Raw genomic sequence first — 288358 nt, forward strand, 5'->3', positions numbered from 1 at the left:
CGATGCCAATAAGCTATCCAAGGATTCAATCTCAGGCACACAGAGACATGAAACAGTCAGTAAACTTTAGTTTTTTTATTGAGGGGTATAACTTGGATGAGGATAGGCGTGAATCAATAGCAATTAAAGTGGTTGTAAACCCTAGAAACAAAACAAACAAAAAAAAAACCTGCAAGACAAAGGCATAATGAGCTAGTATGCTGTCAGGGCTGGGTTCAGCCCTTCCTTCTCTGTGCTGGCAGCTCAGCTGTCAGCTTATTTCCAGCTCCCATCTCTCCACAGTGAGCCACCTGTTGATGATCCTGCTTGTCAGCTCTGCCTACTTAAAGCCTTCCAGTTCATTTGCTCTTTGCCTTCGCCTGTGTTAACATCACAAGAGACTTTCTCCTGCATTCCTGTTGAAGACCTGCTTGACTGACAATCCCTCTGGCTACAGATCCTGCTTGCTGTATGTCTACCTTTACCGCTGGCTCTTGGACATTGGCTTGGCCGACTACCCGATCCAGTTACTGAACTCTAGCTATGTTTTGACTACGCTTACTCTGTTTACCTTTTTTATTTTTATTATTAAACAAGTGTGATTTACCTGTACTTCTGTCTCGGTCTGTTTCATGGTATCTGACATATGCATAGCGTACTAGCTCATTATGTATTACTTATGTAGTGGTCCTCGTTCACTGCTCCGGCCGGTGACATCGCTCCCGGAGTAACTGCCAAATATCGCGGGCTCCAGCTCTGTGATTGGCCGGAGCCGCAATAATATCACGTGCGCGCAGAAGCCACCGGTAACGGCACAGTCTAACTGAAGCAACGGCACGATGTGCCATTGCTTCAGTGCGCATGTGCCGGGCGGCAGACTTCGGCTCTGTGACTGACCGGATTTGCGTGACATCACTCCCGTGCATGCGCGCGGGAGCCGCCAGCCTTGGCATGATCCCTTTAGAAAGTGCGCCAACGTCATCCTAAACCATGCAGGTTTAGGAGATATTTCCAGCACCTACAGGTACGCCTTAATGTAGGCTTACCTGTAGGTAAAATTGGTTGTACAGAGTTTACAACCACTTTAATCATGGGACAAACAATGTACACTCACTCAGGATCAGCTAGCACATATTTGTTGGTAAGGAATGACACTTGCTCAGTCAGGCCTTAGCAACCGCCCTTTGCAAGCAGGGACCCCTAGCAGAGAAAAATGGTAGAAAGTCCTCGTGCTAGCTGTCCTAACTACGGCTACTGATCCCAGTTTGTCCTCTTCAGGCCCTGCCAGCCCTCCTGGCTGCAGCTGCCTTTTGCCACTGCCCATACCACAGTCCACTCCTCTGGTTCTGCACCGATCTTTGACTGCAAGCTCCCAGGCATGTCTCCCCAGTCCTCCTAACTGTGCCTAGCTCACCAGCCCTCTTGGGTGCGACCAGTTGTCCTCCCTGGAGTCTCTCAGCAGTGCACTCTCCAGCTGTCCTTACCTTGCTCTCTCTTGTGCCTCTGGTCCAGGACCTTTTCACGTGTTCTTGAAAGTGGTCCCAACTGCACCCGAGCCCAGGCCCAAAGTCACCCCCCCCCCCCCCCCCAGACTGGGGAGCTCCCTCAAAGGCCCTGACAGCATCAGCATTCTCTCACTTTAGCTCTTCCACCCGACAACTCCCCCCCATGCTGAGCTGACCCTGGGAATTTTAGAAGGCTTGCCCCCTGCCAATCCAAGTTGGGGATTGGTCAGGGCTCCCCAGAACACCCCAGGTGACTCCACCTCCCCTCTAGCCTCTCTTTCCAGAAAGCACCCAAACCTATTGGAAAGAAGTAGGAGGTCCTAGTGATGTCACTTGTGAGTCACCCAGCACTACTCTGAGCCACTCCCAACCCAGAATGAAAACAAACAGGCCTAGCAACCAGCCAGGCCTGCCCAAATTTACCTAACCTCTCTAGTACAGTACTAGAGTGTATGAATCATGTTGCAGTTATAGTTTCACAAGCTTACTTTTGCTTACTATTAGGTTAGAACTCTTGTAGTCGACAGTTCTGGTTCTCCTCATGTAGATATTTAGTGTTACTGAGATCAGCGCTACAGTGGCCATTACTGATAGTGCAATTACTAGCGTGTTCACATTTACCGCCAAGGTTTTCTCTACACCTGGAGAAGATTAAATGGAAAATGAATATCAAGTTAGGAGATACACTGAAAATGTTAACAGCAATACAGTATGTATTATCAGTGCAGTCCCAACAGTGCCCACCAATGCTGCCTATCAGTGCTCACCAGTGCCTCCTCATCAGTGCTGCCTATAAGTCTTATCAGTGCCTCCTCATCAGTCTACATAAGTGGAGGAGAAAAATTCGCTGTTTGCAATCTTTTTTCGTTTGTTTAGCAAAAAATAAAAACCTCAGTGGTGATTAATTGCTTCTATACCAAGCCTATTTCTGACACTTGTTGTTTACAAGTTAAAATCAGTATTTTTTGCTGGAAAATTACTTGGAACCCCCAAACATTATCTGCTAGATTCAGAAAGATTTACCCCGGCGTATCAGTAAATACGCCAACGTAACTCTGAATCTGCGCCGTCCTAAGTTTAAGTGTATTCTCAAACTGAAATACACTTAAACCTAGCTAAGATACGTCAGCCTGCGCCGTCGTATCTTAGGGTGCAATATTTAGGCTGGCCGCTAGGTGGCGTTTACGTTTTGAGTTTGGTGTAGAATATGTAAATCCCTAGATACGCCGATTCACGAACGTACACGCGCCCGTCGCAATAAAGATACGCCGTTTATGTAAGGCGTTTTCCGGCGTAAAGTTATTCCATCAAATAGCTGGCCTAGTCAATGTTAAGTATGGCCGTCGTTCCCGCGTCGAAATTTGAAAATTTTACGTAGTTTGCGTAAGTCGTCCGTGAATGGGGCTGGACGTAATTTACGTTCACGTCGAAACCAATACGTCCTTGCGGCGTACTTTGGAGCAATGCACACTGGGATATGTACACGGACGGCGCATGCGCCGTTCGTAAAAAACGTCAATCACGTCGGGTCACCCTCCATTAACATAAAACACGCCCCCTCATCCTCATTTGAATTAGGCGCGCTTATGCCGGCCCCATTTACGCTACGCCGCAAGTTAGGAGGCAAGTACTTTGTGAATACAGCACTTGCCTCTCTGACTTAAGGCGGCGTAGCGTAAATACGATACACTACGCCGCCTTAAAGATGCGGCGCCCTACTTGAATCTGGCTATATATATATATATATATATATATATTTTTTGTAAAAGACCCTAGAGAATAAAATGGCGGCCGTTGCAATATTTTATGTCACACGGTATTTGGGAAAGCGGTCTTTCAACTGGGGGAAAAAATACACTTTTTTGAATAAAAAAATAAGGAAAAACAGAATATTAGCCCAAGTTTTTTGCATTTTGTGAAAGATGTTACGCCGAGTATACAGATGCCTAACAAGTTCTGCTTTAAAATTGAATGCACTCGTGGAATGGTAACAAACTATGGTACATAAAAATCTCCACAGGCGACGTTTACATTTTTTTAACGGTTAACAGTTTAGAGCAGGGATCCTCAAACTACGGCCCTCCAGCTGTTGCAGAACTACACATCCCATGAGGCATTGGAACACACTGACATTCACAGACATGACTAGGCATGATGGGAATTGTAGTTCCTGAACATTTGGGAGAGAGAGGAAAGGGAAGTGCAATATGACATTAGAATGAAGCTGGGGGGCAGAGTGGAGAGAGGGGAAGATGGTGGGCAGAGTGAAGAGAGGGGAAGATGGTGGGCAGAGTGGAGAGAGGGGAAGATGGAGGGCAGAGTGGAGAGAGGGGAAGATGGTGGGCAGAGTGGATAGAGGGGAAGATGGGGGGGGGAGAGATGAGTGGAGAGAGGGGAAGATGGGGGGGGAGATGAGGGCAGAGTGGAGAGAAGGGAAGTTGGTGGGCAGAGTGGAGAGAGGGGAAGATGGTGGGGGGGGATGGGGCAGAGGGGAAGATGGGGGGGGGGGGGGATGAGGGTAGAGTGGAGAGAGAGGAAGTTGGTGGGGGGGATGGGGCAGAGGGGAAGATTGGGGGGGGGGGGGGGAGGAGGGCAGAGTGGAGAGACGGGAAGATGGGGGGAAATGGGGAGGGCAGAGTGGAGAGAGGGGAAAGATGGGGGTGGGGGCAGAGTGGGGAAGATAGGAGAGAGGGGGGTTCTGAGTAAAAAAAATGTTCTCTTGTTACTTGTCCTGGGGGATGGGGGAGGAGTTCTGTAATGAACTTACAACAAGAGGTTATAACGGTCGTGTTCAGTTGGCCGACTCCTGGATACTCCTCCAAAGGATATTGATGGCTATTGGATGTCAGGACGCCAAAGAACAGTCCACTGGGGGATAGTATGGGGGCACCTCCTGCTGGGGGAGGAGAGGAGGATCAGGTAAGTAAAATGGTTTCTCCTCTCCCCTACGCAAAACTAGTTGACTAACCGTTGCAGAGAGGATGCATTTGGGCTTTAAGGGGAGAAGGAGAGAGAGGAAAGGGAAGTGCAATATGAAAATTAAGTGCAGAATGAAGCTGGGGGGGGGGGGGCAGAGTGGAGAGAGGGGAATATGGTGGGCAGAGTGGAGAGGGGGGGAAATGGGGAGGGAGGGCAGAGTGGAGAGTGGGGGAAGATGGGGGGAGGGCAGAGTGGAGAGTGGGGAAGATGGGGGGGCAGAGTGGAGAGTGGGGAAGATGGGGGGGCAGAGTGGAGAGTGGGGAAGATGGGGGGGCAGAGTGGAGAGTGGGGAAGATGGGGGGAGAGTGGGGAAGATGGGGGGCAGAGTGGAGAGTGGGGAAGATGGGGGGAGGGCAGAGTGGAGAGAGGGGAAAGATGGGGGGGGGGGAGAAGGGAAGATGGGGGAGGGCAGAGTGGAGAGAGGGGAAGATGGGGGGGCAGAGTGGAGAGAGGGGAAGATGGGGAGGGAGGGCAGAGTGGAGAGAGGGGAAGATGGGGGGGAGGGCAGAGTGGAGAGAGGGGAAGATGGGGCGGAGGGCAAAGTGGAGAGAGGGGAAGATGGGGGAGGGCAGAGTGGAGAGAGGGGAAAGAGGGAGAGGGGGGAAATGGGGAGGGAGGGCAGAGTGGAGAGAGGGGAAGATGGGGGGAGGGCAGAGTGGAGAGAGGGGAAGATGGGGGGAGGGCAGAGTGGAGAGAGGGGGAAGATGGGGGGGGCAGAGTGGAGAGGGGGGGAAGATGGGGGGAGGGCAGAGTGGAGAGTGGGGAAGATGGGGGGGCAGAGTGGAGAGTGGGGAAGATGGGGGGAGAGTGGGGAAGATGGGGGGCAGAGTGGAGAGTGGGGAAGATGGGGGGAGGGCAGAGTGGAGAGAGGGGAAAGATGGGGGGGGGAGAAGGGAAGATGGGGGAGGGCAGAGTGGAGACAGGGGAAAGATGGGGAGGGCAGAGTGGAGAGAGGGGAAGATGGGGGGAGGGCAGAGTGGAGAGGGGGAAGATGGGGAGGGCAGAGTGGAGAGTGGGGAAGATGGGGAGGGCAGAGTGGAGAGTGGGGAAGATGGGGAGGGCAGAGTGGAGAGGGGGAAGATGGAGGGCAGAGTGGAGAGGGGGAAGAGGGGGGGGGGGCAGAGTGGAGAGTGGGGAAGATGGGGAGGGCAGAGTGGAGAGGGGGGAAGATGGGAGGGGGGGCAGAGTGGAGAGGGGGGAGATGGGGAGGGCAGAGTGGAGAGGGGGGAAGATGGGGGGGGGGGGCAGAGTGGAGAGAGGGGAAGATGGGGGGAGGGCAGAGTGGAGAGGGGGAAGATGGGGAGGGCAGAGTGGAGAGTGGGGAAGATGGGGAGGGCAGAGTGGAGAGTGGGGAAGATGGGGAGGGCAGAGTGGAGAGGGGGAAGATGGAGGGCAGAGTGGAGAGGGGGAAGATGGGGGGGGGGGGCAGAGTGGAGAGGGGGGAAGATGGGAGGGGGGGGCAGAGTGGAGAGAGGGGAAAGATGGGGGGGGGGGAGAGAGGGGAAGATGGGGGGAGGGCAGAGTGGAGAGGGGGAAGATGGGGGGAGGGCAGAGTGGAGAGGGGGAAGATGGGGGGAGGGCAGAGTGGAGAGGGGGAAGATGGGGAGGGCAGAGTGGAGAGTGGGGAAGATGGGGGGGCAGAGTGGAGAGTGGGGAAGATGGGGGGAGAGTGGGGAAGATGGGGGGCAGAGTGGAGAGTGGGGAAGATGGGGGGAGGGCAGAGTGGAGAGAGGGGAAAGATGGGGGGGGGAGAAGGGAAGATGGGGGAGGGCAGAGTGGAGACAGGGGAAAGATGGGGAGGGCAGAGTGGAGAGAGGGGAAGATGGGGGGAGGGCAGAGTGGAGAGGGGGAAGATGGGGAGGGCAGAGTGGAGAGTGGGGAAGATGGGGAGGGCAGAGTGGAGAGTGGGAAGATGGGGAGGGCAGAGTGGAGAGGGGGAAGATGGAGGGCAGAGTGGAGAGGGGGAAGATGGGGGGGGGGGCAGAGTGGAGAGTGGGGAAGATGGGGAGGGCAGAGTGGAGAGGGGGGAAGATGGGAGGGGGGGGCAGAGTGGAGAGGGGGAAGATGGGGAGGGCAGAGTGGAGAGGGGGGAAGATGGGAGGGGGGGGCAGAGTGGAGAGAGGGGAAGATGGGGGGAGGGCAGAGTGGAGAGGGGGAAGATGGGGAGGGCAGAGTGGAGAGTGGGGAAGATGGGGAGGGCAGAGTGGAGAGTGGGGAAGATGGGGAGGGCAGAGTGGAGAGGGGGAAGATGGAGGGCAGAGTGGAGAGGGGGAAGATGGGGGGGGGGGCAGAGTGGAGAGGGGGGAAGATGGGAGGGGGGGCAGAGTGGAGAGAGGGGAAAGATGGGGGGGGTGGAGAGAGGGGAAGATGGGGGGAGGGCAGAGTGGAGAGGGGGAAGATGGGGGGAGGGCAGAGTGGAGAGGGGGAAGATGGGGGGAGGGCAGAGTGGAGAGGGGGAAGATGGGGGGAGGGCAGAGTGGAGAGGGGGAAGATGGGGAGGGCAGAGTGGAGAGTGGGGAAGATGGGGAGGGCAGAGTGGAGAGGGGGAAGATGGGGAGGGCAGAGTGGAGAGGGGGGAAGATGGGAGGGGGGGGCAGAGTGGAGAGAGGGGAAGGTGGGGGGAGGGCAGAGTGGAGAGTGGGGAAGATGGGGAGGGCAGAGTGGAGAGGGGGAAGATGGAGGGCAGAGTGGAGAGGGGGAAGATGGGGGGGGGGGCAGAGTGGAGAGGGGGGAAGATGGGAGGGGGGGGCAGAGTGGAGAGGGGGGAAGATGGGAGGGGGGGGCAGAGTGGAGAGAGGGGAAAGATGGGGGGGGGGTGGAGAGAGGGGAAGATGGGGGGAGGGCAGAGTGGAGAGGGGGAAGATGGGGGGAGGGCAGAGTGGAGAGGGGGAAGATGGGGGGAGGGCAGAGTGGAGAGGGGGAAGATGGGGGGGGGGGGAGTGGAGAGGGGGGAAGATATAGGAGAGAGGGGGGTTCTGTGTAAAAAAGAAAACATGTTCTCTTGTTACTTGTCCTGGGGGAGGGGTTCTGTCATGAACTTACAAGATGTGATAACGGTGGTGTTCAGTTGGCCGACGTCCATATCCTCCTGGGGGGGAGGGGGTCCCGGATGAGCTCTGTGGATAGACGTCCATGTGGGGGAGGGGGGGTCCCGGTTTCTGGGGGGGAGGGGGTCCCGGATGAGCTCTGTGCGGACGTCCATGTGGGGGAGGGGGGGTCCCGGTTTCTGGGGGGGAGGGGGGTCCCGGATGAGCTCTGTGCGGACGTCCATGTGGGGGAGGGGGGGCCCCGGTTTCTGGGGGGGGGGGGGGTCCCGGATGAGCTCTGTGCGGACGTCCAAGTGGGGGAGGGGGGGTCCCGGTTTCTGGGGGGGAGGGGGTCCCGGATGAGCTCTGTGCGGACGTCCATGTGGGGGAGGGGGGTCCCGGTTTCTGGGGGGGAGGGGGTCCCGGATGAGCTCTGTGCGGACGTCCATGTGGGGGGGGGGGGTCCCGGTTTCTGGGGGGGAGGGGGTCCCGGATGAGCTCTGTGCGGACGTCCTTGTGGGGGAGGGGGGTCCCGGTTTCTGGGGGGGAGGGGGTCCCGGATGAGCTCTGTGCGGACGTCCATGTGGGGGGGAGGTGTACCTAGAATTATTTCTTATAATGAGATTTTCTCATCCTCCCTCCAGTGACATGTCTGTTTCCTCTGAGCCCGATCCATGTAAAATATAACGCAATAAATCCATAAACCAGCGACCTGCTTTTATTGCCCCCAGGATTAGTGTAGGATTGGGGTATAGAGGAAATCCCCACACTGTATATTGCTGGGAACTTCATCACTTTCTCTCATCCGTCTACCCAGAGGCACTAGTAAAGGCTGAATGTCACTTTCCCGGAAACATCCACAAATGTCTCCCCCAATTATGCATGTGTCAGATCCGTGGGCGTAGGTTTCGACACGCCCACGGATCCGACACATGCTGAAAACCGGGCTCGTACCATGCGTCGGAATCGCGGGTCACGCATGCGCAGTAGAGTCCGGGAAAATCTGCCTCCTAGTGCGCATGCGTCGGAATCGCGGGTCACGCATGCGCAGTAGAGTCCGGGAAATTCTGCCTCCTACTGCGCATGCGTCGGAATCGCGGGTCACGCATGCGCAGTAGAGTCGGGGGAAATCTGCCTCCTAGTGCGCATGCGTCGGAATCGCGGGTCACGCATGCGCAGTAGAGTCGGGGGAAAATCTGCCTCCTACTGCGCATGCGTCGGAATCGCGGGTCACGCATGCGCAGTAGAGTCGGGGAAATCTGCCTCCTAGTGCGCATGCGTCGGAATCGCGGGTCACGCATGCGCAGTAGAGTCTGGGGAAATCTGCCTCCTAGTGCGCATGCGTCGGAATCGCAGGTCACGCATGCGCAGTAGAGTCGGGGGAAATCTGCCTCCTAGTGCGCATGCGTCGGAATCGCGGGTCACGCATGCGCAGTAGAGTCCGGGAAATTCTGCCTCCTACTGCGCATGCGTCGGAATCGCGGGTCACGCATGCGCAGTAGAGTCGGGGGAAATCTGCCTCCTAGTGCGCATGCGTCGGAATCGCGGGTCACGCATGCGCAATAGAGTCCGGGAAATTCTGCCTCCTAGTGCGCATGCGTCGGAATCGCGGGTCACGCATGCGCAGTAGAGTCGGGGGAAATCTGCCTCCTAGTGCGCATGCGTCGGAATCGCGGGTCACGCATGCGCAGTGGAGTCAGGTAAATTCTGCCTCCTACTGCGCATGCGTCGGGATCGCGGGTCACGCATGCGCAGTAGAGTCCGGGGAAATCTGCCTCCTAGTGCGCATGCGTCGGAATCGCCGTCGGATTTCAGTCCCGGAAACCCGATTCCCGAATGCCTTTCTGTTTCTGTCGCCTCATCATAATCTGCTGTATGCGGTAAACACAGTGCGGCAATCACATTACTCAATGCCTTTGTTTTTTAAACCTGGCGATCGGCCGGTGACGGCTAAAAAGTCGGAGATTTCGTCCCCCGTCCCCCCCCCCAAATTGCTATGTTGGAATCTTCCATCTCTTCCGCGGTCACACGGATCAGTGCGCCCTCTTGTGGTGGTCCCGATCCTCACACCCCCTGTGTACATTCAGATCTATGTGTATTCCTAGGTACTGACACATGAGAAAGGTGATCACAGGGGGGGTGTCCAGGAGTGCCGCCCATCTCTCCTGCACCCCTCAATCTCCTATACATAGCTTCATGCATGAATATATATTTATATTTCAAGCAAAAGATCACTTTTTTTGGGGGGTTCTTTTTGAGGATAGATTTGGGGTATTTGGGACACCACCCCCTAATCCATGTGCCGGCCCCTAATCTACATGCAGGGCGCTGGATGCATTCATTCCAATCTTTATTTTCATATATTTATTTAACCACCTGAGGCCTGCGCTATAGCCGAATGACGGCTACAGCGCAGACCTGAAAATCCAAGTGGACGTCAATTGACGTCCGCCCCTTTCCGCGCTCCCCGCGCGCGCTCCCGAGCGTGCAGCGGGGAAACTCTGTGTTGGCCGTGTCCCTTGGACACAGCCAATCACAGATCGCGGCAATGGCCAATGAGAGATCAAAATGCGTCCTGTCTCTGGAGAGGAGACCGATCTGTGTCTCTTGTACATATAGGAACACAGATCGGTCACCTCCCCCCCCCCACCTACAGTTAGAACACTATATAGGGAACATATTTAACCCCTTCCTCACCCCCTAGTGTTAACCCCTTCAATGCCGGTCACATTTATACAGTAATTAGTGCATATTTATAGCACTGATCGCAGTAAAAATGTGAATGGCGCCAAAAATGTGTCCGATGTGTCCGCCATAATGTCGCTGTCCCAATAAAAATCGCAGATCACCGCCATTACTAGTATAAAAAAAAAAAAAAAAAAAAAAAAAAAAAAAAAAAACAATTCTGTCCCCTATTTTGTAGGCGCTATAACTTTTGCACAACTTATTGCGATTTTTTTTTACCAAAAATATGTAGAATACGTATCGGCCTAAACTGAGAATTTTTTTTTTTTTTTTTTAAATTGGGATATTTATTAGAGCAACAAGTAAAAAATATTGTATTTTTTTTTCAAAATTGTAGCACTTAAAAAAGTTTATAGCGCAAAAAATAAAAACCGCACAGGCGATCAAATACCAGCGAAATAAAGCTCTACTTGTGGGGAAAAAAGGACATCAATTTTGTTTGGGAGCCACATCGCACGACCGGCGGAGCGGGGGGTGTAATTCAGAATTTTTGTGTTTTTATTCTTTGAAATTGCCCCAGCCCCTGTTCAAATCCAATCCGGGGACAAAACTGGGGACAGACTTGGTCCGGGGACAGTGTCCTCAATCCGGGGACTGTCCCCTGGATTGGGGAAGGTAGGAAGGGGGCGCTGCAGAGAAGCTGCGGTTATTGTCACTTACAGGAGGTTTGGACACTGCCAAAAAGCCCAGAATAACCTCTTCTACTCCTAGCATGCCTTTGTTTTTTGCTAGTGTCCTAGGAGGATGGACATCTTAACTTCAGCCCAAACTTTTTACCAGCCTTTTTTTTTTTTAACCACTTCCATACAGGGCACTTACGCACCTTCCCGTCCAAGCCAATTTTCAGCTTTCAGCACTGTCGCACTTTGAATGGCAATTGCGCGGTCGTGCTACACTGTACCCAAACAAAATTGGCGCCCTTTTTTACCCACAAATAGAGCTTTCTTTTGGTGGTATTTGATCACCTCTGCGATTTTTTTTTTTTGCACAACAACTAAAAAAAGACCGAAAGTTTTGAAAAAAATTACGTTTTTTTTTTTCTGTAATTTCTTTTGTAAATAAGTAAGTTTTCTCTTTCAATTACGGGCACTGATATGGTGGCACTGATGGGCACAGATGAGATGGCACTGATGGACATCGACGAGGTAGTACTGACGGGCACAGATGAGGTGGCACTGATTGGCGGCGCTGGTATGAGGCACTGATGGGCACACATAGGCGGCACTCATGGGCACACATAGGCGGCACTGATGGGCACTCATGGGCGGCACTGATGGGCACTCATGGGCGGCACTGATGGGCACTCATGGGCGGCACAGATGGGCACTCATGGGCGGCACTTATGGGTGGCACAGATGGGCACTGTGGGGTGGCACTTATGGGTGGCACAGATGGGCACTGTGGGGTGGCACTGATGGGCACTGTGGGGTGGCACTGATGGGCACTGTGGGGTGGCACTGATGGGCACTGTGGGGCGGCACTGATTTACTTGTTGCCAGTCAGTGCCCATTTGGGCTGCCCTGGTGGTCCATGTGGCGATCCGAGGGGGGGCTGCGCTGATAAACAATCAGCGCGAACCCCCCCTGTCAGGAGAGCCGCCGATCGGCTCTCCTCTACTCGCGTCTGTCAGACACGAGTGAGGAAGAGCCATCAACGTCTCTTCCTGTTTACATTGTGATCAGCCGTGGTTGGACACGGCTGATCACGTGGTAAAGAGTCTCCGTGAGAGACTCTTTACCTTGATCAGTGTTGCGGGGTATCAGACTGACACCCCGCAACAACGATCGCCGCGATGCGCGCCCCCGGGGGCGCGCAACGGCTCAGAATCCTGAGGACGTCATATGACGTCCAGTCAGGATTCTGCAACCACTTTGCCGACGTCAATCTGTCATTGGCGGGCAGCAAGTGGTTAAATCAAGGTTTCTACTACACTCAGAATAAAATTTTGTAAATTGTTTATCGGAAAATTTTCGGCATCTACACTGACTGTATACTGTTTATTTTGTGAAAACTTTAAAGGAACACTAAAGTAAATTTTATTTTATTTTTTGTAAAATAACAAACATGTTATACTTACCTCCACTTTATCACTCGGCCCCGTCCCCCGGCGCGCCGCGTCATCCGCTGTGATTGACAGCAGCGCCAGCCAATGGCTGCGCTGCTATCAATCCGTCCAGCCTAACCAATCAACGGCCAGGCTGGGAACCGAAGAGGATCACAGGGACGCGCGTGGGACTTTCGAGGGGTGAGGTAAGTAAAACGGGGGTTCGGGGGAGGGGGCGGTACCGTCGGATGTTTTTTCACCTTAATGCATAGGATGCATTAAGGTGAAAAAACATGAACCAACCCCTTTAATAAACCTAAATAAAAGATTATGCTGCTTGACTTTACAGTGCCATATCCGGGGCCCACTGGACTGGATGTCGTGCGTGGAAAAACCGCAACGCCTGGGGAGTTTCAAAGTCCCAATGTTGGAGTTGGGACCTCAGCAAGGTAAGTATACATCCTTTTCTTCTATGGGCTGTTCTTAGGAAACCTGTGGTGACAAGGTAACTTTAAATCACTTTATTATGCCCCTAACTTGTTATTTTTACATCAAATACATGAGGGTCTATAAATTATTACACAAGTCACCTCTAAGCCAGTGGCGGCTGGTGCTCAAAATTTTTAGGGGGGCGCAAACAAATGAACAAAAAAAAAAGACAATTGCAGGCTCACTGTGCCCATCAAAGGCAGCCACTGTGCCCATCAAACTGCAGCCACTGTGCCATGCCATCAATTGTGGCCACTGTGCCATCAATTGTCACCACTGTGCCATCTATTGTCACCACTGTGCCCATCAAACTGCAGCCCTGTGCCATGCCATCAATTGTCGCCACTGTGCCATCAATTGTCACCACTGTGCCATCTATTGTCACCACTGTGCCCATCAATTGTCACCACTGTGCCATGCCAAACACAGCCACTGTGCCATGCCATCAATTGTCCCCACTGTGCCCACATCAATTGTCCCCCACTGTGCCCACATCAATTGTCCCCACTGTGCCCACATCAATTGTCCCCACTGTGCCCACATCAATTGTCCCCCACTGTGCCCACATCAATTGTCCCCCACTGTGCCCACATCAATTGTCCCCACATCAATTGTCCCCACTGTGCCCTGTAAAATGCTGCCAGTCAGATTGCCCCTCCGCCCGGCACTTACCTTTCTGGGGTTCGCCATCCTCCTTCCACGGTCCCTCGATGTCTTCTGCCGCCCTCGATGATGCTTCAGCCAATCAGGTTACCGATAACCAGAATCAGTGAACCTGATTGGCTGAGACGGCCGTCAGTCTTATCCAAGGGACGTAGCCCACTACTTTCCGAGGATAAGACATCCGGGAGCTGAAGGGCTGTACTGGGTACTTCCGCACAGCCAACCAGCTGTCCTTATTCAGATAATCGGCGCCCAATGTCCGGTTATCTAAATAGGCTGGCCACAATAACATACACTCATGCAATGCATGAGTGTATGTTATTTGCGCGGCGCTGCAAAACAAATTTTTAAAAGCCTTAAAGGGCCCGTTTTTTTTTTTATGACTACAGGAGGGGGGGGGGGGGCGCCCGGGCGCCCCCTATGGACGCCCGGGCGCTCCCCATAAAATATCTGTTTATTACAGCTGAATGGATTGCCTGAATTTACTCCCACCACAAATCAAACTCATTTAAAAAATGTTAAATATTAACTAGGCAGAGTACACATCTTCCTCAAACACGCTAGGTGGGTGCATGTGTGGTTTGGGGTGGATTACACTCTACAGTGAGAGGAAAAAAGGATTTGATCCCCTGCTGATTTTGTACATTTGCCCACTGACAAAAAAAATCATCAGTCTATCATTTTATTGGTCGGTTTATTTTACCAGTGTGAGACAGAATAACAACAAACATATCCAGAAAAAAACGCATTTCAAAAAAGTTAGAAATTGATTTGCATTTTAATGAGAGAAATAAGCATTTGATCCCCTATCAATCAGCAAGACTCCTGACTCCCAGGTATCTTCTATACAGGTAATGAGCTGAGATTAGGAGCACTCTCTTAAAGAGAGTGCTTCTAATCTCAGCTTGTTGCCTGTATAAAAGACACCTGTCCTCAGAAGCAATCAGATTCCAATCTCTCCACCATGACCAAGACCAAAGAGCTGTCCAAGGATGTCAGATTGTAGACCTACACAAGGCTGGAATGGGCCAAGCAGATTGGTGAGTAGGGATGAGCCGAACACCCCCCCCCCCTGTTCGGTTCGCACCAGAACCTTCAAACGGACCGAACGTTTGCGCGAACATTTAGAACCCCAGAGTCCCGAAGTCCACCAGACATGGCAGGCCGTAAGAAGCCCTGCCCAACGTGTTTCGTCGTAGTGACAGCATCAGGGACGGTCATCATTTTGCATTGGAAGAAATCCATTTAGGCATGTGGAGAAGGACGTGGGGGGGTAGGCAGAGTTTTGAAGTCCATCAGACATGGCAGGCCTTAAGAAGCCCTGCCCAACGTGTTTCGTCATAGTGACATCATCAGGGACGGTCATCATTTTGCATGGAAAGAAATCAATTTATGCATGTGGAGAAGGACGTGGGGGGGGGGGTAGGCAGAGTCCTGAAGTCCACCAGACATGACAGGCCTTAAGAAGCCCTGCCCAACGTGTTTTGTCGTAGTGACCTCATCAAGGATGGTCATCATTTTGCATGGAAAGAAATCAATTTATGCATGTGGAGAAGGACATGGGGGGGGGGGTAGGCAGACTCCTGAAGTCCACCAGACATGGCAGGCCTTAAGAAGCCCTGCCCAACGTGTTTCGTCGTAATGACATCATCAGGGACGGTCATCATTTTGCATGGAAAGAAATCAATTTATGCATGTGGAGAAGGACGTGGGGGGGGGAGGTAGGCAGAGTCCTGAAGTCCACCAGACATGGCAGGCCGTAAGAAGCCCTGCCCAACATGTTTCGTCATAGTGACAGCATCAGGGACGGTCATCATTTTGCATTGGAAGAAATCCATTTAGGCATGTGGAGAAGGACGTGGGGGGGTAGGCAGAGTTTTGAAGTCCATCAGACATGGCAGGCCTTAAGAAGCCCTGCCCAACGTGTTTCGTCATAGTGACATCATCAGGGATGGTCATCATTTTGCATGGAAAGAAATCAATTTATGCATGTGGAGAAGGACATGGGGGTGGGGGGAGGCATAGTCCTGAAGTCCACAAGACATGGCAGGCAAGGCTAACAAGTTATTAGAGCAGCAAAGGCACTCTGTTATCAACTCAAACAGAAATTTAGGAGCACACTGGATTTCTGGGAGATCAACAGTTTTTTGTCTTCACTTGAGGCATTTTGAAATGGATAAAATGTGGATAAAGAGCTTGCATTGTAGAGATGTACTAAAAATGTTTGTTTTTTACCCTGACATTATAGGTACGCCTTAAAGCGGATCTCCACTCTAAAGTGGAGTCCCGCTGATCGGAACCCTCCCCCCCTCCGGTGTCACATTTGACACCTTTCAGGGGGGAGGGGGGTGCAGATACCTGTCTACAGACAGGTATCTGCACCCACTTCCGGCCCTACGATACGGGCAAAGGACGGGTTTTTTCCTTCCTTCCCGTCCGTCCCCCGTTGTATGCTGGGAACACTCGGCTCCCAGCACACAGCGGGAGCCAATCGGCGGGCGCAGCGCGACTCGCGCATGCGCCGTAGGGAACCGGGCAGTGAAGCCGGAGCGCTTCACTTCCTGGTTCCCTCACCGAGGATGGAGGGGGGAGCAGCAGGGTGACGAGCGATCGGCTCGTCATCTGCTGCGATCGGCGCTGGACTCCAGGACAGGTAAGTGTCCTTATATTAAAAGTCAGCAGCTGCAGTATTTGTAGCTGCTGGCTTTTAATATATTTTTCCCGTGGCACATCCGCTTTAATGTAAGCACACATGTCAGATTGCATTTAGTCATGAAAAGGATAGAGATAGCCAGATTCACGTAGTTTAGCGTATCTTTAAGTGGGCGTAGCGCAGCTCATTTGCACTACGCCGGCGTAAAATAGAGAGGCAAGTACAGTATTCACAAAGCACTTGCTCCTTAAGTTACGTCGGCGTATCGCAAATGGGCCGGCGTAACCCCGCCTAATTCAAAGTAGGCATGTCATGGGCGGGCTACATTTAAATTAACCGTGACCCCATGTAAATTAAGGCCGTTCATACGGCGCATTGGCGCATGCTCAGAATCACGTCGCAAATACTCATTACTTTCGACGTGAACGTAACCTACGCCCAGCCCCATTCACGTACGCTTACGCAAACAACATAAAATACGACGGCTGTTCCGTGGTCCATACCTTGCATGGGCTGCGCCACCTATAGAGGTGTTTTATCTTTACGCCGGCGTATGTCTTACGTAAACGGCGTAGCTTACTGCGACGGGCGTACGTACGTTCGTGAATCGGCATATCTTGCTCATTTACCTATTCGACGCGTAAATCCACGTACACTCCCCTACCGGCCAGCGTAAATATGCAGCTAAGTTACGACGGCGTAGGAGACTTGCGTCGGTCGTATGTTAGCAACAGTGAAGCGTATCTCATTTTGAGAATACGCTTAAAGATACGACGGCGCTCATTCGGAACTTACGACGGCGCTCATTCGGAACTTACGACGGCGTATCTACTGATACGTCGTCGTAAGTCTCTATGAATCCGACTAAGAGAGTTCACAAGCAGGCCACATCAAAAGTATGCTAGGACAGCCCTTCGCTATGACCACTGTTCAGACTGGTTCACAGACTTTTGGATGCAGTACTAGTTCCAGGGCAGGCATATCGCCCAGAGCAATGTTACTTCCAGAATCTGGACATTCTTCTCAGGTTCCCTTAAATATTTGCTGTATTTTGTAACGTGGGGCCCCGCTCGTACCCTCCCTCATATCCAGCTCTCTGGACATAGTTCTGACCCTGCTCTTTGGACCCCTGTCCCGTCTGTCAGTTCCCGCTTGTCCTAAAGTAAATATTTGTTCTGTTAGACATGGAAGAGCACACAGCGGCATAAAGTTTAGACACTAAATTCTCAAAATTGCATTGTGGTCATATTGCAACAATATAGATCTACAGAGGTCTCTTAGGGTAGAACAGATGGAGGGGGATCTATAGCAGTGATTGATTCTGCAAGGACTTCATTGCTTATAGCATGTTATTAAAGGGGTTGTAAAGGTACAATTTTTTTTCCCCCTAAATAGCTTCCTTTACCTTAGTACATTCCTCCTTTACTTACCTCATCCTTCCATTTTGCTTTTAAATGTCCTTATTTCTTCTGAGAAATCCTCACTTCCTGTTCTTCTGTCTGTAACTCCACACAGTAATGAAAGGCTTTCTCCCTGGTGTGGAGTGTCGTGCTCGCCCCCTCCCCTAGAATACAGGAGACTCAGGACACCCACTAACACACAGCTTCTTTCTCTCTCTCTCTTTCTGCACCATAGAGAGCGTCCTGACTCTCCTGTGGTCCAAGGGAGGGGGCGATCACGACACTCCACACCAGGGAGAAAGCCTCCCATTACTGTGTGGAGTTACAGACAGAAGAACAGGAAGTGAGGATTTCTCAGAAGAAATAAGGACATTTAAAAGCAAAATGGAAGGATGAGGTAAGTGAAGGAGGACTGCACTAAGGTAAAGGAAGCGATTTAGGAAAAAAAAAATGATTGTACCTTTACAACCCCTTTAAACTTTATCCCTACAATGACATTCATTTCACATTTTCAAACCGGGATGCAAATTCACTCGATTTTTTAGTTAATGATGTGGCTACAGTTTGACTTTAAAGTGGTTGTAAACTTCAGACATGAACAAAGCATATCCCCCTATACTGTGTACTTGGTGGTAATTAAAGCGGGAGTTCACCCGAATTTTTTTTTTAACATTAGATTGAGGCTCATTTTGTCAAGGGGAATTGGGTGTTTTTTTTAAAATCGAAGCCGTACTTACCGTTTTAGAGAGAGATCTTCTCCGCCGCTTCCGGGTATGGGCTGTGGGACTGGGCGTTCCTATTTGATTGACAGGCTTCCGACGGTCGCATACATCGCGTCACGAGTAGCCGAAAGAAGCCGAACGTCGGTGCGGCTCTATATGGCGCCCGCGCACCGACGTTCGGCTACCTTCGGAAAATCGTGGCGCGATAGATGCGACCGTCGGAAGCCTGTCAATCAAATAGGAATGCCCAGTCCCGCAGCCCATACCCGGAAGCGGCGGAGAAGATCTCTCTCTAAAACGGTAAGTACGGCTTCGATTTAAAAAAAAACACCCGATTCCCCTTGACAAAATGAGCCTCAATCTAATGTTAAAAATTAACTTTTTGGGTGAACCTCCACTTTAATCATAATAATTATTATAATACAGGATTTATATAGCGCCAACAGTCTTTACAACACGAACAAAAAAAATACTGAAAATTGAAAGAAAAAAATAATATTTACCACTTCAGCCCCGGAGGATTTGGCTGCCCAATGATCGGGCCATTTTTTGCGATTCTGCACTGCGTCGCTTTAACTGACAATTGCGACGTGGCACCCAAACAAAATTGATGCCTTTTTTTCCCCCACAAATAGAGCTTTCTTTTGGTGGTATTTGATCACCTCTACTTTTTTTTTTTTTTGCGCTATAAATAAAAAAAGAGCCACAATTTTGAAAAAAAAAAAGGACTATTTTTTACTTTTTGCTATAATAAATATCCCCAAAAATATAATTTTTTCCCCAGTTTAGGCCAATACGTATTCTTCTACATATATTTGGTAAAACAGACTTTGCTGGCGGCTAGGACAGGTAAGTGTCCTTATTAAAAGTCAGCAGCTACAGTGTTAGTAGCTGCTGACTTAAATTTTTTTTTTTTAAATGGAACATCCGCTTTAATTCAATATATCTGCTCTCCCAGCATCCTCTCTTCCACACGCCTTCTGGTATGTGTAGTGCAGGGGTGCCCAACCAGTGGCCCGGGGGCCACATGTGGCCCGCGGAGCCCTCCGATGTGGCCCACGACCTCCTGCTCTGGCATAGAATAGAATACTGTTATTAAAGGTCAGTTTATTACTAAAATCGCAGTGGGGGTTATTTACTAAAGGCAAATCCACTACAAGTACTTGAAATTGCACTGAAAGTGCACTTGGAAGTGCAGTCGCTGTAAATCTGAGGGGTAGATCTAAAATAAGGGAAAGCTCTGCCGATTTTATTATCCAATCATGTGCAAGCTAAAATGCTGTTTTTTCTTTTTCTTGCATGTCCCTCTCGGATCTACAGTGAATGCACTTCAAAGTGCACTTTCAGTGCAATTTCAAGTGCACTTTGCACTTGTAGTGCAAAGTAGATTTAGCTTTCGTAAATGACCCCCAGTGTATGTGTATATATATATATATATATATATATATATGGGCATATATGTTCTGCAGTGGTTACTGGGCTGCTTTGAAACTGATCCGCAGATGCAGAGCAGTGCACCTCTGGGTTACCTGCACTGAGTTTGGTGAGTTTTCTGAAAGTGCACCAAACCTGCAGAATATAACAGAAGTCTATTGCAAAGTGCAGGAAAGCCAAAAGGTACACTGCGGTGCAGGTAAACCACAGCGCATCAGTGTGAAAGCAGCCTTGGGCCCCTTTCACACGGGCAGTTCGACCCAATTGGACCCTCCGTTCACCTCTTAGGAGTGGCAGATGTAAACCAACTTGTGTCCTAAATCCAATCTGATCTGCAAAAAATAAATAAAAAAAGGAGTATAGTGGGCTGTGTCCGTATCCACTCTGCATATGCAGAGCAGACATGGATCTGCCATCTCCATTCATTGATTGTGGCCCGCGACCGGTTACCAAGTCGCCCTCACGCTTCAAAAGGTTGGGCACCCCTGGGTTAGAGTCTACTTATATAAGTCTACATATATATATATATATGCCAAATTGCTTCACAACGTTTATGTAGAATGATTGAATTTCATACTTCTAGCCCACTTCTAAACACTGTGGGGTAGATTCAGGTAGATGGGCGTAATTTTCTGTGGGCGTAGCGTATCTCAGATACGCAACGCCGCCGTAACTTAGTGAGGCAGGTTCTGTATCCACCAAGAACCTGCGCCCTAAGTTACGGCGGCGTAGCGTAAATCTGCCGGCGTAAGCGCGCCTAATTCAAATTGTGAAGAGGTGGGCGTGTTTTACGTAAATAAAACATGACCCCACGTAAATGACGTTTTTGACTAACGGCGCATGCTCCAAATTAACCCGCAAAAAGCCAATGCTTTCGACGTGAACGTAAATTACGCAAAGCCCTATTCGCGAACGACTGACGTAATCGATGGAAAATTCGACGCTGGCCCGACGTCCATACTTAACATAGGATACGCCTCATATAGCAGGGGTAACTTTACGCCGGAAAAAGCCTAACGTAAACAAATGCGCCGGGCGGACGTACGTTTCTGAATTGGCGTATCTACCTAATTTGCATATTCCTCAGGTAAATCGACGGAAGTGCCACCTAGCGGCCAGCGTAAATATGCAACTAAGATACGACGGCGTAAGAGACTTACGCCAGTCGGATCTTAGCCAAATTCCGGCGTATCTTGTTTTCTGAATACAGAAAAAAGATACGCCGGAGCAACCTAGAAGTTACGCGGCGTATCAATAGATACGCCAGCGTAACTTCTTTACGAATCCACCCCTATAGGGGTAATAGGTGCAAATTGGATGTGAGATGAGAGGGTCGGGACTGATGCTTGGTGTATGCAGTTAAGCCCAGTAATGTTAATGTAGTGGCCTCAATGTTTGCTGGTCAATGTGTAACCGGTCCTGACCCCAGAGGTTGGGTGGCGGGGGAGGGAGAAAGGCCAAAGGAAGGTTTGTGTTTTTCTGACCTGGCTGATCTCCTACAGCTCTTAGTGAAGTGGTAGTTGTGGGGATGCATCGCACTGAATTTCCCCCCACCATGCCGCACAGAACAATGATAATTTGGGGGATTGCCTTGGCCTTCCTGTTACCTCCAGCTCTGGGACACAATGGTAAGGACACTGCTTGGGTTGTATTGAAACATCTTATCATCTCTGTTTGTAGAGCAATGCAAAGGACTGGGATTTGTCTGTCAGGCCCCGTACACACGACCGAGTTTCTCGGCAGAATTCAGCCAGAAACTCGATGGGAGCCGTATTCTGCCGAGAAACCCGGTCGCGTGTACACTTTCGGCCGAGGAAACCGACGAGGATCTCGTCGGGCCAAATAGAGAACATGTTCTCTATTTCCTCGTTAGTCAATGAGGAAACTTGGCTCGCCGAGATCCTCGGCGGCTTCACAAGGAACTCGACGAGGAAAACGATGTGTTTTGCTCGTCGAGTTTCTCAGACGTGTGTACGGGGCCTTAGGCTCTGATGTCTACCATCATCTTCCGGTATATTAGTAAAGGATTTGCGAAGGTGTTTTTAGGCTTGGGCATTTTAGTTATAGCCAATGAAAAACAAGCTATTGGGTGCAGAAGAGATAAGAAATTTTGCATGAAATTTATAGGGGAAAAACACCCCAAAGAAACTCATGTACTTTTTCGTTATCCGATCATGCCAAGCAACATGATACTTAGGCGATCGGAAATTCCGACAACAAAATCGTGGATTTTTTTCCAACTGAATTTTGGCTCAAACTTGTGTTGCATACACACGGTCACACAAAATTCCGACCGTCAAGAACGCGGTGACGTACAACACTACAACGAGCCGAGTAAACTGAAGTTCAATGATTCCGAGCGAATGCGTTGAATTGATTCTGAGCATGCGTGTCTTTCGGAAATTGCATACAGACGAGCGGAAATGACGACACAAACTTTTCCCCGTCGGAAAAAGAGAGAACCAGCTCTCAAATTTTTGCTGTCAGAAATTCCGTCAGAAAAAGTCTGAAGGAGCCTACGCACGGTCGGAATTTCCGACCAAAAGCTCACGTCGCACTTTTCTTGTCGGAAATCCCAACCGCGTTAGGCTTGTATATAATGGGAATCTCGGTGCTGAGTATTGAAGTGCCTCAGAAAACAGATCAAATTGCTCAGGTGTGAATAGGATCCTATTGTAAAAGAAGCAAGCTGTGTACTGTTGTATTGGCTGGTAGCATTTCTTTGTATCTGTAGTTACTGTTAAAACTGGCCAAACATGGACAACTGGTGCCGCAGGGACAGGACAGATTTCGATCCATGTATGACCACTGCGGTTAAACAGAAGTTGATCTACTGATCGACTTCTGTTCACTTGCCCTGTTGGGAAAAAAAAAGCTGTTTTGATTACCTCTGCATCTAATCTGTGTATTCCGATGGCAGGTAAGTCCTCCTCACTGTCAGGATACAAAGACACAGTGGGGAGCATTCCCCTGTACACCTAGAACGTGTGGATGTAGAAATCCGTTCTCGTTTATTTTTTTTATTTTTTTGCGAACGCTGGTTGAGCGGAAAAAAACTGACTCATCTATGACCAGCACAAGTCACATAGGCCCGGATTCACAAAGCACTTGCGCAGACGTATCTCCAGATACGCCGCGTAAGTGCAAATATGCGCTGTCGTATCTATGCGCCGGACTCACAAACTAAGATACGCCTAAAAATAGGCTTCATCCCACCGACGTAACTTGCCTAAGCCGGCGTAGAGTGGGCGCATATTTACGCTGGACGCATGTGGCGCTCCCATTGATTTTCTATTCAAATAAGCAAATGAGGGAGATACGGCGATTCACGAACGTACGTCCGTCCGACGCAGTGCGCGTAAAGTCATACGTCCGGCGTAAAGTTATGCCCCATAAGGGAGTTGAAAAAAACTATTAGGTGGATTCAGGTAGGCGGGCGCATAGTTGCGGCGGCGTATGGCATTTACACTACGCTGCCGTAAGTTTGCAAGGCAAGTACTGTATTCACAAAGTACTTGCCTGCTAAGTTACGGCGGCATAGCGTAAATCGGGCGGGCGTAATGGCGCCTAATTCAAATTTAGCTGAGGGGGGCGTGTTTTATGGTAATGGGGGGTGACCTTACGTGATTGACGTATTTTACGAACGGCGCATGCGCCGTCCGCCTACATATCCCAGTGTGCATTGCAGAAAAGTACGCCGCACGGTCCTATTGGTTTCAACGTGAACGTAAATGACGTAAATCCCTATTCACGGACGACTTACGCAAACGACGTAAAATTTTCGAATTTCGACGCGGGAACGACGGCCATATTTAACATTACTATTCCAGCTATTTGATAGAATAACTTTAGGCCTGATAATGCGTTACGTAAACGGCGTATCTGTACTGCGTCGGCCGGGCGTACGTTCGTGAATAGGCGTATCTAGTGATTTACATATTCTACGCCGATCGCAATGGAAGCGCCACCTAGCGGTCAGCCTAAAAATTACACTTTAGGATACGACGGTGTAGGACACTTACGCCGCTCGTATCTGAGCCTAATTTAAGCGTATCTGGTTTCCAGAATACGCTTAAATTAGCGCCGGCGCAAATTCAGACTTAGGCTGGCGTATCTACTGATACGTCAGCCTAAGTCTTTCTGAATCCACCTATATGTTTTTTTCTAGAGCCTGAAAAAAGTAGTTTTTTACAACCCGAAAAATGATCGTGTGTACGCGGCATTAGAGTTTACCTCGAACGATATTAGAAAAATCCATCATCAGAATATTTTTTTCTTACCCTCATTGAGTCAACTAATTTTATAAGCCTATAAAATTTTAAATAGCCGTTACAGTTGTGTCCAGACCTGATTTTTAAATAAAATCCCAGCCATATTAAACAAGTTAAAATACAATATACATGATTTTTCCCGAGCCAAAACCCGAATTAAAATGTAGTTAGTATAACAAAAAAATTGCCATTTTAATTTTACCAAACTGACCATTAGAAGATTGAATAATTGTTCCGATAATGACATTTTTTCAAACACAATTCACAGGTGTATGGCTAGCTTAAATGATGGATGGAGTGAATAGGAGAAGTCTAGAACATTATGATATCATGGACCCACCAATACTCTCAGGGGCGGACTGACCATTGAGTCACTCGGGCACTGCCCGAGGGCCCCATGCCACTAGGGGGCCCCATCCGGGTTGCCAGGCTCAGTAAAACCAGGGACAGTATGTAAAAATCTGTGTTTTTTTTAGATCTGTCCCCGATATGTCCGAAAATGACATGCTTTTAATGTGAATATCCCAAGATTTTAGCTGCCCGCCTCTGCACTACCTCCTGGCGTGGTGGCCATCTGTAAGCCAGAGGGGCCCCATACTCTTCTATTGCCCGGGGGCCCCATGAGTTGTCAGTCCGCCCCTGAATACTCTTCTTATGCCCATGTTTAGAAAATCAAACCCATTGGGGCTTATGGCTCCACTAACAACCCCCCCCCCCCAAAAAAAGGAATACTGGTGTATACTGGTCATCCTTTAGAAACTGACATGTAAAGGAACAATTCCGTCAGTTCATTACCTTTTTGCCGCATGAAGACCCCCTAGCAAAGCTCAAGGTGCTTTTTATAAAATGTATATACAGTAGTAACTTGGATTACGAGCATAATCTATTCCAGAAGAATGCTTGTAAACCAAAGCACTTGTTTATCAAAGCGAGTTTCTCTATAGGAATCAATGGAAACTCAGATAATTCGTTCCAGTGTCACTGCTAGTGTATGCAGTACCGCATGTGGCCAGATGTGGGGGGGGGGGCGCCGGAGACACTCAGAGACACTTGGGAACGTGTCTCGGAAGCCTTGTTTCCACTGAGCAGAACGGTTCGGGTCGGTACAGGTTGGAAGGGTTAGAATAGTCCGGCCTATTCTGGTGAGCGTTTCCACTGCAAGTTGGACCATCAATTTGAGAGCTGGTTCTCAATTTTTCCGACAAGGAAAGCTCTTGTTGGAAATTGGTTGGAAATCCGATTGCGAAAAAACACTAATGCTCGGAATCAATTTTACGCATTGAACATTTTCTCAGCTCGTTGTACGTCAGGGCTCAAAATTTCCCCCGGACAGTCCGGGTTTTGAATCATGTGTCCGGACACATTATTCAGACTGGGCTATGGCTCCCCAAGTAACCAAGATAGTCACACACAAATCTGTTGCCTTTTGGGAACTGCGGGCAGCTGTCTGGGGGCAGGTTCGGAATCACTGGGGGGCAGGACGATGATGTCAGCAAGAGTAATTTGGCCACACCCACTTTTTGCTGTGGCACGCTATGCGCGCCGCATTACTACTGTCCCTGGGGCACCCAAAGGTGTCCCAGGCCGCTAAAGTATTCGGGGTTGTCTTGAAGAAAAGATGGAAGCCCTATGTGTATAGCAAGTTTTAGTGTGAACACATTGGGGGAGATTCAGATAGAGATACGACGGCGTATCTCCTTATACGCCGTCGTATCTCTGAGATCCGACGGTCGGATCTTTGCGACTGATTCATAAGAATCAGTTACGCATAGATCTCCCTTAGATCCCACAGGTGTAAGTGACTTACACCGTCGGATCTTAGGCTGCAATCTCCCGCCAGCCGCTAGGTAGCGCTTCCATTTGTATACGTGACGAATATGCAAATGAGGGGATCCCCCGATTCAGAAACGAACGCCCGCCCGTCGCTTTTTTTTACGTCGTTTGCGTTTGGCTTTTTCCGGTGTATACTTACCTGCTATATGCGGCGTATCCTATGTTAAGTATGGCCATCGTTCCTGCGCCGAGTTTTGAATTTTTACGTCGTTTGCGTAAGTCGGTCGCGAATACGGATGGACGTAATTTACGTTCACGCCGAAACCAATGACGTCCTAGCGACGTCATTGGGAGCAATGCACGCCGGGAAAATTCGCGGATGGCGCATGCGCATTTAAATCGGCGCGGGGACGCGCCTGATTTAAATACTACACTCCCCTTAGCCGCGGAATTTGAATTCCGCCGTGGGAGTTACGATCCGCCGGCGCAAGTTTCGAGGTAAGTGCTTTCTGAATACTGCACTAGCCTCTCAAATTTGCGCCGGCGGATCGTAAATAAGATAGATTACGCGGATCTAAAGATCCGCTAATCTATCTGAATCTAGCCCAGTGACACCACAGACCCCTGTATGACATACTTGTTGGTAGGTGCGTAGGGTGACCACATTTCTAAACTACCATTCAGGGACACCCTCCCTTCCCAAAAATCAGCTTGTGCTGTAACGAATCACAGCACAGTGATTGGACACAAGAGGTGGGATTTATGATTTTTCCTATCACAGGCAGGGGGCGGGGATTGTGCTCCTCCAGGCATTCCCGGCCAGGGCAAGTACTGTCAGTAAATAAACCGGTGAAGTGGCGGCCTTTTTTGGGGGCATCAGATTGGCCCGAGGGGGGGGGTGGCTGTGTCAGTTTCAGTCCGGGAGACTGTATTGTCCTGGAATGAAGGTGCCCGGGACAGACCTGCAAAATGCGGGACTTTCCCAGGCAATCCGGGACACGTGGCCACCCTATGGGTCTGGGCCTGGTTTCCTGATTTCCAGAAGATGTTCCCTAGATTTGTTTTGCTGATCTTTTCTGTCTCCCTCCACGCAGTACAGAGTCTACCACACATCACAATGTACACAATAAACAAGGTGTTCTTTGAACATTGTGCAATAGAGGCCTGTGGTGTAATTCAGCGATCAACACCCTTGGCTGCTGCTGCCAGAAGCAACACCATCCTACAATTTAGTAAAAAATTGGACCTTAATCCTCTCTAATCTGGATGTTTAAAGTGTATGTAATCCAAAAAGCAGAAATGAGATATATGATGTGCCCCGGCCTACAATTGCAGCCTGCAGTTCAAAACTAGCCGAGGGCAACCTTTCTCAATGTTTTACCATGGAGGAACTCTAATTAGTATAATAATTCTATGCATTAAGGTGAAAACATTTCTGTCAATCAGTGGCCCCCCAGGCCCCCCGTTTTACTTAAAGGGGTTGTAAAGGTACATGTTTTTTCACCTTAATGCATTCTATGCATTAAGGTGAAAAAACATCTGAGGATTAGCGGCCCCCCGTTTACTTACCTGACTCCTCGAAAGTACCGCGCAATGAACACGCTGGCTTCTCGGCTAGGCTTCTTGGCTTATTCATTGGTTGATTGATAGCAGCGCAGCCATAGGCGTGCGCACATAGGGTGTAAGGTGTGACTGGGCACACCCTAATCACCCTGTACTATGCAGATTCCCCCTGCTGCCTGGCTGCAGAGAAAGGGACTGGGCAATCTCTGTCCTCAGTCCCTTTCTCTGTCTCAAAAGTTAGACATCAGGGGTCTGTTTAGACCACTGATATTTCACCAAAGCCCCCAAACAGGGTTCCTAAAAAAAAACTAATATAAAAAAAATAATAATACAAATAAAATTGTAAAAAAAAAATAATAATAATAATAATAATACAAATAAAGATAAACTACTTACACCGATCTCTGCCCTGCTGACAAAGCCCTACTGACTTGCCCACTGTCATATATGGTATATTACACACGCGTGTGTTTGAACTTTGGTGTGCACACCCTAATGCAATAGGCTGCGCACACCTATGAGCGCAGCCATTGGCTCCCGCCGCTGTCAAATCAATGCCGGGGGCGGGACCGAGTGATACAGTCGGCAGCTATAGCCGCAGGCTGTATCACGGGAGCATGCCCGCAAGAACTAACCCCCTTAATGGGAGCTCTCCTGGGGTCCTGAGACAGCCACCGAGGGACCCTAGAAGACCAGGAAAACGAGCTGCACAGTGGAGATAAGTATAACATGTTTATTATTAAAAAAAAAGGGGAACCTGGAATGTCCCACGCCAAGGACACGCAGTCTCTCTGCCCGGGGGTTCTTGACTCTTCATTCGATAGATTGACTTTAGCTCAGCCATTGGCTCCCATCGCTGTCAATTAAATCCAATGATGCGGCCACCGGATCTATAGATGCACATGCTGGACTCGGGAGTGCTGCCCGAAAGGTAACCCCCTTGGGAGATCGCTTCTCCTAGGGGGTTAGCTAATGCGGGGAGGAGCCGTCGAGGGACCCCAGAAGAGGACGATCAGGGCCACTCTGTGCAAAACGAGCTCCACAGTGGAGGTAAGTATGACATGTTTATTATTAAAAAAAATTAAATTTTTTACCTTTAGTATCACTTTAATCTTACCTAAACGCGGCAGCTCCTGAACTCTGCTAAAAGCCTATATGTACATAGACTTTTGGAGTTTAGTTTCGTAGCTTTGGCCAAAAAAATGGCAAAAGCTCCTAAAATCAAGTTCAGGAGGTGCCAGGAGCTGCTAGTGTACAAAAAGCCTTAGTGTGGTGGCCAGTGGGAAGAATGCTCCTTACATTTGTGGCCAATGGGAAGAATGCTCCTTACATTTGTGGCCAATGGGAAGAATGCTCCTTACATGCAACTAAAAGCCGCTCGGTTTTTATGCCGGAGGAGCGGGAGGGGACATCCCCTTCCCGCCACCTCTCGTCGCTCTGACCGATCCTCAATCCGGCACCTCCATCGTCCAGGGGCAGATTGAAACGTAAACGGCTTTGATTCAGTCTCTGCATCAAAAACACGGAAGCGACGTCATGGCGTCACTTCCGGGTTTCTTGGCTGCCAATGGCGCCGGATTTTAAAAAGTACACAGTATTTAGAATCGCCGTTTTCGGCGATCTGAATACTTTGAAGTGCAAATGAGGGATCGGGGGTCTTTTAGACCCCCGATCCCTCCATAAAGAGTACCTGTCACCACCTATTACTGTCACAAGGGATGTTTACATTCCTTGTGACAGGAATAAAAGTGATCAAAATGTAAAAAAAAAAAAAAAAACACAATTTAATATTATAAAAATAAATAAGAAAAAATAAATAAATTTAAAGCGCCCCCCCTTTGCACAACAAAGAAAACGCATATGAAAACGGTGTTCAAATCACACATGTGAGGTATCGCCGTGATCGTCAGAGCGAGAGCAATAATTCTAGCACTAGACCTCCTCTGTAACTCTAACCTGGTAACCGTAAAAAAGTTTAAAGCGTCGCCTATGGAGATTTTTAGGTACCGTAGTTTGTCGCCATTCCACGAGTGCGTGCAATTATAAAGCGTGACATGCTTGGTATCTATTTACTCGGCGTAACATCATCTTTCACATTATGTAAAAAAATTGGGCTAACTTTACTTTTTAATTTTTTTAAAATTCATGAAAGTTAATTTTTCCCAAAAAGTTGCATTTAAAACACCGCCGCACAAATACCGTGACATAAAATATTGCAACAATCGCCATTTTATTCTCTAGATTCTCTGCTAAAAAAATATATATATATATATATATATATATATATATATATATATATATAATGTTTTGGGGTTCTAAGTAATTTTCTAGCCAAAAATATGGATTTTAACTTGTATACACCAAATGTCATAAATAGGCTTAGGCATGAAAGGGTTAAGGGATCAGCACAAAAGATTTAAAACATTGTGAAAAGAGTATTTAATTTAAAAAAATAAAATAAAAATGATGATACGGAATGCTTTAGCAAACTATGGGTCAATGTTTAACCAAGAGCTATCTTCTCTCTGCTATATACTGAAGTGTTTACTTAACACCATAGTCTACATTTTATTGCCCATTCATAAAATGTAGGCCATGGTGTAGAGCCTGTAATGGCAGTGGCACTGAGTTCCCTCTGCTTAGCACAATAATTGAAGGACCCCTTTGACAGGTCCTATGGCTGGGTTCTCCTCAACCCCCCCCCCCCCCCCCTAATAATTATTATGTATTTCAGACATATGCACCCATTTAAGAAATGGCCCATATCCGTTCCTACTTTTTGGACAGATTGGGTGTGATAATTTTATCACAATCTAATTCATAACACTTTCTACAAATGTGCGCAAAAGGGCAGACATTTACAGATTGATTGAAGACGTTTGCAAAACAGGAAGTGACACAGGTCTCGCAAACTCATTCAGCTGCAAGAATTAGAATATGAACAACTATGAATCAGTCACTGCTTTGGCTCACTTTATTTGTGTGTGTAACTTTCAGCTTTAGCTACTGAGCTCTGTAAACATGCCAGGAAATCGTGAGAAAATAAGCAAATGGCACCATATGCTGGCTGCATGTAAAAATACAGCATTTTTATGTGCAATATTTCTTGAATTAAAAAAAATATATATTTTTATATATATATATATATATATATATATATATATATATTTATATATTTAAAAAATAGGAGCAAATCCGCGCCATAAACATTAAACTATATTAATAGTGATTGCCAGAGGTGTATATGTGTCAAGTCCATACATAGGAGATAACCACCAAGGGACACCCTTGAATCAGAACCAGTCCATATGGTGAGGTTGATAACCAGCTGTTAACACAGGTCCCAATAGGAGATTTCAGCAAACAAATTCCCAGGCAAAATTCACACCACCAAAGTGACTGGATACATAAAATTAGTGAACCCTTCACTGATAATGAGAGGCCGCTTACCAGAGGGCAAGCGCAAATGAGCAGATGGCTATAGCCCAGCCACGGCCTTTGATATACACAGGATCACTTGGGAACAGATATCAGGAACCGCTCAATGGTGTCACCGCCCAATACATCCAGTGAGAGAGTAGAGAAAAAATGCACCATAGAGTAACTCCGTATCAATGGGCGTTTAATAAAACGTCACTGCGCGTCCTTCCAGACGCGTTTCGTCATCAACAGGACGTTTTCAATGAAGACGTCCTGTTGATGACGAAACGCGTCTGGGAGGACGCGCAGTGCTGTCACCACGTAGAGGAGGGCTCCTTGTATGCCGGCCGGCTTCGTTCAATTTTAAATGCTGTTTAAACTTCTATGTTTGTAAGTATATCTAATGTTTTATTAAACGCCCATTGATACGGAGTTACGCTATGGTGCATCTGGCAATCACTATTAATATAGTTTAATGTTTATGGCGCGGCTTTGCTCCTATTTTTTATGTCATTTTGTGTATCGCATGCCAGCTGCAGCCTCTTAATATTTAGTTTAAAATTTTGTAGTTTAATTGATTGTTTACACTAGCGCGTTTTTTTCCCACATAAATATATATATATTTTTTTTTTTGTTTTTTTTTGCGATGACCAAAATAATTTTTACGGAAATATATAGAAATCATTTATATTTCCTAACACTTTTCCATTGTGTCTCCTTAGTGTTCCTCGACAACCAAGCAGCTTCAACTGTCCTTTCACGCTCAAGAAGAGCGAATACATTATGGGAGGAGGTGAAGGCAGGAAACATGGAAAGGGAGTGTGTGGAAGAGATATGCAACTACGAGGAAGCCAGAGAGATCAAGGAGTCAGATGATGCCACGGTAAGATCTATCTGGACACATCTTATAAGAAACGGACTAACGCCTCGTACACACGATAGGTTAAACAGAAGACAACGGTCAAATGGACCGTTATCATCGGTCAAAACCGATCGTGTGTGGGCCCCATAGGTTATTTAACCATCGGTTAAAAAAAGCCAACTTGCTTTAAATTTAACCGATGGATTCCTAACCGATAGGTCAAAACCGATCGTTAGTAGGCACGACCATCGGTTAAAAATCCACGCATGCTCAGAATCAAGTCGACGCATGCTTGGAAGCATTGAACTTCGTTTTTTTCAGCACGTCGTTGTGTTTTACGTCACTGCGTTCTGATACGATCGTTTTTTTAACCGATGGTGTGTAGGCGCGACGGACCATCAGTCAGCTTCATCGGTTAACCTATGAAAACGGTCCATTAGACCGCTCTCATCGGATGGACCGATTGTGTGTACGCGGCTTAATTGCTGTCTATGTCCCTGTTGAGGAGATTTGCTCTCACTTCCTGTTCTACCTTAAAGCGGAGTTCCACCCAAAAGTGGAACTTTCGCTCAATCCACTCATGTAATTTTTTTTTGGGGGGGGGGGGGGGGGGGGGGCTTCAGGAGGAGTGGGACTTCCTGTCCCACTTTCTCCTTCCGCCGAGGGGGTGCTAAGGCGAATAGTCTAATCGCCTTTTGGCAGCCCTTCCCTGTAGGTGATCGCCTGGGACACGTGGCAGGTCCCAGGCGATCGCCTGTCCAATCGCGCATGCGCAGTGGGTGCCCGGACGTGAAGCCGAAAGCTGTCACGGCCGGGTGCCCACACTTAGAATGAAGACACCGGCCGGAGAGGGGGGGAGAGGAGCGGAGCCCCGGCCGGCGCGTCGCTGGAACGTGGAGCAGGTGGAGTGTATGTTAAAAGCCAGCAGCTACACTTTTTGTAGCTGCTGACTTTTAATAAACATTAAAAATGACTGGAACACCCCTTTAAACAAGCAGAAAAAATCTCCCAGTGGTGGCCACAGACGGCTATAAAAACCTGGCAGGGGTTCTAGGCCTTCTCTAATTTATCTAAAACCAAAATGTAAAAATTGTCTGAAGCAAAAATATCTTACTTCAGATCTTTAACCACTACCCGACGGCCGGGTGGTTCTAATTCTCTAACTGGCCGTGTTTTTACGGCCTGCACGCGCAGTCAGCGGGCGTGAGCGTCCGTTTGACGTGCTGCAATAAATGAGCTCACCAAGTGGAGCCAAAGGAATCCAAATAATATAGTATAGTAGTTTATTGACTTACAATGCTGCAGCATACATAAAATGCTCCAGTAAAACAAGCAATCTCGGCCAAACTTACTTTGAGGGCCACCAAACCGAAACTTTAAAAGGCGTACCCTTGAAGAGGTGTGTGCACACGAAACGTGTTGGAAGGAGCCTACGTACTGACGCCATGCTGCTGCTTCCAGTTTCCGGTTCTTTTTTTGTTTCCAAGAGGAGGACGAATGACTGTATTTCACAACTATTTTTATATACCGTATTTATCGGGGTATTGCGCGCTCCAGCGTAAAGCGCACCCCTAATGTACACCCGAAATTCCTTTAAAAAAACATTTTAATACTTACAGTTTTGGTGTCTTGCCCGGCGTCCATGTCCGGTCCGGCGTCCGTCCGCGGCCTCGGTGGTGTCCTCCCGGCTTCTCCCGCGCAGTCTCCAAGTCGAATCCCTGCTTCCCACGCTCAGTTTGAAGCCTCCGCCAACATATACCGAGCGCAGTACACTCGGGCACGCTCGGCCACGCTCGGCTTCTCACGCATAAACGTCACAGAGCGTGACCACGAGCGAAGCCGAGCCTGGCCGAATGTACCCGAGTGTACTGCGCTCTGTATATGTAGGCTTCAAACTGAGCGCGGGAAGCGGGTATCGGCGTATATAGCGCACACACGATTTTCCCCTTATTTTAAGGGGGAAAAAGTGAGCGGATACGCCGATAAATACGGTATTCGTTTTACACATTACCATTGTGATTTATATGTTTTATTTGTTGGAGTTTATGTTGATTGACAAGGTTGGTGGAGTCGCCTTGCGTGCTAGTCACTGAGACTTTGGTGCACTCAATTATTTAATGTTTTTGAATTTTAGTCCTTTATATGTGCCGCTTATCAAATTTTTCTGTGTGTGTGTGTGTGGGGTCCAGTGTGCTGACAACAGATACAAGTACATGGTGTGCCATCAGAGTTCTATGGTTGTCCCCTTCATAACTATATTTTTTCTTGTTTTACAGAAAATATTCTGGCAACAGTATCAAGGTGAGTAAATGCGATTAGTCACAGTCCACCTGAGTTTGTTCAGTTGCTAAATCTCATCATAGAGAGCAAAGGTCACCATTGGTTTAGCTAGTGGTGTTTCACCACTCAACCAAGTGGCTTCATCACTTCAGCCCTGGTTCACACTGGGTATGATTTGGAACGATTTGAGATGCGATTTGACATGTCAAATCGCATCTCAAATCGGCGGCAATTGTCGGCAATGGCACTGTCCTAATCAGTGCGACGCCGCATCTGCGATTTCAAAAAGTAGTTCCTGTACTACTTTTTGCAATTTCGGGCCGCGATTTACATTAAATTGCGGCAAAATCGCGGTAAAATCGCGCATTTTACCGCGATTTTGAATTCGCAGCAGTGTGAACCTAGGCTCAAATAAGTATCAATGATATTTTCCAGCATTTGTAGCCACATTGGTAACGGACAACCGGGCCTATTTTGGCACTTCTCTCCTTCATGTAAAAATCTCAATTTTTTTGCTAGAAAATTAATCAGAACCCCCAAACATTATATATTTTTTTTAGCAGACATCCTAGGGAATAAAATAGCAGTCATTGCAATACTTTTTGTCACACCGTATTTGCGCAGCGGTCTTACAAGCGCACTTTTTTGGGGAAAAAATCTTTTTTTTTAATTAAAAAATAAGACAACAATAATTTTTGCCCAATTTTTTTAGATATCGTGAAAGATAATGTTACGCCGAGTAAAATGATACCCAACATGACACGCTTAAAAATTGCGCCTGCTCGTGGCATGGCGTCAAACTTATACCCTTAAAAATCTTGATAAGCGACGTTTAAAAAAATTCTACAGGTTGCATTTTTTGAGCTACAGAGTAGGTCTAGGGCTAGAATTATTGCTCTCGCTCTAACGATCGCGGCGACACCTCACTTGTGTGGTTTGAACACCGTTTTCATATGCGGGCGCTACTCGCGTATGCGTTCGCTTCTGTGCGCGAGCTCGTCGGGACGGGGCGTTTTAAAAAAAAATTTTTTTTGTTTTCTTATTTATTTTTATTTATTTTTATAATTTTTTACACTGAAATAATTTTTTTTTAAAAATTATCACTTTTATTCCTATTACAAGGAATGTAAACATCCCTTGTAATTAGGGGTGTAACGGATCGTCACCGATCCGTGATCCGAACGGGCCACCCCGTTCGGATCGGCACACCCCGCGATCCGCGGAGCGCTCCGGAGCCTAGGCCTAGGAAAGTCCCCGGCTTCGGCCTAGCTCCGGAGCGGCGGCCAGTCTGCTTGCCAGAGCCCAGCGTGACACGCCTCCCCGCCTCCCCGGGGAGGCGTGTCACGCTGTGCACTGGGCTCTAGCAAGCTGAATGGGAATGTTAGCAGTGAAGCACTGGTGTGAGAGGAGGGGGGGGAAAGGGGGAAAAAAAGAGCACAATAGCAATTCACAGGGGTGGATTAAAGAGGAAGCAGGTGAGGCTGTTTGGGACTTAAAGTACAATCTTGATGTTTTTACAGCAAAAAAAATAAAAATAAAAAAAATATATTATATATATATATATATATATATTTTTTTTTTATTTTTATTTTTTTTGCTGTAAAAACATCAAGATTGTACTTTAAGTCCCAAACAGCCTCACCTGCTTCCTCTTTAATCCACCCCTTGTGCTCTTTTTTCGGATCAGCAAAAAAAAAAAAAAAAAAAGGTTCCTTTTTTTAATTGGTCCAAAAAAAAATATATATTATTTTATTATATATATATATATATATATATATATATATATATATATATATTTTTTTTTTTTTTTTGGACCAATGAAAAAACGGACCCTTTTTTTTTTTTTGCTGATCCGAAAATGATCCGATCCGTGACTCCTGATCCGAGGATCGATCCGATCCGTGAGTTTTTTGATCCGTTGCACCCCTACTTGTAATAGAAAAAAGCATGACAGGTCCTCTTAAATATGAGATCTGGGGTCAAAAAGACCTCACATCTCATATTTAGGCTTAAATGCAAAAAAAAAAAAAAAAAAATTAAACTGTCATTTTTTCAAATGACAGAAAAAAAAAATGTTGCTTTAAGACGCTGGGCGGGACTGACGTTTTGACGTCACTTCCGCCCAGCAGAGATATGGGGACAGGTGGGGGCGATTTTTCCCTCAGTCGCATCCCCACACAGGTGCCGAACGGACCCGATCGCCCCTGCCGCTACCGACGGCTCCGGTAAGCGGCGCAGGGCGCGGGAGGGGGGGGGCCCTCTCCCGCCACCGATAACGGCGATCTCGCCGCGGAGACCACCGTTATCGTTTACAGGACCGTTGGCACTAAAGATGGATACCTCGGTTGTGGCAGCAGCTGCTGCCGTTACCGAGATATCCATCTTTAAAGTGCCGCCGTTAATAGACGTAAGGCGGTTGTTAAGTGGTTAAAGCCCAACTCCAGGCAACGAAAAAATGATCCTTTGCAGTGGGGTTGTGCTTATACTGCAAGGGCTAATTGCATCTTTTAGGTCTAGGGCAGGGGTCTCCAAACTTTCCTAACAGGGAGCCAGTTTACTGTCCCTCAGACTTTAGGGGGGCCGGATTGTGGCCATTGGGAGTAGAAAGGGTCCCAACATCAGTGGGAATAAACAGTGCCCCCTCTTTGGTGTCAGTGGGAGGAATTGTGCTCCTTCGTTGGTGTCAATGGATTGTACCCTATCATTGGTGTCTTTTTGCCCAATTGTTGGTGTAATTGGGAGGAATTGTGCTTCAGTGGGGGGGGGGGGGGGGGCTTCAGTGGGGGGGGGGGGGAATTAATGTTGTGGATGTAATGTTGCCCCAAGGGCCTGATAAAAGCAAGCAAAGGGCCACATCTTGATCAACTTGGGTACAATCAGCCAGTCCATACATGGTTCGAATCTCTGCCCATCCCTGCTGAACGGCCAAGATTCAAGATTCAAACCATCTATTGCCGGCTTTAAAGTAAAATTTAGGATGGGCCCAGATACTAAAAAACCTTATGGCAATGGAGACTCTGGTGGATAAAGACAGCTCTGATCCTGAGAATGTTCATATATGTGGACTTGTTGGTGGGTCTATAGCTGCTTTTCATACCTTAATTTAACCGTAAACTATTTATGTTTCTTTTGCACCCCTAATATCTTTCAGTACTTCCAGAATCATTAAATTTGCCTTTTCAGTCTACCCCCTGCCCCTTTTCCTTTCCCTGTTACAGTTAGGTCCATACTGTATATCCCTGGTATTGTGTATGTTTTTTGCTATGGCCTTTCTTGCCTCTAAATAGCCCTCTACACACCAGTTAAAATGTATGGTTTGGGCCGGATTCAGAAAGAAGATACAACGGCGTATCTCCTGATACGCCGTCGTATCTCTGAGTCCGGCCGTCGTATCTATGCGCCTGATTCTTAGAATCAGTTACGCATAGATTTCTATTAGATCTGACCGGCGTTAGTCTCTTACGCCGTTGGATCGTAACTGCATATTTACGCTGGCCGCTAGGGGCGTGTACGCTGATTTACGCCTAGAAATATGTAAATCAGCTAGATACGCGAATTCACGAACGTACGCCCGGTCGACGCAGTACAGATATGCCGTTTACGTTAGGCTTTTCCCAGCGTAAAGTTACCCCTGCTATATGGTGGCATACATGCGGCGTACCAATGTTAAGTATGGCCGTCGTTCCTGCGTCAAATTTTTTATATTTTACGTTGTTTGCGTAAGTCGTCCGTGAATGGGGCTGGATGTAATTTACGTTCACGTCAAAACCAATACGTCCTTGCAGCGTATTTGGAGCAATGCACACTGGGATATGTCCACGGACGGCGCATGTGCCGTTCGTGAAAAACGTCAATCACGTCGGGTCATGGTTATTTTACATAAAACACGCCCCCCTGTTCCACATTTAACCACTTGCCGCCCGCCAATGACAAATTGACGTCGGCAAAGTGGTTGTAGAATCCTGACTGGACGTCATATGACGTCCTCAGGATTCTAAGCCGCTGCGCGCCCCCGGGGGCGCGCATCGCGGCGATCGTTGTTGCGGGGTGTCAGTCTGACACCCCGCAACACCGATCTCGGTAAAGAGTCTCTCACGGAGACTCTTTACCACGTGATCAGCCGTGTCCAATCACGGCTGATCACGATGTAAACAGGAAGAGCCGTCGACGGCTCTTCCTCACTCGCGTCTGACAGACGCGAGTAGAGGAGAGCCGATCGGCGGCTCTCCTGACAGGGGGGGTTCGCGCTGATTGTTTATCAGCGCAGCCCCCCCTCGGATCGCCACATGGACCACCAGGGAAGCCCACCCTGGACCACCAGGGAAGGGCAAAAAAAAAAAAAAAGTCTAAAAAAAAAAAAAAAAAAAAAAAAAAAAAAACTAAAAAAAAAAAAAAGGAAAAAAAAAAAAAAAGAAAAAAAAAAAAAAAAGCTGCCAACTGGCAACATAGGAAAAATAAGTGCCGCCCCACAGTGTCCATCAGTGCCACCCACAGTGTCCATCAGTGCCACCCACAGTGTCCATCAGTGCCACCCCACAGTGCCCATCCATGCCCAGTGCCCGCCTATCAGTGCCCATCTGTGCCAACCATAATTATCCATCAGTGCCACCCATAAGTGCCACCCATGAGTGCCCATCTGTGCCGCCTATGTGTGCCCATCAGTGCCGCCTGAGTGCCCATCAGTGCCGCCTATGTGCCCATCAGTGCCGCCTATGTGCCCATCAGTGCTGCCTATGTGTGCCCATCAGTGCCGCCTATGTGTGCCCATCAGTGCCGCATACCAGCGCCGCCAATCAGTGCCACCTTATCTGTGCCCGTCAGTGCTACCTCATCGATGTCCATCAGTGCCATCTCATCAGTGCCGCCATATCAGTGCCCGTAATTGAAAGAGAAAACTTACTTATTTACAAAAAAATTAACAGAAAAAAATAAAAACTTAATTTTTTTTCTAAATTTTCAGTCTTTTTTTAGTTGTTGCGCAAAAAAAAAAATCGCAGAGGTGATCAAATACCACCAAAAGAAAGCTCTATTTGTGGGGAAAAAAGGACGCCAATTTTGTTTGGGTACAGTGTAGCATGACCGCGCAATTGCCATTCAAAGTGCGACAGTGCTGAAAGCTGAAAATTGGCTTGGGCGGGAAGGTGTATACGTGCCCTGTATGGAAGTGGTTAAATTAGGCGGGCTTACGCCGGCCAATTTACGCTACGCCGCCGCAACTTACGGAGCAAGTGCTTTGAGAATACTGCACTTGCCCGTCTAAGTTGCGGAGGTGTAACGTAAATCAGATACGTTACGCCCGCCTATAGATACGCCGCTGTACGAGAATCTGGTCCCCTAGGTTGACATCAGCAGAGTTTGGGCATCTTCAGTGATTTCTAAAGGCTTTACTCTTCTTTATATGTCTCCTGTGTCCTTAGAACTGTTCTAAAATGTATATTTTACTCATCCGCAGCATGTCAGCCAGGGGTTGGGAAGAAGCAACCCAGGGAGGTACTGCTTACCTGTCTGCAAGGTAAGACCCTCTGTCAATATTTGCTCTGTACTAGATACATACTGGTTGAAATTTTAAAAAGTCTAAGTGGCTCACATCAATACTATGGCTCTGCTGTGCCCAGCTTAGTCCCTGATTCAATAATAGTTGTCTATTTCATCCTTACTGTACTGATGGAATCATCATCTTCATTATTATGTATTTATGAAAAGTGAACCAAGAACTCCTGCGCTGCAAGTTAGGATCATTACCTGTTAAGCCAGCATGCTTTAACTAATGCCGGCGTAACGTAAATTTTTCCATTTAAGTTACACTGCCTTAAAATTTCTACCTAAGTGCCCGATCCACAAAGCACTTACCTAGAAATTTTCGGCTGTGTAACTTAAATTCCGCCGGCGCAAGGCGTTCCTCTTCAAATGGGGGCGATTCCCATTTAAATTAGGCGCGCTCCCGCGCCGGCCGTACTGCGCATGCTCGTGACGTCATTTTCCCGATGTGCATAGCGCGAAATTACGTTACGCCGAGCTTTGTGGATCGCGTCGGGTCAATAAAGTTGCGTCGAAAAAAAAAAAAAGATACGGCGAAAAAAAAAAATTCAAAACAAAAAATAAATCGCGTCGCTGGACAGAAGGGTCTGCTTTTACATGGTGTACTAACTTTACACCTTGTAAAAGCAGCCCTAATTTTGCGTTTGCAAACTAAAACTTACGGAGAAAAAACGAAGCTGAAAAGCTTCGTAGATCTCTGTAAGTGCTAATTTGCATACCCGATGCAGCATTTCGACACAAAATGCCCCCAGCGGCGGATGTGGTACTTACACATGCTGGATCTTCTGCCTAACTATGGAAAACTGATTCTGTGGATCAGTTCCATAGTTAGGAACAGGGATACGACGGCGTAACAGCAGTTACGCCGTCGTATCCCTTTTGTGGATTTGGCCCTTTGTAACTGAACTGCTGAGTACATAGCTTAACTGCTGAACTGTGTAAATACATCCTCACAGTATGCAGATGAAATGCATGCAGAATGCGTTTTTTTCCCCACTAATTACGCTGGCAAAATTGTGTCCACAGGTATTCTGTACCAGCGTTATTAATTTTCCTGCATGGCAGCAAATATAAGGGGCCTGTTTATAAAGATTGCCACTGGCTGATGAAAATACCATTTAGAATTCTTATGCCCTGTACACACAAGCAGGATTTCCGTCCGAAAAAAGTTGGATGTTTTTTCCGACGGAATTCCGCTCAAGCTTGGCTTGCATACACACAGTCACACAAAAGTTCTCGGAACTTTCGAGCGTTAAGAACGCGGTGATGTACAGCATGATAAAAGATGCTGATGCCATCATTTTGTCATAGACATCAAACTAGACCTCCTAAGAAAATACCAAAAGAAACGGTGACATTGTACCCACCCCACTGCTGAAGGGTCCAAAAGGGAATCACAATCCTTCTTTTTTGTATTTTTCCAATATGGAAGTGGTTTAAAAAGGCGCAAACAGACTTGTTAGAAAAATGCTTAATGCCGCGTACACACGATAATTTTTCGGCATGATGGGTGTGTGGGCTTCACATCATTTTTCGGGTTCTGAAAAACGACAATTTTTTTTTCTCGAACATGCTGCATTTTTTAACGACGTTTTAAATGATGTCATTTTTCGGGTTGTAAAAAATGATCGTGTGTGGGCTAAAACGACGTTAAAAACCCGTGCATGCTCAAAAGCAAGTTATGAGACGGGAGCGATCGTTCTTGTAAAACTACCGTTCGTAATGGAGTAAGTACATTCATCACGCTGTAACAGACCGAAAAGCGCGAATCGTCTTTTACTAACAGGAAATTGGCTAAAGCAACCCCAAGGGTGGCGTCATCCGCATGGAACTTCCCCTTTATAGTGCAGTCGTACGTGTTGTACGTCACCGCGCTTTGCTAGAGCATTTTTTAAAAACGATGGTGTGTGGGCAACGTCGTTTTAATGATGAAGTTGGAAAAAACAATGTTTTTTTCATGCCGCATGCGCACTGATCCTTTAACCCCGGTGCATGAGGCTCCAGGATTTAGCATCTTCAGGCTTTAACATATTAATGCAATTCCAAAAGTTGTTCTTCATTTTGTTGTAAATCTGCAGCTTAATAACTGGTGATCCCACCATGATGGGTGTTGATGATAATGTTGCTGTGGCTGACTTACCTGTATCCTATTTGTCTAACTGACAGGTGACTGTGCATCTGGCCTTGGGCAGAATTACAGAGGGACCCTCAGTGTCACCCGATCTGGAACAGAGTGCCAGTACTGGGGCAGCCATTTTCCACACAAGACAAAGTGAGTGTATGGTTCATCATACTTGCTGTTCTCCTTAAAATGATATTAACCACTTAAGGACCGCCTAACGCCAATATACGTCGGCAGAATGGCACGGCTGGGCACAATCACGTACCTGTACGTGATTGTATAATGCCCAGCCGTGGGTCGCGGGCACGCGCCCGCAGCTCCGTGACCGCGGGACTCGCGGACCCGATCGCCCAGCTTCCCCATTCTTCACTGTGGCGCCGTCATCGATCGTGTGTTCCCTTATATAGAGAATCACAATCAATGACCTCAGACCTACAGCCACACCCCCCTACAGTTAGAAGCACAGATGAGGTCACACTTAACCCCTTCAGCGCCCCCTTGTGGTTAACTCCCAAACTGCAATTGTCGTTTTCACAGTAAACAATGCATTTTTAATGCATTTTTTGCTGTGAAAATGACAATGGTCCCAAAAATGTGTCAAAATTGTCCGATGTGTCCGCCATAATGTCGCAGTCACGAAAAAAATCGCTAATTGTTTATTGTGTTATTATTAAGATGTCATCTTAGTCTTTGTCCACTTCTGTAAAAACAAGCCTCGATTGAGACCTCACCGGCCCTTTTAAAGCCTAAAAAGGCATGCAATGTAGATGTGCTAGAGCAGGAGGGTCATGGGTTGCGTATGGATATTCTAACTTGCTTATGCACTGTTTAACCTCCTTTCTTTCTCAGGGTAAATCCAGACACTCATTCCGAAAAAAACCTGACAGAGAACTTTTGCCGAAACCCAGATGACAACCCACTCGGTCCATGGTGTTACACAAAAAACCCTGAGAAGACCAGAGAGGAGTGCGCAGTGCCTGTATGTGGTAAGTGATGTCAGCGCCGCCACATCTTCCATCCACGACCCAAAATGCAGGTGCAGTTTTTTGTGGCTGACCGGTGTGACCAACCCTGGGGATAGATATAACTTTAAGGAACGTTGCAGTCAATCAGTGGCTAACAAGGTTGACATTTTCACTTAGGGGTGTACTCACTTTTGTTGTCAGCGGTTTAGACATTAATGGCTGTTTGTGCAGTTATTTTAAGTGGACAGAAAATGTACACCGTTATACAAGCTGTACACTCAGGGGCAGATTCACGTACAGCCGCGCAAAATTGTGCGGGCGTAACGTATCTGATTTACGTTACGCCTCCGCAACTTACACGGGCAAGTGCTGTATTCTCAAAGCACTTGCTCCGTAAGTTTGCGGCGGCGTAGCGTAAATCACCCGACGGAATTCAAATTCGGTGGGTAGGGGGCGTGTATCATTTAAATGAAGCGCGTCCCCACACCGAACGAAATGTGCATGCGCCGTCAGTAAAATATCCCAGTGTGCATTGCTCCAAATGACGTCGCAAGGACATCATTGGTTTCGACGTGAACGTAAATGACGTCCAGCCCCATTCACGGACGACTTACGCAAACGACGTAACTTTTTAAAATTTCAACGCCGGAACGACGGCCATACTTAACATTGGCTGCGCCTCATATAGCAAGGGCAACTTTACGCCGGGAAAAGCCTAACGTAAACGTTGTAACTTTACTGCGTCGGCCGCGCGTACGTTCGGGAATTCGCTTATCTAGCTAATTTGCATACTCAACGCGGAATTCGACATAAGCGCCACCTAGTGGGCAAAAAAAAAAAATTGCAGTTTAGATCCGACGGCGTTAGAGACTTACGCCTGTCAGATCTAATGGATATCTATGCGTAACTGATTCTAAGAATCAGTCGCATAGATACGACGGCTCAGATTAGGACTTACGACGGCGTACATGGCACTGCGCCATCATAAGTCCTATGAGAATCTGGGCCTCACTACTTTACATTGTAGCAAAGTGTAATTTCTTCAGTGTTGTCACATGAAAAGAGATAGAATAAAATATTTTCAAAAATGAGAGGGGTGTACTCACTTTTGTGAGATCTGTACCCACATATGTGACTGAGGAATATAGAAACCCAACTGGCCAGGAGATGGTCAGAGGCTGCAGACATGGTGCAGGGGGAGATGGTGAGAGGCTGCGGACATGGGGCAGGAGGAGATGGTCAGAGGCTGCGGACATGGGGCAGGAGGAGATGGTCAGAGGCTGCAGACATGGGGCAGGAGGAGATGGTCAGAGGCTGCAGACATGGTGCAGGAGGAGATGGTCAGAGGCTGCGGACATGGGGCAGGAGGAGATGGTCAGAGGCTGCGGACATGGGGCAGGAGGAGATGGTCAGAGGCTGCAGACATGGTGCAGGGGGAGATGGTCAGAGGCTGCGGACATGGGGCAGGAGGAGATGGTCAGAGGCTGCGGACATGGGGCAGGAGGAGATGGTCAGAGGCTGCAGACATGGTGCAGGGGGAGATGGTCAGAGGCTGCGGACATGGGGAAAGAGGAGATGGTCATAGGCTGTGGACATGGGGCAGGAGGAGATGGTCAGAGGCTGCAGACATGGTGCAGGGGGAGATGGTCAGAGGCTGCGGACATGGTGCAGGGGGAGATGGTCAGAGGCTGCGGACATGGGGCAGGAGGAGATGGTCAGAGGCTGCGGACATGGGGCAGGAGGAGATGGTCAGAGGCTGCGGACATGGGGCAGGAGGAGATGGTCAGAGGCTGCGGACATGGGGCAGGAGGAGATGGTCAGAGGCTGCGGACATGGGGCAGGAGGAGATGGTCAGAGGCTGCAGACATGGGGCAGGAGGAGATGGTCAGAGGCTGCAGACATACTACAGCTGAGCAATAACAGGAGGTAGTCAGAGGCTGCAGATGGGTTTTACCCAGCAGTTATGAGACACAGCCGAGACCTCACACTACAGTGTCACTGCTGCTTTACATTTAAAAATGGCGCGGCCCGGCGCCATTATATCACTGCGCATGTGCCCACCTGCTCAAAAAGAGTCGAGTACGTACAGGCTTTCCCAATTGGTAGCGGCACATTCGCAGTTGACATGACGGCCCCGGCCTGCAGCTATATCTTTTACGGGCTGCCCTCAAAGCAGCCCCAGTGCAGGCGGCCCTGCCGGTATCCTGGTAGGCCAGTCCGGCCCTAAGTAAGAGCCTCACGGCTATGGGCCCCAGAAGCCACCCCCTAGCGACGCCACTGCCTGCCTGTGAGATAGACCTGAAATAGGCAGGAAGCAGCCAGCAGGTGTCCATGAGGTGTGAGGTGACGCAGGACATGTTTATGAAGAAGAGCTGTTCATTGCTGAGACATTTCTGGCTGTTGTAACCTTTTACGTGGACCTCAGAAGCAGGTGGGGACTTTATAGCCCTGTTAAGGGATGAGCTTTACTGGCAGTAAGCCAACGTTTTTTTTTCTGGAGTTTATGGACTGTTTGTGTTTTTGTATGCTTGTTATGGAAAAATAAAAAAGTCGGCTGCTGGTAAAGAAGAACCAGAAAATATCACAAGACTTTGAGTTGACCTCATATATCTGTTATGCGTCCCATATAAACAATAGTATACATGATGTTACCATAACAGAATATCACATTTATAGCTCTCTCTTGGAGGGCTCTGTTAGCAAATTTGACCGCATTCTGGATGCAATTTGCCAACATTATTACAGAGGCGGCTCTAGGCTTTGTGAGGCCTTAGGCAAAACTTAGACATGAGGCCCCACTCACGCCCATAATGGGAAAAAGTATAACATTTTTAGTGCAGAGTCCTTGCATGAGGAGATTGGTCCCGCACATTCGCAGGCAGTGCCATCATTCTTCCCGATGCTGGTCTCTCCCCTTCCTTTATCAGGCAAATTAGGTGGCGTGAGGCCTTAGGCGACCGCCTAATTTGTCTAATTAACCACTTGCCGCCCGCCAATGACATATTGACGTCGGCAAAGTGGTTGTAGAATCCTGACTGGGCGTCATATGACGTCCTCAGGATTCTGAGCCGCTGCGCGCCCCCGGGGGCGCGCATCGCGGCGATCGTTGTTGCAGGGTGTTAGTCTGACACCCCACAACACCGATCAAGGCAAAGAGTCTCTCACGGAGACTCTTTACCACGTGATCAGCCGTGTCCAATCACGGCTGATCGCGATGTAAACAGGAAAAGCCGGTAATCGGCTTTTCCTTACTCGCGTCTGTCAGACGCGAGTAGAGGAGAGCCGATCGGCTGCTCCTGTGACAGGGGGGGGTTTGTGCTGATCGATTATCAGCACAGCCCCCCCCCGAGGATGCCCACTGGACCACCAGGGATGCCCACTGGACCACCAGGGATTATAAAAATAAAGGTATGCCACCCTAGACCACCAGGGATGAGGACACAAAAAATGGATACCAATCAGTGCCGCAATGGATGCCAATCAGTGCCCACAATGGGCATCACTGATTGGCAGGCATTGTTTGGCACTGATTGGCATCCATTAGTAAAACACATACAATAGTGCCCATCTATGCCCATCTGTGCCACCTATCAGTGCCCATCCGTGCCACCTATCAGTGCCCATCCGTGCCGCCTATCAGTGCCCATCCGTGCCGCCTATCCGTGCCCATCCGTGCCGCCTATCCGTGCCCATCCGTGCCGCCTATCCGTGCCCAACCGTGCCGCCTATCCGTGTCCATCTGTGCCACCTATCCGTGCCCATCCGTGCCGCCTATCCAAACCCATCCATGCTGCCTATCGGTGCCTATCCGTGCCGCCCATCAGTGCCGCATATTAGTGCCCATCAATGCCACCTCATCGGTGCCCATCAGTGCCGCCTTATCAGTGCCCGTCAGTGCAGTACCATCAGTGCCCATCAGTGAAGGAGAAAACGTACTTATTTACAATGTTTTATAATAGAAACAAAAAAAAGTTTTTTTTTTTCAAAATTTTCGGTCATTTTTTTTGGCAGAAAATAAATATCCCAGAGAAAGCTCTATTTGTGGGTACAAAATGATAAAAATTTAGTTTGGGTACAGTGTAGCATGATCGCGCAATTGTCATTCAAAGTGCAACAGCGCTGAAAGCTGAAAATTGGTCTGGGCGGGAAGGTGTATAAGTGCCCTGTATGGAAGGGGTTAAAGAGCCGCCTCTGCCAGCATACGATACATTTTAAAACGTTGTTTCTGTCTTTGCAGGTACAGAAAAGACCACAGTGGAGAAAATTCCTATAGTAAAACAGGAACCGGTACAGACAGAGGAGGAAGAACACTGCGAGCCGAACCGCGGAATAGACTACGAGGGGACTCTGGCAGTTACTGTATCAGGATTTCCCTGTCTCCCCTGGGACTCCGCAGAGGTGGAGCTGCACAGTCGCAAGGAATTTCGTAAAGAGGCCGTATTGAAGGGAAATTATTGCAGGAACCCAGACGGGGATGATGAGGGCGTGTGGTGCTATGTATCTCACCCCAACGTGACGTTTGATTATTGTGCACTAAAATACTGTGGTAAGCACAGCCGATAATCACCATTAGGTAGATTCAGAGAGAAGTGCCTAAACTTGCGGCGGCGTAGCTTAGCCTGTTTAGGCTACGCCGCCGTAAGTTAGCTAGGCAAGTATATGATTCTCAATGTACTTGCCTGCTAATATACGGCGCCGTAGCCTAAAGCGGGCGGGCGTAAGGGCGCCAAATTCAAATGTCTTGGAGGGGGGCGTGTTGTATGGTAATGAGGCTTGACCTCACGTTTTTTACGTTTTTTGTTAATGCGCATGCGCCGGGCGCCTACATTTCCCAGAGTGCATTGCGGCTAAGTACGCCGCACGGGCCTATTGATTTCGACGTGGACGTAAACGACGTAAATCCCGATTCGCGGACGACTTAAGCAAACAACGTAAAAAATTTGAATCTCGCGGCGGGAACGGCGGCCATACTTTAACATTGTTATTCCACCTAATAGATGGAATAACTTTAGGCCTGCTAATGCCTTACGGAAACGGCGTAAATCGACTGCGGCGGCCGGGCGTACGTTCGTGAATCGGCGTATCAACTCATTTACATATTCTACGCCGACCACAATGGAAGCGCCACCTAGCGGACATCCGAAATATTGCAATCTAAGATGGGACGGCGCAAGCCGTCGTATCTTAGATATGTTTAAGCGTATCTCTGTTTGAGCATACACTTAAACATACGGCGGCGCATATTCCGAGTTAGGTCGGCTTATCTACCGATAAGCCGGCCTAACTCTACCTGAATCTACCTACATATGTCTAGCGTATTTCAGAAAACGACCTGTATTATTTTCTTTTAAATCTGCAGCAATGTATTGCAAAACCAGACTTGACTGTAATATTTCTTCCCTGGAAGGTCTGAAAGGTTTGAACTCTCCTAAGGAGGGTAAATGGGGTAGATATTTGCCAGCACACCAAGGATCGGCACAGAGTGGCGTCCAAACGGGTAGTTTATTGCATGATCACAACACAAGAAAAGTGCAACGTTTCGGAGTCACGCAGGACTTCGTCACATGCCTGACAAGGGGTCCTGCGTGACTCCGAAACCTTGCACTTTTGTGTTGTAATCATGTGTAGCGCCTGGGTACTTTATAGTACCGGTGCTAGTTGGGTTTGGCGGGAGATCAGAGTGTAGTTGAACTCTGATCCAAATTGTTATGTGCAGGACAGGGTCTCTGTCTCTGCTTGGCTGTGCTGTGGGCTTATTCTGTTGCGCTGGAGTGTTCTTCCAACCCCGGTGCTGCGGGTGGCGGCAGTGGAGTCAAGACTTGGGTGCTCTTTCCCAGCGGCCAATCGGGAGGGTTTGGCCTCGCTGTGCATGCTGGGGAGGGGTATTTGTGGGACGGACGCCATTGGTTCTGGGTCGTCGTCTTCTTCTTCGAGTGTGGCGCGCACCTTTGGGGTGACCACATCATAGTGCCCCGGCGTTGTGGCCTACCTGGCCGGGGCGTGCGTGCCGCGTTCCTGGTTCCAGAATCATGTTGGCCCGGAGCATCTGAGCAGCGACTGGGACCCAGCGGGAGGATCCCGGGATGTGTTGTTGCTTGGTGGGGGGCCCGTCTGGGGAGCGCCATTGAGAGGCTGGTGGTCCGGAGGGGCCTCGGTGGACGATCGGGGTGGCCAGACGCTGAGGGATTGATCGCCTGTCGGTCGGTGCCTGGGCGACAGGTTGAAGGAGATCCGGGCGTGGTTCATCTAGGGAGGGTTGTCTCTGTGACTGCAAGTCGGAGAGGGCCTGTGGCGGGGGTGTTTCTCTGAAGTTCACCGAGGAGGGTCTGTGGCAGAGACTTTTCCTCGGGTTCGGGTTCGCCGGGGAGTGTCTGTGGCAGGGACTTTGTCCTACAAATGTTCGCGTGATACTCCAGCTGCCGGGTCGGTGAGAGAGGCCTGTCCGGGTGTGCTAAACCCACTCACATAGGAATGGCCACCTAGCGTCCACCGCAAGAATGCAGCCTAAGATATGCGGGCATAAGAGCCTTATGCCGCGCAGATCTTAGGCTGCAGTCGGCGTAACGAGGTTCCTGAATCAGGAGCACTCGTTACGCCGGGGCAAGTAAGCAATTGCGCTGTGTAACCTATGGTTACACAGGCGCAATTGCTTCTTGAATCCGGCCCAATGGTCCCAAAAATGTGTCAAAATTGTCCGACGTGTCCGCCATTATGTCGCAGTCACGAAAAAAAATCGCTGATCGCCGCCATTAGTAGTTAAAAAAAAATGAACAACAATGCAATAAAACTATCCCCTATTTTGTAAACGCTATAAATTTTGCGCAAACCAACCGATAAACGCTTATTGCGTTTTTTTTAACCAAAAATAGGTAGAAGAATACGTATCGGCCTAAACTAAGGGAAAACATTTTTTTTTTATATATATATTTTTGGGGGATATTTATTATAGCAAAAAGTAAAAAATATTGCATTTTTTTCAAAATTGTCGCTCTATTTTTGTTTATAGCGCAAAAAATAAAAACCGCAGAGGTGATCAAATACCACCAAAAGAAAGCTCTATTTGTGGGAAAAAAAGACGCCAATTTTGTTTGGGAGCCACGTCGCACGACCGCGCAATTGTCAGTTAGAGCGACGCAGTGCCGAATCGCAAAAAGAGGCTAGGTCCTTTAGCTGCATTTTGGTCCGGGGCTTAAGTGGTTTGAGTCGGCCAACTCCAAGACTTGCCAATCAAAATTGGTATGCAATGAGCAAAAAGATCTGCCTCCTTGTACCTTTATCATGACAAGCGCAGCACAGAATTTACTTTGTTGAACATTTATGCTCATAGATGCCGTTATTTTCATCAAACTGGTGCCTTTCACACAGGTATCTAGAAATCGTACAAAACACTATACATCCCATTCAAGATGTTGGAAAAAGTATTAACTCTGCTCATATGTCACTTTCTCTTCTCTCATCTATTCACTGATCGTCTTGTCACTGGGACGACCCCCTGTCTCTGGCAGACAGCCCTATTGATGAAGAAACGGTCTCTGTCATTGGGGGACGCACAGACACTGCACAGCATCAGACCTTCTTTGATGAGAAAAGTTTTGGCAAGGGAGAGTCAGGTAAGGAAATGAATAATGTCATCGTTTTGGTGAAGGAGATTTTATGGAGTGTATTTATTAAAAAAAAAAAAAAAAAAAAAAAAAAAAAAAAATGTGTGCAGGGAAACTGCAATGATATTTGTTCTGTGTAATGGGAAAAAAAATCAAATGTTGCTAGGCTAATTTCTCTGTGGGTTGAATGTTATTGATTCATACAGAATAGAACGAATCAGGAAAATACCACATTGGGGCCACAAGATGGAGCTGAGCATAAGAAATAAATAATTATTTACTATAATCATCAGCTCCATCTATTGGTCATAATTTGGTATTACATTTTTAATTAATCATTTGAGTTGCAGAGAAAATAGCATAACAACAATGGGGTAGATTCAGGTAGCTACGCTATAAGTTACGGCGGCGCAGCGTAGTGTATTTACGCTACGCCTCCGCAACTTACAGGAGCAAGTGCAGTATTCACAAAGCACTTGCGGCGGCGTAGCGTAAATGGGGCCGGCGTAAGCGCGCGGAATTCAAATGGGGAAGGGGGGGCGTGTTTTATGGTAATATGTGATGACCTGACGTGCATGCGCCGTCCGTGTACATATCCCAGTGTGCATTTCTTCCAAGTACAGCGTAACGACGTATTGGTTTCGACGTGAACGTAAATTACGTCCAGCCCTATACGCAAACGATGTAAATATTTAAAATTTCGAAGCGGGAACGACGTCCATACTTAACATTGGCTGCGCCTCCTAATAGCAGGAGCAGCCTTACGCCGAAAAAGCCTTAACGCAAACAACGTAAAAAAACGAACGCTGGGCGCACGTACGTTTGTGAATCGGCGTATCTCGGAAATTAGCATATTCTACGCCGACAACAACGGAAGCGCCCCTAGCGGCCAAAGTTATATTGCACACAATTCTACGCCGCCGCAATCAAGTTACGTCGGTGGAAGAAGCCTATTTTTTCAGCGTAACTGCCTTTGTGAATCGGCGTAACGCTACGCGGGCGCGGAATTCAAATTACGGCGGCATATCTGGAGATACGCCGCCGCAAAAAGGTATGTGAATCTACCCCATTGGATTTTGCCTCTAGTTGCACAGACTGAATATACTTGCAGTTTCACTTAATAACTAGCTCTGTGAATGTTTTTATTTTTATTTATTTTTTTATAAGTACACCTCTTCTGTCAAAAAAAAAAAAAAAAGTGCTCTGGCTGTTCTTTTTTTGCATGGACTCCACAGAATAGACCGTTCCACAGCTGTCATTGTTAATAATGTTGTTTGCTTTGGTCCTCCTCTACAGTGTGTGGGCAGAGGCCTCTCTTTGAGCAGAAGAAAGTGCAAGACAAGGGAGAGGAAGAGCTGATATTGTCCATGCAGGGTCGTGTTGTGAAGGGAGAGGATGCCGAGCGGGGCAGTGCACCATGGTAAGAGCGCGGCGCATGATTTCCCTAGAATGGCGACTCCTTGAGTCATAGCTTAACCACTTCAGTACCGGACATTTTCACACCCTTTCCTGCCCAGGCCAATTTTCAGCTTTCAGCACTGGCACGCTTTGAATGACAATTGCGCGGTCGTGCGACGTGGCTCCCAAACAAAATTGATGTTTTTTTCCGCCCCCCCCACAAATAGAGCTTTCTTTTGGTGGTATTTGATCACCTCTGCGGTTTTTATGTTTTTGCGCTATAAACATGCAAAGAGCGACAATTTTGAAAAAAAAAAACAATGGCCCGGATTCACATACCTTGGCGCATAGTTATGCCGGCGTAGCGTATCGAATATACGCTACGCCGACGTAGCGCAGAGCGGCGAGCACAGTATTCACAAAGCACTCGCTCCCTAATCTACGCTGGGGTCCCTCGGCGTAACTCGTCGTAAGTGGCAGTGGGCGTGAGCCATGCTAATGAGGCGTGACCCCATGTAAATGATGGGCCGAGCGCCATCAAGATACGAATAACGAACGGCGCAGGCGCCGTCCCATGGACGCTTCCCAGTGTGCATGCTCAGAATCACATCAAAACAACTGCCTAAGTTACGTCAAATCACTGCCTACGACTTGAACGTAACCTACGACTAGCCCTATTCACGTACTACGTAAACAACGTAAAAAACGACGGCTGTCTTCCCTGGTCCATACGTTTGCACGTTTGCATGAGTTGCGCCTCATATATGGGGAATAACTTTACGTCGGGCGTACGACTTACGTAAACCGAGTATATTAATGCGCCGGGCGCAAGTACGTTTGGTAGCTATGACTAAGCATTGATATCCAATGCGAAACGCGTCAGCTGTTTTTCCCACTGTGTGCTGATACTTGTAGTGCATTTTTCCTTTACCCAATAAAGGGCACGTCTTAAGAAATTGGAGTGCGGCTGTCCATATCTCTCCCTTTGCATAGGGCGCAAGTACGTTTGTGAATCGGCGTATCTCCCTCATTTGCATATTCAAATGGTAAATCAATAGGAGCGCCCGTTGCGGCCAGCGTAAATATGCGCCCACGATACGACGGCGTAGGAAACTTATGTTGGTCGGATGAAGCCTATTTTCAGGCGTATCTTGCTTTCAGAGTCAGGCGCATAGACACGACGGCGCATATGTGCACTTACGCGGCGTATCTTGAGATACGTCAGCGTAAGTGCTACGTGAATCCGTGCCAATATTTTTTACTTATTGCTCCCTTTTTTTTGGCTCAGTTTAGGCCGATACGTATTCTTCTACATATTTTTGCAAAAAAAAAAAAAAAATTGCAATAAGCGTAATATTGATTGATTTGCGCAAAAGTTATAGCGCCTACAAAATAGGGGATAGTTTTATGATTTATTTTTTATTTTTTACTAGTAATGGTGGTTATCTGCGATTTTTTTTGTCAGGGCTGCGATATTGTGGCGGACAGTTTGGACACTTTTGACACTATTTTGGGACCATTCACTATTATACAGCGAACAGTGCTATAAATATACACTGATTACTGTATAAATGTGACTGGCAGGGAAGGGGTTAGCACTAAGGGGCGAGGAAGTGTTCCCTGGGAGTGATTCTTACTGTGGGGGAAGGGGACTGACTGGGGGAGGAGACCGTGTCTGTGTCCCTATGTACAAGGGACACACCATCGGTCTCCTCTCCCTGACACACAGAAATCCACGTCCCTGGCTCTGTAAATGCCGATCGCAGGTGCCTGGCGGACACCGGCACCCGCGTGACCTGGCGGGCACCATTTTTCCCCGATGCGTGCCCGCTTAGGCGCGTAGGTGACATGTAAACAGGAGGACGTCTTTCGTCTATAGCGCCGACACGAAGTGGTTAAAGCGGGGATTACCCGAGTGCCCGAATGGTCAGTCCGCCCCTGGCTGGCAGGACGTTAGAAAATGTCCTGCAAGCAGCATCTTTGGAGCGGTGAAAGAGCGGTGTGTATACCGCTCCTCCCCCGCTCTTGCCCATTGAAATGAATTGACACCACGACCATACCGCCGTCAAAGCGCCACTGTAGTGGCGCTTTGCGGGTGGTTTTAACCCTTTTTCTGCTTTTTGTGAATGCCATGCTGATCCTTTTTACTTCTGTACTATTTCTGTACTAAGGCAGGTGATGATCTATAAAAGACAACCACAGGAGCTACTCTGCGGGGCCAGTCTTATCAGCGATACTTGGATACTCACGGCTGCTCACTGCATCTTCTACCCTCCCTGGGACAAGAACTTCACAGTAGATGACCTCCTTGTGCGCATTGGAAAGCACAACCGATTAAAGTAAGACAATTCACCCATTTGATCACTTAATCTAAAAAAAAAAAAAAATTTTTTTGTGGTGCTGCAATCCCTGAATTTAGTTCCCATTGGGACAGGTGCAGTAGTCTATACCAGTATATATGCTGTACATCTAGACAAAAAGTAGGAAATCTGGCACTGACAGATGATAAAATAATTAAAGCTTTATTCAATATCCATCAAGACATAAAAGAAAGTATCCATCATATAAAATAATGGACGTGTTTCTGCCCCAACCTTAGGGCCTTAGTTATATGACTTATGACTAAGGCCCTAAGGTTTGGGCAGAAACCTGACAATTCTTTTATAAGATGGATATTTTTATGTCTCGATGGATATTGAATAAAGCTGGAACAATTTTATCATCAGTCAAGTCAGTGTCAGATTTCCCACTTTCTTCAAATATGTCCTCCCAGTTCCATGCCCGTTTTACCCCAAACTGTGCATCAGGTGCTTTATATTCTTGGTTTTGCTAAGAAATAATTGGGTTTACTTCTTAAACTATATGTAAACTCTAAAAAATTTACTTATTTAATTGGTCCCTTTCTATCTGATAAATATAAAATTGAAAGTATTTTGTTATATCCAGGGCCTTTTTTCATCAGGAATGCAGGGGAACGCACTGGAGGGTCTATAATTGCTGTCTGCTGGAGGAATTATTGTTACTAGCTCATTTTGCCTTTCTCTTGCATTTTTTTTTTAAATAAATGTTTTAGAGGGTTTACTTCCTCTTAAAATCCTCCGTTTTTTTAAGCATGTTTTAGCAGCTTATTTAGTCACTTACTAAGTATATACCGTATTTATCGGGCTAAAACGCGCCTCGGCGTATAGCGCGCACCCCGGAATTTGAAGAAAGATTCCTGCAAAAAAAAAAAAATACTTACAGTTTGGATGCCCCTCGTCAGTGTCTTGCCCATCGCTTCCTGCCCGTCGTCCAGCGCGTCCATCTGCGGCCTCGCCCGGTCCGGCGTCCTTCTGCGGCCATCCCCGCTTCCTGCTCTCTGTTCGAACCACTGCGCCGACATCCCGCACCCACGATTTTGCCCTGTTTTTCAGGGCAAAAAAGTGCGCGAAATACGCCGATAAATACAGTAGCTTCTTTATCTTTTAATCCTTGCCTATACAGTATCAATACCACTATAGAAAAAAAAGACACTCTAGTACAGGGATATGCAATTAGCGGACCTCCAGCTGTTGCAAAACTACAAGTCCCATCATGCCTCTGGGTGTCATGCTTGTGGCTGTCAGAGTCTTGCTATGCCTCATGTTCTGCAACAGCTGGAGGTCCGCTAATTGCATATTCCTGCTCTAGTATGTCGTCAACACATAAATTATAACAGCATATTATAATAAATTCGTTTTCAGGTAGCATTTGGAGGAAGCACCCTTTGAGCGAAGCAGGTAACTCTATAAGTAAAAGCAGGAACAGAGGGGCGCCAGACTAAGTGCAGCATTTAATTTATATTTAATATAAATAAAAAGAATTGGCAACTCACAAGATAGATGAGTAATGACAAAAAGTGTATAGTCTGGCACCCCTCTGTTCCTGCTTTTACTTAAAGTATGGCATTCATGTTTGTTCCTGTCATTCCAGGTACGAAAAGCCAGACGAAAGAATTCTACAGCTTCAGCGCATTATCGTGCACCAAAGATACAACTGGAGGGAAAATCTTGACCGAGACATCGCACTTATGCAGCTGAAAAGACCTCTGCTCTTCACCAGCTATATCCACCCTGTGTGCCTGCCCACCAAAGATATCGTACAATCGTAAGGACCCTTCTTATATCGGCTTTAGATTTGTCGGCCTGTCTGTCTCGCCACACAAGGATGATGTCTTCCTGACAGTTGTGGTTTCAGGGCCGACCCTAGGGTCAAAGACGCCTGGGTGCAGAAATATTTCTGGCGCCCCCACATGGGCACGGTCATCTTACTAAGTCCTCCCCATTACAAATGTTTCTATGGCTACGACTCAAACACAGAGATGCTCGCCTAAGAAGTCTTCATTAGTGTCCCCCATCAGAGCCCCCCCCAGCAGGTGTCCCCCATCAGAGCCCCCCACAGCAGGTGTCCCCCATCAGAGCCCCCCTCAGTAGGTGTCCCCCATCACAGCCCCTTACAGCAGGTGTCCCCCATCAGAGTCCCCCCCAGTAGATGGCCCCCATCACAGCAGGTGTCCCCCATCAGAGTCCCCCCCAGTAGGTGTCCCACATCACAGCCCCTCACAGCAGGTATCCCCCATCAGAGTCCCCCCCAGTAGGTGTCCCCCATCACAGCCCCTCACAGCAGGTGTCCCCCATCACAGCCCCTCACAGCAGGTGTCCCCCATCAGAGTCCCCCCCAGTAGATGGCCCCCATCACAGCCACCCACAGCAGGTGTCCCCCATCAGAGCCCCCCACAGCAGGTGTCCCCTATCAGCCCCCCACAGCAGGTGTCCCCCATCAGAGCCCCCACAGCAGGTGTCCCCCATCAGAGCCCCCCACAGCAGGTGTCCCCATCAGAGCCCCCCACATCAGGTGTCCCCATAGATCAGTACTTGTCCAATAGATCCATGTAGCTCGGGCGCGCTGGGAGCAGAAGCACATTACAGGGGGCGGGGCATCCTTGGCATCTTTGGTTACTTGGAGGGTGGCACTCGGAGAGCATTTCTGGGAGTGCACGGGATGATTGGCAGCAGCTCCGGCCAACCCAGAAGCCTCTCACCACACCGCCTATGGGAAAAGAGCTGACACACGCAGAGAGGGCGGGGCGGACAGGAGACTGCTCCATGCACACCGGACAGAATTAATTAGTGTAGCCTAGTACCGGAACATGTTCCAGTACTAGGCTCCGCTGTGGTACCCAGCCCGGATTCCGGGGACAGCGGGAGGTATGCGCTCTTGTCACTTGCCAGCGGGGAGAGCAAGCGGGATGGAGAACCGCAGCACCCACTACATGTGCTCCGCCTCTGGACACAGACAAAGAGGAGGGAGGGGAGCACTTTGGAGCTTCGGCGCCCCCACCTCTGCTGTGCCTGGGTGCGGGTGCAAAATTCGATTTCGTAAATAGGCGATTTGCTGGGTCTCCTGTGATATCTGTGTCATCTATCCCAGGAGTCTTTGAACCGCACTTGACTTTCTTCCAGGTCCTGTCTTGATTGACAGGTTTCCATAGCAATGGGGCAGGAACTTCCGCCAATGCCACCATTGTTTTGACAACCTGTAAACAACACAGTGCGTCGTGCTGTGTCCCTACTGCACAGCCGCAAGATCGGGACGTGCATGCTGGGTAGCCAGCCGCACGGAATTCCGGAAAGCAAGTAGGAGCCACACTAATAATGACTGCTGCCTGTCTGCCGGGATCCTGTGATAAATTTTATATTTGTAAGTAAGAAGAAGATATACACTTATAACAGTATCCTGTTTATATTGCGAATCACAGGGGTGCTTTTTGGAGAACACTGTCAAGGAGACAGGAGCTCTGCTTTAATGCGCAAGTGCAAATCACGAAATCCAATGTAGAATTCCAAACCATGGCATGGCAATAGATTAAACATTTTCAAGGTTTTCATATGAAATGTATCAAATGGTGCTATCAAATGCTTGATAGATGGTATTTCTGAATGTTTGAATGAAATGCTAAAGGTGTAGGGTGAGCTTAAAGCGTTTGTTACCCTAAAAATAAATGCCCCTTTAAAGCATGTTATACAGCACAGTGCTTGTGATGTGTAATTTGTATCACCTGAATTACCTGGCTGATCCTGCCTGGCTATGCCCTCCCCTCTGTAAACTGATCATGGTTCATCATGGCTGCTGAGCCCTGACACAGTGGTCAGTTTACGTACCTCCGTCACCCGCAGCTCTCCCCCTCCCTACCTGTCGGCTCATGACAGGGCCGGCCCCCTCCCCACCCGCTGCTAAAATAACAGTGTTATTTTCATATAATCCACTGTGTCCTAATCCTGTGTCCCTCTGCATGTGTGATTTATATTTAAAAAAAAAATGCAGATTCTACCTAATTTCAGAGCACTGCTCGGCACTCACGTGAATGGCCAGCTCTCTCCTCCTCCCCTCCTGACTGATGTCAGCGGGGGAATCTCAGCCCTGCCCGCTTCAGCTGTCAGACGGGGAGAGGAGAGAGCCAGCCGGGCACATGAGCGCCAAGCAGCGCTCTGACATTAGGTATAATCTGCATTTTTTTTTAATATAAATCACATACACACTTCCATTTGGTTATGATAGATTTGATGGTGCTCCTAGGGATCATCAAAGATTTGGATATTTTTTTTTATAACCTAAGCCTGACTTGTACTTCTCAACAACATTGTCCCTTACTTGTTTGGAGAGTTTCTTGGTCTTCATGGCAGTGGTTAGTGGTGCCTATTGCTTGGGTGTTGCAGCCTCTGGGGCCTTTCAAAAAAAAGGTGTGTATATGTAATGACAGATCATGTGACACTTAGTGAAATGATGTCCACCTGTGTGCAATCTAATTACCGTATTTATCTGGCTATAACCCCCTATAGCCCCGGCGTATAGCGCGCACCCCCTAACTTGAAGGAAAATTCAGAAAAAAAAAAAAAATACTTACAGTTTGGATGCCCCTCGTTGGTGTCTTGCCCGTCGTCCATCGCGTACATCGGCTCGGCATATACCGAGCGCAGTACACTCGGGTATAGTCAGGCAGGCTCGGCTCCTCTTGCGTAAAGGACGTACAGAACGTGACCGCGAGAGGAACCGAGCCTGCCCGACTATACTGCGCTCGGTATATGCCGGCGCAGTGATTCAAACACAGCGCGGGTATCGGCGTATATCGCACACCCACGATTTTGCCCTGATTTTCAGGGCAAAAAAGTGTGCGGTATACTACGATAAATACGGTATGTGACTTCTGAAGGTCATTGGTTGCATCAGGTCTTTTTTTTGGGGGGTTTCATAACAAAGGGGGTAAATACATACGCACATGTAAATTATCCGTTTTTTATTTCTGAAAAATTGATTATGTATATATTTTTCTAATTTTACTTCACCAACTTAGACTATTGTGTTCTGATCCATCACATATAATTGAGATTAAAAAAAACATTGAACTAAAAGCTGTGAATACTTTTGCAAGGCACTGTATAAAGACATCAGAGTAGCCTAACAACCACTTTAAGACTGGAGATAGTATGCATAGAATGGTTATCCTTAGGGTAGTGCCAGTAGCAGCTTGATGCCATAGTGGCAATAGAAAGCCACTGTTTACTGTGCAGAGTGGACAAGGACAGAGCCTGCTCTCCTCTATGGATCGGTCGGATGGAAACAAACTGTATGTTCGTTTCCATCTGATTGTCATCCGTTCCGACCCGCTGGATGGATGGCGAAAGTATTGGCATACATCTGTTTTTCAGCGGATTTTGTCGGATCGGAATTCCCGGCGGGTGTCAGCGGACACAAGTCCACTGACACCCGTCGCACCATAGAGGACATTGGGTGGCCTGATCGGTCCGCTGGTGTGAATGGGGGGCCTTACAAAAGGCAATATTATTAATTATGAAAATGGTGTATAACATTATATGATCTCTCTACAGACTTTTTCAGTCAGGATACAAAGGCCGAGTGACAGGTTGGGGGAATCTTCAAGAAAACTGGAGCACCGGAGGTCCTAAGCAACCACAGATCCTACAGCAGATTAACCTTCCCATTGTGGAGCAGGAGAGGTGCAAATCCTCCACCAAGGTCAAAGTCACAGATAACATGTTCTGTGCAGGTAAGAAAGATGAATGTGGAGAACTAGAATGGCTGAGCTTCAAGGGGTAGAAAAAAAATGCATGTCAAGAAGGGCTTCTGTCCACACAAGCGGTTGGGGGACAGTAAAACCCCATGGATGACCCGTGCAGTGGCTGGGGGGGTGTACACATATCGGGGCATCCACGCTTTGTTTCATGGCCACAGCAGGAATTATACTGACTGTCACTTCAAGTGATTAGGGCTACTCTGCAAGCACCCTTCAATGCTCATGGTTGTGTCGTTATAGTACCGGGTTCAAGCAGGCAGTGAGGAGGCGATGAAATGCAATATTGCCAAGACCCTAAAACTGAGCTGCAGCATGGTGACCAAGACCATACAGCAGTTTAATAGGACAGGTTCCACTCAACTCATTTGGTCGACCATGACAAGGCCAGTTCTGAGTGCACGTTCTCAGCGTCATATCCAGAGGTTGTCTTTGGCAAACAGATGTATGAGTGCTGCAGAGGTTGAAGGGGTGGGGTTAGCCTGTCAGTGCTCAGACCATACACCGCACACTGCATTAAATTTGTCTGCATGGCTATCATCCCAGAAGGAAGCCTCTTCTAAAGATGATGCACAAGAAAGCCCTCAAACAGGTTGCTGAAGACAAGCAGACTAAGGACATGGATTACTGGAACCATGTCCCGTGGTCTGATGAGACCAAGATAAACTTATTTGGTTTGGATGGTGTGAAGCGTGTGGGGGTAACCAGGTGAGGAGTACAAAGACAAGTGTGTCTTGTCTACAGTCAAGCATGGTGGTGGGAGTGTCATGGTCTGGAGCTGCATGAGTGCTGCCGGCACTGGGGAGCTACAGATCATTGAGGGAACCATGAATGCCAACATGTACTGAGACATAGTGAAGCAGAGCATGATCCCCCTCCCTTTGAAGACTGGGCCGCAGGACAGTATTCCAACATGACGATGACCCCAAACACACCTCCAAGACAACCACTGCCTTGCTAAAGAAGCTGAGGGTAAAGGTGATGAACTGACCAAGCATGTCTCCAGACCTAAACCCTATTGAGCATCTGTGGGGAATCCTCAAATGGAAGGTGGAGGAGCGCAAGGTGTCTAACATCCACCAGCTCTGTGATGTCATCATGGAGGAGGGAAAGAGGACTCCAGTGGCAACCTGTGACGCTCTGGTGAACTCCATGCCCAAGAGGGTTAAGGCAGTGCTGGAAAATAATGGTGGCCACACAAAATATTGACACTATGGGCCCAGGGAGGGAAAATGGCTAAATGGGCCCAATTTGGAAATTTTCACTTAGACGTGCACTTTTGTTGACAGCGAATTTACTCACTACTTTACATTGTAGCAAAGTGTCATTTCTACAGTGTTGTCACATGAAAAGATATAATAAAATATTTATAAAAATGTGAGGGGTGTACTCACTTTTGTGATTGATAGATAGATATATCTAACACACACACACGCGTGTCCCATCAGTGATACTCAAAAAATTAAATTAAAATAAAACAGAACATGCTGGGAAATGGAAACTTTAGTAACATGGCCTTTTTCTTGCTCATGTGTATTTATATTTGCCCAGATTACAGGAGACTTGACAGCAGCAACACTTAGAATTTTTTTTTTTTCAGGTTACAGGCCAGAAGACAACAAAAGAGGAGATGCATGTGAAGGCGACAGCGGTGGTCCCTTTACAATGAAGGTAAGGCTCACTAGAACTTTTACCAGAAGCTAAAAGTAGGGGTTCCGCAGGTTTTTAGTTTTTTTTTTAAATCCTTCTGCTGCTCTTACATTTGTAAATAAGGAACTCGTGTGTCCCAATCTTCTAGCCGCCAGGAATTGTTTTCTCCCGCAAACGATCCATAGATGGACGTTTCCATCTTGTTTGTGGGCACTGTGAAGCCCAGCAGGATGTCCTTCCGGGATACTCCATACCTAAAAAGGAGAATTCGTAGCTGCCCACGTCACATGACCCGCTTGCCGAGTCACGTGACCCGCAAGATATCGTGGGATTACAGCACAGCGCGTCTACTGGGATTCTCATCACTCACTCCCAGGAGACATTGCGCAGAGCTCCCCGTCGGGGAAAAGGAGCGACACGCCCACTCCCCGCAGGGAAGAAGACCCGGAAGTGAGGCTGAAGACAGGTAAGGGTTCAGATCTGAAAAAAAAAAAAAGACAACGCTAGAGGCATATATTAAGGCTGCAGAAATGATTGCTATAAAGTTCAAATTGAGGGTGAACCTCCGCTTTAAATACATCAAAGTGTATTCAAACCCTAAAAAAAAAAAAAAAAAAAAAACACAGGAAAAAGTTTCTGGCATTAGCATCAGTAACTGGAGGGAGTGCAGCGGACGACATCATGTCACAGTATCAACAAGGAAAAGGGGAAACAGCTCTCTCCAGTAGAGAAGGGGGGACAATGCAGCTAATAATGGCAAGTATCTGGTTGCAGCACATAGGAACTCACCCACCGGATAGAGGCAAACAGGGTGACTTGGCTTCCACAGGCTCAGCGCTGGTGGAGAGTCTCCAACCAGTTGGCAGCTTCCTCAGGAACTGTAAAAAAAGTGGAGGGACTCTCTATCTTGGACCCGCAGACGGGCGGGAAAAAGCATGCTGTACTTCAAGCCTTTTTAGACGCAGGGCCAGCTTCACTTGGTCAAAGGATTTGCGCTGCTTTTGCGTCTCCACGGAGAAATCTAAAAAGATCAAGCGAGTTCCCTCAAATCGTAAAGCCTCAGTCTTCCTACTCTACCTCAGCACCACATCCCGGTTGAGGAAATTCAAGAGACGGAGGATGAGCGTGTGCGGCGGAGCTACCGGGGGACCCCGAGCAGCCGGCATCCTGTGGGCCCGCTCCACTGCAAAGTACGGGGAGAAAGCCGCCTGGGGGAACAGCTGGCGGAGGAGGCGTTCAGTAAATGCGGTGGGATCCGGGTCCTCTGACCTCTCTGGCAAGTCGATGATTCGGAGGTTATTCCTCCTATTACGGTTCTCCACGTCCTCAACGCGGTACTCGAGTGCCTTAACTTTGGTGGTAAGGGTGTGGACGGAGGAAGTATGGTCCCTGAGCATATCTTCAGTGTCCCCCCACCCGACCTCAGTCAACCAGGTTCTGAATTTGTCCATGTCCTTCCTGATGAGACCCACCTCCAGCTGCATGGTGTCGATCTTCCCAGTCAGCGTAGTTTGGCAAGTCGCGATAGCTTGCATCAGGGCGGCGAAGTGATCCTGGATCGCCGGCTCTGCCTCTTCAGTTTGAGATGCCATGTTGGAAAGCGCAACAGGTCCGGTCTTTCCGCCACGAGGTGGGACATGGGCTGGGGAGGGCTTCTTGTACACGAGAGACCTGCGCTTATTGGGCATACCCGGCGCTCTCAGCAGCTCTTCGGTACGGTCCGAGGCAAGGGTAGACAGGATTACTAGCAGGCAGGGTGTCGGAGTGCCTCAACTATACATCCATCTCGGTCGCCATCTTGGACACGCCCCCAAGGCTGAGCTGTCTTCCTGTTACCTGTCCTGATTAAAGGGGTCAGGAGGCATCTACAATGGGGACAAACAAATGAAAAAACTTTGCAATTGAAAATGGTGCCCCAAAGCTAGACCCTGCAATAAAAAAGGCATTTTATACAGGGCTTTACATCGCACCACAAACTGCTGGAATGCTCTGCACCACCCTGGTGTGTAATCTCCTGCCCAATACTTGCTATAATGATGTCACCAGCACTATACAACACAGGTAAGTCCCACTGAGCATTACGCTGGTGCGTACTATCAGAATCACACCAACAAGAGGGGAGGGGGGGTGAGATTTCAAAATCCCACCAACCATTAATGCTGGAAAGCAGTTTTGTTATTCACCCCACCTAAACACCTGTGATTGGGCACCATTCTGACCACTGACGTCAAGGCATTTTTTTTAAACTGCTACCGTACTGACAGCAGTTAGACACCTATCACAGAGAGAGAACTGGTCCTTTGAAAAGTTTGGGGAGCCCTTGGATAGAACATCTGGTAGGACAAAATTGTTGTCTGCATCTTCCTGTCCTAAAGACCCATTTTCCCCATATTTATGGTCCTGATGTCAACCCAGACATTGAGATATCTCCCCCCCCACCCCTCTCAAGGAAGACTTAACTCAACTTCAATCAAGTTTTACGTCTTTGCTATGTGGTTACACAATTATCCAGTTACTTTTCATAACATTGAGAATTTGTCAGAAGTGAAGGCTGTGACAGATGTATACAAAGTTTAGGAAGCGTATTTTTTTTTCCCCCTGACTACACTGTGTAACCAGGAGGATTTCTCATTTACATGTTCAAAAGCAACTAAATGTCTGTTGTATCACATGTGATCTCATTTTTCATTTAGGACCCAGTCAGCAATCGCTGGTACCAAATGGGAATAGTCTCTTGGGGAGAAGGCTGTGACCGGGATAACAAGTATGGCTTCTACGTACATGTGCACCGCTTGCGGAAATGGGTCATGAAGACTGTAGAACAAAACGCCCTTTCTTAGGAGCGCCCATATTAAAAGTCAAATCTCCCAGCATTCTTTACTGAACTGTGTAAGGAAAAACACGGATTTACAGGGCACCACCTTCTGCCTTCTCAGCATATAGCAGCTCAACATATCCAAATTCCAATAGTATATTTGTGCATGTCAATAAAGTGATTTAAACACCTCCTCAAAGATTGTGTGCCGAGCCTGTTTTCTTCCAAGAGAAAAAGGTCACTTCCATAATTTCTAAAGTCACTGTTTTACATTAGTACTGTGAAGTTTCAGGGTTGCTTCCCAGGTTTAATTAAAGCTTGGCAGTTTTAAAGTTGACGGAGGCACATCTGGGGCTGTTGTGTTGGATTTACAACCCCGCCAAACAGTGCTTCGGCTGAAAGCAGATCTGTACTTATCTATGGCTTTGCCCAGTACCAAAAAAAAAAAAAAAAAATCAAGCAATGACCACCTGCCCTGAAACCTTCCTCCCCCCTCCAGCCAGAACCGTCACCCCCCCTGCCTCTCACAGAGAGTACATGGAACCACCATGTCCTACTCCCCGTCCAACCACCAAGAGGGAACGCCACCTGTGGCGCTACAGATGACAGACAGGTAAGGGACGCTACTCCATAAACGGTTGAGAGGCTAATGATTGGAGACACTTGCAGGTCAAAATGTTTGCATAAGTCAGCCTTCTTTTTTTTGGTCCCAAAAAATAAAATAAAAATAAACACATTTGGACTGTACAGGTCAAGTAATTTATGTATGTTGATAATGCAGTATACACACAGTGTTCAAACACATCACAATTCAGGACGTCACAACCTCTTTTCTATCCAGTAGACCATGTTCTAGTAATTAAGGGTTAAGCATTCAAGAAATGTTGACCTCAGCTAATAAAGACCATGTTAGATCAGCCACAGTATATTGTATTAGACTGACGCACCTGAACAAGTGTGACATCATCCTTCTAGTACTCTGCATTGCCCCAAACAATTACGGAATATCCGTTCTGCATATCTTTTCTACGAAAAGTCAATGTAATATTTATTGTGATATTTGGTATATGGTTTGGGCTCCTGTTAACTATAGTTTTGAACCTGAAAACCTAATTTTTAACTAGAACTAGTTGCCATCACTTGAGATTAACAGAACTCTAAATAAAAAACAAATGCAGTAAGGCCCCTTTCACATTGAGTTTTTCAGGCGGTACAGCGCTAAAAATAGCGCTGCTATACCACCTGAAAAACTTCTGCCCAGCTACCTCAATGTGAAAGCCGGAGGGCTTTCACACCGAGGCGATGCGCTGGCGGGAGACAAAAAAAAATCTCCTGTCAGCAGCATCTTTGGAGCGGTGAGAGGAGCGGCGTGTATACCGCTCCTTCACATTGAAAACAATGGGAAATCACGGCAATACGTCTCTATAGAGGCGCATTGTGTGCGGTATTAACCCTTTATCAGCCACTAGCGGGGGTTAATACCGCACCGCTAGCGGGCGATTCCCGTGGCAATCCCGGCGGTATAGTGCCGCTATTTTTACCGGCGATATACCGACACCGCGGCTACAGGTCCAATGTGAAAGGGGCCTAAAACCATCTCTTAAAAAAAAAATTTCTGTCTCCATGCAATAATTCTCTGTAAACTTCCAAACCTCCATTTCATGGTCATTTCAGAACAAGCCGTGTACATAAGAGCAGTGCATACAACTACTAGCCCCAAAAATTCTATGGTCCCTCTCGCGGATGAGCAGGGGAGGGTGGCTACATTCCTACATACAGTGGAGTGGGCCCAGTAGAAAATATCAGTTCATAGAAGGTACTTTGGTTTAACATATACATACCTGAATTTTTTTTAACTAAGAGTTTGTCACTTTGCCTCCTTTTCAGTGTGACTTGTTTAGCCAGAAATGATAGAGATTATTAGGGTTAGGAATCAAGAATAGAGAAGACTTTTCTCTTTCCATAGTCTTCAAAAGGTGCGACATATCACCCAATTTTACCAGTTTTAAATGATAAAAAAGTGGGTCATTAATTACTTACATTTTAGTCGTTTATTTTAAACTTTATTTACAAAAACATAATCATGCCATGCCTTACGATTCCATACAGAATCAGCGATCCACTGCTTTATGTTAAATTAAAAGCAAGTCAATAAACAGCCACAGAGCTACAAAGATAAGAGCCATGAAAACGGACCAATAGAACCAGACAAAAAGATCTAGATAGCTGAGGATTATGTATAGGACAAGGGGGAAGTCTGTACACTAAAAACACACAGGAGGAGTTAGAACAGCAACATATGTACAAATACTCAGCCACGGTAAATGTTCTCCCTCCCCAGGATCAAAGAAAATACACATATGATACATAAAATGATAGTTTACAATAGGCCTAGAAGGAGCCACGAGCTAGACAAGAGGCTCCTACAGGTCAGAAAAAATAAAAATAAAATAAAAATAAAATACTGCAGCGCTGGGCTGAAGAGTTACTATTTTCGACTACTCTTAATTCTCTCCAGTCTCTTTTTTAAGTCATCTATGTTGTTAGCAGAGGTGGCAGAGGATGTATTGGATGAGGTGGTAGTGCTGGATTGCGTCTGGTTGGAGTCGACATCTAAGTGCTGGAACTGCTCTCGAGATTCCCGGAGCTGAGAAAGCTTGCTGTGCAGCATGTCTGTGGAGGACAGAACTCCCGGGGCAGAGGACTTGGACAGCAAGTTGCTGAGTGGAGGCCTTTCATCCTGCTAGAAGAGGAGAAAGAAGAGAGATGACCAACGCTTACCAAAACCCAACATGCTAGACAGTTTGTAGATTCTCAAACTACCTTCTCATTTTCCATAGTTAAAGGGGAGTTCCACCCACAATCTCACTTTTTAAATATAAATACCCCTGTAATACACAAGCTTAATGTATTCTAGTAAAGTTAGTCTGTAAACTAAGGTCCGTTTTGTTAGGTTGTTACAGCATTTAGATAGTTTATAATCCAGAAATAGACCGTGGCCATCTTAAGTGTGGGCATCATGAAGCCAGACTGTACGACTTCCTGGATTTCAGCTTTGCATATCTCGCACATGCTCAGTGCACAAGAAATGTAATAGGTTTCAGTCAGGGTTGCAAGGACTACTGGGAAACATGATGCCTATCCCAGAAACCCTTGCAAATAGCCTAGGCTAATAAGGAGGAGGAAGTAATGAAGGACTACAAAATAAAGGTATTTACAAGCAACAAATTAAATAAAAATTGTCCATTCTGAACACTATGATATTAGAGCATGCAGCACAGACAAACATAAAAAAATGGGTGGAACTCCACTTTCAGAGTATATAAAGCCTAAACCTCTTAAGGTAGACCACCACACATTCCATTTCCTTTTACTCTCCTTGACAATGGTCAGCAGGACAAAACAAACAGAGGGGTTAATCTACCCAACAGGCAACTTGACGAGAGACGATGAACAGGCTAACCCTTATGTAATAGACCCAACTTTTGGAGAGTACTAGGGGGTTGCCTCCTACCCACTGATTATGGCCCATGGAGAGAGCAGATCATTCTCCAATGGACAACAATGTGATGAACACAGAGTGAGACTTGGATTAATTCTCCGAAGGACAATAAAGATTCCCTTCTGGAATGGTGCAACGTTAATCTTGTACAGGGTAATGACCAGCGAGAATATCGTGGCCTTTCTGCAGACTGGCTTGGAGAGGCCCCTTCACTTGGGACAGAAATATTTAACAATCTCCCTCAAGAAATCTATGAAGATTAACGAATTCCACTTCATCAGAAGGCTGGAACATGTTTTTTTCTTATAATGACTTATAATCGACAAAATACACAAAAGTTTGTGTCTCCCATTGTGTGCCTCCAAGGTGTGCATTCCCATTGTTAAGTGAGTCACCTATTGTTTGTTTTTTCAAAATTTGGCTAACTCTTGGAGGTTATTGTCACGTCCGTCGCAGTTATGATAGGATAAGCATTGTGTCAACTTAAGCTCCTTATCTAAACCATTGTATGATGTTTTGGGCAAACATTTGGCTTTATGATTTATTGTATGTATGATTTACATACAATAAATCTTGTATGATTTATTGATCCGGTGACTGACCTTTTAAAGTGTATAAAAACTTTTAATTTCTGTTCAACAGTCATCACCTCAAGAATCGTACAGACAAGATGTTGAGGTAAAAGGGCTAGTATTAGCTCTCGTTCTGCCAGAATGGTTTTGAGGGCACCTAGGCTGGGTGGCAGGCATTGATCACACCTTACTCATGCATTAAAAACTTAGCGCCCGTCACTCAGCCAGTCCAGGATTAGGAAAGACCCCCCAACTTTACAGTCGGGATCCACTCAAATGCCTGGACCAGCAGCTCGATCAACCTCTCAGCAAACCGCTGGGAGACTGAGCCAGCCACTCCCACCTCTTGTACAGTGCAGAGAGCAAGTGACTGACAGACACCGGCTTTTTGCTCAGTGAAGACTGAAAACTGCCGCTTCTCAGAGGACAGGTGCAGCATGGGAATCAAGGGGGAGTGCAATTTATTTAAATTTGCTGAAACTTGTTTTTACGTTTGTGAAGGGATACAAACACCAAGTACTGAAAACGCAACAAATTACATTTGGGCAAAATAATTTCTCCAGAAGGGAACAATTAGACAATGTAAACTCTAATCCTTCCCATGAGATCATGTGAACAAGGTCAAACCTTTTGGTAATGTGAGCACAGCACTTGAGGAAACCTACAGCAAGATTTTACTGGAAATCTTATTTTCCATTTATACATACAGGCCACACTGTTGTAGGAAATCTGTACTCCATGATATATGAAGGCCACACATCCAAGGAAAGGTAAACTGCAGCAATACATTTTTATTCTTGGGTTAACATACATTTTAAGCATCTCTCTCCAACATTCACAATGTCCACATGCTATGTCTATAGGTCATTACCTTGGCATTATCAAGACCACATCTCTGGCGCAGGATTTTCAGTCTCTCCAAGTACACAGAGGGTCCTACCTCCTCCCCATTAGTAGTGTTTATAGTGGGTTGGGTCACACCAGTGACTGATGGGAGAGGGTTAGTCTCAGTCGCATGTGGAGAGATACCTGTGAGCCAAGAAAAAAATAAGTTAGACCTGGGCCTTGATATACAGCCGAATGAAGCAGACGGGACAGGATATTTACCTGTAGATGAAATACGGCCTTTACCTTCTCTCTCCATCTCGATGAGCCTAAGACCTCGCTCTACATAACTCTGGAAGAACTGCGAGGAGTTTTTGAGGAAGGGTTCCAAGTCCGCATCAGAGTATTTCTTCTTGTACTCGTACAGCTCAGCAAGGCCCTACCGAGAAAGTCATTGACAATTAGACAAGCTGAATGACAGCACTACATGGGATTAGACTTCTGTATATTTGTCGCCAACACAAGGTTGGAAAAGAGGAGATGTGTAGCCAGACTGGTGGCCATCACAACAAATTTTAAAATGCAACCTAAAAAGTAGCATGTTACTACAAAGACGTTGAATGCTACAGTCTCGTAGTAGTCATCAACTGGACATGTTTTGAAGACACATTGCTTATTCAAGCCACTTTAGTTCTAATGAGGTTAAAACATACTCCAACATTTATATCCACAGATAACATCTGCCTCGACATTCCATGGTGGTTGAATGTGGGTGGCTTTGCCAATTGTCCAAGAGCAGAATGAGAGGATAAAAGTTGTGGAACCACCCTGTTGCCGTTACAGAATTCCATCCTTTGGCATTGTCTGCATAGGTGACAATTCTTTGATTTACCAGGCTGAAGGTGTGAATTGTCATATTGCCTGGGTAGAGGCATTAGGAAAATGCTGGTGAGCGGCGCATTATTTACCCCGGGGATTACAAGCCAATAAAAAGGCATTTGTAATTATATTTGAGGTGAAAGTACAAATTTGATAAGCTACTTTCATTTGTGTATGCTGCTGATAGGATGGTGGCACAAAAAAAAAAAAAAAAATTTAACAAAAAAATGTCAAAAGTCTAATATAAAAAGTATAATGCAAACTTTGGGTAGAAATTTGTAAGCATGACATTCAGGCCATGTCTCAGATTTAAGCCGTGCACACTGACCTCTTTTGTATTTTCTTTTGATCCAATCTTCTTGAAAATCTCTGCCAGGTAATCGCCAACATTTTGTTTTGACCCCTTTTCCTTCAGAAAAAAACACCACAATTAACTCAAGGTACAACAACATTTCACATATGTAGCATTTTCTGCAGATATTGGATTTTAGGATCCTTGTATCACTTTAACAAGGATATCATATGGAGAATATTTATTCATTTAACTACTTAAGACCCGGACCAAAATGCAGGTAAAGGACCGGGCCTTTTTGCGATTCGGCACTGCGTCGCTTTGACAATTGCGCGGTCGTGCGACGTGGCTCCCAAAATTGGCGTGCTTTTTTTCCCGCAAATAGAGCTTTCTTTTGCTGGTATTTGATCACCTCTGCGGTTTTTATTTTTTGCGTTATAAACAAAATTAGAGCGACAATTTTGAAAAATGCAATATTTTTAACTTTTTGCTAAATTAAATATCCCCAAAAAAACAAATTTTTTTCCCTCAGATTAGGCAGATACGTATTCTTCTACCTATTTTTGGTAAAAATAAAACAAAAAAAAAAAAAACGCAATAAGCGTTTATCGATTTGTTTGCGCAAAATTTATAGCGTTTACAAAATAGGGGATAGTTTTATTGCATTTTTATAATTTTTTTTTTTTTTTTTTTTTTTTACTACTAATGGCGGTGATCAGCGATTTTTTTCGTGACTGCGACATTATGGCGGACACTTCGGACAATTTTGACACATTTTTGGGACCATTGTCATTTTCACAGCAAAAAATGCATTATTGTGAAAAAAAGGATTTTTGTACTCACCGTAAAATCAATTTCTCTGAGTTCATAGACGGACACAGCCTTCATTGACCTTAGGGTTATGCTTCTTCCTACCAGGAGATTTAGGCAGAATTCTACAGCACTTAAGGTGTTAAAAACTTTCCTTCATGCCGCTCCTCCCAGGGGGCGTGGCTCCCCCAGGCATAACCCACACCCTGCTTTAGCAGCCCCAGTTCGTAACAAGCAGTACAAACAAAGGAGGGGTGGGTGCTGTGTCCGTCTATGAACTCAGAGAAATGGATTTTACGGTGAGTACAAAAATCCTTTTTTCTCTTTCGTTCATAGACGGACACAGCCTTCATTGACCTTAGGGACGTCCCCAAGCAGTGTAAAAAAAAACGAGGGGTGGGAAAAATAACACAGCAAAAACAGGTTACACCCCAAACAAAAACCGGAGTTACTCAACGGAGGAACTCCAACCTTAAACTGCCGCCTGTAACACCCTGCGGCCGAAGGAGGCATCAGAAGATGCACTCACATCCACCATATAAAACTTTGAAAAAGCGTGGACCGACGACCAGGTCGCAGCCTTACACACCTGTAACACAGAGGCTTGGTGTCGGAAAGCCCAAGAGGCCCCGATCGCCCTGGTCGAACGCGACATGACCCGAAAGGGGGGCGCCCGCCCTTCAGGGCATAGGCCTGAAGCACAACCTGTCGGATCCACCTGGAAATGGTGGCCGACGAGACTGCCAGGCCCTTACTGGGACCGGACACAGACACGAACAGCGAGTCCGACTTCCGGAACGGAGCTGTCGCCGACAAGTAAACTCGAAGGGCCCGAACCACATCCAGAGAATGTAAAGAGGCCTCCTTCGGGTTCTTCGGCTGAGGACATAAGGATGGAAGAACAATGTCCACATCCAAGTGAAAAGCCGAAACGACCTTAGGGAGAAAAAACGGCTGCGGCCGCAGCACCACCTCATCCTTACGGAAGACCAAGCAGGGAGCCTTGCAAGACAAGGCCGCCAGAACAGACAGACACCCGTCTGATCGAGGTAATTGCTACCAGAAATAAAATCACCTTTTGTGACAATAAACAAAAACCCTCCCGAATGTCCTCAAAGGGAGCATCCTGAAGCACTGAAAGGACTAAATTCAAGTCCCATGGGGGTAACGGAGGGCGCACCGGAGGGGCCACCTGCCAGACCCCCTGACCCAACGCACGCACCGAGGAGTGCAATGCCAAGGGTCGCTGCAAGTAAAAACAGCCAGAGCAGAAATCTGGCTCCTAACCGTACGTAAGGCGAGAGCCTGAACCACTCCCTGCTGCAAAGACAGCAGAATCCTGAACACAACGCATGTACGAGAGTGCCAGTTCATCTCCCCACACACAGAGAAGTAGGCCTTCCATGTATGAGGAAAAAACCTACGTGAGGTAGACTTCCGTGCAGGCAGCACGGTAGAGACCACCAAGCCCAATAGGCCTCGGTCCTTAAGCCCCTGGCTCTCAAAAGCCACGCTGATAAGGCCGACGCGTCCGCCCACGGGTCCTTAAACCTGGCCACGAACCGTGGCACCTACCGATAGAGACGGGACGCTAGAAGGTCCACGTCCAGAGTGCCCCACTTTCGGCACAGACCCCGAAACACCTGCGGGTGGAGAGACCACTCTCCTTGGCCCAGTGCAGTGCGACTTAGGTAGTCGGCTAGCCAATTCCGTATTCCCGGAATGTACCCGGCCGATAGAGCCGGAACGGACCCTTTGGCCCACCGAAAGGATGCGCGCGACCCCCGTCGCTGCAACAGAACTCCGTGTGCCTCCCTGATGATCAACCTACGCCACGGACGTGGTGTTATCGGACAGGATCCTGACCGGTCAGGCCTGTAGATCCAGGGACCACCTGGCAAGGCAAAGCTTGATTGCTCGGAGCTCCAGAACGTTGATCAGTAAGCAGGACTCCACCTGAGTCCAGTGCCCCTGGGCTGACTGGGTGCCCCAAGCGCCCCTCCCCAACCGGAGAGGCTGGCATCCGTCGTGACCACTGTCCAGTGGCCTGCAGAAAAATGACTTTCCGGCCCGAAGCACCGGAAACGCCAGCCACCACCCAGGGGAGACATGATCAGATGACTAAAAACTGAATCTGGTAATCCAGAGATGACGGAAGCTAGTCCCATCGTGACAGCAGTTCCCTCCGTAGTACCCTGGCGTGGAATTGGGCATACGGAACCGCCTCGAAAGAGGCTACCAACTGACCCAGAACCTGCAGAATCGCAGAGATGACCGCTTCTGGGTCGGCAACTGCTGCACAGCAGATAGCAGAGTCTGAAGTTTTTCCGCTAGGAGAAAAACACTCCCGCCCCGGAGGAATCCAGGACCAGTCCCAGGTATCCCCGAGACGGAATCAACCCTGATTTCAGGACAATCCAGAAACCAGCCGAACACTCGGAGAGCACGGCTCTACCAATGCAGAGCTCGAAGAAGCTCGTAGGAGAATGTCGTCCAGACATCCCATAATAACAAACCCCCGCTGTCACAGCCGGGCCAGTATCGGGATGAGCACCTTGGCGAAAACCCGCCGAATGGGAAGGACACCATTGAAAATGGCCCCCCCCGACCGCAAAGCACAGAATCTCCGGTGGTTTGAGGATATGCAGGTACACGTTCATGACATCCAAGGATGCCAGAAAATCCCCCTGATAAAGTGCCGCTATTACCAAGCGAATCGACACCACCTTGACAAAACGAGGGACTTGAGGCCCAGGATCGACCGGGCCCCATCCTCCGTGGGGACACAAACAGAATGGAGTAAAACCCCGAGACCGTTCCAACGAGGGAACTGGCACAATCACTCCCCTGACCAGAAGATCCTGGACAGCCCCCGACGGAGTCAACCGGCGAACCGGAGGAGGCCAGAAGCCGGAGGGAAAAAACCTGTTTGGCAGACAAGAGAGAAACTCAATCTTGTACCCCAAGGAAAACACTTCGCAATGCGAAGCCAGTCTCCCACCCGAGACACGGGCGGGTGCAGACCTTCAGGCGGAAGCAGGCATGTCCGCAGACTTGTTAGGCATGCAGTATCAGGTGCGCTGCTACCCCGCAGCGGGGATTCAAGCACCATGTAGACCTACCCCCACCGCACAGGGCGAGCGAAAAAACGCTCGGAGGTAGGCAAGGAGGGTCCTTGTACAGGGCGAGGTCCCTAGCCCTTCCCAGACTGTGGGAACAGCATGCGCTTACCACCCGTGGCATCCTCAATGATGCCAGTCAGGGAAGACCCAAAAGGACCGTTCACCCTTAACGGCCATCACCAAGGCCACCTTAGAGGTCCTTCTTCCAGCTCCTGCAGCAGGAGCTTCGCCCTTTAAGTCGGGGCCTGACCAGGGCCCCGGCCAGAGCCGGCCTCACCGCCGAACCCACCACCGTGAATAGGGAGCGGGCCACGGCCTCCACTCTCCTATCAGCGGGATTCTGAAATGCAGGAGCCCCTTCCACAGGCAACGTGGTGGCCATGCGCAGTCTGGGTCCACTGGCGGAGGAGAGACCTACTTTTTTTTTTGTTTTTTTTAAAGCCCCCCCTCAAGGGGGTAACAGGTTGCAAAGTTTTTTGACAAACTTTTTTTTTTGCGGTGCATCCCATTCCTTGTATAACATATTGTCCAAATAAGGAACACAAGGAAACCCTTCAGCGGTGCGTGGTAGTGTGCTGGTACTGACACGGAGGTGTCTCCGCCACATCCTCAATTTTTAGAGTCTCACGCACCACAGAAACAAGAGCTCCAACAAATTCTTGCCAGCAACTGACTGCAGCAGAGTCATCCTCACTATCCATAAGGGTTAAACCCGCAGCCTCTGACATAACAGAACCAGAAAAAAACAGCGATTCTGTGTCATCCCCAGAAGCAGGCTTCAGGGAGGGGGCGCTTTTTTACCCCCCATCCGGGCACTAGCTGCTTCAAACCTGGCAAGAAACCCAGGACAGCCAACATAACAGATGTGGCAGGGGGAGGGGCGTTAAGGGTTAACTCAGGCATAGCTTGAGTTCCATAGTGTCAGCGCTGAGTCACCCACCCTGCAAGGCAGGACAAAAAAACCCCACTGGTCACCTCCTTGCTGCTATTGCAGAGCATGGGGGCCCCCGGTATTCACCACCCCACCCAGCTGCAGAGGGAGCTGAAAAAAACCTCAGGTGTGCTCTGATGTGCTTGTTATAATGTGTCTTCACCTCATGGAAGATTCACAGCGTTTCACAGCACTAAAAACTGGTAAAAGAGACCAGAGGCTGTGATGAGTCATCTCCGGGAAGAATCACATCGTTACCAAGGAGATTTCCAAGATGGCCACCATCTGAGGTAAAAATTACCTCATAGAACACAGCAGCACTGGCTGTGCTTTGTCTGTCACATTTAGAAAAGAATCACAGCGTTACCAAGGAGATTTCCAAGACGGCCGCTGTCTGAGGTAAAAATTACCTCATAGAACACAGCAGCACTGGCTGTGCTTTGTCACCTCAGAAAAGAATCACAGCGTTACCAAGGAGATTTCCAAGATGGCCGCTGTCTGAGGTAAAAATTACCTCATAGAACACAGCAGCACACAGCAGCACCCCCCAGAGTAACAACACAGTCCCCCTAACAACACACGGGCTCCGGTGGTAACAAAGAAAACCCAGGAGGCCCCCCTTCACAGCCACTACCCAGTCAGGGGAAGGAGGGAGAGGAAGGGGAGAGAGGAAATCAGGGCGGACCCTTAGTCGACCTCCCCAGGGAAACCACCAGCCAGACCACTTACCTGAGTAAGGGGCCACTACTTACCTGTCCTGCGACTACCCGGCTGGAGGTATCCCAGACAGAACCAACGTCCGTAAACGGCATGGCTGTCGGCCAGACACACTGCGACAAAGCCATAGAGACCGGTCATATGTGTGCCCTAGAACCGAAGTTCCCCGGCCGCCCCTGGAGCAACGGGGCCTGTCGTGGACGTCCCAAAGCTGAGCTGAGGGCCGGCACACGCTCGAAGGCCGAACAGGGGGGGACTACAAGGGTCGAGGACCCAGCCTGTCACCCAGTCGGCTGTTGATAGAAGAATCGCAGGATTCAAAATGCAGGAACAAAACAATAAAAAAGCGAGAAAAATCGCCAGAAAAAAACTCCAGAGTCCAGGAACTCCAGAGAGAGCCTTGACCTCCTGTCGTTAGGCAGAAAACAAACTGGGGCTGCTAAAGCAGGGTGTGGGTTATGCCTGGGGGAGCCACGCCCCCTGGGAGGAGCGGCATGAAGGAAAGTTTTTAACACCTTAAGTGCTGTAGAATTCTGCCTAAATCTCCTGGTAGGAAGAAGCATAACCCTAAGGTCAATGAAGGCTGTGTCCGTCTATGAACGAAAGAGAAATGACGGTTGCAGTTTGGGAGTTATCCACAAGGGGGAGCGCTGAAGGGGTTAGGTGTTCCCTGAAGTGTGTTTACAACTGTAGGGGGGTGTGGCTGTAGGTGTGACGTCATCGATTGTGATTCCCTATAAAAGGGAACACATGATCGATGACGCCGCCACAGTGAAGAACGGGGAAGCTGTGTTTCAATCTGCCCAGTGAGCAAGGACAGAGTGGAGAGACACTACTCCCCTGCACAATGCTGGATCAAGCACGGGTCAGAAAATGGGGGGGAATCCTCTGGCACAGAAGATTTGTCTCAACTCGTAGAATGCATCAAGGTAAAAACTTAAGGGTTCAGAATCACACAAAGTGACATTTGTTTTTACTGAACAGGCACTTAAAAAAGTTTACAAGATGGCTGTGATAAATGCTGAGCATTCTGTTTATTGCCAGCTGTATGAAATATGAATGCATGAAACTCACTGTGCGGGATGCTCCCTTCTCAGTCTCCTTGTCCATTTTGGAGCCCATTCCATCCAAAGAGTGCTTCATAACTCTCAGCAGGTGAGCCTCCAGCTCAGACTCATTCTTGTTGTCAATCATCCCCAGGTGATCCATGATCTGAAAGAAGTTCATCACATGAGTTATTGGCTGGGATTACCAAAAGTTTCTAGAACTTAAAAATGGCTGTCAAAATATGCCGTAAACAAGGCAAACCATCAACGTTTGACTATAATGCAACCATTGTATTTGGTGCCTCGTACTGTTACAATACAGTTCTATAAATCAGCCACCTTTGCTCCCTTGAGCTTGCAGAGAGTGTGCAGAAGGGTCTTCAGAGTCCTCATAGGCAGCTCGCTCTTGTGTGCTTTCAGCTTCTCCTTCGGAAGGACCCTCATAAAATTATGGATGTCCAACAGAATTCGGTCTAGATTGAGGTTGTTGATGCATTCTGGGAGAAGCCGTATCATTCGCCACAAACACTAAAAGTCAAAAAGGAAAAAATTATAGTAATGTTAACAGGAGACTGAATTCACCAAATCCATCAAGCAAACACTGCATGAATTTGGAAAACTGAGAATTGAACATCCCAAAGGGTAGAAAATGTTATACAGCAATTAGAGTTCACAATACAATGAAATAAAAACCCGCACTTCGACCACGGTGAACGCAAGATACAGGTGTAAAAAGTATTCCAAAAACATACTGTCATTTGGCAGAACTTTGCGTAGCCAAAGAAGCCTTCTAGATTGGAAAGACCTGTGAAAGGTTTCTGGTTATTAACCACTTAAGGACCTTGGGTGTTTTTCAGATTCGGCGTTTACAAGACTAAAAATTACTTAAAACCCTCAAAACATTATATATTTTTTTTTCTAACACCCTAGAGAATAAAATGACGGTCATTGCAATACTTTGTCACAACGTATTTGCACAGCTGTCTTACAAGCGCACTTTGTTTTGGAAAAAATTAACTTTTTTTAATTAAAAAAATAAAATGCAGTAAAGTCAATCCAATATTTTTATATATTGTGAGAGATAATGTTACGCCGAGTAAAATGATACCCAACATGTCACGCTTCAAAATTGCGCTCGCTTGTGGAATGGCGTCAAACTTTTACCCTTAAAAAATCTCCATAGGCGACATTTAAAAAAATTCTATAGGTTGCATCTTTTGAGCTACAGAGGAGGTCTAGGGCTAGAATTATTGCTATCGCTCCAACGATGGCGGTGATACCTCACTCGTGTGGTTTGAGCACCGTTTTCATATGCGCGCGCTACTCACATATGCGTTCTCTTCTGCACGCAAGCTCGTCGGGACGGAGCACTTTAAAAAAATGTTTTTTTTATTTTTATTATTTTTTTACACTGAAAAAAAAAATTATTAAAATTGATCACTTTTATTCCCATTACAGGGACTGTAAACACCCCTTGTAATATAAAAAAGCATGACAGGTCCTCTTAAATATGAGATCTGGGGTCAAAAAGACCTCAGATCTAATATTTAGACTTAAATGCAAAAAAAAAAAAAAAAAAAAAAAAATTAGAAAATATTGCTATAAGAATCATGGGCGAATGTGACGTCACTTCCGCCCTTCTATGGGGACAGGTGGGGGCCATCTTGCCCTCACTCGTATCCCAGCTGAGGAGAGGAAAGGACCCGATCGCCTCCGCCGCTACGACGGCTCCGGTAAGCGGTGGGAGAGGGGGCCCTCTCCCACCGCTGATAACAGTGATCTTGCAGCGAATCCGCCGCGGAGACCACCGTTATCGTTTACAGGACAGCTCACAGTAAAGATAGATATCTTGGTTGTGGCAGAAGTGGCTGCCGTTACCGAGATATCCAACTTTAAAAAAAAAAAAAAAAAAAGGACGTATATGTACATGAGCGGGTCCTTAAGTGGTTAAGGAAAGAAAATGGTACAATATTTGATTCTGAAAGACATTGTTTTACCTTCATGACAAGCTCAGAAAACTTGGGTGAGCTGGCTGTAGCAAGAAGACTGTCTTGAAGCAGCACCAGAAGAGCGCTGTGGAAGAGAGCACAGGTTAGGACATGTGCAGCAATCTGTAGCAAAGTTACCCAAAAGCCACAAAGCCTTACCTAAGAATGTTGGTCTGATCAGATCTCTCCAACACTTTCACCACAAGGAGGTTGACTGAGCGCACCACTTGCTGGCCTTCTTCAAGATCCTCCACCCTGGAGTCCAGCATGAGGGTAATGAGGCCATGCATCAGATCCTTTAGTACACCAGAGGAAGCTTCCCGAGCCAGGCTTTCCATCTGAAAGAGCTGTGAGCAGATTTTAAGATATTCATCATTCACTTGTGCAGAAATATGGAGACCTGTCAAGGCCCACTCATCTTAAATGTATTCAGGAGGAACTGTACAAATTGCATGAGATCACAGCAAGAATTAAGTGCATTCTGATATTTGGAAGTCAAAGGCGTGCTAAAGACTTAATGCTACATAGCGGCAGGAGTAGGGAGTTTGCCGCAAGGAGGTGTTGTGAACACACAGCAAGGAAGTAGTCCCAAGGGAGGGGGCGAGCACGCTAACCCCCAGCCAGAACGGCTCGGATGATGGGGGCAAGCTTACTGAGGAGGAACAGGAAGTGAGAAATTCAGACAAAGAAAAAAAAAAACATTTACAAGGGAAAGCGAAAGGAAAAGGTAAGTGAACAATGCACTAGCTTAAAACGAACCCATTTAGAAAATAAAACAAACCTTTACAACCCCTTTAATATCAACACCAATATGACTGAAGAGTACAGTCTGGTAACCCCAAGACAGAGGGTTGATTGGATTCAGACCAATTATGCAACTGTGGATAAAGAGTCAGGACAGTCTTTCCACAATTAAGACTGACCAGTTTACTAAAAAGAAACTTACCGAGATCATGTTGCCAATGATGCAGCTGTACAAACGTACAATATCATCTTTGTCCAGCCGTTCGTCTGCCATGTGGGTATTGTATATCAGACGCAATTGCATAATGGTGGCAATTAAGAACTGGTCTATGTGTCCAGACATGGCCTCTGCTTTATCTTCCTGACGCAAAACTTCATCAATCTGAAAGAAATCAAGCAAAGCAAAAACTCAATCGCCAGACCAGACCATGACCTCTAAATAAAACGTAGTAGACCTCAATCTTACCTGTGCTAGAGCCTGTATACTGGTGTTTATGTCCCCACTGGCAACCTGGGAGATGACATAGTTTATGGTGGAGGCTGTGTTGCTGTGCATGTCATCAAAGTGTGGGGAGACCGCTCTTATCCTATGGACAAATATCAGTTAGAAGAAGCCACATGGTCATACCTCAGAGACTTTAGAAGCTACAGAATTGTTCCCCATTTGGTGCCGAGACCAAAAGAGAAAAAATAAATAAAAAATAATCTACCAGCATGCCTCATTTTTGAAGCAAAACAGAGCATATTATAAAAAAAGGGGAGGGACCTGTGCCCTTTAAAATCGAGATTAGGAAAATGCTCCAATCCAGGGGCCTCAAACTGGTAGCCCGCCAGCTGTTGCAAAACTACAAGTCACATCACGCCTCTGTCCGTGGGAGAGTCATGCTTGTAACTGTCAGCCTTGCAATGCATCATGGGACTTGTAGATTCATAACAGCTGGAGGGCCGCCAGTTTTGACAGACACGGGTAGATAACTATTGGGGTGCCCAAAAGTAGCACAACTGATCGATAAGCAACATTGCAAAACAATCACCAACAAGGTCAAGAAAATATCGGTCAAGAAAACCAAACTGATCTGCAAGCAGGACCCAAAGAGTGGCATGAAGGACCTTAAAGAGGATGTAAAACCATCAGGGACAGCTTTCACCTACAGGCAAGCCAAGATTAAGGCTTACCTGTAGGTGCTTGAAATATCTCCTAAACCTCCACGGTTTAGGAGATATTTGCAAAGTGCCCGAACAAAGGCCTCTTCTGCGCATGCGTCGACTAAAAAGGGCACGCTGTGCCGTTTCAAGCTGGCATCATGCTATGAAAGGCGGAGCCTGCACACATGCGCGGGAGTGATGTCACGCGACTCCGGCCAGTCACAAAGCCAGAGTTTGCAGCCCCGGAAGGAAGAGGGGTGAAGATTGGACGCTCGCTGCCAGTGAGGAAGACTGAGACATCGCGGGCTTCTCCTGCAAGCAAGGGTCACATAATGGGCTACTTATGCGGTAGTTCACCAAATGTCCCCTCAACAAGAAGTATATCGCAATAGATATACCATGAAATTGCAACCCCAGAATGCTTGTTGGAAAGCTGAAAGTCGGTGTGGGAGAAAGCAAGGTTGGAGGTGAAAAACCACAAAGCCCAGGAATACCACCTGCACCCAAGCATTTGGGATGCACGTTGTCCAAGCGTCTGCAAGATGCCCCACCACTCTGAAAAGTAGAGATGCACCTCTGTGGCTTGCCTGATGACTCTGAAGACTTGAAGTGCCAGCCCGTGAAACGAAAAAAACATTACAAACTTAAATGACCGCCAATATAAACACCTGCATATCATGTTTTAATAACTAGTCCAGAGCCTGATCCCTACATTCTAAAATTCTACAAAGTACGGCTAAACCAACAGCAACACGTCTGCAATAACTGAAGGGACACTTACTTTGGTTCTGGGAGTAAGACTGGTTCAAAAATCTCATCCAGTTTGTGTTGAACCAAAGCTGGCATCTCGCATCTTACAGTTCCATTGTCGTTCTCGATTTCATCCAAATCCAACTGAAATTCTCGTGAAACGGAATTATGCGCAGGCTCAGAATGTCCTCCCATGTTACGGGCTTGGCTGTGGGGAACACAAAACTTCTTAACGACAATCAAAACAGCTTAAAGATTTTCTGGTAGTAAACTAGAATAAAAGTGAATCGCTACCCAACCCTTTCCCAAATTTGGAGGGCCCACTCCCATTGACCCATAATGTAAGACCTAAAAGTGAGACCTACTGTGGTCTAATGCAGTGGTTCTCGACCTCAGTCCACGAGAACCCCCAACAAGCCATGTTTGCATTTTTTTTTTCTTTTAATCTTGCACAGGTGCCTTAAAATCAGTCAATGGCTTGGTATTTTGGACAGCTATTTTATCTAAGAGAAACTCCCAAAACATGGCCTGTTGGGGGTACATGAGGACTGAGGTTGAGAACCGCTGATTTAATGGGCAGTAGCCCTAAAGCACTGCCATGGCAAAACCATCACACCCCTTGTAGAGGCCTGGTCATCTAATGGAGCACGGGGGGGGGGGGGGACCAGTTCCAAAAGATACATTAGGAGTACACCTTTCCATTTATCCAGTGAGCTGTGTCCCTGGTGAAGCACAGGGTGACCTCCATTCATGTATACTACTAGAAATAAAACCACCTACATGTTCATGAAAAAAGCATTTAGGACGGTTTCACATGATCTTCAACTCCTATAAGAGCAGTTGAAACAGCAAGCTTTTCCAAAGCATTTTCAGCGGTTTCAGCAAGCTTTGCTGAAGGCTTTTACAGTACCAGTCAGCTCCAGTTTGGAAACATTAAAAACACTGGGATTTACTAATGCTGGAGAGTGCAAAAATCAAGCTTTCTTTCTGCAAAGAAACCAACCAGCATGTTCAATTAAAGCGGGAGTTCACCCAAAAATCAACTTTCTGCAGTTAGATCCAGCATACTGCTGACATCTGCAGTATGTTGGTCTTTTTATGTCTATTTTGGTACTTATCGTTATAGAAGTATTTCTTCTATGGCTCCGAGCGGGGAATCATTCGGGGAATGGGCGTTCCCGAAGGCAAGCAAGTTGATTGACGGCCTTCGATCGCGCGTCACGGCTAACGAAAAAAGTCGAGGTGACACTTGGCTGTTTACGGCGCCTGCGCCAGCCGTGTAGAGCTGACTGCGCAGGCGCCGTAAATTGCCGAGCGTCACTTGTGTATCTTCGGAAGCCGTGACGCGCTATCGAAGGCTGTGAATCAACTTGCTTGTCTTGAAGGGAACGCCTATACCAGGAAGTAATCCCCGCTCGGAGGCATAGAAGAATTACTGCTAAAACGATAAGTACCATTACTGCTAAAACGATAAGTACCAAAAAAAAAAGAAAAAAAAAAAAAGAAGAAGAAGACCAGCATACTGCAGATGTCAGCAGTATGCTGGATCTAACTGCAGAAAGTTGATTTTTGGGTGAACTCCCGCTTTAACAATAAAACATGGAAGCTGAAATTGGAAGCAGATTGGTTTCTATGCTTCCAGCATTAGTAAATCAACCCTACAGGTCCTACTGGGAGTGCCGACAGCCCTCTTCAAAACAAGCCATTAACAGGCACCATTTGAAGCTGGTTGAAATCCAGATGAAGCCTGCTGGCATAGCAGCTTGTTTAAAGTGACAATTAGCACTTCCATTAAAACCTGTATTAAGTTTCAAAGTGGGAGCTGAAGGGAGCTTTTAAATCAGAGAAAGCTGCTTGAAGCTTGCTGTTCACACAAGCTGAAATGTGTGAAACAGGCCTCATGGTTTTTGTACTGTGATGTACTGGCTTAATTCCATAAAAACCCTCTTCCGAAGCAGTCCTTTGCAATGGAAAGAGAAAGAAAAGGAAAAAAAAAAAAAAAAAGAAAGAAAAAGAGAAAAAGAAAAAGAGAAAAAGAAAAAAGAAAAAGAGAAAAAGAGAAGAAAGACACTCTGGACAAATTTTATAATGCATTTTCCCTACTGCACAACACATTGGGATGCCATTCACAATGACAACTGTTGTACTAGTAAATGGGCAGGCTGGTATATCTGCCAACAGGTTCACCCCCTCCCCCCCCCTTTTTTTTTTTAACTCAGCACTCATTGGCTCATTGTTCCAAGGATGGCCATTCACTGATCTTTTTCTGTAAATAGCACACTGACAGTTATATTATAAAAATATGAAGAGCTACAAAAAAATCCAGGTGTAACTGTAGATCACTGAACATGCCCTCTCTCACAGACCGGTGCTCCAATTTCAGTGCAAAAATGACTAGCGAAATAGAAGAGATGGATGAAAAAGGAAAAAGTAGAAGAGGTTACTTACATCCTATAAGTGCGATACATAATTCTGTCCCAAGAGAAGCAGTGATAGAAGAACAGAGTATTTAGAGGCATGCAACTAAAAACCCAAGGGCTTAGCAAAACATAGGATGCAGACAAGTACAGTAAACAACCAATAATGTTGCCCAATTCCTACACTACAATTTAATGTAGATAAACTGGACTAACTGGGTTTAATGCACATCAAACGGGAAGAGACTTCTATAAAAACAAAAAAAAACAAAAAAAAACTTGAGGGAGGTACTACAAGCCAACAGCTGAACCTACTTGAGTTTGGAAGATATGTCTTCAGGTGGTGCTTTCCTAGACAGGCTGGCATTGGCACTCTGAACACGCTGAGGCTTCTCTTCCACTGGTTTAGCTGGGGCAGCCCCTGTCTTCTTCCCAGCACGCTTTATTCGCTCCTCTAACATGCTCATATCCTTCTCTGAGAGCTGCAGGGAGAATAAAAAATCATCAATAAGGACATGTATCCAAAGCTAGGTATTTAGCATCTACCATCACGCACCAATCCATAAGATAAACTCACATTTCCAATGAGCTTGAAGATTTGTTCCCCTGTCACATTATAAACGGCCACGATGGTGTTGAGTGCTGCATTGCGTACAGACGTGTCACGGTCTCCAATCTGGGTAGCTATCTCTTTAAGAGCTTTGGCAGGCGTCGGCTGGCAAACATTCACACCATAGGATTCCACCAAGCAGCCCAGCTCCTCTAGGCATTCTATAGAGGAGGCAAGACAATTTGAAGACGTGGTGCATAGAATATTTCTCCCAGAGTTTAAAAAATAACTAAAAAAAGAACTAAAAAATAAAAAGTTGCTCCTTATTACCTGCCCGCTGCTTGGAGTTCTTGGATTTGATCCCATCCATTACAAAATTAAACATCTTGCTTGCTGGGTAGATCTGGCACATCTTAGTCAGTATGGCACGCACATCCTTCCGCACAAGATCCTTTGGCTCACCCACCTAAGAGTGGATTATTAGATCAGGTATAGCTTACAATAACCCTGTACCATATTACAACAAAGCAAAACACCAACTCTCCCAAGAACACTATAGATGACTTTAACCACTTAAGACCCGGACCTTTAGGCAGCTAAAGGACCGGGCCAGGTTTTGCGATTCGGCACTGCGTCGCTTTAACTGACAATTGCGCGGTCAAACAAAATTGGCATCCTTTTTTCCCCACAAATAGAGCTTTCTTTTGGTGGTATTTGATAACCTCTGAGGTTTTTATTTTTTGCGCTATAAACAAAAATAGAGCGACAATTTTTGAAAAAATGCAATATTTTTTACTTTTTTCTATAATAAATATCCCGCAAAAATATATAAAACATTTTTTTTCCCTCAGTTCTACCTATTTTTGGTAAAAAACAAAAAAAAAATAAAAAATTATCGATTGGTTTGCGCAAAATTTATAGCGTTTACAAAAAAGGGGATAGTTTTATTGCATTTTTATTATTATTATTTTTTTTTTTTACTACCAAGGGCAGTGATCAGCGATTTTTTTCGTGACTGCGACATTATGGCGGACACTTCGGACAATTTTGACACATTTTTGGGACCATTGTCATTTTTCACAGCAAAAAAAAAAGGATTTTTGTACTCACCGTAAAATCCATTTCTCTGAGTTCATAGACGGACACAGCCTTCATTGACCTTAGGGTTATGCTTCTTCCTACCAGGAGATTTAGGCAGAATTCTACAGCACTTAAGGTGTTAAAAACTTTCCTTCATGCCGCTCCTCCCAGGGGGCGTGGCTCCCCCAGGCATAACCCACACCCTGCTTTAGCAGCCTCAGTTCGTAACAAGCAGTACAAACAAAGGAGGGGTGGGTGCTGTGTCCGTCTATGAACTCAGAGAAATGGATTTTACGGTGAGTACAAAAATCCTTTTTTCTCTTTCGTTCATAGACGGACACAGCCTTCATTGACCTTAGGGACGTCCCCAAGCAGTGTCAAAAAATTCGAGGGGTGGGAAAATAACACAGCAAAAACAGGTTACACCCCAAACAAAAACCGGAGTTACTCAACGGAGGAACTCCAACCTTAAACTGCCGCCTGTAACACCCTGCGGCCGAAGGAGGCATCAGAAGATGCACTCACATCCACCATATAAAACTTTGAAAAAGTGTGGACCGACGACCAGGTCGCAGCCTTACACACCTGTAACACAGAGGCTTGATGACGGAAAGCTCAGGAGGCCCCGATCGCCCTGGTCGAATGCGCCATGACCCGAAAGGGGGGCGCCCGCCCTTCAGGGCATAGGCCTGAAGCACAACCTGTCGGATCCACCTGGAAATGGTGGCCGACGAGACTGCCAGGCCCTTACTGGGACCGGACACAGACACGAACAGCGAGTCCGACTTCCGGAACGGAGCTGTCGCCGACAAGTAAACTCGAAGGGCCCGAACCACATCCAGAGAATGTAAAGAGGCCTCCTTCGGGTTCTTCGGCTGAGGACATAAGGATGGAAGAACAATGTCCACATCCAAGTGAAAAGCCGAAACGACCTTAGGGAGAAAAAACGGCTGCGGCCGCAGCACCACCTCATCCTTACGGATGACCAAGCAGGGAGCCTTGCAAGACAAGGCCGCCAGAACAGACAGACACCCGTCTGATCGAGGTAATTGCTACCAGAAATAAAATCACCTTTTGTGACAATAAACAAAAAACCTCCCGAATGTCTTCAAAGGGAGCATCCCGAAGCACTGAAAGGACTAAATTCAAGTCCCATGGGGGTAATGGAGGGCGCACCGGAGGGGCCACCTGCCAGACCCCCTGACCCAACGCACGCACCGAGGAGTGCGATGCCAGAGGTCGCTGCAAGTAAAAACAGCCAGAGCAGAAATCTGGCTCCTAACCGTACGTAAGGCGAGAGCCTGAACCACTCCCTGCTGCAAAGACAGCAGAATCCTGAACACAACGCATGTACTAGAGTGCCAGTTCATCTCCCCACACACAGAGAAGTAGGCCTTCCATGTATGAGGAAAAAACCTACGTGAGGTAGACTTCCGTGCAGGCAGCACGGTAGAGACCACCAAGCCCAATAGGCCTCGGTCCTTAAGCCCCTGGCTCTCAACAGCCACGCCGCTAAGGCCGGTGGCTGTGAAACAGGGTGGAAGATCGGACCCTGTAACAGAAAATCAATTCCCAGGGGAAGACGCTAGGGGGCGTCTGCCAGCAGACGCACCTGGTCCGCGTACCAGAAGTGACGCTGCCAATCTGGGGCAATCAGGACCGATAGAATCCCTACAGCTTCTACTCTGCGCAGCAGGCGAGGAAGAAGCTTCCGAGGAGGGAAGGTATAAAGTAGGCGACAGCGACCCCAAGGAGCCACCAACGCACCTGACGCGTCCGCCCACGGGTCCTTAAACCTGGCCACGAACCGTGGCACCTACCGATAGAGACGGGACCGCTAGAAGGTCCACGTCCGGAGTGCCCCACTTTCGGCACAGACCCCGAAACACCTGCGGGTGGAGAGACCACTCTCCTTGGCCCAGTGCAGTGCGACTTAGGTAGTCAGCTAGCCAATTTCGTATTCCCGGAATGTACCCAGCCGATAGAGCCGGAACGGACCCTTTGGCCCACCGAAAGGATGCGCGCGACCCCCGTCGCTGCAACAGAACTCCGTGTGCCTCCCTGATGATCAACCTACGCCACGGACGTGGTGTTATCGGACAGGATCCTGACCGGTCAGGCCTGTAGATCCAGGGACCACCTGGCAAGGCAAAGCTTGATTGCTCGGAGCTCCAGAACGTTGATCAGTAAGCAGGACTCCACCTGAGTCCAGTGCCCCTGGGCTGACTGGGTGCCCCAAGCGCCCCTCCCCAACCGGAGAGGCTGGCATCCGTCGTGACCACTGTCCAGTGGCCTGCAGAAAAAAGACTTTCTGGCCCGAAGCACCGGAAACGCCAGCCACCACACCAGGGGAGACATGATCAGATGACTAAACTGAATCTGGTAATCCAGAGATGACGGAAGCTAGTCCCATCATGACAGCAGTTCCCTCCGTAGTACCCTGGCGTGGAATTGGGCATACGGAACCGCCTCGAAAGAGGCTACCAACTGACCCAGAACCTTCCTGCAGAATCGCAGAGATGGCCGCTTCTGGGTCGGCAACTGCTGCACAGCAGATAGCAGAGTCTGAAGTTTTTCCGCTAGGAGAAAAACACTCCCGCCCCGGAGGAATCCAGGACCAGTCCCAGGTATCCCTGAGACGGAATCAACCCTGATTTCAGGACAATCCAGAAACCAGCCGAACACTCGGAGAGCCTGACACGTGATAGGCACGGCTCTACCAATGCAGAGCTCGAAGAAGCTCGTAGGAGAATGTCGTCCAGACATCCCATGATAACAAACCCCCGCTGTCACAGCCGGGCCAGTATCGGGATGAGCACCTTGGCGAAAACCCGCCGAATGGGAAGGACACCATTGAAAATGGCCCCCCCCGACCGCAAAGCACAGAATCTCCGGTGGTTTGAGGATATGCAGGTACACGTTCATGACATCCAAGGATGCCAGAAAATCCCCCTGATGAAGTGCCGCTATTACCAAGCGAATCGACACCACCTTGACAAAACAAAACGAGGGACTTGAGGCCCAGGATCGACCGGGCCCCATCCTCCGTGGGGACACAAACAGAATGGAGTAAAACCCCGAGACCGTTCCAACGAGGGAACTGGCACAATCACTCCCCTGACCAGAAGATCCTGGACAGCCCCCGACGGAGTCAACCGGCGAACCGGAGGAGGCCAGAAGCCGGAGGGAAAAAACCTGTTTGGCAGACAAGAGAGAAACTCAATCTTGTACCCCAAGGAAAACACTTCGCAATGCGAAGCCAGTCTCCCACCCGAGACACGGGCGGGAGCAGACCTTCAGGCGGAAGCAGGTATGTCCGCAGACTTGTTAGGCATGCGGTATCAGGTGCGCTGCTACCCCGCAGCGGGGATTCAAGCACCATGTAGACCTACCCCCACCGCACAGGGCGAGCGAAAAAACGCTCGGAGGTAGGCAAGGAGGGTCCTTGTACAGGGCGAGGTCCCTAGCCCTTCCCAGACTGTGGGAACAGCATGCGCTTACCACCCGTGGCATCCTCAATGATGCCAGTCAGGGAAGACCCAAAAGGACCGTTCACCCTTAACGGCCATCACCAAGGCCACCTTAGAGGTCCTTCTTCCAGCTCCTGCAGCAGGAGCTTCGCCCTTTAAGTCGGGGCCTGACCAGGGCCCCGGCCAGAGCCGGCCTCACCGCCGAACCCACCACCGTGAATAGGGAGCGGGCCACGGCCTCCACTCTCCTATCAGCGGGATCCTGAAATGCAGGAGCCCCTTCCACAGGCAACGTGGTGGCCATGCGCAGTCTGGGTCCACTGGCGGAGGAGAGACCTACTTTTTTTTTTTTTAAAGCCCCCCTCAAGGGGGTAACAGGTTGCAAAGTTTTTTGACAAACTTTTTGCGGTGCATCCCATTCCTTGTATAACATATTGTCCAAATAAGGAACACAAGGAAACACTTCAGCGGTGCGTGGTAGTCTGCTGGTACTGACACGGAAGTGTCTCCGCCACATCCTCAATTTTTAGAGCCTCACGCACCGCAGAAACAAGAGCTCCAACAAATTCTTGCCAGCAACTGACTGCAGCAGAGTCATCCTCACTATCCATAAGGGTTAAACCCGCAGCCTCTGACATAAAAGAACCAGAAAAAAACAGCGATTCTGTGTCATCCCCAGAAGCAGGCTCAGGGGGGGGGGGCACTTTTTTACCCCCCATCCAGGCACCAGCTGCTTCAAAACTGGCAAGAAACCCAGTACAGCCAACATAACAGATGTGGCAGGGGAAGGGGCATTAAGGGTTAACTCAGGCATAGCTTGAGTTCCATAGTGTCAGCGCTGAGTCACCCACCCTGCAAGGACAAAAAAAAAAAACAAACCCACTGGTCACCTCCTTGCTGCTATTGCAGAGCATGGGGGCTCCCGGTATTCACAACCCCACCCAGCTGCAGAGGGAGCTGAAAAACCTCAGGTGTGCTCTGATGTGCTTGTTATAAAGTGTCTTCACCTCATGGAAGATTCACAGCGTTTCACAGCACTAAAAACTGGTAAAAGAGACCAGAGGCTGTGATGAGTCATCTCAGGGAAGAATCACATCGTTACCAAGGAGATTTCCAAGATGGCCACCATCTGAGGTAAAAATTACCTCATAGAACACAGCAGCACTGGCTGTGCTTTGTCTGGTAAAAATTACCTCATAGAACACAGCAGCACTGGCTGTGCTTTGTCACCTCAGAAAAGAATCACAGCGTTACCAAGGAGATTTCCAAGATGGCCGCTGTCTGAGGTGAAAATTACCTCATAGAACACAGCAGCACACAGCAGCACCCCCCAGAGTAACAACACAGTCCCCCAACAACACACGGGCTCCGGTGGTAACAAAGAAAACCCAGGAGGCCCCCCTTCACAGCCACTACCCAGTCAGGGGAAGGAGGGAGAGGAAGGGGAGAGAGGAAAGCAGGGCGGACCCTCAGTCGACCTCCCCAGGGAAACCACCAGCCAGACCACTTACCTGAGTAAGGGGCCACTACTTACCTGTCCTGCGACTACCCGGCTGGAGGTATCCCAGACAGAACCAACGTCCGTAAACGGCATGGCTGTCGGCCAGACACACTGCGACAAAGCCATAGAGACCGGTCATATGTGTGCCCTAGAACCGAAGTTCCCCGGCCGCCCCTGGAGCAATGGGGCCTGTCGTGGACATCCCAAAGCTGAGCTGAGGGCCGGCACACGCTCGAAGGCCGAACATGGGGGGACTACAAGGGTCGAGGACCCAGCCTGTCACCCAGTCGGCTGTTGATAGAAGAATCGCAGGATTCAAAATGCAGGAACAAAACAATAAAAAAGCGAGAAAAAAAATCGCCAGAAAAAAACTCCAGAGTCCAGGAACTCCAGAGAGAGCCTTGACCTCCTGTCGTTAGGCAGAAAACAAACTGGGGCTGCTAAAGCAGGGTGTGGGTTATGCCTGGGGGAGCCACGCCCCCTGGGAGGAGCGGCATGAAGGAAAGTTTTTAACACCTTAAGTGCTGTAGAATTCTGCCTAAATCTCCTGGTAGGAAGAAGCATAACCCTAAGGTCAATGAAGGCTGTGTCCGTCTATGAACGAAAGAGAAATGCATTGTTTACTGTGAAAATGACAATTGCAGTTTGGGAGTTAACCCCTTTAGCGCCCCCTTGTGGTTATGTGTGACCTCGTGTGTTTCTAACTGTAGGGGGGTGTGGCTGTAGGTGTGACGGCATCGATTGTGTTTCCCTATAAAAGGGAACACATGATCGATGACAGCGCTACAGTGAAGAACGGGGAAGGTGTGTTTACACACAGCTCTAGCCGTTCTTCATCTCCGGGGACTGATCGCGGGACTCCAGCGGCTACCGGGTCACGGAGCTTCGGACCGAGTCACGGCTGGGCTTTAAGAGCCACGTACGTGGATGTGCCCACCCATGCCATTCTGTCTACGTATATCGGCGTGAAGGGGTCCTTAAGTGGTTAAGGGTAACCTTGCATGTAGTGATAAAGGGCACAATTTTTTTAACATAGGTTAGGAGCTTTGTTTTCAAACATGGGCCAATGTTCAAGGCAATAAACACTTGAACGGTCCTAATCCTGGCGTTCGCTTTAAATTGAGCCTAAAGAGGCAAGACCCATGCAAGTAGCAGGAAAGTAAAGCAACTGAAGAAGAAAGGTTGGGACTTCCGTTTGGGAAAGGCAGATCCAAGCTTATTATTGGAATTTTACAGGGTCGCCTAAATAGTCCTAGTGGAAACCATATTAGCAAGCAGTATTTTGAAATTTTTACCAAACGCCACCTGTGAGGTTTTAAAAAGGAGAACCCCTCCCTATTCATATGACAACTAAAGCCCTACTTCTAATAATTGCCAAGGGCCCAAATTGATAGCACTACTTAAAGTGGATATAAACCCTCACATACACCCAGTGAAGTGAACAGCCTCAGATGATACACAGAGATGAACCAAATCACAGGTTTTACATCCATATCTGCTGTCTTCACATTTATATACCATTTAGAAAGTTCAGATTGTGTTAGGAGATTTAATCCTCCTGTTTAAACACAGTGTGATGTCTGGGCACACAGCCAGGATGGCTAAAATTTCTGATTGGAGGAAAGGCACACACCCACTCTCCTCAAAAGGCAGAGACTCTCAGGAGGTGTTTTGCAACAGGACCAGCTCCCTGCTAATCTATTTTAGCAACCTCCCCTGACAGAAATTTCAGGCTGCTTTTATCTAATGTGTCAGAAGTTATCAGGCCGATAACAGATGAATAGGTTCAGGAGAGAGCTACGGGACTTATATCTGCAGTAGGGCTGTGCAAATTAACTTTTAATTAATCGATTAATCTTTAATTTTTTTGATCGATCAAAATCTTTTTGATCGATTAAAATTCTTTTGATTGGTACTCGCCTCTCCGCCGGCTTCTGGGCCTTCAGGGAGTTCCGTCGGAGATCCAGTAACGTCACAGACACCGGCGGGGCTTGCCGTGTCCATCTGAAGGGCTCCTTTGCTGTGCCTTCATATCTGCATGCCGGCGGGACCCTATTATCTGCCACACGCAAGGGCTGTTACACCTCCCCTCTCTATCACCTCCCCTCTCTATCACCTCCCCTCTCTATCACCTCCCCTCTCTATCACCTCCCCTCTCTATCACCTCCCCTCTCTATCACCTCCCCTCTCTATCACCTCCCCTCTCTATCACCTCCCCTCTCTATCAACCTGGGATTCTACAAGCATCCACTGGGAGTTGTGGACATGCCAACGGACTGATGTTAACCTCTCCTCATCTGGATTCAGCAGTGGTATCGTACACATTTTTATACCAGTATCATACTTGGCTACATGTTTTTATGACTGCTTTTGGTACCGTTTGGTATTACTCGCACCATTTTTACAGTTTATGTAGCTACATTGATTTTATCTCCAGTGCAATATTTATTTTGTTTCCTACCAAGTTTTAATGGTATTACCAGCGAGCGCTGCCTTTGTGTTTTTTTGTATCCTGCTATCCATTTTTCCAGTGGTTGGTAGCTGCACTGGGAATCAGCTTGCAAGGAGATCAGCTAAAAGTAGTTGGATCTGTATGTGCGTTATAATTAATCGAAATTAGTCGATTAAAAAAAAAAAAAAAAACACGATTAATCGAACACAAAAATTTTGATCAGCAACAGCCCTGATCTGCAGTATTTTGTTATCTCTCTTCAAAGAGCCATGTGCCCAGCTCAAATTTCATGACTTGGGTTTACATCCACTTTAAGCCAACAATGCTTTAGCTCCCTTAACTATTACAAAAACCAACAATTCTTTGTCTAGAAACTTATGTTAACTATGAACCAGAACATTCCCTAGAGTAACAAGTCACCCTGATAAACTGGCGAGATATCACACAGAGTTCAAATCGATTACCGTCAAAAACCTTCATTTTCCAGAAAGGCTGAACTTTGGTGGAAGCATTATGGAGTCAGATGGCCCCTGTGCACATGATTTTGTCAACACCATGGCTCTGGAGCTCCACAGTGACACAGCACCGCGGAGCCCTAGGTGCAACTCATCACCCTCCACAAGCAGCCACCAGACAAATTGCTGAAAATCACTCACCTTCAGCAGCAGGTATGGTATGAAAGAGTTGGCCTCCAACTCCGTCATGTGGTACTCTTCTTGGCTAAGCATAGTAAAAAGTAACTTCAGATACTCCAAGGCCTTCATCAAAACGCTGGTGTTTGTGTCAAAGAAACGCAAAGTGAACCATTTGAGGATGAGGTCCAAGCAGCTCATAACACCTTCCTTTTCACTCTCCAAATGCTAAAATGACACCAAGAACCAAGTTAAGCTTGTACATCTGCAAGTATAATAATGTGTTCCTGTACCAAAGCATTTCTGCTCACCTCCGTCATCACACCTATGCCCTTTATGTGGCGCTGGAAATCTGCATGGAAAAGCTCATCTTGGAGCCATTTTGCAAAACACATTGACATCTGAGTTTTGAGCTGGTCGATGTACTCATCACGAGGGGTCGGGAAGTTCCATTTCAAAACCTGTAATAAAAGCCAACTCTCAATGATTGTATGTGAAACACAGTACAACAGTAAATTTAAGCCTGCTATATGTCCACATGCATGGGCTGCAAAAAAGACCATGGAGATCTTGTCCATATGCTGTGGAGGTGTCCCAAACTCCACACATATTGGGCAGGAGTGGTGACTACTGTTAACTCGGTGTTCGGAGTATCTCTTCCACAGGACCCACGAGCTTGCCTCCTGGGTGCTCTGGAGGAATACGAGTGGGAAGAAGACTGCAGAAAGGCTGTACATAGGGTATTCTTCCAGGTGAGGAAACAAAATTATGGTACACTGGAAGGCTGAGGGGCGCCCCCCCCCCCCGACTGTGAAAGAGTGGATTACCAATATTGGAGTAGTACTCAGAATGGCGAAGCTAGTATACCAGCATAGGTGCAGTGCACATAAGTTTGAGAAAATATGGGCGAGGTGGTTGGATGTACCAGGACTAGCCCAGTGGACTTAGTTGCAGATAGGCTACTGGGAATTAATGTTGGGTGAGATATGGGATGTGTGAACTAATAAAGGGGAGATTGTGACGTTTGGACGTGTTCTATTGTTGGTCCTTTTTCTGCTGCAGTCTTTGGATAAGGTATAGTACTGGATTTGGAAATGTCTTTTACCCATATTGTCATGGGAAGTGTATATGTCTTGTACCTTTTGTTGGAGAGTATATTATATATCTACACACACAAAAAGTGGGTTCTTGAAACTAATAAATACAGATGGTGCAGCGCTCAAATAAAATAAAAGATGAATAGAAAGTCCATAAAATCGCAGTACACCTCCAGTGAGTGCCAATGTAGACACAGATGACTGGGCGAGGACTTCTTCAGCGGTGAAGGAGGCGCCTCCCATAGAGGGCGTAACGCGTACGGAAGGAGCGTTGTGACGTCACCCGCGGGTATCACTTATACATCGGCACCGATCGTGGTGCCTTCATTGTATTTTATTTCAGCGCTGCACCATCTGTATTTGTTTCTCTATAGGGTTTTTGTGATTGACCCTGGTGTTCAGCTGCTATACAGGGGTTCATTTGTCATTTTTGCGCCAATTTTCTTTTTATTCTGGGTTCTTGAAACTGCTGCAACAGAAGAAAAAAAGAAAAAAGAAGCAGGGGGGGCTACATCTGTCCCTCCTAGGTATGCCAAAACACCAGGAGGGACGCACAGCAGCTAGGCACCACCGTGAACAAGGGGCCTAGGTTTCAGGTTTATTGCAAGATGTTTGCTTGCTGTTTTGCCCAGCTGCATTTCATTTGATTCCTCGTGTGATAGCAGTCCCCCCTCCCACACATGACTGGTGGGGGTATTAGACAAGGAGGCATTGCACAGATTAACAAATTAAAGTTCAGGGTACTCGCAGTAACATAAAAAAATATAAACCATCCTCATATGATGCAATATGGAGTCAGCTGGCCCCTGTGCACATGCTTATGTCAGCAGCCTGGCTCTGCAAGGTGTGCAATGCACGGCACCGCAGCACCCATAAGTGCAACTCATCATCCTCCATCCAAAACACACAAAATAGCACATCACTTACCTTCAAACCCTTCTCTTCCTTTACCCTCTGTTCCTTTCCATTAGGAACAATGATAAAAATGGGTCCAGACCTGTCTTCTTCATCCTTCACTGCCGGCTTGCTTGGCGCTTTCTTCGCAGCCACAGCCTGGGGGGAGGAGGTAATAAAATTACATCCAGTTATAGTGTAAACATGGGCAACTAAAGACTGGAAAAGTTCTCATTAGTGGTGCCTCAAAGAAAATGTGTGGATTAGGTCTCAGTCATGCTTAGTACAGCACCGAGATCAGTTAGAGAAAGTGATATGATGCAATATGGAGTCAGCTGGCCCCTGTGCACATGCTTATGTCAGCAGCCTGGCTCTGCAAGGTGTGCAGTGCTCGGCACCGCAGCACCCATAAGTGCAACTCGTCATCCTCCATCCAAAGAGACCTATATATACACAGAGTGTGTGTGCCAATACAGCTAGGGTGCAGAATAGAAGACACACGTGCAATAGAAACCAATCCTTTCCTAGTGACATTTTATTTACCGCCTGTTTAGCTGTCTTGGATTTGGACATGCTGGAGTTTACTTTCGTTGGGGTCATGCTGGTATTACCCTCTGATGACACAGACGGGGTCTACAGAGAAAGGACTCCACATTTACACAACAAGAAATTATGCACAAAACTGCTGTCTAAGCCCGAAAACAGCTTCTAACAATTATGGTGTCACTGGGCCTTCTCATGGGAACCTGGAAATGCAGCGGAGCCCAAATTAAGTGAGAACGTTTTGCAGGAACACATTTGTTGTGCCATTTTAGTTTCTCTACTTTCCTGGGATGCAAAAAAAGGTCCAGTGACTCTGTAGCCTAGATCTCCTACAATGGTCGCTATACTGAAGTTCTAACAGCTGAAGGCAAGTACAAGACTCTTAACTATAGTATTTCTACTTACAAGGAGGTAAATGGTGGGGTTTTTGGAAAGGAGAAGAGTTATAAAACTGCTTCTTTTTAGAGGAAGTCTTAAGGTTTTGAAGAAGGGCAAACTCCAGCCAAAAACCTTAAAGTGGATGTAAACCCACTCTCATCCTTTCTAAACTCCTGCTATAGTGCTGATCTATAAGGATATAGATGCCTCCTGCATGTATCCTTACCCATCAAATATCTCTGTCTGTTATAAGAACTGAAAAACTGCAGATTCTGTGGGTGGGTCTGTTGTCTGGCGCTCAATGAGTGGAGTCGTGATGTCCGTAGACTCCCCGCCCACCTCTACACTCCCCTTACACCAAATTCTGCTATGATCACCAACATCCAGTCAAAATCCAGAAAAGTAACCACATGACTTCAGAAAAGGAGTGGGGGTGGGAATTTAAAAATAATGCCGTCTCCAAGCTAGTGCATGAGATATGTAAATAACCTGTCACTCACAGCAAGGGGGCGGAACGGACTAAGGTTTTTCTCTGCAAGTCCGTTTTATTTAATGGAAAAATAAAAGATTGCTCAGAGCTGGATTAACTCTGTGTGGCAAGACTGGGCACAGATGAAAGGAAATCTTATACTGTACATAGTGACATCAAAAAGATAAAAATACAATTTTGGATTAACATCCACATTAAACTACAGCACAAACATAATTCTGGGTACACCAAGGAAATTTTAAAAGCATTATCAGGGTTTTATTATTTGTGTTTCAAGCATTATAAGGGTTTTATTATTTGTGTCTCCTCTAAGATTTAGTGGCCAACGAAGCAAAAAATAAAATATCCGACAAGTCCTTAAAAAAAAAAAAAAACGTTTGGTGGCTCGATTCTCTGTGCGGCATAGGACAGATGCGGCATGGGAGAGATGCGGCATTCACCAAGGTAAGTAGGACTAGAGCAAAAAATAAATAAAAAAATGCGACACTATTGTTAAATACATTACACACTTAGACAAAAAAACTCTTAACATTAAAGCCAAAAGCAACTTACTTTTCCTTTAGCTAGTGGGGCACCTGGTTTGCCTTTTTTGGGGTCTGGCTTACCCTCAGACGCTGGTGGTCCTGCGTCAAAAGCCGCTAGTAAAAAAAAATAAAGAATGTTTGTTGCACTGCTGTTCCTTTTCTACACAGGAACCACACTTGTCAGAATAAAAAAAAAAAAAAAAAAGGGAAGAAGGTAGAAGCCATACTACAGAAAGTAAACTACTGCAATACTACACAACACTTACCTGCAGCTGGGGCAGGAGCTGAAGATGGTGCAGATGCCTGTTTGGTGCTGGTCTTGCCTGCAGGAGCAGCAGGTTTGGCTGGCATGCTGGCCTTAGCCTTCTCCAACAAGGCAACAACTACGTCCTTAGATGCTGGCTGTAATGTCAAGAATATCACAAGCTGAAGATGGGCAGATATTTCAAAGTCTAGCACATCTGTCTACAGTTTGAAGTGACCAAGTATGTCTCCTAGCACAACAATTAACAGTGGCTGGGGTCTGTAAAAAAAAAATAATGCCTCTGTTTTTGAAGTATTTCCCCAATTTGACTAAAATATATTTTAAAGCTAGAGATATTGGACGAACAGTTTGTGATTCATGGGGCTATTGGTTTAAGATTTCAAATCCTGAGAAACACATTTTTAGCTTTAGATCCAGGCACATGAGGTTGAAAATACATATTTTTTTTAGTGAAATTGTCTTTTATGAGACCCTTTTTGCAGCAAATTCTTTGAGTAAATACCTGCAGCTCTGCTCAGCACCACATTCTGAACAGACAAGGCAAAAACCCTGCACAGTTCATGAACTAGGCAGGTATCCAACAATGAATCCACCATGCCCTCGTTTTTAGCATTTAAAGCGGGAGTTCACCCTAAAAAAAAAATTTAACATTAGATTGATGCTCATTTTGTGAAGGGGAATCGGGTAGCATTTTTAAAATCGAAGCAGTACTTACCGTTTTAGAGATACATCTTCGCTGCTGCTTCCGGGTATGGGCTGCGGGACTGGGCGTTCCTATTTGATTGACAGTCTTCCGACGTTCGCATCTATCGCGTCACGAGTAGCCGTAAGAAGACGAACGTCGGCGCGGCTCTATACGGCGCCTACGCACCGATGTTCGGCTACTTTCAGAAAATCGTAACGCAATAGATGCGACCGTCGGAAGCCTGTCGGAAAACTGTCAATCAAATAGGAACGCCCAGTCCCGCAGCCCATACCCGGAAGCGGCAGCGAAGATGTATCTCTAAAACGGTAAGTACGGCTTTGATTTTAAAAATACTACCCGATTCCCCTTGACAAAATGAGCATGAATCTAATGTTAAAAAATTTCATTTCTGGGTGAACCTCCACTTTAAGAAAAGGAGTTCTCTTTTTTTTTTTACAAAAAATGAATTTTTTTTCTCTTCTGCAAAAAGTGATTTTTTTTTTTTTTTTTACAATGCAGCCTTTACCAGCATTGCATCTGTGATCAGCAGATCGTGGGGGCAATCCGTGGATACTGCAGACCCAGTCTGCCTGTACGTCCGTTATGGGCAGGCAGTTACTGAATGGCAGGAAGAATCAATGGACTACGAGGATGCTCATCAGCACTTCACCAAGAACTACAAGCCGACCTGAAGATGCCGCCTGTACTTGTAGTCAAATTGGTTCACAGGAAACTAAATGACTGGTGCGGCTGTGCGGACCAAATACTGCAAAATTGTGACAGTGGGTGCAGGGAGATAAACCCCCACCCGTTGCCACAGCAGGGAGCAATGGCGGTGGGAGGAGGGTCATTAAAAGCATGTTACACCCTAAACATGGATGAATATTTAATATTCTCCTAAAAAAGGAGAAGTTACCCTTTAAGGAGCTACAAACTCAGATGCATCTGTCCAGCAGAAGCATTCTTGATATTACTTTTTATCCCAAACACCCATGCGATTCTAGTGCAGGGAAGAAATGTGCAAATCCAGAGTTCAGCCATAAAAAAAAAAACAAAAAAACTGTATGGCTGAACTCGCACTGCACCGACATTGCATGTAAATCAGGTGCGAATCACATGCGATGTCTGAGATCAAACATGTGTGAACCTAGGCTGAGAAGCTTGGCTTGAAACAGAGGGATAAATCTGTACAGCATCCACCTCCTACTACAGATTAGAAAACGGATTAGCTATTGCAAAGGTGATCTAGAAGCCTGCTGGTCATAGGTGATAAAACAAAATACCTTGAGCTTTCCAGTAGCTTTTGACATCTTATCAAATCCTATATGCATCATGAACATGGGCAGGGCCTCTTGGGCTTTCTTTCGTACATCCCCATTGCGGTCCTCCAAGCAGCCATACAGATACGGAAGACAAAACTGAAGATCTGGAGGGACAGTTCGCATTGTAGGCAGTTTCTCAGCCAGCCACCCTAGCAACTACAAAAAAGAAAACCAAGAAAACACATTTTAATAACCGAACAGCAGACTAAAGAGGATTAGAATATATATATATATATATATATATATATATATATATATATATATATATATATATATATATATAAATAAAACACATTTACAAATATTCTACCTCCTGCCTCAGGAAAGGATTCTCCCTTTTCAGCTCTTCAGACAGGTCCTCTCCTTCCAGCCAATCTTTCATACCAGTCTGTTCCACCCAAGAATTAAGAGTTGCCATTGCGGCCGCCCGAACATTTGCCTAAGGAAGGGAAAGAGGATTTGTTATATCTCATGAAAATCTAAACCTAAAGCGGAACTTGAGTGATTTTTTAAACTGCATAGGTGTGGACTGAGCCTATGGGTCATGTGACCACATGAAGGCTACAGATAGGATTGCCATCATAACTGAAACCTTCAGCGTTAAACCCCCTTCACACTGGGGCGCTTTGCGGGAGGATTCAACGCTAAAAAAAATATTCAGCTGCAAAGAGCCCTGAAAGAGATGCTGCTGTCTCTTCAGTGTGAAAGCCCTTGGGGCTTTCACATTGGAACGGTGAGCTAGCAGGACGGTAAAATGTCCTGCTTGCAGCATCTTTGGAGCGGTGTATATCGCTCCTGCCCATTGAAATCAATGGGCAGAGCTTTGCGGGTGGTGTTAACCCTTTTACCGGCCGCTAGCGGGCGTTAAACACTCCAATATCGGCCAAATACCCCCGCAAAAAAGACGGTAAAGCACTGCCAAAACTAGCGGCGCTTTACCGCCGACACCCCAGTGTTAAAGGGGCCTTACACAAATATTGTAACAGTTTTGCACCCAATAAAGGTATACAGCATTACCTGTGCTAGATTTGTCTCGTTACTGAAAGCAGCTGGCAACAACTCTCAAGCAACAGTTATTAACAAGACACTTGTCCACTCCCTTGCTAGGAAGAAAAACTCGGCAGCGTTTTAAGTCAGCAAGGATGCTATTCCACAGAGGCAACAAATCTTATATTTGCAGTATTGCAAAGCCTCAAGAAAATAGCTGGTCGTGCCACAAATTCTTGACATTTGAAGGCCAGTAGGCTGCTGAGCTCTATAAAATTAGGCACAGGTTACCCACCTTGCTATCCCCAAGGACAGTTACGATCGGTATACCCAAGTGCTTAACATGCTGTTTAATGTTTGGACCTATGGCAGTGGACAGCTGTTGAAGGATAGTCAATGTCTGCAGAACCTGTAAAAAAAAAAAAAAAAAAAAAAAAGCTTAGCAAAGAAATCCTTAAAAATTTTCAGCAATAAATGCTGCTTTTCAAGCTCTAGCCAATGCAAATTTAACATAAACACATACCAAAATCTTGTTTGAGTCGTTAAGACGGCCCTTTAGTGCAAGTGGAAGCTCTCCAATATTTGGAAGGATAAACTTGGCCTCGTTCATAATGGCCGCCGTTTCATCGAGTCCCTCCTTGCGTATTTTCCAATTTTTATCACTAATCTTTGATACGAGATCCATAGTGATTTTGTCACTAAAGAAAAAAAAAAAAATACGAAAAAGGGGGGGTACACTGCTTTTAGTCTGCAATCCTACTGGAATGAGCTGCGAGGCACTTTATATAATGCTATGCTTTACCAAACATACTAAAATACACAAGAAACCAATGCTGAATTGTAAAAGTGTATTATGTTGTACATTACACAATGAACAAAATGTAAAACTAAACTGTACTCCTAGAAGAAAGCATGGCATTATATTCAAAAGTCTATTTTTTTTTTGCTTTTTGTAGGTGATTATATATATATATATATATATATATATATATATATATATATATATCTATATCTATATCTATATAGATAGAGATATATAGATAGAGATATATATTCTCTATTTATATATCAATAAATAAATAATGAAAAAAAAAACCTTTTCTTAAACACCTACAAAAAGCAAAAAAATAAATATTTTTTTTTTGAATATAATGTCATGCGTTCATGATATACATCTCATTTATTTAAATGTATTTATTTAAATGTATTTATTTAAATGTATTTATTTAAATGTATTTATTTAAATGTATTTATTTAAATGTATAAATGTGTATATATATATATATATATATATATATATATATATATATATATATATATATATATATATATAATAACAACATTTATATTACACACATATCTCTCTCTATCCTACAGTAAACATGCAGATCTTAAAAGTGCTTTTCACCTGATGTCTGCCCGGGGCAGCAAATCCATGACATCAGCAGGGGCGTCCTCTTCTTGTGCCTCTCCTTCATCACCCTCGTCTCCCCCTGCACCAGATTTGGAAGATCCTCGGGTTGAAGCTGGTGGGGTCTGTCCTTTCATCTGTCAATTTCAAAATCATACCAATTCAGACACAAGTATCTTTATTGCAAGCACTACTTATTCTGTACTGGAAGAGATGAGATTTAAAATTCCCAGCTGATCAAATTGCCAAATCATTGACTTTCAATGCAACAATTTGAATAAGAACACAACTCCAGCCTGCTGATTGGAATTATGAAGCAGAGGCATGATAAGGTCATATTTCTGCTTGCTGCATCTAGAGTCGTTAAAATGTACGGCTTATACCAAAAGTTCAGCTGTGCTCCAACGATGACAGCACAAGATATATTTTAACCACTTCGTTACCGGGCCTATTTTGGCACTTTTCTCCTTTATGTAAAAATCAAAATTTTTTTGCTAGAAAATTAATCAGAACCCCCAAACATTATATTTTTTTTTTAGCAGACACCCTAGGGAATAAAATAGCGGTCATTGCAACTTTTTTTCCCCTCGCATGGTATTTGCGCAATCATTTTTCAAACGCCTTTTTTTAGGGAAAAAAACAGTTTCATGAATTAAAAAATAACAAAACCGTAAAGTTAGCCCAATTTTTTTGTATAATGTGAAAGACGATGTTACGCCGAGTAGATACCCAACATGTCACGCTTTAAAATTGCGCACACTCATGGAATGGCGCCAAACTTCGGCACTTAAATCTCCATAGGCATAGCTTTAAAAGATTTTACAGGTTACTATTTTTGAGTTACAGAGTAGGTCTAGTGCTAGAATTGTTGCACACGCTCTAACGCACGCGACGCTACCTCACATGTGGGGTTTGAACGGTGTTTACATATGTGGGCGGGACTTGCATGCACGCGAGCGACCGGGGCGTTTTAAATATTTTTTTTATTATTTTATTTTTTTACTTTATTTTTTTATTTTTACACTTTTGACATTTTTTTTTTTATCACTTTTATTCCTATTACAAGGAATGTAAACATCCCTTGTAATAGGAATCAGTGTGACAGGTCCTCTTTATGGAGAGATGTGGGGTCAATAAGACCCCACATCTCTCCTACAAGCTTACAAGCATGAAATCGGTGAAAGAAATTTCACCGATTACATGCCGACAGCCGCCATAGCGGCTTTGTTTACTTCCGGGTACCGGGCGTGACGTCATAACGTCGCGCCCGGCCCTCCGACGGTCATAGAGATGACTGTGACCGTCTGGTCACCAGTCATCTCTATGGTTCAACAACGAGCGCCGGCCGATTCGCCGCTTTGATCGTTCTTCAGTTGGCGATTCTGTGCACCAGAAGACGGCGATATCTGAATGATGCCTGCAGCTGCAGGCATCATTCAGATATCACCGCTCAAAGTGGAGGACGTCCCAGGACGTCCTACGGATCTGAAGTGGTTAATATGAGAAGCCTTAAATCAGAACATAAAACCTATAACACTTCCGATGTGGGAAGTACAGGTAACCCAGAAGGCTCTGCACCAATTACTAGAGACCATGGATCTGCCCAGTTTCAAAGTGGGTACACAACATACCTTCTCAAATTCTGCATCAATTTGGGCTAAAAGAGCAGGTTTCTCCTCTTCAAAAAACATTCTCAATGGCGCCCCCATGTAAAGATACATCACACCCAGCAAGGTGATGGCAGATATCCTGATCACCTGTAAGGATGTTATCACAGAGTTAGCAAAAGTAGCTCCAACAAAAGAAGTTCACTCTCACTCCTACAGCTTACTTACTGGGTTTGTGGCAGCAAGGGCTGTCTTTACATTGGTGATAAAAGCCTTGACATTGAGCCTGAAAAGGAATTGGCATCAGTTACTGAAAGCCCTATGTTGGTGTGAAGAATTCATATACAACATCAAGAGGCTCCTGGAAGACCAGGTTACCTCATTGCATGCAGAAACTTTTTTTTAACCAGCTTTGAAACGTGTCGAGTTGCTGACTGCCCCATAGCAGGTTTACGGCTACAGTGCAGTATATATATATATATATAAAAAAATTATTTTTATTTTTTTTACACACATACACAGCAGTTCCTGGTAAGGGGCACACATCTTCTGCGAACGGTCACAGCAGAAGCCAATCAGCAGATAAGGGCCAATGATGTCCGCCGGTACCCGCTGATCTTCAGAGACACAATGCAGAGCTTGGTCCTGACTGCGGGGATGTGATGGATTTTCCTTCACTGCAAAGCATCACATCCCTTCGTGAAAGAACCTCACATATTATACACAACACTGCTTAGGCATACATTTAACCCTTTGATCGCCCTTCTCGTGTCATTAGTAGAGTGACGGCACAATTCCCCCCCCCCCCCTGTATTCGTGTCACCGATTCCCACAAAGTGTAAGATTGTCCGCCGCAATACTGCAATTCCACCATAAGTCACTGATCGGCACCATTATTAGAAAGAAAAGAAAAAAAAAAAAAAGTCGGCAGCTATAAATACTGTAGCTGCTGACTTATATTTAGAAACTTTCCTGTGCCGGAATCCACTGTGTCCTCACCTGAGCCCATTTTTCAAATTGGCCATCGGTTGCTGGTGCCACCATCTTTACTAAAGAAAGCCATGAAGCTTTACAGCCCTTTGCTTCTGCACATGCATAAAGCGCTGTGAATGGGTCGGGTGCGGGGGAAGGAGGGCTTCGAATTTTTGGCTGTTTGAATTGAGCCGGAAGTGGGAGCAGGTACCCGTCAAAAACAGGTACACGGGCAACCCCCCCCAAAAAAAGGTGCCAAATGTGTGTGTGCGGGTGGGGGTGGTCAGGCAAGTAAAGAGCTTCCTTTTTTGGGCAGAGCTCTGCTTCAAAAATCTGGTATTAAAAGCTGCTGTGATATTAGATGTGCTGACAGATGCTAGTATTAGAAAAGTACAAAAAATAAAAAAGGGGGGGGGGGTATTGAATTTGATTTTTGCGCATCTATAGGTCTTAGTGAGGCTTTCAATTGAGGTTTAGTTTAATACTGAGCAGATCTAATACATACCCTGAAAACCCAAATTCTTTAATAGCATTTGCTAGCCAGTTTAGAGTTTCAGATTGGTTCTTCGGGTTTTTCTGTGCGAAAGTCAAGGATACAACCTGCAAGAGAAAAGCAGCAGTTGTGCTTTACAGCTAACCTCTATTAAAGTAACCCTCTAGAAGGCAGGAGAAAAAAAATAAATAAAAAAAAAACACACACACACACACACACACTAAAAGAATAGCAATGATATTCTCCCAACACTCTGCCCCTTTAATCATTCTTGCGGTTAAAATATGATATGGCTTCTACAGCAGAATCCTCACAGCCAACATGCCTTAGATCCTTGTATATATTGGCTCCTACATTGCTTTGTCCTGTAGTGACCAGCAGCAGGAACCACAACATGGCAAATAAAAGGATTTTGCTGTGAGATGGGAGCTCCGGAATAAAAAGAACACAAGGACAGGCGATGCTTTAAAACGTCTAAAGGAATACCAGCTCTTGTATTCATTCTTTGGTACAGTCCCCATCTTCAAAATACTCAAGTGGGTCGATTTACTACATCCAACAAAAAAAGGTGGGCAATTGACATCTTACCTGCTCGGCAGTCCAAGGCAGGCTACAGGCCTCTGCAATAGCGCTAAGTGCTTCTTTGGAATTACCGCCACATTTCACATCTCCCACTTTGTCTACTAGGCCATCAATGACCACATTGGCAGAGGTTTTGGAGAAATTGCCTTTCTGGGCGATAAGAGCCACAATGCGGAGCTTCATCTGCATCACCTAGAGATTAATATAAAAAAGCAAACAGAACTTGTATGTCAAACTGCCGCAGAAAGAACTACTAGAAACCAATTACAAGTAAATGTAAACTAAAAATAGAGACTTTGCTGAAGGATTCCAGACCAATTATAATGTAGTTTACATTTAAGAGATGAGCCAGTTACTTTAACATCCACATATCACGTTATTGAAATTGGGGTGGTGGGCAACGCATACTCCATTTGTTCCTACAACTTAGTGGACGACCGTTCATGGCATTTTGGTTTACCTGTAAAATCTTTTTGGGCTTTTTATTTTGTTGTGTCTGTCTTGTCATATGTTTGTTGGTAGGGATAGATACCATATTATGAATATCTTATTAGACCAAGTCCTTAAATGCATGACCAAAGGGAGATGAATACTTGGAGAAATAAGTGGTTAATTATCAAATGAACTTAAAGCGAAGCCCCACCCTAAAGTGGAACTCCCGCTGATCGGACCCCTCCGAGTCACATTTGACACCTTTCAGGGGGAGGGGTGCAGATACCTGTCTAAAGACAGGTATTTGCACCCACTTCCGGCCACAGTCTCGGGCAGACTGCGGGCAGGATGTCACCTCCCGTCCTCCCCCCCGTCGTGCTCTGGGAACACTCGGCTCCCAGAGCACAGCAGGAGCCAATCAGCAGTAGGGGTGTAACGGATCGTCACCGATCCGTGATCCGAACGGGCCACCCCGTTCGGATCGGCACACCCCGCGATCCGGAGCGCTCCGGAGCCTAGGCCTAGGAAAGTCCCCGGCTTCGGCCTAGCTCCGGAGCGGCGGCCAGTCTGCTTGCCAGAGCCCAGCGTGACACGCCTCCCCGGGGAGGCGTGTCACGCTGTGCACTGGGCTCTAGCAAGCTGAATGGGAATGTTAGCAGTGAAGCACTGGTGTGAGAGGAGGGGGGGGGAAAGGGGGAAAAAAGAGCACAATAGCAATTCATAGGGGTGGATTAAAGAGGAAGCAGGTGAGGCTGTTTGGGACTTAAAGTACAATCTTGATGTTTTTACAGCAAAAAAAATATATATATATTTATTAGGGTTGTCCCGATACCGATACTAGTATCGGTATCGGGACAGATTCCGAGTATTTGCAGGAGTACTTGTACTCCCGCAAATACCCCCGATACCAAAATAGAATACTTGCATGCCCCGCCGCCGCTACCCCGATGCCGCCGCCGCTTGGGTAATACGGGCGGGGAACATTACAGCTTTAATTTGAATAGCTGTAGTGTTTCCCACCGCGCCGCGTATAGACACTCCCCCTTGCTTGGGTGAACTGTCCAATCCCGAGCAAGGGGGAGTGTCTATACGCAGCGTGGCGCGAAAGACTACAGCTATTCAAATGAAAGCTGTAATGTTCCCCGCCCGTATTAACCAAGCGGTGGCGCGGCAGCATGTATGGTAAGGGGGACATGGCTGCATATATGGGGGGGACATGGCTGCATATATGGGGGGGACATGGCTGCATATGGGGGGACATGGCTGCATATGGGGGGGGACATGGCTGGATATGGGGGGGGACATGGATGCATCTGTGGGGGGACATGGCTGCATTTGTGGGGGGACATGGCTGCATTTGGGGACACATTTAAAAAAAAGTATCGGTATTCGGTATCGGCGAGTACTTGAAAAAAAGTATCGGTACTCGTACTCAGTCCTAAAAAAGTGGTATCGGGACAACCCTAATATTATATATATATATATATATTGCTGTAAAAACATCAAGATTGTACTTTAAGTCCCAAACAGCCTCACCTGCTTCCTCTTTAATCCACCCCTGTGAATTGCTATTGTGCTCTTTTTTCGGATCAGCAAAAAAAAAAAAAATATATATATATTTTTTTGGACCAATGAAAAAACGGACCCTTTTTTTTTTTGCTGATCCGAAAAAGATCTGATCCGTGACTCCTGATCCGATCCGTGAGTTTTTTGATCCGTTGCACCCCTAATCAGCAGGCGCAGCGCAACTCGTGCATGCACCGTAGGGAACCGGGCAGTGAAGCCGGAGAGCTTCACTTCCTGGTTCCCTCACCGAGGATGGTGGGGGGGCAGCAGAGTGACGAGCGATCGCTCGTCCTCTGATGCGGACGGCGCTGGACTCCAGGACAGGCAAGTCTGCAGTTCTCTATGGGGGGTTGGGTTGTGTCAGGATCTTACAGGCTATGGGTTTTTGCAAACATTTCATACATTGAAATCAAGAGTTACATAGAGTCTCACCTAGCTATTAGGATGAGCATTAAAACCCTAGCCTCTTTACTCCAAACAGAACAGATAACATACCTGGAAGTTTGTTTCTTTAAATCCAGGTTTCTTTGCCAGCATTTTGACCAAAGCTTGGCATGGCATATCATTTCTTTCCATAGTCTCCACAGCCTAAAGAAAATCGATGTTTTAGTCCTTTATTCAAATTTTAAAAACATACACAAAAAAAAAAAATATATACAATACCTTCTGGAACTCTTCCATGCTTGCCAGCCTTTCCTTCCAGTTACTGCTATCCAGCAGCTGCATACATGAAGCAGGAAGAACTGCTGCCGCTTTCTCTTCACAGGCCTCGGGCTATAAAAGAGTAATTCAAAGTTTCAGAACTGGGAAAACATCACCCAGCCTTCTAAACATCCAACATCTCTAAATTCACTTTAACTTACAGATGTGACAGAGCACACCACTGTAAAAAAAAAAAAATAAAAAAAAAAAAGAACAGTTTATATATACAGTGGTGTGCTCTGTCACATCTGTAAGTCAAAGATTTAAAAAAAAGCCAAAAGTTTCATACTCGGCCGCCACTCACTTCTGGCTTGCAAACAACAGAGCGCAACTGGGTAGACTTAGGAGAGCGCGCTAAACAAGTTACCAGGTTCAAAGTGACTAAAAGGTGCCTGGAGAAAGAAAAACCTGCGTGGGAATCATGGGTCCAGTGAATACCATGGAACATTGGAGACCAGCTGGGCTCCATCTTTACTAGAAGGTAGGGCAGAACAGTTCATAACAAGTCTTGGTTCTATAAAAAACGATTAAAAGGGGTTGTCAAGGTAAAAAAAGAATTTCCCTAAACAGCTTCCTTTACCTTAGTGCAGTCCTCCTTCACTTACCTCATCCTTCCATTTTGCTTTTAAAATGTCCTTATTTCTTCTGAGAAATCCTCACTTCCTGTTCTTCTGTCAGTAACTCCACACAGTAATGTGAGGCTTTCTCCCTGGTGTGGAGTGTCATGCTTGCCCCTTCTCTTAAACAGGAGAGTCAGGACGCTCTCTAAATTGCAGATAAAGAAAGGAGCTGTGTGTTAGTGGGCGTCCTGACTCTCCTGTAGTCCAAGGGAGGGGGCGAGCATGACACTCCACACCAGGGAGAAAGCCTTGCATTACTGTGTGGAGTTACAGACAGAAGAACAGGAAGTGAGGATTACGCAGAAGAAATAAGGACATTTAAAAGCAAAATCGAAGGATGAGGTAAGTCAAGGAGGACTGCACTAAGGTAAAGGAAGCCATTTTTTTTTTTTACCTTTACAACCCCTTTAAGGGGAAGTCTAGAGTGTCCAACCTATGTCACCGAACGGAAATGAAACAAACAGAGGCTTCCACTTCCTGTACATTCTGGAGGTCTTATGCATTGTTGCACAGGCTTCCAAAAATTAAATAAAAATTTTAGTTATAGAACCATTGATGACAAAGCATTATAATATTTGAGATTCACAGGAAATCCAGTTGTGGTTAGAATTTTGTATAGCCACTTAACACCTTTCCATCCAGCCTAGTATCAAATAACAGCCGAGTGGGAGTATGTCATGTTACATCCTCCCAGGATCGGGCCACGCTCAAGTCCACCGGACACTGCCGATAACCGATCACTGTACCAGCCCCGCTGCCGGTACCATGCGACTGGTGTGGACAATCACAGCAGATCATATGACAGTTTCATTGTGTACTATTGTGATTGGTCAGTGTCATCACATGCTAATCACAAGACTGAGTAGTTTTCATTGAACACTATTGCTCTGGTCACTTATGTAAAAATAAATAAAAACATCCACACATTATCAGTCAGTGTCCCTGATCACAACCACAGCAGTTATAGGATGACGATATGTAAAAAAAAAAAAAAAAAAAAAGACACCAAAAAAATATTTAATTTTCAAAAAAATTTATATATATATATATATATATATATATATATATATATATATATATATATATATATATATATATATATATATATATATATATATATATGCATTTGGGGGATATTTGTACTATCCTATTTGTGCCTTAAGAAATTAGTCAGATCAGGATAGAATTTTTTTTTCAAATTAGTAGGCGTGTACAGTGCATCCGGAAAGTATTCACAGCACTTAATTTTTCCCACATTTTGTTAGGCTCCAGCCTTATTCCAAAAAGGATGAAATTCATTATTTTCCTCAAAATACTACAAACAATACCCCATAATGACAATGTAAAAAAAGGTTTGTTTGAAATCTTTACATAAGTATTCACAGTACTTGCCATGACACTTAAAACAGAGCTCAGGTGCATCCCATTTCGAATGAGCATTGAGGCGTTTCTACTTTATTGGAGTCCACCTATGGTAAATTCAGTTGATTGGACAGGATTTGGAAAGGTACACACCGGTCTCAATAAGGTCCAGTGCATGTCAGAACACAAACCAAGAAGTCCAAGATATTGTCTGCAGACCTCCAAGTCAGGATTGTATGGAGGAACAGATCAGGGGAAGGGTACAGAAATATTTCTGCAGCATTGAAGGTCCCAACGAGCACAGTGGCCTCCATCTGTAAATGGAACAAGTTGGGAACAAGTTGGGAACCACCAGGACTCTTCCTAGAGTGGGCCACCCAGCCAAACTGAGCGATCGGAGAGAAGGGCCTTAGTGAGGGAGGTGACCAAGAACATGATTGTCACTCTGACAGAGCTTCTGCAGTTCTCTATGGAGGGAGGAGACCCATACAGAAGGACATCCACCTCTACAGCACTCCACCAATCAGGCCTGTATGGTAGAGTGGCCAGAAGAAAGCCACTCCTCAGTACAAAAAAGGCACACAACAGCACGCCTGGAGTTTGCCAAAAAGGCACCTGAAGGACTCTCAGACCATAAGAAACATAATTCTCTGGTCTGAAAACAAAGACAGAACTTTGGCCTGAATGTTAAGCATCATGTCTGGAGGAAACCAGGCGCCACTCATCACCTGGCCAATACCATCCTTTCAGTGAAGCATGGTGGTGGCAGCATCATGCTGTGGGGATGTTTTTCAGCAGTAGGCACTGAAAGATTAGTCAGGATCGAGGGAAAGATGACTGCAGCAATGTAAAAAGACATCCTTGATGAAAACCTGCTCCAGAGCACTCTGGACTTTAGACTGGGGGGCAAAGGTTCATCTTCCAACAAGACAATGACCCCCAAGCACACACCTAAGATATCAAAAAAATGTGGCTACGGGACAACTCTGAATGTCCTTGAGTGGCCCAGCCAGAGCCCAGACTTGAACCAGACTGAAGATCTCTGTAATGCTCCCCATTCAACCTTATGAAGAACGAGAGGTCCTGCAAAGAGGAGAAAAAAAAAAAGGAGAAACTGCCCAAAAATAGGTGTGCCAAGCTTGTAGCATCATACTCAAAAAAGACTTGAGGCTGTAATTGGTGATAAAAGGTGCAACAAAAAGTATTGAGCAAAGGCTGTGAATACTTATGTACCGCATTTATCGGCGTATATCGCGCACCATTTTCCCCTTAAAATAAGGGGAAAATCGTGGGTGCGCGATATACGTTGATAGCCGCGCTCAGTTTGAAATCCTGCGCCGACATATACCAAGTGCATTACACTCTGGTACATTCGGCCAGGCTCGGCTTCGTTCGTGCTCACGCATAAACGTCACAGAGCGTGAGCGCGAGCTAAGCCGAGCCTTGCCGAATGTACCCGAGTGTACTGCACTCGGTATATGTCGGCGGAGGCGTTCGAACTGAGCGCGGGAACTCGACGTGAGGCGCGCGCTGGAGAATCCGGGAGGACACCATCGAGGCCGCAGACGGACGCCGGACCGGACGATGGACGCTGGGAAGACACCAAAACTGTAAGTAATAAAATCATAACTTTTTTTTACAGGAATTTCAGGGGCAACATTAGGGGTGCGCGGTATACGCGGGAGCGCGTTATACCGCGATAAATACGGTACATGGGATATTTCCTCCCCTTTTTATTTTTAATAAATTTGCAAAGATTTCAAAACAAACTTCTTTCACGTCGTCATTTAGAGTATGGTTTGTAGAATATAATAAATTTAATTTAGGGGGGGGGGGGGAAGCACTGAACACTTTCCGGATGCAAAACATTATATACACACATACACACAAACTGCTGAATAAAAAGGATTTCCAAATACACTTACGGAGAGCTCCAGCTCAATAACTTCTTTGCCTTCAGGTGCTTTCTTGCCCTTTGCAGCACCACCGGCTGCGGCTTGTTTGGCTTTTTTGACAGGTCCTCCAGGCTTTAAAAAAATATAAAAAAATGAGAAATAAGTCAGGGCAGACATTGCAGCAGGAAGACGTCAGGAATTGATTGAATTTACTGCAGAAAACAGACTAAACATACCTTGGCTGCAGCTGGCTTTTTGGAAGCCATGCCAGGTTTGGCAGAATCTCTCTCAGGAGCCGCTGAAGGTGGCGCAGCCTTCCCAGGAGCAGAAGTAGGTTTGGTTTCCTTCTTATCTCCAGAAGCAGCACCTCCCTTTTTACCATAGGCTAGTTCCGCTTTCTCTGCGCACTCTTTGAGCTGTATATTCACAAAAGTAAAAGAAATGGTTTATTATACCGCCATACATTAAACCTAGTTCTCCATATATTGCGGGTAAATAGGCAGCAGCTCAGTCATACCCGGTCAAGTTTCAGTTTATCAACATCAGCAAGAAAAGGATTAACTGCTTTCTCTCCAACAACTTTCTGTGCTGTGCCCAGCGCTTCAAAGGCTGCATCTCGGACTTCAGGAGCAGAGTCATTGATATGCTGTAAAGACACAAAAACTGCATAAAAATAAAAAAGAACCAGGATGGGGAGTTTAATATTTTCAGAGGGCGAAAAAAACACCACTTTTTCCTAGATCAGACCCATAACACAGGCAATTTTTTTTTTTTTTTTTTTTTTTTTAAATAAAAGATTTACTATGCCTGGACCAATAGCAGATCCAGCACTGGCGAGTTTATCAAACACGCAGAAGACGAATCTGAAAGCCCTTCTGATTGAAAGTGGTATTAAACCTAAAATGCAGCTTAGCAAATAGATGTGGTGGTTGCATTAGTTCTTTATTTTAGGCTTTCACCTGGTGATCTGGCCAATGACACACCTCATGTATTAGTTCCCCCACTGGAAGAAGCACAGGAGGCACATTTGTACAGCAGCATTGCCAGTCTGGGGGGGAGAGGGGAGTGTTATATGTACTAGCAGTTCCTAACTACACTAACAAATTACACCTAAACTCCAGCTAACACTTTTTCAGCAGTTACAGCAAACAGTTTTGTTCCATTTGGGAAAAAGGTTTAACAGGACTAGAGTACTCCTGTCAGTGGTAAATAGTTTGTCTCATTACTGTAACAGATACATCTGCAGGAGGGCTTGTTCTGTTAAAAAAAAAAAACAGATTTACTGGCAGGATCGCCAGATGTAAACAGAAGAAAGCCTAAGGAAAAAAAGTATTCAGCCATCACATCTAAGAATTGGCAAGCTGCCATTTACGTTTTTTTAGGTTTTAATACAGCTTTAAAGTCACGTTGCTGTATGTGGGTCCTTGTTTCCTCCTACTCCCAGCTATATTTACTGCCAGTTGCCTCTCCATTCAAAAAGAACAGAAGTTACAGAGACAGTTAAAGCAGAGGTCTGCAAAAAAAAAAAAAAAAAAACTTAAAAGCCATCAGCTTCACATACTGCAGCTGCTGGCTTTTAATAGGACACTTAGCTGTCGAGCGATGTCGGCACCGCAGCTGACGTTTCCATCAACTGTCGGGTAATGCCGCCTCCATTGTGGGTAGTGGACCCTGGCTGTGTAGCCTTACGGCTTCACGCTGGGAACCCTACTGGCCTGGCAACAGGGGGAGGAGGAAGCCCCGCGGTGACATCATGGGTCACGGCGTGAACTCCCGGAAGTGGGAACAGGATAGTTGTCACAGACAGGTATCCTGTCGCCCAATATCCACCCCGCCCCCAAAAGATGGCAACTGTGGCACCGGAGGAGGGGGGGGGGGTTGTGTGGGGAGACAAATGGGCGCAAGTTCCACTTTTGGGAAATAAGGCTTACCTGTAGGTACTGTAAATATTTCCTAAACTTGCACCGTCTAGGAGACATTTACTATAGTCTTTAAAATTTTACTAAACCCAGGACCCTGCATCCACTATATCTAATCTCCCACAGAACATGGAAATGTTATTTTAGTAAATAAACTGCTAAATACTTTTTCTCCTCAGCACTATATAGCAGTCTTGTGACTTCCATCAGTGCCTTGTAGGAGGAGTTTTCATACTGCTCTGGCAGGATGCAGGAACCCAACCCTCTGGACAGTGCCGATTACATGCACTCTCCCAAAGGACTAAAAAAAAAAAAAAAAAAAAACACTAGCAAAACACCAAACTGAGCATGTGCAGCCTGGCTGCAGTAACTGTCTTATCCAGACATTTGGGGACAATGCAAGGAGGAGGATCTGTGCATAAATGATCAGACATTTTACACGATGCAGATAATGAACCTCTTAGGTGCCACATTGAGTATAACAAGCATGCTAGGGTTGCGAGTTTCGTAACACTTAGACAGTTATAAAGGCCTGGACGCTATGCCATGAAAAGCAGACAGTATACCTTGAGGAGAGCAGCACAGAAAGGTTTCAGCAAACTCTTGGGTAGTGTAGCTGGAGTGCAGTGACGGAAACTCCTTGCAAGGAACAGGGAGGTTTGTTGTTTTATTGCTGGGTTCTTGTTATCCATAACACCGATAACATCTTCACTGATATTCTGCAGAGTGGTCTGAAACAATACGGGAGCATCACACCAATGTACACAACGTCAGACAGGAGAGCTTTTAGGGCAATGCTTAATGGACACTCACTGTGAGGAAAATGGCATCCATGGCCTCCTGCAGGGCTAGGACTACTTGAGGTTTCTTTTCTTTGAATTTCTCCAAAATTGTTGGCACAGCCTGTAAAAGAAAATTAAGAACTTGGCAAAAAATTTTTTTTATACAAATAACTGACAAAAGCAAAAAACACACAACTCTTAAAAGTGGTTGTAAACTCTTTACAACCACTTTAACCTACAGGTAAGCCTAGATTAAGGCTTACCTGTAGGTGTTTGTACCATCTCCCAGACCTGCACGTCTAGGAGATACTTGCAAATCACCACATGGCAATTTCTTCTGCGCATGCGCCAGTTAGAAAGGGCAAGCTGTGCGGTATCTTAAAGGCGGCTTCCGTGAGCATGTGATGTCACGCGACTCCGGCCAGTCACAGAGCCGGAGTTCATGGCCCCGGAAGGAAGAGCGGTGAAGAATGGATGCTCGCTACTAGCGAGGAAGACAGGGACATCGCAGGCTTCTCCTGCAGGTAAGTGTCATATAATGGGCTCTTTATGCTTTACCTTTGCAGGGAAACAAATAGAAAGCAACACCCATCAGGGTTTACTTCCTCGTTAAACCCCTTCCCTACCGACGCATTGTCAAATGACATCGGCAGGAACCCTCCCTCGATCCGGGTGGACGTCATATGACATCCTGTATTCCCGGCGTTCTAGGGCGCGAGCCTGCGGCACCTCTCGTTACCCGGCGGCCGCGATTGCCCCCGGGCACCCGGCATTGCCGGTGATCACAGCAGGAGTGTGGATCTGTGTGTGTAAACACACAGATCTACCTCCTGTCAGCGGTGAGGAGACCAATGCGTGTTCCCAGTACAGAGAAACACACATCGGTCTCCTCCCCTTGCGAGTCCCCTCCCCCTACAGTTAGAACACACTATAGAAAACATTTTAACCCCTTCAGCGCCCCCTAGTGGTTAACCCCTTCCCTGCCAGTCACATTTACACAGTAATCACTGTATAAATGTGAATGGTCCCAAAAACGTGTCAAAAGTTTCCGATGTGTTCGCAATATAAAAAAAAAAAAAAAAAAAAAAAAAAAAAAAAAAAAATCGCAGATCGCCGCCATTACTAGTAAAAAAAAAAAAAAAATGTATAAAATAAAAATGCCATAAATCTATCACCTATTTTGTAGATGCTATAACTTTTGCGCAAACCAATTAATATACGATTATTGCGATCTTTTTATTACCAAAAATATGTAGAAGAATACGTATCGGCCTAAACTGGAGGAAAAAATATTTTTTTGAAATTTGATATTTATTAAATAAAAAAGTAAAAAAATTGTGTTTTTAATTTTCGCTCTTTTGTTTATAGCGCAAAAAAAAAAAAAAAAAAAAAAAAAAGCAGAGATGGTCATATACCACCAAACAAAATCTCTATTTGTGGGGGGGGGAAAAAAAACAAAGATTTAGTTTGGGTACAGTGTTGCATGACCGCGCAATTGTCAAAGTGCAATAGCGCTAAAAACTAAAAATTGGTCTGGGCAGGAAGGGGGTGAAAATGCCCTGTATGGAAGGGGTTAAAGCTAGGGCCACCCACTATAGTAAAGAGCCAGACCTCAGGTCTTTACATACCAAAAAATCATCTTACATGTCAAGGTTGCCAGGTAGTAAAATTACTACTTACAATTCCAGCGTATGAACCAAATTTCTTCCTTAGACCAGCAGCCAGCCCTGCCAGACATTTGGCAGCCAGGGCTACAAGCATGACATTGGAGTCTTTTCCGACAACCTGTAAGATTAAAAAATAAATAAATAAAAAAAAAAAAGGAACCATCATTTTTTTTTTTTAGAAGACCTAACATTTCTATAAAATCCTTGTACTACTGAATGTTACCTTCTTTAAAGCTCTGACAAGATCTCCATAGTCACCAGCCTCCAGCTTGGGGTTTTTAACAAGGACTTCCACAGCTTCCAAAGCCTCCTTTCTCTCTTGCCACTTTTTGGCCTCCTATGTGAAGTTACAAGGAAAGAGGTAAGTGTGATTTAAATGTTAAGTGACACCCACTGCTCACTTTGGACCATTTTATGTGGTAGCTTTTAAGAGTAACCCCCACCACACAATATGAAAACCTTCTCCGAAGTACAGACAAATGATCTTCAGCTGTACGTCAACTTTAAGGCTCCATTCACACCATCGCATTCAGTTTTGCGGGCAGAATTGCCACGATTCGTAAATCGCGGGACGTTCTTGCGATATCCGCTATACTGAATGGCACAATTTTGCCACGATTGTATGTTTTTACTGTGATTCGTTATAGCGCCTGTAATCCGCCCTCAAACAGCTGCACTATTCATTCCAGTGAGCGTTGCGCTAGCAGGACGGGTAAAAAAAAAAAAGTCCTGCTAGCCGCATCATTGGAGCGGTGCGTTTACCGCTCCTGCCCATTGAAATCAATGGGATGGTGCGGCTATACCGCTGGCAAGGCGCTGACCCTTTCTCTCAGCCACTAACGGGGGTTAAAAGCACCCCGCTAGTGGCCGAAATGCGGCACAAATTCGCCCCTAGGCGTCAGCGGTAAAAAAATATAAAAATCTGAATTTTAAACGCCGACGCTATGGGTGTTTAAGGGGTCTTAAGCATGTTCTGCTCAATAAACAATTTTTTTTAGTTGACATCAGATTCATCTAGAAGTCACTCACTATTTTCTCATAAAAATCCTTTGGCAGTTTGGAGAGAATCTCAACAGCTTCCAGTAGCTCGTAGGCGTCCACCTGAGGTAAAGCTTCCTCCTCTTCATCGTCATCTGAAAAGAGAAAAGGAAGTTAAAGAATTCATGGGTCAGACACATTCCTAACCTATATTTGAAAACAAATAATTTTAAAAAACACTGAATACAGTAGAGAATGGTTAAAACGAATCAGACTGAAAATCCTTTTCTTCATTCATATTTACTTCTATAGACACTAGGGTTGCCACGATACCCGTTTTCTACCGGCAAGTTTGGATAGCAGTCATGTACTTGCCGATACACATTACCAATACCTTTGCCATGCAATTTTAGCCCATACAAAATGAATGGGCTCAAATCGCACTGCAAAGAATCACATGAAGTTTGAACAGAAATGTAGTGCAATTCCTGTTTAAAAAAAAAAAAAAAAAAAAAAAAAAAGCAAGCAGTTTCCCCCACTGCGCCTGTGTGATCTCAGTATAGAAAGATAGGGAAGGGCCATCTAAGTAGAGCAGAAATGGACAAACCGTAAAATAAAATGTCATCACGATGTTAAAAAAAAAAAGTATACAATATGTCTTGCATGTCAAACCCACAGCTACTTGTGGTGCTCACAGGGCTGGAGGAAATTGTGGAAGTTCCGGGATCCCTGTGGGTATAGGGCATACGTGATGTCAGCTTGGGAGCAGACTGTCTATGCATCTCCTCCCTGCAAGCAGCGCAGGCGGCCGTGGTTTGGAATTTGACATGCAAGATATATTATGTACTTTTAATATGTTGTGATAACATTTTATTAAAACGGTTTGCCCATTGCTGCACTTCTTAGGCCCCGTACACACGAACGAACATTTCTGCTAAAACAGGTCCGCGGACCAGTTTCAGCAGACATGTTCGGTCGAGTGTACGGCCGAGCGGACAGGTTTCCAGCGTACATTTGTCCGCCAGACCGTTTGAGCGGACAAATGTTTCTAAACATGTTTAGAAACATGCCCGCTGGAATCCTGTCCGTTGGACATGTTTGGTCGTCTGTACAGACTTACCGTACATGTCCGAGCGGCCGCCATCCCTCGCATGCGTCGAATGACTTTGATGCATGCGTGGAAGCATTGAACTTCCAGGGCCGCGCACGTCCTTGTCACCGCGTATCGTGTATGCGCGGATTTCTGTATGATGGTGTGTACAGCCATCATACAGAAATCTCCGGGCGGGCATGTCCGCTGAAAACGGTCCGGCGGACCGTTTTCATCGGTCATGTTTGCCTTAGATGGAGCTTCCCTGTCTTTCTATACAACAGTATATTATCAGTTATCACACAGGCATGGTGGGGGGAACTGCATGCAATTTAGACAGAAATCACACCAAGTTCCTGTTCAATTTGTATGCGATTTGAGACGATTTTGTATGGGTGCAAATCGCACTGCAAAAAGTTATCGGATTTGGGCATCGGGAGCATTTGCACGAGTAGTTGGTATCAGCACTGGTACATCCCTAGTGGACACCTAATAATTTTTTTTTGCTGAAATGACTGTTTACAGGGTATAGAGACATAAAAGTTAACGGATTCCTTTTAAAATGATTAAAAATAGATTCAATTCAATCATATAATATGCCTGTAGTTTCACTTTCGTTTTTAAACTGGTTTCATGTTTATGTGAAGTAAAGAGACCCACAGAACAAAAACAAACAAATCCAGGGCAGTGTTTTGTTTTTAAAATTAATCTGATTGGTTCTGTTAAATTTTAGACACACTACATGACAGCTTAGACCATCGTGAAAAGCTCCCAGTATGATGGTTATAAGGAGCCAGACAACCAGGAAGTGTGGAGATCAGAGCAGTTTTACAGCAACAGCAAAGCAAAAACGAGCAATGAGGACATGAAACCAGTACTGCAGTAAGGTAAAGGAAGCTATTTAGCTAAAAAAAAAAAAAAAAAAAAAAAATTCCTTTAGTGACCCTTTAAAGTTTCCTCCTGTTCTCTTGACAATGTAAAATTTTGGATTATCATTTCTGAATTAATCTAACTGGGACCCAGAAAGCACTCCAACATCCACCCCCCCTTAAAGCAGAGGTTCACCCTAAAAAGATTATCTACCATCCCATCCAGCATACTTGCATCAGCTACAGTATGTTTATTTTCTCGCTATACTTCCCGTTTAATCGTTGATTTTCTTTTCTTCTTCCAGCGGGGGAAATAGGCGTTCCTATAAAGGGGCGTAGATGGTTGAAGTGTGGCTAAAGTGTGTCACACTTTCCGAAAATAGCCGGACTAGGACTGGGCTCTTCACGGCGCCCGCGCACAGACTAGGAGCTGACTGCGCAGGCGCCGTATATAGCCGAGTCCTAGGTCGGCTATTTTCGGAAAGCGTGACGCACCTTAGCCGCACGTCAATCATCTACGCCCCTTCATAGGAACGCCTATTAATCGCGGTAAGAAGAAAATAAGCGATTAAACGGTAAGTACAACGAAAAAAAAATAAAAGCATACTGTAGCTGACGCAAGTATGCTGGATGGTAGATCATTTTTTTTAGGGTGAACCACCGCTTTAAGCAAGTGCATAGATATTAAACTTTGAAAAACACACCTCCGTCATCTCCAGCGGCTTGCTGTTGCTCGAACTTGGCCTTAAGGTCCTGCTGGGAGCGCAAGAAACGGGTCTGCTTGGGAGCCACCTGGGGAACCTTCACCCACTCCTCCTCCAACTCTTTGAGCTACAGAAAAATAAAAGCAAATCTTATGGCCGGCCATTCATGAAAGGTTTCAACATGTAAACGAACTGGACTGATCTGCAATCCTTCATACACTAGACTTGGCTCACCTGCAAGGGATTAATGTTCTGTAAGGGAGGCCTCAGGGCATCTCTGATCCAACGGTAAATCTCCACAGCCAGCAACTTGGCCTCATCTCGAACCGCCTTCTCTCGAGACTCAAACAGTTTTGGCAAAACTTTAATAATTGGCTTCAGGGACACAATTTTTGAACCAAACTCACTGCATATAAAAAATAAAAATGCATTTAGGAGGACACATTTTTTTATTTTTTTTTAAATCACGCATTACAGAGTCCCCTCACCTTAGTCCTTTTCTTATTGTCTCAACACAGGTCACCACAATTTTGGGGTTCTTGTTGTCTAGACCTTTGAGCAGCTCTTCCTGTACAGCTTCACCTTTCTCAATCTCCATGTACATTAGGCAGATATCAGATCCAAATTCCTTGGCTTTAGCTTTTGGCTGATTGAACACTTTGTTTACTACTCCAGACACTACTTCCCCTGCAGTTCTGCAAGTGAAGAAAACTTTGTATTAGAGCATTTACTTCCATTACAAATAGAAGGATGACCAACGGTGATCTTTAGACATGACCCAAATTTTAGACGTCCCCCTCCCGCTGCTTGCAATAAACAGCCCAGCCGCATTGATGTCTGCAGCCATCACCCCGGTAAAATCCCTTGAAAAAGGGAGAGAAAAATAAAATAAAATAAATCTGTAATAAAAATCGGATAGGTTTGCAACTGATACTTCAAGTAAAAGTGAATCTCGGCTGCCAATAATCGATCAATCCCTACCAAAATTGCACTCTGGTGTATCAAGCCCAGAAAGACTCCCATGTCAACACTGTAAACAGACAAAATCTGTGCAGCTATCCATTCAACTGTCTGAACAAGGTATTGTGGACAAGCTGCACAATATTAAAAAAAAAAAAAAAGAAAAGGGGGGGGGGGAGCGACAGCACAATAAACCTTTTATTAAAACTGACATAAAATACAACTATGTTGCACTCACAATTCCAAGTTTGCATTTATAACTGAAGCCACAGCGAGCCATTGGATGTCATATGATCATGGCAAGCCGTGCAATTCTCCACTTCAAAAACAAGGTAGAACCTTGCCGATCTCCTTTCCCAGTCAAGTGCTAGCCACTGGTGCAGCCGGCAGTGTACCTTGTCTCTTCTGCTCCTCCGTTATACATTGGGATGGCTGTGGGAAGATGAGCTGCACACACTTGTCTCAGTTAGCGCTCGGACTGTTTGAAATGGGCTCCTACATCCTATGGCTTTGGTGTAAAGTCCAATACGGAAGCATACTTGCTTGGAATAATAAGAGTAAAACATGGTTGCATTATGTCAGTTTTAATGCATTATGTCAGTTTTAATGCATTATGTCAGTTTTAATGCATTATGTCAGTTTTAATGCATTATGTCAGTTTTAATGAGGTTTATTGCTCTAGCTCACCTTTTCTCCACCTTGAGTGCATGTCCTAGCATTCATTTCCCTTTACCTTATTCTTGTAGCAAAAAAACCTATTACTCCCCGTCATGGCACAGGGTTTGCAAATTTCTTGCAGGGGTAGATGTTGAGCATTAACCGGTTGCCCTGGGTCAGTTCTTACGGATGTACACAATTCCACCTAGAACTTAAATCTCATAAGAAACTTTTCCCTACACAGTGGGCAAGTAGGCTCATAGAAGTCAAGTGATGTGCATTGTTTTGCTAGGAATTCCATCAGTGTATGCTTGTGAAGAGGAATGGAGAGAGGAAAATGTTCAGCAGGAGAGAACTTGGGCAAGGCCGATTAATGCTGCTTGGGATTACAGTGTAGCAGATGTAGGGTTCAGAAAGTTAAGCCCCTTTCACATGGGCAGACCGTTCAGTTTTTTTAGGCGGACCTGAACGGACGCTCCATGCAGGTCTATGAAGCGACGGTGACATGTCCACTGACATCCGATCCGCTAAATTCAGATGATGGAAACCCTATTCCCCCCCCATCTGTTTGGCGGATCAGATCCGTTTTCATCCGATTCCCCATAGAGAGCGGCATTCTGACAGGTCGTCCCTGCACAGTGTGCAGACACGGAGCGGTCATCCGCCTGCTCAGCAGGGATCAACTGAGTGATCCCTGCTGAGCAAAGAGGAGTCCGGACACGTCCATGTGAAAGAGCCATTAAGAACTTAACAGACCTGACAGTATCTCCAGGATTTTATAGTGAAAAAAAATAAATAAAAGGAATTTGCATATATTGCCCAGACACACACACGGAAGGAAACTTGACTCAAGTATAAGCCTAGGGTGAGAAATGCAGCAGCTACTGGTAAACAGTGCCCATGATTACAGTCTCCCGCTGTGTCATGCAGTCTAACTGTTGAGCGGGAATCCACTGTAATAAAGCCCTGCCTCCTCCTGGTCCGTGATAGACGGAACACCGATTCAGTTTCCCCAGCATTATATCAGTGTTGAGTGTTCCGTCTATCACAGATGAGGAGGCGGCGGGGCTTTGTTACAGTGACGGCCGAACAGTCAAGACTGCATGACACAGCGGGAGACCGTCACTCAAGTATAAGCAGAGGGGGGGCTTTTTCAGCATTAAAAAAAAAAAAAAAGTGCTGAAAAAGTCAGCTTACACACACATATATTCGTTAATAGTTTTGCCCTTTACAGATTGAGGATCTACATTTGTCACTGACAGGAGCTTTACTACCCATTAAGACACTGATCTGGGTCAAACACGCAGCCTTAAAAAAATAAAAAAAAATAAACTCCATCTTGAATACTGGTTCCTGGGTCAGAGGCTGATGAGGAGTGTAGCCTGGATCAGAATGACAGTCCCAGACCAAGTCAGCATAGGGAGCACTCAGTTCTCCGTCCTCATAGGATACCCAGCATAAAAATGATAACATGGTCTGAATAACTGGCCAATACTATAACAAATACTTTAGCATCAATAAGGCAAGAAAGATAAAAGGTGTACAGTACAGAACAACATTGCACTTACTTCCCAGCAACATGAGCATTTTCTACAAACACCAGGGCAGCTTCCAAGCCTTTTAGCTGGGCAACAGCATTGGAGTCGGTGACAAACTTCTTGATCAAACCCAGGTATTTGGACCATTCTGGACTCTTCTCATCCACGATTTTCTGATACACTTTTATCGCTTCCTCGTAACCGTTTAACCTGGCTTTCCATAACTACAAAAAAAAAAAAAAAAAAAAAAAAAAAGAGAAACTTTGAGCAGAAAAAAAAAAAAATGTTTTGCTTAATAACCACGATCCAATTATCGGACGAATGATTGTCCATTTTTTATGCATTCTAAAATGACATCGAATCTGATGAGTTTATTAAAGTCAAGAAAATTCTTGTACGACAGAATAAAAATTCAGAAGTGATGTCATGTGTTGAAATGCATTTTCGGACAGCTGTACTGATTAAGCGAAAATCGTATGATCTGGCATCATACGAAAATAAATTCCGTGCATGTCCGACAGAATAATATCGGATGAACTGTCATGATAGACTCTCGAAAGCTCTGTACCAACGAGCAGATTACCTCTTCGAAATTGGCATTTTCGTACGATTTTCAGATCCTGTGTATGGGGCTTAACACTTTCTGCTATACCAAGCATTTCTTAAATTTAAAAAAGGTATACTATCCCAATCTCAAGCCACGGTTTCAAAATGAAAGACCGTGCAAACAGATTCAACGTTTACACCCATGTACAGAGTCACTGGCCTTCTACCATCCAGATAAATCTATTAATGCGATTTACAGAGATTTGACACTGTGCATCCATCTACGTCCTGATCCAGCTTACCAATGCCTTCATTACCAGTCTGCCAACTGGACATGCGAGAATGTTTATTCTTTGCCCAAAGAAAACAAATGCTTGCCAAAAAGAAAACCCAAGATGAACTAGAAAATAAAATGTGTTCCATGCATGCCTGTACAGTGTGGCAGTCGTTTGCAAGTCACAAGACTGTTCAGAATTATAGCCATAAGGATTGTGAAGGTACAATTTTTTTTTTCCCCCTAAATAGCTTCCTTTCCCTTAGTGCAGTCCTCCTTCACTTACCTCATCCTTCCATTTTGCTTTTAAATGTCCTTATTTCTTCCTCACTTCCCGTTCTTCTGTCTGTAACTCCACACAGTAATGCAAGGCTTTCTCCTTGGTGTGGAGTGTCATGCTCGCCCCCTCCCTTGGACTACAGGAGAGTCAGGACGCTCTCTACGTTGCAGATAGAGAAAGGAGCTGTGTGTTAGTGGGCTCCTGACTCTCCCGTAGTCCAAGGGAGGGGGCGAGCACGACACTCCACACCAGGGAGAAAGCCTTGCATTACTGTGTTTAGTTACAGACAGAACAGGAAGTGAGGATTTCTCAGAAGAAATAAGGACATTTAAAAGCAAAATCGAAGGATGAGGTAAGTGAAGGAGGACTGCACTAAGGTAAAGGAAGCTATTGGGGAAAAGAAAAAAAAAAATTGTACCTTTACAACCCCCTTTAAAAACGCAGAAAATACATTAAAGTGATTGTAAAGGCTCCCCCCCCCCCCCCCCATAAAAAATAAACAAACATGTTATACTCACCTGCTCTGTTGCAGTGGATTTACACAGAGCAGCCTGAATCCTCTTCTCAGGCGCCTCTTCTGAGAGACTGGACCCCTCCCCCCCTCAGTGCCCCCACAGCAAGCAGCTTGCTATGGGGGGCACCCAAGCTGAGTCAGCTCCTTGTGTCAATCCAGATACGGAGCACCGACCTGGCCCCACCCTCTCTCTCCCCTGATTGACAGCTGCGGGTGCCAGTTGTGCCACTGCTGTGTCTCAGCCAGTCAGGAAGGAGAATCTAGGATGGCTGAGACACTCACGGACATCGCTGGAGTCAATCAGGTGTGGAGCTTGAAAATGCAGCGACAAGAAAGAAAAAAATGCATATAGGGTTGAACAAAGATGATCCCACCAATCTGTTGCTTTTTTGTGTTGGTGTTCAGTAGGCTGATAGACCATAAAAGGGACGCATTGGTATCCTCTCTTCATCAACAGTGTGCAGATCTTAGAACGATAATGATAGAAAAAAAAAAAAGTTCTTTGACCAGGTAAAAACAACTTCCATACACATTTTACCTCTGTCTTCAGAAGTGTGCCTAGAGATCAGAATTACTAACCAATTCAATTGTCGCTGCACTACCAACCTTCTCTGGCAACAGGAAATAAACAGAGGCTGCTTGGCTGGGAACAAACAGACCATTCCTCAGGGAGGAATTTTATACACAAGGGCTTTTATTGTTGGAAGGATTATTGGAAGACAACCTTTAAAACATGAATAAAGACGTGGAGGGGAAAAAAAAAAAAAACACACACCTACCCACCAAACCCAACACACCAAACCCGTCTCAAAGCCCACTTCTTTTTTGAAGCAAGTAAACACTAGTAAAGGGTATGCAGCGCCAGATTGGCACTATATGTAGCCCTATTTCTAGAGCTGGCTGAAGACATGTCACATTGGCAGAGACATGAAGCATGTGTTGTAAATGATCCTACCTTCACTTAAATTAGAACTCCGCCAGCATTTAAAAAAAAAAAAAAAAAAAATACTGCAGCAGACGACTTAAAAATAAACACTTACCTGTCCAGGGTACCCGTGGATGTCCTCACCTGAAGCTGACCCATTCCTGGGCTCCAGCAATTCCATTTTTGGGTGGAACTCCACTTTCACCTCTTGCTAGCCATGTTACGCATATGTACAATCTGAAAAGGGCCTTAACACTCAACTGCCGCACATGCATCCACGACAGCATGAGGTTGCGCGCTGACAGCATGCAAACTGTCCTAGCTGTCAAAGACATCTCTTGAACACAGCTTTTGACTGGGAGCCACCAGATCAGAGCAACTTTCAATGGTCACAATAGTGAAGCCGTGCCACCTCTAAAAGGCATTAACCAGGGGGTAGCGTTAAGGGGGTTCAAGCACTCCATTAAGCATGTTGATCATATTTAATCAGTGTCAGTCCCTTACCTTGTGTTCACATTTCTGGTCAACAGGAAGTTTCATCCATTCGCTGTCGTCCGCCATGTTAGTTTCCTTTTCTCTTCTTCGGTGCTAAAGTGGTGAGCTAGAAAAAACAAGATCAGCAGGTTAATGAGTTATTACATAACTAGATCTCAAATAAAAATTATACAATTTGAAAAAAATATAAGCAAAATGTTAGACAGAAAATTGCTAAACAATATGGAAAAACCCACGATCAATGCAGCATGTAAAAACATTCAATGTGTTTAGAGAATCTTTTTCAGGAGTGTAAACATACAGGTTTCAAAACACACACACAACCCTCAACAATCACCAACTATGCACCATAAGCCCCACCCACTGTTAACACAATCTGGCTACGCCCACTGTTCGCCATGGCATGCTACACAGCAGTCCAGGGTCTTTCACAAGCCTATAGTGTATAGCAGGGGTCGACAATATCCGGGCGCCAGGTCGCAATTGTGACAAGAAATTGTGACCTGGCGCCTGCGACCGCCGGTAATTGAGGCCACGGCTTTGCGGCCTACAAGGCCGGCCGCCGCGGGCCTGCCGTGATTGCGCAGCGGGTGAGGTGGGGGCGCACGGAGGCACAGGATCCTGTGTCTGTGCGCTCCCACCTCCCACGCTGCGCGATCGCGGCAGGCCCGCCACGGGCAGTAATTTAGGCCTTGTGAAGTCCCAAGCTCTCCCTTCTGTGAGCTGGCGCCATCTGGTGGTGGCCGTTGGCATTACATGTTAAACAGCAATTCTGAGTGAAAAATTACAATTTTCACTGCCATCTCCTTTCCTCACATTTGAACCCCCAAACATTATATATATTTTTGATTCTAACACCCTAGAGCAGGGTTTCTCAATCCCAGTCCTCAAGGCGCCCCAACAGGTCATGTTTTCAGGATTTCCATTATTTTGCACAGGTGATTTGATCAGTTTCACTGCCTTAGTAATTACCACAGCTGTTTAATCTGAGGGAAATCCTGAAAACATGATCTGTTGGGGTGCCTTGAGGACTGGAGTTGAGAAACACTGCCCTAGAGAATAAAATGGCGATTGTTGCAATACTTTCTGTCACGCCGTATTTGCGCAGCGGTCTTACAAGCGCACTTTTTTGGGGGAAAAATACACTTTTTTTAATTAAAAAAATAAAACAGTAAAGTTATCCCAAATTGTTTTTATATTGTGAAAGATAATGTTACGCCGAGTAAATTGATACCAAACATGTCACGCTTCAAAATAGTGTCCGCTCGTGGAATGGCGACAAACTTTTACTCTTTAAAATCTCCATAGGCGACGTTTTTAAAAAAAAACTACAGGTTGCATGTTTTGAGTTAGAGGAGGTCTAGGGCTAGAATTATTGCTGTTGCTGCAACGATCGCGGCGATACCTCACGTGTGGTTTGAATACCATTTACATATATGCGGGCGCTGCTCACGTATGTGTTCACTTCTGCACGCGAGCTCGTCGGGGCGCATTTTCTGGCTCCAAAACTTTTAGCTGGCTCCTAGATTCCAAGCAAATTTGTCAAACCCTTTGAAATTCTGTGTGCTGCCAAACTATTCAGGTTTGGCTTGAAGAAAGGTGGCAACCCTATTCCAGCCAGGAAGCACACATTAAATGCAAGAAATGCCCCAATAGCATAAAGTAGTTCTAATCTCAAAGAGCTAGACATGAGAGAAAAAAAAATAAAATAAAAAAAGCACGTACAGGTACGTTGCCCTTTAAGAGCCCAGCCGTGGGTCTGTCCTGAGCTCCGTGACCACGCCCACGTGACCCGAACACAGTCGGTGTCGGCAATCGGGTCACAGAGCTGAAGAACCGGGAGGGGTAGGTGTAAACAAACCTTCCCTGTTCTTCCTAGTGTGGCTGTCACTGATCGTCTGTTCCCTGTCCTAGGAAACGACGATCAGTGATGTCACACGCCAAGCCACGCCCCTTACAGTAAGAAAAAAGCTGATCGCCGCCATTACTAGCAAAATAAAAATGCCATAAAACTTTTGCGCAAACTGATCAATAAACCATTATATTTTTTTTACCAAAAATATGTAGAAGACTACGTATCGGCCTAAACTGAGGAAAACTTTTTTTTTGGGGGGGGGGGGGATATTCTAGCAAAAGAAAATAAAAAATCCTAAATTTTTTGCAACTTGTGGCTCTACTTTTGTTTGTTGCGCAAAAAATAAAAACCGCAGAAGTAATCAAATACCACCAAAAGAAAGCTCTATTTGTGGGGGGGAAAAGGGACGCCAATTTTGTTTGGGAGCCACGCAATTGTCACTTAAATCGACGCAGTGCCGAAACGCAAAAAAGGGGCCTGGTCCTTTAGCTGCAAAATGGTCCGGAGCTTAAAGAGGAGTTCCACCCAAATTTGGAACTTCCTCTCAATCCACTACTCTCCCCCTTACATGCCACATTTGGCATGTAATTTTTTTGGGGGGGGAGTGGGGGCTTCAGCACGAGTGGGACTTCCTGTCCCACTTCCTCCTTCCTGTAGGCGACTAAGCTTAGTCGCCTTCAGGAAGTGGCTGCTGTAGGCGATCGCCTAGGACACGTCACAGGTCCTAGGTGATCTCCTGGCCAATTACACGGCGCGGCGCCGGGCCGCTCGCGCATGCGCAGTGCCGCGCCGCTCGCGCAGTGGGTGCCCGGCCGTGAAGCCGAAAGCTGTCACGGCCGGGTGCCCACACTGAAGATGAAGACGCCGGCCGGGGAGGGGGGGAGAGGAGCGGAGCCCCGGCCGGCGCGTCGCTGGAGCGCTGGAGCAGGTAAGTGCCTGTTTATTAAAAGCCAGCAGCAACACTTTTTGTTGCTGCTGACTTTTAATAAACATACAAATGGCTGGAACTCCCCTTTAAGTAGTTAAAGTGGAGGTTGACCTAAAAAATACATTTTTAACATTACATTCAGCCGAGTTGTCCTAATGACAATGGGCTGTTTTTTTTTTTTTCTTTTCCCCGTACATACCGTATTTTCACCGCCGCTTCCGGGTATGTCTTCTGCAGGACTGGGTGTTCCGATCTGATTGACAGGCTTCTGACCGTCGCATACAGCGCATCACGAGTTGCCGAAAGAAGCCGAACGTCTGCACAGGCGCCGTATAGAGCCGCACTGATGTTTGGCTTCTTTCGGCAACTCGTGATGCGTTGTATGCGACGGTCAGAAGCCTGTCAATCAGATCGGAACGCCCAATCCCGCAGAAGACATACCTGGAAGCGGCAATGAAATACGGTATGTACAGGAAAAAAAAAAAAAGCACAGCTGATTGTCATCAGGACAACTCGGCTGAATGTAATGTTAAAAATTTATTTTTGGGTGAGCCCCCGCTTTAAAGCTCATGTGCATGTAAAGGCAGGTGTCTCAATACTTTTGACAATATAGCGTAGGGTCCATATTAATAGTTCACAAAATTTTGCCCTGAAAACTGACAGTCAATTGGTTGCCTTGAGAAAGACACTCGTCATCCATAAAAGCACCAGTACTACCAGTACTAAGAACTTGGAAGCCAACAGTGCTAAATAATTCAAACAACAGTTCTCAGAAGGTCTCCCAGGTGTACAGATACGGCCAACAGCCAGCTGTAATTATCGGAAGTATTAAACCCAATGCAATATAGCAAATATCGGGTGCAAAATATAATTTATATATATATATATATATATATATATATATTTTTTTTTTTTATATTAATAATATAAAAAAAATCTACAACTACTCCAAGCCAACAATGGCTACCGTGGGTGTGACTGTGCGCTAACCTGTCACTTACACACAGCAGAACTGGTTTATGATTGCATACTCCTGTTGTGGCAGCACGCTGTAAAACACGCTGACAAGCACTTCTGAAGGGTGGATAGAAGGTAGTGAGCAAACCATCCATTATCATCAGTCACCAGACAGAGATGTCAGCAGGTAAAAATGCAGAGATGGGAGATACCCTGCAGCCCTGGGAGACATTCAACACACAAAGCACAATCCCTAGACAGTCTACACAGAGAAATATCTCTGCCCCATACCCAATGGCTACAAAACTGGTGCATTAAGAGACTTGCTCTACCTATACGGCAAAGTGACAGTCTGTGTAAAAGAAAAAACAGACCCACCAATACCTAAAGCGGTATGCGGCCCAAAACAAAAATATTGCAGCTCATAGATAGATTGGCTGGCTGCATTAGTTGTCCTTTTTTTCCAGCTAGTTTTTCCAAAATGATCATGTAGTGATCTGGCCAGTATGTCTTGCTTTTGAACAGAAGCTGTCCTGCAGATGTAGCAGTTATAGCAGCCAATCTCAACCAGTGTTCTATGGAACCTGGAGGGTTCCTTGAGGTGTGCCAACTGACCTCCCCACCTGTTGATACCTGCATAGTTTTGGGTAGAGGTCGACCGATATATCGGTCGGCCGATATATCGGCCGATATTTGGCAGTTTTTAAGAAATCGGCATCGGCCGATTATTGTAAAAAAATCGGCCGATTTTCGGCTGCCGCGCTAAACCCCGCTCCACGAGAAATGAATCCTTCAGCCACGCTGCTGGTAGCCTGCGCGCCGGCCCCGCCCCCCCTACCTCGACGGGCTGTAGCAGAAAGCAAACTTGTCACAAGCCCGAGCAGCTGCAGTAGTTGCTTGTCTGCGCGAAGAGATCACAAAAGCTTCCTGCATGCTGGGACGGTGGCGGGATTACTTAACATGGGCTCTAGGCTACGGCAGCCGTAGCCTAGAGCCCATGTTAAGTAATCCCGCCACCGTCCCAGCATGCAGGAAGCTTTTGTGATCTCTTCGCGCAGACAAGCAACTACTGCAGCTGCTCGGGCTTGTGACAAGTTTGCTTTCTGCTACAGCCCGTCGAGGTAGGGGGGGCGGGGCCGGCGCGCAGGCTACCAGCAGCGTGGCTGAAGGATTCATTTCTCGTGCTGCTGGAGACTGGGGTTATGTACAGTATTCCTATCATCTCTGATAGGTGCCTCGGCTCTCTAGTGATTGTACTCCAACTCACGTGGGAGCTCACAGGTGTCATCCAATGGACAGTGCTGGAGGGAACAGTGTGTACATGTTAGAGCACACACCTCTCCTGTATACACACTCATTTTATCCATCCCCACCCACGGCCAGCTCCATCCATCCACCCCCCTCTACAAAGCATCTCCCACCCACGGCCAGCTGCATCCATCCATCCCCCTTCACAATTTATCCCCCACCCACGGCCAGCTCGCTCCATCCATCTATCCCCCTTCACAATGCATCCCCCACCCACGGCCAGCTGCATCCATCCATCCCCCCTCTACAATGCATCCCTCACCCACGGCCAGCTCCATCCATCTTCACAATGCATCCCCCACCCACGGCCAGCTCCATCCATCCCCCTTCACAATACATCCCCCACCCATGGCCAGCTCCATCCATCCACCCCCCTTCACAATGCATCCCCCACCCACGGCCAGCTGCATCCATCCATCCCCCTTCACAATTTATCCCCCACCCACGGCCAGCTCGCTCCATCCATCTATCCCCCTTCACAATGCATCCCCCACCCACGGCCAGCTGCATCCATCCATCCCCCCTCTACAATGCATCCCTCACCCACGGCCAGCTCCATCCATCTTCACAATGCATCCCCCACCCACGGCCAGCTCCATCCATCCCCCTTCACAATACATCCCCCACCCACGGCCAGCTGCATCCATCCACCCCCTCCCTCCCTCCATCCACAGCCAGCACCATCCATCTCTTCCCCTCCACAAAGCATCCCCCCTCCAAGGCCAGCAACATCCAGCCATCCCCCTCCACAATGCATCCCCCAGGCACAGCCAGCACCATCTTTCCCCCTCCACAACGCATCTCCCACCCACGCCCAGCACCATCCATCCTCCTCCACAATGCATCCCAATCCAAAAATCGGCCCAAAATATCGGCCGCAAAAATCGGCCTCATATATCGGCCATCGGCTGCCCCGATTTCTAAATATCGGCATCGGCATCGGCCAGAGAAAAACCCATATCGGTCGACCTCTAGTTTTGGGGCCTACACCACCTGGCAGAGCCAGGGACATGCCAATGATTTTTAGCTGTCTAAAGGTGTTCGTCATGAGCACACCCCTGTAAGGGTGGCCTTCAACACCGACCAAAGTAGGGGGCGTTTTCCCAAGGACAATAAAAAAAAATAGATTTTACCAGGGAGTTCCCCCAAGACCTTAAAGTGGTTGTAATTCAAAACCACACATCTTTCACCTACAGGTAAGCCTAGATTAAAGCGGAGTTCCACCTAAAAATGGAACTTCCGCTTAACCCACTCCTCGCCCCCTTACATGCCACATTTGGAAAGTAATTTTTTGGGGGGGGAGTGGGGGCTTCAGGAGAAGGGGACTTCTGTCCCACATCCTCCTTCCGCCGAAGGGCTGGAAAGGCGATTAGCTTAATCGCCTTTTCACAACCCCTCCCTGTAGGCGAGCGCCTGTCCAATCAGACTGCGCCGCTCGCGCATGCGCAGTGGGTGTCCGGCCATGAAGCTGAAAGCTGTCACTCCCGGGTGCCCACACTAGGAATGAAGACGCCGGCCGGCGAGGGGGGGGGGCGAGGAGCGGAGCCCCGGCCGGCGCGTCGCTAGAGCAGGTAAGTGTCTGTTTATTAAAAGCCAGCAGCTACACTTTTTGTAGCTGCTGACTTTTAATAAACGTAAAAAATGGGTGGAAAACCCCTTTAAGGCTTACCTGTAGGTGCAAGAAACATCTCCTAAACTAGGGTTGTCCCGATACCGATTCTAGTATCGGTACCGATACCGAGCGTTTGCGCGAGTACTCCCGATGCCAAAGCTCGCGGCTTTGTACACTGGATGGCCGCCGTCTGAGCATTATACAGAGACACAGGCATTACACACTGCATCTCTCTCTCAGGTATCGGATCAGACAATCGCCTTCATGTAGTTTAGATTTACAATCTGTACTGTAACCACAAATGAATCAGTCCATGTTCTCTCACACAAGTTTTTTTGATTATTATATCACAGTAGAGCACAACTGCTTGTATGACAGGGTTTGACAAATTTGCTTGGATTCTAGGAGCCAGCTAAAAAAAAAAAAAAAGTTAGTAGCCAGAAAACGCACCCCATCCCGACGAGCTTGCGCGCAGAAGCGAACACATCCGTGAGCAGCGCTCGCATATGTAAACGGTATTCAAACCACACATGTGAGGTATCGCCGCGATTGGTAGAGCGAGAGCAATAATTCTAGCCCTAGACCTTCTCTAACTAAAAACATGCAACCTGTAGATTTTTTTAAACGTCGCCTATGAAGATTTTAAAGGGTAAAAGTTTGTCGGCATTCCACGAGCGGACGCAATTTTGAAGCGTGACATGTTGGGTATGAATTTACTCGGCGTAATATATTCTTTCATAATATTAAAAAAAAAAATGGGGATAACTTTACTGTGGTCTTATTTTTTTATTAAAAAAAGTGTAATTTTTTTCCAAAAAAGTGCGCTTGTAAGACCGCTGCGCAAATATGGCGTGACAGAAAGTATTGCAACGATCACCATTTTATTCTCTAGGGTGTTAGGATAAAAAATATATATAATGTTTGGGGGTTCTAATTAGAGGGAAGAAGATGGCAGTGAAAATAGTGAAAAATGACATTAGAATTGCTGTTTAACTTGTAATACCAACGGCCACCACCAGATGGCACCAGATCACAGAAGGAAGAGCTGGGGACTTCACAAGACCGCGGCCTCAATTACCGCACATCACGGCCCCCCGCGATCGAGCGGAGGGGGAGGTGGGGGCCTAGTCCGCCGTGATCCTGGGGAAAAGGCGCTCCGCGGACTAGGTCTAGTCCGCGGCCTCACCTAAAAACGAGCTGCGGGCAGGATGTTTTAGGCGAGGCCGCAGCTTCGGCCTAGCCCGCGGAGCGCCGGTCCTATGGAACAATTTTTTTTTTCTGCCCACCATCCAAGCCAAGTCGCCAGGACGCTATTTCTAGTCGCCATGGCGACCGGGATTTGTCGAGCACTGTTGTATGAAGTATGCCCACAATATTACTTCCTTTTTCTCTGTCCTGCTATTAGGGCTGCAGACTGGCTGGTATATTTTATCAAAGGACTTCTAAACTGAGACAACAGGTTTAAAGCGGATGTGCCATGGGAACAAAATATTAAAAGTCAGCAGCTACAAATACTGCAGCTGCTGACTTTTAATATTAGGACACTTACCTGTCCTGGAGTCCAGCGCCGATCGCAGCAGAGCACGAGCGATCGCTCGTCACTCTGCTGCTCCCCCCGCCATCCACGCTGAGGGAACCAGGAAGTGAAGCGCTGCGGCTTCACTGCCCGGTTCCCTACGGCGCATGCGCGAGTCGCGCTGCGCCCGCCGATTGGCTCACACGCTGTGTGCTGGGAGCCGAGTGTTCCCAGCACACAACGGGCGACAGACGGGATGTGACGGAATGCCCGTCTTTCGCCCGTATCGTGTGGCCGGAAGTGGGTGCAAATACCTGTCTTTAGACAGGTGTCTGCACCCCCCTCCCCCCTGAAAGGTGTCAAATGTGACACCGGAGGGGGGGAGGGTTCCGATCAGCGGGACTCCACTTTAGGGTGGAGGACCGCTTTAAGGGCTTAATTGATCAACCAGCAATCCACCTAATCCTTTTAATTTCAGTGCCAGCCATCAATGCGTCACTCTCACGGGGTATCGGGACAACCCTATCCTAAACGGTTTAGGAGATATTTACACCAATTACAGGCGCCGGCGAAGGCGGACTGAAAGTGTAGTTTTTCCTAATGGCATAACCAGTGTTAATGCCGTATTCCCGCGCATGCACAGGGATCTCCTCGTCCCGCGTGCATGCGCAGGAGTGACATCGCCGCTCCGGCCAATCACATCGCCGGAGCGGCGAAAACAGGAAGGACTTCAATCTCAGGTAAGTGCAACATAATGAGCTAATATGCTATGCATACTAGCTCATTATGCCTTTCTCTTTCAGGTTTTTTCCAACGTTTTTCAGGGGGGGGGGGGGTTGGTTTTACTTCCTCTTTAAAGCGGCGTGCCACTCTAAAGTGCTTCTGCCGGCTGGTGGTAGAGCCAAACAAAGCCCGGATCAGCTTTGGTCGGCTATAACTCAGAAACGATGACCTGACATTGACGGCGCCATTTTTAAAAAATTGAAAGCATTCGAAAACACTGATCTTGGCGTTTTGAAAGCTTTTATGGGCAGGAGAGATTTGGGAGTTTTTTGCTTTTGCAAGGACGTGTGCAATTTTAAAAAGTGGAGTTTGGTATTCATTTACTTGGCAGAACATTAAAAAAAAAAAAAAAAAAAAAGGAGTATTTTTTCCCCCCCACACTAAAATTCTGAAGAAAGAAAATAAAGGTTGCTTTAGCAGAGGAGCGTCAGGTGTCTGGAGTAATGGCACACTTGGGAGTGTAAAAATGTACCCATCGAGCCACCATGTTTTAGGGGAGAATTTTATTCCGCTTCCTCAGGGCTGTTGCTGGTCTGCGGTTGCACCTGGATTCCTAGTAGAAGCAGATGTCAGCTTTCAAATGCAAGGGTGTCAATTTCTAATTCCTGGTGTCAAACCTCCCACATTTGCTGCATTTAAAATCCCAACATCTGCTGCTACTAGAAATCCAAGAAAAACCTCTACAAGAAGCAAATCAATTTTCAAATATACAGACCATAGTTTATAGACCAACATTCACACAGACTAAATCAGGGCTCGAGAAATCCCCCATATGTGGTCACACTTAACCCCTTCAGAGCCCCCTAGTGGTTAACTCACAAACTGCAATTGTCATTTTCACAGTAAACAATGCATTTTTATAGCACTTTTTGCTGTGAAAAATTACAATTGTCCCAAAAATGTGTCAAAATTGTCCGATGTGTCCGCCATAATGTCGCAGTCACGAAAAAAAAAAAAAAAAAAAAATCTGATCGCCGCCGTTGGTAGTAAAAAAAAAAAAAAAATAATAATAATAAAATGCAAAAAAACTATCACCTATTTTGCGCAAACCAAAAATAGGTAGAAGAATACGTATCGGCCTAAACTGAGGGAAAAAAAAAAAAAAAAAAAGAAGGTTTTATATATTTTTGGGGGATATTTATTATAGCAAAAAGGAAAAAAAAAGTTTTTTTTTTTCAAAATTGTCGCTCTGTTTTTGTTTATAGCACAAAAAATAAAAACCGCAGAGGTGATCAAATACCACCAAAAGAAAGTTCTATTTGTGGGGGGGGGAAAAAAAAGGGCGCCAATTTTGTTTGGGAGCCACGTTGCGCAATTGTCAGTTAAATCGACGCAGTGCCGAATCGCAAAAAACTGGCCAGGTCCTTTACCTGCCTAAAGGTCCGGGTCTTAAAGCGGAGGTTCACCCTAAATCTTATGTATTGCTTAATCTGACTATTTGTGTGTCTTTAAACAAATCGCTAGAACACGTGAGTACAATGCTAATTGTATTAAGAGCGGTAGATGATGCAAAAAAAAAAAAAAAGTTTTCCCGCGGAACCCCCACTTTAAGTGGTTAAAGCTGAGGTTCACCGGTAAAATGCTGTTTTTACCCTTAGATGGATGCTCATTTAGTCTAAGGGAATCGGGTAGTTGTTTTAAAATCCGAGCAGTACTTACCGTTGTAGAGGGCGATCTTCTCCACCGCTTCCGGGTATGGGCTGCGGGACTGGGCGTTCCTTCTTGATTGACAGTCTTCCGAGAGGCTTCCGACGGTCGCATACATCGCGTCACGATTTTCCGAAAATAGCTGAACGTCGGTGCGCAGGCGCAGTATAGAGCCGCACCGACGTTCGGCTTCTTTCGGCTACTCGTGACGCGATGGATGCGACTTTCGGAAGCCTCTCGGAAGCCTGTCAATCAAGAAGGAACGCCCGCTCCCGAAGACCCATACCCGGTAGTGGCGGAGAAGATCGCTCTCTACAACGGTAAGTAATGCTCGGATTTTAAAATAACTAGCCGATTCCCCTAGACTAAATGAGCATCCATCTAAGGGTAAAAACAGCAAAAACAGCATTTATGGGTGAACTCCCGCTTTAAGAGGACCTGCCGTGCTTCTTTTTTCTTTTATAAGGGATGTTTCACATTCCTTGCAATAGGAAAAGTGACCCAAAAAGCAATCCAGTTCATATTTACCATGCTGTGGAGAGATCTAAAGAATATTGTACAAGGAGATTGTAAGGTGCATATGATCACTGCTGAAACAAGTGAAGGGTCTACGACTGCTAAAAGTATTGGTTGCCAGTTACGCCAATCCTCATAGGAAAACAGACCTCCAGTGAGATCCGATAGGACAGCCGGGGGGCACATTAAAACTTTTAGAAGGTCAACAGCGTCATCCTTGCAAGTAATGAATCTGCTGAACAGAACCCGACATCCGGGAGGAATGGAAGTGTCCACAGAAAGGAGAGATGATGCGAGTTTGTGGATGCAAATCAAATGTTACATTTCCTGCTGTGTCTGATGGGTAATGTAGAGGAATAGATGGAGCCTCCCATCATCTCTGCACACAGGACCATGGCAGAGCGTGTCATCTGATAGAAATACATCCCATTCTCTATGGAGTTGGAGGGCACAGGGGGGTTGTAGCAGCAGTGATCACTGGGAGACACAGTGAAATTATATATATATAATATATATATATATATATATATATATATATATATATATATATATATATATATATATATATATATATATATATATATATATATACACACACACACACACACACACACACACACATATACACACACAGCAATAAATATACACACACACACTGCAATAAATATATACACACACACACAGTACAATACAGGCCAGACATCTCCAGATAAAGGCCGGGAAGCCCCCCCTCTCCCTCCCACCATAATCCCGCACAGCTCGCCCGATCACAGCGGTACCTGCAGGCGGGCGGGGCGGCCCGGGAAGCCGAGCTGTCACAATAGACTCGGCCGCATCATCCGGGAGATCGCAGCTCTCAAACCACACCGGCGCAGCCAATGATGTCACGGCCCCAAATCCGCAAGCCCGCCCCTTCCGCAGCTACAGGCCAATGAGAGCTGCCGGACAATAGCATGAAGCGCACCCAGAGCGGGTACCCAGTCCGGGGGCAGCGGCCATTCACAGAGCGGGACCGCAAATGTCCTACCGGCCCCGCCCACTCGTGGAGATGGCAGAACATCGCTAAGCGACACACCCACCTAACAAAAGCAGCACATGACCCCATCCACTCGTCACTGCAGAGATCTGGAAGCTGACCGTTTCCCATGGCAACGCCAGTCATTGTTCCACTACAATTATAGGAGGTAGCGTGTGACATTGGAGCAAAGACAGCAATCGCCTGGGCCCTGCACCCCCAAAACGCCCACTACATACCATACAACCTGATTGTAGAACCTCATTAGATTGGACGATCTACCAACTATGTAGGGTAAAGTGCCTGTCTAGATTGCATACAGAGTGATCAGGGAGATTGAAGGAGAAAATAAAGTACTATACAGTAAAACCTTGGTTTAAGAGTGTTTTGCAAGACAAGCAAACATTAATACATGTTGATTTGATAAACAAGCAATGTCTTGATATACAAGTAGCTTGTATAGGGTATATATATATATATATATATATATATAAACAGAGCCTAGCTGCATCCATCATCTGCCGCCTGAAAGAGAACCGAGAAATCAAATGCTGCTGGTCGCTCAGCTCTCAAACTTTAGCCTGCTGGTGACCGTCAATCGCCAGTTCTCTGCACCACCACCGCTCACTGGAACGCCATTCTGTGGAGGGGTGGCTGGTGTTCTGTCGAATAGTGCCCGCTCCAGGGGCGTGTTCACAATATGAGAACATTGTCCCTTTGCAGCACAAGTATGTCCATGTGACTGAGGAGACGCAAGAACATAGGGACAAGATAGAATAGCTAGTTTCTTGCTCTAGAAGCCCCCCTGAATCTGTGTGGAGTGTCCCCCAGAGTCTCTTTCACACAGGCACCCTCTACCTTCAAGGAGGGGTGGCTCCCCTTCAGTCCACCTGCCCCCATCTACCCATTAGAATGCATGTGCCTCCACTGTGGGGAAGCTCATTTAGGCCTCATTCAGTTTTGATGGCGGACCTGAACGGCAGCTCCATGCATCCCTATGGAGCGTTGGATGTCAGCGGAGACATGTCCGCCGACATCCGACCCGCTAAAAACAGACGTATGGGGGCCACGTCCCCATCCGTCCATGCGGATCGGATAAGAACTGATGAAAACGGACATGCTGTCCGTTTTCATCAGATCGCCCCATAGGGAGACAGCGGTGCCCGACAAGCCCCTCCCCGCTCAGTGAGCAGCTCGTCATCCGTCGGCTCAGCGGAGATCTGCGGACTGATCTCCCACTGAGCTGACGGGAGCAGCCGGACTCCGGAGTCCGCCAAGTGTGAATGAGGCCTTAGTGTTAGGACCACAGATTACAGGGTGCCTTGGCGCGGCTCTGTGGCTCACGCACGTGTTTCCAAATGCGTGCGGACAAAACCCCTGTTTTTAAACGCATACTGTTAGACAGGTTAATTGGGTTGTTCTGCAGGCTGGTCGGTAAGGAGGCTTGGTTTTTCCCTGGGCATTCCCCAGGTTTTTGTTGTTAACCCTCTAAACTGGGTCTCAACCGGGCATTTGCGTGCAGATTTCCTTGCTGATCAAAACAGAATGAGGAGGATCATTGCCAATTCAACTTTTCTTCTGCATTTAAAAACCAAATTATGGACCCAAGTTGGATCTCTGGACAGCCACAAGAAAAAAAAAAAAAAAAAAAAAAAAAAAAAAACACGAACTTGAGCCCCTCCTACCAGGAGAAGACCGCAATAATTGAATAACTCAACAGGCTGGTTGTACCATCAACTTGGTACATTCAGCCTGCCGATTAATGGTTTGTGAATCTCGGCCGTTGCCTGCTGAACCGCTAAGATTCGAACCGTGTGTAGCCGGCATAAGGGAAGGCCGCCATCATGGATTTTTGCCATGTGTCCTATTTGTACGGAGACCCTCTTCCCATTTTGGTTATGGGACAGGAAATCTCCTTAAAATTAGGTAATCTCTGATCATCACTAGTGACCCATGTGAAGGATTCCACTTCTCTCCCTTATCCAGTGCCAACTCAAAATGTTATATTCTTTCACTGATTTATGGTCACCAGTAGAAAAGAGCGACTCGCCCTAATTGGGGTCCAGACAGCAATAAAATCCCAGTTCCAACACCTCTCCACTTAAAGCGATGGTCCACACAAAAATGGAACCTCAGCTTTTTGGAACTCCGGTGTCACATTTGGCACCTTTTGGGGGGGGGGGTGCAGATACTTGTCTAATACAGGTATCTGCACCCACTTCAGGGCATAGACCCCCGCGGGAGTCATGCCCCTTCCAATCCCCCTCCACTGTCTTCTGGGAGACGCACAAGACCCAGAACACAGTAGGGACCAGCAAGGACGCACGCTTCACTTCCGGATTCCCTCATCCTGACGTCACGGGCACCCTGGAGAGGCAAGTGTCCATTTATTAAAAAAGTCAGCAGCTGCAGAATTTGTAGCTGCTGGATTTTAATTTCTTTTTTTTTTCTTTTGGTGGAACTTCGGGGGGGGGGGGGGGGAATGTTTTTAGTTATACACTCCCTAATAATGAGTTCAAACAGGGCTCGACAAATCCCGGTCGCCATGGCAACTAGTAATAGCATCCTGGCGACTTGGCTTTTTTTGTGAAGTCCCCAGCTCCTCCTTGTGTGAGCTGGCGCCATCTGGTGGTGGTCGTTGGTATTACAAGTTAAGCATTACAAGTTAAACAGCAATTCTAATGTCATTTTTCACTGCCATCTTCTTCCCTCTAATTAGAACCCCCAAACATAATATATTTTTTTATCCTAACACCCTAGAGAATAAAATGGCGATCGTTGCAATAATTTCTGTCACGCTGTATTTGCGCAGCGTTCTTGCAAGCGCACTTTTTTGGGAAAAAATTACACTTTTTTTAATTAAAAAAAAAAAACAGTAAAGTTATCCCCATTTATTTTTTTTAATTATGAAAGATAATGTTACGCCGAGTAAATTCATACCAAACATGTCACGCTTCAAAATTGCGTCCGCTCGTGGAATGCCGACAAACTTTTACCCTTTAAAATCTTCATAGGCGACGTTTAAAAAAATCTACAGGTTGCATGTTTTGAGTTACAGAGGAGGTCTAGGGGTAGAATTATTGCTCTCGCTCTACCAATCGTGGCGATACCTCACATGTGTGGTTTGAACACCGTTTACATATGCGGGCGCTGCTCACGTATGTGTTAGCTTCTGCGCGCGAGCTCGTCGGGACGGGGTGCGTTTTCTGGCTCCTAACTTTTTTAGCTGGCTCCTAGATGCCAAACAAATTTGTCAAACCATGGGTTGAAATATATACACATCCCTCCCTCTAGTCTAGGACATACTGTAGGGTGGTTGCTGCATATTTGGGTCTATAGGTTTTAATTACAAACCTTCCCAGGAGTAGGAGAGATTCCACCGACTGATTAGATCACTAGTCACACTTGCAGCCAAGACCTTCTTTACATTTAGCCGCATTCAGTGTATTCTAGTGGATAGAATGACAAGTACATGGGCAAAGCGGCCGCTGCTGTAAAGACCTGTCCCTAACTGCAGCAGCTTGATGTACGGCTACATGTGAACAGCGACAGCCGCTGTCAGCTGGTCAATACTTTGTACAGGCTGATCAGCAGCCACCATGCTCATGCACTTGTCATTGCAGCCACAAGATCCAATGATTCTTCCTGCTGGAATCCGGTGAATGCAGCTAAACAGCCATGTGAAGAAGGCTAGAATGATTGTTACAATGTATTTGTTGGATTATCCAATGCTTACTCTGTATCCATTCCTCATTTCAAATATCCTGCCTTGTATATTATATGATTCATAATGATAATATCCTGACAAAGGGCAAGAATGCCTGAAATGTTGTTGGAGGATTCCTGAATTTTTATAGGCAATAAAATGATGCTCCCTGTGCCGTGTGTCCCAACTCTTGCTGCCAAAACCATTTACACGTTAAAATGCGTATTTTTAGGCCTGAAGCGTTAAATAAGTAGTAAATCCTCCCATTGCCTTTACCTATGGGTAAGATTATCTATAGGTAAAATCAATGTCTCCTTAGGCCTGGTTCACACCTATGCATTTTTTGCGCTTTTTTTGCACTGCAGTCCATTTAACAAGGTTACCTATAGCAGGGCTCGACAAATCCCGGGCGCCAGGTCGCCATGGCGACTAGAAATAGGGTCCTGGCGACTTGGCTTGTGTGAGCTGGAGCCATCTGGTGGTGTGCCGTTGGTATTACAAGTTATTACCACCAGATGTGTAAGCTGGCACCATCTGGTGGTGGCCGTTGGTATTACAAGTTAAGCATTACAAGTTAAACAGCAATTCTAATGTCATTTTTCACTATTTTCACTGCCATCTACTTCCCTCTAATTAGAACCCCCAAACATTACATATATTTTTTATCCTAACACCCTAGAGAATAAAATGGCGATCTTTACAATACTTTCTGTCACGCCGTATTTGCGCAGCGGTCTTACAAGCGCAATTTTTTTGGGAAAAATTACACCTTTTTTAATTAAAAAATAAAACAGTAAAGTTATCTCCATTTTTTTTTAATATTGTGAAATATAATGTTACGCCGAGTAAATTGATACCCAACATGTCACGCTTCAAAATTGCGTCCGCTCGTGGAATGGCGACAAACTTTTACCCTTTAAAATTTCTATAGGCGACGTTTAAAAAAATTCTACAGGTTGCATGTTTTGAGTTACAGAGGAGGTCTAGGGCTAGAATTATTGCTCTCGCTCTACCAATCGCGGCGATACCTCACATGTGTGGTTTGAACACCGTTTACATATGCGGGCGCTGCTCACGTATGTTTGCTGGGGCGCGTTTTCTGGCTCCTAACTTTTTTAGCTGGCTCCTAGATTCCAAGCAAATTTGTCAACCCCTGACCTATAGAACACATTCTGTACGGCAAATCTGCACAAAAGTAATAAAAATGCATAGGTGAACCAGGCCTAAACATGCAATATTTAGGAGATATTCTAGCAAGCAGCAGCCAGTGATGCCACCAACACATGAGCTCTGAAGGAACGGCATAACTGTGTTGTGGCCATGACTCGCTTTGTTCTAAAAAAGTAAGCATTTCATAATGTGTTAGTATGTGATGCCTACTAGCACATTATGCAATTACCTTGCAGGGGATTCCCTATGGGGGCAGTGAACGGAGGGGAGGGGCCAGAAGCAGTAGCGTAGGGACCCAAAGAGTTCCATTACAGAGAACAGGAAAGTATAGAGATGATCCCCCTGAGTAAAAGGCATCATCCCTGTGTCGACACGCGTTGGGGAGGGGACAGGACAGCGTAGGAGGTGGTTCCAACACCAGCTTGAGCAGCCGGGGAGGACCATATGGACATACAAACCCCATTGGAGTTTTATTATTTCTGACTGTTATAGAGTGGTGCACTGCAAGTACCAAAGAAGTGCGAGTACCCTGGATAAAATATTTAAAAAAAGATAAAGTACTATCCAGCCTTGCCTTTCACATATGTACCGAGGAGAACACTGAACAGCCCAGGATCCTGCAGAGTCCATATAGTTTAGAGACAAGGTTTTAACTACATTGAAAATCTCAAAGGACTTTGAATTATGAACACTTTATTTCACTCAAATTATTAAGCATGAATTATATTTATATTACCAATATGTATTTTTCACATTAATAATTTGCATTGGATTTATGATTATTGCCCAGGAAGAAAGTTTTACAGTAAATAGCGCGGCACATTGGTTTGATGTATAGGCAAGTATAGAGACTTTTTGTTTAAAAATTTTTCCTTTAGACCTTTCACATTGAGGCGTGGAGCCGCGGTGACGGTATAGCTGTGCTATTTGTAGCGCCGCTATACCGTCGTATTTACCACGATATTCAGGCGCTAGCGGTGAGGTTTTAACCCCCGCTAGCGGCCGAAAAAGGGTTAATACCGCCCGTGTTGCGGGCGGTATTACCGCAGTTTCCCATTGATTTCAATGGGAAGGAGCGGTATAGAGCGGTGAACACACCGCTCCTATACCGCAGTAAAGATGCGGCTAGCAGGACTTTGGAGCGCTCCTGCTAGCGCACCGTTTCAGTGTGAAAGCCTTCCGGCTTTCACATTGAACACTACAGGGCATGATTTTTCATGCGGTATAGTAGCGCTAATTTTAGCGCTGTACCGCATGAAAAACGCCTCAATGTGAAAGGGGCCTTACAATCACTTTACCGTGTCTATAACACCTCTGATATCAGCCCTGCCACTAATGAAAAAACTCATGTTAGAGACGCAAAAGGAAAGAACCCATGGCAACCAGAGTTTCACTTTCTGTTTGGGCAGCGCTGCCCCTCCCCCAATTCGTACGCGTCATCCCACGACGGTCAGTTTATGAAGACGTGAACAATCACTGTATCATGTACAGCATTCCCCAGGCACACGGCTACATCACACATTCCAGGAGGAGAGACCGGAAAAATCTTTCTGCCAACATAACAGCCACCACGAGGAATGAATGGCAGTTAGAAGCTATAGTAATACACATGACAGAAACGCACAACAAACCAGAGAAACGCAGGAATTCAGAGAGGTATTCCATCAGCATTACACAGCACATTACTTCCATGTATACATGGTCAGTGACATAAACCGCAACATCCCTCATCCATTGAAAATTGAGAACAAAAACGCTACATCCTAAAATGAATGGAACATGCAACATGTTCCTGAAGGAGAATACATTAAAGCACTGTAATATGTACAAAGACATGCTGCTAGGATAATTGGCCCTAGTATATGCATGAATGCGAGTTAGGGGCCTTTGATTGTAAGCTCCTTGAGGGCGAGGACTGACGTGAATGTACAATATAGACAAGTGCTGCGTAAACAGTGGGCACTATATAGGTACCTGTAATAAAAATAAATGTACAAGGTGCAAAAGAGGAATCAGAAGGGTTAACTAAATGTGCTCTGACCTCTTCTCCATTGTGGGGTTTGAGTATCTGGCAACTGTTACTTATAACCAACTACATAGTGAAAGTTGCAGAATGTCGTCTCTTGACATCCTCTTACCAAGTCATGATGATAAAATAAGATACAAAGATGCAACTTTAGAATGTATTTTCACAGAAGAGCTACATCACTGTGTGTGGACTGTACAGAGTCCTTTGTATGCAGCTACATACAACTTTGGTTAAAGGCGCCCAATCCTAGAACACAGCAAGTTTAACCCTTTCACTGCCACGCCAATTTTCTGCACACATTCAAAATCTAGATTTATAGCTTGAAAATGACTTAAAACGGAGCTCCGCTGAAAAAAATAAATAAATAATAAAATATTTTAATTTTAGGACACTTACCGGTCTTTGAGTCCCACGCCAAAGAGGACGAGCGATCGCTCGTCACTCTGCTGCCCCCCCCCCATCCTTGGTGAGGGAACCTGGTGTGGAGTGTCGTGCTCGCCCCCTCCCTTGGACTACCGGAGAGTCAGGACACTCTACGTTGCAGATAGAGAAAGGAGCTGTGTGTTAGTGGGCGTCCTGACTCTCCAGTAGTCCAAGGGAGGGGGCGAGCACGACACTCCACACCAGGGAGAAAGCCTTGCATTACGGTGTGGAGTTACAGACAGAAGAACAGGAAGTGAGGATTTCTCAGAAGAAATAAGGACATTTAAAAGCAAAATGGAAGGATGAGGTAAGTGAAGGCGGACTGCACTAAGGTAAAGGAAGCTATTTACAGAAAAAAAAAATGTTTTACTTTTACAACCCCTTTAAAGCGGATGTGCGCTGAAATTTGTTTTTTTTTTTAAAAGTCAGCAGCTACAAATAATGGGAGCTGCTGACTTTTAATATCAGGACACTTACCTGTCCTGGAGTCCAGCGCCGTCCGCAGCAGAGGACGAGCGATCGCTCGTCACTCTGCTGCCCCCCCGCCATCCTCGGTGAAGGAACCAGGAAGTGAAGGTGAAGGGACGGGAGGCGATGTCCTGCCCACAGACTGTGGCCGGAAGTGGGTGCAAATACCTGTCTTTAGACAGGTATCTGCACCCCCCTGAAAGGTTTCAAATGTGACACCGGAGGGAGGGGAGGGATCCGATCAGCGGGAGTTCCACTTTAGGGTGGAGCTCCGCTTTAAGGACATTTATTTTATTTTTACAGAAGAGAAAAAGCTTTACTAATCTCTTGTGGCACAAAAAAAAGAAGTCTGGTAAACGTTTTAATGGATGGTAGGGGTTTGCTGGGGAAAAGGGTGTTTTGGGTCTTCCTGGAGTAGGAGGGAAATTTTGCTTTTGGGAGATTTTTTTTTTTTTTATATTTCAGGAGAGGGAAAAAAAAAGACAGGGGCCCAGATTCTCGTATCTCAGCATAAAACTATGCGGGCGTAACGTATCTCGTTTACGTTGCCGCAAGTTTTACGGGCAACTGATTTATTCACAAAGAACTTGCCTGTAGCGTAAATCCTCCGGCGCAAGCCTGCCTAATTCAAATGATCCGGGTAGGTGGCGTGGATCATTTAAATTGGGTGTGTTCCCGCGCCGATCGTACTGCGCATGCGCCGTCCCTAAAATTTCCCGACGTGCATTGCGCTAAATTCATGGACGACTTGCGCAAACAACGTAAATTTTTAGATTTCGACGCGGGAACGACGGCCATACTGAACATCGGTTGCCCCTCATATAGCAGGGGCAACTTTACGCGTCGCAAATCTAACGTAAATGTCATATCTTCACTGCGTTGGCCGCGCGTACGTTCGGGAATTCGCGTATTTTGCCAATTTGCATACTCGATCGGGAAAACGACGGAGGCGACACCTAGCGGCGAAAAAAAAAGAAATTGCATTTAAGATCCGACAGCGTAAGAGCCGTTGTAGTCGGATCTAATGGTTATCTCTGCGCAACTGATTCTAAGAATCAGTCGCATAGATACGACGGCCCAGATTAGGACTTACGACGGCGCACATGCCGTTGCGCCGTCGTAAGCCCTTTCAGAATCTGGGCCAGGGTCTTTTACGTGCATGAAGAACTTTTGGTCATATTGTGACAATTAACCCATTTGTTCTTCCCATATTGTGATAACCGACTTATCTGCATATTGCCGCCACTAAAAACTGCCCATTTGTTCACACAGGTGTCTGCTCTCTGAAAAGCGATCAGAATTCAGCTGACAGGTGGTGAGGTGACCTATCACCTCCTCCTTGCTGTCTACCATAACCTCTTGAACTCCGTACTAGAATACAATTGCAGGCTGCATGCAGAGGGGCCCCATTCACTTGAATGGGTTGTGTGCGGCAGGGGGGGGGGGGGGGGTTAGGATTTCTGCATGTGTACTCCCCGAGCCCTTGACAAATGCTCAGAAAAAAAACTGTATATTATATAGTATAGTAGCTGCCGACTTTTAATATTAGGACACTAACTTGTCGAGGGCGCCCGCAATGCCCTCAACAGAAGCCGATCCGTCCTGGGTGGAGTCACCGGCATCTTCAGTAATGGAATTAGGTAGCAACTTCACAGCCTGGTTACCTACTGCGCATGTGCGAGTCGCACTGCACATCCTCACCGGTCCTTGCTGTCTTTTGGGACCTGTGTGTCTCCCAGAAGACAGCAGGTGGGACTGAGAAGGGGCCGGGCATGGCGTAGATCACCACAGATTCTACGGCAATCTATCGCCGGAAGTGGGAGCAAATACCTGGATTAGGTAGACATATGCTCCACCCCCCCCCCCCTGAAAGGTGTCAAATGTGACACCAGAGGGGGGAGGAGTCAGACAGTGGAAGTTGCATTTTTGGGTGGAACTCCGCTTTAAAGCACTCCTCACTAAGGATGAGCTCCAGCGTGTTCGCACGTGCAGAGCCCACCAGGAAGTCTGCACGGCGCTGCGCTAATCACAGCCAGGGAGACATTTCCCAATGCTCGGCTGCAGAGATCGGGAAATGTCTCCCTGGCTGTGATTAGCGCAGCGCCGTGCACACTTCCTGGCGGGCTCTGCACGTGTACCATGCGAACACGCTGGAGCTCATCCTTAGTGAGGAGTGCTTTAAAGCTGAGTTCCACCCAAAAATGCAACTTGCACTGTCTGACTCCTCCCCCCCTCTGGTGTCACATTTGACACCTTTCAGGGGGGGGGGGGGTGGAGCATATGTCTACCTAATCCAGGTATTTCCTCCCACTTCCGGCGATAGATTGCCATATAATCTGTGGTGATCTACGCCATGCCCGGCCCCTTCTCAGTCCCACCTGCTGTCTTCTGAACACGCTGGAGCTCATCCTTACTCCTCACCCCCTTACATGCCACATTTGGCATGCAAATCTTTTTTGGGGGGGGGAGTGGGGGGCTTCGGTGGGTCTTCCTGCCCCACTTCTGCCCTGGGACCGCCTAGGCGACTCCTCCTCTCGCCTCAGGTGGCCCCTCCCTCTAGGTGATTTCCTGGGACACGTGACAGGTCCCAGGAGATCGCCTGTCCACACAGAAGAAAAACCTTGAGATTTTACAACCACTTTGTACAGCTCGTTTTCAGCTGACAGCGGGCTGAAGTTCACGGTCAGCTGATGTCACAAAGTCGGTTTAGGCTGGGGGGGGGGGGGGGGCAAGATCACAGCAATAACATTTTAGATCCACCCCCTGGACTATCACCCCCCGGCTCAGCAAGCCGCTGACGGCCTGAGCCAGGCGCTCCCGTCCCCCTTGGCACATGGAGCTCTGAACCGAGCGATCTGCTGTATTTGATCGCTCAGTTCTCAGGACTTAGAACTGGCGGGGGACAGATGCGGGGGGGGGGGGGGGGTCCTGTGTAGGTCCCCCTTGCAGATTTCTCTGTAGAAGGTGAACTTACCCTTTAAGGATCTGCTACTGACAGCTTGGTGTCAGATCCCACAGCATACCTTCATAGATCTAGTGTGGCTATTGTGAGGGCAAAAGGGGGATCTACTCAGTATTAGGTGGTCATAAAGTTATGGCTGATCGGTGTATACACATCAGTCTGAGAGCAATAGAGAGATAAATATATATATATATATATATATATATATATATATATATAGATAGATAGATAGATAGATAGATAGATAGATAGATAGATAGATATATCTCAGTTAGTATAGAATAGTGATAGCCATTGGTGTGATGTGACGATATGTACAGCCCAGTATAGGAATGCAGGCACACAGAGGTGGGTGATCTCGGTGTCTCCAGCATAACAGTCCTCAGCTCACACTACCATGGACACCCGGCCTGTACAGGCCCCGGGCCCCGCCACCCTGCAGCCAGCACGTCCCCAGCCTCCCCCGTCATCACACAGCGCACTCCTCTCACCTATCCTCCGTACTGCTCCCTCCTGCGGACCGGCGATGAATCGCGAATACACCCGGCAAATCCGGGCACCCAGCCGCTCCTGCACCCTTGTTTGAACTGGCTAACAGCGCAGTATTCTCCAACCTGATTGGTTCCCAGAGTAACAGCTACTGCTGTCATCTGGTTGGATAGTTTGAAGGCAATGGGCGGGGCCCCCCCCCTCCCGGTGTGTGCTGGGCGACGGCGGGGCGGGGGATGAGTGGTAACAGGGCGGGGCCTCTCCTCAGGCGTTATATATATTTAGCATCTGAGGCGATGAACAGAAATGTGTGATTGTGTATGAGGAGACTGAGGGCTGCAGTTATAGTCTTGATATGATTTGAAAATTAAAGATTGATTCTGTGACCCATTATTAATACAAAATCCTATGTGTGCTTTCTAAAAAGCAATGGCTGCTGAGCCTGAGCTGAGTCATTATTTTTATTATTGGTATATACCAGTGATGGCGAACCTTGGCACTCCAGATGTGTTAGAACTACATTTCCCATGATGCTCAGGCACTCTGCAGTGTAGATGAGCATCATGGGAAATGTAGTTCCAAAACATCTGGGGTGCCAAGGTTCCCCATCACTGGTATATACAGTATATTGGTGAAGATGTCAGCCATTTTACTTTTTTAAACACAGGAACACCTTTTAATGCAATGCACTTGATGCTGCAGCGTACCAAAATACACTGAGGGCTCATTTACATTTGCTTCAGCTTCAGCACACATTAAGAGCCGGTTCACACTTAGGCGGCACGACTTCGGGGGCGACTCCGCAAGGCGTCCTGAAGACGACTTCAGAGGCGACCTGCAAAAAGACCTCCGTATAGAAGTCAATGCAGGTCGCCCCGAGCCGCCCCCGAAGTCATACAAGAACCTTTGAACAAGAACTTGCGTCGCTCCTATTAGAACGGTTCTATTGCATAGAATGGGATGCGACTCGTCAAGCGGCTGAGCCGCCTGACGAGTCGCCCCAGTGTGAACCGGCTCTAAGGGTCCTTTCACACGGGCGGACTGTTCACGTCCGCCTGACAGGTTTTAAGGCGGAACTGAACGGGCGCTCCGTGCACCTCTATGGAGCCACAGATGTCAGCGGTGACATGTCCGCTGACATCCGACCCACTCCGATCCGCCAAAGTGTGACGGAGGAAAACCCTACTTTTCCTTCCGTCTGGCGGATTGGATCGGGTGAAAACAGACTCTACGGTCCGCCGTCATCCGATCCCCGATAGGGGAGAGCGACTCTGACAGGTCGGTCCCTGCACAGTGCGCAGAGACCGACCTGTCATCTGCCTGCTCAGCGGGGATCACATGGACAGCCCTGTGTGAAAGGGCCCTTAATAGCTAGTTTTCCTTCCGTCTGGCAGATTGGATCGGGTGAAAACTAGGGTTGTCCCGATACCACTTTTTTAGGACCGAGTACAAGTACCGATACTTTTTTTCAAGTACTCGCCGATACCGAAACTTTTTTTTAAATGTGTCCCCAAATGCAGCCATGTCCCCCCACAAATGCAGCCATGTCCCCCACATATGGAGCCATGTCCCCCCACAGATGCAGCCATGTCCCCCCACAGATGCAGCCATGTCCCCCCCCATATATGCAGCCATGTCCCCCCCATATGCAGCCATGTCCCCTCCCATATCCAGCCATGTCCCCTCCCATATCCAGCCATGTCCCCTCCCATATCCAGCCATGTCCCCCCCCCATATCCAGCCATGTCCCCCCCATATCCGGCCATGTCCCCCCCATATCCAGCCATGTCCCCCCCCATATCCAGCCATGTCCCCCCCATATGCAGCCATGTCCCCCCATATCCAGCCATGTCCCCCCCATATCCAGCCACGTCCCCTCCCATATGCAGCCATGTCCCCCCCATATGCAGCCATGTCCCCCCCATATCCAGCCATGTCCCCCCCATATGCAGCCATGTCCCCCCCATAGCCAGCCATGTCCCCCCCATATATGCAGCCATGTCCCCCTTACCGTACATGCTGCCGCGCCGCCGCTTGGTTAATACGGGCGGGGAACATTACAGCTTTCATTTGAATAGCTGTAGTCTTTCGCGCCGCGCTGCGTATAGACACTCCCCCTTGCTCGGGATTGGACAGTTCACCCGAGCAAGGGGGAGTGTCTATACGCGGTGCGGCGGGAAACACTACAGCTATTCAAATGAAAGCTGTAATGTTCCCCGCCCGTATTAACCAAGCGGCGGCGGCAGCGGGGATGCGGCGGGATGGGTGCAAGTATTCTATTTTAAGTACAAGTACTCCCGCAAATACTCGGAATCGGTCCCGATACCGATACAAGTATCGGTATCGGGACAACCCTAGTGAAAACAGACTCTACGGTCCATCGTCATCTGATCCCCGATAGGGGAGAGTGACGCTCTGACAGGTCGGTCCCTGCTTCAAAACAAGGCTTCGGATAGGCTTTATTAAAGCTCTCTGAGCGCCAGTCAAAGCTCCTGTCACTAAATAAAATAGTTAGCTTACAGTCCTTTTTACACCTTGCTTTTGCTTCGGCTTCGCTTCCAAAATAATACCCCATGTAGCTTCAGTGGTGCTTCAAAGCATCTTCCAAGCCTCCATAGAAGTCTACGGCAATGCTCGCTTGAAGCTTCGCGAAGCCCCACTTATGCTCAACCGAAGCCTCATCAAAGCACCAAGCAAAAGCAAGGTGTAAACAGGACTGTAAGCTAACGATTTTATTAAGTGACAGGAGCTTTGACTGGCATTCAGAGAGCTTTAACAAAGCGTGTCCGAAGCCATGTTTTGAGGCAAGTATAAGCTAACCCTAAAGCTCTGAACACCAGTCAAAGCTCCTGTCACTAAATAAAATGGTTAGCTGAGGGCTAGTTTACACTTGCTTCAAAACATGGCTTCGGACAAAAGGTGTGATGTGAAGATTGCATGACACAATAGATCAGGGGCCTCCAAACTTTCTAAATAAAGGGCCAGTTTAGACTTTAATTAAGGGGGCTGGACTGTGGCCAGTGGGAGTAAACAATGGTTTGGTATTAGTGGGAGCAATAGCGCCTTGTTGTTGGTGTCAATGGGAGGAAAAGTGTCCCATCTTTAGTGTCAGTGGGAGGAATAATGTCTCATCCTTGGTAATAGTGTCCCATCCTTTATAATAGTGGGAGTAATAGTGCCCCTTCATCGGTATCAGTGGGAGGAATAGTGCCCCTTCATTGGTATCAGTGGGAGGAATAGTGCCCTAAAAAAACAGAGAAGGGTAAGGGGGGGGGGGGGAGCACTCACATTTGCCACATCCGTAAATTTAGAAGACAAAGAAAGGGACCGATACTCAAAAAAGTAGCAATTGATGGTCGGATTTTGGAGGCAAGACGGGAATATATAAAATAGACATTTTATTACAAAAATAGAAATTTAACAAAAAAAAATAAAGATAGTAAAACCATATAAATTGTATAGTATAAATGGACAGTATCCTCTGTATATCGTCTACGCGTTTCGCTGTTGGGCTTCCTCAGGACGAGCAGAAGGGATTTAACGATGTAAAGATATATTTCATTGTCTCAAAGCATTCCAAAAAAGGTGTATAGATGTATCAAAAAGTGGTGTAGAGAGGTCCAAATATAATCGGAAAGTCTCCAAAGTTCGAAAAAGGGATTCACTGAGCCTATGATGTAAACCATAGGGGGGGCACTGCAGGTACACAGAAGGGAAAACCATATCTGAAAAGATCCAGGAAAAAGCTTTAATTCCGGGGCAAACCGATACAGTATATCATAACTGACAGGTGTATAAAGCATGCGTCCAAGTACTATTTATATTAGTAGCCACAAAGTAGACAGTACAGTCTATGGAGCAGCAAACACATGGATGCCTGAAGGACGCCGGGTACCCTGTGGTAATAACCCTTCTGTGTACCTGCGGTGCCATCGGAAAAATAAATAAAACATGTTCTATTTCTAAACTCTGATGGAAAAAAAGTTCGATGGGGCCCACACATGGTCGGAGTATCCGGTGAAAAAAATTCCGTCTGATTTTTTTCATCTGAAATTCCGATCGTGTGTACAAGGCATGAGAGTTTCGTGTGATGCCATGGTGCAAGGAAGTCAAGTGGAGCGGCGGAGCCTCGTGTGTGGGTCTGAGGTATGGGAGCAAGGCAAGCCAGGACTGTCAATGCTGATTGGATTGACCACCTGGTGTGGAGAGAGACTGTCACTGTGACTCAGGAGGGGACATGTCGTGTCGGTGAGGTGTCATCTTCATCATCAGTACTTTTGGAACTGCCAGTAAAAACTTGGCTGTGCCCAGTACTTTTTTGGTGTCCTGTCAGTAAATTTCAATCTTGTAAATTGGCAATAATGTGAGAGTAACACACCACACATATATATGTGTATAAGGGGTGTGAGATACTGTATATATATATATATATATATATATATATATATATATATATATATACACGCCAGATTCTGTGCCCGTTGTGTAGATTCTGGGGTCCCCTATAGTTCTGGGATTTGGCAGGAACTGTGTAAAGTCAATAATTACCTGCACCCAATAAATAATACCTGCCCTGGGATTACAGTGGCATTGTCATTAGTCTGTACTGAACTTTGCATAACCGTGTCACAAAATCCAATGTGTTGTTACTGGGAACAGTGATAATAAAGCTGGTTGAAAATGGCCCAGCGACTTAGACACTGAGACAAAGCAAACGCTTCTAACAACAAAGATAGCTACACAAACAAAGTGTACTCTGACTGTAGAGCTCATGGCACTCCTATTTGTGGTCAATATCTTCTAAAATCAACACACTGCACCTCCCCAGTATACACTGTCCACGTACGATGCGATTATCGTTCAGCATTGCAATACTTGACGACCCATTACCACCAGCACAGTCCACCGCAGTGCATTCAGTGCATGTTGTGTTATGTATCAGTGCATGTTGTGTTATGCATCAGTGCACGTTGCATGAAGGCAACCCATTTGTTGATGGTTGTTATCACAAGAACGGGTAACTGCGGTGAGTTCAGTACATGTTGTGCATTGACTCAAGTCGCATGAAGGTCTCCCATTCATTTGTGGCTATTTACACCAGCCAGGTCCACTGTGGTGCATAAAACGCATGTGTGTTACATCATGTATTGTGTCCTGTGTGTTAGAGCAGCCCATTTATATGAATAGGCTGCCTCATGCCTCATGCACAGCGACGAGAAAACTGCCGTTTTTATAGATTGGTTGTCGTGGGTCGTGTGCATGCTCCATAGCAGTTTTCCTGACGAGAAAACTTCCCGCAAAAATTTTTGAGCCTGCTCTATTTTTTCCCGTCGTGTTTCCCGTCGGTCTTTTTCTCATCGCGAAAACCGCTCGTGTGTATGCTTTTCCGAGGGGGAAAAAACATGCGTGCTCAGAATGACCGTGTGTAAGCAACACAGGTTTGATCCAACATTCCTTTGGAAAAAAATCCACGGTTTTGTTGTCGGAATTTCCGATCGTGTGTACGCGACATTAGATATGTAACCACTGATCTTTTTAGCTATGTGTAAAGTGAACGTTTTCCAATTGACCACCAATATAAGTGTAGCAATACCCCCGAAGGAGCTGCTGGTTTGATTTGGGTGGCATGTTACCTCTAATTCTCTGCCGTCTAGGGTACTGGATGAGAGCTGTAATAAGGTCAATGTCAACACTGTATGTATCTTTTTCTGTTCTTTATTACCCAACAGGGTAAAACTGGTAAAAGTAGTAGTAGGTAACAACTTTCCCCGACTTGTTCATTCCCCGACTTAGTTGGGGTAGGCAGTACACTTTGGTGGGAGTGGGTCAGCCACGCCCTGTGACCTTTGGGAACCCGCCTTCTGATCTTTGGGGGAGGTCCCTGTTCCAATTCCTGAGTCCTAGCCATATTCTTCAATGGGAAACCCTAACCCTAACCCCAACCCTAACCCCCTAACCACTACCCTAACCCCAACCCTAACCCTCACCCTAACCCTTAACCCCCTAATCCTAAAACCCTAACCCTAAGCCCTAACCCTGACGGCAACCCTAACCTGACCCTAACCCTAGCTGACCTTTGACCCATGAACTTTAACCCTAAGTGCATCTCCACTTAGTGATTCTCCCCACCCTAAACCCCTACCTTTCCCAGATCCCGCTCAGTCTGTTGGAAAAAAACATAAGTGCATCTCCACTTAGTAACTCTCCCTACCCAAAACCCCTACCTTTCCCAGAACCCGCTTGGTTTGTTGGAAAAAGGGGAAAAATAGTAGAGGTAGCCCAAGTGGAAGCTCGTAGGACGCGTGGCTGCTGAGCGAAGCTTGGCAGCTTTATAAAATACATTTGCGCAAGACGTTTCTCTGACTTGTTCATTCCACGACTTAATAAATTGGTGGACAACTTTTTACAGGCATCAAGTGCGTCTGCAGCTGCTGGCTTTTAATAAATGGACACTTACCTGTCCTGGAGTCCAGTGATGTCGGCACCCGCAGCTGATGTTTCTATCAGGTGTCGGGTTCTGCCGCCGCCATTGCGGGTAAGGCAACCTGGCAGTGTAGCCTTTCGGCTTCACGCCGGGAACCCTACTGCACATGCGCGAGGCCCCACTCTTTTCTCCTATTGGCCCAGCAGCCGGGGGAGGAGGAGGGAGCCCCGAGGCGACGTCACAGGCCACAGCCCAGACTCCCGGAAGTGGGAAAGGATACCTGTCAAAGACAGGTATCCTGTCCCCCCTCCCTCCGAAAAGTGCCAATTGTGGCATCGGAGGGGGTGAGGAATCAGATGAGTGGAAGTTCCACTTTAGGGTGGAACTCCGCTTTAAGGCTAGGTTCCTATTTGAGCTTGAGCTTCTTTAAGCACTTTTGGAGCATTTTTTTTAATGCACATTTGTACACTTGTATTTTAGGTGTTTTCCGGCTGGAGTGTTTTTTTCGGCCAATGGAAAGCTAGTTACTAGGAGGAGAGGCGTATTAAAGCATACAGGGACCAAAAAATGCATGACTCTACCCAAAGAGGCTCCTGTATTTTTTGAGCAACAAGCTTATTGTGATATCACACCCAGGTGGTAACAGCCAGGGCTGCTGTTAGAAACCACGGGGGGGGGGGGGGATACAGCCAACCTGACAGGCCCCCCCCCCCCAAATTTACAAAGTTTACTACAGGACTACAGGAGAGTCAGGACGCTCTCTACGTTGCAGATAGAGATAGGAGCTGTCTGTTAGTGGGCGTCCTGACCCTCCTGTAGTCCAAGGGAGGGGGCGAGCACGACACTCCACACCAGGGAGAAAGCCTCGCATTACTGTGTGGAGTTACAGACAGAAGAACAGGAAGGGAGGATTTCTCAGAAGAAATAAGGACATTTAAAAGCAAAATGGAAGGATGAGGTAAGTGAAGGAGGACTGCACTAAGGTAAAGGAAGCTATTTAGGGGAAAAAATTGTACCTTTACAACCCCTTTAATGTTTTCTTCCCTTTTACATATGGTATTTCAATTGCTAATGAAAGTGTAAATAAATTTGTAATAGTTTTAGGTATATTTGTATGTACCACAAGATGGCGATATTGTCTGATGCGGTTGCTTTAAACCAGGGGTCTCAAACTCAAATTACCTGAGGGCCACAAGACAAGTTTTCATATGCCATGGGGGGCCGCATGCAAACTTTCAAACTTCAAAAACAACAGTACTGGTGTCAGCGAGCGCATTATTACCCCCAGCACTGGTGTAAGTCAGGGTTTGACAAATTTGCTTGGAATCTAGGAGCCAGCTAAAAAAGTTAGGAGCCAGAAAACGCACCCCGTCCCGACGAGCTCGCGCGCAGAAGCGAACACATACGTGAGCAGCGCCCGCATATGTAAACGGTGTTCAAACCACACATGTGAGGTATCGCCGCGATTGGTAGAGCGAGAGCAATAATTCTAGCCCTAGACCTCCTCTGTAACTCAAAACATGCAACCTGTAGATTTTTTTAAACGTCGCCTATGAAGATTTTAAGGGGTAAAAAAGTTTGTCGGCATTCCACAAGCGGGCGCAATTTTGAAGCGTGACATGTTGGGGATGAATTTACTCGGCGTAACATTATCTTTCATAATATTTAGAAAAATGGGGATAACTTTACTGTTGTCTTATTTTTTAATTAAAAAAAGTGTATTTTTTCCAAAAAAAAGTACGCTTGTAAGACCGCTGCGCAAATACGGCGTAACAGAAAGTATTGCAACGATCGCCATTTTATTCTCCAAGGTGTTAGGATAAAAAATATATATAATGTTTGGGGGTTCTAATTAGAGGGAAGAAGATGGCAGTGAAAATAGTGAAAAATGACATTAGAATTGCTGTTTAACTTGTAATGCTTAACTTGTAATACCAACGGCCACCACCAGATGGCGCCAGCTCACATCTGGTGGTAATAACTTGTAATACCAACGGCTCACCACCAAATAGCGCCAGCTCACAAAAAAAAAATATTTTTTTTGCTCCCCCACTTCTGCCCTGCCTGGGGGCCATTTATAACTGGTCTACGGGCCGCAAATGGCCCGCGGGCCGGTACTTTGAGACCACTGCTATACACATTTGGAGGTGAGCACTGAGCGCTGTCTTGATATACGAGCGCGGTCTTGATATACGAGCATGTCTTGATAGACGCGCGCGGTCTTGATATACGAGCATGTCTTGATATACGAGCATGTTTTGATATACGAGCGCGGTCTTGATATACGAGCATGTTTTGATAAACGAGCGTGGTCTTGATATACGAGCATGTCTTGATATACGAGCGCGGTCTTGATATAAGAGCATGTCTTGATAGACGAGCGCGGTCTTGATATACGAGCATGTCTTGATATACGAGCGCGGTCTTGATATACGAGCATGTTTTGATATACGAGCGCGGTCTTGATATACGAGCATGTTTTGATATACGAGCGCGGTCTTGATATACGAGTGCGGTCTTGATATACTAGCATGTTTTGATATACGAGCGCGGTCTTGATATACGAGCATGTATTTATACGAGCGCGGTCTTGATATACGAGCATGTTTTGATAAACGAGCGTGGTCTTGATATACGAGCATGTCTTGATATACGAGCGCGGTCTTGATATACGAGCATGTCTTGATAGACGAGCGCGGTCTTGATATACGAGCATGTCTTGATATACGAGCGCGGTCTTGATATACGAGCATGTTTTGATTTACGAGCGTGGTCTTGATATACGAGTGCGGTCTTGATATACGAGTGCGGTCTTGATATACGAGCATGTTTTGATAAACGAGCGTGGTCTTGATATACGAGCATGTCTTGATATACGAGCGCGGTCTTGATATACGAGCATGTCCAGATATACGAGCATGTCTTGATATACGAGCGCGGTCTTGATATACGAGCATGTTTTGATATAAGAGCGCGGTCCTGATATACGAGCATGTTTTGATATACGAGCGCGGTCTTGATATACGAGCGCGATCTTGATATACGAGCATGTCTTGATATACGAGCGCGGTCTTGATATACGAGTATGTTTGATATACGAGTGCGGTCTTGATATACGAGCATGTCTTGATATACGAGCATGTTTTGATATACGAGCGCGGTCTTGATATACGCGCATGTTTTGATATACGAGCGCGGTCTTGATATACGAGCATGATTTGATATACAAGTATGCTTTGATATACGAGCATGTTTTGTACAGGTGTATGCGAGCGCATTATTACCCCCAGCACTGGTGTAAGTCAGGGTTTGACAAATTTGCTTGGAATCTAGGAGCCAGCTAAAAAAGTTAGGAGCCAGAAAACGCACCCCGTCCCGACGAGCTCGCGCGCAGAAGCGAACACATACGTGAGCAGCGCCCGCATATGTAAACGGTGTTCAAACCACACATGTGAGGTATCGCCGCGATTGGTAGAGCGAGAGCAATAATTCTAGCCCTAGACCTCCTCTGTAACTCAAAACATGCAACCTGTAGATTTTTTTAAACGTCGCCTATGAAGATTTTAAGGGGTAAAAAAGTTTGTCGGCATTCCACAAGCGGGCGCAATTTTGAAGCGTGACATGTTGGGGATTAATTTACTCGGCGTAACATTATCTTTCATAATATTTAGAAAAATGGGGATAACTTTACTGTTGTCTTATTTTTTAATTAAAAAAAGTGTATTTTTTTCCAAAAAAAGTACGCTTGTAAGACCGCTGCGCAAATACGGCGTAACAGAAAGTATTGCAACGCTCGCCATTTTATTCTCTAAGGTGTTAGGATACAAAATATATATAATGTTTGGGGGTTCTAATTAGAGGGAAGAAGATGGCACTGAAAATAGTGTAAAATGACATTAGAATTGCTGTTTAACTTGTAATGCTTAACTTGTAATACCAACGGCCACCACCAGATGGCGCCAGCTCACATCTGGTGGTAATAACTTGTAATGCCAACGGCTCACCACCAAATAGCGCCAGCTCACAAAAAAAAAAAAATTTTTTTTGCTCCCCCACTTCTGCCCTGCCTGGGGGCCATTTATAACTGGTCTACGGGCCGCAAATGGCCCGCGGGCCGGTACTTTGAGACCACTGCTATACACATTTGGAGGTGAGCGCTGTCTTGATATACGAGCGCGGTCTTGATATACGAGCATGTCTTGATATACGAGCATGTCTTGATATACGAGCATGCTTTGATATACAAGTATGTTTTGATATACGAGCATGCTTTGATATACAAGTATGTTTTGATATACGAGCATGTATTTATACGAGCGCGGTCTTGATATACGAGTATGTTTTGATATACGAGCGCGGTCTTGATATACGAGCATGTCTTGATATACGAGCATGTTTTGATATACGAGCGCGGTCTTGATATATTACCATGTCTTGATATACGAGCGCGGTCTTGATATACGAGCATGACTTGATATACGAGCATGTCTTGATATACAAGTATGTTTTGATATACGAGCATGCTTTGATATACAAGTATGTTTTGATATACGAGCATGTATTTATACGAGCGCGGTCTTGATATACGAGTATGTTTTGATATACGAGCGCGGTCTTGATATACGAGCATGTCTTGATATACGAGAGCGGTCTTGATATACGAGTGCGGTCTTGATATATGAGCGCGGTCCTGATATATGAGCATGTTTTGATATACGAGCGCGGTCTTGATATACGAGCATGTCTTGATATACGAGCGCGGTCTTGATATACGAGCGCGATCTTGATATACGAGCATGTCTTGATATACGAGCATGTCTAGATATACGAGCATGTCTTGATATACGAGCGCGGCCTTGATATACGAGCATGTTTTGATATACGAGCGAGGTCTTGATATACGAGCATGTTTTGATATACGAGCGCGGTCTTGATATACGAGCATGTCTTGATATGCGAGCATGTTTTGATATACGAGCATGTCTTGATATACGAGCGAGGTCTTGATATATGAGCATGTTTTGAAAAACGAGTGCGGTCTTGATATACGAGCATGTCTTGATATACTAGCACGGTCTTGATATACGAGCATGTTTTGATATACGAGCGCGGTCTTGATAAACGAGCATGTTTTGATATACGAGCATGTTCTGCTATACGAGCATGTTTTGATCTACGAGCGCGGTCTTGATATACGAGCGTGGTCTTGATATACGAGCATGTCTTGATATACGAGCGGGGTCTTGATATACGAGCTTGTCTTGATATACGAGCATGTCCTGTTATACGAGCATGTTTTGATATATGAGCGTGGTCTTGATATACGAGCATGTCTTGATATACGAGCATGTCTTGATATACGAGCGCGGTCTTGATATACGAGCATGTCTTGATATACGAGCATGTCTTGATATACGAGCATGCTTTGATATACAAGTATGTTTTGATATACGAGCATGCTTTGATATACAAGTATGTTTTGATATACGAGCATGTATTTATACGAGCGCGGTCTTGATATACGAGTATGTTTTGATATACGAGCGCGGTCTTGATATACGAGCATGTCTTGATATACGAGAGCGGTCTTGATATACGAGTGCGGTCTTGATATATGAGCGCGGTCCTGATATATGAGCATGTTTTGATATACGAGCGCGGTCTTGATATACGAGCATGTTTCGATATACGAGCATGTCTTGATATACGAGCGCGGTCTTGATATATGAGCATGTTTTGCTATACGAGCGCGGTCTTGATATACAAGCATGTTTTGATATACAAGCATGTTTTGATATACGCGCATGTTTTGATATACGAGCGCGGTCTTGATATACGAGCATGCTTTCATATACAAGTATGCTTTGATATACGAGCATGTTTTGTACAGGTGTATGCGAGCGCATTATTACCCCCAGCACTGGTGTAAGTCAGGGTTTGACAAATTTGCTTGGAATCTAGGAGCCAGCTAAAAAAGTTAGGAGCCAGAAAACCCACCCCGTCCCGACGAGCTCGCGCGCAGAAGCGAACACATACGTGAGCAGTGCCCGCATATGTAAACGGTGTTCAAACCACACATGTGAGGTATCGCCGCGATTGGTAGAGCGAGAGCAATAATTCTAGCCCTAGACCTCCTCTGTAACTCAAAACATGCAACCTGTAGATTTTTTTAAACGTCGCCTATGAAGATTTTAAGGGGTAAAAAAGTTTGTCGGCATTCCACAAGCGGGCGCAATTTTGAAGCGTGACATGTTGGGGATGAATTTACTCGGCGTAACATTATCTTTCATAATATTTAGAAAAATGGGGATAACTTTACTGTTGTCTTATTTTTTAATTAAAAAAAGTGTATTTTTTTCCAAAAAAAAGTACGCTTGTAAGACCGCTGCGCAAATACGGCGTAACAGAAAGTATTGCAACGCTCGCCATTTTATTCTCTAAGGTGTTAGGATACAAAATATATATAATGTTTGGGGGTTCTAATTAGAGGGAAGAAGATGGCACTGAAAATAGTGTAAAATGACATTAGAATTGCTGTTTAACTTGTAATGCTTAACTTGTAATACCAACGGCCACCACCAGATGGCGCCAGCTCACATCTGGTGGTAATAACTTGTAATACCAACGGCTCACCACCAAATAGCGCCAGCTCACAAAAAAAATATATTTTTTTTGCTCCCCCACTTCTGCCCTGCCTGGGGGCCATTTATAACTGGACTACGGGCCGCAAATGGCCCGCGGGCCGGTACTTTGAGACCACTGCTACACACATTTGGAGGTGAGCGCTGTCTTGATATACGAGCGCGGTCTTGATATACGAGCATGTCTTGATATACGAGCGCGGTCTTGATATACGAGCGCGATCTTGATATACGAGCGATGTCTTGATATACGAGCATGTTTTGATATACGAGCGCGGTCTTGATTTACGAGCATGTCTTGATATGCGAGCATGTTTTGATATACGAGCGCGGTCTTGATATACGAGCATGTCTTGATATACGAGCGCGGCCTTGATATACGAGCATGTTTTGATATACGAGCGAGGTCTTGATATATGAGCATGTTTTGAAAAACGAGCGCGGTCTTGATATACAAGCACGGTCTTGATATACGAGCATGTTTTGATATACGAGCGCGGTCTTGATAAACGAGCATGTTTTGATATACGAGCATGTTCTGCTATACGAGCATGTTTTGATCTACGAGCGCGGTCTTGATATACGAGCGTGGTCTTGATATACGAGCATGTCTTGATATACGAGCGCGGTCTTGACATACGAGCTTGTCTTGATATACGAGCATGTCTTGATATACGAGCATGTTTTGATATACGAGCGTGGTCTTGATATACGAGCATGTCTTGATATACGAGCATGTCTTGATATACGAGCGCGGTCTTGATATACGAGCATGTCTTGATATACGAGCATGTCTTGATATACGAGCATGCTTTGATATACAAGTATGTTTTGATATACGAGCATGCTTTGATATACAAGTATGTTTTGATATACGAGCATGTATTTATACGAGCGCGGTCTTGATATACGAGTATGTTTTGATATACGAGCGCGGTCTTGATATACGAGCATGTCTTGATATACGAGAGCGGTCTTGATATACGAGTGCGGTCTTGATATATGAGCGCGGTCCTGATATATGAGCATGTTTTGATATACGAGCGCGGTCTTGATATACGAGCATGTTTCGATATACGAGCATGTTCTGCTATACGAGCATGTTTTGATCTACGAGCGCGGTCTTGATATACGAGCGTGGTCTTGATATACGAGCATGTCTTGATATACGAGCATGTCTTGATATACGAGCGCGGCCTTGATATACGAGCATGTTTTGATATACGAGCGAGGTCTTGATATACGAGCATGTTTTGATATACGAGCGCGGTCTTGATATACGAGCATGTCTTGATATGCGAGCATGTTTTGATATACGAGCGCGGTCTTGATATACGAGCATGTTTTGATATACGAGCATGTTTTGATATACGAGCGAGGTCTTGATAAATGAGCATGTTTTGAAAAACGAGCGCGGTCTTGATATACGAGCATGTCTTGATATACTAGCACGGTCTTGATATACGAGCATGTTTTGATATACGAGCGCGGTCTTGATAAACGAGCATGTTTTGATATACGAGCATGTTCTGCTATACGAGCATGTTTTGATCTACGAGCGCGGTCTTGATATACGAGCGTGGTCTTGATATACGAGCATGTCTTGATATACGAGCGCGGTCTTGATATACGAGCTTGTCTTGATATACGAGCATGTCTTGATATACGAGCATGTCTTGATATACGAGCGCGGTCTTGATATACGAGCATGTCTTGATATACGAGAGCGGTCTTGATATACGAGTGCGGTCTTGATATATGAGCGCGGTCCTGATATATGAGCATGTTTTGATATACGAGCGCGGTCTTGATATACGAGCATGTTTCGATATACGAGCATGTCTTGATATACGAGCGCGGTCTTGATATATGAGCATGTTTTGCTATACGAGCGCGGTCTTGATATACGAGCATGTTTTGATATACAAGCATGTTTTGATATACGCGCATGTTTTGATATACGAGCGCGGTCTTGATATACGAGCATGCTTTCATATACAAGTATGCTTTGATATACGAGCATGTTTTGTACAGGTGTATGCGAGCGCATTATTACCCCCAGCACTGGTGTAAGTCAGGGTTTGACAAATTTGCTTGGAATCTAGGAGCCAGCTAAAAAAGTTAGGAGCCAGAAAACGCACCCCGTCCCGACGAGCTCGCGCGCAGAAGCGAACACATACGTGAGCAGCGCCCGCATATGTAAACGGTGTTCAAACCACACATGTGAGGTATCGCCGCGATTGGTAGAGCGAGAGCAATAATTCTAGCCCTAGACCTCCTCTGTAACTCAAAACATGCAACCTGTAGATTTTTTTAAACGTCGCCTATGAAGATTTTAAGGGGTAAAAAAGTTTGTCGGCATTCCACAAGCGGGCGCAATTTTGAAGCGTGACATGTTGGGGATGAATTTACTCGGCGTAACATTATCTTTCATAATATTTAGAAAAATGGGGATAACTTTACTGTTGTCTTATTTTTTAATTAAAAAAAGTGTATTTTTTTCCAAAAAAAGTACGCTTGTAAGACCGCTGCGCAAATACGGCGTAACAGAAAGTATTGCAACGCTCGCCATTTTATTCTCTAAGGTGTTAGGATACAAAATATATATAATGTTTGGGGGTTCTAATTAGAGGGAAGAAGATGGCACTGAAAATAGTGTAAAATGACATTAGAATTGCTGTTTAACTTGTAATGCTTAACTTGTAATACCAACGGCCACCACCAGATGGCGCCAGCTCACATCTGGTGGTAATAACTTGTAATGCCAACGGCTCACCACCAAATAGCGCCAGCTCACAAAAAAAAAATATTTTTTTTGCTCCCCCACTTCTGCCCTGCCTGGGGGCCATTTATAACTGGTCTACGGGCCGCAAATGGCCCGCGGGCCGGTACTTTGAGACCACTGCTATACACATTTGGAGGTGAGCGCTGTCTTGATATACGAGCGCGGTCTTGATATACGAGCATGTCTTGATATACGAGCGCGGTCTTGATATACGAGCGCGATCTTGATATACGAGCATGTCTTGATATACGAGCATGTCTTGTTTTACGAGCACGGCCTTGATATACGAGCGCGGCCGACTTGATATACAAGCATGTTTTGATATACGAGCGGGGTCTTGATATACGAGCATGTTTTGATATACGAGCGCGGTCTTGATATACGAGCATGTCTAGATATACGAGCATGTTTTGATAAACGAGCGCGGTCTTGATATACGAGCATGTTTTGATATACGAGCGCGGTCTTGATATACGAGCGCGGTCTTGATATACGAGCATGTCTTGATATACGAGCATGTCTTGATATACGAGCATGCTTTGATATACAAGTATGTTTTGATATACGAGCATGTATTTATACGAGCGCGGTCTTGATATACGAGCATGTTTTGATATACAAGCATGTTTTGAAATACGCGCATGTTTTGATATACGAGCGCGGTCTTGATATACGAGCATGTCTTGATATACGAGCGTGGTCTTGATATACGAGCATGTCTTGATATACGCGCGCGGTCTTGATATACAAGCTTGTCTTGATATACGAGCATGGCTTGATATACGAGCATGTTTTGATATACGAGCGCTGTCTTGATATACGAGCATGTTTTGATATACGAGCGCGGTCTTGATATACGAGCATGTCTTGATATACGAGCGCGGTCTTGATATATGAGCATGTTTTGCTATACGAGCGCGGTCTTGATATACGAGCATGTTTTGATATACAAGCATGTTTTGATATACGCGCATGTTTTGATATACGAGCGCGGTCTTGATATACGAGCATGCTTTCATATACAAGTATGCTTTGATATACAAGCATGTTTTGTACAGGTGTATGCGAGCGCATTATTACCCCCAGCACTGGTGTAAGTCAGGGTTTGACAAATTTGCTTGGAATCTAGGAGCCAGCTAAAAAAGTTAGGAGCCAGAAAACGCACCCCGTCCCGACGAGCTCGCGCGCAGAAGCGAACACATACGTGAGCAGCGCCCGCATATGTAAACGGTGTTCAAACCACACATGTGAGGTATCGCCGCGATTGGTAGAGCGAGAGCAATAATTCTAGCCCTAGACCTCCTCTGTAACTCAAAACATGCAACCTGTAGATTTTTTTAAACGTCGCCTATGAAGATTTTAAGGGGTAAAAAATGTTGTCGGCATTCCACAAGCGGGCGCAATTTTGAAGCGTGACATGTTGGGGATGAATTTACTCGGCGTAACATTATCTTTCATAATATTTAGAAAAATGGGGATAACTTTACTGTTGTCTTATTTTTTAATTAAAAAAAGTGTATTTTTTTCCAAAAAAAGTACGCTTGTAAGACCGCTGCGCAAATACGGCGTAACAGAAAGTATTGCAACGCTCGCCATTTTATTCTCTAAGGTGTTAGGATACAAAATATATATAATGTTTGGGGGTTCTAATTAGAGGGAAGAAGATGGCACTGAAAATAGTGTAAAATGACATTAGAATTGCTGTTTAACTTGTAATGCTTAACTTGTAATACCAACGGCCACCACCAGATGGCGCCAGCTCACATCTGGTGGTAATAACTTGTAATACCAACGGCTCACCACCAAATAGCGCCAGCTCACAAAAAAAAATATTTTTTTTGCTCCCCCACTTCTGCCCTGCCTGGGGGCCATTTATAACTGGTCTACGGGCCGCAAATGGCCCGCGGGCCGGTACTTTGAGACCACTGCTACACACATTTGGAGGTGAGCGCTGTCTTGATATACGAGCGCGGTCTTGATATACGAGCATGTCTTGATATACGAGCGCGATCTTGATATACGAGCATGTCTTGATATACGAGCATGTCTTGATATACGACCATGTCTTGATATACGAGCATGTTTTGATATATGAGCGCGGTCTTGATATACGAGCATGTCTTGATATGCGAGCATGTTTTGATATACGAGCGCGGTCTTGATATACGAGCATGTCTTGATATACGAGCGCGGCCTTGATATACGAGCATGTTTTGAGATATGAGCGCGGTCTTGATATACGAGCATGTCTTGATATGCGAGCATGTTTTGATATACGAGCGCGGTCTTGATATACGAGCATGTCTTGATATACGAGCGCGGCCTTGATATACGAGCATGTTTTGATATACGAGCGAGGTCTTGATATATGAGCATGTTTTGAAAAACGAGCGCGGTCTTGATATACGAGCATGTCTTGATATACTAGCACGGTCTTGATATACGAGCATGTTTTGATATACGAGCGCGGTCTTGATAAACGAGCATGTTTTGATATACGAGCATGTTCTGCTATACGAGCATGTTTTGATCTACGAGCGCGGTCTTGATATACGAGCGTGGTCTTGATATACGAGCATGTCTTGATATACGAGCGCGGTCTTGATATACGAGCTTGTCTTGATATACGAGCATGTCTTGATATACGCGCATGTTTTGAGATACGAGCGTGGTCTTGATATACGAGCACGTCTTGATATACGAGCATGTCTTGATATACGAGCGCGGTCTTGATATACGAGCATGTCTTGATATACGAGCATGTCTTGATATACGAGCATGCTTTGATATACAAGTATGTTTTGATATACGAGCATGCTTTGATATACAAGTATGTTTTGATATACGAGCATGTATTTATACGAGCGCGGTCTTGATATACGAGTATGTTTTGATATACGAGCGCGGTCTTGATATACGAGCATGTCTTGATATACGAGAGCGGTCTTGATATACGAGTGCGGTCTTGATATATGAGCGCGGTCCTGATATATGAGCATGTTTTGATATACGAGCGCGGTCTTGATATACGAGCATGTTTCGATATACGAGCATGTCTTGATATACGAGCGCGGTCTTGATATATGAGCATGTCTTGATATACGAGCATGTCTTGATATACGAGCATGCTTTGATATACAAGTATGTTTTGATATACGAGCATGTATTTATACGAGCGCGGTCTTGATATACGAGCATGTCTTGATATACGAGCGTGGTCTTGATATACGAGCATGTCTTGATATACGAGCGCGGTCTTGATATACAAGCTTGTCTTGATATACGAGCATGGCTTGATATACGAGCATGGCTTGATATACGAGCGCTGTCTTGATATACGAGCATGTTTTGATATACGAGCGCGGTCTTGATATACGAGCATGTCTTGATATACGAGCGCGGTCTTGATATATGAGCATGTTTTGCTATACGAGCGCGGTCTTGATATACAAGCATGTTTTGATATACAAGCATGTTTTGATATACGCGCATGTTTTGATATACGAGCGCGGTCTTGATATACGAGCATGCTTTCATATACAAGTATGCTTTGATATACGAGCATGTTTTGTACAGGTGTATGCGAGCGCATTATTACCCCCAGCACTGGTGTAAGTCAGGGTTTGACAAATTTGCTTGGAATCTAGGAGCCAGCTAAAAAAGTTAGGAGCCAGAAAACGCACCCCGTCCCGACGAGCTCGCGCGCAGAAGCGAACACATACGTGAGCAGTGCCCGCATATGTAAACGGTGTTCAAACCACACATGTGAGGTATCGCCGCGATTGGTAGAGCGAGAGCAATAATTCTAGCCCTAGACCTCCTCTGTAACTCAAAACATGCAACCTGTAGATTTTTTTAAATGTCGCCTATGAAGATTTTAAGGGGTAAAAAAGTTTGTCGGCATTCCACAAGCGGGCGCAATTTTGAAGCGTGACATGTTGGGGATGAATTTACTCGGCGTAACATTATCTTTCATAATATTTAGAAAAATGGGGATAACTTTACTGTTGTCTTATTTTTTAATTAAAAAAAGTGTATTTTTTTCCAAAAAAAGTACGCTTGTAAGACCGCTGCGCAAATACGGCGTAACAGAAAGTATTGCAACGCTCGCCATTTTATTCTCTAAGGTGTTAGGATACAAAATATATATAATGTTTGGGGGTTCTAATTAGAGGGAAGAAGATGGCACTGAAAATAGTGTAAAATGACATTAGAATTGCTGTTTAACTTGTAATGCTTAACTTGTAATACCAACGGCCACCACCAGATGGCGCCAGCTCACATCTGGTGGTAATAACTTGTAATACCAACGGCTCACCACCAAATAGCGCCAGCTCACAAAAAAAAAATATTTTTTTTGCTCCCCCACTTCTGCCCTGCCTGGGGGCCATTTATAACTGGACTACGGGCCGCAAATGGCCCGCGGGCCGGTACTTTGAGACCACTGCTACACACATTTGGAGGTGAGCGCTGTCTTGATATACGAGCGCGGTCTTGATATACGAGCATGTCTTGATATACGAGCGCGGTCTTGATATACGAGCGCGATCTTGATATACGAGCATGTCTTGATATACGAGCATGTCTTGATATACGAGCATGTCTTGATATACGAGCGCGGCCTTGATATACGAGCGCGGTCTTGATATACGAGCATGTCTTGATATACGAGAGCGGTCTTGATATACGAGTGCGGTCTTGATATATGAGCGCGGTCCTGATATATGAGCATGTTTTGATATACGAGCGCGGTCTTGATATACGAGCATGTTTCGATATACGAGCATGTCTTGATATACGAGCGCGGTCTTGATATATGAGCATGTTTTGCTATACGAGCGCGGTCTTGATATACGAGCATGTTTTGATATACAAGCATGTTTTGATATACGCGCATGTTTTGATATACGAGCGCGGTCTTGATATACGAGCATGCTTTCATATACAAGTATGCTTTGATATACGAGCATGTTTTGTACAGGTGTATGCGAGCGCATTATTACCCCCAGCACTGGTGTAAGTCAGGGTTTGACAAATTTGCTTGGAATCTAGGAGCCAGCTAAAAAAGTTAGGAGCCAGAAAACGCACCCCGTCCCGACAAGCTCGCGCGCAGAAGCGAACACATACGTGAGCAGCGCCCGCATATGTAAACGGTGTTCAAACCACACATGTGAGGTATCGCCGCGATTGGTAGAGCGAGAGCAATAATTCTAGCCCTAGACCTCCTCTGTAACTCAAAACATGCAACCTGTAGATTTTTTTAAACGTCGCCTATGAAGATTTTAAGGGGTAAAAAAGTTTGTCGGCATTCCACAAGCGGGCGCAATTTTGAAGCGTGACATGTTGGGGATGAATTTACTCGGCGTAACATTATCTTTCATAATATTTAGAAAAATGGGGATAACTTTACTGTTGTCTTATTTTTTAATTAAAAAAAGTGTATTTTTTTCCAAAAAAAGTACGCTTGTAAGACCGCTGCGCAAATACGGCGTAACAGAAAGTATTGCAACGCTCGCCATTTTATTCTCTAAGGTGTTAGGATACAAAATATATATAATGTTTGGGGGTTCTAATTAGAGGGAAGAAGATGGCACTGAAAATAGTGTAAAATGACATTAGAATTGCTGTTTAACTTGTAATGCTTAACTTGTAATACCAACGGCCACCACCAGATGGCGCCAGCTCACATCTGGTGGTAATAACTTGTAATGCCAACGGCTCACCACCAAATAGCGCCAGCTCACAAAAAAAAAATATTTTTTTTGCTCCCCCACTTCTGCCCTGCCTGGGGGCCATTTATAACTGGTCTACGGGCCGCAAATGGCCCGCGGGCCGGTACTTTGAGACCACTGCTATACACATTTGGAGGTGAGCGCTGTCTTGATATACGAGCGCGGTCTTGATATACGAGCATGTCTTGATATACGAGCGCGGTCTTGATATACGAGCGCGATCTTGATATACGAGCATGTCTTGATATACGAGCATGTCTTGTTTTACGAGCACGGCCTTGATATACGAGCGCGGCCGACTTGATATACAAGCATGTTTTGATATACGAGCGGGGTCTTGATATACGAGCATGTTTTGATATACGAGCGCGGTCTTGATATACGAGCATGTCTAGATATACGAGCATGTTTTGATAAACGAGCGCGGTCTTGATATACGAGCATGTTTTGATATACGAGCGCGGTCTTGATATACGAGCGCGGTCTTGATATACGAGCATGTCTTGATATACGAGCATGTCTTGATATACGAGCATGCTTTGATATACAAGTATGTTTTGATATACGAGCATGTATTTATACGAGCGCGGTCTTGATATACGAGCATGTTTTGATATACAAGCATGTTTTGAAATACGCGCATGTTTTGATATACGAGCGCGGTCTTGATATACGAGCATGTCTTGATATACGAGCGTGGTCTTGATATACGAGCATGTCTTGATATACGCGCGCGGTCTTGATATACAAGCTTGTCTTGATATACGAGCATGGCTTGATATACGAGCATGTTTTGATATACGAGCGCTGTCTTGATATACGAGCATGTTTTGATATACGAGCGCGGTCTTGATATACGAGCATGTCTTGATATACGAGCGCGGTCTTGATATATGAGCATGTTTTGCTATACGAGCGCGGTCTTGATATACGAGCATGTTTTGATATACAAGCATGTTTTGATATACGCGCATGTTTTGATATACGAGCGCGGTCTTGATATACGAGCATGCTTTCATATACAAGTATGCTTTGATATACAAGCATGTTTTGTACAGGTGTATGCGAGCGCATTATTACCCCCAGCACTGGTGTAAGTCAGGGTTTGACAAATTTGCTTGGAATCTAGGAGCCAGCTAAAAAAGTTAGGAGCCAGAAAACGCACCCCGTCCCGACGAGCTCGCGCGCAGAAGCGAACACATACGTGAGCAGCGCCCGCATATGTAAACGGTGTTCAAACCACACATGTGAGGTATCGCCGCGATTGGTAGAGCGAGAGCAATAATTCTAGCCCTAGACCTCCTCTGTAACTCAAAACATGCAACCTGTAGATTTTTTTAAACGTCGCCTATGAAGATTTTAAGGGGTAAAAAATGTTGTCGGCATTCCACAAGCGGGCGCAATTTTGAAGCGTGACATGTTGGGGATGAATTTACTCGGCGTAACATTATCTTTCATAATATTTAGAAAAATGGGGATAACTTTACTGTTGTCTTATTTTTTAATTAAAAAAAGTGTATTTTTTTCCAAAAAAAGTACGCTTGTAAGACCGCTGCGCAAATACGGCGTAACAGAAAGTATTGCAACGCTCGCCATTTTATTCTCTAAGGTGTTAGGATACAAAATATATATAATGTTTGGGGGTTCTAATTAGAGGGAAGAAGATGGCACTGAAAATAGTGTAAAATGACATTAGAATTGCTGTTTAACTTGTAATGCTTAACTTGTAATACCAACGGCCACCACCAGATGGCGCCAGCTCACATCTGGTGGTAATAACTTGTAATACCAACGGCTCACCACCAAATAGCGCCAGCTCACAAAAAAAAATATTTTTTTTGCTCCCCCACTTCTGCCCTGCCTGGGGGCCATTTATAACTGGTCTACGGGCCGCAAATGGCCCGCGGGCCGGTACTTTGAGACCACTGCTACACACATTTGGAGGTGAGCGCTGTCTTGATATACGAGCGCGGTCTTGATATACGAGCATGTCTTGATATACGAGCGCGATCTTGATATACGAGCATGTCTTGATATACGAGCATGTCTTGATATACGACCATGTCTTGATATACGAGCATGTTTTGATATACGAGCGAGGTCTTGATATACGAGCATGTTTTGAGATATGAGCGCGGTCTTGATATACGAGCATGTCTTGATATGCGAGCATGTTTTGATATACGAGCGCGGTCTTGATATACGAGCATGTCTTGATATACGAGCGCGGCCTTGATATACGAGCATGTTTTGATATACGAGCGAGGTCTTGATATATGAGCATGTTTTGAAAAACGAGCGCGGTCTTGATATACGAGCATGTCTTGATATACTAGCACGGTCTTGATATACGAGCATGTTTTGATATACGAGCGCGGTCTTGATAAACGAGCATGTTTTGATATACGAGCATGTTCTGCTATACGAGCATGTTTTGATCTACGAGCGCGGTCTTGATATACGAGCGTGGTCTTGATATACGAGCATGTCTTGATATACGAGCGCGGTCTTGATATACGAGCTTGTCTTGATATACGAGCATGTCTTGATATACGCGCATGTTTTGAGATACGAGCGTGGTCTTGATATACGAGCACGTCTTGATATACGAGCATGTCTTGATATACGAGCGCGGTCTTGATATACGAGCATGTCTTGATATACGAGCATGTCTTGATATACGAGCATGCTTTGATATACAAGTATGTTTTGATATACGAGCATGCTTTGATATACAAGTATGTTTTGATATACGAGCATGTATTTATACGAGCGCGGTCTTGATATACGAGTATGTTTTGATATACGAGCGCGGTCTTGATATACGAGCATGTCTTGATATACGAGAGCGGTCTTGATATACGAGTGCGGTCTTGATATATGAGCGCGGTCCTGATATATGAGCATGTTTTGATATACGAGCGCGGTCTTGATATACGAGCATGTTTCGATATACGAGCATGTCTTGATATACGAGCGCGGTCTTGATATATGAGCATGTCTTGATATACGAGCATGTCTTGATATACGAGCATGCTTTGATATACAAGTATGTTTTGATATACGAGCATGTATTTATACGAGCGCGGTCTTGATATACGAGCATGTCTTGATATACGAGCGTGGTCTTGATATACGAGCATGTCTTGATATACGAGCGCGGTCTTGATATACAAGCTTGTCTTGATATACGAGCATGGCTTGATATACGAGCATGTTTTGATATACGAGCGCTGTCTTGATATACGAGCATGTTTTGATATACGAGCGCGGTCTTGATATACGAGCATGTCTTGATATACGAGCGCGGTCTTGATATATGAGCATGTTTTGCTATACGAGCGCGGTCTTGATATACAAGCATGTTTTGATATACAAGCATGTTTTGATATACGCGCATGTTTTGATATACGAGCGCGGTCTTGATATACGAGCATGCTTTCATATACAAGTATGCTTTGATATACGAGCATGTTTTGTACAGGTGTATGCGAGCGCATTATTACCCCCAGCACTGGTGTAAGTCAGGGTTTGACAAATTTGCTTGGAATCTAGGAGCCAGCTAAAAAAGTTAGGAGCCAGAAAACGCACCCCGTCCCGACGAGCTCGCGCGCAGAAGCGAACACATACGTGAGCAGTGCCCGCATATGTAAACGGTGTTCAAACCACACATGTGAGGTATCGCCGCGATTGGTAGAGCGAGAGCAATAATTCTAGCCCTAGACCTCCTCTGTAACTCAAAACATGCAACCTGTAGATTTTTTTAAATGTCGCCTATGAAGATTTTAAGGGGTAAAAAAGTTTGTCGGCATTCCACAAGCGGGCGCAATTTTGAAGCGTGACATGTTGGGGATGAATTTACTCGGCGTAACATTATCTTTCATAATATTTAGAAAAATGGGGATAACTTTACTGTTGTCTTATTTTTTAATTAAAAAAAGTGTATTTTTTTCCAAAAAAAGTACGCTTGTAAGACCGCTGCGCAAATACGGCGTAACAGAAAGTATTGCAACGCTCGCCATTTTATTCTCTAAGGTGTTAGGATACAAAATATATATAATGTTTGGGGGTTCTAATTAGAGGGAAGAAGATGGCACTGAAAATAGTGTAAAATGACATTATAATTGCTGTTTAACTTGTAATGCTTAACTTGTAATACCAACGGCCACCACCAGATGGCGCCAGCTCACATCTGGTGGTAATAACTTGTAATACCAACGGCTCACCACCAAATAGCGCCAGCTCACAAAAAAAAAATATTTTTTTTGCTCCCCCACTTCTGCCCTGCCTGGGGGCCATTTATAACTGGACTACGGGCCGCAAATGGCCCGCGGGCCGGTACTTTGAGACCACTGCTACACACATTTGGAGGTGAGCGCTGTCTTGATATACGAGCGCGGTCTTGATATACGAGCATGTCTTGATATACGAGCGCGGTCTTGATATACGAGCGCGATCTTGATATACGAGCATGTCTTGATATACGAGCATGTCTTGATATACGAGCATGTCTTGATATACGAGCGCGGCCTTGATATACGAGCGCGGTCTTGATATACGAGCATGTCTTGATATACGAGAGCGGTCTTGATATACGAGTGCGGTCTTGATATATGAGCGCGGTCCTGATATATGAGCATGTTTTGATATACGAGCGCGGTCTTGATATACGAGCATGTTTCGATATACGAGCATGTCTTGATATACGAGCGCGGTCTTGATATATGAGCATGTTTTGCTATACGAGCGCGGTCTTGATATACGAGCATGTTTTGATATACAAGCATGTTTTGATATACGCGCATGTTTTGATATACGAGCGCGGTCTTGATATACGAGCATGCTTTCATATACAAGTATGCTTTGATATACGAGCATGTTTTGTACAGGTGTATGCGAGCGCATTATTACCCCCAGCACTGGTGTAAGTCAGGGTTTGACAAATTTGCTTGGAATCTAGGAGCCAGCTAAAAAAGTTAGGAGCCAGAAAACGCACCCCGTCCCGACAAGCTCGCGCGCAGAAGCGAACACATACGTGAGCAGCGCCCGCATATGTAAACGGTGTTCAAACCACACATGTGAGGTATCGCCGCGATTGGTAGAGCGAGAGCAATAATTCTAGCCCTAGACCTCCTCTGTAACTCAAAACATGCAACCTGTAGATTTTTTTAAACGTCGCCTATGAAGATTTTAAGGGGTAAAAAAGTTTGTCGGCATTCCACAAGCGGGCGCAATTTTGAAGCGTGACATGTTGGGGATGAATTTACTCGGCGTAACATTATCTTTCATAATATTTAGAAAAATGGGGATAACTTTACTGTTGTCTTATTTTTTAATTAAAAAAAGTGTATTTTTTTCCAAAAAAAGTACGCTTGTAAGACCGCTGCGCAAATACGGCGTAACAGAAATTATTGCAACGATCGCCATTTTATTCTCTAAGGTGTTAGGATAAAAAATATATATAATGTTTGGGGGTTCTAATTAGAGGGAAGAAGATGGCACTGAAAATAGTGTAAAATGACATTAGAATTGCTGTTTAACTTGTAATGCTTAACTTGTAATACCAACGGCCACCACCAGATGGCGCCAGCTCACATCTGGTGGTAATAACTTGTAATACCAACGGCTCACCACCAAATAGTGCCAGCTCACAAAAAAAAAATATTTTTTTTGCTCCCCCACTTCTGCCCTGCCTGGGGGCCATTTATAACTGGTCTACGGGCCGCAAATGGCCCGCGGGCCGGTACTTTGAGACCACTGCTTTAAACATTTATGAGATTAGATCATTGCTGTTTGAGCTTTAGGTTATAAGAATAAGGGGCCAAATCCTCAAAAGGGATACGCAGGCGGATCTGCTGTTCCGCCTGCGTATCCCTGTGCCTATCTTTGGAACTGATCCTCAGAAGCAGTTTTCCAAAGATAGGCAGAAGATCCGACATCTGTAAGTGACTTACACTGTCGGATCTTAGGATGCAGTATCGCATCAGCCGCTGGGGGCATTTCGCGTCGAAATGCCGCTTCGCGTATGCAAATGAGGACTTACGGAGATCCACAAAGCTTTTCAGCTTTGTTTTTTCTCCTTAAGTTTACGTTTGCATACGTAAAATTAGGGCTGGTTTTACAAGGTGTAAACTGTTTACACCTTGTAAAAACAGACCTTTTTTTCGTTCGGCGCGATTTTTTTTAAATTTTTTTTTTTTTTTCGCCATATCTTTTTTTTAACCCGTCGCAACTTTATTGTCCCGTCGCAATCCACAAAGCCCGGCGTAACGTAATTTCGCGCGATGCACGTCGGGAAAATGACGTCACGAGCATGCGCAGTAGGGCCGGCGCGGGAGCGCGCCTCATTTAAATTGTCATCGCCCCCTGGATAACAGGACCGCCTTGCGCCGGGAGAATTTAGGTTACACTGCGTGAAATTTCTAGGTAAGTGCTTTGTGGATCGGGCACTTAGGTAGAAATTTCCCGCCAGTGTAACTTAAATGGGAAAAATTAAGTTAGGCTACGATTTTGAGGATTTGGCCCAATAAGTGGTTGGTACCTATTATGTGTATTCCTGGTTCAGATCAGCTATTAGTTCCATCTGTGTGCGGAGTATTTAGTTTTCTCTTGTATTTAATTTGTGTTTCCGATAAGAGGAACACATAACATTTCCTGTTTGCCCTCAGTAGAACGCAGTTAATATCCGTCCATCATTGCGCTTCCTGTCAGAGGAACGCATAACACTTCCTGCTTCCTTTTAGTAGGCTGGGTTCACACTACTACACTACTTTCATCCTACTTTGCTCTGTGTTCAATGTTTCCCTATGAGAGCGTCTTGTAGCGTCCTACACAAGTCGGTCCGACTTTGAAAATGCTCCCTGTACTACTTTTGGTCCTACATTGATCCTACTTCAGGCCCATTGAATATCACTGAAGTCGGACCAAAGTAGTATCCTGTTCATGAAAGTAGGATGGATGTAGGACCAATGTAGGATAAATGTAGGACCAATGTAGCAGAGCAAAGTAGGATGAAAGTAGTGTAGTAGTGTGAACCCAGCCTTCGTGGAACGCAGTGACTATCCATCCATCATTGTTCTTCCCGTCAGAGAAATGCATAACACTTTTTGCTTCCTCTCAGTGGAACGCAGCGAATATCTGCCCATCAATAAGCCGCCCCCTATATATATAAATATATATAATGAGCACATTGCACGTTGAGCCATGCCCCCTGATGACGTCATTGATGACGAAATGTGAAGGGTGGAGCCGGTAACGTGTGACGCGGCTCGTGTGCTGTGGCCACTTTGTGGGTTGAAAACGCTGGACGTTTCCTCTATTTTGCCTGTATATCTCTCCTGAAATGTGTGTGCAACCGCTTTTGACTTTTATAATAATAAACTACTATTTGGATGTCTACACTATGAGGAGTTTTTTTCTCTTTCTAACTGGGTATTGAACATTGTGGGGGAGCTGCAGTATATATCCCTATGCCGCTGAGGAGCTGCTATTGAAAAATATCCATGAAATAACGGAGAGCAATGATAAAGAGAGAGATGACAGAAACAGAGAGAGACGTTAGAGAGGAATGATGGAGAGATTGATCATAGAGAGAGATGATAGATGAAAGAGAAAGATGATAGGAATGACAAAGAGAGATGATAGATGACAGAGAGAGACGATAGAGGGGATTGATAAAGAGAGAAATAATGGAGAGGACAATAGAGAGAGATTGACCATAGAGAGAGATGATAGATGACAGAGAAAGATGATGGAAAGGAATGATAAAGAGAGAGAGATGATAGAGAGGAACGATAGAGAGATAGATGACCGAAAAAAAGATGATAGAGAGGAATGATAAAGAGAGATGATAGAGAGGAATGGTGGAAGGATTAGATGGAGAGACGATAGAGAGGAATGATGGAAGGATTAGATGGAGAGATGATAGAGAGGAATGGTGGAAGGATTAGATGGAGAGACGATAGAGAGGAATGATGGAAGGATTAGATGATAGAGAGGAATGATTAGATGGAGAGACCATAGAGAGGAAGAATGGAAGGATTAGATGGAGAGATGATAGAGAGGAAGGATGGAAGGATTAGATGGAGAGATGATAGAGAGGAATGGTGGAAGGATTAGATGATAGAGAGGAATGATTAGATGGAGAGACCATAGAGAGGAAGAATGGAAGGATTAGATGGAGAGATGATAGAGAGGAATGGTGGAAGGATTAGATGGAGAGATGATAGAGAGGAATGATGGAAGGATTAGATGGAGAGATGATAGAGAGGAATGGTGGAAGGATTAGATGGGGAGATGATAGAGAGGAATGGTGGAAGGATTAGATGGAGAGATGATAGAGAGGAATGATTAGATGGAGAGATGATAGAGAGGAATGATGGAAGGATTAGATGGAGAGATGATAGAGAGGAATGATGGAAGGATTAGATGGAGAGATGATAGAGAGGAATGGTGGAAGGATTATATGGAGAGATGATAGAGAGGAATGATTAGATGGAGAGATGATAGAGAGGAATGATGGAAGGATTAGATGGAGAGATGATAGAGAGGAATGATGGAAGGATTAGATGGAGAGATGATAGAGAGGAATGGTGGAAGGATTAGATGGAGAGATGATGGAGAGGAGTGGTGGAAGGATTAGATGGAGAGATGATAGAGAGGAATGATGGAAGGATTAGATGATAGAGAGGAATGATTAGATAGAGAGGAATGGTGGAATGATTAGATGGAGAGATGATAGAGAGGAATGATGGAAGGATTAGATGGAGAGATGATAGAGAGGAATGATGGAAGGATTAGATGGAGAGATGATAGAGAGGAATGATTAGATGGAGAGATGATAGAGAGGAATGATGGAAGGATTAGATGGAGAGATGATAGAGAGGAATGATGGAAGGATTAGATGGAGAGATGATAGAGAGGAATGGTGGAAGGATTAGATGGAGAGATGATGGAGAGGAGTGGTGGAAGGATTAGATGGAGAGATGATAGAGAGGAATGATGGAAGGATTAGATGATAGAGAGGAATGATTAGATAGAGAGGAATGGTGGAATGATTAGATGGAGAGATGATAGAGAGGAATGATGGAAGGATTAGATGGAGAGATGAATGATGGAAGGATTAGATGGAGAGATGATAGAGAGGAATGATTAGATGGAGAGATGATAGAGAGGAATGATGGAAGGATTAGATGGAGAGATGATAGAGAGGAATGATGGAAGGATTAGATGGAGAGATGATAGAGAGGAATGGTGGAAGGATTAGATGGAGAGATGATAGAGAGGAATGATTAGATGGAGAGATGATAGAGAGGAATGATGGAAGGATTAGATGGAGAGATGATAGAGAGGAATGATGGAAGGATTAGATGGAGAGATGATAGAGAGGAATGGTGGAAGGATTAGATGGAGAGATGATAGAGAGGAATGATGGAAGGATTAGATGATAGAGAGGAATGATTAGATAGAGAGATGATAGAGAGGAATGATGGAAGGATTAGATAGAGAGATGATAGAGAGGAATGGTGGAAGGATTAGATGGAGAGATGGTAGAGAGGAATGATGGAAGGATTAGATGGAGAGATGATAGAGAGGAATGGTGGAAGGATTAGATGGAGAGATGATAGAGAGGAGTGGTGGAAGGATTAGATGGAGAGATGATAGAGAGGAATGATGGAAGGATTAGATGATAGAGAGGAATGATTAGATAGAGAGGAATGATGGAAGGATTAGATGGAGAGATGATAGAGAGGAATGATGGAAGGATTAGATGGAGAGATGATAGAGAGGAATGATGGAAGGATTAGATGGAGAGATGATAGAGAGGAATGATTAGATGTAGAGATGATAGAGAGGAATGATGGAAGGATTAGATGGAGAGATGATAGAGAGGAATGATGGAAGGATTAGATGGAGAGATGATAGAGAGGAATGATTAGATGGAGAGATGATAGAGAGGAATGATGGAAGGATTAGATGGAGAGATGATAGAGAGGAATGATGAAAGGATTAGATGGAGAGATGATAGAGAGGAATGGTGGAAGGATTAGATGGAGAGATGATAGAGAGGAATGATGGAAGGATTAGATGATAGAGAGGAATGATTAGATAGAGAGATGATAGAGAGGAATGATGGAAGGATTAGATAGAGAGATGATAGAGAGGAATGGTGGAAGGATTAGATGGAGAGATGGTAGAGAGGAATGATGGAAGGATTAGATGGAGAGATGATAGAGAGGAATGGTGGAAGGATTAGATGGAGAGATGATAGAGAGGAGTGGTGGAAGGATTAGATGGAGAGATGATAGAGAGGAATGATGGAAGGATTAGATGATAGAGAGGAATGATTAGATAGAGAGGAATGATGGAAGGATTAGATGGAGAGATGATAGAGAGGAATGATGGAAGGATTAGATGGAGAGATGATAGAGAGGAATGATGGAAGGATTAGATGGAGAGATGATAGAGAGGAATGATGGAAGGATTAGATGGAGAGATGATAGAGAGGAATGATTAGATGTAGAGATGATAGAGAGGAATGATGGAAGGATTAGATGGAGAGATGATAGAGAGGAATGATGGAAGGATTAGATGGAGAGATGATAGAGAGGAATGATTAGATGGAGAGATGATAGAGAGGAATGATGGAAGGATTAGATGGAGAGATGATAGAGAGGAATGATGGAAGGATTAGATGGAGAGATGATAGAGAGGAATGGTGGAAGGATTAGATGGAGAGATGATAGAGAGGAATGATTAGATGGAGAGATGATAGAGAGGAATGATGGAAGGATTAGATGGAGAGATGATAGAGAGGAATGATGGAAGGATTAGATGGAGAGATGATAGAGAGGAATGGTGGAAGGATTAGATGGAGAGATGATAGAGAGGAGTGGTGGAAGGATTAGATGGAGAGATGATAGAGAGGAATGATGGAAGGATTAGATGCATACTTGCCAACTGTCCCGTTTTTAAAGGGACAGTCCCGTCATTTGGGACCTAGTCCCTGCTAATTTAGCCTGCCGGGACTTGTCCCGGCTAGTGGGGAAGGCAGGTGCGGCAGTATGTTTGTTTATATATCTCCCTGCAGTCCCCGGCTGCCTGGTCCTGACTCCTGACACACACACTGCAGGGTGAGACGGAGTGAACTGAGCCCGCCCCCCTCCTTCTCCTGCTCTGTGATGTTTCGATGTGTACACAGAGGAGGAGGGGGAGGAGAAGGAGGCTCACCACGCTGCTGCCAAGAAAAGCTGCTCGTCTGACAAAATGACACATGTCCTGATGCAAAGTAAGTGAGCCTTCCAGAGGGGGAGGGAGGGGGTCATGCCTACGGGTTACAGTTTACTGTGAGTAATTTTGGGGGAAAGGATATGTTCTAGGGGGCACTTTGATGTATGCTGCAAGGGGGCTTGGATATGAAATCCACCCCCTTAGCACATATTCCTCCCCCCAAATTAAAGCTGCTGTCTGCCACAGAGGGGGTGGCCCTTGGCATCCCAGAAGAGATGTGGCAAATTGCTCCAGGTGCCCATACTAATGCCCCTTTTCAGGCAAGTTAGCAAAGTGTGGGTTCCAGGTCACAGGTCCAGGTTCACACTGAAAAACACAGGAACACGCTGTGCATTCTGTGCAATTTCAGCCCAATTATGTCCGCACACTCTCTGACCATCTCCTGTACCACGTCTGCAGTCTCTGTACACTGATTGTGCCCCATGTGCTCTGTTTGTTCCCCATGTACCCCGATTGTGACCTCATGTTCCCCATGTGCCTTAATGTGCCCCATGTACCCTGATTGTACCCCGATTGTGCCCCCCATGTACCCCGATGTGCCCCATGTACATGCCCTCATGTACCCTGTTTGTACCCTGAATGTGCCCCATGTACCCTGATGTGCTCCGATGTGCTCTGATGCGCCCCATGTACCCTAATGTGCCCCGATTGTGCTCTGATGTGCCCCATGTACCCTGATGTGCCGGGCTCTGTACCCTGATGTGCTGGACTCTGTACCCTGATGTGCCGGGCTCTGTACCCTGATGTGCCGGGCTCTGTACCCTGATGTGCCGGGCTCTGTACCCTGATGTGCCGGGTCCTGTGCCCTGTCGTGTCGTGTCCTGTGCCCTGATGTGCGCTGTGCCCTGTACCCTAATGTGCTGGGCTCTGTGACCTAATGTGCTGTGCCCTGATGGTGAGTGGTCAGTGTGTAGTGGTCAGTGTGCAGTGTAGTGGTCATCGTGTAGTGCAGTGGTCGGTGTGCAGTGTAGTGGTCAGGGTTAATAATGCATCCACTGACACCAGTGCTGGGGGTAAAAATGCGGCCGCTTACAGCAGTGCTGGTGGTAATAATGCGTTCGCTGACACCAGTACTGTTGTTTTTGAAGTTTGAAAGTTTGCATGCGGCCCCCCATGGCATATGAAAACTTTTCTTGTAACCCTCAGGTAATTTGAGTTTGAGACCCCTGCTATAATCTGATAAGTAGGCGAAGATTATGTGGAGTGGGTGGAGCTTCGGGGAAGTGAGTGTGGTAATTAATTAATAGCTGTGCTGCAAAGTGTCCCTGGACTTTTTTTTCAAATGTTGGCAACTATGTAGATGATAGAGAGGAATGATTAGATAGAGAGATGATAGAGAGGAATGATGGAAGGATTAGATAGAGAGATGATAGAGAGGAATGGTGGAAGGATTAGATAAAGAGATGACAGAGATATTGGGGAAGCCGCACATCACGTGCCCCTCCCCTCCGCTCACTCAGCATTCCATATCACGTGTGGCTCCGATCAGCTGACAGAGGTGTCACAATCTGGCAGACGCCCATCCTCCATATTAGTGCTCCCAGCCAGATGCCTGTGTGTCACCGCTGATCCAGTCCCCACGGGAAGTGGATCCCTGTACCCAAGGTTCCGGGGCCGGGCATATTCATAGCTATGGCTGGAAGAAGCGGCCCGGTCTGGGTCTCCGGGTGGGGGAAGGCGGTGCTGGTATTGGTCCAGGTTCTGGCTGTAGCTGTTCACACCTCACAGGCTCGTCAGCTCCGTTTTGTCACCGTGGTAAGTGAGGGCAGGCATGACGTCATGTGTGTACCTGTGCACTGCCTGGGTTAGGAGATTGGGAGACCCGGAAGTGGCAGGAATAGTCTGTCTCCAGCTTTGTGGCAGACATTGCTGACAATACATTCTATAACAGCCATAGCTGACTGTGTGCTTTTATACATTTGTCTTTGTGAATTGTCTTTGCTTTTGTCTCAATTGGGTCAGTAAAGCTGTATAGTGATATGAAAGGTGCTGTAACCCATAGCAACCAGAGGTCAGTTAATGGGGGGAGGGAGGGTAGAGAGACTTCTGTGGACTGTGATTCCTCGCTTTGGGGACATACTAAAAGAACATCGCCACTGATATTTAAAAGTAGGTTTGCTGAAGATTAATTTGATATGTCTAAAGATTCTGTCACTAATTGAAATATTTTGTTTCCATTATTCTCTATGGGCATTTCATCTCCCTGTTGAAGTCTATAGACATTCCTTTCTGTCATTCCTTTTTTAGTATGTCCCCTTGCTTTGTGGTCGCAGCAAAAATGATCCCCCTTTTGCGTTCAGTGGGCAGTACTGCTGTCAAACACGATCTGTTCGAGTAAGTGGGGCCACGGTGTAGCGCACATGGATGTGGCGTGGTGGTGCAGGCTTCACTGCCACTGACGTGTCCTATGTTGACAGCAGCAGCTGAGGGCTTTAACCACTTGCCTACCAGGAAAAATTCTGACACTTCTCTCCTACATGTAAAAATCTATTTTTATATCATTTTATTTTCTTTCTGAAAATGACACAGAACCCCCAAACATTTATTTTTATCGGATACCCTAGAGAATAAAATGGCGGTCGTTGCAACTTTTTATCTCGCACAGTATTTGCGCAGCAATTTTTTTTTTTTTTTTGCATAATGTGACCTAACATGTCACACTTCAAAATTGCACACACTCGTGGAATAGCTCTAAACTTTGGTACTTAAAGCGGGGGTTCACCCGTACATAAAACTTTTTCCCCTTAGATGTATGCTCGTTTTGTCTAGGGGAATCGGCTAGTTGTTTTAAAATATGAGCATTACTTACCGTTTACGAGATGCATCTTCTCCGCCGCTTCCGGGTATGGGCTGTGGGACTGGGCGTTCCTTCTTGATTGACAGTCTTCCGAGAGGCTTCCGACGGCCGCATCCATCGCGTCACGATTTTCTGAAAGAAGCCGAACGTCGGTGCGCAGGCGCAGTATAGAGCCGCACCGACTTTCGGCTACTAGTGACGCGATGGATGCGACCGTCGGAAGACTGTCAATCAAGAAGGAACGCCCGCTCCCGAAGACCCATACCCGGAAGCGACGGAGAAGATGCATCTCGAAAACGGGTAAGTACTGCTCATATTTTAAAACAACTAGCCGATTCCCCTAGACAAAACGAGCATCCATCTAAGGGGATTTTTTTAAAAAATTGTCTTATGGGTCAACTCCCGCTTTAAAAATCCCCATAGCTCTTCTTTTTTTTTTTTTTCTTACTGGTTACATGTTTTGAGTTGCAGAGGAGGTCTGGGGCTACAATTATTTCTCTCACTCTAATGTTCGCGGTGATGCCTCACATGTGTGATTCGAACACCGTTTACATATGTGGGCGTGACTTGCAGGGGTGCTTTACTTTTTTTTTTTTTTTTACGCTTTTATTTATTTTTTTTGATCACTTTTATTCCTATTATAAGGAATGTAAACATCCCTTGTAATAGGAATATGGTATGATTGGACCACTTTACAGTGAGTTTTGGGGTCAATAAGTCCCCACATCTCACCTCCTAGGCTGGGAGGCCGGGGGAAAAAAAACAAAAAAACGATCTCTAGCTTCCCAGTCGAGGCAGCACCATTTTTTTTTTGGATGCCGGGCGTGACATCATAACATCGCGCCCGGCCTCCGAATGATCGTAGACTCTGGGGGCTATCTGGTCCCCCATAAATCTCTATGATCAGCATCCGGGGCCGGCAGATCTGTTCTCCAACTCAGCGATGGCAGCGGCGAACCTGGAAAAGCACCAGAGGGGGGTTCCCCTCTCGCCGCCTGTAAGAATAGACAAGCAATCAAACAGCCGCTATGATCATTATGATGTAGGGAATCACTGCCTGAAAAAGAAGATATCTGAATGATGTCTGTAACTGCAGGCATCATTCAGATATCACCGCTCAAAGTCAAGGACGTCATATGACATACGTCGGGCAGGAAGCAGTTAAAGCGGAGGTCCACACATGTGTGGGTGTGGTGTGTGTGTGTGTGTTTTTTTTTTTTTTTTTTAAAGCCAGCAGCTACAAATACTGCAGCTGATGACTTCTAAAAAATGCACCCTTACCTGTCCAGCACACCCGCGATGTCAGCAGACGAGGCTGAGCAATCGCTCGGTTCTTGGCTGCTTCCGCCGCCATCCTCAGTGAGAGAGTCAGGCTGTGAAGTCTTGCGGCTTCACTGCCCGATTCCCTACTGCACATGTTCGAGGATCGCATCGAGCCATCACTGGTCCCCGCTTTCTCCTGGGAACCGTGTTTCCTAGAAGACAGCGGGGGGTGACGAGGCTGGACTCCTGCTGGAGTCAGAACCCGGAAGTGGTGTAAATACCTGTCTCAGACAGGTATCTGCACCCCCCTCCCCCCTGAAAGGTGCCAAATGTGACACCGGAGGGGGGGGGGTCCAAAAAGCGGAGATTCACTTTTTGTGTAAACCTACGTTTTAAACACAATCAATGGACCCAGGACCGGAATGGCAGGCTTTTCTGGGTAGATGGGAGGGAGACCAGAGATCATCATCCAATAACTGATCTCCCTTACCTAGTAAGAACCTGGAAGTGACGTGTAAAACACCACCTCCTGCTGTCAATTTCCCCCGCCAATGTAGCCAGGAAAGAATCTAATGGAGGATAGGTGAGACATTAGAGGTCTAATAGACCCCTGATGTGCTAATAAAGAGAACCTGTATCACCAAAATATTATCATATAGGACAGAGCTTGACAAATTTGCTTTGAATCTAGGAGGCAGTTTTTTTTTTGGCATAGCGCGGGTTGTCAGTGCCCAGGGCAAGGCAAGTAATTTGCGCCCCTAACTAACAGCAGAGCGGCCAGCCAATAACCCTGAGGTATAGACTGTCTGCAAGGAATGACAGAAAAACCTGTTATAGGGGAAACTCTGCGCTGTTAGGCCCTGTTCACAGCTGGGTGTTATGGGATTGCAGCAGAATTGCTTTGATTCTGCCCGCAATCTAAAAAAAAAACACACTACAATCACAAAACTTAAATTCGGTGTCCTTTTCAATACCACCTAAAACGCGGTGCGGTTTTGCACAATTTAATGAGCAGCAAATCGTATTGCGTGAAGCTGTCATCCAAAAAGGAGTAGCAGCTTCATTTGGGCAACAAGCGTCATGCAATGAGTTTTGCTGCGATTGTCTTGCAATTTACTGCGTGGCAATTCACATCACTTGAAACTTGTCGCCCAAAAAAGGAGCAGGGGTTTCTTTTGGGCGTCAGGCTTAACAAGATGCGTGACAATTACAGCAAACCGCACCACATTTTAGATGCCGCTGAAAATAATGGCACCTGAACCTGCTTTCTGGAATTGCAGTTATTCTGTGGTGATTCCAAATCGCCCCGGTGTGAATGGAGTTGCCCTGGTTCACACATATGCGTTTTTAAACTCCTATTATGTGTTCCTATTGAGATTGTTCACACAGATGCGATCCACATGCGTTGCGCTTTGTGTGCCATTATGAAAAGGGTCCTGTGTGGGTTTGTAGTGGTGTATTCCACACTCGCAAATGATAGAGTGGCGTGCAGAGATAAGTGTTCACATAGGATTGTTATTGACAGGAGTTTTTGCATTGAAGCCGATGGGAGGCTGAGCTGTCTTCTGCTAAAACGGTATAAATCTTTGAATACAGAGTGCTTTTTTTTTTTTTTTTATATGGTTCTGGCAGAAACTGCTATATGACCGATATGAGTATTAATTATCAGCACTGAACTGGGTCAGGAGAGTGGACCGGCTTACATTTACTATGACAAGGAGAGAATTTTAAGTATAATAATAATAACAAGTAATCCCTAATAAGTAAGGACCCTTTCACAAGGGGTGCCTCCGCTAAGTGGGGTCCACTTGCTTAGAGCAGGCAAATGACAGGTCCGGGCTATGGGAAGCAGACGCACACGCTCTCTTCTTTGCGACAATCGGATGGAAATGGACCGCCTGTTTCCATCAGATACTATCTGGTCCACCAGATGGATGGGGAATAGGACCCACCGTCCATCTGTTTTTGACCGACAGGATCGGATCGAATGGCGACCCGTGTCCACTGAAATCCGCTGCTCCAAAAAACAGACTGGAGGGTCCCATGAGGTGTGCCTGAAGAACTGACAGGCGGACCTGATCAGACAGCCCATGTGAAAGGGGTATGGCTATCCTACGGGATAAAAATGACCGCACCAGCCAAGCAGATACTGGCTGGAGAAAGCGCCCAGAGGCGATTCAGTTCGCATGCGTTGCGCTATACAAGTCATTCATTCATTCATTCAAAGGGACCTAAGGCTTCAGTTATTACAAACAATCATTTTGTGACTGGTTCTCTTAACAGCCTGTGTTTAGCAGAGAAACTGAGTCAAATATATGTACGGGGAATGAGGGTTTTGGAAATCATGAATACAATCTGGAGTTAATTGCTTATAATTGTAACCTGTTTCTGTTGGTGTGAGTGGATGTACTTGTTTAGCAGGTAGCTCCTAACTTTGCACAAAACTTTCTAATGTCCTTCTTAGTTCTGTGACTGTTATAGTTTAAAGATCTTCCTTTTCTGTGTAGAATTTACATTCTTGTGGCTGTGTGTAGGTTACAGACAGTGGGGTTAACTTACTAAAATTGGAGAGTGCAAAATCTGGTGCAGCTCTGCATGGTACAAATACTGCAGCTGCTGACTTTTAATATCGGCACACTTGCCTGTCCTGGAGTCCAGCGCCGTCCGCAGCAGAGTACGAGCGATCACTCGTCACTCTGCTGCCCCCCCGCCATCCTCGGTGAGGGAACCAGGAAGTGAAGAGCTCCGGCTTCACTACCCGGTTCCCTACAGCTGTGCCTGCTGATTGGCTCCCGCTTTGCTCTGGGAGTCGAGTGTTCCCAGAACACAACGTGGGGGACGGGAGGTGACGTCCTGCCTGCAGACTGTAGCCAGAAGTGGGTGCAAATACCTGTCTTTAGACAGGTATCTGCACCCCCCTCCCCCTGAAAGGTGTCAAATGTGACACCGGAGGGGGGGAGGGATCCGATCAGCGGGAGTTCCACTTTAGGGTGGAGCTCAGCTTTAAAGCAGAGTTCCACCCAGAAGTGCTTCTATCCCGCCAGGTGCCACTTTCTGGCACCTTTTGGGGGGGTACCTGTTTTTGACAGGTACCCTTCCCCACTTGCGGAAGACGGCACCACGGCGCTGTCCCTCAGTTAGAAAGTGCAGCGCGCTTCGATCATGCACTGTAGGGAACCAGCTGTGAAGCCAAAAGGCTTCACTGGCGGTTTCCCTTACCAGGAATGGTGGCAGCAGCACCCAGGAGTCTATCCAAAAATTGTCTGGGGTGCCAACATCGCAGAATATATAAACACATACCTGTCCAGGGATCAAGTTGTCAGCTACAGTATTTGTAACTGCTGACTTTTTTAAAAAAAAATACTTTTTTTTTTCCAGGTGGAACTCCTTTTTAAGCTTTGGCAAAAAACCTGGAAGCTGATTGGTTTTTATGTAGAGCTGCACCACATTTTGCATGCTCCAGTTTTAGTAAATTACCCCCCCCCCCTGTATGTGATGAACAGAAGAAAGGGTTCTTTGCATTTCTGATTTTCTGTCTTTTCTCCTGCAGGTATATCGTCATGGTGACCGGTCGCCAGTCAGGGCTTACCCAAAGGATCCTCATCAGGAAAGTGCCTGGCCTCAAGGATTTGGGCAGCTCACACAGGTAGGGTAAAATTGGTTGCAGATGTTTGCTAAATAATCTTTCACTTAGATATTTAATTCTCCCATCTAATTACAGATGGTGACCCCCTTTCCCTTTTTGATTTTTTTATTATGGACTACTTCTAAAAGTCAGGGTCTTGTTTACTCACAGGGTCACTTGTACAGAATAATGTGCATGTAAGAGCAGAGGAAATATGCTTACATTTCTGGTGGCCTGCGTGTTGAAATGTGTCCGCTACGCTTCTCCTTGGGCACTGTACGTATTCCATACTTCAGAGTGTCAAATACCTGCTCCCCCACTACATGCTGTACCTCTCATCACTGGCTCATACACTACATAATGTACAAGCCATCAGGAGAAACTACATCTTGTGGTGAGGGTAACAGATATTCAAGGCACCCAAAGGGTCAAATAACTTGTGCAGTCAGGAAGCAGCGAAGTGGCAGCATTGCAACACGTACGCTGCTGGAAAGTGGAGTATATTGCATTCCCCGACAAACACTCTCTGGTTCCTTCTGTCAGCCCTTTCACTTCAGTCTCCTATACTGACATAAGGAGGAACCATCGAGTTCAGCAGAGGAAGCAGGCAACTGACAAACCCCAAAGTGTGCCAGATGTGAAGATTCCTCCGGCTGCATAGCTCTGCAGTAGATTGCACTAATAGATGCTGGACCAGATGAGTATAAAGTCTGTACTTTTAGGGCTCTTTCACACGGAGCGGACAGTTTCTGGGTCTGCTCCGTGTGTCTCCGTCGGCTCAGCGGGGATCCCCGCTGAGCTGTCGGCGGTTAGGGCGGTCCCCGCACACAGTGCAGGGACCGCCCTGTCTCAGCTCCGCTCTGCCCTATGGGGAACCGGATGCAGACGGACCGTCTGTCCGTCTGCATCAGTTCCGTTCCGCCGGAAGAAAAATAGGGTTTTCTTCCGTCCGAAAACCGGATCCCGACGGACGCTAGCGGATGCTCCATCCGCTAACGAATGCGATCCCATAGGGATGTATTACAAGTCCGTTAACGGAATTGTAATAACGGACAGGCGGAGCGGACGTCTGAAAGGGGCCTTACAGGTGGCTTATAATAATAATAATAATAATAATAATAATATTATTTATTTTCTTAATCAGACTGTAAAGAAGCTTGACTCCAATTTAAAAAAATAAATAAAAATACTTAAAATTTTATACATATTTTATTTAGGTTTGGATTCAGGAGAGAGAGAGAGAGAGAGAGAAAGAGATAATATATATATTGTCCTGATCTTCAATGTTATAAAAGTGAAAGTAAATCCACCACTAAAGCCCCATACACATGATTAGATATTCTGTAGATTTCAGATTTACCAAAATCCTATAATATGAGGTCAAACCTTAAGAGTTTCAATTTGTATGCAATCAGGCAGGCCCTTGTACTACATGGTTTTGGTAAATCCTGAAGACAAAAATCTGCAGAAAATCTAATAGTGTATATGGGCATAAGTCGCCATCTGAACAGGAATACAAGAGAAATTTTCAAATGGAAGACTTGTTACTGCGACAGCTGACTCAAATAGGATTTCCCTCACTTTGGAAAAGTATCCTCCCACGTTCTGTTGCGTCTACAGGCCAGGTAATAAAGGAAAAGCTCTCTAAATAGACACCGATGGCAAAAAAAAAAAAAAAAGACATTGTTTGTTTTTACCCTCCTCTATTCAAAACCAAAAAAAAATGGCTTAAAGCGGAGTTCCAACCACAATTAGCATTTTTTAAATGTATGCCCATTCATCATGCGTTTTTTGTAATATAAATCTGGTCACTTACTATTTTACAATCCGCCGCCGATCCGCATAGATAATCAAAAAAGATAGTTTATAAAATTATATCTATACCGTTGTCATTTTGCTTGTGGGCAATGTGAAGCCTACAAGCACTTACTTCCTGGAAGTCTTGGATGGGGAGTGATAATTGGACAGCGCACTGCATCCTGGGAAATGATGACACACATTTCCCAGGAGCATTAGAGGGAGATGTCAGAATCCTAGGTGGATTCAAAGGCAGATTTCTTGGGACTGCATAGCAACAGGCATTTCCAGATGAGTAAAACATTTTTTCTTTTTTAGTCGTAAGCTAGATTTGAAAGCAAAATTGTTTTTTGATGGAACCTCCACTTTAACTAGGTTCACACCTGTACGGGTGGGACCCGCACAAATTACCGTGGCTGCAACCACCCAAACAGAGAAACGCGGGACACGTGGGCAGGTGCCATTAATCCTAATGGCGTACCGCCCGCACTGGAAGCCACGCTGTATTTGCAGTTCCTATATGGGTTGCGATTTCCAAAATAGTGCAGGGACTTCGTTCCAGCATTTTGCGGGCACAGCAGCCCATTCACAAGGATGGGCTGTTGTGCACGTGTTAGCGCAGGCTGCATGGCCCGCAAAAGTGTGAACGTAGCCTAAAGCCACATGCACACGATCAGATTATCCAACGGGAATTGTGTGATGGCAGACTGTTGTCAGACAATCCGACCATTTGTATGCTCCATCGGACAATTGTTGTCGGATTTTCCAATTGTGTGGACACAAGTCCGTCGGACAAAACTCCAAAGTACAAACACGCATGCTCAGAAGCAATGCTCACCATAACACATTGGCAGAAGTTGCCCAAAGGGTGGTGCTAAAGAGCTGATAAAACATCTAGTTTTGTGTTTGTTGGCTGACAATTCTTAGCCGTTTGTATGCAAGACAAGTTCCTGGCCAACGCCCTTCAGGCAAAAGTCCTATGTTTTGTCCGCATGAAACTCTGAGCGTGTGTATGAGGCTTTAGAGCTTAAACAGCACTGTAGTTTGTGCTCTAGTCAGTCTAGACTGCCCACCTAGAGTTGGGCTTTTGCAGTGTGTTAAATCTTTTTACTGGTACGGCTGTCAACCCGTTTTAAAGTATATGATTTTATCAATGATTTAGTTTGTGTGTGATGGGTAGTCTGATGTGCACAGTTTTTGCACTCTTCTTTCAGATTGGGATGAAGCAGCACTGGGGTTTGGGACAGGCATTGCGAGAACGATACAAAGGATTCCTTAATGAATCATACAACCGACATGAGGTAAGAAATCGTCCATAAAGACAATAATGTATCTTTCAATGTTTTTATTGTTTCATGAATTCAAAAATGTTAACCAGTTTATAAAGCTTCTGTACAAAGAACAAATCCTAAAACGCCCTGAGACAACATGGTAGTAAAATGATAGACTAAAGCCCCGTACGCCGTCGTATGTCTGAGTGCGGTCGGTCGTATCTATGCACCTGATTCAGAGAATCAGTTACGCATAGATATCCCTAAGATCCAACAGGTGTAAGTGTCTTACACCGTCGTATCTTAGGCTGCATTTTCTGGCTGGCCGCTAGGTGGCGCTTCCGTTTTTGTTTACGCGAGGAATATGCAAATTACTATTTACGTCGATTCAGAAACGAACGACCGCCCGGCGCTTTTTTTTTGCGTTCGGCTTTTTCCCAGCGTAAAGTTACCCCTGCTATATGAGGGGTATGTGCGGCGTATCATATGTTTAGTATGGCCGTCGTTCCCGCGTCGAGTTTTGAAAATTTTACGTCGTTTGCGTAGTCGTTCGCGAATAGGGCTGGACGTAATTTACGTTCACGTCGAAAGCAATGACGTTTTGCTGCGGATTTTCTAGCATGCGCACTGGGATGTTTTCACGAACGGCAAAAAACGTAAAATACGCGGGGTCAAGCCATTTTTAAATAAAACAACGCCCCCAACATCCCCATTTGAATTAGACGGGCTTACGCCGGCCCACATACGTTACGCCGCCGTAACTTAGGGCGCAAGTTCTTTCTGAATACGGAAATTGCGCCCAAAGTTACAGTGGCGTAACGTATCTAGGATACGTTGCGCCGGCCGGACAGATACACCATTGTATCTGAATCTGGCCCTCTGTGTTCCTGGCAGCACCCTCCAGAGGCTCATTCAGAAGTGTGATTCATTTATTTTATTTTTTTAGCAGTCTTAACGACAATGTATTTAAATTTACCACATATTATCACTTTATTATCACTTTATTATAATTAGGGCTGCACTACCACTTTAAGACCAAGTACAAGTACCGATACTTTTTTCCAAGTACTCCTCGATACTGATTAATGGTGTTGGCGAGAAATGTGAACTATTAGAAACCTGGGTGTTTGGATCCCAAGCTTTATATAAAATGAACTAGGTTGCGCACAGGTCCTTGACGTCCAAGAAAAAAAACCTAGTGCTCGAGGCAGTGTGACCCCCCCCCCCCCCCCCTCAGGATTTTAGAAGGCAGACAGGGTACAAGTTAACATTTTTAAGTTTACACAATGAAAATTGTATAGACCAGGGGTGCCCAACCTTTTGAAGAGCGAGGGCCACCTAAGCGACTTGGTAACCAGTCGCGGGCCACAATGAGCGGAACGGGTGGATGGCAGCCCACTCTACACTTCCTTTTTTTTTTTTTTTTTTTTTTTTTTTTTTTGGCGGATCGGATTGGAGGTACATCTGCTACTCCTTAGAGGTGAATGAAGAGTCCAATTGGGTCGGACTGACCGCGTCAAAGGGGCCTATGGCACAGTGCAGGTAACCCGCAGGTGCACTGCTCTGCACCTGCGGATAGCTTTGAAAGCAGCCTAGTAACCACTGCAGAACAGATATGCCCATATACACTGTGATTTTAGTAATAAACTTACCTTTAATAACAGTCTTCTATTCTGTTCCATGCCAGAGTAGGAGGTCGTGGACCACATCAGAGGGCTCTGCGGGCCACTGGTTGGGCACCCCTGGTATAGACAATAAAATGGTATAGACAAATATACAATATATGACACGAGTCCAATGTTAATAGCAAATAATTGATGCCTTAATACTAACCTAACAAGTTTCTCAGCTACCCTGTGTGCATTGATGGGCTAGGGAGAGTACATGTTAGGATCAATGACACCTGACATGTTTCGGACTGAAATGGTCCTTCCTCATAGGCTTACTGTCATTGGAGGAGGAGGAGGAGTATTCTACAATATAAATAATTTAAAATTGGTACACTAAATGTGATGTATATCTCAAAATCACTTTCTCATGATTTCTCTCAGCGATAAAGTTGTATGATCACAACCATATTGATGTTAATAGTATTCAAAGTTATACTTCAATAGACAAACTAGTTAAATATTAAAAACGCAGGTCCTTGATGTCTTACATTTAGGTTTCACCCCTCCCAGTGTTAAGGCCCTATCCTTTTTTATTTTAGCTTTTCAGTGGGCAGTGGGGGGCTTTTGTGCTTGAAAGTTGAACGAGAGACATGTCTAAACACCAGCAAGTTCAGTACCTAATCTTGACTTGAGCCTCCAAGCCTGGTCCTAGGACTACGGGGACTGCGCAGGGACACAGGTCTTAATTTAAAGTGATTGTAAAGCTTTGTTTTTTATTCCAAAAAATAATAAACATGTCATACTTGCCTGCTCTGTGCTGAGTAGCCCTGATCCCCCCCCCTCTTCTGGGGTCCCCCACTGGTACTCCTGGCTCCTACTAGACCCTCCCACCCCTGCCTAATGCCCCCATAAGAAGCTGCTTCCTATGGGGTGCACTTGTGCATGCTTGCTCTACCGATCCAACGTCCCCCCCCATTCTCTGATCACAGGTTTTGATTGACAGCAAGCCTGTGAGAGCCAAGGGGAGAAGAGCTGCTGCAGAAGTGCTGGATCCAGATTGTGGTCGGGCGAGTATTTAGGAGGGGCTGGGGACGTGGGGGGGGGGGGGTTATTTTTATGTTTTATATCTTAAAGCAAAGTTCCGCTTTAAGCACAGATATCTAGTTTTGACAGGTACCTGCTTCCACTTCTGCTCGATCCACCAAGGCTCAAGCAGAATTGCTTCCCCCCCCCCTGCAATCTTCAGGGACATGTCACAGGTCCCAGAAGAATGCATGTCTCGCGTATGCATAGTGTGTATCCGCCTGTGGAGCCGCAAGCTGTCACAGCCGGGTTCCCACACTTGCAATGTCGAAAAGCGAGGCTTCGGGCGGCTGCATCACTGGACCATGAGGCAGATGGGCGTGTGTTTATTAGGTCAGGAGCTACACTTTTTTTTTGTATCTGCTGACTTTTAATAGACACAAAAATAAGTGGAACTTTTAATGCACAAATGCCTTTAAGGTAAAAACTTACCTTTTTTAAAATGACTTTAAGGATTAACACAGGTTTTTGTGGGAACCACGTGGTTTCTGCACTTCAGCACTGTTGTGCATTTTAGGACAAGTCAGGTTAATTTTAAGTAAGTCATCTTTATTATTTCTAGCCCAGAAATGTTGTGGTGATTTGGTGCTTCTGTTCATCTACCCTACTGTCCTACTTTTAATCAGATCTATGTAAGGAGTACAGATGTGGATCGGACACTAATGAGCGCTGAGGCCAACCTGGCGGGTCTCTACCCACCTGAAGGCTCCCAGGTATTCCATTCAAACCTCACCTGGCAGCCTATCCCAGTGCATACAGTGCCAGATTCTGAAGAGCGAGTAAGTAATAATCAACATGGGACTGACAATGTAGAGCTTGTCGCCACTCAGCCACTTTCACGTGTATTTATGTGTGGTGTGTGTTTTTTTTTTTTTTTTTTTTTTTTAACAGCTCCTGAAGTTTCCATTACTTTCATGTCCGAAATATAAAAAACTGCAGGAGGAGACACGGCACTCTCCAGAATATATCAACATGACAAGAGACAATTTGGTAAGGTCATGGAGGGAAGGAATTGTCCAAGCCAGAGAAGCCTATTCTATTTTACTGCTCATAAATTGTGTGTGTGTAAATTTATTTATTATCAAAAATATTTTTTTTTTTAAACAGGAATTCATGCAAATGGTAGCAAATGAGACGGGACTGTCTGACTGCTCCTTGGAATCTGTGTGGACAATCTCCGACATCCTGTTTTGTGAGGTCAGTGCACAAAACAATATTGTTAATGTTAAAGCTGAACTCTGGGCCACAGAGGATATGAATCCAATGTGATTGCACCAAACACCTTTGCAAAACACAGATATAATTATTATTATTCAGGTTTTATATAGCGCCAACAGTTTGCGCAGAGCTTTACATCAGGGAAGACCGTACAGTCACAATACAATTCAATACAGGAGGGATCAGAGGGCCCTGCTCGTTAGAGCTTACAATCTAGAAGGGAGGGTCAAGTGGAACAAAGGGTAATTGGCTGTGGGAGATGATCAGATGGACTCAAATGAAAATACAGTTGTTGGGTGTGGGAAGGATAGGCTTCTTTGAAGAGGAGGGTTTTCAGGGATCCTCTAAGGCTGCATTCACACTGTAATGCGGCGTATTTTGCTGCTACAAATTGCGGCGTATTTAACCCACGATTTGCCGCGACAAAACGGGTCTTTTTTTTTTTTTTTTACAACACATTGTTGTCTATGGCCGAACGCCAATGCCGACTGAAAAAAAGGGTCTGGGACTTTTTTTTCAGGCGGTTCGGCGTGAGATGTGAACCATCTTCATTAGGGTTGTCCCGATACCAGTATCGGTATCGGGACCGATACCGAGTATTTGCGCTAGTACTCGTACTCGCGCAAATACTCCCGATACCAAAATAGAATACTTTTTTTTTTTTTTTTTTTTTTTTTTTGACATCGAGCACAAATTGGATGGCACCATTGGATGGCACTGATAGGTGGCACTGGCATTGATTGAATGGCACTCATAAATGGATGGCACTGATAGGTGGCACTGGCATTGATTGGGTGGCACTGATGAGATGCACTAATAAGCTGCCTCCCTGCACTGATGCACTAATGGGCACTGATCTGCACTGATAGGTGGCACTGGCTAGCTGCACTTTTGGGCACTGGCACCGATGAGCTGCACTGATAGGTGGCACTGGCAGTGATCACTCCTTCAATGATATGTAGTTTTCCAGTACCGTATGCTAAAAAACAGCCCCACACCATGATGTACCAGTTCTTCATAATTCTAAAGAAAATATCTTTGGTCTGTATTGTGGTTTGAAAACAGTCACATGACATTAAAAAAAAGTATCGGTATTCGGTATCGGCGACTACTTGAAAAAAAGTATCGGTACTTGTACTCAGTCCTAAAAAAGTGGTATCGGGACAACCCTAATCTCCATAGACACCAATGTGAAATCTCCCCTCCAGCGGCACGAGCGTCTGGCGTGAAAACGCCTAGATGTGAATGGAGCCTAAAAGCGAATAGAGAAGGAGATAGACAGATTGGTGAGTACCTGCTACAGGTTGCCCGAGGAAAACGACTGGTGTGGGGTGAAGATGGGACCATCTACTCTGCACATGGTGAGCCGTCTCTATTACAGAAAGCTTCTTCAGAGGCAAAGTTTCACACTGAATTAATGCACCCATTTGGAAGAAATACACAAAGCACACCGAGATGCATATAAGAATACACATGCCTCTTGTATTTAGGCAATATTTGCTTTTCCTGGAGTCCTAGTTTCAGTGCGAAACGCGTCAGAAGTCAGGTTTTATTTTATTTTGCTGTGACTTGTAGTGCTGTCCTATTTTTTTTTTTTAATAAAGGCTACAATTTGTTCAGAGTGCAGCTGTCTAGAGACAATTTTTGTTCCTACCCAGAGGGGGTTAGCGGCCTTTTCCACATTAAGGTAAGCCATAAATGACCAGGTGGTAGGAAAGCAAATCGCTTGCTCCCCCCCCATTAACATTGACTGTGGCTCTCTCCCACAGAGCTATTATGTTCTGCTGACAGGGAACCTGCCCAGCCAGTAGAACATAATTACTACTAGGGGCTGTGGCCCAGCCTGCCCATAGATTGCATCTCACCTGATCCCTGCTGAACCAGCCAGGATTTGATCCATCTATATGGCTGGCTTTAGTGTCATGTCTACAAGCATTGGGCAACTAACATGCCAGTAAACATTGGTGCATTGTAGTCTTAGTTTGTTAAGATAAAACTCCTTAATTATTATACTCTTATAGAATTATTGGGATGATCTTGCCATTAGAAATACAGCTTTGAGTGCACAAATTAATTAACCTGTGCACACGCAAAACATTTTCATCCCTATTTCCTACACTATCAGACCTCAGATCAGTCCCAAATGCTGTACTCCTAGGAACACAGAGTGCTGCTGACAATCATGCAGGCTTCTTCCATACAGCATGACAAAGTCTTAAGTTGCCCAGAGGGTTTTCAGTGATGACAGAAAGGTGAATGAGCCACACTTTGTTATTGACAGCCTAATTATCTGTTAACCACTTAAGGACCGCCGCACGGCGATATACGTCGGCAGAATGGCACGACTGGGCACAGGGACGTATATATACATCCCCTTTAAGAGCCCAGCCGTGGGTCGCGAGCGCACCAGCGGCGGTGTGCTCGCGACCCGGTCCGAAGCTCCATGACCGCGGGACCCGATCGCTGCCGGTGTCCCACGATCGGTCACAGGAGCTGAAAAACGGGGAGGTGTGCGTAAACCCACCTTCCCTGTTCTTCCGTCTGGCAGTGACACTGATCGTCTGTTCCCTGATAGAGGGAAGACGATCAGTGCCGTCATGCCTACAGCCACGCCCCCCCTACAGTTAGCACCACTCCCTAGGACACACTTAACCCCTTCACTGCCATTTTCACAGTAATCGTTGCATTTTTATAGCACTTTTCGCTGTGAAAATGACAATGGTCCCAAAAATGTGTCAAAAGTGTCCGATGTGTCCGCCATAATGTCGCAGTCATGAAAAAAAAAACGCTGATCGCCGCCATTGGTAAAAAAAAAAAAATTATAAAAAAAATGCCATACAACTATCCCCTATTTTGTAAACGCTATAAATTTTGCGCAAACCAATCGATTAACGCTTACTGCTTTTTTTTTTTTTTTCCTTTACCAAAAATAGGTAGAATATGTATCGGCCTAAACTGAGGGGGAACATTTTTTTTATTTTTTTTTTTATATATATATATATATATATTTTAAATGGATATTTTATTATAGCAAAAATTGCAAAATTGTCGCTCTATTTTGGTTTATAGCGCAAAAAATAAAAACCGCAGAGGTGATCAAATATCACCAAAAGAAAGCTCTATTTGTGGGAAAAAAAGGACGCCAATTTTGTTTGGGAGCCACGTCGCACGACCGCGCAATTGTCAGTTAAAGCGACGCAGTGCCAAATCGCAAAAAGGGGCAAGGTCCTTAACCTGCATAATGGTCCGGGTCTTAAGTGGTTAATTCTAGCCAGTATTCGCAAATGCCAGCACAAAGACATTGTTTGCCACTGGGTTGCTAACCCATGGAGTATATTAATAGTAATATCTGACTTTGATTGCCCTGTCCTAGGCAAAGCATAACCTGAGTCTCCCCTCCTGGGCAACAGAAGAGGTTGTGGCACGCTTGAGTGAATTAAAGGATTTCAGCTTCAGGTTCCTGTTTGGGATTATTGAACAGAAGAATAAAGCTCGTTTACAGGGAGGTAAGTCACACAGCCAAAAGGCCCATACACACGATCAGACTTTTTGACCACAATTGTCCGGATCTGTTTTAGCGGACAATCCAACCGCGTGTACACTCCATCGGACAAACTTTTTTTTTTTTTATCAGACAAATGTTCGCTGTCAGAACAGACAAACTTTCCGGAAACAAATGTCCTACCTCAGCTAATCCGATCGTGTGTACACAAATCCTTCGGACTAAAGTCCAAAGTACAAACACGCATGCTCAGAACCAATGCTAAAGATCGGACAACAATAGCAGAAGTTGTCCAAAGGGTGGCGGTAAAGAGCAGAAAAACCACATAGTACATCTATTACGTCACTACGCTCGTGTTCCTGCCGTGTGTGTATGAATACCAAGTTCACGGCTAACGCCCATTCAGAGCAAAATCCACGGAAAAGTCAGATGGAAGTCCGATCGTGTGTATGAGGCTTTAGAATTTTATTTTTCAAAAACGATTTTTTATTGCGAAAAAGATGACTAGAAGAGAATAGTTTAAATATCAATCAAATTATACAATGTAGTATTAAGCTGCATACGGTTTACATTTCTCTTCCGTTCATAGACAGACACAGCCTTCATTGACATTAGGGTTATGCTCTCTCCTGGTAGGAAGAAGCATAACCCTAATGTCAATGAAGGCTGTGTCCGTCTATGAACTCAGAGAAATGGATTTTACAGTGAGTACAAAAATCCTAAGTCCCATAGGTACAAGTATAGAGCAGGGGTAAATCAGTATACAGTAATGGAATACGAACAGTGAACATCTGAACGTCAAATAAGGGAGAACATCTTGTTTAACAAACCATATATTTACATAAACCAACACAAAGCCTTATAGCGGATGTCCGCTGAAAAAATATATATTAAAAGTCAGCAGCTACAAATACTGCAGCTGCTGACTTTTAATATCCGCACACTTACCTGTCCTGGAGTCCAGCGCCGTCGCTCGTCACTCTGCTGTCCCCCGCCATCCTCGGTGAGGGAACAAGGAAGTGAAGCACTCCGGCTTCACTGCCCGGTTCCCTATGGCGCATGCCCGAGTCGAGCTGCGCCTGCTGATTGGCTCCCGCTATGCTCTGGGAGCCGAGTGTTCCCAGAACACAACAGGGGGGGGGGGTTGGGGGAGACGGACGGGAGGCGACATGCTTCTTTCACATCCTGAACTCCTGTGCCTTGGCTTCCCTCTACTACCAAGATGTTGGATCCCATAGAATGACCTTTCCTTCAAGCTTGCCTCACTTTGACTTTGTCCCTAGATTATGGAAGTGGGTCACCATTCTGTATTCCCATCCACCCTAGAATATATTCATGAATGGTTTTCTATCCCCCTGATTTCTGCTATACAGAGGTACCCAGCAAAGGTGCCTTTTTATCCCCACTTCTTTTTGCAATAGAAACTTAATCACTGGCTATTAGTATCCCCAGATTTGGGGGGAAATCTCCTTTTGGAAGCAGAACAGACCTGGTTGGCCTATACAGAATATAAGACAAGGGCACAGGATCATCAGTTAGAAAGGTAAATACATTTTATTGGAATAAAAACAATAGCACATTTACATTGAAGTATGTGGTTTGCATCATAGATGACATTCACAGAGCAGCCATGTAATACCAGCCAAAGGCAGCTGCTGTGATCTGGTTAGGCCCGCTAAACCTGTGTTGGCTGTCAAATCTTGGTGCCTGCAGCTGGTCTGTGAGCTTGTGGGGAAGTGCCAATACGTGAGGTCAGACCATTCGTTTTAAAGGGAAAACCCCCTTGTACAGCTTTTGGGAATGGACAGGCAATCTTATTGAGTGTACGAATATTTAATCTGCACAATCAAATCTAGTATGTAAACATACAAAAACAATTGGTCCTAAATGAGTTGCTAGCCAACTCCTAGAAGTGATTCAAAACGTATTAAAGTGATTTGTAAAGGTTGTTTGTTATTTAAAAAAAAAAATCGCCATTTTGCATATACTTGTTCATCTGATGTAATCCATGAACCTCCATTACCTTGTTTGTACCTCTTAAACTTGAATTCAATAAAAATATTGAAAAAATAAAACATGTTATACGGGTAAGGGTTTTGCACAGAGCCGCCCTGATCCTCCACTTCTGGGGTGTCCTGTCGGCACTCCTGCTCTTCATCGGGTGCCACCACGGAGTCCCGCAGTCCCTGGGGGCACTGCTGCGTTTGTCACTGGATTTGATTGACGGCAGCGGGGGACAATGGCTCCTGCTGCTATCAGTCTATCTAATGAGGATGGAGACAGTGGCTGGAGCCGCTGGGCTCGTGCTCGGCGCTGTAACGATCTGGTTCGGGTAAAAAAAAGGTGGGCTCTGGGGGGCAGCTGCAGCACAGAAGGTTTTTCAACTTAATGCATGAAGGTGAAAAACCTTGAGGCTTTACAACTCCTCTTAAGCCAAACTCTTACCCAAAAAAATAGGAAACGCAACGCTTATGAAAAGTACATATGTATCTGACCCAAAAAATGTACATAATATGTAAACGAAAACATTATGCATATAAAACTGCATACAAAACCTTATGAAGTCTCCACTCTCTGTTCTTTAATGTCCACCATCCTGGAGGTAAGTCATTCTTCATAGCTAACTGAGCATTTTTTTTTTAGGAGTCTTGGTGGCACAGATCCTGGAGAATATAACGGCAGCCGCACAGAATGCCACCAGTGGCCTTAAGCTCATTGCATACTCATCCGTAAGTTATAACAGCAATGGACGGTGGTTTTCTTTTTCTTCACTCTACAGGTTTCCTGTGAATATAAATGTACATTATGCTTCACCTTTCATCTCATAATACAGTACTTTTATTACTTTTTATTTTGTTTAAAAGGTGAACTATAATAATAAAAAAAAAAAATCTTTAAGGCTAGATTCACACCTATGCATTTTTAGTGCTTTTTGCATTTTGCAGATTTGCACTACAGTCCGTTTAACATTGTTTCCTATGGAACACGTTCTGTAGTGCAAATCTGCAAAATGCAAAAAGCACTAAAAATGCATAGGTGTGAATCAAGCCTTAGAGTGAGTGGTAATTGTTTAGAAGAACCCATGATAGTTTCTGTTGGGAGAAATAATATTTGTCTTTTGACCATTGACGCTAGGACAGAACATTTAAAAAGAAATCCTAAATGTTATGGAACAAATCCTGTCGTGTTTCTAGGACCAAAGAAAGGGGATCTCTCCCCAATGGGACACAGACCCCAAAATGAGAAACCTGACGAGCAGTTTAAGTATTAAATCGTTTATCAAAAAAAAATGTTTTATTGCATGAAGATTCTCAATGACTTGGTATATAGACCTTGATGTTTGGCATCCATTTATTATGTCTACAAATGGGGCTGACCTGGGAACCCTGGTTCATAGATCTTTCTGACTGGCAGGCAAACCGTATACCCAAATCTACCATATCTCTGTCTATCTAAATGGAAAGCTAAGTGGAAATATCTTCTTCTCTTTTATTTAGTGAAAAAATCTTTTTAACCCCAATACCAGACCAATACAATGGAAAAGGAAAAATATGAATAATATTTAATATATATTTAAATTTTACACCTTCCTTTTTATTTTTTTAGCATGACACCACACTGGGTGCTTTACAGATGGCTCTGGATGTGTCTAATGGGAAACAGGCTCCATATGCATCGTGCCATATATTTGAGCTGTATGAAGAGAACTCTGGGTATAAACATACAAGTGTTTTTTTTCTTTTCTTTTTTCTGACTTTTCTATATACAAATGCAATTTTAGTTTTTTGATGTATTTTTAAGTGTTACTAAAAACTGTACAAAAAACATTCAATACTTTCAACTGATGTCCTCTTTTTACATACTGTATTTTCCGGCGTATAAGACGACCTTTTGGATGCAAAAAAATGCATCCAAAGTCGGGGGTCGTCTTATACGCCGGTACCTGTCTCCGTCAGGCTGCAGGCATCCATGATTTAAAAGCCACGCCTCCTCCTCAGACTGTTCCGCGATTGGCGGAACACTCATTTTCCCAGCAGGGCCTCTGTTCAGTGTTCCGCCAATCACGGATGCCTTCTCATCCCCGCACGAGAGGACATCCGTGATAGGGGGAACACTGAACAGAGGCCCTGCTGGGAAATTTAGTGTTCCGCCTATCACGGAACAGTCTGAGGAGGAGGCGCGGCTTTTGAATCATGGATGCTAGCAGCCTGGAAGCTAAAATCTGAAAAGAAAGTAAGGTAGGGAGATTGTCTTGGCCGGCACAGTGGAGGCATGTAATGTAATGGCACAGTGGAGGCATGTAATGTAATGGCACAGTGGAGGCATGTAATGTAATGGCACAGTGGAGGCATGTAATGTAATGGCACAGTGGAGGCATGTAATGTAATGGCACAGTGAGATCTGAAAAAAGCCTGTTTCTGTCAGCGGTTGTTCTGGCTACCCCTTTTCTTCCAGAAAGACTAGTAGGAAGGGGTAGTCTTATACGGCGAGTATATCCCAAAACCATTTTTTTTTTCCTGGAAAAATAGGGGCTCGTCTTATACGCCCAGTCGTCTTATACGCCGGCAAATACGGTAGTAATATTACTTTTGGACAGCACATCCAGAAAATGCACTGCTTAAATGTCCATTATGAGCAGGGGTCCTCAAACTACGGCCCTCCAGTATTGGTATCGGTATATGTGTGATGGTGAATAAGTTTGAGCCATCTCACAGGTTCCTGTACATTTTGCCTTTGCCCACTAGAGGCCGCTCTTTACCCACACCCTCATGAGTATTTGCACCTTCGAACAAGCCCCTATGTAATTGGCAAGGGTTTAACCTGCACCCTATATGGTGACTAATGGAAGATGACTGTTTTTTATTGTAAGGGTGCATTCACACCACGATTTTGTCATCCTTTTTTTTTTTTTTTTTTCTCACGATTTTAGGTTTTAAATCGTCCAAATCTGTATGGCAAAACGTATCCATTCACTGCCATTCATTAATTTAGGTCCCCAAGTGCATCCAATTTGATCCGCATACGATTTGATACGATTTAAAATCGTATCAAAAAACGTGTTTGACCACATTTTTTGGTCCGGATTTGAAATTGTATTGAAATCGTGTCCGATTTTGTGTTAAAATTGTGTCCGCTTTTTTTTTTTTTTTCTATTGTCAATCTAAATCATACTAAATCGGATGACTGTCTGTCTGATTTTCATACGATTTTGTCAGATACGATTCCATCCGATTTAACGGTCCATTTATCGGATGTTAAAATCGTGATGTGAACCTAGCCTAAATCTATCATGAAAAAAATACATGGACTACCACTGCTGATCTTCTCCTAATTGCATTAATCTACTAGCTGTTGTGCTGGACCTTTTGGCTCCTTTATTTTTTCTGTAATCGCTGACATGGAACAAATATGCTGTACAGAAAAGTCCAGAAAAAAGTAGGACATCTTTACCCATATATTTGTTCTAGCTCAGAATTCTGGAACCAGAGTCTCAGCGTGACAGCCTAGCAACTAGCATTTTTGGTGTCAGAGTGGCACCTGTCAAGTTGGTCATATGTTGCACGGTTTTCCAGTCTTTTCAACTTCTGTCATTCTATCTGTAATGGGTGGGTTTTTTTTTTTTTTCTGTTTTACATTACAGGAACTTTACAGTGGAGATGTACTTCAGAAATGACAGCAGCCAACCACCTTACAACTTGACACTCCCAGGCTGTGTACACAGCTGCCCCCTAGACCAGTTCCATGATTTGTTGCAGCAGGTGATCCCTCAGGACTGGGAGAAAGAATGTCAGCTCCCTAGTTCAACCAAAGATACAGGTGAGCAACACCACAAACTAAGAGTATATGGTTTGACAGCTAAATAAAAGGCAAAAAAAGCTTAATTTACAAAGCTTTAATACAAAAATAAGGACACTTATCCTGGTGTGTTTAGCTTTGTATGTGGTGCGTACTAGCACATTATGATATTGCTTTGCAGGAGAGAACTTTTATTTTTTTTTTATTTATTTTTTTCACAAGACTTTACTGCGGCTTTAAAACTGAACACCAAACTGCTGAAGCGCATATATGGATCGCAATTGACTATTGATGTTTTTAGCTTGTTTATTATTTTTTCCATATAAACAGCAGAGACAGGTTAGTGATCTGTTAGTTACACACTCAGCTTGATCACCTTCCTGCCCACCGGGGTGTAATGGGGTGATGGAGAGGCATCAGATTGATTAGCCCATCACCCTGATTTTTTTATTTTTTCCCTCTCTGCTGTCATTCTGTTTACAGATGCATGGCCAGAGAGCCTGAGCTGCTCTTGGTGCTGGACATTTCTAGCTTATTGAGCCGGAGTCCACAGGGTGCTAACTTTTAGGTATTGGAGGTTCAGACCCAGTCCTATCAATCTTCAGATTTTATTTTCTTCCAGATTGCAACAAAGCAGAATGGCAAGATTCAACACAGAAGGGAAAACAAGATGGGCTGTTCTGATGTACTAGAGCAGGGATCTCCAAACCAAGGCCCTCCAGCTGTTGTGGAACTACACATCCCATGAGGCATTGTACAACTCTGACATTCATAGGCATGATGGGAATTGTAGTTCCTGAACAACTGGAGGGCCATAGTTTGGAGACATCTGTACTAGAGCCACGCATAAACCTATACACAGGGAAAACGTCCTATTGCTAGAAGTGTTAACTACACCTTCTTTGCTTGGAGTTAAGTACTTTTAAAGTGAAAAAAACACATTCTAGCCATTATGAGATTGGGGTCGGGGGTGATGTAACTTCTGTGCACTTGTGCAGGAGATGCATCATCAGTGGCTGCCCAATGACCAAAGAGTAGTTCTGTAATGCTCAGATAAAGGGGTGGGGAGATGGTGTTTATATCAGAGCTGCAACTGTGAGCCTGGACCTGTCGCCGCTGGAGGAGGTACTCAGGGTCCTTTTTGTTGCGTGTCATCATCACTGCCTTCAGGACTTGGATACGTACTAATGGCAGTATAGTACCGGTGTCCTCTGGATCCAGTAGAGATTTACAGACAATGTGTTGGTGTGATGGGACTATTGGGGGGACCGGTTGGCAGGGCCACGTCTGCAGAGACGCAGGTAAGGGATCTGGACACAGACTTGATGTATATAGAAAAATGCTATACAAGGCAATAAAAGGGGGGGGGATGGGATGGGTAGATGGGGGCTTAAATCTTGAATATTCTTGCAGTACTTAATATCAAGCTATTTGACCCTTGTGCACAGAATATGCCGTGTCCTCCACCATAAATTAAATTCCTACAAATAAAACCTCTAAGTGCATTTACTGAGGTCAACAATTTTTGGTAAATCACTGATTTGAAAGAATCCACCATATTGTTAGCATTTGAACCTGAATATGTGCTAAAGGAAAGTGATAAGTGCATATGGTAATACATGCAATTAAATGATTGCAAAGAGGGCAAGACTTGAGCTACTTTAAAACGGATAAAATGAGTCCAAAAAACCTAAGTCCGTTCGCAGTGGCGCTTCAAAATACATTAATAAAGCTATTTTTGGAGAATGGTAAAGGTCAAAACACAGTAATATTATATTCTTTAAATAAAAATCTAACCAGCATCTATAAAGCAGTTAAGATCTGAAAAGATTCAGGCTGGGTTCACACTATTGTGAATTGGATGCAGTAGTTTCCCCACATCCAATTCGCACAGCAGGAGATTGTGACCGTCTCTCTATGGAGCAGGTGTTCTGTCGAAGTGCACGCTATCGAATAGCGCATGCGCCGTACATAATGGCACAACAGCTGATTTTACGATCAGCTGTTGTGACGCCGAGACGGTGCTTGTGCACAATAGCTGACTAAAGACATTTTTCAGTCGGATTGTGCATGTAGGTGAGGGGTGGAATTTAACATGAAGGGGGCAGATGTTTTTAACGATGGCCAGTGCTGCAAAGATGGTGGCGGAATTTTTAAATATGCCAAACAAATCTTTATTTGCTATTCTTCCTGGAGGCCCTATTTAGCTAGCTAAACGTTAATTATTTTCAGCGCTGGGCATCAATGAAAACATCCGCCCCTTCATATTAAAATTCCGCCCCTCACCTACATGAATGTGCGTCGGCACGATCTGACTGAAAAATGTCTTCATTTGGCTATTGTGCGCAGGCGCCGTCTTGCCAACATAACAGCTGATCGTAAAAAATTAGCTGTTGTGCTGTTACGTACGGCGCAGAAGGTGGGGGAAGACACACACACTCACCAGCTGAGGGAGAGAGGAGAGCTGCAGATGACAGTGGCACGTAATCGGGGCTCAGCAGCCTTGATTATCGTGGTCTGTACACAGGGTACTAACTGCTAAAACATGTAAAAGCAGGTGAGTTTGAATGAACTTGTTTTAGTATCAGGGATACTAATAGGAGGGCTGCATGTGCCTTCCCAAAATCATGCGTCTTTACTATTGATAAGCTACGTTGTGTACAGTCGGTCAAATCCAGAATCTGATTATCTACGCTCTTCTTCCTTCTTTTTTTCAGAAGTCATTATCGCATTGGTAGCCTGTGGATGTATCCTCTTTCTGCTCATTGTCCTCCTGCTCACAGTTCTTCTCCGACAGAAATCGCAACCAATCGGATACCAGCATGTTTCAGATGTGGGGGAGGAACACAGCTGATGGACAGGCATTGCTCTTCTCTAGTACCTGTGGCCTTGCCACCTCTTAATCCTGACGATCCAGGGACCATGAGAGGCCAACTGAGGGATTCTTTTAAGCAGGATTTTATGATTTTTAAGTTCTGCATCAACAAAATACGTTAATTTTTACGTTTTTAAAGATTGGTAATGGGAACAAAACAATGCAATGAATAACATGGACATAAGATGTCTGCAAATAATTGTATCATAAGTGAAATGTTCAGGATGATTAGAACGGCTTGCTTGTCCCTGTGTAGAGTACACTGTGGGTTGGTTGTAGTCCCCGGGCTGCTATTTTAAGGAGCTTATTTTGTTTTTTTCTTATACTTCTCTGTGCTGGCTGCAGAAGAGGAAGGTACAGGTACGGTGCATCTGAAAGCAACACAGACACAATCGCTAGCTCATGATTTAGTGCACGCCTTTACAAAATCTAGAACAAGGGAATATGGTGATGCTGCAATAGGTAACGCCCATGTTGTAGGTTTCATAACTTGGCTTTTTTTGCAAATAGAGTTGGAATCTGATGAGCCGCTTAAGATCACAGCTACAATTTCTGGGTCATCTTCCTGGATGGCACCCTTGACCTTTGGAGATGATCCTGCCTCATGGGAAAGAACTGTGTGGGTTTCCAAAAGCCTGGTCCATGCTTCTTGTCTTGAGGGTTGGGGGGAAAAGCAAGAAGGGGTGAAGTAGCGTCTTGGGCTTAGGTGTAGATCCCTCTTAAATGAAGGGCGCCATGGAAGAGTTCTAGAAAGTTAATGTAGGGTAGGTCTAAAACTGGATACACACAATACAACTTTTGTTTGATTTTCCTTTAGATTTACCAAAACCATGTAGTGCAATGGGCCTGCCGGATTGCATACAAATTGAAACGCTTATGGTTTTACCTCCATATTGTATGTTTTTGGTAAATCCTAAAGGAAAACAATCTAAAGAAAATTGTATAGTGTGTATCCAGCTTTACTTGATATTTCTCTTTCACCCATTAAATTATTTCTGATATGTAGCAAACCATGCAGTGGAGCCATCTAGTGGTAAAGAATATTGTGTGTTTCTTCCATAGTAATAGTTTATACACCAGATGTGTCTCTGTTCTGCCCAAGCACTGCTGTTTTTTACTCCCTACTTGTATTTTTTTTTTTTTTTTTTTTATGTCTCTAAATATGTGGTTTTAGCTATTTTAGATTTGCACCCCTTTGTTTTTTGTTTTCACATTGTCAGATTCTTGAATTTTATTTAAGTACTGTTGGCATTATATTCATGTGTTATGCTGTTTCTAGTTGAATTCTTCATCACTTTACCATGTTCCTGTCACCCGGAGTGATGGAAGGCAGTTAATATGTGAACACACACCGTGTTTTTTATTTTTATTTTTCAATTGCAGTAATAGTACATTGCCTGGAGGCAGTTTATGATGGTAGCCTGTGCCTTGGTTCACCTGTCAATGTCTTTGTACATTGGTGACTGGTACACTTTAAAGGGTTAAGTTGGCCGTAGATGGTTTGAATATTGACCAGTTCAGAAAGGATTGGCCAAGATTCGAACCAAGTATGGGCAGGCTGATTGTACCCAAGTCGATCCATTGACTTGGGTGCAACCGACATGTGTGTTTTTTTTTATTGGCATGCGATTGTTGCCAGCGTCTGCCCAAAACTATTTTGGTTATGGGAGTGATGATGAGCCGAATCGTCCTCTGTTGTCTCGATTATTTTAGCAGCTAGATCCAAGCGATAGTACTGGTTTTCGTCATTGCTTGAATTTGATCTTTAGCACCACTATAAGGCCCCATACACATGATAGAATTTATCCGCAGATACGGTTCAGCGGACCGTATCCGCGGATAAATCCTCTCTAAGATTTCAGAGGATTTCAATGCGATGGCGTGTACACACCATCGCATTGAAATCCGCGCTGAAATCCTCTGCCGATGACGTGTCGCGCCGTCGCCGCTATTATGACGCGGCGACGGGCGCGACACTGTCATATAAGGAATTCCACGCATGCGTCTATTCATTACGGCGCGTGCGGGGAATCCCTTTGGACGGATGGATCCGGTAAGTCTGTACAGACGAGCGGATCCATCCGTTGGAATGGATTCCAGCAGATAGATATTCTGTGCATGTCGACAAATATTTATCTGCTGGAAATCCATTCCAGGGGAGATTTATCTGCGGATAGATATCCGACGGAGTGTACACACCATAGGATCTATCCGCAGAAACCCATTTGATGGGATTTATCTGCGGATAGATTCTATGGTGTGTATGGGGCCTCAGGGTACGTGCACACAGCTGTATCTGGCCATAAAGTGTCAATTCTGGCATTTTCCCAACCAGGGAGTGTTGCATTAAGTCGCTCTGTAGAAGTCAATGGCTGTTGGCATTCACACAAGTACTTGAATAAACACGTGCCTGTGTATGGGCGTACAACTGAAACATGAGTACACATGCAAGTAGCAGCATATGGCTGCACACAGCCATTGATTGCTATGACTGGCTGTACTCAGCCCCTATGGACTCCCTGCCGAGGAAATGCACCAGTATTTGCACCATATATGGTCAGTTATGGCCAAGTGCAAGTACGCTATTCTGTTTAGTTACTCAGGGGAACACATACACTTTCCTTTTTTTTTTTTTTTTGAGGGTACCTGTACCCTTCCATAAGTCTACCAAGTGGGACACAATCTGCAGTAACCATTACTTCTGTTATAATTACTTCTGTCTCATTTTAAAGCTGTTGGCTTATTTTGCACACAATCCTTTTAACAATGTTTTTTTAATGCGTTTTTAATCCTTGTGAAATGACCAAATTTGAATGTGACATTTAAGAAATAAAGTGGAAGGTGACAATTGAATATGCTTGATTTCTTTTATTTTTGTAATATCTTATTTGTAAGTCCCCTTTCGGATGGGCGGACCAATAGATGGTCCAATCGTGTCCACCTAAAAAAAAAAAAAAAAAACTGACTGAAGGACTCTATTGCCCTCTATGGAGTGATGGGTGTCAATGGACATGTGTCCGTTGCCACCCGCCGTCATCCGATCCAATCCTACCTGCTAAAAACGGACCGATGGGAATCCAATGCCCATCCAACTATTGGATGGGATGACCATTGGGTGTAAATGAACATGCAATCCGTTTTACATCTGACTGCCTATAAGAAGAGCAGACACGACCAAGCCATCTGCCTGCTCAGTGGCGATCAGCGGACCGATTCCCCGCTGATCTGGTGGACTCTGCCCCATGTGAATGGGTCCTAAATAGGTAGAATTGGTGATGTATCCTAATTTTTGTTTCCTTTCAAAATACAATTTACAAGGCCCACTTATATAAGGTGTGACAATTAAATTTACGGAATACATGGAAGCAATCGGGCGCCAATGCAGCTGCCTGAATACTTCCGCCTGTCAGAATAAAAATTCCCAATAAAAGAAAAAAGGGGGGTTCAGGGGGGACCCTTGTGTCTCTTCCATGTTCAGGAAAGGGAGGTTTAACCTCACCTAAACACTGATAAAAGCATAAAGCCATGTACACACGATCGGTTTGTCCGATGAAAAAAGTCAGATGGACTGTTTTTTCATCGGACAAACCGATCGTGTGTGGGCCCCATCGGTCTTTTCTCCATCGGTTTAAAAAAAATAGAACACGTTTCAAATTTTTCCTATGGATAAAAAACCGATGGGAAATTTCCAATCGTCTGTGTGGAACTCCATCGGAGGAAAATCAGATGCTCAGAATCAAGTCGACGCATGCTCGGAAGCATTAAACTTCATTTTTTTCCGGCTCGTCGTAGTGTTTTGGCACGAATGAAAGTCCGCTTCATCAGATTTCCGACGAAAAAATCCATCGGATTTTATTCAATTAGAAATCCGATCGTGTGTATGCGGCATAAGAGTACAGTGAGTTTAGGAGCTTTGGCAAAAAAAAAAAAACGCCAACAGCTTATAAACTCAAGTTTAGGAGCTGCCAGTGTACATGAAGCCTTGATGTCCTCACATAAACGCAGAGACATTTTCTTATAAAATAAACGTTATTGTTTTCTTGTATGTACATAAACAGCACAATAGTCTTCTAAAGCATTGGTTCAACCTCAGTCCCCAACAATCCTCAAGTACCCCCAACAGGTCATGTTTTGGGGATTTCTCTTACATTAAATAGCTGTCCAAAATACCAAGCCATTGACTCCAATTTAAAGCACCTGTGCAAGATAAAAGAAAACCTGCAAACATGGCCTGTTGGGGTTACTTGAGGACTGAGGTTGAGGACCACTGCTCTAAAGCATATGTCCCCTACTTTGTATCCCTTTTCTTATCTCTATTCTCCGGCTTTGAGCTTTCTTGTACCTTCAGGTGGACTGGGACCGCTTCCTAGGGTTTGTCGAGATCAAACTTCCAAAATTTCTGTGCAAGCTGCATGGGTTCTCCTACCACGCGTTTCACTTCTTCATGATAATGGACCTGGGAGAAGACAAAGGATGTAATCATGAGAAAAACATTTCCACACATGGAAACTTTAGAAGCACAACTTCACAAGCCACGAAAATTAAACTCGGCGTATTCTGAAAAGAAGAAATAGAAAATAATTAAAAGGTTATTTTAACGCCCGCCGCACGACTATTTACGTCCGCAGAATGGCATGGACAGGCAGAAGGACGTGTGTATATATACGTCCTTGCCTTCTAGCGGGTGGGGGGTCCGATCGGGACCCCCCCCCGCTGCGTGCGGTGGGCGGGTTCCCTCGGGGAGCGATCCGGGACGGCGGCGCGGCTATTCATTTATAGCCGTTCCGTTCGCTCCCCGAGGCTGAAGCACGGGGAGAGCCGTATGTAAACACGGCTTTCCCGTGCTTCACTGTGGCGGCTGCATCAATCGAGTGATCCCTTATATAGGGAGACTCGATCGATGACGTCAGTCCTACAGCCACACCCCCCTACAGTTGTAAACACACACTAACCCCTACAGCGCCCCCTTGTGGTTAACTCCCAAACTGCAACTGTCATTTTCACAATAAACAATGCAATTTAAATGCATTTTTTGCTGTGAAAATGACAATGGTCCCAAAAATGTGTCAAAATTGTCCGAAGTGTCCGCCATAATGTCGCAGTCACGAAAAAAATCGCTGATCGCCGCCAATAGTAGTAAAAAAAAAAAAAAATTTATAAAAATGCAACAAAACTATCCCCCATTTTGTAAACGCTGTACATTTTGCGCAAACCAATCGATAAACGCTTATTGCGATTTTTTTTTTTGATTTTTTTTAATTCTTTACCAAAAATGGGTAGAAGAATACGTATCGGCCTAAACTGAGGAAAACATTTTTTTTATATGTTTTTGGGGGATATTTATTACAGCAAAAAGTAAAAAATATTGCATTTTTTTCAAAATTGTCGCTCTATTTTTGTTTATAGCGCAAAAAATAAAAACCGCAGAGGTGATCAAATACCACCAAAAGAAAGCTCTATTTGTGGGGAAAAAGGACGCCAATTTTGTTTGGGAGCCACGTCGCACGACCGTGCAATTGTCTGTTAAAGCGACGCAGTGCCGAATCGCAAAACCTGGCCTGGGCATTTAGCTGCAAAATGGTCCGGGGCTTAAGTAAAAACCATCTGTATGAACCTGTTCATGGAAATAGTGTGTTGGAACTCTATATTAAAAAAAAAAAAAAAATCTATACCTCCTCTATAGATTATAGGGACATGAAACAATATCCTTATATTCAAATAATAATCCATACACATGCACTACTTAATGGGTGTGTGATCTATTTTACATTAAATCATTTCTTACTGTGTTTTTCTGTCTCCATGTAACATGCTCTGTAAGATCCCAAACATCTCCTTTTCCTCCTCCCTTCCATTTGTTATAAATGAGCAGTGCACGTTAGTTGTGGTCATGTGCACTATTCTATGTATACTACATATCCCATCATCCATAGTGAACCTCGGGAGTGAGGAAGAAATGGTGACTGCTCTTACTTGTAGTGGGACCACAGGGAATGAACGTAGCCACCCTCTAACAAGAAGTCACATCACAGCAACAAAACCAAAAAGGAATTTGGAGAAGGCCGAGAGCAGATTTTTTTTTTTTTTTATTATTCAGCCTAGGTTCACACTGCTGCGAATTCAAAATCGCGGTAAAATGCGTGATTTTACCGCGATTTTGGCCGCAATTTAATGTAAATCGCGGCCCGAAATCGCAAAAGGTAGTACAGGAACTACTTTTTGAAATTGCAGATGCGGCGTTGCACTGATTAGGACAGTGCCATTGCCGACAATAGCCGGCAAATGCCGCAGATTTGAGATGCGATTTGACATGTATCAAAGCATATATATATATATATAGCAAAAAGAAAAAATATTGCATTTTTTTCAAAATTGTCGCTCTATTTTTGTTTATAGCGCAAAAAATAAAAACCGCAGAGGTGATCAAATACCACCAAAAGAAAGCTCTATTTGTGGGAAAAAAAGGACGCCAATTTTGTTTGGGAGCCACGTTGTACGACCGCGCAATTGTCAGTTAAAGCGACGAAGTGCCGAATCGCAAAAAGGGGCAAGGTCCTTTACCTGCATAATGGTCCGGGTCTTAAGTGGTTAAAGTAGCAGCACAGAAATATTATTTGTTTATGTACTCAGGAGCGCAGTGCTCACACAATTTAATATTTTACCAAAACCTTGGGTAATAGATGGTGTTGTGGGGCCTTAAAATTAACTTTAGTGCCATTTTTTGTAAAAAAAAAAAATTGCGTTTGAAAAACCATTGTGCAAATATTATGGGACATAACTTGGAAATACCATTATTTTACTTCCCGGGGTCTCTTCTTTAAGAAAATATATCATATCTGGAAATTTTCTGTGATCTTCAGTCATTACCTTAAATGAATTTGAAAACAGGAGTGTAAAAACACTCCGTCTTCGGCAGAAAAAAGGTTAAACTGGCCAAGTTCAGATTTTTATAAATTGATGGTAATATTACTGTGTGTATGTCCAGAGAATGATATTTGGGGGAGGAATTATATAAAGTCTGATCTTTAATATAAATGGGCTTAAAGGGGTGAATCCATGGAAGCATGCCATTGGCCGCCTCAGGTCAGCAGAAAGGAGTAAACAACCTCACACCAGGGCATCACACAAGTGGCAGTTGGTGGCTAGCTGAGAGGACACAGACACTGGGAGCTCCCGCATATCTGTTATATTTCAGCGATATTTCACCTTTTCTGCTATCAACAACCTGAAAAATGGATCAGCACTTCAACTGGGGATCAGCGGACCCTTTTTTCCTTCTGAAGTTCGCCTCTTCGGACTCCACTGGGAAGGAGAGAGAGGAGGACATCATGGCGGCTGTGAAGACTCTCCAGGGAGGAAAGGCTGAGAAGACTGAGGCGCTTGAACAGCTTCTGGACATGTCTACAACCTTCTCCATGGCGCCCATCTATCATTATCCAGTGAGGTTCCCAAAGACATCCGGGAAGAAGAAGAAGAAGACTGGAGATGGATCAGCCGCCAAAGTGAAGAGGAGGGATATCACCATCAGCTCCACATCTCAGGAACCTTCCACCAGCAACCTGGGGCACTCCTCCCAACGGGGCGAAAGAGCCATTGACACAGGTAAAAGAGATATTGACACAGGTAAAAGAGCTATACACACAGACCTGGTGTCGGCTGTAAATCGCCTCCAGGGAGGAGAGCCCAAGAAGAGCGAAGCCATTGGACAGCCTACGGACATCCCCACAACCCAGGAGCCTTCCACCGGGACCCAGAGACGCTCTTCCCGAGCAAGCAAAGGGGCTAAATACAAAGAGATGGTGTCTGAAGGTCTCCTGGAGGTCTTGAAAGAGCGCAAAAGACCAGCACAGGGCAAGCCAAAGGGTCAAGGAGCCAAACGACCCAAGGCTGAATGAGGTAAGTGAGAGAAGGCAAGTATGGCTTTTCCCAAATTTACAGCCCATCCCTCTCACTCACTCCGAACTGATCGCTGGCTTAAAAAAAAAACTAAAGTGTCTATTTATTTACCCAAAGCCACGATCAGTGCAGTCCCAAGGGTTCTCCCCTCTTCTATTTACATCTAGGGGGGTCCTTGCAGGATTGCTTCACCTTTTCTGCTCACCGCCTCCCCCCCAAAAAAAATATATATATATAGATAAGGTAGATATGGTATAGATAAGATATAGCTTATATAGTATGTGTGTCTTCCCAACTTCCTCTATCAACTCCCAAAACCTCTCCTTTTCCTCTCACTTCCCTTCCCTAAAAAAATAAAAATATAAAAATAATTAGATAAGATAGATATGGTATAGATAAGATATAGCTTATATAGTATGTGTGTGTTCCTGACTTCCTCTACCAACTCCCAAAACCTCTCCTTTTCCTCTCACACCCCTTCCCTAAAAAATAAAATAGATAAGGTATAGATAAGATATAGACCATCTCTGACCATCTCCTGTAGCATGTCTGCCACCTCTGACCATCTCCCGTAGCATGTCTGCCGTCTCTGACCATCTCCCGTAGCATGTCTGCCGTCTCTGACCATCTCCCGTAGCATTTCTGCTGTCTCTGACCATTTCCCGTAGCATGTCTGCTGTCTCTGACCATTTCCCGTAGCATGTCTGCCGTCTCTGACCATCTCCCGTAGCATGTCTGCCGCCTCTGACCATCTCCCGTAGCATGTCTGCCATCTCTGAGCATCTGCCGTAGCATTTCTGCCGTCTCTGAGCATCTCCCGTAGCATGTCTGCTGTCTCTGAGCATCTCCCGTAGCATGTCTGCTGTCTCTGAGCATCTCCCGTAGCATGTCTGCCGTCTCTGACCATCTCCCGTAGCATGTCTGCTGTCTCTGAGCATCTCCCGTAGCATGTCCGCCAAAGTATCACCTGCATACATCAAATGCTCCATGGTAAGTGAACATATTCTGCTAGTTCCAGACAATCCGATCTCCTCAGCTTAATGTGATATCAATCTGACCATCTGTACATCTTCAAAACACTATGCATGGTGAAGGGCCACATGACTATATAAAAACGTAATCATTTTAAGGAAGGCCACAACACTATGTAACGGTTGGTATGAGGCTCACTCAAAGCATGTGTTACCCCTACACGTCATATTCCTGATATGTGGCTGCTGTACAATGTACTTGTATGAGAAAGTCTCCTGTACTCTTTGAATTGCTTCCTTTGTGTGAAATCGCTGGTGTCCCTGACAGTCCCTCTGCTTTCCCATTAAAAACTGACCACGGGTAGGGAGTCCACAGCACTTATATTCCCATTACAAGGAATGTAAACATCCTTTGTAATAGAAATAAGGATGACAGGTCCTCTTTATGGAGAGATCTGGGGTCAAAAAAGACCCCAAATCTCTCCTTTACCATTAAAAGCAAGAGATCAAAAAAAAAAAATTCTGACCATTTGCTTTATATAATAAAAAATAAAGTTTTCTTCCATCCTGGACCAGAAGTGACTTCAATGACGTTGCTCTGGTCCTCCCAGGGCCATAGAGGTGAAGAACAGGATGCCACTGCCTGGAGGGAGGTCGGGTCCTGGTGGCCGAGTACCATTGGCATTGCTCTTTACCCCCGATATATAAAAGGTTGTCAGGTGCCTAAAGTAGGGGCTGATGGGCTGGGCCAGAACAGAGAATAACATTAGACCCCAGGAGAGGCAAGGGCTATGACGTGTAAGGGGGAGGGGGCCGTGTTAGGGAACGGATTCTTCCTGGGGAAGTATGTGCAGCACAGCGGCTCAGTGGTTAGCACATCTGCCTTACAGCACTGGGGTCCGTAGTTCACGTCTCGGTCCCCCCCCCACTCCACAGACAGGCTTGTTGGTTAATTGTCCCCGGTATGAGATTCTACAGAGAGTGTACAACATGGCCGCCTCCCCTCCAACCTGGATGATCACTATGAAGCCTTGTACACACGTACAGGTTTCCTGCCGGGAAAACCGAGGGGAAAACCGAAAACCTGCTCTGTAACTTTTTCCTTCTACACACGACAGGGTTTCCCGACAGGAAAACTGCCATGAAAGCTTTGGTCGGGAATCCCGGCTGTGTGTATGCTCCACCGCAGTGTTTCTAATAGGAAAACTGCCGGGTTAAAAACCGCCAGGAATCCCGGCGGGAAAAAAGAGAGCTGGTTCTTTTTTTTTCCCCAGCTTTTTTCCTGCATACACACGGCCGGTTTTCCCGGCCAAAAGCTCTCATGGCAGTTTTCCTAACGGAAAAAAAAAGTCATGTGTACGAGGCTTGAGCCACAAGCAGAGAAGATCTGTAGAGTGATCCATTCACAACAAGAAGAGTCACATCTCCCAGCAAGTTCAACGTCACAAGAGAAGAGAAATGGATTTATAAAAAGGAAAAAAAGGAAAATAAAACCTGTAAAATCCTAGAAGTGTCCAAGCTTTTCTCTGCCATGTGATCAGGTGGTGACAGGGTCTCTTTATGTTCTGTATACAGTGGGGGAAGGGTTAGAAGTTGTCTGGGGCCCCATTGAGATTTCCCCTCACTTCTGTCCTTGGAGGATCCCCTAATGTCAGAGCATGAGCGGGGGTCACTAGCACAGGAAGTGAGGGGAAAACCTCCCCAATGGGGACACAGCCGGAAATAAACACCTGGCAGAGGATCTGACTCCTCCACACTCCATACATTACAATGAGGAGAGGTTGGGGGTCAGAGATCATACAATGGGAACTCTGTGATTCCTATCAGTCTGCAGGATTCTTCCTCCTGTGTGTAGAAGAAGGTGGTGTGAGCCCTGAACCTGGGAGAGGACCTGGGGACAACCTGTCCTCAATAGGGAACTAAGAGTCCCAGCGCACCATGCCAGCTACATTTCAATACCGGAAACAGCAGAAGAGTACAGCACACCAACTTCCTGTGTGCTCTGAAAACTCTTCCCCCCCCCCCCCTTTGTTGAAAGGAAGCTGAAGACAGGAAGTTCAGCATACCATGTGACTTGGGGCCAATGGTGTCTCGTCACATTCGGCTCCCCATCACTGAATGCTCCGGAAGTGACGTTGCGCTAAAGAAATTTTGCACTGCGCATGCGCGACGCGTTGCAAACGATTTGCGACAATACAGACCAGTGAAACCGTCAGATATTGTCACGGAAGTGACATTACAGAAAATACAAACACTGGGCTCTGCGTTCCAAGACTAATACTGCTCTTGTTACCTAGTGTCTCCAGAACTGCCAGCTGTCCCTGTACAACCCAAAGCAACCTGTGGTGATGGATCCTGCAATGCTGGGACTTGTAGTGCCTCTAAAGATGCCAGCTGTCCTTGGACTGCCCTATACAAGGCAGGGCAACCAGTGGTGATTATCATGCCATGCTGGGACTTGTAGTGTCTCCAGAACTGCCAGCTGTCCCTGTACATCCTAAACCAACCTGGGGTGATAGGTTCTGCAAAAAAAAAAAAAAAATCGCAATAAGTTTATATTGATTGGTTTGCACAAAAGTTATAGCGCCTACAAAATAGGGGATAGAATTATGAAATTTTTATTATGATTTATTATTTTTTTTTACTAGTAATGGCGGCGATTTGCGATTTTTTTCGGGACTGCGACATTATGGCGGACGCTTCGGACACTTTTGACACATTTTTGGGACCATTGGCATTTTTACAGTGATCAGTGCTATGAAAATGCACTGATTACTGTAAAAAATGGCACCGGCAGTCAAGGGGTTAACACTAGGGGGCGATCAAGGGGTTCATTATGTTCCCTAAAGTGTGTTCTAACTGAAGGGGGGGATGGGACTGACTAGGGGGAATAACAGATCGCTCTTAATACATTGTATGAACAGACGATCAGTCATTTCTCCCCCTGAAAGAACCAGAGCTGTGCGATTACACGCACACACACCGCTCCCGATTCTCGCTGTCATGAGCGCTTACGGGTGCCTAGCGGTCATCGCACCCGCCGGGCACTCACATCGGCACCGGGGGCGAGCAGGGAGCGCACACGCCCCCCGGTGGCCACAGAGAAATCACATAATATAACGTGATTTCACCCAGCCGAGCCAACCTGCCGACATAAAAGTGCGGAGGCTGGTGGGCGAGTGGTGAAGTGCTGTTGGCATTCTATTCATGTGTTATGTACATTTGTATAATCTTTCTAGGTGAAAACTCTTCATCACTATAACATGTTCCTGCCCCTCCCCCGGAGTGATGGAAGGCAGTCAGTATGTGAACACCCCTCCCCCTCCCCCGTCTTCTCATTTATTTTACAATTGCAGTAATAGTACATTGCCTGGAGGCAGGTTATGACGGTAGCCTGTGCCTTGGGTCACCTGTCCATGTCTTTGTTGTACATTGGTGACTGGTACACATTAAAGGGTTAATCTGGTCATAGATGGTTTGAATGTTGACCCCTTCAGCAGGGATTGGCCAAGATTCCATCCATGTATGGGCAGGCTGATTGTACCCAAGTCCATCCATCAACTTGGGTGCAACCAGCATATCATTTTTTTTAGCATGTGATTATTGCCAGCAGTATGATAGTACTGGTTTGTACTCAATGGGGGGAGGGCACCTGTACTCTACAGGGGGAGGGGGGACACCTGTACTCTACGGGGGGAGGGGGGACACCTGTACTCTATGGGGGGAGGGGGTGGACACCTGTACTCTACAGGGGGGGGCAACTGTACTCTACGGGGGGAGACCTGTACTCTACGGGGGGGGGACACCTGTACTCTACGGGGAGGGGGGGGACACCTGTACTCTACGGGGGGAGGGGGGGGACACCTGTACTCTACGGGGGGAGGGGGGGGACACCTGTACTCTACGGGGGGAGGGGGGGGACACCTGTACTCTACGGGGAGGGGGGACACCTGTACTCTACGGGGGGAGGGGGGGGACACCTGTACTCTACGGGGGAGAGGGGGGACACCTGTACTCTTAGGGGGAGAGGGGGGACACCTGTACTCTACGGGGGAGAGGGGGGACACCTGTACTCTACGGGGGAGAGGGGGGACACCTGTACTCTACGGGGGGAGGGGGGGGGACACCTGTACTCTACAGGGGGAGGGGGGGGACACCTGTACTCTACGGGGAGAGGGGGGGGGACACCTGTACTCTACGGGGGGAGGGGGGGGACACCTGTACTCTACGGGGAGAGGGGGGGGGACACCTGTACTCTACGGGGAGAGGGGGGGACACCTGTACTCTACGGGGAGAGGGGGGGACACCTGTACTCTTAGGGGGAGAGGGGGGACACCTGTACTCTACGGGGGAGAGGGGGGACACCTGTACTCTTAGGGGGAGAGGGGGGACACCTGTACTCTACGGGGGGAGGGGGGGCATCTGTACTCTACATGGGAGGGGGGGCATCTGTACTCTACAGGGGAGGGGGGGACGTCTGTACTCTATGGAGGGGGGGCATATTAATTCTAACAGCAGCCCCTGGGAGGGGGGTCCAGGGAAGAGAAGGGAGGTGAGGAAGAGAGGGGTGTTTGGGGGGTGTAAGGAATGGAGGGGGAAGATGTGAGGTAAGTTGTCTCTCCCCCTTGTACTTACTGTGTGTGGAACATCTTCTTCCTCCAGTCATGTGACAAGGATATAAAGACTGAAGGAGAAATGTAGCCTTCCCTCACTGCACAGCGGCACTCTCTATTGCCACCTGCAGGCTGGAGGGAGGAGAAAACTGAATCCTCTCTCCAGCTCTCTCAGTACTGCTCTCCTATACTGTACAGCGCGCTGAGCGGAGAGCGCGTACCTCGCGCGGGGGAAAGGACGGCTGATGACTCATTGGTGATTGTGAAGGGGGCGGTCCTTCAGAGTCATACCAGTACGCGCCGCGGAGCGGCGCCATTTTGAATGTCGTTTTTGGTCTGAGTCGACGCCAAGTCTCGGAGCGCTTCTCACAGATCGCCCTCCAGTGGACAAATCGGAGACTACAACCAAAGATTTTTCATCCTACATCCATCGGAGACACAGTAGGTCTCTTTAGCGGTGAAATCACCGTGTGTGAGGGGGAGGGGGGAGGGGGAGGGAAGGAAAGGATTGGGGGGGGGGGGGGGATAGAGAGCTGGAGCGGCTTGTGTATTGATGATCTCTCAGTGTTTTCTCTCCTCTCCTCCCCCAACACCTCACATGACAGGGGGGGCCCTTCCATCCAAATTCTACATTACTGTATTTGTAAATGGAAAAAGCCAATAAAATGGATTATTAGTGGTAAAAAAAATGCACTTGTGGGTTTAACTACTTGACCTCTAGAAGGTTTACCCCCCTTCCTGACCAGGCCATTTTTCCATTACGGCACTGCGTTATTTTAACTAAAAATTGCGCAGTCGTGTGACGCTGTACCCCCAAAACATAATTGGTGTCATTTTCCCCCCACAAATAGAGCTTTCCTTTGGTGGTATTCGATCGCCTCTGCGGTTTTTATTTTTTAAAACCACAAACAAAAAAAAGACCGATAATATGGAAACAAAAAGCAATATTTTTTACTATCTGCTATAAAACATCTAATAAAAGTATTAAAAAAATCAAATTTCTTCATCAATTTAGGTCAATATTTATTCCGCTACCGATTTTTGGTAAAAAAAATCCAAATAAGTGAATATTGATTGGTTTGCGCAAATGTTATAGCGTCTAAAAACGATGTGATATTTGTATTATTAGTAATGGCCGCGATTAGTGACTTCTAGCCGGACTGTGATATATTGCGGCGGGCAGTCTCACAAGCATACAGCAATGATGGGATATCACCCCGGCGATACAGAGAGTGGGAACAAACCATCATGAAACATTCAGGGGGGAGCACTCCAGAGAGGTACCATACCAATGTCCTACCCGCATCGTCACCCCCCCCCCCCACTCCCAATCGGGGGGGGGCAAGGGGGGTAGAGGAGGAGGGGGGGCAGAAGTATGTAAGGCGGGAGGGGGAGGAAAAAAAACGCATGATCGTTCTCATAGGCGGCGGGAGGGGACGCCCCCCCCTTCCCGCCGCCATCTGGGCTTTCCCGTGCCATGGGGGGCCCGGAGAATGAATCTGCCAGCACCGGATGAGGAGGATAGAGATTTCTGGTCACCGGTCATCTCTAAGACCGTCGGAGGCCCGGGCGCGACATTATGACATCACGCCCAGGTACCCGGAAAAAAACAAAGCCGCAATCGCGGGTGAAAGCATGAGATTGGTGACATTTTTTTCCCGATCTCACGCTTTCCAGCCTGGAGGAGAGATGTGGGGTCTTATTGACCCCGCCTCTCTCCAAAAAGAGGACCTGTCACACATCATTCCTATTACAGGGGATGTTTACAGGAATAAAAGTAAATAAAATAGGAATACAAGTAATAAAAAAAAAAGTGTAAAAGTAAAAAAAATAAGTAAAAATAATAATATTTAAAACGCCCCTGTCCCCAGTAGCTCGTGTTCGGAAGTGAACACGCATGTAAGTCCCTCCCACATATGTTAACGTCGTTCAAACCAGACATGTGAGGTATCGTCGCGTGCGTTAGAGCGAGAGAAATAATTCTAGCGCTAGACCTCCTCTGTAACTCTAAACTGGTAACCTGTAAAAAAAAATTAAAGCGTCGCCTATGAAGATTTTTAAGTACCGAAGTTTGGCGCCATTCCATGAGTGTGCGCAATTTTAAAGCGTGACATGTTAGGTATCTATTTACTCGGCGTAACTTCATCTTTCACATTATACAAAAAAATTGGGTAAACTTTACTGTTTTGTTATTTTTTAATTAATGAAACCGTTTTTTTTTTCTACAAACATTGTGTCTCCTGCGATTATTAGCGTTTTTTATGTGAATATATTGCTATCGTATTATTGTATATATTATTATAAACATTTTTTGTCTTTTTCTAGGTCACCGCCATGCCACGAGCTGTAAGACGTGGACACCGGGGAAGGCGATCCCGCCAGGCTTATCTCATGAGAAGAGGGCGGGAGGAGGCAGCGCCACCACAGGGACCACCGGCAGTGGAGCAGCCTACCTGTGCCATCTGCCTCTGTGAGTATGCTGTACAGCATTGCAGGACTCTGCCCTGTTCTCACGCTTTCCACTTTACATGTATCCGCAGGTGGCTCCAACGGAACCCAACCTGTCCGATGTGCCGAGCGCCCATTCCACGTGAGGACATCGTGTGTGTTCCCATCAACGTGGGACTGGACCAACATGGAGACCCCAACATCATCTTCGTGTACATATAACGTAACACCGATATATTTCATGTACCCTGGAAACATCATGGGGTAATGTATATTTCATGTACCCTGGAAACATCATGGGGTAATGTATATTTCATGTACCCTGGAGACATCATGGGGTAATGTATATTTCATGTACCCTGGAGACATCATGGGGTAATGTATATTTCATGTACCCTGGAAACATCATGGGGTAATGTATATTTCATGTACCCTGGAGACATCATGGGGTAATGTATATTTCATGTACCCTGGAAACATCATGGGGTAATGTATATTTCATGTACCCTGGAGACATCATGGGGTAATGTATATTTCATGTACCCTGGAAACATCATGGGGTAATGTATATTTCATGTACCCTGGAAACATCATGGGGTAATGTATACCGATATGTATATTTGTTTCTATCTTCTGCTTCTAGTAGACAATGATTAGAAAACAAATATACTTGTGACAAATACCACAGAAATGGAGTCCTTTTATCAGGGCCGTCTTAATAGCATCATGGGCCCCTGGGCAAAGTAATGCTCTGGGGCCCCTACAATGATGACAGTGCAGGTAAACAGACATCAAGTAGGTAGAAGGCAGACTGCCTCCCCTGTGTATGTATTACTCTCAGTGCCATCATGGGGCCCCCAATTTTGGGGCAATGTGGGCTCAAGGACCAGATGCTTTGGGGAAAAAACAGGGCCCCCCTGTGCTGCTGGGGCCCCTGGGCAGTGCCCAGTTGTGCCCTCTCATTAAGACAGCCCTGCCTTTTATCCTGACGTAGCATCCAGCTCTCAGGCCAGGACTCCAAGACAATTCTTACCGAAAGGGGTTGCTTCACCCTGATGGAGCTTCTAGCTCTCAGTTGAGTGCCCAAGACACCGCCGAAAAGCGGTCGTTTCCTCCTGATGTAGCTTCTAGCTCTGGGGTGAGTGCCCCAGACACTTTCCGCAGAAGGGGAGTCCCTTCACCCTGATGCAGCCTCTATCGCTCGGGGGAAGGCTCCCAGACATCTAACAAAAAGGTGGTGCTGGCCGGCTATTGGGTGATGGAGGAGGCCGGATTTTTTTTTTCACAACACTAATTATATAATATTTTACATAATCCATACAGATCTACTACTCCATGTATCTGTAATTTATTTTTAATGAAATAATTTCCTTGTCCCATCCTCTGTTACCTCCCGATCCTCTCCCTTTCTTCTCACTTCTGTTTGTTTAAAAAAAAAAAAAAAAGATTTAAAAAATAAAATGTTTATGACAGCCCCAGATGGGTTCACAGATATTTTTTTTCTGTTGATTACTGATGGACGTTTATTTACTGACACACACTGGACAACATACAATGACTGGCACACACTGACCTACACTAACCGAGGACGTCCAAATGTACTTAAACTGACCGCTCCATGCTTTAGAGAGATGCACACAGACAGACAACCAAATTAGGAGAGAGTAGATCGCACACACAGATTATAGGATGAGGCCGTACTACAAACATACACCCAACATTAGAAAAAGGATGACTAGCATCCAGTAGGGTAGCTTAGTGTAGTTAGTGTAGATCCTGCCCTAGGAGAGTCTACCTTGCCGTGGTGGGCAGGCTTGCAATCTTTTGGTCAAAAGTGTGTCAGTGATTGGGCGAGACGATCACTAGATCTTCACTTCTGGCCAATTGATTTTACCAAAGGACTCTTGGTTTGCTCAGAGTATTTATAGTTGGGAAAGGAAAAAATGTGTATAGGTCCATAATTATACCTTCATAAAACACACAATAAAAATTTGGTATATTTACATTTGAATTGATTCCTCTTTTATTTAATCCTTTCATGACCACTTGGATGCCCAGGCCACATTTGTAAGGCTGGAAGGGGCTCTATGGCTACTTCTTCCACTTCTGGTGTGTGTAGGGATGTGTAATAGGTGTTTATTATTATTATTATTATACAGGATTTATATAGCGCCAACAGTTTGCGCAGCGCTTTACATCAGGGAAGACAGTACAGTCACAATACAATTCAATACAGGAGGGATCATGTTTATGTATTAACATGTGTCCTAACTATGTATATATGTATGTACTGACAAGCCCCTTATGTGGATATGGGTGTGGAGTGTATGGCAGTGGGTAGTATGTACATGAGAGGGGTGTGGAGTGTATGGCGGTGGGTAGTATGTACATGAGAGGGGTGTGAAGTGTATGGCGGTGGGTAGTATGTACATGAGAGGAGTGTATGGTGGGGGGTAGTATGTACATGAGAGGGGTGTGGAGTGTATGGCGGTGGGTAGTATGTACATGAGAGGGGTGTATGGCGGGGGGTAGTATGTACATGAGAGGGGTGTGGAGTGTATGGCGGTGGGTAGTATGTACATGAGAGGGGTGTGAAGTGTATGGCGGTGGGTAGTATGTACATGAGAGGAGTGTATGGTGGGGGGTAGTATGTACATGAGAGGGGTGTGGAGTGTATGGCGGTGGGTAGTATGTACATGAGAGGGGTGTGGAGTGAATGGTGGTGGGTAGTATGTACATGAGGGGTGTGGAGTGTATGGCGGGGGGTATTATGTACATGAGAGGGGTGTGGAGTGTATGGCGGTGGGTAGTATGTACATGAGAGGGGTGTGGAGTGTATGGCGGTGGGTAGTATGTACATGAGAGGGGTGTGAAGGGTATGGCGGTGGGTAGTATGTACATGAGAGGAGTGTATGGTGGGGGGTAGTATGTACATGAGAGGAGTGTATGGTGGTGGGTAGTATGTACATGAGAGGAGTGTATGGTGGGGGGTAGTATGTACATGAGAGGGGTGTGGAGTGTATGGCGGTGGGTAGTATTCACATGAGAGGAGTGTATGGCGTGGGGTAGTATTCACATGAGAGGAGTGTATGGCGGGGGGTAGTATGTACATGAGAGGGGTGTATGGCGGTGGGTAGTATGTACATGAGAGGGGTGTATGGCGGGGGGTAGTATTCACATGAGAGGAGTGTATGGCGGGGGGTAGTATGTACATGAGAGGGGTGTATGGCGGGGGGTAGTATGTACATGAGAGGAGTATATGGCGGTGGGTAGTATTCACATGAGAGGAGTGTATGGCGGGGGGTAGTATGTACATGAGAGGAGTGTATGGCGGGGGGTAGTATGTACATGAGAGGAGTGTATGGCGGGGGGTAGTATGTACATGAGAGGAGTGTATGGCGGGGGGTAGTATGTACATGAGAGGAGTGTATGGCGGTGGGTAGTATGTACATGAGAGGAGTGTATGGCGGGGGGTAGTATGTACATGAGAGGGGTGTGGAGTGTATGGCGGTGGGTAGTATGTACATGAGAGGGGTGTGGAGTGCATGGCGGTGGGTAGTATTCACATGAGAGGAGTGTATGGCGGGGGGTAGTATTCACATGAGAGGAGTGTATGGCGGGGGGTAGTATGTACATGAGAGGAGTGTATGGCGGGGGGTAGTATGTACATGAGAGGAGTGTATGGCGGGGGGTAGTATGTACATGAGAGGAGTGTATGGCGGGGGGTAGTATGTACATGAGAGGAGTGTATGGCGGGGGGTAGTATGTACATGAGAGGGGTGTGGAGTGTATGTCAGTGGGTAATATGTACATGAGAGGAGTGTATGGCGGGGGGTAGTATGTACATGAGAGGGGTGTGGAGTGTATGGCAGTGGGTAATATGTACATGAGAGGAGTGTACGGCGGGGGGTAGTATGTACATGAGAGGGGCGTGGAGTGTATGGCGGGGGGTAGTATGTACATGAGAGGGGTGTGGAGTGTATGGCGGGGGGTAGTATGTACATGAGAGGGGTGTATGGCGGGGGGTAGTATGTACATGAGAGGGGTGTGGAGTGTATGGCGGGGGGTAGTATGTACATGAGAGGGGTGTGGAGTGTATGGCAGTGGGTAATATGTACGAGAGGGGTGTATGGTGGGGGGTAGTATGATTACACAACCTGATCACATTGCTATAATCTTTTTATATGGACTATAAACTGAAGGATCTATGAATAAACGATTGTGGAACGAATCATTTGAGTTTCCATTATCTCCTATGGAGAAATTTGCTTTGCTATACAAGTGCTTTGGATTACAAGCATGTTTCAGGAACGAATTATGCTCACAATCCAAGGCTTTAATGTATGTATGTAAAAGCAGAGACCGCATTCATTCTAGTTCTAAGAAAAATGAGACCAAATACGAAAATCTATTTTTATATTAAGTTATCACAACAAGTCTAAAATACATTGGTTAAATAAAATAGAAAAAAAAAAAACATATCCAGAAATCCTTGTTAAAAAAAAAAATACAAAATAAACAACTCGCTGCGGACAGTTTTTTTTTTTTTTGCTCCGGCTTAGTATAAAAATTAGAATTTATTTTAAAACGCCTTAGGAATCAGTGCTGAACCCATCCAGGGCCTGCAGGGCTATGGACATGGATAGGGTAACATGAGAGGAGTGTGAGCTTAGAGTTAGTTATTATTCTTCGATGTCTTGGCACAGATACTGAAGGCTGGTATACATCAGTCATTATGTATCCACTCCATATGAACATCCACATCGGTAACACAAGGCAGTTCCATTGGGGCTTGTAAATCATTGGGTATCAATGCTTGTGTGCTGAACGCTGAATGTTCTTAGCCCGTACCTAGGAAACGTATGTAGCTGAAGAGTATAGCATACCACCGATACGTGAATAAGGTCAGCTTATGGGGGTTTTTTCCAAAAAGGGGGGACACTTTTCTCTGCTCCATGAGATGACAACAGCAGCTAAATGGTGACACACAGCAGAACGTGTACCAATAAAAACACAGAGAACCCAACTGAGCGTAAAATGATCAGCAACCTTTGAGACGTCCACTTTTTGTCCAAGGGTAAGGAAGCCAGATTCTCAAGGAAGATATAGAGACTCCTTATTAGTAATACTGGGCAGGAGGTACACCATCCCGCGCCTCTTGTCCCTCACACCTCACTCTCGGTGGTAGGCATGTGCTTCCCTCTCCAGCCAGTATCCGGTAAGGAGACCCGACGTTCGGGGCTTGGTGGCAGTGTGACGCTGCCCGTCTCTGACTGCTCTTCCTGTAGCAGCTGTTGGGTTTCAGTCAGGTCGAGTGAGGCAGTGCTGGCTTGTAAAGACACAGTGTCCGTCTTGATGCACACGTGGTCCCGAAGGATGCTGCCTCGGGATGGCTTCACCTGCTTGAGGTCATCCCATTCGCTTTCATCCCCAGACAGTAAGCCGAAACCCTCCAAGATTCTGATCTTCTCCTTGGTGAAGCCGTTGTCCGGAACAGCCTAGAACGGGAAGAAGATATTAAGCAAATTTGTAATACTCGTGTGGAGAGAAATGTGAAAAGCTGAACTCTGGGAATGAGACAATCTACCCTTGCAGTGCCCCCCCCTTCCCCCCTGCAAGTTAAATGCTTGCTTAGTCTAGAGTGGGAGTCTCCTAACTTTTAAAACAAAGGGCCAGTTTACTACCATTTAAACTTTAGGCAGGCCAGACTATGGCCAATGGGAGTAGAAAATGCCCCGGCATTGGTGGGAGCAAACAATGCCATAGGCTTGGTTGTCAGTGGGAGTAAAAAAAATGACATCATTGGCGTCAGTGGGGGAAATAGTGCTCAATCATTGGCGTCAGTGGGAGAAATAGCGCTCAATCATTGGGGTCAGTGGGAGAAATAATGCTCAATCATTGGCGTCAGTGGGAGAAATAGTGCTCAATCATTGGCGTCAGTGGGAGAAATAGCGCTCAATCATTGGCGTCAGTTGGTGAAATTGTGCTCAATCATTGCATTGGCGTCAGTGGGTGAAATAGTGCTCCATCATTGGCTTCAGTGGGTGAAATAGTGCTCAATCATTGCATTGGCGTCAGTGGGTGAAATAGTGCTCCATCATTGGCTTCAGTGGGTGAAATAGTGCTCCATCATTGGCGTCAGTGGGTGAAATAGTGCTCAATCATTGGCGTCAGTGGGAGAAATAGTGCTCAATCATTGGCGTCAGTGGGAGAAATAGTGCTCAATCATTGGCGTCAGTGGGAGGAATAGTGCTCAATCATTGGCGTCAGTGGGAGGAATAGTGCTCCATCATTGGCGTCAGTGGGAGGAATAGTGCTCCATCATTGGCGTCAGTGGGAGGAATAGTGCTCCATCATTGGCGTCAGTGGGAGGAATAGTGCTCCATCATTGGCGTCAGTGGGAGGAATAGTGCTCAATCATTGGCGTCAGTGGGAGGAATAGTGCTCCATCATTGGCGTCAGTGGGAGGAATAGTGCTCCATCATTGGCGTCAGTGGGAGGAATAGTGCTCCATCATTGGCGTCAGTGGGAGGAATAGTGCTCCATCATTGGCGTCAGTGGGAGGAATAGTGCTCCATCATTGGCGTCAGTGGGAGAAATAGTGCTCCATCATTGGCGTCAGTGTGAGGAATAGTGCTCCATCATTGGCGTCAGTGGGAGAAATAGTGCTCCATCATTGGCGTCAGTGGGGGAAATAGTGCTCCATCATTGGCGTCAGTGGGAGGAATAGTGCTCCATCATTGGCGTCAGTGGGAGGAATAGTGCTCCATCATTGGCGTCAGTGGGAGAAATAGTGCTCCATCATTGGCGTCAGTGGGAGAAATAGTGCTCCATCATTGGCGTCAGTGGGAGGAATAGTGCTCCATCATTGGCGTCAGAGGGAGAAATAGTGCTCCATCATTGGCGTCAGTGGGAGAAATAGTGCTCAATCATTGGCGTCAGTGGCAGAAATAGTTCCCCATTATTGGTGTCAGTGGGAGGAATATACCGCTTCCCCTCAAATACTTGCCTGAGCCCAATCTCGATCCAGCGATGTGCATAAGAGCAGCAGCCTTCTCGCTGCATTGGACATAAAGGCAGCAGCAGGAGTCATTGGTTCCTGCTGCTGTCAATCACAGCCAGTAAGGACACAGCAGGGAGGTGGGGCTGAGCACTGTGTGTCAATGGACACACAGAACCAGCTTGGGAGCGCACACACACACACACAGGAGTGCCCCCATTGCAAGCAGCATAAATATAAATGTTGCTTTTAGAATAACCAAGTCCATTAAGATGCGAAAGGCGCTGACACCACCATATCGAATTTTAGTGATGCAACCTGTTTTATTAAAGTAGAGCAAAGGGCGCTGGTAATGTGCAAAATGTGAAAACAAAACGTTGTTTTCATTTCGACAAAATGTGGTTGCCATTTCCAAGTAGTGCATACTGCGCTAACCAAAAGCAACCCACGTGCATTCCAATTCAGGCAAACTGATTATTATTGGTTGCTATATGTTGCACATCACCGCTGCCCTTTATACCGCCTGCTTACATAAGCCTGATGCACACCTCCCAACATTTTGAGATGGGAATGAGGAACACCTACCAGCAAATGTATGTAGGCATGGGACACGCCCCCTGTCACACCCCCTTAACCACTTGGGATCCGCGCTATGGACGAAAGATGTCCACAGCGCAGCTCTCAAGTGCCGGGTGGACGTCCCTGGACGTCGTGTTGTTTACATTCCCCCTGCGCGCCGCTGGCAGCACTGTGCCCGGCGCATCGCTGGGAAGCCGATGCTTGTGCCTGGCGGCCGCGATGTCCGCCATGTGCCCGCGATCGGCGGTGACAGCAGGGACGTGGAGACCGATCTGTGTCGACACAGCATCGGTCACCTCCCCCAGTCAGTCCCCTCCCCCCACACAGTTAGAACACACCCAGGATACACATGTAACCCCTTCCTCACCCCCTAGTGTTAACCCCTTCACTGCCAGTCACATTTATACAGTAATTAGTGCATTTTTATAGCACTGATCGCTGTATAAATGTGAATCGTCCCAAAATTGTGTCAAAAGTGTCCGATATGTCCGCCGCAAGATCGCAGGCCTGACAAAAAAAGAAAAAACTGCAGATCGCCGCCATTACTAGTAAAAAAAAATATAAAAAAAAAATCATAAATCTATCCCCTATTTTGTAGGCGCTATAACTTTTGCGCAAACCAATCGATATACGCTTATTGCGATTTTTTTTAACAAAAATATGTAGAAGAATACGTATCGCCTAAACCGAGGGAAATTTTTTATTTTTTTTTAATTGGGATATTATTATAACAAAAAGTAAAAAATATTGTGGTTTTTTTTTCAACATTTTCTGTCTTTTTTTGTTTATAGCGCAAAAAATAAAAATCGCCAAGATGATTAAATATTACCAAAAGAAAGCTCTATTTGTGGGAAAAAAATGATAAAACTATAATTATAATATATAATAAAGCTGAAAATTGGTCTGGGCACGAAAGGGGTTTAAGTGCCCAGTAATGAAGTGGTTAAAGGAGAATTAAACCCCAAAAAAGGTTAATTAAATCCACAAGGGCTATTTTTTACCACTACTATTATACAATTTACAAATGCAGCAATTTAGAATTTAGATGAAAGGTTTAGCGCTGGGAAACACTTTTTGAAAGATAAAAAGTGCATTTTGTATAAACTATATACCGTATTTATCGGCGTATATCGCGCACTATTTTCCCCTTAAAATAAGGGGAAAATCGTGGGTGCGCCATATACACCGATAGCCGCTTCCCGCGCTCAGTTTAAAATCCTGCGCCGACATATACCGAGTGCAGTACACTCGGGTACATTCGGCCAGGCTCGGCTTCGCTCGTGCTCACGCATAAACGTCACAGAGCGTGAGCGCGAGCTAAGCCGAGCCTTGCCGAATGTACCCGAGTGTACTGCACTCGGTATATGTCGGCGGAGGCGTTCGAACTGAGTGCGAGAAGCGGGGTTTTGACGTGAGGCGCGCGCTGGAGAAGCCGGGAGGACACCATTGAGGCCGCAGACGGACGCCGGACCGGACGAGGGACGCTGGGAAGACACCAAAACTGTAAGTAATAAAATCATATAACTTTTTTTTTTACAGGATTTTCGGGGGCAACATTAGGGGTGCGCGGTATACGCGGGAGCGCGTTATACCGCGATAAATACGGTAGATCAGACCAAAATGAGGGACAAATGAGGAGGAAAGAGGGACAGAGGGACATTGCTCCAAATCAGGGACAGTCGGGAGCTCTGCTGATGCTCCTCCCACAATGGGAAACATATGTGAATATTAAGAACCTCAATTGCTGGTTATTTTTACAATAAATGGCCAAGAAGAGATAGATTAGCACAGAGACAAATGACACACAAGACAATCGATCGAGTCTACATAAAATCAATAGCAAGTCCAGCTTATGTAAGGTAAGTACACCACATGCTCACACAGTTAGAAAAGGTGACCCAGACGCCAAAAGGGATATCCTTGGCAGCTCATCGGGATATGTTTTCCAGATGCCTCACAGACCCTCATATGAGATAAAACATACAAGGAAAATGCTCCGGGCTTTTAATGCCCCAAATCAGTTTCTGTCTTTAGTCTTTGTAAAAAGTCAATGAATTGATTCATGTAGATTAGATTTTTTATTTTTATACGCTGGTCCTAAAGATTCTCCTTGCAGAGTGTATTGCTTGCATTCACTAACTCTGTACTCTCTTCCTATTTACATTTGGTAATTTTTCATACAAGCTTGGTGTGCCATATGAAGGACACTATGGGGTTGATTAACCACTTAAGGACCGGACCAATATGCTGCTAAATGACCCAAGGGGTTTTTACAATTCGGCACTGCGTCGCTTTAACAGACAATTGCGCGGTTGTACGACGTGGCTCCCAAACAAAATTAGCGTCCTTTTTTCCCCACAAATAGAGCTTTCTTTTGGTGGTATTTGATCACCTCTGCGGTTTTTATTTTTTGCGCTATAAACAAAAATAGAGCGACAATTTTGAAAAAAAATGCAATATTTTTTACTTTTTGCTATAATAAATATCCCCCAAAAACATATCTAAAAAAATGTTTTTTCCTCAGTTTAGGCCGATACGTGTTCTTCTACCTATTTTTGGTAAAAAAAAAAATCGCAATAAGCGTTTATCGATTGGTTTGCGCAAAATTTATAGCGTTTACAAAATAGGGGATAGTTAATTGTTTTTTTTGTTTTTTTTACTACTAATGGCGGCAATCAGCGATTTTTTTCGTGACTGCAACATTATGGCGGACACTTCGGACAATTTTGACACATTTTTGGGACCATTGTCATTTTCACAGCAAAAAATGCATTTAAATTGCATTGTTTATTGTGAAAATGACAGTTGCAGTTTGGGAGTTAACCACAGGGGGCGCTCTAGGAGTTGGGGTTCACCTAGTGTGTGTTTACAACTGATGGGGGGTGTGGCTGTAGGACTGACGTCATCGATCGAGTCTCCCTATAAAAGGGATCTCTCGATCGATGCAGCCGCCACAGTGAAGCACGGGGAAGCCGTGTTTACATACGGCTCTCCCTGTTCTTCAGCTCCGGGGAGCGATCGCGACTATAAACGAATAGCCGCGCCGTCGTCCCGGATCGCTCCTGAAGCCGCGGGGACCGCCGCAAGTACCGGGGGGGGGGGGTCCCGATCGGACCCCTCACCCACATCTAGGCAGGGACGTACAGGTACGCCAATGTGCCTGTCCGTGCCATTCTGCCGACGTAAATGTACATGCGGCGGTCCGGAAGTGGTTAACTAAAACTGGAGGGTACAAAATCTGGTGCATCTCTGCAAAGAAACCAATCAGCTTCCAGATATTATTGTAAAAGCTTAAAAGTGTTTATAAACCCTATAAGGCTTACCCTGAAGCTACCCCGGATATCTCCTAAACATACAAGGTTTAGGAGATGTCCCCTGTATCAGCATGTGCCGACGTCATTGTGCCACAGTCGTGGCATTGCTTCAGCTAGTGTGCCATTACCCGTGGCTCCTGTGAGCATGCGCGGCAGTGACAACATCGTGGCTCCGGCCAATCACAGCGCTGGAGCCCATGATTCCCGGAAGTAACTCAGGAGCGGTGTCACCGGCCGGACCAGTGTACAAGGACCGCTGTGGGGGATTCGACCCAAGGTAAGTATTTCATGATGCGCTAGTATGCTATGCAGCTCATTATGCCTTTGTCCTGCAGGGTTTTTTTTTTGTTTACAACCACTGAACAAACTGAAGTTAGAAGCCGATTGTTGTATTTTCATGATTAATTGTTTTTTTTAGATATTCACCTATTTAGTATGTACTTTATACCGCATGCGTTCTTTGTAAACATTTTTGTATTCTCTTCTGTGAAAGCTTTAATAAAAACATTGAGCCTAGGTTCACACTTGTGCGATGCGGGAAAAAGCGTGATTCCAGCACCGGTTCCCGCATCGCTTCTCTCCTACAGGCAGTTCACACTGCCCTCTGCGAACCGCTGCAGGTGTCAATACAATGTTAATGACACCCCCAGAACGGTTCACAGATTGCAGTGCGAACTGTGGATTTGTACAGACATCGGATCGCATTAGTTAGAACACCTATGCAATCCGATTCCAGAGCGGGGCAAAAAAAGTCCCTGCATCTTTTTCTGTGCGAATGCAATGCGAGTTCAACCATACAACTGTATGGCTGAACTCACATTGCTCAGACATTGCATGTGATCGGCACCGCAGTGCGGGTGCGAATCACATGCGCACTAGTCTGAACCTAGGTTGAAACAGCAGCTGATTGTCTACAATGCAAGGCTGCTCCAGATTTTGCACTCTCCAGTTTCAGTAAATCAACTCCATAGGAGTTCTACCCAGGGCCGATCCTAGGCAGGGTGCACAGGGTGCAAAGCACCCAGGCGCCTGCAGAGGTGGGGGCGCCGAAGTGGCAGAGTTTTCCCCTCCCTCCTTCTCTCCTTGTTTCCATCCTGAACTGAGCATAGGTGTGTGTGTCCATCCAGAACTCATGTGTCTCTGACCATCTCCTGTACTATGTCTGCAGTCTCTGACCATCTCCTGTACTAGGTCTGCAGTCTCTGACCATCTCCTGTACTATGTCTGCAGTCTCTGACCGTCTCCTGTACTATGTCTGCAGTCTCTGACCGTCTCCTGTACTAGGTCTGCAGTCTCTGACCATCTCCTGTACTATGTCTACAGTCTCTGACCGTCTCCTGTACTATGTCTGCAGTCTCTGACCGTCTCCTGTACTAGGTCTGCAGTCTCTGACCGGCTCCTGTACCATGTCTGCAGTCTCTGACCGTCTCCTGTACTATGTCTGCAGTCTCTGACCGGCTCCTGTACTATGTCTACAGTCTCTGACCATCTCCTGTATCATGTCTGTAGTATGTCTGGGGGTCTTTCTAACACACTCTCTAACAGAAGCCTTCTCTGTGTCCATCAGAGAGGCCCCCCTCCAGGTCCCAATAAAGTACTCTGCTTCTCTTCCTGTATTTTGTTTATTGTTAAGAGATCATGTAAGGATCCCAGGGTAATGAAGACTGTGGAGGAGCATCTCTGTGGTTGAGTCATTGCCATAGAAACATGTGTAAAGGGGAAGAGTTAGTAAAATGACCACACCCATGTGGGGGCGCCAGAAATATTTCTGCACCCAGGCGCCTGTGACCCTAGGATTGGCCCTGGTTCTACCCCTATGGGTATGGGTTCCCCCACGGGAAATTAATCCCTATAGGTATATGTCGATCTTATGCTTGAACTATGGAAAGGCCAATGGAAGAATAAATAGAAAATTGAACATCCACAAGGCTTTCAGACACTTGTGCATGAAGTCATTTCATAGGGCAGTAGATTTAATGGGCATACATTTTTCGCAAAAAAATAAACTGGTGTGGTACCTTTAATGGCAAGACATCTACCACACCTGGTACATCCGATTAGCTGATCCAAGCTTACCCCTTTATCTAACACCTTACTTGAACCTGTTATTGATCCTAAAGCTGGCCACACACAAATACAAATCTATCGATTCCTCCCCCCCGTAATAAATAGCCCCTCCTGTGATTGTATACCCAACACAGTTGGTTGGCTGCAGTTGCTGTTCATCTGACTTTGAAATTTGTCAATCGGGGTGGTGTCCGCAGGGTAACTTGTTGCTTGAATTTCAGCCAATTCCCAGGAATTGGGCAAAATTTGAGCCACGTATAACCAGATTAACCCCTAAACTTCAAGGGACCCAATCAGTTTTGTAACAAAAGCCAACAGGTCGTCCCATGCGATAGAAGAGGCATTATTCTCCCCTTTGTGGTGGCCTGTGTCTTCTACCGCTCTCCTATTCTTGTGCCACAGCCACCCTAAGACCTTTCATCATCCAACACCTCCAAAAAAGTGAGATGCCCAAGTTTCCAGCCACACGCTGGTGCCTTCCTCCAACCCTTACAACAGGGGTTGACACATTTTCTTGGAATCTAGGAGCCAGCTAAAAAAGTTAGGAGCCAGAAAACGCACCCCGTCCCGACGAGCTTGCGCGCAGAAGCGAACACATACGTGAGCCGCGACCGCATATGTAAACGGTGTTTAAACCACACATGTGAGGTAGAGCGAGAGCAATAATTCTAGCCCTAGACCTCCTCTGTAAATCAAAACATGCAACCTGTAGAGTTTTTTAAACGTCGCCTATGGAGATTTTAAAGGGTAAAAGTTTGACGCCATTCCACGAGCGGACGTAATTTTGAAGCGTGACATGTTGGGTATCAATTTACTCGGCGTAACATTATCTTTCATGATATTAAAAAAAAATGGGGATAACTTTACGGTTGTCTTATTTTTTAATTAAAAAAAGTAATTTTTTCCCAAAAAAAAGTGCGCTTGCAAGACCGCTGCCCAAATACAGCGTGACAGAAAGTATTGCAACGATCGCCATTTTATTCTCTAGGGTGTTAGGATAAAAAATATATATAATGTTTGGGGGTTCTAATTAGAGGGAAGAAGATGGCAGTGAAAATAGTGAAAAATTACATTAGAATTGCTGTTTAACTTGTAATGCTTAACTTGTAATACCAACGGCCACCACCAGATGGCGCCAGCTTACATATCTGGTGGTAATAACTTGTAATACCAACGGCTCACCACCAGATGGCACCAGCTCACAAAAAAAAAAAATATATATTTTTTTGCCCCCCCTTCCAAGCCAAGTCGCCAGGACCCTATTTCTAGTCGCCATGGCGACCTGGCGCCCGGGATTTGTCGAGCCCTGCCTTACAACATTGCAGAGTCCTGTAGTGATGTAGGGGGTTGGAGGATGGAACCACAGCAGCCAGCAGGGAATATGCTATATGGCACACCCAGGAGGGTTGGATGGCTGCAACCCCCAGAGAGTGATATTTCTTTGGAGAGTATAGTAGAAAGCTTCTACTATTAAAAAAAAATGACTGTTTGTTTTTCCCCCCCTGATGAAAATCAACAAAAAGAGTGCCAGATTAAGTGGATTAAGATTCCATAATCATTTATTGCTAATAAAATTAAAACATCAAGAGTATGAAAGGCAGCCAATGCGTTTCGGGGGCTGAAAACAAGACAAAATAAACTCTCATGGATTTCCGAGATGACTGGCGCTCTTTGTACATTTCATAGTGAAGGTTACGGTGTTTTTTGGGGGGACCCAACTTTTTGGCAGAGTTGCTGAAGTTCAGGAAACAAACCTAAGCAATGCTCCATGACGGAAGAATATAAGATCCACATCGACCATTATGTGTTTTGAAGCCCCTGAAAGAATCACTTTAAGCTATGCTATTTGTTGTCTACAAAGAACCAGAAACCTGTGTGTTACAAGTGTTGGGCGGCCTTTTGCGTCATGCATCAGCTACCATGTTTCCCCATAAATAAGACCTACCCCAAAAATAAGACCTAGTGTTATTTTCCAGGAGCCCTACCCCGAAAATAAGCCCTAGATTAAAATGCTTGTGAAATCCTATAATCCACTCTATTACAGTAGTATATATTGTACAATGTGTGTGTTTCTGTAGTATAATTGCGGGGGAAGAGAGCTCCGGCGGGTCACAGAAGCGCAGATCGGCGCTTTAACGAAGGTATTTGGCACCAATTATATTACAGAAACACACACATCGTACATTATATAATACTGTAATAGAGTGGATTATAGTATTTTACAAGCATTATAACTTTGTTCACACTGGGGATTCCTGTCAGAGAGGGGGAGAGAAGACAGCACATTACATAAGACCTACCCCGAAAATAAGCCCTACTGTGTCTTTTGTTGTCAAAATTAATACAAGACCCGGGCTTATTTTCGAGAAAACACGGCATGAGAGGCTGACTGCAGTGAAAAGTAAGTCGGCCATGTTATCTGGATAGAAAGTTGATACACAAGGGCTTGTTGCATCTGGAAAACATATCCAAAAAGGGGGAAATGGGGGACACACATTTCAAAAGCAATGGGAGTGGGATTTAAAGGGAAGTCACTCACATGCAGCAACAACCAATACCTGCAGGTGGGGAGAGGACTCAGAACAGGAAAGGAGAGAGACTGTCAGAAGGGACAGAGTGCTGCAGTGGATGAGACAGTGCGACAAGAATCGGTCAGGTGACAACACTCAAAAGATGCCAGAAAAGTCATAGTGAGAGTCATACAAAGCAATACACATAACATGGTGCAAAGAGCAACAGTGAGCAGTAATCCACAGCAACACATTCTCTCTCATTACTCCACACATACTGAACTGCTGACATCAGGACAAAGGCAAATTTATCTTTATCTTTGCACCTGCCTAGCCTTTGCACTTGCATTAGAGTCTTTAATGGCGTATTCATCTTTACCAATAAGCTGACTATGCAGGTAAAGGGCTCCCTTCGATAAAAAACAAACTGTGCAGCATTGACTGAAGTTGGGGAATGCCCTTGTTATAGGTGTAGGCCATCCAGAAGCCTGGCTGCAAAGCTCCCAGGAACAGAATCATGCCTCGTTGCTAGGTCGTTGCTAAGACACTCCCAGCCATTTCCCACACCGACACAGGGGCAAGCACTCAAATCCCTGCACATGTATGGTCCACTAGCCCCCCCATTGCAGAGCAAAAACAACTGCAACGGGGAGAGGGTAAGGATGAGCTCCGGCGTGTTCGCAAACCCCACGTGCAGAGCCCGCCAGGAAGTCGGCACTGCGCTAATCACAGGCAGTGAGACAGTGTCCCAATGCGCGGCTGCAGAGATCGGGAAATGTCTCACTGCCTGTGATTAGCGCAGCACAGTGCCGACTTCCTGACGGGCTCTGCACGTGGGATTTGCGAACACGCCCATCCTTAGGAGAGAGCGCATGTGAAGGGGTCTGAATCAGCTAGGAGTGTCTTAGCAAGGTCATAGCAACAAGGCAGGATGGGGAGGGGGGGATGCCATTTCTGAGAGTTTTTCAGTCAAGCTTCAGGAGGTATGTGACTGGTCTATACCTATAGCAAGGGCATTATTTAACATTACTTTGGTCAAAAAACATGCAGTGTTTGGCCCAGATTCACAGAGAGCACGGCGCACATTACGCCGCCATACAGCAAACACTGTACGCTACGCCAATGCAGAGCGGAGAGGCAAGCATTGCATTCAGCAAGCCAGTGCTCCCAACGCTGCGCCAGCAGGTTGGGCACCCCTGTCCTAAAGGGACTTAAATGCTTAGTTCATCTTTTACAGAAAAAATGTTGATTGAACTAAATTTTATATACATATATATATATATATATATATATATATATATATATATATATATATATTTATATTTATATATATTTTTTACCAGATTACTCCATCAATGCATTCCATGTGGATGGGGGAATCCCTTCCGCTGTGCTTTTGTGTTCTGATGGCGGGCACGCTTATCCACCATCAGAACACATTGATCAGTGTCGCTGGATACAGCCGGCGGCACTGACCATTCAGAAAAAAGTAGACAGACTGGTTGTGCAGAAGTCGATCAGTGGATCAACTTCTGTACAGCCAACCTGCCCATACATGGATTGAAATTTGTCTGGTCCCTGCTGAACTGGCCACATTTTGATCCATGTATGGCTGCCTTTAAAGTGGAATTCCACCCTAATGTGGAACTTCGGCTCATCTGATTTCTACCCCCCCCCCCCCCCCCCCGCCCCTGTGGTGCAACAATTGGCACCTTTCGGGGGTTGCAGGATATCTGTCTTTGACCTCCGGGAGTCTGGGCCGTGGCGTCACTGCAGGGCTCCCTCTCCTGGCCCAATAGGAGAGAGGAGTGGGGCCTCACGCATGCGCAGAAGGGTTCCCATCGTGAAGCCAAAAGGCTACACTGCCGGGTACCCTTACACGCAACGGCGGCGGCAGCACCAGACAGCTGGAGGAAACATCAGCTGCGGTGCCAACATCGCTGGACTCCAGGACAGGTAAGTGTCCATTTATTAAAAGCCAGCAGCTGCAGCATGTGTAGCTGCTGGCTTTTAATTATTATTTTTTGGCCGGAACACTGCTTTAAAGCCAGCATCATTCAACCCACTTTCTCTGACCCTGGACCACCCTGTGAAAGGAGAAGTAGCACAGTGATGAGCTCATCTCTATATCACTATGCTTTCTCTTACTATTGTCATGCTCTGGGTCAGCATATGAACTGATTGGCAACATGTGCTGCTTTTTGCTCTCACACTCCAGCCCTGCTGTACAGGGATAGGAGGAGGCGGATACCTGGACAAATCCAGGTACTTAGGGCCAAATCCACAAAAGGAATATGACGGCGTAACTGCTGTTACGCCGTCGTATCCCTGATCCTAACTATGGACCTGATCCACAGAATCAGTTTTCCATAGTTAGGCAGAAGATTCGGCATGTGTAAGGGACTTACACTGCCGGATCTTAGGATGCAGTACCGCATCCGCCGCTGGGGGCATTTCGTGTCGAAATGCCGCCTCGGGTATGCAAATTAGCACTTAAGGAGATCCACGAAGCTTTTCAGCTTCGTTTTTTCTCCGTAAGTTTTAGTTTGCATACGCAAAATTAGGGCTGCTTTTACAAAGTGTAAACTGTTTACACCTTGTAAAAACAGACCTTTCTGTCCAGCGACGCGATTTTTTTTAAATTTTGATTATTTTTTTTCGCGCCGTATCTTTTTTTTTTCCCGACGCAACTTTATTGACCCGTCGCAATCCACAAAGCTCGGCTTAAAGTAATTTTGCGCTATGCACGTCGGGAAAATGACATCACGAGCATGCGCAGTACGGCCGGCGCGGGAGCGCGCCTAATTTAAATGGGAATCGCCCCCATGAAAATAGGAACGCCTTGCGCCGGCGGAATTTAAGTTACACAGCCCAAAATTTCTAGGTAAGTGCTTTGTGGATCGGGCACTTAGGTAGAAATTTTAAGGCAGTGTAACTTAAATGGAAAAAAAATAAGTTACGCCGGATCTTTGTGGATTACCCCCTTACTGTATACTACTTTCATTAAAAAATACATTTAATATCAGAGCTGAATTATTTTGTGTCTTTTATGCCTTTATGTATTTTATGAGTTCAGCTTTAACAGCCAAGGCAGATTTTCCTAAACACCCTAAATGATGTCTTATTACGGGGAACATACATAGTGCTCAATTCTTTCATACTCAAAAGTTAATTCATTTGACAAATCTTTCATCGGTAGCAAACCTAACATCCAACCACTACTACCGCACACCAAAACGCAGTCCTCACCTCTTTACGATGTCGCTGTAGATGACAAATGGAAGGTCTGTGCACGGCTTCAATTTTCACCTCTTGGGTGGACGTGCGGTAGGACGGGTTGCTGTAAGTGAGGGTCCCCAGTGCTGGATCTGACAGCTTCGCACGGCGATGTCTGTGAATATACGAAGGCACATTAACTGGATATATTTATGAACATTTATCTTGGATTGTTGGTTCTTCTATAGTCCTTCACACTAATATGGATGTGAAATTCGGTAACGGATTGGCTGACGTTGGTTTTATCTGCCATAATCCAGCATGGATATTCCTACACAAAACCAAAGACACCCACATTACCAAATAAAATGTATAGGTTATGTTGAGGTTTCCCAGCCTTTAGTAAATGATACACCGCCATCATAGTTTATGTCACCTGATCAGGGGCTCCATTGAGTATACCACCAGCCTCCAATGAGGCAGCCTTTGACTTTCTACCTCTGCAACTGCCCATAACTCTTCTGTACGGTCACCTGTCTCTAAGCCCAAGTCTCTGGAATCATACCATGCCATGCTCCGCCACTATGTTGGAAGGACAATATTCCACCACAACGCGCTTCTTTCTACAGCAATAGGCACTCCTGTGATCTACAACAGCTACCAGGGGTCTTTACATTTTATTTATAGAATGTTAGACGTGTAATAGGATGAAAGCCGTGCCGATCACCATTCCTTTTTTTTTTAACAAACTTTTTTTGAAATGCTACACAGTGACATTTCATTAAAGAGGAAGTAAACCCTGATGGGTTTTTTACTTCCTTCCTTTGCCCCTGCAAAGTAAAAGCATAATTTGCTAGTATGCATCGTATAATAGCACATTATGTGACCTGCAAACCAAGCCTGCGCCGTCCCTGCTACAGGCCGCATCCCTGTTCACCCCTCTTCCTTACGGGGGCCGCAGACTTGGGCTCTGTGACTGGTCGGAGCCGCGCAACGTCACTTGTGCGCACGGGAGCCGCCAGTCACGGCATTCACTCATGAAGAAACGCCACGAGGGCTGTTCCTTTACAACACATGCGCCGATGACATCATCGGTACAAAAAACAGTAAATATCTCCTAAACAGCACACGTTTAGGAGATATTTGCAGTACCTACAGGTAAGCCTTATTATAGGCTTACCTAAAGGTACAACTTTCACAGAGAGGTTTACAACCTCTAAGTTCTATTGGCCACAACATGGCGAATGGAAGATAATTGCATGGTGCTGCACGGAGAAAAGTTGTGCATGCTGTACTTAAAGCAGGCCAACCAAACCAAAAGGGGAAGCTCTGTTCGCACCCTTGCCCCCTCTCCACTGCCACATTTGGCATTTTTTTTGGTGGAGGGTTTGAGCGCCAGGTAAGATCGCCGATCTATGTGCATTTATGGTCCCTCCTCCTTCCCTCTGATGCCTTCTGGGACACACACAGGTCCCACAAGACGGCGGGACCATTCAGAAAGCGCAGCATGCACCTGAAGGCTTCACTGTCAGTTTTGCTTTTCCTACAATGCCAGCGCCTGCACCCAAAGCCAATTGACAAATCGGCTTCGGGTACTGACATCACAGGATCCCTGGACAGGTAAGTGTCCTTATATTAAAAGTCAGCAGCTGCAGGATTTGTTTTTTTTCCCCCCAGACTGTAGCTCCTCTTGAATTTCAGCACACACCACTGCAGCACAGTAGTGTCCCCTGGCTGGGCAGGAGACGAGGCATTTTGCCACCCAAAACAGTCCAACTACACCTGGTGCTAATGGGCCCTTAGGCTACAGTCTGACACTACTATCTCTGTACAATCAACTTTAGATCTACCAAAACTATGTAGAATGAGGACCTACTTGAATTACCCAATCAGTTTGTATCCACCCAGACAAGCCCTGGCACTATATAACTTATTGGTAGATCTAAAGGAGATTGTACAGATTGAAACATGTGGAGGGTTTAACAGAAGAGCCTGTCACACCGAGATCCCCCAACAAGCGGAAATGTCTGTGTATTAACAGACAATTCTAGTGATTGCAAGCTCTCAATATCACACCACTTCGGGTTAGGCCATCAGTCAGGAGTGGGATTTGGCCAATGATGGACAACCTCACAGTTCCCACGAGGTTTAACGTTCCCCCAATCACACGTCTACCATCGCCCGATGACTTCCTTCTACTCACCTGTAGATTAACAGAGCACAGATGAGAAGCAGCAAGCAGAGAAGAGATAGAGATCCAGCAATAATATGTGCCACACGAAGTCTGTCCCCTAAGCAAAATGATAATGGGAAGGAAAAAAAAAACACTTATTACAGAAACTCCTTTAAAGCAACTCAACTACAAAAAAAAAATTAAGACAAAAACACACCAAAAGAAGAGTATTAGGGATAAACTGAAGGCAAATTGCCAAATAAGCCTGTGAAATAAATATAATGGAGCTGCTTTACCCAACAATGGTTATGAACAGTGCCCATTCAGTCCTGAGATTTACACAGCTCTGCCAAGCAGAGTAGGAGATCGGATTTTCTCTGCTGCAGTTAAACAACACTAATAGGTCTTGTCACATTCCCAGCCCATGACAAGACAGTGAAAAAATAAGCAACAGACTGATGAGCTCACTTCTCTGCTCGTTCCGATCAGCATATTCCTTGTTAAAAGGAGCAGCACAAATGATTGGATCCTCATGCTACTTCTTCTCTCAGTCTGAGCTCTGCACTACAGGGTCTGCAAGAGGCTCACACCATGTCAAATTCAGATACTTACACTTAAAGGGCCAGATTCACAAAGAGATACGACGGTGTATCTCCAGATACACCATCGTATCTCTGACTTACACTGGTCCTATCTATGCGCCTGATTCATAGAATCAGATACGCATAGATAGGGCTAAGATCTGACAGTGTTACACTGTGTTACACTGTCGGATCTTTTTTTCAATTTAAAAATGGCGCCGGGGGCGTTCCCGCTGATTTACGATAAATAATATGTAAATCAGCGAGATACGCAAATTTACGAACGTACGCGGACCCGTCGCAGTGTTCTTACGTCGTTTCCGTAGCGGTTTTCCCGTCGTATACTTACCCCTGTCTGTAGCAGGCGCAGCCAATGTTAAGTATAGCTGGTGTTCCCGCGTCGAATTTGAATTTTCCAACGTCGTTTGCGTACGCCGATTCACGAACACGCGCGTCGCAAGTCCCGCTCACGTCGAAACCACTGACGTCCTAGTGACGTCAGTGGGAGCAATGCACGCCGGGAAATTCCCCGGACGGCGCATGCGCATTTAAATCGGCGCGGGAACGCGCCTGATTTAAATAGTACACTCCCCTAGCCGCGGAATTTGAATTCCGCCGGGGGATTTAGGATCCGCCGTCGCAAGTTTGGAGGTAAGTGGTTTGTGAATTAGCCACTTGCCTCCTAAACTTGCGGGAGCGGATCTTAATTCATGTAGATCGAGCGGATCTATAGATCCGCTGAGCTACGTGAATCTGGCCCAAAGAATACATGTCATGACGTGTTGATGTCATACTTACCTCCACTGTGCAGTTAGTTTTGCACAGAGTGGCCCCAATCCTCCTGTTCTGGGGTCCCTCTGTGGCTGTCTCAGCTCCTCCCCGCAATCGCTAACCCCCTCTGGGAAGCTCTCTCCCAAAGGGGGTTATCCTGCGGGCGCGATCCCGTGTCATACCGTCGGCGTCCATAGACGCCAACTGTATGACTCAGTCCCGTCCCCGTGCTGAGACTCCGTGGAGAAGAGGACGCCGGGATGAGCGGAGCAGCTGAACTGACTCAGGTAAGTAAAACGAGGGAGCTGGGGGGCCCGTGATTGCTAGGTGTTTTCTCACCTTAATGCATAGGATGCATTAGGGGAGAAAATATGAACCTTTACAACCCCTTTAATAGTTTTATGTAAAAGTATATATTTTTTAATGAATAAATGGATTAAAACTGATTTTTTAGATCTGCTTTCAGTGGCTTTAATGGTTTCTACAACTCCACAGGGCTTTTTTTCAGGGGGAACTCAGTTCCACCACCTCTGGCTCAGACCCTTTGGTGCCTGCTCACCACAATCACTTGTGAACACAGAAGTCTGGTTTCTGTGTTTACAAGTGACAGCTCTGCACTCTGTGTGTAACCCCCCTGAACTTTGCACTCTGTATGTAATGAAATCATGGTACTTAATGCCCCTTTAAGACCATTCTACTGTTTTTGAAATCTGAACGGGGTCGTGGTTGAGTTCCTGCACTTATTTTCTGAGAAAAAAAGCTCTGCAACTCCAATATCCTGCTCTTCCTTTTGCATTTCCTCCTTGGATATACAAAAGTATGTAAAAATATTAAAAGTATTTAAATATAGCAACAGTGTGCTCCTTTACCTGCACTGGCTGGCACGGCCCCGAAAGGGGTACAGAGTCCCCTTGATGCCTCTTCATCTGAGCAGCTACAAAGGAAATGATACCAGTTAGGATACATCAATACACATTTCCTTGAGAAGCAGCAAATCCCAGCCGGTCAGGGCTTACACCTACCTTCCTGCGGTCACCCCGGGAGTGCTTTCCCTTCGCTCGATCTCGTTGTCGGGATTAAAGGGGCCAGGAATCCTTTCACTATTGTTTGTTGGAATAGGAGCTGAAGGTAAAAATCCAGGAACTGAATTGGTAGGAAGTGAAGGAAGGGTTGTTAGAAAAAAAAAAACAAGATTTCTTAAAGGTGGGGATTGCAAAGCCTAAACAAACATTTTTTACCCAAATGCATTCCTTGTATTAAGGTAAGAAATGTTTAGGTATCAGTATTGCCTCCTCACCCCCACTTATACTCACCTGAGCACTCACTCGGTCCAGCTCTGTGCATGTCTGTAGCAGCTCACCCCTTATATCTCCCCGCTCTCACAAGCTTTGAAGAGATGGTCAAATCCTGTAAAGGAGGGAGCAGGAGGCAGGGCTGTCCTGAAAAGTGTGCTTCTATAGACACAGGTAGTTCGGCTCAGGGTTGAGCCCGCACAAGTACCCCCATTGCAAGCAGCTTGCTACGGGGGCACATAGAAAGGAGGACCCCAGAGCGCCTGTGGAGCCCCCAGGAGAGGTGGTTTGCGGCTGCTTTGTGGAATAGCATTGCACTGTTAAAGCGGTGGTTCACCCTCCATAACAACATTTTACCATAAAATGAGGCATAGTAGCGCGAGCTACAGTATGCCTGTCTTTATTTTTTTAGCCCGGTACTCACTGTGCAATCGTAGAGACAAGATTCCGACTCCCCGCGGGGAATGGGCGTTCCTATGGAGAGGGAAGGTGATTGACGGCCGGCTCTGGCACGTCACGCTCCCCGAAGACAGCCGGAACAGGTCTCGGCTCTTCACGGCGTCTGCGCACAGACTATGCGCAGGCGCCGTGAAGCGCCAAGTCCTATTTCGGCTATTTCCGGAGAAGCGTGACGTGCCAGAGCCGGCCGTCAATCACCTTCCCTCTCCATAGGAACGCCCGCGGGGAGTCGGAATCTTGTCTCTACGATTGCACAGTGAGTACCGGGCTAAAAAAATAAAGACAGGCATACTGTAGCTCGCGCTACTATGCCTCATTTTATGCTAGAGGAAAAAAAATATATATATTTTTTTTATTAATAGAGTGAACCCCCGCTTTAAGATAGGCCCCTTTTATTCTATAGTTTTCATATATATAGTTATATCTATATAGTATAGATATGGTGGTTGTATAAACATTGTACCATCATGGCTGTAATGTATATGTCTGGCCTAAAAAGGATAAGAAGAACATAAAAATTATTGGTTGAGGTTCATAAAAGGGAGGAAGAGATTTTTACGTAGCCAGATTCTCCCTTTTTATCTCCTAATACTGCAAGGAGAGAATGCATGGGGGAAATTCATTGGCTGCTACAGACAACAGCAATCTTTTGACATATATTTCCAAAATAGCTTTTAAAATATTGGCTAGAGTAGGGAATGGTTAGAACCTCTGTTGGGTTTTTATTGCTGCCTGTATTCACCCCTCTCTTTTTAACCTGCCTGCTACGTCAGAAGGTCAGCGACAGTGGAATTGTAGCTCTTGCCAAAATATGGAAGTATACTTGGTAAGCTCTCACATTATGAAGACTCTTCTGGCTGTTTGTCCCCATCTAGTGCTAATAGATCAGAGCTGTCCCTTGCTGTTCTGTTGACCCCTGCCACCATTATCTGACCTTCTTCCAGGTTCCTGTCTCTCCTCTTCTGTATTGGGTGGTCACTGATAATGGAACTTCTGGGCATGCCAGCAGTAGTTGCATCTTCCCAGCATCCAGCTCCATTCTCATGTATCTTACAGACACCAGGAATGGGCAGGGAGTGTACACTGCACTGCCTATGTGTGTACAGTACATGTGTATAAGGAATGCTAGTAGCAAGGGTAAGGGTTTTTTTAGCAGATGAAAAAAGCCCCCCCCCCCCCCCCCAAAAAAAAGAAAAACAACCAAACACTATCTCCTAGCAATTATTTTATTCTCAAAAGTTCTGCTTTAAAGCCAAAGTCCACCCATTTAAAAAATAAATAAATACAATTATAAATGCACCCATTCTGAATAAAAAGACACAAGGAGCATTGCAACAGTGATGGCTGCATGGTCAGTGCAATGCACAATGCACTAGGTTTGGATGGTCATAAAGACTTTTCAATTGGAGATCATCTAGGCAAGCAACGTCTTCTGTGCTCTCCTCAGAAACTTCATAATCCTCTGGGACACCAATATCATGGGTCTTAAAATGTTTATTTGTGAAATCAAAGTTTTATAGAAAATAAATATATAAAATTAAAAATGTTCTAAAATTAAAAGGGGTTGTAAACTTTCGTGTTTTTTCACCTTAAAGCGGGGGTTCACTCGAAAAAAATTTTTTAACATTAGATTGAGGCTAATTGTGCGAAGCAGAATCGGGTGTTCGTTTTAAAATCAATGCAGTACTTACCGTTTTAGAGATCGATGTTCTCCGTGGCTTCCGGGTATGATCTTCGGGACTGGGCGTTCCTATTTGATTGACAGCCTTCCGACGGTCGCATACAGCGCGTCACGAGTTCCCGAAAGTAGCCGAATGTCGGTGCGCAGGCGCCGTATAGAGCCGCACCGACGTTCGGCAACTCGTGACGCGCTGTATGCGACCGTCGGAAGGCTGTCAATCAAATAGGAACGCCCAGACCCGCAGCCCATACCCGGAAGCCGCAGAGAACATCGATCTCTAAAACGGTAAGTACTGCATTGATTTAAAAAAAAACACCCGATTCTGCTTCGCACAATTAGCCTCAATCTAATGTTAAAAATGTATTTTTTGGGTGAAGTCCACTTTAATGCATCCTATGCATTAAGGTGAAAAAACACCTTGCAGTGTCCGGCCCCCCCAAGGATGTATATAGTTTTTTTTAATTCTGCGCTTACCCAGATCCCTAAATAATTAGAAAGTTATAATTTTATGAAATATAAGTATGTTAGTGCTGCAATCTCTAGGAATTAAATACTTAATTCATGAACAATTATATATATATATATATATATATATATATATATATATTACACACATACATACACACACACACACACACACACACACCCCGTTTTACTTATATGAGCTCCAAACTTCCGTGGGTGCGACCTCCCGTCGCTCTCTCCACGGCTTCTCGGCTCTTCATTGGATAGATTGATAGCAGCACAGCCATTGGCTCCCACTACTGTCAATCAAATCAAAAGACCCAGGGGCGGGGCAGAGTCATACACATGGCGGCTGTGGACGCCGAGTGTATGACACAGGAGCGCACCCGCAAGGTAACCCCCTCGGGAGAGAGCTTCCCAGAAGGGGTTAGCTATTGCAGGGAGGAGCCGCGAGAGCCGCCGTAGGACCCCAGAAGACATGGATCGAGGCCACTCTGTGCAAAACGAACTGCACAGTGGAAGTAAGTATGACATGTTTGTCATTTAAAAAAAGAAAAAAAAAAATATAACCTTTAGTGTCACTTTAAACCCAAGACATAAGAGGAGCAGAGAACAAGCACTCACTTGTAGAGCAGAGTTCTGTTTCCAGGTCATCCGGACAGGCACACACAAAATCATAACTTCGGGCAAAGCACAGGTGGGAACAGCCGCCATTATTAACCCCGCAAGGATTGCTACCTGCAAAGTAGGCAGAGAGATTCGGATAAAGCAAGAGATGTTCTCTAAATTGGCATGATGAATATTTCAGGAAATAACACAAATATACCAGATAGAAAAGAGGCAAAACAAGGAAAATTCTTTATTATGATTATTATTTATACCTGACTGCCGCATAGGAGATACAACAATGATGTCCATCAGCCCCTCCATATTGCCCAATATGGTTTCCTGGCTTCTCCCGGAGTATTTGTCCACCCTCTGAATAGACTTGGTTTGCCAATCAGTCCAATATATCCAGCGGCCTTCCTGTTAAAAATAAAAATAATCATTGGCTCAACAAAATTCAGTTGGCAAATTAATATTTCTTATACACTGTGCTGCCATTAATATGATCACAGTGACACTTCAATAAGCTTCACTTAATTGGCGCAGTAATGCAAATGAACCAGGATTTGGTTCAACAATCTATTGACCATTATCAAAGCACAACTCCTTAATTCCGACAACAAAACCGTGGATTTTTTTCTGACGAAATGTTGGCTCAAACTTGTGTTGCGTACACAGGGTCACACAAATCTAGCTATGACTAAGCATCTATCCATGATGTGAAACATGTTAGCTTTTTTGTCCCCTATGTCCACTTTCTACCATTGATTGCAGTGTTGCATGAATTTTTGGATGTTATACAGCTTTGGATTTTATCCTTTTGTTCATTTTGTTTCAATAAATCGCCTATCAGAGTGCGGCAGTCCAGGAACATTTCTTTTTTCCAGGGTCACACAAATCTTGTTGGAAATTCCGACCATCAAGAATGCGGTGACATACAAGACGTACGACGAGCCGAGATCAATGAAGTTCATTAGGCAGATCCGCTCTTCTGCTTGATTCTGAGCATGCGTGATTTTTTGCGCGTCGCAATTATGTACAGACGAGCGGATTTTCCGATAGGAACTTTATTCAGTCGGAAAAATAGAGAACCTGCTCTCAATCTTTTGTTGGCGGAAATTCCGACAGCAAAAGTCAGATGGAGCATACACACAGTCGTAATTTACGACCAAAAGCTCATATCGGACTTTTCTTGTCAGAATTTCCAACCGTGTGTACGCGGCATTAAAGCTGAACTCCAGGTAGACATTAAAAAATCAGAATGAATACATATGCATCTATGTATAACATCTATGTGTTCCAGCCCCCCCCCCCCCCCCCACGGAAAAATTAAAAGTCAGCAGCTACACATACTGTAGCTGCCGACTTTTCATTTTAGGACACTTACCTGTCCTGGAATCCAGCAATGTCGGCTCTCGGGTGCTGACGCCACCATTCATAGTAAGGGAACCCAATACTAAAGCCTTTCACAGATGGTTCCCTACTGAATGGCCACTTTATGAATGGCCCAGTGATGGGGGAGGAGGTGGGAGGAGGTGCTGAACTTTTTCCTGAAGCGTTCTCCTGTCAATTATACGTATTAATAAAACAATTACCCAGAATTCTCACCTGTGTGAGAGCGAAGGGGTGGGAGACTTGACTAACGAGTATTTGACGGGTCTTGCCATTCAGATCTGCATTCTCTATACGATCCAGGTGAGCATCTACCCAGTAGATCCTGGGGGAGGAGACGACAACACTGGTGAGCTATAGACATAAAATGAAAGTTGCACAGAACACACAAACCGTTCGAACGTATGCTCACTGACCTGCGGGTGTCATAGTCTAACGTCAATCCGTTGGGCCACCCAAGATCCGTATTAATGATGACCTTGCGATCAGAGCCATCCAAGTGAGCCCTCTCAATCTTAGCAACGTGGCCCCAGTCTGTCCAGAACATGTAACTGTAAGGAGAAAACAATTAGGGTTTGTGGCTACTCAGCCGGCATTTGAGTTCAGTTTGTGATGCTTCTGAGAAAATTTACTGACGCTACACCCTTGATCTGTATTTGAACTCCTGCTGACCTGTGATTGACCACCTAAGCTGCATAAAGCTGCTTCTGCATTCTCATTGGTTTTTAAGGGGAGAGAAGCATTTGTGATGCAAACAAAAGTCCATTGACACAGGCCCTTAGACTTCTACCCAGGTCAGGTTAGGGGGAACCGGCACAATAGGTAGAGAACATTTCTGGCCTTGAAAGTTTACTGCTTTGTAGAAGCCAGTGGTTATCTAGGGCCCCCAAGTATGGGTTGGCTATTCGAGTACTTCACAAGTACATACCGGTATATACGCAATTCCCAAGTATTACCGGTACCCAGTGGCATCGGGGGTGTTGGACCCCCAATTGGGCCCCCAAAAAGCCCCGGGTCTCGGGCATTCACATTTCTATTATCAGCCCAGAGCGGGGACCGATCTGACTCAGAGCGCGGCCAAGTGACATGGCAGGTCTCGCCTTCTGGAGCCTGCAGCACCTATGATGGAGGTCCCACTGGTCCAATGCCAGGACCGCGGGACGTGTGATGTCCATCATAGGCACTGCAGGCTCCAGAAGGCGGGCATTACAATGCGGCCGCGTCAAGCACTAGGAGATCCCCGCTCGGCGCTCGGGTGGGCAAAGCTCCTCTCCTGTCTCTGGCTGCCTGCTGTCTACTGGGATGGGCGCGCTGCACACTACGGCTGAACTGCAGGAGGTCACCTGAAGTCTGACGTGTAATGGTCAGGTAGGTCAGTGCATGTCTGTGTGTCAGGTAGGTCAGTTTAGTGGTCAGCATTAATGGGCACTGGTAAACAGATCCTGCTCCAAATTAGCAATGGGGATGCAAGCCTCTTTGGTAATTAGGAGTGATCTTATCCATTTTCTATACTCAGTCTGTGCAATAAAAGGGAACTGGAGCTCCCTCTGATGCTCCTCTGAAATATAAACCAGTGAGAGTGGTGCAGATGAGCCTGAAACAAGTCTATCTGCTTTGTTGTGTGACACACCCTACTCTTACAAGTTTCCTGCACCCTTATAATCCGTCAGGAAGCTGGTGATGGTGGCGTGCACCACATTAAGCTTTGTTAGTTCCCCCTGAGTACATAGAACCTGTCAGGTTATTTTCACTGACTGTAACTCTCTAAATTTGTAATAACCATTTCCTTTCTTGCCCTGCTGTCACAGCCTGTCAGAAGGACACCAATAAAGTAACAGATAACAAAAAAATGGCACAAGCACCAGGAAATTCAAGACCAGAAATTGTCAATTCAGGAATTTTGCTCTTACCCTTTCCTTGGAAACACCGCAATGGCGCGAGGCTCGTCCAGACTGTTATTAATAAGCACCTTCCGATATCTCCCATCCAACCGCGACACCTCGATAGTGTTGGCCCCAGTGTCTGTCCAGTACAGATTCCTGGCGATCCAGTCTACTGACAGCCCATCGGTGGTCTTCAGTCCTTCACCAATGATGGTCTCCATACCAGTGCCATCGAGGTTTACCCTCCTAAAAGACATCATAGATTTTTAGCACACAGAAAACGTTTTTTCTGATACAATTAAGAGAACCCTACAAAGGATCTGCTGAAACATTTACAAATATCTACACAAAGTACAGAAATTAGATTTTGGCCTGTAACAGAGAAAGTGGCGTCAGCTTTCTGGCTGTACAGACTTGTAGGGCCGTATAAATCTCAGGACTGAAGTATTTTATCAATATATATATTTTTTTTCTTAAGAGGTTTTTCCTGAAGTTCAGCTTCGATTTTAAGATCTCACTGACCCCCAAACATGAACATAAACATCTATGAAGGTTATTAAAATCCTTTAAAACTGAACTTCAGGCAATAAGCTAAATGCCATTTAGGGCAACCGTTTTCCCTCATCCTGGCATCTGTACTACAAAGCCCAGCAGACTACAATGCAGTCAAGCAATGCTGCCTGTTTAATGACCCAACCCAGCCTGCTGATTGGTTATTGGAGGAGCTCATCCTTGTGCTCTCCTTCCTGTGTGTATACTTCCAGTGTTAAACCTCATACACACGATTGGATTTCCATCGGACAAATCCGTGGATTTTTGTCCGAAGGGCGTTGTCTGTGAACTTGTTCTGCATACAGACGGCAGAACATTTTCAGCCAACATACACCAAACTACGGCCCAGATCCACGAAGAACTTACGGCGGCGTATCTATTGATACGCCGCGTAAGTTCTACGATGCTCCGGCGTATCTTTGTTTTGTATTCACAAATCAAGATACGCCTGAATGTGGGCTAGATCCGACTGATGTACGTCGTCGGATCTTAGGTGCATATTTACGCTGTCCGCTAGGTGGCGCTTCCATTGATTTCGGCGTAGAGTATGCAAATTAGCTAGATACGCCGATTCTCAGAACATACGTCCGCCCGGCGCATTTTTTTACGTCGTTTACGTAAGGCTTTTTCCGGCGTAACGTTACCCCTGCCTCATGAGGCGTACGCAATGTTAAGTATGGACGTCGGGACAGCGTCGAATTTTCCGTCGTTTACGTAAAACGTTCGCGAATAGGGCTTTGCGTAAGTTACGTTCACGTCGTCTCGGCATTGAGCGGGCGTAATTTTATTTGAAAATTCGACGTGATACTGAGCATGCGCGCGCATGCGCCGTTCAAAAAAAGCGTCGTTTACGTGGGGTCATGTTTAGTTTACATAAAACACGCCCCCCTGTTCCTCATTTGAATTAGGCGCGCTTACGCCGGCAGATTTACGCTACGCCGCCGTAACTTTAGACGCAAGTGCTTTGTGAATACAGCACTTGCCTCTCAAAGTTGCGGCGGCGTAGCGTAACTACGATACGCTACGCCCGCTTAATTTTACGCCCATCTAAGTGGATCTGGCCCTACGTATTTTTTCAGCTCTTTAGCACCACCCTTTGGGCAACTTCTGCTAATGTTGTCTGATGGTTAGCATTGGTTTGGCATGCGTGTTTGTACTTTGGATTTAAGTCAGACAGACTTGTGTACACACGATCAGATAATCAGACGGAACACATTTGTTGTTGGACAATTTGAGTACATGACCATCAGCACAATTCCGATAACAAATGTCCGATGGTGCATACAGACGGTCGGATTATCTGACAAAACGCGTCCATCGGACAATTGTTGTCGGAATATCCGATCATGTGTACGGACCTTTAGAATGACAACTCCCAGCAAAGCTATAGTGTGCAAAGAGTGCTGGCACTCCTACCAGTCTGAGTACTGTTAGAGAAATACAGAAATCTAATATACGACACTCAGGTACTTAAATATAGTTGTATTTAGTAATACATTTCATAATTGAATTTGTTTTCTTTTAACCCCTTCCTTGCTCCCCACCTGATCACATCCAGGAAAACATCAGTGTAGTAGATTTGGTTTTCTACGCTGTCAAAGTCCAAAGAGATGACATTGTTGAGCTCCTTGATGGGCACGTAGACATCTGTGTAGTCATCCGTGTCCAGGGATATCCTGCGGATGGAATCACGACTGGAGAACAGCAGATAGGTGTCAGGAGATGGGTCACAAGTCCTGCCATCTTCTTTCAGGAGGATGCCGGTAGGGCAGGCGCAGGAGTAACTGACGGGGTTTGGCAGACACAGGTGGGAGCAGCCGCCATTGTTGTTACCACATTTGTTGAATCCTGACGGGCAGAAGAAAGGAAGCACAATGTATTTTCACATGACTCCATTCAGACAAAGGTATAGCTATTAGAAGAAACCTATAATTCAAAGATTAAAGCCTCCCTCTAAAGAGAGAAGACTGGTAATTACCCAATGTTTCCTTCCCTTTCTTATGTTGCTCCAATTATTGCTTAACTAATTTATACGCAACCTAACAAAAGCTACTATAGATCAGTGTTTCTCAACCGTTTTTCTGCCAAGGTACCCTTTAAAAATGATAGACAATTTTGAGGCACCCCGATCTAAAATGTAAAAACTGTTCTAATAGTTTTATATAATGCAGCAACATCCACACAAGTAGAACACCCAACGTTGGAGGCGATTTATTCTTCCAAAGCAAATACACTTTTCAAAACTGGTACTGACTACAGTATTCAAAGGTTTCTCCCTCATTTTTTCTCCATTACTCAGCTAATGTGACCCCAATGATGAGGAGGGGCAGGGGAGAGTCAAACAAGGATGCTATACAGGCGACTGACATTCTCCTTGTCAACTGATGCCATTGGCCGTTGGGACGCCGGCAGCTAGAAGGCTGTAATGGTGCACAAAAACCTGTGTATTTGTGTAACCAAAAGCAGGCTTCATCCACACGCCACCGAGTATACAATTTTTAGGCATTTTGCCAAGGCACCCCTGAAGAAACCTCAAGGCACCCTGGTTCAAAAAGGCTGCTATAGATCACTTGAATATTTACAATATCCAAAAGTTTCTTATACAAGCTTTGCCTACCCATCTTCATACCTCCTCTCCCGCCGTGTCAGTATTGATGAGGAGGGAAGGAAACCTGATTACGCTGTACATTGTCCCCTCTGATTCACAGCAGGGCTGTGTGTATAGGAAATCCGCGCCATCCCACCTCCTCCTCGTCCGTCCGTTATGAGGAGTAGGCGGAGCTTTGTTACAGTGGACGGCGTGGACTTCCTATATGCACAGCCCTGCTGTGAATCAGAGGGAACAATGTACAGCGTAATCAAGTTTCCTTCCCTCCTCATCAATACCGACACGGCGAATAAGGTACACGGGCACAGTGATCCTGAAAATGGGCACAGTGAGGCTGCAGATGGGCATTGTTGACCCTCTTTTCCACTTGCAGTAGCTGCTGCATTTCCCACCCTCGGCTTATACGGTAAACCTGGAAGCGGATTGGTTTCTATGGAGAGCTGCACCATATTTTGCACTCTCTAGTTTTAGTAAAATTAACCCCACTATTAATCTCCCCTCTAGGAGAACATCATAGGAAGGATTTCGCTATTCTGTAACCCCATATAATTAAAGGGGAGTTCCAGCCAATATTTATGTTTATTAAAAGTCAGCAGCTACAAAAAGTGTAGCTGCTGGCTTTTAATAAACTGACACTTACCTGCTCCACGATCCAGCGACGCGCCGGCCGGGGCTCCGCTCCCCACCCCCCTCCCCGGCCGGCGTCTTCATTGTCACTGTGGACACCCGGCCGTGACAGCTTTCGGCTTCACGGCCGGGCACCCACTGCGCATGCGCGAGCGGCGCTGCGCTGTTTGATTGGACAGGCGATCGCCTAGGACCTGTCACGTGTCCTAGGCGATCGCCTACAGGGAGGGGCTGCCAAAAGGCGATATGACGTATCGCCTTTGCAGCCCCTCGGCGGAAGGAGGAAGTGGGACAGGAAGTCCCCTTCTCCTGAAGCCCCAACTCCCCCCCCCCAACAAAAATTACATGCCAAATGTGGCATGTAAGGGGGCGAGGAGTGGGTTAAGCGGAGGTCAATTTTAAGGGGGGAACTCCTCTTTAAGCTAAAAAAATGCACCCGTAATTTAATTATAAAAACGACAGTGGGACCTAACAAATGCAGCCAGGATATGTACACCTATCCTTTGGAGGCAGGAATGTTCCTCGTTAATCAGCTTATCACTAAATTAACAAAATTAGCATGAAATCTCTAATAGCCTCTCAAACACCAGGAGTTAAAAATTCATACAAATACGATTTTACTGGATATCGTTCACAGGTTCTCAGGAATATAGACAGTCCTTTCTAGGGGTTGATTTCTTTAAGATTTAAAAAAATAAATAAAGAAATAAAATAAAATAAATCAATTGAATAAATAAATTGAGGGGGTCCCCAAGATCCTCCTAGCCCAGAACATTGAAGGCCTCTCATCTTTCCCACCTAGACTTTCCTTCCCTATTTCTTATCCTACTCTCACCCTGGCTGGCCCCTATGTTATACTTGGTCATTCTCAGATCTCTCTTTTGCAGTCAGTGTTGATGGGGGAATCCCTCCCGTTGTGCTATTGTGTTTTGCCAATGGGCAGAACACAATGATTACTGCTAGCAGTTATAGCTGCCAGAAGCAATTGCATGAAAAAAATCCAACCAGCTTGCCCATAGATGGATCGCATCTCGTGATTCAATCTATCTATGGCCAGCTTTAGTCTTACAAGGGTCTACCTGAGCAGATAAAATTGTAACACCGTTATAGGTAAATTTTTATATATGTCAGATCAGAAAGTGATTATGTGACCACCTTTATATACACATTTATAAATTAATTATAAGCGATTCTAGGCTGCACAAGTAGTACCTACCAAGAGCATGAGTCCTATCCACAGCCTGAATGTCCATAAGGCCAGGCAGGTTGTCCCTGACCACTATGATATTCTCCCCCGTGTCTTTGTCAGCCCTCTGGATTTTGCGTGTCTGCCAGTCGGTCCAATATATATGTGCACCGAGAAGGGTCAGGCCATATGGATGCTGCACAGGAGACACCAAGATCCGCCGGTTTCTTCCCATAAGATCAGAAGCCTCTATTCTCTATAGGAAAAAAGGACAAATGCATCAAGACACAAGAAATAGATACAATAATATATAGAAGCACATCATGCCCTCCATGTGCACGAAAAAAAAAACACTGTAAGAGACACAGAGCAGTAATATACAAAAGGACATTAAACATGACCAGATAGAAAAAAACAGGTAAGAAGCAAGACCCGGGGGGCAGAATGGTACGTACTCATGTGAAGAGCCCACACAAAAGGTATTTCCCATTCGTAAGCTAAAAACACTGGGCCAGATCCACAGCCAGCCGCCGTAACTTAAATATTCGGATTTAAGTTACACTGCCGGAAAATTTCTACCCAAGTGCCCGATCCACAAAGCACTTACCTAGAAATTTTCGGCTGTGTAACTTAAATCCGGCCGGCGCAAGGCGTTCCTATCCAAATGGGGTGAGTCCCATTTAAATTAGGCACGCTCCCGCGCCGGCCGTACTGCGCATGCTCACGACGTCATTTTCCCGACGTGCTTTGCGCGGTTTTACGTTGCACCGGGTTTTGAAAATCGCGACGGGCGTAAAAAAAAATACGAGTTGCGGCGGAAAAAAAAAAATGGGAAAAAAAAAAAGATGGCAACGCGGGACAGAAGGGTCTACTTTTACAAGGCCTAAACAGTTTAGGCCTTGTAAAAGCAGCCCTAATTTTACGATTGCAAACTAATACTTACGGAGAAAAAACGAAGCGTAAAAGCTTTGTGGATCTCCGTAAGTGCTAATTTGCATACCCGACGCGGCATTTCGACTCGAAATGCCCCCAGCGGCGGATGCGGTACTGCATCCTAAGATCCGACAGTGTAAGTTCCTTACACATGTTGGATCTTCTGCCTATCTATTGGAAACTGATTCTGTGGATCAGTTCCAAAGATAGAAACAGGGATACGACGGCGTATCAGTAGATACGCCGTCGTATCCCTTTTGTGGATCTGGTCCACTCTCCCCTAAACTGAGGGCATATAGTGTACATTTAATGCCAACATTACCTCTGTATGAGCGTCTGCCCACAAGATCTGAGAACCTGCTTTATCCACAGCCAATCCGTTCGGCCATCCAAGGTTCATGTTTATCAGAACTTTGCGGTCAGAGCCATCCATTCCCGCCCTTTCCAGCTTGGCATTCTCTCCCCAGTCTGACCAGTACATGTACCTAAAGAGAGAGGAATAGTTTACATGTGATCGTTTCCTCATTATACCTGGTGGAAACACCGATCATTCAGTAGTGAAAAAAAAGCAGCTAAACAAAGTTATTTCAGCAACTAGGGTTTGTGTAGGCTGTTTAAGATCCATCCATGTTCTATTTAAGTCCCACCTGGCCAGCAAAATATAGCAGCATATCTAGTTTGGGTTATGGAAGCCTTAAAGGAGACCTGAAGACCGCCTCGGAACTTGGGAAGAGAGAAAACGAAAGAAAGTGATGTCAGTTGTGTCTCCCAACACTAGATTTTCTAAGGCCCCGTACACACGTCCGAGGAACTCGACGGGCAAAACACATTGTTTTGCTCGTCCAGTTCCTTGTGAAGCCGCCGAGGATCTCGGCGAGCCAAGTTTCCCCATTGACTAACGAGGAAATAGAGAACATATTCTCCATTTGGCTCGACGAGTTCCTCGTCGGCTTCCTCGGCCAAAAGTGTACACACGACCGGGTTTCTCGGCAGAATACGGCTCCGGTCGAGTTTCTGTCTAAATTCTGCCGAGAAACTCGGTCGTGTGTACGGGGCCTAATAGTTTTCTCTCCGAATCATTCCCAGCTGCCAAGATACTTACAGCCACAACCCAATAAGCACCTCTAAGCGCCATCATGGTAAGGGTGGAGATTAAAACGACAGAAGACTTAAAAAAGTATCAATCCAATGAGCTTAGCATCACACTTTCCAAATATACATACATCCATAATTCATAGCAATTACGTCAATGCCTGCCTTCTTTATCCTCTTCCTTTGCAGTATATGGCCAGTACTAACATGACAGGTGCCCTTCAAAGATTAAAGGATAAGTTCCCTTTTGGAATTCGTTAACCGGAAACTGTTGCGGTTTTTAAATGGTGATGGTGCTTTTTTTTTTTTTTAATGGTGACAGGAGGTGCAGGGAGAAGATCCCAGGCCCACTGTCAGAGGGAGGGGGAGCTGCGGGGAGAGAGAGCTGCAGATGCTAGAACTTGTTACATGTTCCACCCAAAAGCAGGTGTAACATGTAACATGTTCTAGCATCTGCAGCTCTCCCCGCTGCCCCCCTCCCTCTGACAGTGGGTCTGGGATCTTCTCCCTGCACCTGCGGTTACCATTTATAAACCGCACCATCACCATTTAAAAACAGCAACAGTTTCCGGTAAATCAATGCCTACAAGTTTTCAATGAGCTGCGATGGTGCTGGTAAGCATCCTCATTGTCCATTGATCTACGTGCCCTCAGGCAACTGTCTACCTGTAGTGCTATGCTGAGAGTCTGAGACTGCACCCACGATCTGCTGATCGCAGGTGCAATGATCTGCAGGCTTCTTAGAAAAAATGTTACCTGCAAAAAGATGTGCATTTATTATTTTTCTGTAAAAAGATAAACCTATCCTTTAAAGCGGTAGTAAACCCACAGCTGCTGGGAAAAAAATCCCTGCAAGGCAATGTTATAATGTTCTAGTATGAAGCGCATACTAGCACATTATGAGAAACTTACCTTAGAAAGAAGCCCTCCAGCGTCGCAATGTCACCGCTGAGAGGGCTGACCTCTTATTCCAGTCTTCCTTCCAGGTTCGCGGCCCCCGGCTACATGAGTGGCCAAGGGCGCAATGACGTCACTCCCTTGCATGCGAGCCACCATTTACGGCACAGGCTCTGAAGGTCCGGCACTGTAAGCCGGACCTTCAGAGCACATGCGGCAGTAATGTCACTGGCTGCATGCACTCTGAATATCTCCTAAACTGTGCAAGTTTAGGAGATATTCACAGTACCTACAGGTAAGCCTTATTATAGGGTTACCTACTTACTATAGCTTACTGCAGGTAAGCTTATTATTGGCTTACCTGTAGGTAACAAAGTTTACTACCACTTTAAAATGAGAAAGGCTACCCTTTCATCTACATCAGTAATTCTTGCTTACCCCATCTCGTGATAAAGAGCGATAGCTCGCGGACTTCCCAAGTTCTGCCACACCAGAACCTTCCTCATGGAGCCATCCAGATTCCCTGCTTCGATTCGATTGGATCCAGTGTCTGTCCAATAAACCTTGCGGCCAATTGCATCCACTGCCAGACCATCGGTGGTCACCAAGCCTGTGAGAACACAACAGGAGCATAAAATAGTTCATATAGTCCTATGACATAAGAAAGCTGCAAATACTAAGTGGTTTATTAGTCACCTGTGGTTAGTACATCCTGATAATTGGAGCCATCCAGACCTGCTCTGCTAATTTTGCGAAGGGTACTGTCAGCCCAATACACCAGACCTGAAAGAAAAAAAAGAAAAATGAAACATGAGAAGCGGAAATTATTCCCAGAATATCCATCAATTGTTGAAGTCTTTGGACGAAGAAGACTTTTAGATTGAACTGTAGTTATGCCGTGTTAGGAAATTCACCTCGACGTGCCCCCCCCCCAACCTACCTTAAGCCTCGCTCCAGCAGACTCCCTCCGCTCTGTATCCTTGAAAAACTTTTATTTGCTGCTCAACAAGCCAAAGCTCTCCAAAGTCATCATGCAGTATACAATGCATTGTATGTGAGGATACGGAGCCTGTCCATATCCTAGGAGCATCAGAGAGCAAAGAAGAGCAACGGCTGCCAGAGGAGCGAGGAATACACAAGTATTTAACTAAATGAGCAATTGGCCATGGGTTAGGGCATGGGTCTTCATACTACAGCCCTCCAGTTGATCAGGAATTACAATTCCCATTGTGCCTAGTCATGTCTGTGAATGTCCTTTAGGCCCCTTTCACACCAGGTGGATCCATCGCAGCGGAGTCCGCCAGCTCAGTGGGAGATCTCTCCATTGATCTCCCGCCGAGCTGGCGGATGACAGGTCCCTCTCTGCTCCTATGGAAAGATCGGACGAAAAACGGACAGCATGCCCGTTTTCATCAGATCTCACCCGATCCGATATGGACGGATGGTGACGTATCGCCATATGTCCGATTTTATCGGATCGGGACGGATGTCAGCAGACATGTCACCTCTGACATGCGACGCTCCATAGGCTTGCATGGAGCGCCCGTTCAGGTCCGCCGAAAAAACTGAGAGGCGGACCTGAACGGTCCGGCAGTGTGAAAGGGGCCTTATAGATCCTTTTATTGAAGTAAAAACGATGTTACTCACAAACAGCAAAGCCGTTCAAGCTCCACAATATCCAAATGATCCATATCCCCTGGTCCACTACACCGATTTCAGTCTAGGGAAGACACTTCCTAGACTTAAAATTGTGTAATGCGTTTCAAAGGGATCGGAGGAAGAGGGGTTCCCCTGTGAAATACATCAGCCATTTTAAGTCTAGGAAGGGTCTAATTCCCTATATTGAAACCCGTGCAGTGGACCAGGGGACATGAATCACTGAATATTGGGGAAATTCTTTGCCATTTGTGAGTAGAATTCTGTTTTATTACTTCAATAAAAGATCTATGAAAGGTAATGTGCAAGGCTGGTGCGTCCTCCTCTCTTGTTTTTTCAGCATTCCGTTTGGGCTTCGCCAGTCCCAAGAGGGCTGCAAGGTCTTGCAAAAACATTATTTGAACTGTGGAGGAGCAAAAGTCCATCACTGCTGAAACATTAATTCCGAGCGCAGGAGATAATTTTTTCTTATGCCTGCTCAGAAACATGTAGCCAGTAACATTCAGCCTTACTCACCCTCTAAGGGATCCACACTGACTGCTATGGTGTTCTTCATGGTCATATTAATGGGGACAACAACATCTGCAAAGTATGGGATATCCAAAGACACCGAGCGGATATCAGTCCTTCGGGCAAAAATAAGGAAGCGGTCCATTCCTGGGTGTGGAGGACAAGACAGAGAAGAAGGGTCATAGTCTTGAAGAGGTGATAAAATACATATATAAAATGATCAATGGACTGAACATACCTGAAGAACAGGTCCTGCCATCGCCAAGCAGATTGACGCCAGTAGGGCAAGCGCAGCTATGGCCTTTTGGATGGGGAGAAAGAAGGCAAACATGGCTACAGCCCCCATTATTGACGGAACAGGCAGAGCGAACTGTGGAAAGAAGAAAAGAATGACCTTCTGATGCTGAAAAAAAGTGGATATGTACTGTAATTGCATAGCTGTACAACCTCAAATAGACACACTGGCCCAGATTCAGGTACATTTGCGCAATATTTGCGGGGGAGCAGGGCAACGATTTTGCCCTGCGCCCCCGCAAATATTTTGCGCTGCCCTCGATTCACGGAGCAGTAGCTCCGTGAACTGCGAGGGCGCGCCGGCAAATTTGCCCGGCGTAAGCGCGCGCAAGTTAAATGATCCTGCCAGGGGCGGGAATCATTTAAATTAGGCGCGCTCCCGCGCTGAGCGTACAGCGCATGCTCCGTCGGGAAACTTTCCCGACGTGCAATGCGGCAAATGACGTCGCAAGGACGTCATTTGCTTCAAAGTGAACGTGAATGGCATCCAGCGCCATTCACGAATCACTTACGCAAACAACGTGAAATTCAAATTTCACGTCGCGGGAGCGGCGGCTATACTTTAGCATTGGCTGCCCCTACTATTAGAAGGGGCAGCCTTGCACTAAAGTTGCCGTACGGAAACTCCGTACCTGGCTTGCGCGGGGCCCGCGCAAGTTTGTGAATCAGTTGGTAGTATGCAATTTGCATACTACACGCTGATCACAATGGGAGCGCCCCCTAGCGGCACACGCAAGAATGCAGCCTAAAATCTGCGAGGCATAAAAACCTTATGCCGCGCAGATTTTAGGCTGCAGTCGGTGTAACGAGGTTCCTGAATCAGGAGCACTCGTTACACCGGAGCAAGTAAGCAATTGCGCCGTGTAACTTATGGTTACACGGGCGCAATTGCTTCTTGAATCTGGGCCACTAAATTTGCGCATTAGCATCATCCAGCAGTAAGCTGAACTGAACTCACACTGTTATAAACAAGCAAACAAAATACAGTAAAACCTTTGGATTACGAGCATAAATTAGTTCTGGAAACATGCTTGCAATCCAAAGCACTTGTATATCAAAGCAAATTTACCCATAAGAAATAATGGAAACTCAAATGATTCGTTCCACAACCATTTATTCATATGTCCTTCAGTTTATAGTCCATATATAAAGATTATAGCAATGTGATAGGTTGTGTAACCATAAAATGTCCATCCACAAATGGAGGCCTCCACAAGGGGATTAGAAGCAAACCCAGCAGGAGTATAAAAAAAGAAGAGAGATGCCTCTAAGTGTAGCAGTATGTTGCTAAATGTGGTACCTTCATTAAATATAAACTACACTTAGAGGCTCCTCTTTTCTCTTTTATACTCAGTTGTGACATGACGCTACTTGTATATCAAGACATCGCTTGTATATCAAGTCAAAGTGTATTAAAAAATTTAGCTTGTCTTGCAAAACGCTCTCAAACCAAGTTGGTCTCAAACCAAGGTTTTACTGTAGTCACTTGTTCTACCTTCAAATTTATATACAGATAGTAAGTAGTAAATGCAAGAAATTCTACCTGCCACTAAAGGGAACCATCATTCCAGAGGAAATTACAGCATGAGCTTTATTCAACTGCTGGCTGAATGAAGCCCATGCCTAACTAATGAGGAGAACTAGAAAATAAATGTCTGTGCAATACATAGGTTACCTAGAAATGATCATATGATGCAGAATTGCTTAACTACACTATTTGTAGGAAAACAAACTTATTTTAATTTTGGAATCAACCCAGGCAGCACACGTAGAGTTTGCAGATGTTCCATACCTTGCATTCGTCGTCTGTGAAAGACATGAAGGTCCATCAGGTTTTCCAAGTTCTCCCGCACAGGCTTGCGGTCAAGTCCTGTCTTCCGATCTGCACTCTCAATGCTTTTCGACTGCCAGTCTGTCCAGTAAATACGATCTTCATACAAGGTCAGACCAAAGGGGTGGGGTAGATCTGTACCTATCAGCACCTAGGGGATCCCAATAACTAGTGATTATTGTTTGGTCTTGCCCCTGATTTGTACATAGAACTGAAGAACAATGTTGTGTAGTGGCATCTTACCATTCGGTCAGCGCCATCAAGCTTGGCAGTTTCTATGGTTTTCATGCCAGCATCAGCCCAGTACAGCCTCTCTAATTCATAATCAATAGCTAAGCCGTTTGGCCAAGTGAGATTGGAGGAGATGATGACCATCCGTCCAGAGGCGTCCATGCCAGCGCGTTCTATCTTTGGATTGGCACCCCAGTCTGTCCAGTACATGAATCTGGAAAAGAGCTTGTATATTAAAATTCAGAAAAAAAGGAAAAAACACAACTCTTTGGTTTGATAGGCAACTGAGATGGGAGCTGTAACGGAATGACCCGGGACACCCAGAGACTTTGTGAGGATGGGGAATACTCCTGTGTCAGCGTCACTGATAACTCTTGGGTCTGAGTCCACCCTGTGCCCTTTGGGCATGGGGTGGCAAGTGAATCATAATTCATGTATTACATGAGATGGGACATCACTGATAGTTCGTATTGCAGGATTTTGAGATCCTGTAAGATGTTGGCCCAACCAGTCAATAGTGACTCATTCTATGATTAGCCCTGACTAGTGACATGCTAATTGAGTCAGGGCCTGGAAGACATTTCATTGTCCTTGTGGAAAGGTGTTGTAACGGACAGGTGTTAATCCAGGTCTGCTCCCAGACCTCTAATTATATATGCTAAATACTGTTTATGTGTGGAATGGAACTTGTCAACCGGTCGGTCGGAGACAGAACGTCTGCCTAACAATGTGGATTGGAGAGATCATTGTGTGATGGGGTTTTGTTTGTTATGCTGTTAATGAAGGAATGTTTAGTAATTAGCCTTAGTGTGTGGGTGGGGAGTTGATTGCTCCTTTAATGCCTTGTACTGTATATAAGCTGAGAAGAAACCATTAAAATTGTCTTCATTTGAAACAAGTACAGAGCTGCGTGTCTCGTCTTGATTCTGGGGAAATGGGAGGCCTGCTGGTTTGTCTGTGTGTCAGATGAGCTGTCTTGGATGGGATGGAAGGTCGTAAACGGTGGTGACCGTTACAGGAGCATAGAACCCAAACTGTCCTCACCCTCCTACGGGATCCACCACAATGTCTCTAGGCCGGTCCAGGTTCTCCCATATCAGCACACTGCGCATGGAACCATCAGTGTTGGACACTTCAATGCGATCCGTCCCTAAAAGAAAATACAGAGCAACAAATTATAAAAATACAAAATATAGAAGATATTGGCAGTTGATCGGTATTACAATTATTTAACATAACTACACAAAACATAACGATTTTCTACTGGCAGAACTTTTTCAGTCTTAATACATTTTCTGCAAGTAAAGAAAACTAGTTGAGAAGAAATCCATCAATATTATCAGCTTCCCAGTTCTCTTCTGTACTATAGAACACCCCCCCCCCTTATGTTATGCAGATGAGGAGGGGGGAGTCACTAGTAATTGACATCAGGTATCCCAAAGCGGGGCTTTAATAACCAGAGAGCACCAATGAAGGGCAATGGGCCCTTCAGAGCATTGGCCCTTGTTCTCAGACTTGCTAAACCTGCATGTGGCTGGTAGTATATAACTGTAGAAGTATATAGTTTGTAGTAATCCATCCGCTACATTCCAATGGCCTTTTGAATAGTATTTTGAAAACTGACAGCTAGAATCTTGCTAGTTTCTCTCAGTAACACTTTTGCCGAATGGTCATAAATCAGTCTTCATGAGATTATTGACCCTTAGTTCAATGATGAGCTTTCTGTAAGATTATATGGGCATTTAACAAATGTTATGCATTCGCTTTACCTGTAAAGGCCTCCTATGGTAGATATCTAAAAACCCTGATACTGCTGTTGGGTGCCGCCATGTTGGATGCAATGTCAGCAGCCCCAGTAAACTCACAGATGTCACTCGTTACTGTCTATAGCAGGGGTCTAAGAACCTTCTAAAGCAAGGGTCTCCAAACTTTTAAAAACAAAGGGCCAGTTTATTGTCCTTCAGACTTTAGGAGGGCCGGATTGTGGCCAGCGTGGACAGAAAATGTCCTGGGCCGGGCATCACGGACAATGAATTTGGCCCCAGGGTTGGTGGTCAATAGGAGGAGGAGTAGTGCCCCTATTAGGAGGAGGAATAATATCCCATGATTGGTATCAGTGGAAGAAATAGTCCACCATTGTTGGTGTCAGTGGGAGCAATAGTGTCCCAAAGGGCCGGATAAAGGCTAGCAAAGGGCCACATCTGGCCCTCGGGCCGCAGTTTGGAGACCCCTGTTCTAAAGGAAGGGTCAGTGCTTTGTGCCCAGTAGGCGTAAACAATACCCAATCTTTGATATTAGGGGGAGAAATAGTTGGAATCAGTGGAAGGAATTATGCCCCATTGTTGGTGTCAGTGGCAGGAATAGTGCATAAAGGGCCAGATAAAGGCAAAGAAAAGGCTACAGCCTGGAGACCACTGGTCTATAATATTACCTTGTAAGTGAGTGAGTGAGAAACTTATATAGCGCAACACATGCGAACTGAATCGCCTCTGGGCGCTTAGTATCCATTCCCTAAGTAAACTTTTGCCCTCAGAAGAGATGGGTGGAGAGGGAAGGGAAAGAGGAGCTGGGCCAGCAGAGACAGTAATTAGACACTCCCAGAAAAGGAAACCGAAATTATATGCTGGGAGGGAAGGGGACTGAGCTAGGGACTTGAATCTTCAGAACCAAATTTGCTAGCAAGTTCAGAGGCATGTTGCAAGTTAATACAAATGGTTTATGGAAAGGAAAAAAACACTGCAAGCATTTACCGGTAAGTGCGTTATTTTTCTGGGTTTTTATTATTTTTTACATTTGTTGCTAATGGTGGCAGGCTATGAGCTACACTATGGCTATTACTATCACATAAGCAGTTTTCAAAACTATTGAGCCCCAAGTACAATACCTGCATCTGTCCAGTATAGTTTCTTTGTAACCCAGTCTATAGCCAGTCCTGCAGGGCTCTCCAAGCTGGTTTCAATGATGACCTGGTGACAAGGAAGGAAACAAAAAAAAAAAAAAATATGAATTTAAATTACTTATAGCCATTTATAGGTTTACTACTTCACTATGAGTTCTTCCTTGATTTTTTACAGGTCTCAAAAGTTAAAAATAACTTCTGCAAGCTGTCATACAATCGGTTTGATTGAACCCTTACAATTAAAGCGGAGGTTCACCCTAAAAAACATCTATATACTATTACATCCTGCATACTTCCGACATCTACAGTATGCTGTTTTTTTTTTTGCCGTACATACCGTTTAATTGTTTCCCCCCGGATTCTGGTTTCCGGGAGTGGGCGTTCCTATTTAGAGGTTAGATGATTGACGTCTGGTGAAAAACTTCCCCTGGCGCATAAGGCACGTCACAAGTTTTCCGTAAGTAGCCGAACTGCGAGTCGGCTCTATATGGCGCCTGCGCAGTCAGCTCTCCACGGCGGGCCCAGGCGCCGTATAGAGCCGACTCGCAGGTCGGCTACTTATGGAAAACTGGTGACGCGCCTTATGCGCCAGGGGAAGTTTTTCACCAGACGTCAATCATCTAACCTCTGAATAGGAACGCCCAGTCCCGCGGGAGACAGAACCCGGAAGCCGGGGGAAAAATAACAATAAAACGGTATGTACGGCAAAAAAAACAAAACAGCATACTGTAGATGTCGGAAGTATGCTGGATGTAATGGTATATAATTGTTTTAGGGTGAACCTCCGCTTTAAGTCTGCTTCTTAACCAGATTAAAGTGATATTAAAAAAGGCTTTCTTAAAAAAAAGTTAATAATCATGTCATACTTGCCTGGTCTGTGCAGTGATTTTGCCCAGATCCTCCTCTTCTCCTGTCCACGCCAACACTCCTGGCCCCTCCCTTCTGCTGAGTGCCCCCGCAGCAAGCAGCTTGCAATTGGGACACCCAAGCTGGCCGATTTCGGAAACTGTAGCTCTGTGTGTCCAATTTACACACAGACATGGTTTGGCACCGCCCCTCTCTCCACTCATTGGCTTACTGGATGTGAATGACAGCAGCGGGAGCCAATGGCTTTCACCTCTTTCTCAGCCAATGAGAAAGAAGAGTCTCCAGAAAGCAGAGGCTTTTGTACACATCGCTGGATCAAGATGGGGGTTAAGGGAAGTATTGGGGGGGGGGGGGCGACTGCGTGTGAAGATAACAAACCTTGAGCCCTTAGAACCACTAAGCCCAGCCCGTTATGGATGTTGCAGCTCTTATAAAAAGTGCAAAAATTACATCTAGCTTTTGGTTATTGGTCTAGGACAGTGGTCTCCAAACTGCGGCCCGAGGGCCGGATGCGGCCCTTTGCTTGCCTTCATCCAGCCCTTGGGGCACTATCCCTTCCACTGATATGAGACACTATTCTGCCATCTGACACCAACAATGGAGCACCATTTATCCCACTGACACAACTAATAGAGCACTATTACTCCCTATGATACCAGCAATTGGGCACGATTCCTCCCCCTAATACCAGATGTTCACTAACAATGATGCCAGGAAAATTTCTACTCCCACTGGCCAAAGTCCGGCCCTTCAAGAGTCTGAAAGACAATAAACCGGCCTTTTGTTTAGAATGTTTGGAGACCCCTGGTCTAGGAGATCTCACAGACCAGTAGTTTATCTACTACAGTAATCTTTAGAACATCTTATCTTGTTGGAAAGATATAGCCGGTGGGAAAAAAACTGAAACAATAAAACTGGCGGCATGCCGTAAGATTCAGAACACTGCCAACTATTACTCTGGACAGACAAGGAGTGCCTGCTCCTGTGCTGCGTTTTGTCCACAAGTCTGGGCATCTATTGGATTAATCCCAGCCTTGTAGATAAAAATGCGTTAGTAGGACAACGACCTAGGGGGAGATTCCTTGTACATTTATCTGGAGTAACAAAATTGTCAGCAGTGAATCATACCTGAGTGCCACCAGTTTTCTCTATTGATTGTTGTTGGCATGTGGGTCAGAGGATGAGCCCCGGTCTGGCATCTGGCACCCAGAGTTCTAGGATGGTGACCCAGTTGTAGGCCTAGTAGCAGTGTGCCTCCCTTTTTGGCTCATGGCAAAAATTTGGAGGAGAAACCTGATCTAAAATACATCAGTGGTGTGCAAGCCATCTTATTTTTTTCTTACAGCTAGTTAATAAAAAGACAAAACATAGCATAATCTAGAATTACCCTTGCAAAAGTCTAAATTAGAGTAATGACTCTAAAGAAAGGTCAGGTTAAATATCATCAGGCTCTGAAAAGGTTTATGTTTGGAGACCATTACATTTTTCATCCACTCTCTTACCTCCTGTCCACTGCCATCTGATTTTGCGCGGTTGATGGAGTCTGCGGTGGTGTCGCTCCAATACATATAGTCATCAGAAGAATCCCAATCCAGTGCAACAGCACTGCGCACATTGGACAATGGGATGACAAAATCGGAGAGGTCACTGGTGTCAAAGCTAATCCTTCGGATGTCCGTCCTTCGAGCAAAAAGCAGGAACTTGTCAAGACCTGATCGAAGGTCAAAGGTCATCATCTTAATTCTTTCAGGTTCAAAATGGCACAAAGAGTAATTGCAGGAGTTCTTTTTTTTTCTCTTTAAGGGGAAGGGGGTCATTACAATTGGGTGCTACTACTGGGTGCTTGCCATCGTAATCTTTATATTATGGAGCTAAAACAGTAAGTACCATTTAGCAAATACTTCTACATAACTGTTTGTTTTTGCCCTCTAGCAAATTACATTCAGTGTTTCATTCTACAACAGTCATCCTCCAAGCGGAAAGTGAATCTGACTGGTCGCCTTTAGTTAGCACGAGTCATTATTTTATCCAATACTGTAATTATTAATGCAGCCTACATAGAAGATAAAAAAAATCTTCCATTTCAAACTTACACTTGCCCATAGCAGCCAGCTGAGATTCTACTTGTACCAAAAAGCTGCCTATGCAGATAAGGAGTGTCTGTAGATAAAAACAACTAAAGTTGAATAATGCCCTTGGCTATAGGTGTATACCATTAGGGTAACTAATGAAGCACGACTGGAGAACTTCTAGGACGTTGCCAAGCGATGCCCAGCCATTACTGTTCACTTTCAGCATTAACCACTTCAATACTGGCCACTTTTACCCCCTTCCTGCCCATGCCAAATTTTCAGCGCTGTCGCACTTTGAATGACAATTGCGCGGTGATGCGACACGAAACCCATATGACATTTTTAGCCTTTCTTTGGTGGTATTTGATCACCACTGGGTTTTTTTTCCTGCTACAAATAAAAGAAGACCATAAATGTTGTTTCGGTTATACATTTTTGTCCATTGATGGGCACTAAGGAGAAGGCACGAATATGCAGCACTGATAGGCGACACTGATGAGGAGGCACTTACAGGCATTACTGATGGGCCCTGGTGGGGCATTGGCATTACTGGTAGGCACTGGTGGGGCATTGATGGGCATCGCTGATGTCACTGCACTGATAATCAATGCGCCGATTATCAGCACAGACCCCCTCCGTCAGGAGAGACACTGACTGGCTCTCCTCTACCAGCCCCTTCTCAGCACGAACTAAGAAAAAGTCGATAAACGGCACTTTCTGGTTCCCATGTGATTAGCTGTGATTGGACACATCTGACCACATGGTAAAGAGCCTATGTCATAGGCTCTTTACCTAGATCGGTGATGCGGTGTGTAGGACCAACACACCCCAGTACCAATCGGGGCGTGATCCCGGGGGAGCTCATGAGCGGCTTATCCTGCCAAACGTCATATGATGTCCAGTCAGGATAACTGATCCCCGCTGCGGCCGTCATTCTGCTATAGGCTGAGTGGGATGAGATTAAAGGAGTGAGCTCTCAAATGCTGAGCTCAGAGCTTCTGTATCAGGGGAGAGAAAGAGTATGTGAGGGGGTTTGAATCAGAGAAAGATCTCACTCCTGTGTTGGTGAACGGTAACAGCTGGCCCTTTCTTAACTTTGTCTTCAGCAATATCCTGGGGGATTTCCAGTCAGGCTTCATGAGATACATAAATGACCTACACCTAAAGAAGGGTATTATTCCATTTTGGTCAAAGCTGCACAGCTTGTTTTTATCCACAGACATCCCTTATCTGCATAGGCAATTTTTTGGTAAAGGTGAACTATGCCTTTAGACAACCGGTTTAAACTCCTAACAAATTCACATTTGGAATGATTCATACACTAATTAAAAATAATTTGTTGGCGAGCCACATAAAGCATTGTCTCTCTATTACTATGCCAACTGATTACATACACGTCAGAATCCCCCTTACCCCTTTCTTCCCCACCCTTAAAAAAATGTAAAAGTAATTCACACTTACTTAAGGCACAGGTCTTGGCCCCGGTCTTACGGAAACCAGTGGGGCAAGCACATATAAAGGTGTTGCCACTGGGAAGGCAAAGGTGGGAACAGCCCCCATTAGCAGAGCCGCATCGGTTTTTACCTGGTAGAAAAATTAACATAAAAAAAAAAAAATTAAAACTAGTAGCATGCAAATACATAATTCTCATTAGATTATGTTCAATGACCTTATTTTGCATCTATGCAACAAAGAGAAAAAGCGGCACATCCAGAGATGAAGGAAAATGTGTTGGTTTACTGTAGAGTCAAAGGTTTAAAAAAAACATGACACATGAGGGATCCACACTGTTCAGAAGACGCGTTTCACACAAATAGGTAGATTCAGTAAGAGTTAGGCCGACTTATCAGTAGATAAGCCGACCTAACTCAGAATCTAAGCCAACCTATGTTTAAGCGTATGCTCAAACAGAGATACGCTTAAACATATCTAAGATACGACGGCTTGCGCCGTCCTATCTTAGATTGCAATATTTTGGATGGCCGCTAGGTGGCGCTTCCATTGCGGTCGGCGTAGAATATGTAAATGAGGGGATACGCCGATTCACAAACGTACGCCAGGCCGACGCAGTACTTTTACGCCGTTTACGTAAGAGATAGGCCGCGTAAAGTTAGAGCTAGGCCCTAGTGGAATAGTAATGTCAAGTATGGCCGCCGTTCCCGCCGCGAAATTCGAATTTTTTACGTCGTTTGCGTATGTCGTCCGCGAATTGTGGTTTACGTCCACGTCTAAATCAATAGGCCCGTACGGCGTACTTAGCCGCAATGCGCACTGGGAAATGTAGGCGCCCGGCGCATGCGCAGTGGCCAAAAAACGTCAAAAACAAGAGGTCAAGCCTCATTACCATTAGGCCTTGTACTCACGAGCCGACATGTCCGATGAAACCGGTCCGCGGACCGTTTTCATCGGACATGTCTGCCCAGGGACTTCTGTTCGATGGCTGTACACACCATCGAACAGAAGTCCGCGCGTAAACAATACGCGGGGCGTGTCCGCGGTGTCGCCTCGTCGATGACGTGGTGCCGCCGCGACAATGACGCGGCAACGTGGGCGGGCCTGCCTTTTAAATGCTTCCACGCATGCATCGAAGTCATTCGACGCATGCGAGGGATGGCGGCGGCCGGACATGTACGGTAGGTCTGTACAGACGACCGTACATGTCCGGGCGGACAGGTTTCCAGCGGACTGTTTTAAATCAAGTCCAGGAAACAGTTGTCCGCTGGAAACCTGTCCGAAAATGGTCCGCTCGGGCCTACACACGGCCAAACATGTCTGCTGAAACTGGTCCGCGGACCAGTTTCAGCAGACATGTTTGGTCGTGAGTACGGTGCCTTAAACACGCCCCCCCCAACCCATTTGAATTAGGCGCCCTTACACCCGCCTCGTTTACACTACGCCGCCCTAAGTAAGGAGGTAAGTGCTTTGAGAATCATGTACTTGCCTCTCTTTCTTAAGGCGGCGTAGTGTAAACGCGCTAGGCTACGCCGCCGCAAATTAGCGCGCCCCTACCTGAATCTACCTAAAAGTGCTTAATCATTAACCTGCAATGATTAAGCACTTTGTGTAAAACGCGTCTGCTGAACAGTGTGGATCCCTCATGTGCCATGTTTTTTTTTTTTTAAACCTTTGACTCTACAATAAACCAACGCATTTTTCTTCATCTCTGGATGTGCCACTGTCGCTTACGAAAAAAAAAAAAAACAAGTGCAATTTCTTCTCTCCTGACACAAGATAATAAAATAAGCGGGGGGGCCCTGGGGACCATTGGGCCCCTTACAGGTGTAATGCCTGTACCCCCCTGATGCCAGCCTTGACCACACAGGATCGAGCTTCAACTCAAACTAACTGCTGAAACTACAGGGAAGTGTCAATAATAGGAATATTCTGGTTGGGCTTAACATTACCTTACTAAAATACTGTTAAACGTTAAAAATAAATATCCTTTATAATCTAACATTTTTATTTGCACCAAAATATTTTCCCAGAGACTATGGGGCTGATTTATTAAACATAGGTTGTTCACTGTGCAAGAGAAATTTCCTATAAATTAGTAAGTGTGGTAAAGTTTTGCCGACTTCCATCATCCAATCATGTGCAAGCAAGAATACTTTTTTTCTTAATTATCCCTTTTCTCTGATTGGATATTCTTTGCAAAATGTATTTTAACCAAGTTCAGTAAGCAAAGTGAAATTGACCTTGTAAAGTGAATAGCCCATTTGCTTTTAGTAAATCCCCCCACCTGTAACACTACATGGGATAACAGCAACAAGCCACAAAGTCAATATGTCAAACGTATTATAGATATTTTCATATATATAACACCCAGCACCCCTTTGTGCAGCTTATGGACGTATGGACCCCACAATATGTACACAGAAAAAAAAGAAATAGATTGTTAAGGTGCCACCTCACCTGCTGGTTGCCTCTGTGGATGCAAGGTGTGGATATCCATAGGAAAATGCAGTTTGCTCCGTATCACCTCTTGGTTCTTTCCGGTGAATTTGTTAGCGCTGTTTATGCTTTTGGTATGCCAGTCAGTCCAATACAGACTGTCCTCAAACACAGTGATTGCAAATGGGTGCGGGAGACCTGCAGTGACGAAAAAGTGAGGAGAGCGAGTCATGTAGAGGATGTAAAACAGAAAAAAAATATAAAAATAAAAAAACTGTGCATCTTTGCTGAAACCCATAAAAGCAAAAAAAAAATGTAATAAATGCAAATTATATATATATATATATATATATACACACAGCACTCAAAATTTACATTCGCCTGCTCGCATTTTACGAGTAAATTTTGAGGGCTGGCGAGTGTGGGCTGCCTGGGAGCGAGCAAGAAGAGGAGCCACCGCCGCCGTCTGGTTGTTCAAAGTGCAGGGAACATAACAGCTTTCAATTCAATAGCTGTGTTCCCCACCGCTCTCCTCTCACTCAGCACAGGTAGGCTGCTATGGGGACACTGGCTGCTATGGGGACACTGGCTGTAATGGGGACACTGGCTGCAATGGGGACACTGGCTGCTATGGGGACACTGGCTGCTATGGGGACACTGGCTGCTATGGGGACACTGGCTGCTATGGGGACACTGACTGCTATGGGGACACTGACTGCTATGGGGACACTGGCTGCTATGGGGACACTAACTGCTATGGGGACACTAACTGCTATGGGGACATTTTGCTGCATTGGGGACACTGGCTGCAATGGGGACACTGGCTGCAATGGGGACACTAACTGCTATGGGGACACTAACTGCTATGGGGACACTAACTGCTATGGGGACATTTTGCTGCATTGGGGACACTGGCTGCAATGGGGACATTTTGCTGCAATGGGGACATTTTGCTGCACTGGGGACACGTGGCTGCACTGGGGACACGTGGCTGCACTGGGGACACGTGGCTGCACTGGGGACACGTGCTGCATTGGTAGACAGGCTGCATTTTTGGGCATGAATAAAGTTGTTAATATTCATTTTTATAACTTAATTCTGCATAAAACATTTAAGTGTAATTTCATGGAATAATTTATGAGGGCGTGTCTAGGGGCAGGATTAGGGGGCGGGACATGGTAGGGGTTGGGCGTGGCAACTCGTGGCGTGTACACCTTGAGGCCTGGCTAATAGCTCAGGACTTTAAATTTTGAGCCCTGTATATATATATATATACATATATATATATATATATATATATATATATATATATATATATATATATATATATATATATAAAATGACCAACCAACAAGCTATCGACAGTTAATTTCCTCCCGAAATATGGAAAATTAATCAAGATTCTGAATAACTACAGGTTTCACTACTGATGGCTGATTGTTGTTTTGTGAACTTAGCTTACCTTGGCTGATCACAGCTTTTCGATTGGATCCGTCCAGATTGGCTCTCTCAATAACATGGTGTTTAGCGTCCACCCAGTACATACGTCTTCCAGCATAGTCAATAGTCAGTCCATTGGGCCAGAAGAGATGTGTATCTGCAATGACACGTCTGTTGGAACCATCCATGCTGGAATATTCAATACGTGGTGTATTACCCCAATCTGTCCAGTAGATGGTGCTAGAGAAGAAGACACAAAATATTATTATTATTAGGGGTATTTATAATAGTGCTGACACAGTGCTTAAATATACGTTGTACATTCACATCAGTCCCTGCTCTCAAGGAGTTTACAATCAAAGATCCCTAACCCACATACACATACTAGGGCCAAATTAAAAAAGAGCCAATTAAACCATTCTGTATCATTCATCTGCAGATTAAAGAGATGAGCTTCATGCTGTATAGGATGTCAGGTAAAGAAACCGGACTTACTTTATTAAATACAATTTCTGGTTTTAACCCTTTACTTCACCCTAAATAAAGTAGAACTCTAGACAAAACTTGTTTTTTCCATTCTGGATAGAGAAAGGGAGGGTTATAACCCCTGTCAGATACATTTTTTTCTGCCATCTATGTCCCATTGTAGAGATTTCCCTTCATCAATAAGTAATTGGCAGTTTATGCCCACCCTTACACTTCAGGTAGGGACGTCTATGTAACCTTTACAAAAGAGACCATCACTGCTGATTTTTAGATTATTCTAATACTTTAATACAAGCGATCAAGACAAAAATAAATAACTGTAGCTATTAACACACAGCCTCTGTGGCACTATGGGCCTAGGTAGGCCTGGACTGGGACAAAAAATAGGCCCAGGCATTTTAGACTGAGCAGCCCGGGGGGGCAAAGCGGTGGCGCTTTGCGGTGGTGGTTAACAATGGAATCTTGGGTTCCAGCACCTTGTACCTCTGGACCCCTTTACATTACACAGCACAGCTCATCAAGTCAGTCAGTCAGTCAGTCAGTCAGTGTCAGAGGTGGAGTAGGGTGCTTCGGACCTTCCGTTACGAGCCTGCTCCCACCCAGACCTGACAGTCAGCTACTAGGCAGACTACCATTACCTGTCCTGCACAGGGAACAGCTACTAGGAACTACTGGGAACCAGGAATCCAGCTCTCTTCTCTCCTCGTGGACTCCTTCCTCTCAGGGCCTACCATCCAGGGGAACCACTGACGGCCGTCCTTCTCAGGGCAGCCGTCACTCAGACCCCTCACTGCGGCTCTCTATTCCCCTCTTGGGCTCGGCATCCCCACTCGCACGGCCACCCACGATTGTGGTGGCCCCTAGACACCCCACCTGGGTGTATTCTCGGCGCTTCTCGGCGTTTTTTACACGCCCGCGCCAGCCTGCTACTTTCCGCGGCCGCCGCGCCTCAGGAAAGTCCGCGGCTTCAGCCGCGGCCTACCGGCGCTCCGTCCGTTTTCTCCCTGCGCCTGCCACCAATAGTGCGGGTCTTTCTGATTATCGCCCCCGCACCCCCAGAGGTCCCCTCCACCCCCCTGCTAAGCAACCAGATTGGGGGAATCATTTTCTTACCAACCTGGTTGCCCCCCCAGCCTGGGTCCTGTATCTTTGCCTGGCGGCCATCTTGGTGCACCCCAGCAACAGTGACACCCAGCATCCCCCCCCCCCCTCTTTTTCCCCTCATTAAGTTCAGCAGTCTTTGACCCAGGGCTTGAAGCCGATCGCCTTTAGGGATCAGGAAGGAATTTTTTTCCCTGCCGCAGCACATTGGCCAGCTTGCCCAGGGTTTTTTTGCCTTCCTCTGGACCAAGGACTGCTGAGAGCGAGGATTCTCCGAATCCTCTCTCACCGATCACCCGCACCCCCGCCCACGGTGACTGGCAACAATGGTTAAATTGCGATACTCTGCGGAAACCATTTGGGGTCTGAGACAATTCGCAACAATATTACCTGCCGTCACCAAAAAAGCCTTAAAATCAGATCAACTTTTGAGAATCGATCGACGATCGATCATCAAAAATTTCAACCATTCAACACAGCTCAAGCACATATCATGTGCGTTGCTTAACACTAGATCAGCAGTTAAACACCGATCAGAAATCCATGATTTCTTACTACAAAACGATCTGGACTGCCTCTTCATTACAGAAAGTTGGCTGTCAGACGATTGCAACACCATTCTTGGAGAACTGGTACCAGCAAATTATCGTATCCTAACGGAAAATAGAATAGGGCAAAGAGGAGGAGGCCTGGCGGTGATTCATAAGTCTCATATTGCAATCACTAAACCGGTCCTTCAAAATCCTCTACCTTTTATGGAAACTCTTACGCTTCAACTTCAAGCTCACTCTCAGGAGACCGTTCACATTCTCCTCTGCTATAGGCCCCCTGGGCCCAAATCGCATTTGATTTCAGCATTAACGGAGTTCATATCCACTTACTCCCTTAACAGCAATCATCTTTTGCTGCTCGGGGATTTCAATTTGTGGGCCAACTCCTCACAGGATCCCATCGCGGATGCCTGCATCGACCACCTGGAAGGGTTAGGTCTTCAGCAACTTATATGCGGACCCACGCATGCTTCAGGTCACACTCTCGACCTAATTTTCAGACAAAATCTGAAAATAAACATTCTGGGTATTGAACCTTTGCCATGGACAGACCACCATGCAATTAGCTTCATAATTCCCAGAATTCCACTAGTCATGAAAGTACCCAAGCCGGTGACAATACACTGGGCTAGATCTCAGAGGAAGCTCCACTCGGAACTCTTCAGATCTACCCTGGGAAACCGAATTGGGGCTATTCCTCCTCAGCTAGCAGCCTCAGATACTTTGGATGCCATAAATGCAGCTCTGCTACAGTCAGCCGACTTAGCAGCACCAAAGCGCAAAGTCCGCAGCCGGGCAAAAAAGTCCAGCTGGTTCAATAACCAGCTGTCGCTATTGAAGCAAGAGCGCAGAAGGGCGGAAGCCGCCTGGATAAGAAGTCCTTCAGAAGACCGCCTCAACTTCTACAAAGCAGTAACTACACGATATCACAAGGAAATTTTCAAAGCCAAGAAACTTCACTTTTCCACGGTGATTAACAGCGCAATGAATCGCCCACGTGAACTCTTCAGGATGGTCACCCAGACCATGAATCCGGGATGTCTTGAAGTCCCCACTTCAGACACCCAAGAGTTCTGCAATGAACTATCGGATTTCTTCATCAACAAAATTGAAAAAATTCGGGTAAGTATTCGGCAAAACAATACTCCACTCAGCCCCCTCTTCAATCAAAACACCGACGGAACGCCTCTCCAATCAACTAAGTTCACTTTGGAACCCATCTCCATTGATACCACAAAAAAATTCATTGGTGCGCTGCGCAACAGCACAGCACCCAATGACATCATTCCCACCAAGCTACTGAAGGAATGTGCCGACATCCTGGCGCCTCCGATCACACAGCTTATAAATCAGTCATTTAAGGAAGGCATAGTGCCTTCCCTGCTGAAAGAGGGCACAATCCTGCCGATCTTGAAAAAACCTAATTTGGATCCTATGGACCCAACTCACCGCCGTCCCATAACAGGTCTAAATGCTCTGTCCAAGATAATGGAGAAAGTGGTGGTAAATCAGCTGCAACAGCATCTGGATACCCACAACCTACTCGATCCATTTCAATCCGGGTTCCGTCCCGGACACGGGACAGAAACGGCCTTACTGAAAATATGGGATGATGCGCTCGAGGCCGCAGACGAAGGAGAATCGTGTCTCCTGGTTCTGCTGGACCTAAGCGCAGCCTTTGACACAGTAGACCATAAATTGCTACTGAGACGACTAACAGAAGTCGCCGGAGTCTCAGAAGATGCCTTACCATGGTTCTCCTCTTTTCTCGGAAACCGTTCACAAACAGTGAAACTGGGATCTTTCACGTCAGAAAAACGCGCGGTGCCATGTGGGGTCCCCCAAGGATCCCCCCTATCACCGGTGCTGTTTAATATCTATCTTCGTCCTCTCTTTGATATTATCAGTAGCCAAGAACTACTCTATCACTCGTATGCAGACGACACGCAGTTGTACTTTCGCATCTGCCAAAAAAAGGATCATCATCTCAGATTAGAGAAATGTCTCTCTTCAATAGAAAACTGGATGACTAAGAGTTATCTCAAACTCAATAGCGCTAAAACAGAACTCTTTATGTTCAATGCCAGTCGGAAGAGACAACCGACAACTAACTGGACACCTTCGCCCATCCTGGGTCAGACCATCTCCCCTAGCTCCAAAGTCAAAAGTCTAGGAGTCACGTTTGACACCTTCATGACAATGGACGCACAAATAGGGTCAGTAGTCAGCGGGACGCACCATTTGATGCGCCTTCTACGCAGACTTATTCCATTTATTCCCAAAGAAGACATAGCAGTCGTGGTGGGAACAATCGTGAATTCCAGACTGGACTATGCAAATGCCCTTTACCTCGGGCTCCCCAAGTACCAAATCGCTCGTCTTCAAGTCGTACAGAATACGGCCGCTAGACTTGTGACTGGGAAAAAATCTTGGGAATCAATCTCACCTTCGCTGAGATCCCTTCACTGGTTGCCAGTGAAAGACAGAATTGCATTCAAAGCACTCTGCCTGACACATAAGTGCATCCATGGGAAGGCTCCTCGATATCTTTGCGACAAGATCAAAACGCACAATTGCAACCGCATTCTGCGATCCACCGACCAAAATCTGGTCAAGGTTCCTAAAACCAAATACAAGTCCAAAGGAGAAAGAAGGTTTGCTTTCCAGGGCCCCAGGCTTTGGAATGCTTTGCCAACCAGCATTCGGTTGGAGCAAAACCACCTGTCTTTCAGAGGGCAGATCAAAACCCTGCTTTTCTGAAAGGCATGAGACACAAACAACTAGCGCCCAGAAGCGATTCAGTTCGCATGTGCCGCGCTATATAAATTTTTTCATTCATTCATTCATTCACCCTGCACCCCTTTACATCACACAGCACCTCTGGACCCCTTTACATTACACATCACCCTGCACCTCTGGACCCCTTTACATTACACAGCACCCTGCACCCCTTTACATTACACAGCACCCTGCACCCCTTTACATTACACAGCACCCTGCACCTCTGGACCCCTTTACATTACACAGCACCCTGCACCTCTGGACCCCTTTACATTACACAGCACCCTGCACCTCTGGACCCCTTTACATTACACAGCACTCTGCACCTCTGGACCCCTTTACATTACATAGCCCCCCACAGTTTGTTACACAGACACCCGCCTAACAGTTCCTGACCCCCTCCCGACAGTGCAGACCCCCTCCAGACAGTGCAGACCCCCTCCAGACAGTGCAGACCCCCTCTACAATACACACCCCCCTACATTACAGCCCCCTCTACAATACAGCCCATAAAGACCCCCCCCCCCTACATTACAGAGACGTGACCTGCGGCCAGCCGCGGACTGGGCATATGCCCGGTATGCCCTATAGCCAGTCCGGGCCTGGGCCTCGGTAACCTGGATGTCCAACATGCTCCTCTATCATGTTCCTTCAAGCAATACAAACCTACCCTTCCATTGGGTTCAGCGCTATGGCTCGCGGCTTCTCCAGGTTTTCCCACAGAATTACTCTGCGATGGGACCCGTCTAGATTTGATACTTCAACACGAGAGGTACCAGAGTCTGTCCAGAAGAGCTTATCATGGATCCAATCGATAGCCAGGCCACCTGGACAAGAAAAGGAAGATCAATAGAAGTCCTCAAATCTGCATCAATATTTTTCTTAAGGCTAAAACACTCAATTCACAAAGCTGTAATATATGAATTATTACAATCTCGTGACTTTTCAGCTTGAATTGTACGCAACAGTTATAAATTAGGCCTTAAAGTAATATTAACCACCTCATCTCCGGAAGGTTTTACCCCCTCATTACCAGGCCATTTTTTGCTATTTAGCACTGCGCTACTTTAACTGGCAATTGTATGTTCATGCAACGCTGTGCCCAAACTAAATTTATATTTTTATCTTTCACACAAATAGAGCTTTCTTTTGGTGGTATTTGATCACCACTTGGTAATTTTTTTTTTACTTCCTACTATAAAACACATATATACATACATACATATACACACATACATATACACATACATACATGATATATATATATATATATAATGTGTATATGTATTATACACACAGTATATATATATTCTTCAATACCATTTTGGCCAAAATCTATTCTGCTACATGACTTTGTATAAAAAAAAAATCCCAATAGGTGTATATTTATTGGTTTGCAAACTATGGTATATATACTGGAATTGCTGTTTTTTTACACTACGAATGGCGGTGATCAGTGACATATAATGGGACTGCGATAGTGTTGCAGGAAATCTGACACTGAGTGAGATCTGACTAACTACCACTGAAATCACCAGTGACACCAATACAGTGATAAATAATAATACTATACACTGTCACTGTACTAATGACAGGGGTTAAATGTGTGCCTAACAAGAGTTAATTTGTGTAATGTGTTCTGCTTTTACTAAAGATGGGGTTGCAGGGAGAAAAAAAAAAAAAAAAAAAAAAAAAAAAAAAAGATTATTGCCTCTGTACAATGCCCTGTGATAAAAGCTTCCAGCAGCGGCTCCGGCCGATCAGCTGGGGCGTGGTGACGTCAGGTATTATTGCTCTGCCCGACGCTGCGTTTCTCCTCACAAGGCATCAACAGGGATAGAAGGCGCCTGGAGACGCCGCTGTAAGCTTTTATCTGTTTTTTTAAACTGTTCTGCTGAATAAGCTTTTTATCTGATGTCAGTAAACCTGCTTTGTCAATAAAGGGGTTTTTGATTACTCAAATCATACTGCGCCATGAAGCTTTTTTTGCTCTTCCTCCAACATACCCATACACCACGCCATTCCATTGGAAGCTGAGACCATCTGTAATAGGATCTATCACAGCTTCGGGAAGCCTGAAGGAGGACGGATACGCTACTACACCAGTGCCTAGCCAACGAGGATCCCTGTGAGTGACCCCTGGTTTAATGAGCCCTTAAGATCTCCGTAATAGAGGTCCATCGGATCTGGTAAGCGGCATCTCTGTCTGAATGTTTATCAACGGCTGAAAATCTTTTGGATGATATTATTGGATGAAGTTTTTCCTTGTGATTACACCTAATCAACATCAGCTGCAGTGGACACTATTTTTGTTTAATACCACCTGCACTTTTATCCATGGGATTCACTAAATGTTATTTACATTTATTTAATTGTATATATTTTTTACACTTTATAACAGGACACTTTGTTTGTTCATTTTGGTTGCGCATTTTTTACCTATTTTTGACAGGTTAGAGAAGCAACCTGCTTCATAATGGCTCAAACTACTACTACTTGTTTTCAAACTACTGCGACTTAAAAGTCGCACGATTTTTCCGTGGTTTCACGTCTGCGATTTTTCCATGATTTCAGGGAATGCCTATGTAACTCGCATTGGTCCCTGCACTACTTTGGTCCGACAGGTTCATAGACCTCAATTCTAGCTTAAATCGCGGCCGCGAAATAGCGAAAATTGCGGTAGTGTGAAAGGGGCCTTAGTAAGACATTGTCACTGCAAATGGCAAAGATGCGCCATACCCACCTCTCCATGGAACAGGCACCTCAGAAAAGATTTATGTAGGGCTTCCTCAACCTACATGGAGTGCATGGTTGGAAGGAAAGGTAACCTGCCTGCCAACACCCACCTCCCAAGGTAAAACATTACAGGGCCTAAAGCATTATTTGTCTGCAAAGTAGTGTGACCTTCATCTGCAGAGAAGAGGGACCCTTACAGCAAGAGTGGATAGAAAGCATTGAAGATTCCTCCCAACGTGCTCTGGATGTCAGGGACACTAATCATAGAAAACCTCCAATAGGCCTAAGGAAAGATACCAACAGACGTGTCTTGTTCTTAAAGTGGAGTTCCACCCATAAATATAACATTACATCAGTAGTTTTAAAAAAATGTCATTAATCCTTCACGAAATTTTTTTTTTTTTAGATGCCTTCAAAGTGTTGTTGCTAGGCAGAATAGTTAATCTTCCCACTTCCTGCACCTAGGTGCTTAATGCTTCCTAACCTACACCACACAGACTCCTGGGAATGTAGTGGGTGTAACTTTCCAGGAGTCTGTGCACTCCCCAGTCTCAAAGAATCATGTGACTTGGACAGCACAGATGCTGAAACCTGATCTGACACTGCTTGTGCAGCACTGAGCATGTGCGAGATTTGCAAGGCTGAAATCCAGGAAGTCATACAGTCTGGCTTCATGATGCCCACACTTAAGATGGCCCCAGTCAATTTATATTTTATAAAGTCTCTAAATGCTGTAACAACCTAACAAAACGGACCTTAGTTTACAGGCCAACTTTACTAGAATACATTAAGCTTGTGTATTACAGGGGTATTTATATTTAAAAAGTGAAATTGTGGCCGGAACTCCGCTTTAACCCAACGTACCTGGACTCTCCAAACCCGTGGAGACCACCTCTTGCACATTGCTGCCGTTCAGGTTGGCGCTCATAATACGGTCCAGGGTAACGTCTGACCAGAACACCAGCTCGTGGCGATGGTGAAAATCCAAAGCGATGGCGTTTTCCAAGTTGTTGAGAAGCAGCGTGTACTCTGAGCGATGAGGCAGAACCTGGCGAATATCAATCCTATTGGCAAACAACAGAACCGGTTCTGGTCCTAAGGAAAGAAAACATATTAGTTTTCAATTTATGTATTTTTCTTAAATACAGAAAGTTTTCGTTTAATCAAGATTCTATCGCATTGTGCATCTGTTCCTAGTCATTATACAGAATCTTGATCAATATCCGTAAATCACATTACCTTTAAAACAACATTTCTTACAACATATCCCTACATTCATTCTACTGTCTTCCATTCCCTTTCATCCACACACCCATTCATCCCAAAGAAAAAAGAACCTGTAACCCTTCTGTTCTCTCCCTTTCCATGTACTCTATTTTATTCTTTGTTTATATTTCCCCTTCATATTTTTCCATATTTTCCCATTTATAAATATTCCTTTTGAGAGCCGAAATTCATCCCATTTTTGCCATAATTCTGGCATTTGATGAAATTCATCCCATTTTTGCCATAATTCTGGCATTTGATTATTTATGTGTCCTTCCTCTCTTATCTGTCTTTCTATATATTGCATTTCGTTCATTTCACATATCCATTCTGCTATTTTTGGACTTTTATTTTCTCTTCATTTGCGAGCTATTATTGTTCTAGCTG

At 45.8% G+C, this 288358-nt stretch overlaps 4 protein-coding genes, 1 long non-coding RNA gene and 3 other non-coding genes across 16 annotated transcripts in view; 2 read left to right on the forward strand and 6 right to left on the reverse strand.

Annotated features, from left to right (window-relative positions):
* Positions 1–21094: 21094 nt before the first annotated feature.
* On the forward strand, positions 21095–64203 carry F2 (coagulation factor II, thrombin). Its single transcript, XM_040328209.1, has 14 exons — positions 21095–21267; positions 31389–31549; positions 33805–33829; positions 39261–39320; positions 41513–41618; positions 42318–42454; positions 46671–46979; positions 49939–50043; positions 51331–51454; positions 53604–53771; positions 55384–55557; positions 59337–59515; positions 61140–61210; positions 63883–64203. The coding sequence occupies exons 1-14, from the start codon at positions 21168–21170 to the stop codon at positions 64027–64029; spliced, it is 1866 nt and encodes a 621-aa protein (XP_040184143.1). The 5' UTR covers positions 21095–21167; the 3' UTR covers positions 64030–64203.
* A 1833-nt stretch (positions 64204–66036) lies between these two features.
* CKAP5 (cytoskeleton associated protein 5) lies at positions 66037–149967 on the reverse strand. Of its 7 annotated transcripts, none has more exons than XM_040328214.1 (46): positions 149842–149967; positions 126465–126561; positions 123452–123645; positions 120755–120961; positions 120501–120672; positions 120267–120393; positions 117655–117758; positions 116849–116962; positions 116639–116743; positions 114990–115079; positions 114743–114907; positions 112775–112903; positions 112494–112673; positions 112288–112389; positions 108342–108452; positions 108174–108266; positions 105687–105872; positions 105111–105205; positions 103862–103919; positions 103658–103783; positions 102024–102163; positions 101139–101313; positions 100911–101024; positions 99939–100067; positions 99590–99784; positions 97623–97758; positions 97385–97470; positions 95965–96054; positions 95455–95580; positions 93742–93891; positions 93455–93658; positions 84626–84761; positions 84323–84516; positions 84061–84227; positions 83777–83800; positions 81360–81536; positions 79899–80019; positions 79635–79814; positions 78848–79035; positions 78698–78773; positions 77040–77228; positions 76729–76866; positions 70111–70191; positions 69210–69342; positions 68950–69107; positions 66037–66747 (listed from the first exon to the last, which is right to left on the reverse strand). In XM_040328214.1, the coding sequence occupies exons 2-46, from the start codon at positions 126519–126521 to the stop codon at positions 66493–66495; spliced, it is 6177 nt and encodes a 2058-aa protein (XP_040184148.1). In that variant the 5' UTR covers positions 126522–126561; positions 149842–149967; the 3' UTR covers positions 66037–66492. The 7 variants fall into 7 exon arrangements, with proteins under 7 accessions (XP_040184148.1, XP_040184146.1, XP_040184144.1 ...); XM_040328212.1 differs by having other exon boundaries at positions 66037–66744; positions 69186–69342; XM_040328210.1 differs by having other exon boundaries at positions 69186–69342; positions 149842–149966.
* LOC120918131 lies at positions 93312–93418 on the reverse strand. The gene has a single exon (XR_005744340.1). It is a non-coding gene; the product is annotated as a small nucleolar RNA SNORD67 (small nucleolar RNA).
* Positions 95317–95424, reverse strand: LOC120918132. The gene has a single exon (XR_005744341.1). It is a non-coding gene; the product is annotated as a small nucleolar RNA SNORD67 (small nucleolar RNA).
* On the reverse strand, positions 95747–95854 carry LOC120918133. Its single transcript, XR_005744342.1, has one exon. It is a non-coding gene; the product is annotated as a small nucleolar RNA SNORD67 (small nucleolar RNA).
* Positions 149968–184249: 34282 nt separating the features above from the next.
* ACP2 (acid phosphatase 2, lysosomal) lies at positions 184250–210821 on the forward strand. Its single transcript, XM_040328217.1, has 11 exons — positions 184250–184465; positions 190321–190416; positions 193407–193493; positions 196783–196935; positions 197048–197146; positions 197264–197353; positions 200748–200880; positions 203520–203605; positions 204483–204589; positions 206518–206693; positions 209390–210821. The coding sequence occupies exons 1-11, from the start codon at positions 184343–184345 to the stop codon at positions 209524–209526; spliced, it is 1287 nt and encodes a 428-aa protein (XP_040184151.1). The 5' UTR covers positions 184250–184342; the 3' UTR covers positions 209527–210821.
* LOC120917141 lies at positions 202408–214057 on the reverse strand. Its single transcript, XR_005744168.1, has 2 exons — positions 213890–214057; positions 202408–203660 (listed from the first exon to the last, which is right to left on the reverse strand). It is a non-coding gene; the product is annotated as an uncharacterized LOC120917141 (long non-coding RNA).
* Positions 214058–230168: 16111 nt separating this feature from the next.
* LRP4 (LDL receptor related protein 4) overlaps positions 230169–288358 on the reverse strand; it is a 151432-nt gene continuing 93242 nt past the window's right edge. The window contains exons 12-39 of one of the 3 annotated variants that reach the window (XM_040328220.1): positions 287570–287800; positions 284640–284796; positions 279073–279290; positions 277632–277808; positions 275181–275303; positions 273150–273358; positions 270766–270847; positions 268926–269031; positions 267894–268095; positions 267612–267801; positions 265764–265895; positions 265532–265672; positions 264056–264142; positions 263798–263969; positions 261693–261855; positions 260468–260693; positions 257561–257864; positions 255492–255710; positions 253998–254132; positions 253798–253906; positions 252465–252609; positions 252208–252321; positions 248709–248829; positions 248556–248620; positions 246365–246452; positions 244195–244336; positions 240994–241054; positions 230884–230973 (exon numbers count right to left, since the gene is read on the reverse strand). In XM_040328220.1, the coding sequence (XP_040184154.1) occupies positions 241013–241054; positions 244195–244336; positions 246365–246452; positions 248556–248620; positions 248709–248829; positions 252208–252321; positions 252465–252609; positions 253798–253906; positions 253998–254132; positions 255492–255710; positions 257561–257864; positions 260468–260693; positions 261693–261855; positions 263798–263969; positions 264056–264142; positions 265532–265672; positions 265764–265895; positions 267612–267801; positions 267894–268095; positions 268926–269031; positions 270766–270847; positions 273150–273358; positions 275181–275303; positions 277632–277808; positions 279073–279290; positions 284640–284796; positions 287570–287800 (4100 nt within the window). In that variant the 3' untranslated portion in view covers positions 230884–230973; positions 240994–241012. Of the gene's footprint in view, positions 230974–240993; positions 241055–244194; positions 244337–246364; positions 246453–248555; positions 248621–248708; positions 248830–252207; positions 252322–252464; positions 252610–253797; positions 253907–253997; positions 254133–255491; positions 255711–257560; positions 257865–260467; positions 260694–261692; positions 261856–263797; positions 263970–264055; positions 264143–265531; positions 265673–265763; positions 265896–267611; positions 267802–267893; positions 268096–268925; positions 269032–270765; positions 270848–273149; positions 273359–275180; positions 275304–277631; positions 277809–279072; positions 279291–284639; positions 284797–287569; positions 287801–288358 lie in introns of all 3 variants that reach the window. The other 2 variants (XM_040328219.1, XM_040328218.1) reach the window with 2 other exon arrangements.

Source organism: Rana temporaria, chromosome 11 (assembly GCF_905171775.1).
Source record: "Rana temporaria chromosome 11, aRanTem1.1, whole genome shotgun sequence".
Lineage (NCBI taxonomy): Eukaryota > Metazoa > Chordata > Amphibia > Anura > Ranidae > Rana > Rana temporaria.

Coding starts and splice junctions, on each gene's coding strand:
- F2 (XM_040328209.1), top strand. CDS start 21,168: ATGCATCGCACTGAATTTCCCCCCACCATGCCGCACAGAACAATGATA. Junction 41,619..42,317: donor CATTTTCCACACAAGACAAA/GTGAGTGTATGG, acceptor TTTCTTTCTCAG/GGTAAATCCAGACACTCATT. Junction 50,044..51,330: donor TTTTGGCAAGGGAGAGTCAG/GTAAGGAAATGA, acceptor CCTCCTCTACAG/TGTGTGGGCAGAGGCCTCTC.
- ACP2 (XM_040328217.1), top strand. CDS start 184,343: ATGGCTGGAAGAAGCGGCCCGGTCTGGGTCTCCGGGTGGGGGAAGGCG. Junction 190,417..193,406: donor GATTTGGGCAGCTCACACAG/GTAGGGTAAAAT, acceptor CTCTTCTTTCAG/ATTGGGATGAAGCAGCACTG. Junction 197,354..200,747: donor CCGACATCCTGTTTTGTGAG/GTCAGTGCACAA, acceptor GCCCTGTCCTAG/GCAAAGCATAACCTGAGTCT.
- CKAP5 (XM_040328210.1), bottom strand. CDS start 126,521: ATGGCGGACGACAGCGAATGGATGAAACTTCCTGTTGACCAGAAATGT. Junction 116,963..117,654: donor AGGATTTTTATGAGAAAATA/GTGAGTGACTTC, acceptor AACTTCACATAG/GAGGCCAAAAAGTGGCAAGA. Junction 101,314..102,023: donor CTGCCCCGGGCAGACATCAG/GTGAAAAGCACT, acceptor TTTTTTCTTTAG/TGACAAAATCACTATGGATC.